General features: G+C 47.2%; 3 protein-coding genes and 1 long non-coding RNA gene across 8 annotated transcripts; 3 read left to right on the forward strand and 1 right to left on the reverse strand.

Moving 5' to 3' along the window:
* The first annotated feature begins 429 nt into the window (after window positions 1-429).
* LOC135456396 (uncharacterized) lies at window positions 430-2560 on the forward strand. Its single transcript, XR_010442526.1, has 3 exons — window positions 430-898; window positions 1380-1438; window positions 1699-2560. It is a non-coding gene; the product is annotated as an uncharacterized LOC135456396 (long non-coding RNA).
* A 25017-nt stretch (window positions 2561-27577) lies between these two features.
* RALY (RALY heterogeneous nuclear ribonucleoprotein) lies at window positions 27578-164913 on the forward strand. 4 transcript variants are annotated; one of them, XM_064729754.1, is made up of 10 exons: window positions 27578-27727; window positions 74341-74424; window positions 141400-141664; window positions 146481-146553; window positions 154699-154746; window positions 155716-155873; window positions 157776-157889; window positions 159365-159510; window positions 163025-163073; window positions 163298-164913. In XM_064729754.1, the coding sequence occupies exons 3-9, from the start codon at window positions 141409-141411 to the stop codon at window positions 163067-163069; spliced, it is 840 nt and encodes a 279-aa protein (XP_064585824.1). In that variant the 5' UTR covers window positions 27578-27727; window positions 74341-74424; window positions 141400-141408; the 3' UTR covers window positions 163070-163073; window positions 163298-164913. The 4 variants fall into 4 exon arrangements, with proteins under 4 accessions (XP_064585824.1, XP_064585822.1, XP_064585825.1 ...); XM_064729752.1 differs by lacking the exon at window positions 27578-27727 and adding an exon at window positions 28299-28447; XM_064729753.1 differs by lacking the exon at window positions 27578-27727 and adding an exon at window positions 73971-74037.
* A 9284-nt stretch (window positions 164914-174197) lies between these two features.
* On the reverse strand, window positions 174198-186838 carry EIF2S2 (eukaryotic translation initiation factor 2 subunit beta). Its single transcript, XM_064730089.1, has 9 exons — window positions 186708-186838; window positions 182193-182376; window positions 181188-181291; window positions 180076-180211; window positions 179698-179798; window positions 178734-178882; window positions 177855-177911; window positions 177360-177445; window positions 174198-174672 (listed from the first exon to the last, which is right to left on the reverse strand). The coding sequence occupies exons 1-9, from the start codon at window positions 186720-186722 to the stop codon at window positions 174497-174499; spliced, it is 1008 nt and encodes a 335-aa protein (XP_064586159.1). The 5' UTR covers window positions 186723-186838; the 3' UTR covers window positions 174198-174496.
* A 70337-nt stretch (window positions 186839-257175) lies between these two features.
* Window positions 257176-279294, forward strand: ASIP (agouti signaling protein). Of its 2 annotated transcripts, none has more exons than XM_064729987.1 (4): window positions 257176-257220; window positions 274290-274492; window positions 276641-276702; window positions 277660-279294. In XM_064729987.1, the coding sequence occupies exons 2-4, from the start codon at window positions 274312-274314 to the stop codon at window positions 277834-277836; spliced, it is 420 nt and encodes a 139-aa protein (XP_064586057.1). In that variant the 5' UTR covers window positions 257176-257220; window positions 274290-274311; the 3' UTR covers window positions 277837-279294. The 2 variants fall into 2 exon arrangements, with proteins under 2 accessions (XP_064586057.1, XP_064586056.1); XM_064729986.1 differs by lacking the exon at window positions 257176-257220 and adding an exon at window positions 257409-257522 and having other exon boundaries at window positions 277660-279259.
* Window positions 279295-286199: the final 6905 nt, after the last annotated feature.

Here is a 286199-nt window from a genome sequence, read left to right on the forward strand (position 1 = left end):
AATTGATTGTTCCATTGCATTCTGCTGGGAGTTGTTTTCACTCTTTGGCCAATCAGGGCCAAGCTGTGTCAGGACTCTGGAGAGAGTCACCAGTTTTCATTATTATCTTTTTAGCATTAAGTATCTTTTCTGTATTCTTTAGTATAGTATTCTTTAGTATGTTATAGTATTGTAAAGTAATAAATGAGCCTTCTGAGAACATGGAGTCAGATGCATCATTCCTGCCTTTGTTGGGGTGTTCCCTGCATATATAAGGGGTGCTTGGTGCCATTTCCAGCCAGGGCTGTCCCAGCTCAGTGGCCCTGAGGCAGCAGGCAGGGCAGCACCCAGCCCCACACAGCCCTGCAAGCACTGACAGGGAGGGCACTGACACCATTCCCTGTGGAATGAGACCTGGAAACCCATGGTTTGCTTTCTCCTCACGGCACAAATGGGAGAGGGCAGGGGAACATCTTTGGTGTGCTGCTCACACAGTGCTGTGTGATCCCATCTGTGGTGGCTCAGGGTGAGGCACCCCGGGGGAAGCTCAGCCTGTGGCTGGGCAGGTTTTGTGTGGGTGTGCACGCAGCGTGTGTGCAAACCCGCCAGCATGTGTGAGAAAGTCAGCACAGCATCGTCAGGAGGGGCCCTGAGACACATCCCCCTCCTCCTGCCAAGGTTCTGTGCCCTACCTTATGGAAAGAAATTCAGCAGAGCTCCAGGAAAAGCAGCGGCTCCGCTGGGAGCAGAGCGCCTGTCAGACTTGGAAATTAAATGGAAGCACGACAAATCTGGATTGTTCCTGCCAAAACCAACTTTCATTACTTTATAATTCAACATGTGTTACCAGCTCCTATTATTAGAAAGGCAAACTTCCTCCACTGTGGGAAGAGGCTGAGATGGAGCTTTCTAGCCCTTTGTAAGTTAATTACAGTACACATGTTAAAAGCAGCATCTGTCTTAGTCAATCTAGTTGATTATTGCAGCGCTTTATTTTTAGTTGTTATCAAGGTGGAAGATGACACTGATATAAGTGGGGAGCTTTGCACAGATCTTGCTCAACCATGTGTTCTCCAAAGCTAGATCTGGTGGCTCTCCTCTCCTGGAGCTGGGCCAGCAAAGCCCTTGATGGGCTTTAGGAAAAGAGTCTGTGCAAAGTGCTTTGACTGTGGGCTTACAGCAAAGATATCAAGGCCTAGCTGTGAAAATCAGCTGTGGAAATACCAGGGTTGGTGGCCCTTTCTGGTATTCCAGTGGCCAAAATCTTTGCTGCCTCACTTCTATTCTGAGCTCCCTCTGATGTAAATGTTTCTGGCCCCATGATTGAATGCTTTGATTTAACACATAACAGCTCCCTGTTCATGCCCTGATGTCTCATTCTGCTGCTTGTGCTATTTCAGCTTCTGGGCAACATGTGAGTGTCAGGGTGATGCTGACAGGACCAACAAAAGCATTCCAGGTGAGTTTTCCTAGGGAGTATGGGAGGCTTCTCCTGGACAAATGAGAGGTCTTGAGGCTGTGGCTGAAAGTTCAAAGTCTGGCAACAACTCCTCTCTCCTGCCTTAGGGCCAGTGAGCTCTTGTGATGTTAGTGCCATGTGGGAGGTGTGGAATTAGCATTTGGGAGTGTATTTGAGTGGTTTTGGCTGGGAGGCTGGCACTGACACCATTCCCTGTGGAATGGAGACCTAGGAAACCTTGGTTTGCTTTCTATTCACAGCACAAATGAGAAGAATCTGCCTCCTTCTCAAGCTGAAATGAACAGGTAAACAAGAAAGGAGAAATCCTGAAGAACTCCCACACCCACACACCCTTCCATGTGGGTTTTGGAGCAGCAGCACTTGGCAAGCCCAGGGAATGAATGAGCAGTGTGGGTCTGAGGGCAAGGACTGTGCCCAGGGAGGCTCCTCTGCCCCTCACCTGTGCTCTTACAGCCAGCAAACCTGTTCAGTGCAATGGAGAGTGGAAAGAGCATGAACAGACCCTCATCAGATTCTTAGCAGATCCAAAGCAGTGCTGCTCCTAGGTTTATTCCCAAAGGAACACTCCCAGAGCTCCCTGAGCTGGTGGCAGGAGGAGCCTGAGGCTGCTCCCATCTCCCTGTGAGGTGCTGCAGGTGCAGCTGAGGATTTGCTGTGACAGACACCTCGAGCAGCAGATCTGGTGCCTTTGCCAGATCAAAGGAAATCTAAATGGGCTGACATCTCTGTGTCCTGTGGCAGCACAGCAGGCTGATGCTGACTGATAAGAGAGAAACTCCCCTGGCTTTTGTGCAAGGGCCATTACCAGTGTGGCTTCCTCACTCTTCTAATATTTTTTTTTTCTCCTTTGCTCCTTATCTTAGAATGACAGAACAAAATGTAGCGGGGAGAGTGCTGCCTGACTTGTTGCTGTAGATGTTAAATGTGCAAGGGTTATCAGAGAGAGGCCATGATTCCTGGTGCTTCCTCAGCAGCAGGAAATCCTCACCATCCCCACTTTTCCAGTGTCCTGGGCAGAGTGGGAGCTTCAGACAGAGTTTTTCAGGGAGACCCCCCCCACCCAGTGAGTCAAGAGGTACAGCAAGGACCCTCCTTGCTTCATAAACTCCCTCTCAGGGGAGTTTAAAGGATTTTACAGGTGTAATTGAACCTTTGTGCTGCAGGAATTAGGATGGCAAACCAGATATGTTTACATTAAAATAAATTATGTATGTTTATATTAAAAAGATATGTTTAAATAAAAATAAATTACTAATGATTATATAATTAGACTGTGACAGTGTTCATAGGGGTCTGAGGATGAGGGAATAGACGAGGATCTGACTCCATGTTTCAGAAGGCTGATTTATTATTTTATGATCTATATTATATTAAAACTATACTAAAAGAATAGAAAAAATGATTTCATCAGAAGGCTGGCAAAGAATAGAAAAAGAAGGAATGATAACAACAAAGGGTTGTATCTTGGACAGAGTCCAAGCCAGCTGGGCTGTGATTGGCCATTAATTAGAAACAACCACATGAGACCAATCACAGATGCACCTGTTACATTCCACAGCAGCAGATAATCAATATTTACATTTTGTTCCTGAGGCCTCTCAGCTTCTCAGGAGGAAAAATCCTAAAGAAAGGATTTTTCAGAAAATATCATGGCTACAATTAGACTAAAAGATCTCCATCAGAATTAATTGCTACACAGGATAGGAGTTCTAGCTGTCAGTATAACATAAATGATAACTATCAGTGTAACAGTGCACTGGTTTTGAAGCAATTATATTAAAGACAGCAGAACCAATTATGAAGTAGATGTATGTCCCTCACCCAGGCCAACACCCACGGGCAAATCTGACTCTGTTCTCCTCTCTCACCTGGGAGCCCAGCAGGGATTTCTGGTCCCTGTGTGATGGAGGGTGTGGGTTGATGTGTTAAGAAGGGACCTTCTGGTGGTGCCACAGCTGAACATCATGCCCAGGTTATTCTGCAGGCATGGGAGGGAAAACAAACAGCTCAGGGGTGAAGAGAGGCTCTTTGGGTACTTTTGACTCAGCTGGAGCTGTGCCTCTTGAAACACTTTGAGGAGTGATCATGAAACACTCTGATGAGCCATGGGCTGGTATCCAGGCAAAATGAAAAGAAATTAAAGCAGTTGGGAGGGGAATTAATGTCCCTTGGGACACCAGCAATGTCAGACCAAGCAGCTCTGTCTCCTTTCTGTATAAATTGGGCCTGGCCTGCACACAAAGGGTATCTGTGGGATCAGGGGCACAGGAACAGCTGGAGCAAAGCTGGAGCCACTGTGTCCAACTCCCACTGACCACTGAGGCAACGAGTTCATTCTGAACCAATAATGGCTGTGTGATTAGAGAGCTCCTCAGTGCAAGATCCCTTCCAAAGGTCACAGTTGCTGTGTGTTTGCTCCCAGGAGGTCTGTGAGGCCACTCTGGCAGGAGGATGGAGAACACCATGTGCTGCTGGCTGGGGGATGCTCCCCAGCCCTGCCCAGGGCTCCCCTCACCCTCACCCTGTGCCCACAGCCCCAAGCTGCTCACCTGAGCCCCTGGGCAAGCTGCTCTGCCCTGGCCCAGGGCTCTGTGCTGGCCAGGGCTGCTGGGGGCTGTGTCTGCAATCTGAGGCTGCTTTAGGGGATCTGTGTCTGTTTGGGGGCTCTGTTTAGGGCATCTGTATTTAGGAGACCTGTGTTTTAGGGGGGCTGTGTTTGGAAAGCTGTGTGTGTTTGGGGGCTCTGTTTAGGAGCTGTGTCTGGAATCTGTGACTGTTTGTGGGCTGCGTCTGCAATCTGTGTTTGTTTAGGGCTCTGTAAAGGGGATCTGTATTTAGGGGACCCATGTTTTGGGGGAGCTGTGTTTGGGAAGCTAGGTTTGTTTGGGGCCTGTGTCTGGAAGCTGTGACTGTTTGGGGCTGTGTTGTTTGGGGACTCTGTTTAGGGGATCTGTATTTAGGGGACCTGTGTTTTAGGGGGGGGCCGTTTTTAGAAAGCTGGGTTTGTTTGGGGGCTGTGTCTGTTTGGGGTCTGTGTCTGCAATCTGTGACTGTTTGGGGGCTCTGTTTAGGGGATCTGTATTTAGGGAATGCATGTTTTAGGAGGGCTGTGTTTGGAAAGCTGTGTGTGTTTGTGGGCTGTGTTTGTTTGGAGGGCTGTGTTTGGGGGAGTTGTGTTTGGGAGCTGTCAGAGGCTGTAATTGGGGAGCTGTGGTTTTTTTTGGGGGGGCTGTGTTTGAGGATTTGTGTTTGTTTAGGGATCTGTCTCTTTGGAGGGCTGTGTCTGTTTGGGGGCTGTGTTTAGGGGATCTGTATTTGCGGGACCCATGTTTTAAGGGAGCTGTGTTTGAGGAGTTGTGTTTGTCTGGGAGGACTGTGTTAGGAGGGCTGTGTTTGGGGGACTTGGGCTGTGTTCAGGAACTGTGTCAGAGGCTGTAATTGGGGGGCTGTATTTGTTTGGGGGGCTGTGTTTGAGGATTTGTGTTCATTTGGGAATCTGGAGGTCTGCATTGTTTGAGGGATCTGTGTTTGGGAAGGATCTGTGTTTGTTTGGGGATCTGTGTCTATTTGGGGATCTATGTTTGGGGGGCTGTGTTTATTTGGGAAACTCTGTCTGTTTGGGGATCTGTGTCTATTTGGGGATCTATGTTTGGAGGGCTGTTTTTGTTTTGGGGATCTGTGTTTATTTGGGGATCTGTGTCTGTTTGGGATCTGTGTTTGCACTGAGCCCAGCCCAGGCATTACCCCAGCTCCCCTGCACTCGTGGGCAGTGAGTGACCCAGTGAAGAGCCCTGTGCTGCAGCTCTGCAAAGGCTCCTGCTGAGCTCAGGGCTGGGGGCTCCAGCAGCCCTGGGGGAGCCTTTCCCCCCGAGCTGGGGCTCTGTGCAGCCTCTCCTGGCTCTGCTGCATCCCTGCCTGCCCTCCCTGTGGGTGCCAGATCAAAGGGGGCTCCTCACTCACCAACAAAGGACTTCCACGCTCATCCCAGAGACTTTCAACCTAACTGCTCCCTTTGCTCCTTTCATGTCTCCTCTTTGTCTGGTGAGTGCACTAATGCAAGCCCCAGATAAGCATCTGCACTCCTAAGACATGAACAAACAGGGAAAGGATAATAATATCCAAAGGTTTTACAGGAGAGGTTAAAAAGGGAGCCAGGCTGCAGAGACTGCTCAATAGTGGTTTGCTTGACTGATGTTACAAAGGCAAAAGACAGAAAAATCCTTGGAAAATACCTCTGAGCAGGTTTGCTCTCTCAGAAAGCCTCACAATTAGGCATGAAAGGAGTCCTTCCAAGCTCCTCAGATGCATTAAAGATGTTATTATGACATAATTAAGCTACATGGAATAATTTGAGAACCACTCTGTCCCTCACCTGCCCATCTGTTGAGGGCTCTGTGCAGAGCTGATGTGAAAGGCCTTGGCAGCCCTCAGGCCTTTCCTGGCTCCTGGCTGAAGTGCACAGGGAAGGTGAAACGAGCCTTGTGTGTCAATGACACCTGGAGAGGTGCAGCCCTGCACAGCCTGGGCCCTGCCAGCCCTGAGTGCTGCCCCAGGATGTGTCTGACACCTCAGCAGGCACCAGGGCTGCCTCCCCTGGCCCAGGGGTGCTGCACAGGCCAGGGGAGTGTGCTGCCACCATCCCTGAGCCTCTGCAGGGCACGGCTGCATGAACTCATCCTGAAACCCACTCAGCAGCTGATCAGTGAAATACAGGCGGGAGACTTTTCTCCTTTTTAATGTCTTTACTAAGAGTGATCAGCTTGGGTGGGGAGAACTGATGGGTGGCATGCACCGCTGCTACCAGCAGTGACATGGAAGAGGAAGAAAAGAGCAGCTTTGTCCTCTGGTCTGCAGGCAGAGCTAGGGCCTCCATCCTCACGAGACCATCAGGAAATCCCTTTGCTTTTTGGTTCAACATTCGAGGTCCTCTGTCTGAGCCAACATCTTTTTAGCTTAGGGTGAGGGGTAAAAAGGCCTTGGTGGATACTGGATTCTGTTCCTCATGTCTAGTCATTGTTGAAGACATCTTTTCATGAAAATCCTTTCCTTAGGATTTTTCCTCCTGAGAAGCTGGGAGGCCTCAGGAACAAAATGTAAACAATGATTATCTGCTGCTGTGGAATGCAACAGGTGCATCTGTGATTGGTCTCATGTGGTTGTTTCTAATTAATGGCCAATCACAGAGAGAGAGTCTGAGACAGCTGCCTTTGTTATCATTCTTTGCTTTCTATTCTTAGCTTAGCTAGCCTTCTGAGATGAAACCTTTTCTTCTATTCTTTTTGTATAGTTTTAATGTAGTATCTATCATAAAATAATAAATAAAGCCTTTTGAAACATGGAGTCAGATCCTTCGTCTCTTCCCTTATCTGAAAACCCCTGTGAACACTGTCACAAGTTATCACTTTGATTCATCAATTCCATGTTGGCTCGTTGTTTTAGGGGTTTTTGGCTAGGTTTGGTGAGGGGTCTCTCCTGTTGCATGCTGGATCCGAGGTCATTTGCATGCCAACTTCATTGTCCCCTCCTCTTCACCTGTCTGGATGCCATCCTCCTGGCAGCAGGCAGGGTGTCACCGACAAAAGGGGAATTCTTAACCATCAAAAACAGGTAGTTAATGAAAACGACAGGTGATTACAACAACAAACAGTTAGAACTACACCCTGGCAGCAACTGGCCCAACCCTGAACTCTGCAACCTTTTAAAAAATGGGCAACTTTTTCTGCTCCTAACAATGAGTATCTGCTGGAAATCATCTTTGCCATATTTACTCTGCTGCTGAGACTGGGAAGTGTTTCCTCAAGCAAATGTTGTATGTGGCTGTGGGTTCCTGGGAAGCTAAAAAAGAAAGATTTGGCTGCTCAAAACCCCACAATGGTGTCAGTGCTGAATTAGAGGAGTTTATTACAGCAAGGCTTTGCTTTTCCTTCCTTACTGGAAGCTCCATGGGGACCTCCTGCCTGTATCTTCATGAGGAGGCACAGTCTGTGTAATCCTTCCCACTGTCCCCAGCTCTGCTCAGCTTTTAAACCCCACACAGTCCAGGGCCTCCTTCATTGCCCAGAGTTGCACTATAAAAATCACTGAACCTACAGAAGCCCCATAAAACCAGGGAAGTAACAATGAATGAGATTTGACTGCCAATTCCCCTGTGGAAAAGATCCAGGTAGGGCAAGTCCTGCTGGGTACAGGGGTGAGGAACAGCTCTGTTGATGCCCTGCAGTCTGAGCTCTGGGATTGCACTGGGGGCTGCTGCTTTTTCCTAAACCACCAGCCTGTTACAGCCTCTCTTTGTTCCTTCTCCTCCAAGCCCAGTGTCAGTTTGCTCCCAGGATGTTTTTATCCTTTTCCATCTGTTGCCATCCCAATATTTAGCCTAAATTTCCCCCCTTTCCATTCAAATCCAGAGATCACCTCCTCCAAGGAACCACTGGAGGGATCTGGCAGATGGAGTTGCTAATCCACTATCCATCATGTTGTAAAAATTGTGGCAGCCAGGTGAAGTTCCTGATGACTGGAAATAAAGTAGTATAATCCTCATTTAAAAAAACAGGAAAGGGAAAGATCTGGAGAGCTGCAAACAAGCCAGGCTCCTGAGGTACCAGTGAGAGATCCAAGCTCAATTTCTGTGTTTGAGGAAGAAGTTCTGTGCTGCTTCCTCTGCTCTCCAATGTTCTGCACCTCCAGCAGCACTGGATGCTCTTTCCCCAGTGCACTCCCATTAAAACCAATGGTGCACAACTCAGGGTCCTTCCATGGAGGTTTCACCCTCATGAGCTCAGTGGGCTGAGATAAAAATAGGGTTTGACACAAAGGATTTGACTTGAGGGGGAAAGCAGAGAGGTTTCTTGCTGGGATTTGCTGCTAAGGAGATCTGTCACGGACCAAAGGAGATGTGCAGGTTCCCTGATCTGATATTTTCTTTCATTCCCTGAACTTGGCTGAATTCTGTGTATTGTCAAGCATTTCTTTTGTAAATGCATGGATTAATTAGCTGCAGGACTTCATAAATGTCCTGAGAAAAAACACTTTCTGCCTTGTGATGCTGTCTTTAATGTAAAGTCTGTTTGACAGGAGGCTTCAGGAACGTTTTCCTGGTGACTCATCTGAAGCACAGGAGGGAGCCTGCATTCCCATTTACCTCACTGGATGATGCTCCCTTCCTGTCAGGGTGTGAGCTGTGTTTGATGGCTCCTTTGAAAGGAAACCTCACCCCTCCAGAAGATCTTTAGGGCAGGACTGAGTGATCTAAACGAGCTCCAGCCTCCTCCAAGGCAGTGCTGCTGCTCCCAAACCTGGGGATGGGAACTCCGTGGAGCTCTCAGAGCTGCAGACTCTGGGAGCTGTTAATCCTCCTCTGGGGCTGTTCTGCACAGCTTCAGGGCCTTCTGCATCATCAAAAGTCTGTCTCCTGTGATGGCATTCACAGGGGTCTTAGGATGAGGGAAGAGACGATGATCTGACTCCATGTTTCAGAAGGTTTGATTTATTATTTTATTATACATATTACATTAAAACTATACTAAAAGAATAGGAGAAAATGTTTCATCAGAAGGCTGGCTAAGAATAGAATAAGAAGGAATGATAACAAAGGTTTGTGGCTCGGCTCTCTGTCTGAGCCAGCTGGGCTCTGATTGGCCATTAATTAGAAACAACCAACATGGGCCAATCACAGATGCACCTGTTGCATTCCACAGCAGCAGATAATCATTGTTTACATTTTGTTCCTGAGGCCTCCCAGCTTCTCAGGAGGAAAAATCCTAAGGAAAGGATTTTCCATAAAAGATGTCTGTGACAATCTCCAGTTGAGGAACCAGGTCCTGGAGGGACACAACCATTTGTCTTCTCCCTAACCCTGCAGAGGGCCAAGCAAAAAGCAGAGAAGCAGCTCAAAGCCCTTCCCAGGTTGGAATGGGATGGAAGTGAGGAGCTGGAACCCTTGGCAGACCCTGCTGGGCCCCTCAGGATGGCTCCCCATCTGTGTCCTGTTCCCTGTGGATCCTACAGAGCTGCAGGACAGCAGCACAGAGCTCCTGTTCTCCTGCTCCATTGGGGATGTCAGGAGGCCTGGGGGCTGGCAGGGGCTGCCAGGCTGTCCCTGGAGCCCCCAGCAGCAGGGACTGGTGTCCAACCTTGGCAACTGGTTATTCCAAGGTCCCAGACCACCAAGGGACCATTTCAGCATGACTCATTCCAGAAAACCTGGGATTAGTTTAGATGAGGAGAATTAGTTTCACCATCAAAAGGACAAGAAACCTTTCTATTTTTCCTCTCTCTGCTACTTTTATTTTTTTTATGAAAGCTGCGAGTCTGAAACAAAGACTAAAACCCCCGGGGGTACCCTAAACCCTCCCAACTTGTGGAGGGAGGATTTTTTTGGTGGGTTTTATCCATGCTTGAATGTTTTGTGTTCCTCTGCCTGTGCAAAACGAGGTAAAGGTTTCACTCCAGCTCCTGGTGGAAGCAGTGCTCCCATCACAACTGGCACTAATTGGCTCCCTCGTTAGCTGCTCGTGGACAGGGTGAGCAGGAGCTCCACACACACTGAACCCCAGCAGCTCCCAGGAAGGTGAGGAAGCAGCTCCTGGTGCTCTACCTCTTCCAGGGAGCATCAGCCTTTCCTGTCCAGGCCTGCCAGCTTGGCATTAAATTCCCTTAAATCTTGTTTGTGGTGGCAGCGTCCCCCTGAGGGATTAATTGAGCTGTGAGAGATCAGAGGAACGTGGAGGAAAGGCTGCAGCTGCATCACCCAGGGTTGTGGTGTTGTGAGGTCCTCAGGATGAGGAGAGATGAGAATTTGATTCCATGTTTTCGGAAGGCTGATTTCTATTCTATTCTATTCTATTCTATTCTATTCTATTCTATTCTATTCTATTCTATTCTATTCTATTCTTTCTAAAACTATACCAAAGAAAGAGAAGGATATATCAGAAGGCTAAACAAGAATGATAATAAAAACCCATGACAGACCAGAGTCCTGACACAGCTGGCTGTGACTGGTCATTAAATTAAAACAATTCACATGCTGGGTAAACAATTGTCCAAATCACATTCCAAAGCAGCAAAGCAGAGAGAAGCTGAAGCTTCCCAGGAGAAGAAATCCTGGTGAAGGGATTTTTCCTAAAATATCACAGTGACACAGGGTAATGCAGCAAAGAGGAACCAAAAGCTGCAGCTCTGGATGTCCAGGATACCAAAGGATCCCAGCCCAGCCTGCAGCAAAGGAAGAATATTCATGGGAGATGGGTTCAGGCTCCCCTGCAGCTGGAGGAAGGGGAATTGCACCTGGGAGGTGGCTCTGTGGTGGCTCCAGTGCTTCATCCATCAATATTAATAATATAATAACACACAAAGCTGGGGCTTGCATATTATCTCCCAACGAGCAGGAGCCAGACACTGGGTTCCATGTAATTTAATTTCAATTAGTGCACTGGAGCTTTTTAAAAAATGGACTATATATTCTTCTGCAGTTACTCGCAGACTATTAAACACAACGCAGAAAAATTTTTATGTAAATGAGAATTATCTTATTGGCTTTAGTATCTTTCTCCCTTTCCCTTCCCCAGGTAATTGGGTAGGAAGGTGCTGGGGGAAAAAAAGCAGGTGATGGGAAATGAGAATAATGAAATCTCTGCAGCATTGCCTCCTGTTAGATGCAGGAGCCCAAAATATATGTGTGTGTCAGTTTAATTTAATTTGCTGTTAATTAGCTTAAATGGCAGTCTTACCTTGGTGTGCTTTCACTGCATTTCTGTCCAGGCTCTCATTAGGCAGAGGGATAAAGCAGGTGCTTGTTAAAAATATCAGGAGTGCTATTTACATTACAAAGCTACTCCCAGCACTTGTGGTGGAGGAGCTGAAGTCTCGTCCCTGGCTACAGCTGGTGGGAGAGGGGAAGCTGCTCCTGTTTGCACAGGTTGCCAACCAGAGCAGGAATTCCTGTGTTAATGAGATGAGAATTGAGAACACAAGGTGCAGCAGCAGCAGAGTCATGGAATGGTTTGGGCTGGAAGGACCCTTAAAGTCCATCTCATCCCACCCCCTGCCATGGCAGGGACACCTTCCACTGTCCCAGGCTGCTCCCAGCCCTGTCCAACCTGGCCTTGGGCACTGCCAGGGATCCAGGGGCAGCCACAGCTGCTCTGGGCACCCTGTGCCAGGGCCTCAGCACCCTCACAGGGAACAATTCCCAATCTCCCATCCATCCCTGCCCTCTGGCAGTGGGAGCCATTCCCTGTGTCCTGTCTCTTCATCCCTTGTCCCAAGTCACTCTCTGGCTCCCCTGGAGCCCCTTCAGGCACCCAGAGGCCACAATCAGATTGACCCAAAGCCTTTTCTCCTCCAGGCCTAACAAATTCAATTCTCTCAGCCTTTCCTGCCAGGATTGGTGTCCCATCCCTATGATTCCAGCACAAAAATAGGTGTGAAGCTCTCTCCAAAGCCAGGTGCACAGCAGGCACTCAGAAGAATGCCTGCACGATTCAGGTGTTCACTTCCCACCTATTTCTAGCTCATGTAGAGGATGACACCTCTGCAGGGATATGGAGATGTCTGTGAATGCAAATCATTCAGAAACAAAGTTCCCAATTATTTAATTCAGGCCACCAAAGGAAATGAAAAACCTAAGTTTGAATTAAAAGAGCCTGGATGAACCTGGGAGAGAAAGCAGAGGTGGGAAAGAGGCAGCAGGGATGGAAAAGGGCACAGGGAAGGAATGCAGTGTAGGGGAGTGTGCTTTCAAATATTGATATGGAAAAGGTATAAATAGAAACAAGCACATGCTTGTGCAGCTCATAAAGGGCTTGTTTACAAGGGAGCAGAGAGGTTCATTAAGAACAGGAGCAAGCACCTGCTCTGAAATAAGGGAAACTCTTAATGAAAGCACAGAGAGGCTGGAGAAAAGGATCTGAGGCCAAAAGTGCTCAACAAAGAGGAAGGTTCAGCACCTCTCATGGTTCACCTTCAGCATTTGAGTGCAGGGTCCCAGTGCATGGCAGGGTTCACAGGAGAGCAGAGACCAGGGCAGAGCAGTGGGGCTGGCACCAGGAGCTCAGAAACAGAGGATCTGCTTCTCACTGCTTCGTTCCAGGGAATATTAAATCCAAGCAAAGAGAACAAATACCTCAGCTCATTTCTTATTTTCAGTTCTGCTGCTTCTCCGGTTTTGTTTGTTTGTTTGGTGGTTTTTATTTTGTTGTTGTTGTTTTGGGGTTTTGTTTTGGTTTTGGGGGTTTTTTTGTTTGTTTTTTGGGAGTTTTGGGGTTTTTGTTGGGATTTTTGGGGTGTTTTGGGGTTTTTTTTGGTTTTTTTTTTTTCACTTTGTCTATCTCCAACTGGAAAAAAAATACAGGCATGGAGCAGAGTCTAAACTCCCTGGCAGGTGTCCTGCTCCCCTGTGTCCAGCTGATGTGCTCAGCTCTGCAGGGGTGGGGGATTAGGTTGTGGTGCCATCAGGTTCAATCCTTCCTTGCACTCACCTTCACAAGGATAATTCCTGACCAATCCTGCAGGAGCAGATGTGATGGGGCTGTGAGACCCCAGCCCTGGCTGAGGCCAAATAACCTCAGAGAATATCACACAACATCCCCAGCTGGAAGGAACCCACAGGGATCATCCAGTCCTGGCCTTGCACACACACCCAGGAATTCCAGGCTGTGCCCTGATGAGTGTGGAGGTGAACACAGAGCGGAGGAAAGGAAAGGAAAGGAAAGGAAAGGAAAGGAAAGGAAAGGAAAGGAAAGGAAAGGAAAGGAAAGGAAAGGAAAGGAAAGGAAAGGAAAGGAAAGGAAAGGAAAGGAAAGGAAAGGAAAGGAAAGGAAAGGAAAGGAAAGGAAAGGAAAGGAAAGGAGGAAATCCATCTCTGTCCTCTCAACTCCCTCTGGAAGAGCTCTCTCTTGCCATAGTGGATGTTTCTCTGACGTGACATGCATTTTTCTCCTTTTTTGCTTTGTAGGAGTTTGAAAAGACAGGTAGGATGTGTCCTGGTATCCCCAGGGCATCCTTGCTGTGGGAATTGTCTGCCCAGGGACTTCCTGCCCCTTCCCAGGCCTGTGGCAGCTCTGCAGCACCATTCCTGCACCCCTGCACCTCTCACCTGGAAATCAGGGACTTCTCTGCAGTTTGGTATCAGTAAAAGACAAGAATGTTTCCCTGTAGCATGGAGAAATCTCCTTTATGCTCTGTGCCAGACAGCTCTGCCTGGGACAGATTAAGACAATAATTTGAGTGTGGCATTCACATTCCCTGAAAAAAAATCCTTCCCCCAGGATTTTTCTCCTGGGAAGCTGAGACGCCTTAGAGAAAAGGAAAACAATTCTTATCTCATTTGCTTCTCCTGTGTTGTGCTCACATGTGCAATGTGTTTGGAGATTGTTTACCCACAGGTGATTGTTCCATTGCATTCTGAAAACAAGAGTTGTTTTCACTCTTTGGCCAATCAGGGCCAAGCTGTGACTTGAAGAGTCACCAGTTTTCATTATTATCTTTTTAGCATTCAGTGAGTATCCTTTAGTATAATATAGTATTCTTTAATATAATATAATAAAGTAATAAATGAGCCTTCTGAGAACATGGAGTCAGATTCATCATTCCTGCCTTTGTTGGGACATTCCCAGCAAATACAATAATTTGGGGATGATGGTGGGAGAGCTGTGGCTGCTCCTGGTTTGAAAGTGCTGCTTGGCACTCCAGGCTCTGCCCCAGCTCACCTGTAACCTGACAAGGGATGGGACTAACAGGGCCCATGGCTGGAAAGCAGCCTGGTGAGTGTGGTGAGTGTGGATTTGCCTGAATGCTCACCCAAGCAGCTTTTCCAGGAGATGCTTATTGGGAAATAGGAGGCAGCAACACCATCTAAACCCCACTCTGCTACAGCAGCCCATGCTGTTCCCCTAAAGCCTCGAGCACCTTCCAGCAGGTGCACCTGGACAGTGAGCTCAGCACAGTTTGCTCCTGGAGCAGAGCATGGAGCCCTGGAGCTCCTGCTCAGCCCTGCCTCAGCTGGAGCTCTGCAGAGGGAGGGGAGCCCAGTCTGACCCTGGGGCTGCACTGGCAGCTTGGCAGGGCTTCAAACACTCCAGCCCAGCTCTCCTGGGCCTGGGCTTCCCCTCCCAGCCATGCCAGCACACAGTGGCTGTGTCCCTGTTAGCATTCAGAAACACATGAGAATGATTCTATGCAGGTGCTTTTATTGAAGAGCTCTGCGTGTCAGGGGTACAGACCCAAATCTGACTCCGACATGGGTTCAGGATGAACGTGTTTTTATATTCTATCGTTATATAACTTTCATGTTAATTATTAAATTTATATTGTTCTATTGTACACATACATTTCAGCCAAGCATGGGCTCCTCGTGGCCCCCCCTCAAACTTCTAACATAGTTTCTCATGATTCCTATGATTAAACAATAATTATATTTAATTACTAAACAATCATCACATCTAACAATTATATCATTTATCATACTGCTTACTCAGGTGCAATTTCACATGATCTGGCAAAACACAAAACCTAACATTTTCAGAGTCTATTTTTAACATTTTTCCAGGGCCCCACTATCATCCCCACTCCTGCTGGCCCTGCTGGGCTCTCTCAGGTGTCTGCCAGCCTGTGCAGGCAGGAGCAGCCCCAGCACCAGGACTGTTCCAGCCAGAGAAAAGGGTCCCTTGCAGTAACTGTGCCCAAGGTTGGCACAAGGTGCTCCTGGTGTCATCACTCACCTGTGTCTGCTCAGCAAAGGGATTCTGCTCAGTTGCTGCCACACTGAGAACTTGGACAGGATTAAACCTGGTTTAACTTCCAGTGGAGGGGAAGGTGCTGATCTCCACTTGCAGGTGATGCCAAGTGAGGAGATGGAATGGGGCTGTGTCAGGGCAGGGTCACAATCTGTCACAAGCTGCCGCAAGCCATGAGGAGGTGAGGGTGGGCTTGGCTCTCCTGCACATTCCCACTGGGATGGATTTGCAGGGCAGATGGAAACGAGCTCCCTAAGAGCCCTGCTGTGAGGATGAGGAGTAAAGAGCCCATTTGTTCAGTCTGCCAGCATGATCTGATTTCATACTCCGTGTTTAGCAGAGAAGCTGTTTCCCCTTGAGCAGAGTTATGCACTTTGCAGTTCCTTCTTTAAAACGACTTAGTTATACATTTGCTCCATGTTATTTTGAATTCTCTTGAAGATCAAGGACACTACAAAGCCAGCAAGATAAAATTAGCATCTGAGCTGTAGCCTTTGCTTGGTATAAGAAATGCAGATCAGCTTCACTTGCAGTGAATGCTGGAAGGTGAATTTCATTTATGCCTTCCTTCAGCAGACCCAGTTCTGCCATCCCTGTTTGTTTTGAGAGCCACCACAGCCCCTAAGCTGTCCTGGTATTCCTGTACAGCTGCTGCCAGAGGAAGTATCAGACCACAAAATCGGACCTCCAGCTGATAAGAAATCAGTTTGTTCAAAATCAGTTCTTATCTCCTCGCAGTGTGATGCTGGGAGTTTCAGCAGGGGAGCATCAGGCTGGGTTTGTTTGTGCACAGCTCTCCAAGCAGCACCAGGCCCAGCTCCAATGCTGGGAGATTAAAAGGCTTTTGGAGGGGAGATTGTGCCTGGAGAAGAGCCCAGGAATGACCTGAAGATGGGAGAAGTACTCTGAAGTGGGGGTTGTAATGGTTTGGGTGATACCCATGCTCATGGGGCATCTACTCATTGGGGAAATGTAAAGCTGGGTGTTGGAGGCCACTTGAGCACAGCAGAGACATGAACAGTGTCTGGAGGAATAAAGGCACGTGTTCAAAAGGGAGATGAACCATCAGGAGGGGTGGCCAAAGGGACCTAAACACCTCTCAATCCCTTCTCCTCAAGGCAGATTTCTTGGGCAGGTCCTTCTCAGGAGTTTCATAGAATCTCACATTGCCTCAAGCTGGAAGGGACTCACAAGGATCAGCAGCTCCCTTCTCCTCACAGGAATATCCAGAACTAAACAGAGAATTAAGAGCATTGTCCAGGTTCTCCTTGAGCTCTGGCAGGCTCTGCCATGATCATTTATTTCCCTGGGGAACCTGCTCCAGGGACCAACAACCCTTTGGGGGAAGAATCTTTCCCCAGTGTCCCACCTGAACCTTCCCTGACACAGCTTCATTGCATCTCCTTGTTTGGCATCAGCTGAAAGAGGAGACCAGCACCTTCCCCTCCACTGCCTGGAGGCTGAACTGTCCTGGGTTGTAGGATATGTGTGTGTTCTGTCCCCACCTGTCAGAGCTGGGGCAGTTCTCTGCTGTTCCTGGGGCAGTTTTCTTTCTCTCTCCCACAGCCAACCCTCCCTCCAGGAGATCTCTGCTGTCCATGGCCACTGAGTGTCCCTGCAGGGCTGATCCAATCCCAGCATCCCATGGGGAGATGCTCCGCCCAGGGGAGGAGCCAAGCATTCCTACCTGGATCCAATCTGAGCCTGGCACAGCACAGCAGCCTTTGCCCCCTGCATTGCCAGAGGAGCAGCTTTCTGCTGCCCTGCATGGCCAGAGGGAGCCCAGGCCCATCTGCAGCAGCCCTGGAGCTGCAGAGGAAAACTCCCCCCTTGTGCAGGATCCCTGCTGCAGCAGAGCCACAGCTGGCACTGCAGGAGGGCTGAGCCCCCATGGGATGGGGCTGGGACACCCCCTGACACACAGGGGACAGGGCCTGTGATCACTCTGTGCTTTTTTTTCTGGGGAGTTTTTTTGTACTATTGCATTTGTTTGGTTTTGGTTTTTTTAAATTTTCCTAGTAAAGAACTGTTATTCCTATTCCCATATCTTTGCCTAAAAGCCCCTTAATTTCAAAATTATAATAATTTGGAGGAAGAGGGCTTACATTTTCCATTTCAAGGGAGGCTCCTGCCTTCCTTAGCAGACATCTATCTTTGCAAACCAAGACATGAACCAAGTTGAAGCCTGTCCAAGTTTTCAATGTGGCAAAAACTGAGCAAAACCCCACTGCAGGTACCAGATCCAAGGAGGGGATCTGCCCAGCATCACTTGGCACAGGGTGATCCTTTCCATGCTTTCAGGTGCAGGGTTGGAGCAGAATGGGCCAGGAGATCCTGAGCAGAAATTCAAAGTTTAGATCCTTTTTTTTTTTCCTTTGGCCATCCTTGGAGCCTTTACCCATCATCTGTAGCCTTCATCCCTCTTCCTGTGGACTTGCTGGTGCCAGGCCCTGTTATCTCTTTGAAAACAGACCCAGAACTGACAGCCTTCACAGCACTGGTCCTGTTAGGTCTCACAGATGAAGCATTATCTTCTCAACCTAGACCAGGAGGTGACTGGAAGGGCATTCACATGATCCAGACCAGTGCTGACCCCTCTGGGCTCCTGCAGCTCAGGAGCTGGAGCACTGACCCCAGAAGCAAAGGTTTCCTTTGAATCTGGCACATCCTAATCTTTTATTCATGGTGGGTCATCCATGGTGATAAGTCAAAGCAGGAGGAGGAGGAGGAGGACAGATTAAAACTACAAAACCACCTGAAGATGCAGATGGAATCTCAGAGGGCACAGTCAGGCTTAAGAGACCTGATTTCAAAACTGGCAAATTGCTTTAAATGCTTTATATTTACAAATTCTGCACCCAGAACCTGAGCAACTCCATATTTCCAGCAAATAAATTCCCCCAAAATAAGGGATGTATTTTCTGTGTCTGTGTTTGCAGGTTTCAGAAGAGCTGAGTTTTTTCACAGTATTTGAGATGATTTACTGAGATCTAAGTAGGGTTGTTAGGGAGCATACTTGGGTGTCAGTCTCTTGATCTTCATTGATTTGTATCCATTTATGCCAGCTCAGGATTATTCTTTCAGGAAGATGCCTCTGAGTACCCAAGCTTTAAAGCCCAAGTTGGTTTAATTGGACTCTTAGGTAAAGTGTTTCATGTTTCCAAAGTAGGATGAACACAAAGACACTTTCACAGGGTTACTGATCCAAGCTTAAAGTAGGTGTTTTTTCTGGGAATTGTGCTGTCATTTATGCTCATGGATTTACAGGGAGCCAGCAGGAAACAAGGAAAACCTGATCCATCTGGAACCACTGGCACCACCATCCCCTCCAGCACAGCAACCAGGCAGATCTGGATTTTAAACAGGATCATGTCATCTGCAACCATGCTCCTTGTTAGGGAAGAGAATGTTGTGCACAGAACTAAAGGTGGATCCATGCCACAAATCCAGGCTTGGGGTCTTTGTATCCAGATCCTTTTGTTTGTCCCATTGGAGGAGTAAGGCTGATGGTGGATTTTAGCTGTGGAGCCAACTTCTGCCAAATCTGAAGGAGGTGGGAGGCTGGATCCAGGCTGATGCCCGTCCAGTTTGCAGCAGAACACCTCATTCTCATTCCCAAATCCAGGTGCTGGCTGAGGGAGGACTCTGTGGAGCAGCCCTGCCCTGCCCTGCCTGGAGGGCTCTGAGCAGAGAGGATCTTGCTCAGCCCTGGGACAGGATGAGTTCTCAGCACCAGGTCACTGTCCCAGCACACAGGGACATGGAGAGCTGATGGTCTGCTGATGTTGTGGGTAATTCTGTGTGTCTGAGGCTGGAAATGGGGCTGTGTGTTCTGTCCCCATCTGTCAGAGCTGGGGCAGTTCTCTGCTGTTCCTGGGGCAGTTTTCTTTCTCTCTCCCACAGCCAACCCTCCCTCCAGGAGATCTCTGCTGTCCATGGCCACTGAGTGTCCCTGCAGGGCTGATCCAATCCCAGCATCCCATGGGGAGATGCTCCGCCCAGGGGAGGAGCCAAGCATTCCTACCTGGATCCAATCTGAGCCTGGCACAGCACAGCAGCCTTTGCCCCCTGCATTGCCAGAGGAGCAGCTTTCTGCTGCCCTGCATGGCCAGAGGGAGCCCAGGCCCATCTGCAGCAGCCCTGGAGCTGCAGAGGAAAACTCCCCCCTTGTGCAGGATCCCTGCTGCAGCAGAGCCACAGCTGGCACTGCAGGAGGGCTGAGCCCCCATGGGATGGGGCTGGGACACCCCCTGACACACAGGGGGCAGGGCCTGTGATCACTCTGGCACGGTTGGTTTGTATCACTACATTTGCATTTTATTTTTATTTTCTTCCCTAATAAAGAACTGTTATTCCTACTCCCCTATCTTTGCCTGAGAGCCCCTTAGTTTCAAAACTATATTAATTCAGAGGGAGGGGGTTTGCATTTTCCATTTCAAGGGAGTCTCCTGCCTTCCTTAGCAGACACCTGTCTGTTCAAACAAAGACAAAATTGCTGGGATTTCTGTTGGTACAATCAAGTCTCTTTTTTCCTAGGGAAAAGGATAAAGTCCTTACAAACCATGGATGTCTGGGATTCCCAGAAAGGTGCAGTAGCACCCAGCACGTTTCCAGCCTTACTGAGGGCAATATTCCCAAATAAAAGACAATTGAAGGAGGAGCAGAACGTGTCACCTTCTACTGTGTGGGACTTTTATTTGTGAAACACACAAAAAATTAAAGATCCTTCAGTTCTCTCGCCAACTCTTCCATGATTAACACAAAGGAGGAGGGATTGTATTTCACCTCTCTAACACCTGTCTAACCCCCCCTGAAAGGTTTTGCTGCATCCCCACGTTACTCTCATTTGAGGCTTCACACTTTTCTGTCTGCTGTTATTTCACATTTCATTATCTCAGTGTTTCCAGACAAAAATAGTCCCACTCTGGCAAATCACTGGATGTTTTTCCTCTGTTGCAAACAGATTGCTTCCCTGCCCCTCCTCAGCATCCAGCCCTGGCTGCAGCAATATCCCTTTCATTAGATGGATCAGCAGCATCCTGCATCCTCCATATCAGTTTCCCTCCCACCTCAGATGCTGGGATTGATTTGGTGGAAATTTCCATGAGTTCTGTTACCTGTCCTAACATAAAATACCAACACCTGTGGGTGCATTCCTAGGTTGTTTGTCACCTCCTGCTTCCAAGCTGATGTGGAAGCTCTAAGGAACAGACAAATGGTATTTGCCAGTTAGGTCTACTAATTACAGGACGTGTTTTTGGGAGGAAAAAAAAATTGTTTTCACTTGCAGTCTTTCCAATCTGTTTTGAATTAGGAGACACTTAGGATTAGAAAGTGTTTTCTCATTAGAACAAATGTCACAGATTTAAAAATCTCTTCATTTAAATTCCTCCTAATGTTCTTTGGCTTGAATGAGTGAGCTCTTAATGTCCATTTTAATTAAAGCATTTCTGTGGGATTTCTGCCTGGGCACCTAATGACAGCAGGTCTCAGGGAAGTGGATGTGCTCTAGCTAAGAATGGGAACTCCTGGATGGCAACTGCAGCAGGAACTCTCCTTTTGGGGCTTTTTAGGGAAAAGTGCTAAAGGACACACAAATTAAGATGTGCCTAAGAGAGGATCCCACGCTTCCAGCAGGCAGAAACACCACATGGTTTGGGAGGCACTGGCTGAGTTTGCAAAGGGATTGATCTGAGCTTCCCAAGCCACTTTTTGAATTTTTCTGGTTTTGCTGCTGTTCTCCTGCCATCAGCACAGGCTCTGGCAGCCAGGCAGGGGCGCTGGGCTCAGCTGTAGCACCCAGCCCCTGCTGCCAGACCCCTCCCCATGTTTCTCCTCCCTGTTCAGGTGAAGGTTGGTCCTTCCCCCTCTCCCCAGCAGCTCCCGTGGTGCTGGATCCATTTGTCAATGCACACCCACGGGAGCTGCCAGTGAGCAGGGCTTTGCCAGCTTTCCCAGGTGAGAAATCCTTTGGCACAGCAGGTTTCAGCAGGCAGGTGTCTGTCTGGAGGCACAGGAAGGCAGGAAGGTGCTGTGAAATAAAAGCAGTGTTGGAGCACATCCACATCTCTCTCCTGGAGCATGGCCAAGGCAGTGGGAAGCATCCTTGTGGGGAATTGGATGATCTGGCTCCTCAGTGTTCTTTTCCAGCTGGGACAGCCCTCACTTCTCCCTTTTCCCTGGAGCAGCCTGGGGTGAGGAGCTGGTCCTGCCTCTGCCTCTCCACAGGACTGCCATCCCAGGGGATCCAAGAGGAGAAGGACCTGAGCAGCATGTGGACAGTTTCTCTACAGTGTAGAGAAACAAAAATCAACCACAGAGCCAGACCTGACTGATGGAAAAAGGCAGGAACCTGCCTGGGCTCACCCCAGTGGTGCCTGGCTCCCTCCCTCCCTCCCTCCCTGCTCCAGTGACACATAAATCTGGAGACAGTTCATAATGAAAGGCTATTAAGATAAGATTTAGTCTTTATCGTTCTTGTGCTTCCTTCATTTGTCAGGCACTTGAACCAAGCAGAGCAAAGTCGATCTGGGAAGTGCTGCTGATGCCCAGGCAGTGGCAGATTTATTGGTGCTTGTGCCTTGGAACAACAACGAAGGGAACAGGAGCTACCTGGGCAGGTGTGGCCCTGTGTGATCGGTGTCCCTGCTCCTCTCCCTGGGGACACTCACTCAAAGCAGTCACCTTCATTGGTAGCTCATAATGTCACTGCTGGAGCTGGGCAGCATTTCTGGGCCAAAAATGCTTGGCAGACAAAGTGTTGTTTTAAGGAAGAAACTAATAAAATTATGCAATGTGTTGTGTTGTAAGAGACCAAAATATCAGCTCATTCCAACCCCACCTTCCACTATCCCAGGTTGCTCCAAGCCCTGCCCAACCAGGCCTTGGAAACTTCCAGAGATCCAGGGGCAGCCACAGCTTCTCTGGACAACCTTTGCCAGTGCTGCTTAACCACCACACTTCAGGCAAATTGGTTTCTTTTTAATGATTTTTGGAAGAAATATTCTTTATTTGATCCCCCTTCCCCAGCATATTAATTGTTTTTCTGTCTTTTCTGAGAGAATCCTCTTTGTGCTGCCTCCCATTGTGCATCCTGTAAGGTGGAGAGAGTCCTTAGCAGCAAATCTTTGATTTCCTCAATGTAACAGTAACAAAAATGTAAGAAAATAAGCATAGGTTTTGTTTTCAGCACGTTTTCAGCTGCATGTAGTGTGCAGATTCTGGAAGAAAAGGATATACACAGGGCAGGGAGTACAGCCCCAAGGCTGCCAGAGCTCCAGGAGCATTTGGACAACACTTTCATGCACAGGGTGGGATTGTTGGGTGTCCTAGATGACCCTGGGGGCTCCTTCCAGCTGAGGATTTTCTGATCCATGACTCTGTAACTCCTTGGCAGGAGTTCCTGTGGGCAGGAGCCTGAGGGGAGACATGCAGCCCTTCCTGAGAGGACAGCAGTATGGATACAGCCACCTGCAAGGCACCTGCTTTTTGAGATCACGTTCACTGAGTTTTCCCTCCTTTAACATCAAGTGGATGAGCTCCAGCTCCCCCCTTCCAACATCCTTTTATTGCTTTTAGACTGACTTTGAGATGGGGTGGAAAAAGAAATCTGCAAGAGGTGAGTTCCAAGGTCAGCGCTGCTCACCCGGCTCTGTCATCCCACTGAGCTCATAAATTGGTGTTAACACCTCCTGGAAAGAACAACAAATATAAAAAGAGAACCTGGCTCAGCCTGGGAAGCAGAGCCATTACTGGGGCGGCCACTGCAGAGCAGAGTCTGGCACGACAGCAAATCCAGCCCAACTCCAGTGCCTGCTCAGCCCAGAGGTGATCCCAGCCCCTGGCTACATCACAAAGCACCTGGGTATTTCTTGCTCCTCTCCTATTAGAAATCTGCTTTGGCAGAGTGCTCTTTTTTTTTTTTTTTTTTTTTGCTTGTTCTTTAAACAGCTCATTGGAATGGGGCTTTGTGGTGTGGAAAGCACAAATTAGTTCAGAGCCTTTAATTTGCACTCCCCACCCCTTCCACTTATGATTCCCTTCAGTGGGATTCACAGAATCTATTATTGCTGCTGCAGATTGGCCATGGTGTGACTTTGGTGCAAATTCTTTCTATGTTGACACTGTTGCTTCATTGTTATTCTTTCTGTATGAGTGAAACAAAATGAAAAATTCATTAAAAACAGAGAAAAAAATGAGGAAAGAAACCCACTGGTATTTCTCTATCTCCCAGCACAAAAAATCAAATGTGGAAGATTGAAAACAGGGTGATGGGAAGGGTGAGAGAGTTAAATGTCTGAAGGATCCAGCCACACACAGTGTCTAGGATAAACATGCCAATAAAAAGAATTAAAAGGACCTGTCATCTCCTCAGGGTCCCACATCCAATTAGGAGCCAGGGAAGGATCCCACAGGTGGACTCATGTTATTATGATATTTTCTGAAAAATCTCTTTCCTAGGATTTTTTTTTTTTGGTGGGGGGGGGGAAGCTGAGAGGCTTCAGAAAAGAATAAAACCAATAATTATTTGATTGCTTGGTAATGTGGTCTGGAGATCATTTACCAACAGGTGCATCTTTGATTGGTTCCATGTGAATTGTTTTGAATTGATGACCAATCACCATCAGCTGTGTTGGACCCTGAGGAGTCAATCAGGAGCTTTCATTATTCATTCTTGTTTAGCCTTCTGATGTCTCCTTTCTCTTTCTTTAGTATACTTTTAGAATATAATATAACATAATATAATATAAATCAGCCTTCTGAGAACATGGAGTCAAATTCTCATCTCTCACCTCGTCCTGGGGACCTCACAGCACCACAGACTGACTTTCTTTGGATGTTCCAGCAGGCAGCACCCCATCACAGGAGCTCTGGGAGCTGCACTATGGCCCCAGGGAGCTCCCCAGGAAGGGGCTCTGCCCTCAGCCCTGCTCCCAGGGAATCACAGGATAGAATGTCCTGAGCTGGGAGGGACCCCCAGGATCAGCCAGGGCAGCCCCAGCCCTGCCCAGACACCCCAACAGCCCCACCCTGGGCACCCCTGGCAGCTCCTGGAGCTCTGGCAGCCTCAGTGCCCATTCCCTGGGGAGCCTGGGCAGTGCCAGCACCCTCTGGGGAAGAGCCTTTCCCTGGTATCCAGCCTGAGCCTCCCTGGCACAGCTCCAGCCATTCCCTGTCCCTGTCCCAGAGCAGAGATCAGAACTGCAGCCCCTGATGAGGTCTGAGCTCAGCCTTCTCTTCCCCAGCTGCACAAACCAAGTGACCTCAGCAATCCCCAGATGGCCCCTCCAGGCTCTCCCAGCCTGGCAGGACCCCACATTCTCCCCTTTCCAGCTGGGCTGGCACCCCCAGGCCCCACATGGCCCCAAGTCCCCCCAGACATCACCTCTAGCGTTGCTCCATTTTTCCAAGCAGGGAGGCAGGGGCAGGAGGTGGCAGGGAGGGGACAAACTGAGGAAGTCTGAGGCACAGCCAGGCTGTGCTGGCAGTGGGACTCTGGGAACAGTCCCCACCACATGGATGCTCTGTGGGCTCCTTGTGCCTCCTCCTCTGGTGATGGCACTCTGCCTGTGCACAGCCCCATGCTGGCTTCTTGCAGGGCCTGTTGTATTTTCAGGGTTCCCAGACAAAGGAAGGAATGATGAATCTGACTCCATGTTCTCAGAAGGCTCATTTATTATTTTATAATACAATATTATATAAAACAATACTATACTAGACTGTACTAAAGAATACCGAAAGGATACAGACAGAAGGCTAAAAGATAATAATGAAAACGCATGACTCCTTCCAGAGCCCTGACACAGCTTGGCCCTGATTGGCCATTAAGTCAAAAAATTCACATGAAACCAATCAAACAATCACCTGTTGGTAAACAATCTCCAAACACATTCCAAAGCAGCAAAACACAGAAGTAAATCAGATAATTATTGTTTGTTTTTTTCTCTGAGGCTTCTCAGCTTCCCAGGAGCAAAATCCAAGGGCAAAGAGGTTTTTCCAGAAAATATGACAGTGACAAGGGCCTTCTGCATTTCCCAGTCTGCAGCCTCAAGGACACCCATTCAGGACTGGAGGGATAGATCCTCAGGGAAGGCACAGCCAGAGGAGCTGGGCCATGCCCTGGAGCTCCTCCTCACTGGTGGAACCTCAGCAAAATTGTGTTTCCTCATCCTCAGAGCAGTGTGTGACTGTTCAGGGCACACCAAGGGACTTGGATCAGCAGATCCTCAGCTCTGCAGGCTGGAGGTCCCCATCCACTTCTCCCTGGGATAAGGCTGCTAAGGAGCATCTTCTGTGGTTCCTCACATGGAAACCCACAGCAGCCCAGTGGCTTGGTGCTGGGAAGGGCTTGGGTGTGGTTTCCTCCTGGCAAACCAAATCAGCACCTCCCAGTGCAGGTGGCTTTGTAAAGGCTGGAGGAGCCCGGGGCTCCAGGGAGATCAGGGATGGGTTGGGCTCTACCTGGCTGCCAGTTACAAGGGGCAAGAGCCCTCAGGAGTCTTTGCTGGACCATGCCAATGACCTGAGAAATGCACCCTCAAAATGAGACCCTCAATGTCCCTTCCAACCCGAGCTCTCCTGGAATCCTGTGGCTCCCCAGTCCTCTTCCCAATCCTGCTGCAGCTTTTTTATTCTCCTGACAGACTCTCACAGAGATCACGTCTTGATCTCCACAATCACCACTACATTATTATCCATCCCAGGAGGGGGACACCCCCCCAAAATAATCACCTAAATATTTTTTTAAAAATAAAAATGACAAAACATTTCTCAGGATCTCTGCTGAGGAATGTCACAGGGGAAGAAAAACTCTTTTTGTGATCAAGAGACTGAACTTCAAAACACCCAAACTGCACATCTCCACGGGGCACCTTTCTGCAGGGTTATTAATAAGAAATAATTGTTTTAAATGCAGAAAAGCCTGTGTACTTTCTATTCCCTTCCAAAAGCCCTGCATCACTTGTCCTTAATGAATAATGAAAGATGCTTTTGTATTGCTTCCCACCCATAGACTTTCAAGTGATTGTTAAGCAATAATAAATAGGGCTCTAAAGAAATCAGGGCTTGATGAAAACTTAATTCCGGACTAATAGAGAAGCACCTGCTGCTGCACAAGTTTATAGACATTCCTGGGGCTTTGGTGGGTGGAGAATTTTGGTGAAAGCTCTGAATGTTCCAGCCCTGGGAAAATATCACTAAATGATTCTGAAATGTTGTTGTGTAGCTCCAAGGGAATTAGAATTTGGAAGGAAAGCAGGAGATGCCATGGCCAGAACAGGCACTTTGATGCCCTGATCACAGCCCTGCTGTGATCTCACTCTGAGGGGGGATTTATAATGGAAAGCCAAACCCAATGAGGACATTGTTCTTTGAGGAGAGAGGGACAGCAACATCCTGTGTCAGACTGGGGAATTTGGATTTCATGGGAAAACAGTGCATTCCACCAGGAAGCTGGTGTGGCTTTCAGCCCTGCCAAGGGAAAGCACATGGTGCAGATGAAAAACGGAAGTTTAGAAGGGATATAATGGAATAATGGAATGGGTTGGGTTGGAAGAGACCTTAAAGGCCATCTTATCCCACCCCCTGCCATGGCAGGGACACATTTCACTGTCCCAGGCTGCTCCAAGCCCTGTCCAACCTGGCCTTGGGCACTGCCAGGGATCCAGGGGCACCCTGTGCCAGGGCCTGCTCACCCTCACAGGGGAGAATTTATTCCTGATATCCAATCTAATCCCTGCCCTCTGTCAGCCACGAGTTGCCCAAAAAAAAAAAAATAGGCTGAAAAAGCCAGTTAATTGCTCTCATTTGGGTTGGTAGGTACCAAGTTCTTGCCTCCAGCTCACACCCAGAGACGTCTTGATGCTGACAGGAGAGTTCACCTTACTGAGGAGTCTTTACCCAACCTTCAGAGGTATCTTCTGAGCCCCTCAACACTCCCACCAGTCCCATCAGCAACCAGCACTGTGTCGGGCAGTTTCGTGTAACTGATTGCTTAAATGCCACTATAATACAGTTGGGATCAGTGGGGAAAACTTGTGGGGGATTTGCCTTGATTGATTTGTGGTGTTGCACTATCCCAGGCATGTAACAGGGATAAATTTCTTCACTGAAAGTGTTGTCCAACCCCAGCACAGCTGCCCGGGGGGGTTTAAAAGGTGTGAGGATGTGGCACTTGGGGACATGGGTTAGTGGTGAGCTTGGCAGCACCGAGATAATGGTTGGACTTGACGGCGATTGTGATTTATGCCTCTCTGATGGCTCGCTCCTCCTGGTGAGTTCCTGCCCTTCCCTAGCACGCTGTTGAGAGCAGCTGCATGAAATTATTTGCATTGATGTCACCCGAACCCCGCTGCCGTGAGCTGTGGAACCCGTGTGCCACCTCCAAGCGATGCTGTCCCTGCACGGCTCCGCGTGTGCCGGTCCCTCTAGCGCCGGGGCTCTCAGCCCGGCCTTCCCTCCCCTTTAAACAGCGGCGAAATGCCGGGCGTTAATTTCGGTCAGGAAACATCATTTTCCCAAGAGAACCGCTTTCTTCCCGGTAAGTGCCAGGAGCAGGCGGATACAGAATGGAGCAGCCGAGCTGAGCATCGCGCTGTTACCGAGAGCCCCTGGGGAAGAGCGGCCGGGCCGGAGCTCCGCGCTGGACCCGCGGCTCCGCTGCGCGCTCGGCGGGTGCGAACTTCGGCTGCGGCTCCGGTGAACCGGGTGCAGGCAAAGAGCGAGCGGTGCCGCTGCGAGCGCTGGGAGATGCTGCTCCGCAGCTCCCGGGCCGTGGTGCGGGGCCGGGACCGCGGACACCGAGAGCCCCGAGCGCAGCCGAGCCCCGCCAGGGCCGCCCCGCCGCTCCCTCACGGGGACCGGCGCCCGGAGCAGCCCCGCGCGCCCGGCCCCGCCCGCGCCCGCCCCGCTCTGGATTCTTCCACCGCGCGGGCAGCGGAGCGGGAGAGAGCGGGCGGTGCGCGGTGAGCGGCGCTGCCCCGGTCCGAACTCCGGCAGAGCGGCCCTGCCCGGTACAACCCCGTGAGGGCGGAACGGTACAGGCCGCGTCGCGGCAGCAGCGAGAGCGGGCGGTGGGCAGTGGGGTGTGCTCTCCGCGACGCGTGGGTCTCCCCCCGGCTCGGAGCCGTGGTACGGTCGGCGGGAAGGAGCCGCGGCGCGGGGCGGTGCGCGGCACTGAGCCGGCGGCTCCCGCGGGCGAGGCGGGACGGGCCCGGCCCTCCGTCCGCACGGCACCGACCTGCCCGGCACCGACTGCCCGGTGAGTGCTGCCGCCCCTTCCCCCGGCTGTTGCGGGGTGCCGCTGCCGCCAGCCGGAGCGTGCGGTTCGTGCTGGTAGCGCAGGCTCCCCTTGCTAGTAGCAGAGTGACTTAGTGCTGCTTTATTATTTTTTTTTTCCTTTTCAGTCTCCACTTTCCCTATCGGTTTTCTTGTGTATGGTTAGGTTTTTCCGCCCCTGATGCACGTTTTCCCCGTTTTACGGGATGAGAAGTGCCGCGCCTGGAAGCGGCTGCCGGGTGGGTCCGACCCCGCCGGGGCGGCGATGGCTCCGGGGCTGAGCCCTGCGCGGGTCCCGGGGCTTGGCAGGGATGTCCGCGGTGTGGCCGCACGGTAGCGGGGTACTTTGTCCCTCCTGCAGACCGGAGATGCTCGGCTGCTCTGCCAGCGGGGCCTCGAGCAGCGGGAGCGGCTTGTAGCGAGAAAACCGGCGGAATACCGAGCCCGAGCGGCGCTGAGCCGCGCCGCTCCCCGCGGGTCCGAGCGGAGCCCTGCGGGCTCCAGCGCGCGGTGCCGGCGCCGCCGGAGCTTCTCTGTCGCGATTATGTCGGGGCTGCTGCTGTCTGTCGGGAGTTGTATGTGGGAACAGGCTCCCCAGGGAAGTGGGGGAAGTGGAACATTTCCACCATCCTTGGAAATGTTAAAAATGAGCGAATGTGACGCTCGGCCGTACGGTTTTAACTGGCACGGGGTGACTCGCTCAGAGGTTGGAACCTGATGATTTTTGAGGTCTTTATCAACCTTAATGATTCTGTTGATTTGATATGATGTATGAAACTCCGGCTCTTGCTCCAGAGCAGCTTTGGTGAGTGTGAAACAGTCAGATCTGGCCGTGCCTTTGGCAGGGTGTCCGGCAGCTGATTTCCTTTGGACAGCAGAGACAGAAACTGCCGGGATGGACAGCGGGCTGGATGTGCACCTTTATTTTCTGACTATTTTCTGACTGCTCTTCTTGTTGCTGAAGAGCAAGAGCCCACCTGCAGGAACAGCCCATCGCAGTTGTACTGCAGTGTTTCAGCACAGAATCCCAGAATTACTTAGGTTGGAAAAGCCCGCTAAGAACGAGTCCAGCACTGCCAAGCCCACCACTAAACCATGTCCCCAAGTGCCACTTCTACACCTCTCTTAAATGCCTCCAGGGATGGTGATTCCACCACTTCAGAGTGTATTTCTCCCGTGGTTTTTTGCATGGGGAAGGGCCGGGAGCCAGCCCGTGCTGTGGGGCTCGGGGGCCTGCCCTCAGCGCATCGGCTGCTCGGGCTCTGAGAAGACTGAACTCAGTGGCATCGCGGCTGGCTTGGGCTGACTTTCAGGGCCAGGAGAAAAGACTCTTTTATTTCCTGTTGAGAAACCTGCTGTCCTTCCCCAGCAGTAAATCCGTGTGGTGGCCGATGGCCGGGCAGGGAGGGAGGGACGGCGGTGGCAGGGCCAGCACCAGCCCTTGGCATTGGCCCTGGAGCTCATTCCCCTGGCTGAACCTGTTTTCCTTGGCTGTCATCAGGCCAGCAGGGCCGGGCTGTGTCCCTGCCCCTCCGGACTGGCCCTGCTGCGGGAGGAGGGCTGAGCTCTCCCGCAGGTGCCTCCGCTCCCGGTCTCCCTTCAACAGAGAATGGGAGATGCCGCTTTCCCTTTGCCCTGTCCTGTATTCTGCTGTTTGTTGGGATTTGGGCTCTTTGCATTGTTCTAAAGGACGGGGAGAGAGCTTGGCTCCTAGGTGAGCTCGGGGGTGGTCATTTTGTTCTGCTGCTCGTTGGGATTTGGGCTCTTTGCATTTTTCTAAAAGACAGGGAGGGAGCCTGGCTTCCAAGTGAGCTCTGGGATGCTCATTTTCCCCTGTATTCTGCTGTTTGTTGGGATTTGGGCTCTTTTAATTGTTTAAAAGGACAGAGAGGGAACCTGGCTTGCAGGTGAGCTCCGAGATGCTCATTTTGCCCTGTCCTTTATCCTGTGTTTGTTGGGATTTGGGCTCTTTGCATTGTTGTAAAGGACAAGGAAGGAGCCTGGCTTCCAGGTGAGCTCTTTTTCCCTGATGTTTGTTGGGATTTGGGCTGTTTGCGCTGTTCTAAAGGACAGGGAAGGTTTCTGGTTTCCAAGTGAGCTCGGGGATGCTCATTTTGCTCTGTATTCTGCTGTTTGTTGGGATTTGGGCTCTATGCGTTGTTCTAAAGGACAGAGAAGGAGCCTGGCTTCCAAGTGAGCTCTGGGATGCTCATTTTTCCCCTGCTGTTTGTTGGGATCTGGGCTCTTTGCATTGTTGTAAAGGACAGGGAAGGAGCCTGGCTCCCAGGTGAGCTCCGGGATGCAGGGATGGGAGCTGAGGAGCAGTTCCACAAGCAGAACCTCAGCTGTGTGACCCTGGAGCATCTTCCTGGGCTGCCGGCTCTGGCTGACAGCTTGTCACAAGGTTTATTGCTGCCGTTCCTGGAAGCCTTTCTGTGGTTTTGGCCGCGTGTGAAAGCTTCCTTGGAGAGGGGAGGGTGTTCAGACACTCCTCCAGCTCTCTGAGCCGGGGAAGATTGCTGCTCTTTCACTTCTGTCAGGCTGATGTTGGAGATGGATTTCAGGAGAACGGCAAAGCAGAAAGAGGTGTGTCTCTTAAGAGCCACTTTCTTTAGAAATGGCTGATAATAGACAGTGAGTTTGGGGAGGATGTTTTATTTAGGGATTGAAAAGAGAGGATTAAAGCTCTTGACAGAGAACAGTTTATGTGGAGTAAGTGATGGGACTTGATCATTCAGAAAAAGACTCTAACGTGTTGCCATCACCAAGACAGCTTACAGCTCTCTGTGTCCCAAATCATTCAGTGAAAGCAACAAAACTCCTTTTGATTTAACTTCTTCACTGGTGGCTGCATAAGGAGTTTTCAAACCTAGCAGTAAATTTGAACCTGCTCAAAGAAAACAGCCTATGGGTTTAAAAATCTGTGATATGCTAAAGGTACTGTGGATTTATCCAAGGTGTTAATTGTAGGCACTGGAAGTAGCTGTGTCTGTCTCAGAAAATTGCAGCTTTTCCTTCCTTGCCCCCTCCCATCAAGTTACTGGCACAGGGCTGTGCTCCTGGATTTGCAGAAGCACAGAGTCACTGCTCGTAAATTACTGAAATAAAAAAGGCTTATGCAGGGGAGAAGAAACAAGAATCAAATTTTAGGCTCAAATTGTGATTCCAAAACAAGTTGCTCATTCTTCTCACAGCTTGAGGTTTGTGATGGAAAGGTTGAAAATACCCAGCAAGAAAAACAGGCTGGGGAAAAAAAAAATCTGGAAGAAACTGAATAGAGTGAAATTCAGAATAAACTGTCATCAGAGTGTGTTTATAAACCTGCTGGAGAAAAGGAAGGGAGCAACCATTCAGATCAATAACAAGTTCTTTTTTCATAACTGTAGAGCTTTAATCATATAGTTTAAAAAAATAATCCTAAATGTGTGCATTTTATACCTGTGCTGGTAGCTGGGGCTAAATCTGCAGAGTTCATGCTGATCTGGGTAATCTGAATCAAGCTGAATAGTAAAGAGGCTCTTAGGAGGATCTGAAACCCAGGAGGCATTTTTCAAACCTGAGTTATGTCACTTTTTTTAGAGGTGCCTCAGGCAATTGCATTTTAAGAAGACAAAGCTTTTGTTTTCAAGCTGGCCTAGAAAAATGCCAAGGATGAATCCAAAGTAAAGGCTTTCAGAAGTTGTCATTTGTGATTAAGTTGATTTTGCTGCTGTGCACAGAAGGCTGCTGCCTTCCCTGGCGTGCCCAGAGCTGGGGCTATTTTTATTTTTACCACCAGTCCTGGTGTACCTGTTTAATTCCAGTGAGTAATAGTGCCTGGGGGGGTCTCACCTGAAAGTGTGTATTTAATGAGAGGGTCTGCCAGCTCCATCTCCAATAGAAAATTAACTGTAGGTGCATTAGAAAAGGCAGAATTGAGGTGATACCGGGCAGCGATTGACTTAGATGGCTATTCTGCAGAATTAACATCTGTCTGTGTCTAGTTTAGTACTTGAGATGCTGGAAATACCAAAGCCAAGGCTGTTTCCTTTTGCAGAGGCCAGTCTGTGTGCACACAGTGAATCCAAAGCTTTTCTTGGGGCTTTTGCAGCCTGAAACAATCAGGAGGAGCATCCTGGTGTTGGCAGGCTGTGGGCAAACACAGGAGCTGCTCCTGCAGAGCCCGAGCTGGGGGAATTTTGTGCAGGATGGAACAGATGATGCTGGAGCATGGATGTGGAAGAGTCTGCTGCCTGCAATCTGGAGTGCTGTGAGCTCCCAGCGAGATGCTCCTTGGTAGGGAAAGGTGAAATCCTGCGAGTGTTGGAATGCTTGTCCCTAAATGAAAGGAGAGTTGGTTTTGTGTGAAAACGTGCTGCAGGAGCAGTGCCAGGGCTGTCTCACCTGGGCAGGAGGTGTCCCTGCAGCCCCCTGGCCCTGGGAGCAGCAGATTCCTCAGCCCTGGCTCTGCATGCCAGGGAAGGGCTATAAGGGCAGCCTGAGTCACCCTTTTGGCTCTTGTGTAACACCCAAACAATGCTGCTTGTCCTGCTGGCCCGGGGCTGCCCAGCACCGAGGGATGTGGCACTGGATGGAGCCTCTGCAGGGGCACCTCTGAGCTGCAGCTCCTGCAGTTCTCACCCTGGCACCTCACAATCCCAATATTTGATTATTTTTTTAAGCAATCCTTGAGTATGTGGTGCAAATGTGTAGAGCAAGTGGTGCTGGTGATCTGAGGCAAGACTTGGCCTTTGCAGGGAAGGTCCCCAGTTGATTTCAGGGCTTCTGGACTTCTCCTTCCCCTCTGGTGTCCAAGCTGCCTGGCAGGATGTGCCCAGCAGGATGCTGAGCTCTGTTCCAGGAGCATCCCTGCACCTGCAGCACAGTATTTCCTTTCCTAAACATCCACAGACTTTGCCAGTGATGTTGCACAACTGTTTTTTTGGGTTGTTTTTTGTTGTTTTTTTTTTAATTTGCTCCTAAAGATCTGGTTTAAAATAGAAAACACAATGCCAGGTTGCTAGGGTTTGTTTCTACCAAGAGTAAGGTAAATAGATGGGCACCTCTGGGCTGTGTGTGTGAATTCAGTGACTCCCTGGTGGTATCTGCAGCATCACCTCTGTGTGGAGATGGTACCAAACAAAAGGAGCTGAGAAGTGCCAGGGCTTTATCTGATGATGCTTTTGCAAGCAGCTTACATTTCAACAAATACAGCCGCGCTGGGAATGAATGTGAACTCATTTTCAGCTTGCTACTGCCGGCAGAATAAGAATGGCCGGGTTAAAAGTGAGAGCAGGAGGAATAACTGAGGCAGTGCAGCTCCATTCCTGCTGTGTCCCACCTCCCACAGATGGACAGCATCCTTCCCCTGCTGGCACTTTAACAGGAGACAATTTCTGCAAGAGAAGGTGTTGAGGAGAAGGTGGCAATGTGGAACTATTGGTGTTCATTTTAATATGTGAATTCCTGAGTTCAGATGGGCTGGCAAAAGGTGGACAGAAGAGGTGGTTGCAGGTCTCCCCACCAAAGCTCTTGATGTCTTTATTAGTCTAAATCTTGTGCTGCTCTTCTGTCTTTAGCAGACTTTCTTTTGGAAAACTGTCTTGGGAGCATTAGTGAGGGAAGTTCCTTTGGAAGGGTGTGGGGAGCCTTCCCCTGGGGCTCTGCCTGCTGGCACCTCACAGGAGACAATTCTGCAAGACAAGGTGTTGAGGAGAAGGTGGCAATGTGGAACTGTTGGTGTTCATTTTAATATGTGAATTCCTGAGTTCAGATGGGCTGGCAAAAGGTGGACAGAGAACGTGGTTGCAGGTCTCTCCACCAAAGCTCTTGATGTCGTTATTAGTCTAAATCTTGTGCTGCTCTTCTGTCTTTAGCAAACTTTCTTTTGGAAAACTGTCTTGGGAGCATTAGTGAGGGAAGTTCCTTTGGAAGGGTGTGGGGGCCTTCCCCTGGTGTTCTGCCTGCTGGCACCTTACAGGAGAATTTCTGCGAGAGAACGTGTTGAGGAGAAGGTGGCAATGGACACTCGTTGTGGAACCATTGGTGTTCATTTTAACGTGTGAATTCCTGATTTCAGTATAGGCTGGCAAAAGGTCACAATGGATAGAGGAGGTGGTTGCAGGTCTCCCCACCAAAGCTCTTGATGTCTTTATTAGTCTAAATCTGCTGCCCTTCTGTCTTTGGCAAACTTTCTTTTGGAAAACTGTCTTGGGAGCATTAGTGAGGGAAGTTCCTTTGCGCCCTGGCTGTGCCAGCTCTGCCCAGGGCAGCTGTGCTGTGTCAGTGCCCTCAGTGCCCACGGCTGCCTTTCACCTGCCCTCCAGTGACACCGTCCCCTTGCCAGGGCTCCAAGGTGACTCATGTGGCCCCTGTGTAGAAAACTGCAGGTGCTCAAACATAATTCTTCCTCAAATCTAGCAAAAATGTCGGTGTTTGCTGCGGGACAGCCCTTGCAGAGCTGGTGGTGCTGCCTGGCCTGAGCTGTGTTCCTGCTGAGGGGCAGCACTGGAGGGGTTTGGTGGCTCAGCAGCTCCTGGTTCCTGTCCCCGGGGCTGTGCCTGCTGGAAAACAGGGATTTTTGTTGGTGCTGCAGCAATCTGCAGTGCTTGGAGCTCTTAGAGCTCCTGAAGCTCCTTCTGGAGTTGGTAAAAGCTGTAAGCAATGCAGAAATCCTCTTGAGCTCTTCTAGTAATTTAAACATATTGTTTTTATTTATAATTTTTTAACTTCTGCTCCAAAGAGTGCAGCTCTTATGTTCACACATTTCAACAGGCCAATAAAACCTCACCTCTGTGGTGACTCTGAGAGAATCCCAGGAATGGTTTGGGTTGGAAGGGACATTAAAGCCCATCCAGGGAGGCAAGGCAGGGATGTGACCGTGTTCACAGGAGCTCTTGGATGAGGGAAGAGATGAGGATCTGACTCCAAGTTTCAGACGGCTGATTTATTATTTTATGATATATATTACATTAGAACTGTACTAAAAGAATAGAGGAAAGGATTTCATCAGGAGGCTGGCTAAGGATAGAATAGAAAGGAATGATCACAAAGGTTTGTGGCTCAGCTCTCTCTCTGAGCCAGCTGACTGTGATTGGCCATTAATTACAAACATCCAACATGGGCCAATCACAGATGCACCTGTTGCATTCCACAGCAGCAGATAACCATTGTTTACATTTTGTTTCTGAGGCCTCTCAGCTTCTCAAGAAGAAAAATCCTAAGGAAAGGATTTTCCATAAAAGATGTCTGTGACACCAGGGACACCTGCCATCATCCCAGGGTGCTCCAAGCTCCATCCAGGGGCAGCCCCAGCTGCTCTGGGCACCTGTGCCAGGGCTTCAGCATCATCACAGGGAACAATTCCTAATTCCCAATATCCCATCCATCCCTGCCCTCTGGCAGTAGGAAGCCATTCCCTGTGTCCTGTCCCTCCATCCCTTGCCCAAAGTCAAGGATCTGGCTCTGAATTTTCAGTTCAAGATGAAAAATCGTTGGTGCAGCTCTCACCCTGCAGCCAGTGTCCATCCTGCCCCTTTGGTGACACCCTCAGGGCCCAGGTGAGGGTGAGGAGAAAAACCCCTTGGGAATTTCACCTGGCAGGAAAGCTGTGCAGGTAATTCTGCACATCCCAGGTGGGGTTTGGGTGTTCTCCTGTTCATGAGATGTTTTCCAGTGCTTCCCTGCAGCTGGGCTCCCCTGCCATTTGACTGCAGCACAAACAGCATTTCCATGGGAATAATGCCGAGCTTGCTGATGCCTCCTGTGAGCACAGCCACACCTCGTGGCAGGAGACAGGCAGGGAGGGCTTAGATGATTTAATTAAACTTGTTGTGAGGGAGAAATTAAATTTGGTCTCTTGCCCTGCTCGTATTACGAGGGGGAGAGCGCAGCCTCTCTGAACTGAGCCATTCCTTGCCTTCTGTTTGCCTTGGAAAAAAAGCAATTTCTCTGTCAGCTTTTAGCCTGGCTCCTGGGCCCCAATTGCTTGTTTATCTTCAGCAGCTCCCCAAATGGCTTTGAAGATGGCCTTAAACATTGATCACCTCTTCCAGTCCTTCATCTTTGTTCTGCCAGCAGACATTAGGAAAGATATTTTAAATTACCTTTCCCCCCCAAATGAACGGGCTGTGTGTATGGGCTGGGAGAATTAAAGCTCTTTCAGCCAAAGTATAAATCAGCTGCTCCCATGTTTTTGCCCAGTTCTCCTGGATTCATCTTCCAGCCCAGCCTGCAGAGCAGCAGGGATTCCAGGGAAGATAAAAGCCAAAGTGCAACCTAATTTCAAGGCAGCGTTCTATGTGGGGAGCAGGATTCTGTTTAAAAATGACTTTTTCTTCCCTTATTGCAGCAGTGGGATCTCCGTGCTGCTCCCTAGGGAAGGGCTGGGGGGCTCCAAGGGGTGATGCTGTGCTGTTCAGACAATGGGGTGCAGAGCTGAGGTGATGCCTGACACTGGCAGCTGCTGGCAGGGAAGTTTGGAAAAGCAACTTTTGGATCTCTTCCTTTGCCATTTGAGCGCTGAGATCTGGGGAAAGAAAAAAAAAAAAAAAGGACTGGCTAACAGCAGAACATTTATTCTGTGTCAAACAGGCAGCAGACAGCAGAGGTGGTTAATTCAGCATGGAAAAGCCCAGAGCTACAGCTGAACAGGCAGGAAGGTTTAATCAATCATTTGGAGCAGGTTTCTGGTGCTCCTCTATGCAGACCCAGTTTTTTGTGGTGTTGTTAACATTTAATTGGTACCAGGTCACACCAGCCTCCCTCCCAGGCAGAGCTGGAAGGGAGCAGGTTGTTTACATGCACAATCCCCCTAATTCCTGGTGAGAGGAGGTCCTGCAGGGCTTGGGCTGAGGAGCTGGGCTCAGTGAAGGGGCTGCAGCAGCCTGAGCTGTGTGTGGGTCTGTGATCATGCTGGTGTCTGCATTCATGGCTTTTATCATCATTAATCACATGACAGAGTCACAGACTGGTTTGGGTTGGAAGGGACCTTAAGGGTCATCATCTCATTCCAGTCTACTCCTGCAGTTCAATTTGCAGATTCCATATCCCCATCCCCTTCTGTGTGCTGATGCTCTCTGCCTTTTCAACCCCTGGTTTGCAAAAGGGGGGAAAAGCAGAGTGACCTCAGAGTTAATAGATTTTAGCCTTCTATGCAGCATCAACATCTACATTTTGTACTTTGTTGTGAGGCATTGGTGCAGGGGGTGCTGGCTCAGTGATTCAGAGGCTTTTACCCACTCAGTGATGTGAGTAATTTATGGCTTGCCCCAAGTCTGCACAGCTGGGCTGCCAAACTGCAGCGTGTTGGGGAGTAAATATTGCATGTTTACACAAAGCCTTTTCTCTCCAAGTCCCCAAAAAGAGGATGAGCCACTCTAACAGGCTGCTCAGGCTGGGTGGGTGCCATATCCTGGGGCAAAATGGAGTTGGGCAAAGCAGCCCAGCAATCTTATAAATACAGTGAATTTTAAATTCTTTCCTGGGTTGTAGCAGGAGGGGAGCATTCCTGAGCATCTCCACAACCTGCAGTAATGTGACAGTGGTGTGAGAGAGAAAGCTTTGTGCAGTGATGGCAAACAGCCTTTAGATCCACTGTGTTTTTGTTAAAATAAAGGGGTTTTGGAAGTAGGTGCCCTCAGCCCATGCTGGAATTGTTTTCCCTGTTAGTACCAGACAGGCTGATGCTGCTGAGGTGCAGGCAGCCAGGACTTGTGCTGCCAGTGACTGCTTTATACATTTCCAGGTTAAATCAGGCAATAAGTTTGGATTTTATTCTTTTTTTTCCTTACCCTGAAGCTTGTCAACTTATTTTACTCTGTGTCACTGTCTTGAGCAAGAGGAATCTCCAGCAAATAGACCAGCTGATAAAATTGATGCAAACCAATTAATTAATTTTATTAGAATTTTGAAATACTCTGAGCTGGAAGGGACCAACAAGGATTGAGTCCAACTCCTGGACACTCCAACTCCCCCACTTGTGCCTGAGAGCATTGTCCAAGTATCCCTTTGGTGCTGTGGTCACTCCTTGAATTCTTGTTCATCCCTCAAATTTTGCTTGCTCAAAGTTACCTAGTGAGAATAAAGACAACCAGGAGGTATTGATGGGATTCCCACCCTCCAGAGTTGCTTTTTGTTCCCACCCCAAAAAAACTTAATCCGATTTGAGACATCTGTGTAGGATTGGTATCCAGTGCTGCCATTTGCCCTTGCAGCAGGGAGGTAAATGAAGCTCTGGCCTGGATGCTCTAAATATAAAGCAGGTAGGAGGGCATGTGACATGGGCTGACCTTGGGCAGCAGAGCAGGGCTGGGAGCTGGGCCAGGCCCAGCTCCCAGCCCCTCTCTGGGATGTTCTGTGCTGCTCTGGCCTCCCCCAGGGCCTGCAGGTCCCTGCCCAGCCCCAGCCTGGGGCAGGTGCTCCATCGCAGGCTGCTGCTCCTGCCCATTGCCACCCCGTGCCCGGGGCTTTGCCCTGGCACAGCTGATGTTCTCTGAGGGACTGCAATGCCTGGCATGTGGGGTTTCACTCATAGCTGTTGTTTTTGCCAGGCTTGGTGTTGGGGTGAGGAGCTGGCCCTGCTCTGAGCAGCCTCCTTGGCCAGTCTGCCCTCAGCACCTGTTTGCTATTGCTGCATCAACTGATTTTCTGACCTTTTTTGTCTCAGGGTTAAACTGTGGGAGGTAACAGACACCTGAAATTAGAGAATCACTGAGGCTGGAAAAGACCTCTAAGACCATGGAATGTTACTGTTAACCCAGCACTGTGTCTGCCTCTAACCCATGTCCCCAGGTGCCACATCCACATGGTTTCTGAACATTTCCAGTGACTGAGCTACTGCCCCAATGTCTGACCACTCTTTAGCAAAGATATTTTCCCTGATATCCAATCTAAACTTCCTCTGGCACAGCTTCAGGCTGTTTCCTCCTCTTGCTTGTTCCCTGAGAGAAGAACCTGACCCCAACCTCTCCTAAGGGACTTGGACTTGGCCAGGTCACCTGGGTGCTGCAGGAGTCTGCAGCTCATCTCGGGTGAGGAGGTTTTGCAGCAGTGCTGTGGCTGTGCCCTGATTCAGCAGCCCAGGGTCTGTCCCTGTGCTGGTGCCATTAATGATCCTGTGAGGATCCCTGGGGGATGGATGGATGGATGGATGGCAATCCTTCACACTCCTGCCCAAGCTTACAGGGCTGCCAGTAAAAGCTGAGTCCTGATCTTGGAAATCACAGAATCCTGCAGTGGTTTGGGTGTGATGGTGCTCACAGGGTTCTTGAATGAGGGAAGAGATGAGGATCTGACTCAGATGTTTCAGAAGGCTGATTTATTATTTTATTATATATATTACATTAAAATGTACTAAAAGAATAGAAGAAAGGATTTCATCAGAAGGCTACCTAAGAATAGAATAGGAAAGAATGATAACAAAGGCTCTGTCTCTTGGACACTCTCTGTCCAAGCCAGCTGACTGTGATTTGCCATTAATTACAAACAACCAACATGGGCCAATCACAGATGCACCTGTTGCATTCCACAGCAGCAGCTAATCAATGTTTACATTTTGTTCCTGAGGCCTCTCAGCTTCTCAGGAGGAAAAATCCTAAGGAAAGGATTTTCCATAAAAGATGTCTGTACAGTTTGGGTTGGAGGGATCTTAATGAGCATCCCTTTCTACCCCCTGCCATGGACAGGAACACCTTCCACCATCCCAGCTTGCTCCAATCCCTGTCCAGCCTGGCCTTGAACACTTTCAGGGATGGGCAATCCTGTCAAATGTATTTAAACAAAAAAAAGATGGACGTGCTGCTCCTGAATTCCCATCAGAATCCTGTACAGCACTCCTGTGCACAGCTGCCTTTTGTTCCTGCACGTTCCCAGGCAAAGCAGGTGGTGTTTAATTTTTTTCTGCATTAAAAAAAAAATAATCTGTGGCGTGCTGTGCGAGGCTACTCACATCTGTGCACTCTATGTAGGTCAGATGTGGAGTTGCTTCTTTACGAAGACTCAACTTGACAGCGTTTCCTCGCTGCAGCCAGCGAGGGAGGATCACCAAATTCACATGCTGCCTCCATGAGAAATGTCCTCAGGGAGGCCCCCCCAGGGGCTGTGTGTGCAGGTGAAGTTTGCTGCCTTCCTGGGGTGCTCCAGCTTGGTGACAATGAGCTTTATTGATGAAAGATTTATCGGGGCTGCGGATCCAGGCTGCGTTCGGTGTCATAGCAGATTAGCCTTGCAGCTGGAAATGCTAAATGCTTCCCTGCCCTGCTTCCAGCAGCTGCCTTGTGCTCTGCTCCCACTGAAAAGCCTGGTCCCTAATCTCTGCAGCCCGTGCTGCTCTTGCTGTATTTCTTCACATGCAGATGCCTCTCCCTCCCCTCTCCTCCCCCCAGCCACTCCTGCTCTGGGATTTCTTGACCTCTTCTGACTCTGGCAGTGGTGGAGGAGAGAATGAGTTGGAAACAGGCAACCTGTCATGCCCAGGAGCGGGTTAGGGACCTGATCTAACAACTTGTAGGGCAGCTGAGAGTCTCCCCTTGCTCATGGGCACAGCCTCAGATCCAGGTGTGTGTGGTTTTGTGGGAGATGCCCCACTGGGGTGAAGCCAGCAGGGATGAGGGACACTGTTCTGCTGGTCTGCCACTCAGCAGGATCCTGATCTCCTCAGGCTGATCCCAGCCCAGGGGACAGGAGAGCTGGGCCAGTCTGGCTGCCTTGGACATGTTGGGAGTTCCTTCTGTCTTCAGTCCTGGGGTTCTGTGAGGGATGTGGGAACTTTCACAGAAGGAGCTCCTTTGGAGGGAGAACTTGAAATTAGCTCCCTGAACATCCATTAAAAACAGATCAACAGAGGACCTGAGGTTCATTTAAATCTGAAGAGGGAAGCATCTCTGCTGCCCACATTACTTTTCCTGAGCTGAGCTGACCTTGGAAGCCACCATGACTGGAGCAGTGGCCAAGGGGGATCAGAGCAGATGGAGATGGATGTGTGGATGTCCTTATGCAACCCAGGGTGGAAGATTCTTCCAGTGTTCAGATTGTTCTGCCTGCTCCACAAGTCTTACCAAGAAACATTTGAACTGAAAGAAGGGCTCTAGCTGCCACCTCCTCCTCTGAAAATGAGCAGCATCTGCAACAAAGGAGGGTCCAGCAAAGGAGAGATTGTCTACAGGTGCTGACAGCTTTCCAGGAGACTCCACATGGGATGGGGAGCTGTGTCCTGAAGCAGCTGGATGGGCCCTCAGGAGCTTGGGACAATGAGCAGCTCCTGGTGGAGCCAAACCTCATTCCTGTTTGTGCTATTCACTGAGTAAAACAGCTTTCAGTAAATTTTTGCTGTCCATATAGAAATCTTCCATTCTTGGTGGGGATTTTGTTACCCTTTTCTGTCCCAAGACAAATCTGGTTGTGGCTGACCCATGGATTTGGGAGCATTGCTCTTGGGTTGGAGCTGGCTTCCGGTGGGAGGAAATGGACTTGGAATTCACAGAGTCACTCAAACCTTCATGGAAATGAGCAGTGTTGGAACACTTGAGGGGAAATTGGACTAATTGAAAATTGCCTGTTCTGCTCTACAAGGATCCCAGCTGCACTCCTGGCTGTGGGTGTGTAAATGCGTGTGAGCCCATCCCAGTGCAGCTCTGCTGCTGAGAGCACCTTGCTAATTGCTGTGTTCAGCCACAGGTGCAGGGATGAGACGTTTCCCAAGGCTGCTCCTTCCCTCCCTCCTTCCCCAAGAAGATGGAGAGAGCCTTGTTAGGGGAGCTCCAGAGTGCAACCAATCTCTTAAACTCCTGCTGATCAACTGCAACTAAGAGGGAGCTAATGAAATCCCTATTGCCACAACACATTTGTTTTGACCTTTAAAAGGGAAATGTGCTGGTGAGTCAGGAGTCCCAGCAGGAGATCTGGGCTGGTTTTGGGCAGGGAATGGAGGGGGGACCCTGGGGGTTTGAAGTGGAGGCAGAGAGCAGAGCAGGGGTGAGTTTGCTGTGCTCTGAGTTCTGGTGAGCTCATGAGTGGAGTCCCTCAGCTTTTGGGGGTCTGTCAGCTGCCCTGGTGGTGAAGCAAACAGAGGTACTCGAGTGTTTTGCAGTTTTCTCCTGAGTTGATTTTAAAACCGGGGTGTAAACTCCTTATTTTTAGAGATGAATAAAGGGAGGGAGGAAGGATCCTCTGCCATTCTTTGTGCTCATGGCAGAAGTGAAATAACTGCCTTGGCCAAAGCAATGAATCTCAAACATTTTCATGGCAGAAAGTCCTGAGAAGGGTTTGGGGGAAGTTTGTGCCTCCAGGGGAGTGAGCCTGGCCGAGCCTCCCAGCAGCTCATCAAGGCCTTTGTTAACTTGGTGTAACCTCAGGTGGGAGAAGATGGGCTAAAGGCTGAGTTCAGTGCTTTGAGGAGGTTTCCCTCCTGAAAGTTCATAGGTACAGAGGATTTTGCATTCTCCTGTACCTCCATCCATGGAAAAGTGGCCTTATGAAGCACTGGTTCTTCAGCTCTTGGGGCTGCCTTTCTCCTGGCAAAGACCTTGGAGGTCTCAGTAGCCAAATGCAGCAAAGCTCAGGTGTTTGGGAGGCACAGACACTTTGGGAACATCTCTCCAGAGGAGCACAAGCAGCCAGTCCCATACAGGTCCCAGTGCTGTGGTGGTGCTGGGGATCCTGCCCTGAGGATGCCAAGAACCAGAGAACCTCTCCCTGTGCAGGGCCTGGGTGCCAGGGGGCACAGCTGCTCCTGTGGTGCCAGGGAAGTGATGTTGGTGTGACAGCTGGAGGCAGCAGCTCTGCATTGTGGAATTTTGGGATGGGTTTGCTTTCAGAAGCAGTCTGCTTGTTCTCTCCCTCCTCACAGCTGGAGTGAAATCAGGCTCTGTGTGAGCTGCTGGAAGGATTTTTGTGACAACCAAGTGTGACAACTCAGGAGGAGCAGCAAGGGCCACAGAGGTCCTGGGATTGTCACAAGTGTGCCGAGCTCTGTCCCTGACCCTGCCACCACCCTGTGTGCCCCCTGTCCTTTTCTAAGAGGAATTTATTAACCTTCTGCAGTAATTTTCTGTCTGGCTGCTCCTTGTGCAAGGCTGGGGGGAACTGAAGTGTTATTGAGCCCCTTTTGGGCTGGGTTCCACACCTGCCTGCCCAGAGAGCTGTTCTGCAGGGAGCCTTTCCACATGGAGCCTTGTCCATCCCTGCTGCTGATTCAGCAGCAAACCACCCTGGTCTGAGCCCAGGAGGAACTTGAGGGTCTCCAGCACCCCACTGAGGCTGTCTCCATTAGCTTGGAGTGTTAAAAAGGAGCTGGAATATCTGTGCTCACCTGGGAAGTGCTGCCTGTCTCTCTGCTGCCACCCCAGGATGCCACCAAGGCTGTGCTTTGATTTGCCTCTGTGGATTATTTTGCTCATAAATCACCTGGGAATGCCACAGGAGCTGGGAATCCTGTGTGCCCTGCTGGTTCCAGTTTATTAAAATCCCCCATCCATAAACAATAACTCTTCAAAGCTGTGTGCTGCAGAAGCTGCAGTGCTGGGTGATGATTTATACATGACCCTGCCAGAACCAGCCTGCTCCTCTGGGGGCAGCTCAGATCTGGCCATCCTTGAAATAATGCTCAAAACAAGGTGTCTCCTGCTTGTTCAGCACAGCCTGAGACTCCTTTAAATAAAAATGTGACACTGGATTTTGTCAATAGGATCTGGTTAGTCCCTTGGAATGGGAATTATTCCTGACTGATGTCAGCAGTGCCTCTGGGATGGTGGGATTTAGCTGCAGATTAGCATGAGTTACTTGGTTTAAAGGAAGGCAGAAAACATGCCAGCCCAAGCAATTTGACCAAACTTTACATTTATCTGGGTTGCAGGGACAGTGGGGAGCTCCTGCAGCCCTGGAGCTGTCAGTCAGTGCTGGTGGCCCTGTGTGACACCCTCCCCCTGGGGAAGGGGCTCAGGAGATGGGAGAAGTCACTTTTTGTGCCCCTTTTGGGGAAGAAATGTGCTGGTTTCATGATGACAGAGTGGTGGGAGCTGGGGAGGGCTCAGGAGTCAGGTGTGAGTCACTGGTTTGAACAGACAGGTGTGTGCTGAGGAAGGCAGGAGCCTCCCTTGAAATAGAAAATGCAAACCCCCTCCCTCTGAATTAATATAATTTTGAAATTAAGGGACTCTCAGACAAAGATATGGGAGTAGGAATTTTATTAGGGAAAAAATAGAAGCAAAATAAAAATGTAGTGATACAAACCAACGCTGCCAGAGTGATCACAGGCCCTGTCCCCTGTGTGTCAGGGGGTGTCCCAGCCCCATCCCATGGGGGCTCAGCCCTCCTGCAGTGCCAGCTGTGGCTCTGCTGCAGCAGGGATCCTGCACAAGGGGGGAGTTTTCCTCTGCAGCTCCAGGGCTGCTGCAGATGGGCCTGGGCTCCCTCTGGCCATGCAGGGCAGCAGAAAGCTGCTCCTCTGGCAATGCAGGGGGCAAAGGCTGCTGTGCTGGGCCAGGCTCAGATTGGATCCAGGTAGGAATGCTTGGCTCCTCCCCTGGGCGGAGCATCTCCCCATGGGATGCTGGGATTGGATCAGCCCTGCAGGGACACTCAGTGGCCATGGACAGCAGAGATCTCCTGGAGGGAGGGTTGGCTGTGGGAGAGAGAAAGGAAACTGCCCCAGGAACAGCAGAGAACTGCCCCAGCTCTGACAGATGGGGACAGAACACACACAGACCTTACAACTCAGGACACGGAAATCCCTGGATGTGTTTAAAAAACTGGATGTGGTACTCAGTGCTATGGTTCACTGGATGAGGAGGCTGACCTTGATGATCTTGAGAGGAATAGCAGATTTATCTTTAAAACAAGCTGTGGGTCTGCTGGTAGATAAAACCAGCACTGAGAGATAAAAGAAACAGTGGGAAGGATTCCACTGATTGATGAATGGAAAAAGATATTTGCTTTTACAAATAAACTTTAGGTTTGCTGATAAATGAAATTAGACATTGAAAAATGAAAGAAACAATGGAGAAGAAAACCCCCTAAATTCCATAAGAATTAAAAGGGAGTGTTATACATTGGAGGGGGATCTTCAGTATCAGATGTTCTGGGAAGTCTGAACCTCCCAAGTACCTCAGCCAATGGGGAAAGAGAGAAGGGAAATGTGGCTGGGAAATTGGGATAAAAAAGAGGCCGAGTCCTCCAAAAACTTAGGGAGAGCCCAGGGGAATGCCCCATGGCCTCTCCCTTTATTGGAATAATGGAAAAGGACTCCTCTGTCTTCTTTTTGGAGATAAACCTCTGGTGTTTGTGGATTCATTTTCCTAACAATCTCAAAGGTCTTTTCCAACCTGGCTCATTTTGTGAGACTCAAGCAGGAGCCCTGCACATCTGGACTGTCCCATGCACATTTCCCTTGGGTGGAATTGCAGCTATTTCCAGGTAATCATCTGGCACAAGCAGCTAAAATGTTGAACCAAACCCCATTCCTATTTGTGGTATTCACTGAGTAAAATATCTTTCAGTAAATTTTTGCTGTCCATATATAGGTTTTCATTCTTGGTGGGTTTTTGTTACCCTTTTCTGTCCCAAGATAAATATCCTGGAGTGAGTGGTTCTCATGATTTCAGATTCTGTATTATTTTTTGAGTGTTGCACTTTTCTTTCCTCTCTACCTTTTGCTGCCTGGCCTCCTCCAGGGATGTTGTTTTCAAGATTTATTCTTGCAGCTATTTCAGCAGGATGGCCAGCACCAGGCACAGGGGGGAAAAAAACCTCAAAAACCTCAAGATTTCCATGTTGCTTGGCTTCAGGAGCCCCAAGTGTCAGGAACCCAATAATAAACACTGCCAAACCTTGGAAGATGGTGGGAGCTGGTGACCTTGTAGTGCATATTTGCAGAGACTTGTGCTGCAATTTCAGGTTCTTGATGGTCTCTTTAAAATCATGTGCTGCACCCTTGCATCTGATGATGGTATGGGAATTTGTTTTTTAAATTATATTCTGATTTAGGCCCCAAAAGCCAATAAAATCCTTGAGGTTCCTTAAGGTTTCCTTGTTCTGAGTGTTTTTAATTCTTGTGTGCTCATCCACCATTGTAGCAATGAGCTTGGAAAGGCAGCACAGGGAAGTAATTAGGGTAGATATTAAAAAAAATTATAATACATAAAAAAATCGCAGAATTTGAGGAGCCTTGGGGTGTTGTGGGGATACATCCTCAGCTGCTCTCTGTGGGAGCAGTGTGTGTCTGTGCTTCCATGTGAGGTCTTTCACACTTTATGGGTATTCTCATATCCCTGCTTCCAGTTTAATTCCACTGTGTGCTGTCTGTGAGGGAATCCCGGGATGATTTGGGCCTTAAAGGCCATCCAGTGCCATGGCAGGGACACCTTCCCCTGTCCCAGGCTGCTCCACCCCTGTCCAGCCTGGCCTTGGGCACTGCCAGGGATCCAGGGGCAGCCACAGCTGCTCTGGGCACCCTGTGCCTGCTTGTCCTCACAGGGAACAATTCCTCATTCCCAATATCCCATCCATCCCTGCCTCTGGCAGTGGGAGCCATTCCCTGGGTCCTGTCCCTCCATCCCTTGTCCCCAGTGCCACCTCACCTCTCCTGGAGCCCCTTTATGCCCTGGAAGGGGCTCTAAGTTACTCAATTTTGAAGATGTCCTGAGTTACCACCTCTGTGTCAGTCCACTTTATCTTCAGCTTCCCAAGTTCTTGATCTTTATGGTGACATCTCTTGGGAGATGCCAGGGGTGTTCCACTGAATGAGGTTTTTTCCTTGTACCAGGAAGATTTTCTTCACTGTTCAGCTTTTCCATGCCAGAACACTTCTGCAGCTGATGAGCTGAGCTTGGCTTGCTGATACTCTGGTCTGAGCTAGAAGTAATTCTGGTTTCACTGCAGCTGTTTTGATACACAATAATAGAGGGAGGGAGCTCTGTGATAAATGGGGCTGTGACAGGGCAGGAGTCCTGGCAGATGGCACAGCTGGGCCACATGGCTGCAAAGAAACCTTGCTGACCTCTTGAAGTAACTGCAGACTTTATTATTCCTTAAAAAAATAAAAAAAAATCCAGTTTCTCCTGTTCTTTGTGTTCTGCAGGCTTGTCCAAAGGTTTCCCTGCAGGGATTTAGGCTGTGTGTGTCAGGGAATGGCACAGAGCACCCTGGGGTGCTCCCTGTGTGTGACAGTGCTCACAAGGGTCTGAGGATGAGGAAGAGACAAGGATCTGACTCCATGTTTCAGAAGGCTGATTTATTATTTTATGATCTATATTAATTTAAAACTATACTGAAAAAATAGAAGAAAGGATTTCATCAGAAGGCTGGCTAAGAATAAGAATAAAAAAGAATGATAAAGGTTTGTGGCTTGGCTCTCTGTCCAAGCCAGCTGACTGTGATTGGCCATTAATTAGAAACAACCACATGGGCCAGTCACAGATGCACCTGTTGCATTCCACAGCAGCAGATAACCATTGTTTACATTTTGTTCCTGAGGCCTCCCAGCTTCTCAGAAGGAAAAAACCTAAGGAAAGGATTTTCCATAAAAGATGTCTGTGACACCTGTGCCCTCAGCCTGGGGGTGTTGTCACCTCAGTGAGCTGTGGGAGGCTGACCCCAGCCCTGTGATGGCACAGGGGGGATGTGCCCAGGGGATGCCCAGGCTGTGGGTCAGCTCCTCCCCAGGGCAGTCCTGCTGCTCCAGGAGCTCTGTCTGTCTGTCTGTCTGTCACTCTGGTGCTCCCTGGTCTCTGCTCTGACAGGCTCATGCCACTGGTGTTGGGGCAGCACAGCCAGAGGCACTTCCTATTTATTTATGATTAACTATTTGTTGTTATTAATAGATTATTATTTATTTCCAGGATTATTTTATTCCTTGTTTTGTGTGCACTGCCAGTGTGTGTGAGTCCCTCTGCTCCAAAGCTGTGGAAGCCTTTGCGGAGTCTCTCCCCAGTTTACAAGTTCTTGGATGGGATTTTAGCTGCTCATGGAAAATCTGAGCATCTTCTGCCAGGCCAGGGCAGGCAGACCCCAGGCACATTCTGCATTCCCTCTGGGAAGGCTCATCCCTAAAATCCCTGGGAAAGGCAGCACAAACTCAAGCTGTACCAAGGGAAATACAGGTTGGATATTAGGAAAAAGTTCATTACAGAAAGAGTGATAAAGTTCTGGAATGGCTGCCCAGGGAGGTGGTGGAGTCCCCATCCCTGGGTGTGTTTAACAAAGCCTGGATGTGGCACTGGGTGCCAGGGTTTGGGTGAGGGGTTGGGGCTGGGTTGGACTTGATGGTCTTGAAGGTCTCTTCCAACCTGGTCATTGTGGGAATTCTGTGAAACCAAACTGGTTGGCTTTGACATAATCTGTGTTTTCCAGGAGCTTCCTCTTCCCCGGGCATCTTTTGGATGTTTTCCATAGTGAACAGAGCCCACCCCCAGAGCCAGCAGCTTTCTGACCCAGCAGTCCCTGCAATGTGAAATCCAAGGATGAAATCCCCCCACACTCAGACACTCGTGCTGCCCATGCAGGGCAGCTTTGCTCGCAGCCCTGTCCCTTCTGCTCCTGCTCTTGTGTAATGCTGAAGATCCAGAGCTATTTTTGCATCTTGTATTAATTAAGGAAGGAGGGTTTGATTATTTTCTAAATGCCATCTTTAGGAAGAAGAGACTTGAGTGAAACTTCATTCCCCTGGCTGCCTTTGTCCTCTGGTTGATAATTATTTTTAAACTGCCCGTCATGTTGTGAGCAGGGTTGTTGTAGAGTTTTTTTTGCAGTTGTCAAAATGTCAATTCTAATGAAAATCTCCACAGACACACCATACCTAAGTGATTTAAGCCTTTAGGCTAAACAGGCTGCTGGTAAAATGCTGCTCATTTCCAGATGAGTCAGAAAGGTTTGTGTGTGTCTTTTTTTTTAATATAATTTGTTTGGTTGGAATGTCTTCATCAAAATTGGTTGTTGAAGGGTTTTCTTTCCCCCCTTTTAATGGCTAAGCAGCTGCCTGTCAGCTCACCCCAGAGCTGCTTGGAATTCAGCATCTTACATAGCAGTCACATTTGGGAAAAGGGAAGTTCCTGTGTAATAACAATAATTGAAAATTAATAGTAGATTAAATTAATACATAATTAGAAAACACTAATGCTCCCTGTGAACAAAGGCTGATTCCTACAGGAGCCTTATGAACTGAAGAGGGAAAGTGGATGATGCTTTCCCTGGGCCCTGTCTATTCCAGCCTGCAGATCATTAAAGCAATTATAATTTCACAGAGGTTTGATCTGGAATTGATTTCTTTGTGATAATTCAATTTGGAGCCTTGCTTCCTCCGGGGGAGCAAACGACAGAAGATGAAGTGTGGAATTCCTGAGCTGTGTCCTGAGGCCTGAAGGACTGGAACCCACCCAGGGAGGGACCTGGCTGGAGCCTGGGACCTCTCAGAGCTTCACTGGGAGCTCACCAATTGTGGGATTTTTAGGGTCCCTCAGACAAAGGAGGGAGGAAGGAATCTAACTACCTGTTCTTAGAAGGCTAATTTATTATTTTATTATCTATATTATATTAAAGAATGCTATACTAAACTATAATAAGGAATACAGAAAGGATACAGGCAGAAGGCTAAAAGATAATAATGAAAACTGGCTCTCCAGAGTCTGACACAGCTGGCTGTGATTGGTCATTAAGTCAAAACAATTCACATGTTGGATGAACAATCTCCAGCCACATTCCAAGGCAGCAAAACACAGGAGAAGCAAATCAGATAATTATTGTTTTCCTTTTTCTCTGAGGCTTCTCAGCTTCCCAGGAGAGAAATCCTGGGCAAGGGGATTTTTCAGAAAATATGACAGTGACACATCAATAGCAGCTTCCTGGGGTGGGAGGTGGGGCTTGGGTCCCTTCATCCTTTAGCTGTGCCAGGGAGGGTCAGGCTGGATACCAGGGAAAGGCTCTTCCCCAGAGGGTGCTGGCACTGCCCAGGCTCCCCAGGGAATGGGCACTGAGGCTGCCAGAGCTGCAGGAGCTGCCAGGGGTGCCCAGGGTGGGGCTGTTGGGGTGTCTGTGCAGGGCTGGGGCTGCCATGGGTGACCCTGGGGGTCCCTCCCAGCTCAGGACATTCCATGGTTCTCTGGTCTTTGCTGAGAGTGTATCCTTAGAATCTTTCCATGAGGTGAAAAATTCTTGAGGCTGTCCCACCACAGGATCCCAACCTGGTGTTCCCAGCCTGTGAGCTGCTTTGGATTAATCATGATCTCCACAGAGCCTCCACAGCCTTGGATGGGGCTGCTAAAGGCAGGGCCTTTGGTGCTGATGATCATGGAATCCTGGAGTGGTTTGGCTTGGAAGGGACCGTAAAGCTCATCCAGTGCTGCCCTCTGCCATGGCAGGGACACTTTCCAATATCCCAGGCTGCTCCCAGCCCCATCCAGCCTGGCCTTGGGCACTGCCAGGGATCCAGGGGCAGCCCCAGCTGCTCTGGGCACCCTGTGCCAGGGCAGAATTCCCTGCTAATATCCCATTTAACCCTGCCCTTGGCCAACCACCTAGTGTTCCAAAAGTCAGATTGGATCCAGGTAGGAATGCTTGGCTCCTCCCCTGGGCGGAGCATCTCCCCATGGGATGCTGGGATTGGATCAGCCCTGCAGGGACACTCAGTGGCCATGGACAGCAGAGATCTCCTGCAGGGAGGGTTGGCTGTGGGAGAGAGAAAGAAAAAACTGCCCCAGGAACAGCAGAGAACTGCCCCAGCTCTGACAGGTGGGGACAGAACACACAGCCCCAAACCACATCCCACAACCCAGGACACAGAAGTCCCTGGGTGTGTTTAAAGAAATTGGATGTGGCACTCAGTTCACTGGATGGGGATGCAGGAATGTGCTGTCCTGCAGGCTCTGAGGGGATTGTGGAGGCTCTTTCTCAGCAGCCAGCCCTGGGGGTTGGGATAAAACAGAGAGAGATGAGGAGGAGGAGAGGAAAGAAAACGAAGCTCAGGACAGCAAAATATGCAGAGGCAAAGCAAATCCAAGGCAGCAGGGAAAATTGGGACCTCATGGAAAATAATGATAAAGTTTGGTAAGCAGCTGCTGAGCTCCATCCCTCCCCTCCCAATTAGGCTGTATTAGTGCCTTGTGGGAAGCACCACAGCCTGCTGAAACTAATAAAGGCAGAAAGAGCTACTCCTTGGCGAATTTGCTTTCTTCTTGGCCCAACACAACATTTAACTTTTATTTTCATTGCTTTGTGCACAAACCCCTCCATTTCCCTAATCTCTGAGGCTGTGTGTTTGGGAATCCTGGAGGAACAGCTACTCAGGCTGGGGTTTTGTTGCTAATTCTGTTTGTGTGAGTTGTGACTTCAGCTGCTCCTCTGTTCCAGGGCTTCAAAAAAAACCCAATAAATGAAACCTGTTCAGAAAGGAAAGAAATTGAGAGACTTTTAGCTTTAATTGCATTCATTAGGTTTGGTTATGATAATAAGGGGATGTTAGGGAAAAATGAATTTTATAAATCCATTATTTCAATCAAAGGTAGGCAGGAAGGGTTCATGGCTGATTCCATAACACTTCTCAGGAGTGAATGCTTATTCAATGAGTGCATTTATTTTGATCTCTCTTATCTCTAAAGCCATTTTAGCCCTGCAGTTGTACCTTGGGCTGGTTTGGGTTGGAGGGCACTTAGAGCTCATCCCATTCCCACTGCCATGGGCAGAGACAGCTCCCAGTGCCCAGGCTGGCCCTGGCACTGCCAGAGCTCTCTCTCACTGCTGTGGGCACACTGAGGAGTGACCCCAGTGGTTTTCATGTGGGGCTGCTGTTGGTCTGGGGAGCTGGGCTGACAGAAACAAGAAGTTTCCTGTCACTGTGATATTTTCTGAAAAATCCCTTTGCCAGGATTTCTTCTCCTGGGAAGATGAGAAGCCTCAGCTTCTCCATGTTTTGCTCCTCTGGAATGTGGTCTGGAGATTGTTTATCCAAACATGTGAATTGTTTTTAATTAATGACCAATCACCGCCAGCTGTGTCAGACTCTGAGGAGTCAGTGACGAGCTTTCATTATCATTCTTGCAAAGCCTTCTGATGTATCCCTTCTCTTTCTTTAGTATAGTTTTATAATATAATATAATATAATATAATATAATATAATATAATATAATATAATATAATATAATATAATATAATATAATATAATATAATATAATATAATGTATAATATAATATAGTATAATTATATTATACTATAATAATATAGTATATAATAAAAATATTATAAGAATTATAAAATGATATTAAAATAAAATATATATATAAAATATAATATAAAAATTATAAAAATAAAAACTAAAAAGTATATAATACTATAATAATAATAAAAATAATAAATCAGCCTTCTGAGAACTTGGAGTCTGATTCTCATCTCTCACCTCGTCCCGGGGACCTCACAACACCACAGTTTCCATGGTGGAACCTTGTGGGAAGTTTCCTAAGAGGGGATGTGGGAAGCCCTAAGAGGGGATCCCCATTTCCAATCCCTGGGGTTTGGGGTTCTCCCTGCTCCCAGGTGCCAGAGGAGGGGATGTGCCACCTCCTGGGGCTCTGCACAGCTCCCTAAGGGTGCAGCCAGGCTGGGGTTGGGCTCTGCTCCCAGGGGATGAGTGACAGGACAGGAGGAGACACCCTCAGGCTGCACCAGGGAAGGTTTAGGTTGGATATGAGGGAAAATGTCTTCCCTGAGAGGATTGTCAAGCATTGGAGCAGCTGCCCAGGCAGTGGTGGGGTCACCATCCTTGGGGGGATTTAAAATCCACTGGATGTGGCACTTGGGGACGTGGGTTAGTGTGGCCTTGGCAGTGCTGGGGAGTGGCTGAACCTGATGATCTTTGAAGGGTTTTCCATCCTGAATCACTCAGTGTTGCTTTGGCTGTGGCAGCTCCTCACTGTGACCCTGCTTGGGGTGTCCCAGCCATGATCAGCCCAAGCTGGCTGGACCTGCAGTGAGGAATTTGGGGCTGAGTGGCCTCGAATGTAAAGGGGTGTTGGGATCTCTCGCTGGTCACAGTGACCCCAAGAAAAGTTCCAAAGTCTCTTTTCCCAGCCTGGCGCTGGAAGGAGTCGTCAGTGCTCTTCAGTTCTTGGTCTCAAGGTTGTTTATTGTTTCTTATCTATAAAATATTTTCTCCTGCTCTGCCGAGGTGCATCCAGCAGGACAGTTCCAGGCACTCTGCCTGCCCCAGGGCAGTGTTATGTCTTTATACTAAAAACTACGTGTGCAGTGTTTACAATTACTTTCCAATACCTATCACCTATGTTAGACAGTGAGCTTCTACTCTAAAGCAATCTAAATGTGCCACCATCACAGCAGAAGATGGAGGCCAAGAAGAAGAAGGAGGAGGAGAAAGGCTGGACATGCCCAGATCTCTCCATCTTGCCCCTTGAACCCCCATTCTAAAAACCCTAAAATCTACTTTTCCACCCTGTGATAACTTCACTAATATTCTGCTTAAACTGTTGTGGGTTGCAGATCTTCATCTAAGGTTGGTAATTTGCTCCATGGGTCATAATCAAACCCACAGGTGTTTTGGGCTCTATGCCAGGGTCTCTGAGCCCCCTGGCAGGGTCCTGGCCATGCTGGACAGCCAGAGGGATGTTCTGGGTCCTGGCAAAGGGGAACCTTTGAATTCTCCTCTCCTGGGTTCCTCTGAAGCCTCTCCCACAGAGCAGAGCCCTGAGCTGCAGCTGCTGTGCCAGGTGTGATGAGCAGCCCCCACTGCTGCCTGTGGGGAGCTGCTGGAGCTGGGGATTTGTCTGTGAGGAATTCTGAATGCTTCAGTGTGTGACATCCTGACAAGAACATCTGACAGACTCAAAGTAGTGCTCACAGAATAAAAACAAATTCGGAGAATTTGGTGGTTTCCACTTCACTGAGGGGGTTTGCAGTGCCATTCACATAGCTGGGGATGTCAATACAGTGACACATAAAATGGGGTTATTGTGCTGCTTATTTTCTTGCTTTGAAATACTGATGCAAAAAAATCAAACTTTTTTTTTTTTTTTGCTTTCAACATTTCTCATTAGAAAAGAGCCCCTCAAACTGTACATTTTCTTTCAGGAAAAGGGAAAGTTTTTTTGAGGATTCTAAGTTTTGTTGAGGATTCTTTCATTTTTGTAAAACCCCAGGTGCTGAGTTTGCTGCTCGTGTGGGTGCTGTGACTTGAGCTTTCTCTGATCTGCATTTTTCATTCTTAAAGTGAAAAGGGACAGAGCAGGATTATTTTTCATAGAATCTCAGATTGAGTTAGAAGGGACTTAAAGCTCATCCAGTGCCATCCCTGCCATGGCAGGGACACCTTCCACTATCCCAGCTTGCTCCAAGCCCCATCCAGCCTGGCCTTTCTGCAGATTAAAATTGTCCAGAACAGGAATTTTGGTGAAGTGCAGCCCCACTGCTGGAGTTCATGTGATCGCTGTGCTGTGTGGCTGCCCCAGCTTGGACACAAAGTTATTAAACATTAATTTTAATAAGTTACTAATAACACAACGTTGCTGAACTTTGTGTCCTGGCCAGGTTCCATGTGGAGCAGGGGGAAAGGGGTGTCTGGACATTTTTTTTTCCCTCAACCAGCACTGGACACACAGAGGCTGTTCCTGGCCAGAGCAGCTCTCAGTGCTGCAGCACCAGGCTGCTCTCTCCTGTTGTCACCCCCAGAAAGGATGAAAATGCATCCCCAAGGGTCACACCTGCGCTGACAGCTCATTTTTCACCTGGCACCAAGATGAATCTGTGTGATAACAAGCTCCAATGCACTAGAAAAATGTTGCTTAAAGCAGCTGGGTCAAACTGAGCTAATTGGCTCTGACCTCACTAATTCAAGACCCCAATTAATTTGGTGTGCTTTGAGGGCTGGGCTTTGCTGCTCTCCAGGGCACAGCCCAGTGCTGGATTGAGTAAAAGCAGCTGGATGCTGGGCAAGGACTTAGGGACCAGAATGAGTGATGGCTTTGTACCTAGAGCTGCCTGTGGCTCCATCAAACCTGCTCTTTCATCAAAGGCAAAGTGTGGGGGAGACCTGAAATGAAAATTTTGGGAGGCTGTTTGGGATCCTGACACTCTCAGCAAACATTTACTGGGACTGGACCCTCCCCAGCTTGGCAGTGGGATGAGCACAAGGTTGCCCCAAACACTGCCTTGGGCTATTCCATGAAAAGAATCCATTGTTGCTTGTGGGTTCTGATCCTGCAGAGGGATTCACATTTTTAACCAGCAATCCTTGTGGGTGGGATCCCCACACTCTCATGGAATTTCATGCTTGGAGGCACCACAGCTGCCACATGCCAGGAGCTGCAGCTGGATCCCACCTGAGCCATGTGCACACAGGTTCCTTCAGTGCTTCCCTCAAGCCCTGTTGGGCACCTGGCTCCAAACCCTTCCCTCCAGTGCTGCTGGGAGCTTGTCCTTCACTGCTGCAGCCACAGGCTTTGTTTCTGTGCAGGGCTGGATTGAAACAAGATACTGTGCTGCTGGAGGCAAGGTTTGAATAGGATTCCTTCACCATGTGGTAAAATGAGAGGTCAGTGTGCTTTGGGAGATATCCCCAGCTGATCCCCGTGCTGTGGAGGGAGGGGTGAAGCTCCTGCCTGTGTGTGCCTGTGTCCCACTCTTGCCTTGCTCTGACCCCCTGATAAGGCATAGTGTGGTTACATTTAGAGGATCTGAAGTGCTGAGCTGCTTTTAAAACTGTTTAAAGCTGTAGGTTTAGGAGCTGGATCCTGGCTGGCTCGGGGGAAGCACCTGAGCTCATGGAATTTGGGGTGGGTAAGGGCAGCAGCTCCAGGATCTCACAGGGATGCTCTGCTGGGCACCAGCACTGAGCTGGGAGAGGAAGAAGGAGTTTGTGATCTCAGCCTGTGCTCTGTTAATCACAGAATTATGGAGCATCCTGAACTGGGAGGGACCCCCAGGATCAGCCAGGGCAGCCCCAGCCCTGCACAGACACCCCAACAGCCCCACCTGGGCACCCCTGGCAACTCCTGGAGCTCTGGCTACTAACTACTGCAGAAATATGAGCAGAAACTCCAGACTGGTTAGTGCAGCTGATCCCTGTGCACCTTGCACTCCAGAGCAGGGACTGAGCTCTGTGTCCTGCTGGAAGGAACCACATCCCTCTGATGGGAATGCTGCTGGAGCTCTGGGATTAGCAGACACTTGATTTTCAAGGCTGATGGCAGAGGTACCTCATGGAGAAGAGCACCCAAGAAGTTTCACCCACCAGCAGAGGCTGTTGGCTCCAGGAGCTGCTGCAGCACTGAGAGTCACAGAACAAAAGATCTCCAGCGTGGGACTGTCACTGTCACATTTCCTGGAAAAATCCCCTTGCCCAGGATTCTTCTCCTGGGAAGCTGAGAAGCCTCAGAGAAAAAGGAAAACAATTTTATCTCATTTGCTTCTCCTGTGTTTGCTGCTTTGGAATGTAGTTGGAGATTGTTTATCCAACATGTGAATTGTTTTGATTTAATGACCAGTCACAGTCAGGCCCTGTCAGGACTCTAGAGAGTCATGAATTTTTCTTTAGTATCTTGTTAAGCCTTCTGTAAGTATCCTTTCTCTATTCTTTAGTTTAGTATAGCATTCTTTAATATAAGATAATATCATAAAATAATAAATTAACCTTCTGAGAACATGGAGTCAGATTCATTTTTCCTCCCCACAACAGGGGACCTCAAAAATAGCACATTTGGGAAGCTGGGGGCTCTCTGTGAGGCTCTCACAGATGTGCTGCAGCAGGCAGAGGAGATGTGAAACCTCTGTCTGCTCTTTCCTCCAGGATCTCTGGCTGCTTTTCCAGGCACAGCAATGCCACCAATTCATTGTCCCTGCTGTCTGAGCTGGTTCATTTATGGAGCAGCCCAGCGTGGGAGAAGGGCTGATGCATTTTGATCTTTGTCCAGTTTTGAACTGGCACCGTAGTTTATAAAAACTAAAAGTTTATTTTGTAGAATGAGAGAGAAAAATCTACTAGGTCCACATGCAAGGGTGGATATCGGTACTAAAGAACATTTGGGATCCTGTGACTTAAATGTGGAACATGGAATCTAAATGAGAAGAGAGGGGAGCAGCTGTGTGGATTTTAGTGTTTTTATTGTCCCAGTGCTTCCTGTTTAAACTCAACTAAATATACCCCCATAAAAGCACTGTGGGGTTTGGATTTCATTTTGTTTGGGGTTTGTAAGAGTAGGGAATAGCTGTATGTCCATGGTTGTTACTCCTCCTTGCCTGTACATCCCAGGAGGGAAGCCAGGCTCGACCTGCAGGGTTGAGTTTCTGTGGAAGGGACCTTGGGCCCCATGGCTGGGCATAAAATATCTCATGGGAACTTGTGCTTGTGGAAAGGTGATGATGGCATTTTTGAGGGGAGAGACAGCAGGACTTAGGTGGGTGAGGGATGCTGTCCTGGTGGCACCTCCTCTGGGATTCTGGCAGGTTGTTGTGTGGGATGTGACGTTCTCAGTGCAGATGTGGCTCTGCAGCTGGAAAAGTGGTTTGGGCTCCCTGGAAGTGAGAGGTGGAATAATGGAGGTAAGACTGTACTTAGTAAACCATGTTTAACATGGTTTCAGTGTTGACATTTAAATGTTGAACAGAGATATTTGGAGTGGAGCCCAAGTCTCTTCCTGACTTGTATCCCATTTGCAATCCTAAGGAATTCCAGGGGTGCTGGATCAGCAACATTATCCAGGTGGCTTTGAAAAGCCAGGCCCAACAGCAGAGGGGGAGCAGAGATCCCAGACTGGTTTGGGTTGGAAGGGATCTCAAAACTCATCCAGATCTGTCACTGTAGGACACAAAATAAAACTACACACATGTTGGAACCTACAAGGTAAAAAGAAGGGAAGTTTATTTTCTGACTCCAGCATTTATTGACTTTCAAAAGTGACAGTGGATTGGAGGATGACAGTGCCACCTCTCCAATGACACTGGACAAAACAACAGTCCATCAAATTTCTCCTCCTCCAGAAAAGAATGTAAAACAATAATTATTTACATAAAAGCGTGTGAGAAACTTCATTACAAGAATGTAAACATCAGAAGGCTTGGAAGAATAGGGGGACACAGGTCCACTCCCTGCCACGGCACGGACACCTTCCACAGTCCCAGGGTGCTCCAGCCCCATCCAGCCAGGCCTTGGGCACTGCCAGGGATCCAGGGGCAGCCACAGCTGCTCTGGGCACCCTGTGCCAGGGCCTGCCCACCCTCACAGGGGACAATTCCTAATTCCCAATATTCCCTGTGGCAGTGGGAGCCATTCCCTGTGTCCTGTCCCTCCATCCCTTGTCCCCAGTCCCTCTCCAGCTCTCCTGGAGCCTCTTTAGCCCTGGGAGGGGCTCTGAATTTTCCCCCAGGGCCTTCTCTCCTCCTGGCTGAACAACCCCAACTCTCTCAGCCTTTCCTCAGAGCAGAGGGACTCCAGCCCCTGCAGCATCTCTGGGGCCTCCTCTGCATCCCTCCAACAGCTGCAGGTGCTTCTCACGACCCAGAGCTGTGACAGCATTGGAGGGGAAAATCTCCTCTCCACACACAGAGCCAGGAGTCCCAAGTTGATATTCCTCCCACAATGAGACCTTTGCATTTTCTAACCAGCACAGATCTGCTCTGCTGCAAGAATCAGTAATACTCTTCCAAGCTGTTTTGCTCTTCCCTTAAGCCAATGGGAATGGGAAATCGATTTAGGACAAATTGGGCTAAATCAACCCAGGGAGGATGCTCTTTGAAACCAGAGAATGTCTTGCTTTGAACGGACAGGTGTCTGCTAGGGAAGGCAGGAGCCTCCCTTGAAATGGAAAATGCAAACCCCCTCCATCCAAATTATTATAATTTTGAAATTAAGGGGCTCTCAGACAAAGATGTGGGAGTAGGAATAACAGTTCATTATTAGGAAAACTAAAAATAAAAACGCAGCATTACAAAACAAACCCCTGACAGAGTCAGACCATGCCGTGCCCCCTGTGTGTCAGGGGGTGTCCCAGCCCCATCCATGGGGGCTCAGCCCTCCTGCAGTGCCAGCTGTGGCTCTGCTGCAGCAGGGATCCTGCACAAGGGGGGAGTTTTCCTCTGCAGCTCCAGGGCTGCTGCAGATGGGCCTGGGCTCCCTCTGGCCATGCAGGGCAGCAGAAAGCTGCTCCTCTGGCAATGCAGGGGGCAAAGGCTGCTGTGCTGGGCCAGGCTCAGATTGGATCCAGGTAGGAATGCTTGGCTCCTCCCCTGGGCGGAGCATCTCCCCATGGGATGCTGGGATTGGATCAGCCCTGCAGGGACACTCAGTGGCCATGGACAGCAGAGATCTCCTGGAGGGAGGGTTGGCTGTGGGAGAGAGAAAGAAAAAACTGCCCCATGGACAGCAGAGAACTGCCCCAGCTCTGACAGATGGGGACAGAACACATATTTTACAACCCAGGGCAGTTCTTGTATCTCCCCTCAGGGTTGGGGGTGGGCTCAGGCCATCCCCCCATGCACCCACCTGCCTCCATCTGTCTGGGCCAGCAGCAGCCACGTGTGCCCAGCAGTAAAGTGAGCCAGGAGGGCTCTGCAGAGCTGCTGAGGCAGCAGGGACAGCTCAGCTGCCTGGTGGCTTTGCTGACCCTGGCTGACCTGGCAGGGCCCCCTGTGCTGGGGACAGTGGGGTGAAAATGGGGGTTCTTGGTAGAGCTGCGCCTTTGTGGAGCTCAGAACTGTGTTGGGATGCAGGTGCAGAGCTGGGTTTGGAGCCGCTGTGTGAGCAAGGGTTCACATCCCATCCCTGAATCCCAACCACCTGTATGATCTGCTGAGGGGCTGGATAGCAGCTCCTGGGAGTTTTGGGCAAGGTTTGAGTTGCAGAAGCCGGTGGGGAGCTGCAGGGATGCCCATAGTAGATGTTGCAGATAGCTGCTGTTCTGGGTTAGTGAGTGGCTTTGGATTAAAAGTGGAGGATTTCTGCTTTTAAGTGAAGCGAGAATGAACTTTAGTGTCACAGACATGTTTTATGAAAAATCCTTACCTTAAGATTTTTTCCTCCTGAGAAGCTGGGAGGCCTCAGGAACAAAATGTAAACAATGATTATCTGCTGCTGTGGAATGCAACAGGTGCATCTGTGATTGGTCTCATGTGGTTGTTTCTAATTAATGGCTTTTTTATCATTCTTCTTCTTGCTTGCAAGCCTTCTGATGAAATCCTTTCTTCTGTTCTTTTAATTTAGTTTTAATATATCATTTACTTTTAATATATTATAGATATCATAGAATAATAAATCAGCCTTCTGAAACATGGAGTCAAATCCTTATCTATTCTCTCGTCCTGGGACCCCTGTGAACACCACCACACTTCTGCCCTAAGTCCATCTACTCAGCCTCTGTTCCTAGAATATTACAGGACCATCATCCTCACAAACTTCCTGTGCATAAAGGGGCTCCAGGAGAGCTGGAGAGGGACTGGGGACAAGGGATGGAGGGACAGGACACAGGGAATGGCTTCTAACTGAGAGAGGAGGTTTAGATTGGGTGTTAGAGAAAAAATCCTCACTATGAGGATGGGCAGGCCCTGGCACAGGTGCCCAGAGCAGCTGTGGCTGCCCCTGGATCCCTGGCAGTGCCCAAGGCCAGGCTGGACAGGGCTGGGAGCAGCCTGGGATGATGGAAGGTGTCCCTGCCATGGCAGGGAGAGAAATGAGATGAATTTTAAGGTCCCTTCCAAGCCAAACCATGCTGGCTCGGAGCAGCTCTGTGGTATCTCAGAGGTTTTTATGGGACACAGGTTCCTCTGCACCAGCCCCTGCTCCAGACAGGAGGTTTCTCCCAAGTTTGTCCATCAAGTGGTTTTGGTGAAGAGCTCTCAGAGCTGTTCAGCTTCAAGCAATGTTTGAAATTCCAGCTTTGCTGTTTGTTTGTGATTGGCCTGAGAAGCTGGAGGGTCCCTGAGAGTCACTCAGGGCTGTGATTGCAGTCACTGGGAGCCTGCAAGGGGAGCAGGAAAAGTGTTATTCCCACAAGCAGGACTGGGAGGAATTTGAGTAGCAGGGACCACAAACCTAAGGGAAAGCTGTGCAAGAGGAAGAAAACCAGATTTTACTGTATAATCTGACTCCTACCTGGTTGTGCAATTAAACAGTTTGTTTAAATTAGCTCCAAACATGACTGCAAACATGTATTAGAGTCCTTCAAATGTTTATAAAGAACCTCCTTTGAAGTGCCCCTTAATCAAATGCTCTTATCCTCACGAGTTATGTGTTTGTCTAACTGCTTCCCCCTTTTCCCACCTGCCAGATTATGGAAAATGCAGTTTCATGGAAAAAAACCACCAGGAGAAGCCAGGATTTTTGGAGCGTTGGTAGCTCCACTTTTAGACCTGCTGTTTTGTCTCTCTCCAGCTTTTTTCAAATCCTGCCATGACTTTTCCCTGCTGGATGTGTGGTGGTGTTCCAGAATGAGGGAAGAGATGAGAATCTTGACTCCATGTTTCAGAAGGCTGATTTATTATTTTATGATATATATTATATTAAAACTATACTAAAAGAATAGAAGAAAGTATTTCATCAGAAGGCTTGAAAGGAATAGAAAAAGCATGGAATGATAATAAAATCCTGTGACTGACCACAGTCTGAGCCAGCTGACTGTGATTGGCCATTAATTAGAAACAATCAACATGGACCAAACAAAGATGCACCTGTTGCATTCCACCGCAGCAGATAATTATTGTTTTTCTTTTCCTCTGAGGCTTCTCAGGAGAAAAATCCTAGCAAAGGGATTTTTCAGAAAATATCATGGCTGCAGATGTGAGCCAGCAGAGGTGTCACAGAGCCAGTGGGGGTGGTACAGGTGTTCCCTTCTCAGAGGCTCTTTGGTGGCCCTTTGGCCATGCCTGTCCCAGCCAGGGGAAGGTGTGAGCATGCCTTTGGTCATCCCTGGGCTGGGAGGAGTTCCTTGGGGTGGAGATGCTGCAGCCCTGTGTACATCTGATAGCAGAGCTGCCTGTTCACTTCCCAGTAAATAACTCTGTGCCTGGGGGCCATTTCTGCCTTCTTGCTTCATTTCCCCATCTGTAAAAACAGTCTAATGGAAAAAAAAATCAGGCTGAGGTCTCTCAGGAGAGCATTTTCCTGCTGCTTCCCTGAATGTTTAGTGCTGTTTGTTCTCCTGTGGGGTGCAGAGAGCTCTCAGCCCATCACAGTGCCTGGGGCAGAGCTGTGCCAACAGCCATGCCAGGAGGAAATGCCCAGGAGCTTTTAAAGGCTGCAGGGCCACAGGGTGAGTCCAGATCAGCTCCTGACCATGCCACAAGATGCTTTTCTGCCCTGGGGTGAATTAAAATGACTTTGGGTTGTGTCCCCCTCAGTTGGAGTGTAAAAGCATCTGGTTGCAACCTGGTCAGGCCAGGTTGGATGGGGCTTAAAGCAGCCTGGGTGCTTTGAGCAGGGGAGCTGGAACACCATGGTCTTTAAATACCTTTTAAATTCCTTCCACCCCAAACCATTCTGATTTCTCTGTGTAGCAGTTTCTCTTTTAGCCCAGGTGATTTTCTGTCTGACCTGACTCTTGCCCTGTGGAAAGCAGCCTGGATCCCCTCTCAGCTGGTGAATTTTCTAGGATAAACAGCCCACAAAGGGCGAACAACTTGCATGATCCTGGAGCTCTCCAGCTGGTGCAGCAGTGGGCTGGATCTGAGTTCCATGGTCAGCTCTCCCATCTGCCTGCCTGGCCTGCTACAAAAGCCTTCTGATCCTTTAGGAGTTCCCCCAGCGACTTCCTCTGTGTTCTGTACATGAATATCTCATTCCTGTGTCCAAGCCAGAGTCATGGCTTGGGGACATCCCATCTCCTGGGTGTCTGGGGCTCCAGAGCAGCACAGGGGCTGCAGCATCAGCCTCCGGATTGTGCTGCCTGAATATCTCTGCAGGAGAAGGAGATACTGGTAGGAGCTGTCATGGTGTTTTCCATGTGGTTTTGCCTGATTCCTGCCTTTCAGCCATGCAGAATCAGCCTGATGTTGAGCATTCTGCACACCTTGTGCAGGTCCCAGCACTGGAGGTGTCATTTGTTCCAGGTTATCAGTCAGCTCTGGAAGCTCCAGGGGAATCTGTGCCATTCTCATGGAACCCCACCCAGGCAGGACTTTATCTATTTGTGTGACATAACTCAGTGAATTTCTAATTAGACAAATCTAATTAAGGGCTGGATGTAAGGACTGTGTCTAATTGTGATGATACCCCCACCCATTCCATTACAGAAAAGAGTTGCTGGTGTCCAACAAACGACCCAGCTGGGTGCAGAATGAACATCCCCCTCTCCAGCTGGGCTGTGTGGATGGTGGGGACATCCCTGGAGGTCCCCTGGCCGTGGGGAGCCTCCTGTGGCTGCCCTGGGATCCCTGGCTCCTTTGGGAGGAGGCTCTCAAGAGATGCCTGTGATGATGAGGGTGAGGAACTGGTCAGAGCTCTGGGGCACCATGGTCTGTGCACCATGACCAAGGGTCCAGGTGGCTGCTGGGCTGGGATTTATTGGCTTTGTGTCAAAGCTCAGCCATGCAGAGCAGCAGCAGCACCTTCCCTTCAGTGTCAGAGCAGCTCTGCCTCATCTGATGTGCTCTCAGAGGCCAAAGGAGCACAAACAATTAATTATCCCATGTGGGATTTGCATTTCCTTCCTCCTGTGGCAGGAAGGAAATGATGAATCTGACTCCATGTTCTTAGAAGGATATTATATTATATTATATTATATTATATTATATTATATTATATTATATTATATTATATTATATTATATTATATTATATTATATTATATTATATTATATTATATTATATTACATTATATTATGCTATACTAAAACTATACTAAAGAATAAAGAAAGGATACTTAGAGAAGGTTTAACAAGATACTAATGAACAACCTGTGACTCTCCAGAGTCCTGACACAGCTGGACTGTGATTGGACATTAAGTAAAAACAATTCACATGAAACCAATCAACCACCCACCTGTTGGATAAACAATCTCCAAACTACATTCCAAAGCAGCAAAACACAGGAGAAGCAAATGAGATAAAATTGTTTTCCTTTTCTCTGAGGCTTCTCAGCTTCCCAGGAGAAGGGAAGGGCAAAGGGATTTTTCCAGAAAATGTGACAGTGACAGTCCCACACTGGAGATCTTTTGTTCTGTGACTCTCAGTGCTGCAGCAGCTCCTGGAGCCAACAGCCTCTGCTGGTGGGTGAAACTTCTTGGGTGCTCTTCTCCATGAGGTACCTCTGCCATCAGCCTTGAAAATCAATGTCTGCTTGTCCAGCAGCATTCCCATCAGAGGGATGTGGTTCCTTCCAGCAGGACACAGAGCTCAGTCCCTGCTCTGGAGTGCAAGGTGCACAGGGATCAGCTGCACTAGCCAGTCTGGAGTTTCTGTTCATATTTCTGCAGTAGTTAGTGCTGAAATCACTCTTGCAGAAGAAACTGGGATGTTTTCCTTTCTTTACCTTGGAAGTTTGTCCTGCAGTGGGAAGAGCGTGCCAAATTTCTGTCAGCCCTGCAAGAATTTGGATATCAGAGGGGAGCCAGACATGGGACAGAGGGAATGAGAAGATGGCACTGAGGTTAAATAGAGAGATAATTGATTGTTTTCAGTTCTGGTTGGGATGTGAATCCATTGTGGTTAATGAAGGAAGGCAAATTGAATTGCAGAGCCCTGTGTGGGAGGCTCAGCCTGGCACACAGCCAGTGCCAGGGGCTCCTTGTGGTGTTCCCTTGGTGTTCCAGGGGCTCCACACTGGTGTCACTGAGGTTTTTAATGCCAGGTGAAGGGAGCTGAGCTCTGACAGCTCCAGTCATGGCACAGGGTGCCCATGGCAGCTCTGACTGCCCCTGGATCCCTGAAGTGCCCAAGGCCAGGCTGGGCAGGGCTTGGAGCACCCTGGGACAGTGGAAGGTGTCCCTGCCATGGCAGGGGATGGACAGAGATTGTCTTAAATGTCCCTCCCAACCCAAAGCACTCTGGGATTCTGTGATGGTTCTGTGTGGAGCAGGCTCAGGACACATCCCTGTCCTTAGGGCTGCCAGTGAAGTTGCATCCCACTAACTGGTGGTGGCAGCTTTCCATGGACCTTTGGGCTGTGGCAGGTGTGTCCAGCTGTGGTGGGGGCACTGCGGGCAGCAGGGCCAGCCCAGCCCTGACCAGGGTGAGGGACATCTCCCACTGCTAAAGCCTGGTACAGAGATTTCCATCTTGGATCCCACTCTGGATGAGTTTATTCACAAACCTTGATGATCCTGGATCCCTATGTCACAGACATATTTTATAAAAAATCCTTTTGCCAGGATCTTTTCTCCTGAGAAGCTTCAGCTTCTCCATGTTTTGCTGCTTTGGAATGTGATCTGGAGAACTGTTTACCCAGCATGGGAAATTGTTTTTACTTGATGACCAATGACAGCCACCTGTGTTGAGGCTGTGAGCAGTCACAAGATTTTATTATCATTCCTTTCCTTTCTATTCCTTTCAAGCCTTCTGATGAAATCCTTTCTTCTATTCTTTTAGTTTAGTTTCAGTATATAATTTAGTATATAATTTTCTTTTAATATAACATAATAAAATAATAAATCAGCCTTCTGAAAGTCAAGATTCTCCTCTCTTCCCTCGTCCTGGGACCCCTGTGAACACCACCACAAGCCTTCCCCAGGGTGGTGTTTCCATGCTTTATCCTGTCCCTCTGCTCCTGCACATCACCCTGCTTTGTGCAGCGGCTAAAAATAATGGCAGGCAAGGTGTGACAGGGGGGACAGGGGGACAGGGACAGTTCCCTGTGTGTGCAGGAAACCTGAGCCCTCCAGCTGCAGCAGCCTGTCCGTCAGGCAGCACCAAGTGCTGGGCTCCCTCTGGGTGCTCCCTGCCCACAGAAATAAACAGCCTCTGCTAATGCCTCTTGCTAGCCTTGACTTTTTGGTTTGTCTCTGTATTTTTAGCCTCAGGACACTGTGTCCCCAGGGCTGGAGAGGACCTGTGTTGCCTCATACCTTTCTCAACCCAGTTCTCCCCTCTCCTGCTCCTGATTTAGCAGAGAGGAGGGGGCAGAGCTGCTGCTTCCCCTGGCTCTGCTGCAGCAGGGGCTGCAAAATCCATCTGCCCAGGGGTTTATTTGTGGTTCTGATCAATGAGATGATTTTGCCTGATTCCTGCCTTTCAGCCATGCAGAATCAGCCTCATGATTGAGCATTCTGCACACCTTGTGCAGGTCCCAGCACTGGAGGTGTCATTTGTTCCAGGTTATCAGTCAGCTCTGGAAGCTCCAGGGGAATCTGTGCCTGTCTCATGGAACCCCACCCAGGCAGGACTTTATCCATTTGTGTGACATAACTGAGTGAATTTCTAATTAGACAAATCTAATTAAGGGCTGGATGTAAGGACTGTGTCTAATTGTGGTGATGCACCCACCCATTCCATTACAGAAAAGGAGGCTCAGGAGGGACCTCGTGGCTCTCTCCAGCTCCCTGACAGGAGGGTGCAGCCAGGCTGGGCTCAAGGGGCAGGGTGAGAGGAAAGGACCTCAGGTTGTGCAAGGAGAGCTTTAGGTTGGAGATCAGGGAAGATTTTTCCCAGAAAGAGTGGTGAAGCCCTGGAATACACTGCCCAGGGCAGTGGTGGAGTCAGCATTCCTGGAAGTGTTCAAAAACCATGTGGGCATGGGGCTTAGGGACATGGGCTTGGCATTGTTGCACTCATTTGTCTTAGAGTTCTTTTTCAGTTTTAATAATTCTGAGATTCCAAGTGAAGGGAAAAAACCCCACAGTTGATTACATTCAGCACTTTGCACCATTTCTTTGTGTTGCACTGAGTGGGACACAAGTTTGGGAGTTCATTCTCTTTTATTTACAAGTACAGAATGATTTAGCACAATGCAAAATTAAATGCCACTTGGAATAAAAGTTCAAATGTTCTTCCATTTGCCAAGTGCTGGGCTGAGCACATGATTCATGATGTGCTACTTCAGTCATGCCAAATCCACCTTTGCAGGCAGCTGAGCTCTTGCAGTGTCCTGTTCTTGGGTTTGGAGCCTCCTGAGCATCTTTACCCTGGCTCTTGTCACTGAATTGAGTGTGACCAGGCTGCCTCTGGGTTATGGCTGTGCCGGAGGTGAAGAAGAAGGAGCAGCCTCTGCCCTTAAACCTCCATCTTGCTTTATTTATATATATATATGTATATATGTTTATGTATATGTATATATATGTATGTGTATATGTGTATATATGTATATGTATATATATGTATATGTGTATGTGTATATGTGTATATATATATATAATGCCACTTGGAATGAAGGTTCAAATGTTCTTCCATTTGCCAAGTGCTGGGCTGAGCACATGACATCTATATTTTATATATTATAATATGTATAATATATACATATATATATAATATATATTTTATTTCTTATATACTATATATCCTATGTATAATATAATAGATATATTATATTTTATAAAATATATATTTTATATGTTATAATATATTATTATAAATATATATATAATATAGAGTATATAATATTTTATAAAATATTTTTTATATATTGTAATAAATATAATATATATATTACTGGGCTTAAAGCTCATCCAGTGCCTTAGAGCCCATCCAGTGCCACCCAGGCCATGGGCAGGGACATCGTGGGCAGACACTGTCCCAGGCTGCTCCAATATATTACTATATTATATATTATAATATATATGATATGATATGATATGATATGATATGATATGATATGATATGATATGATATTATATTGCTGTATTATGATTACCTTAAACTCTTAAGTTTCCACCCTGTGATATCACACACTTCTATTCAAACTCCACACCCACAATCCCAGTTCTGTCATTCCATTTTGGAAGCCTTCTCCAGGGCCTCAGGTCAGTGCAGTGTTCTCTTGGGGGTCAGTGCCTAAAAACACAGAAAATCTGGAATTCTCTGTACTCAGAGCTCCAACAGCTTTGGATGGAGCACAGGAGCCCACGAGGTGCAGCTGGGCAGCAGCACAGGTCTGCTCAGCCCCAGGGCTCCAGCCCTGCTCCTGCAGTGGGAGCTGAGCTGGGCTGTCCCTGCTGCCCTGTGTCCCTGCAGGACGTGTGACCTGCCCCAGGCACAGCCGTCTGAGGGCTGCTGGGAGCTCTCAGCACTCCTGATGGGTGTGGAGACCCAATTTTGGGCTCTTTAAGGGGTCCCAAGGCATGCAGGGACCGGGGGTGCTGGAGTGAGTCCCAGCAGGGCTGTCCCTGCTCTGCAGTCCCACCTTGCAGGGACATGGTGGGGAGTGACACCTCAGGGGGGCAGAGGGGAATTCTTTGGGCAGAGACCAAAAGCAGGACAGAGCAGAGGCTGGTGCAGTGCCCCTGGGCATGGACAGCCCAGCTGCTCCTCAGGTCTCTGAGAGATGGGTCCCTGCTGGAGGAGCTTCTGCTCTGGGACACTGGGACAGCTTGAGCTTGGCTTCTGCCAAGAGAGGGTGGTGTGGGCACAGCAGAGAATCATAAACCCAGCATGGCTTGGGTTGGGAAGGGCCTTAAAGCCCATCCAGTGCCAGCCCTGCCATGGCAGGGACACCTTCCACTATCCCAGGTTGCTCCAAGCCCTCTCTGACAGGACCTTGGGCACTGCCAGGGATCCAGGGGCACCCACAGCCTCTCTGGGCACCTGTGCCAGGGCCTCTGGGTTGTGCTGTTACCCCATCTCACACCAGGCTGTGCTGCACAAGGCTTAGCTGATCTTCATTAAAGTAGAATTATGCACAGATTTTTGGGGGGCAGCCATCCAGTTCCTTAAAAGGCTGCTGCTGGATTTTCCTGAGCATTATTCCCTGCCCTCCCTGTGCAACTGGTGCTCCTCAGCCTCATCATTCCCTGTCCAAGTTCTGAGCTGAACAGCTGAGAGATTTTGCATTTTTTAATGGCTCTCTACTGTGCCTGAATTAATGGAAAAATGAACTGAGACCAAGATGAAGGTATTGAAGGGAGAGGATGACAAATTGGCTTTGGAGCATGGCAGCAACGAGCACTGTCAGGGGTTCACGCACTGACCTTTATCTAAACAGAACTGTGTGTAACAGATAAGAATATTTAACAATAATTAATGTCACATCAGTGCAGAGAACAAAATGACTACATCAAACAGGCAAGAAATCCACTGCAAATTACTCAAAAGAGAAATGTCAGCTCCTCCATATCTGCAACCTGCCTCGTGCTGATGGGGCTGGAAGGAGCTGGGAGGGCACTGAGGAGAGGAGCTATTAGAGATGATTTAGGGACTGGGTGATGTGTGCAGGAATGGAAACAGCAGCAGCTCTGCTGGCCCAGAGTGCTGTGCAATCAACCACCAAACTGAGCTGGTAATTGGGTGGCGGAGGAATGTGTACAAACCAATTATCCCCACTGCTGCTGTTCTGACAGGCTGCTCAGGGCTTCTCTTTCCTCTCTCCTGTCTCTGGGCTGTCCTGGTGTGCTGGGATTCAGCAGACACTGCCCTGCTCACTGAGCCCCTATGGCAATGCTGTGATGGCCCCACCAATGGGAGAGAATGATGCATCTGACTCCATGGATATCAGAAGGCTAATTAATTACTTTATTATACATATATTATATATTATATGTTATATGTTATATATTATATATTATATATTATATATTATATATTATATATTATATATTATATATTATATATTATATATTATATATTATATATGTTATGTTATATGTTATATACTATATATACTATATATACTATATACTATATACTATATTATATATTATATATTATATATTATATATTATATATTATATAATATTATATATATAATATTATATATGTAATATTATATATTATTCTCTACATTTAAAATTGAACCTGCCAAGCACTCAACCCTGCACACACTGCACTGAATCTCATGACTGTCACCCAACAGTCCCCACACACACACACATACCAGGCCCTGACAGGCCAAGGAAACAAAACCCCCTCACTGTGGGTAAACAGTCTCGATGTTGCATTCTACTTTTGCACAAACACAGGCACAGCAAATGATAAGAATTGTGTTTTCTTTCTCTGAGGTTCGGAGAATGTGAATCCCAGAAATATTCTTGGGAAGAATTGTGCCTTGCTTTTCTCTGTGAAGAGAAATGTGGGGCTACAAGCCCTCTTTGTGTTTTATAGGCAGGAAAAAACATCTGCCTGGGGATGGTGGGATGTTTCTCATTCCCTTTCTGAGCTGGGGTGTCTGGAGGCTGGCATGGTGCCCACAGGCAGGGGCAGTGCTGGGGAGGGATGCAGGAAAGCAGCTTGAGAGCATCCAGAGGAGACAACAAGGCTGGGAGCACAAACCCTGTGAGGAAGCCCTGAGGGAGCTGGGGGTGCTCAGCCTGGAGAAAAGGAGACTCAGGGCTGCCCCCATCACTCTCACAGCCCCTGAAAGGTGCCTGTGCTCAGCTGGGGCTGGGCTCTGTCTGCAGCAGCACTGACACAGCCAGAGCACACAGCCTCAGGCTGCACCAAGGGAAATACAGGCTGGAGATGGGGAAAAAGCTTTTACAGAAAGGGTGATAAAGTTCTGGGATGGCTGCCCAGGGAGGTGGTGGAGTCCCCATCCCTGGGTGTGTTTAACAAAGCCTGGATGTGGCACTGGGTGCCAGGGTTTGGGTGAGGGGTTGGGGCTGGGTTGGACTCGATGATCTTGCAGGTCTCTTCCAACCCAGGGATTCTGTGAATTCTGTGACTCAGCTGAGCTCCAGGGGTGCCCGTGCTCTGCCTGGGACAGGGAGGGCACTCTGCCAGCCCTGGTCTGATTGCAGAATGGGTGCTGGTCCATGGACCATTGTCCTGTGGGGTATTTCATCAGTGTCATGACAGCACCAGCTGAGTGAGGGGGAGTTACCCCCTCCTGACCTGTGTCCTGCTGCAGAGCATCCCCTGGCCCTGGACATTTCACAGTCAGTGTGATAAATGAGCAATGAGGTGGTTGACTCTCACAGTTAAAAGGCAAATATCATGTTTATATGTTAGGAGAAGTTTTATAGATTTCTAGTTATGTTTTACCCCCTTGTGTTGTTATCAGGGCTGGCCTGGGTTTGGGACATTTGGGAGGGTCAGTTTGTCACTATGGCAGCACCTGAGCTTCAATCAGGATTTAAGGCAGTGAACTCCACCACTGGACAGTGAAGAGTCAATGGACAGAACTTTGGGAGGAGCTAAAGGGTTAAAAGGTAAAACCTCCATGGTGTGGGTGAGCACATGGTGGGGAAAATCCTCTGTAATATTTTCTCTATTCAGTCTTCTGTTGTATTTTTGATAAGATTTTAATCAACCTTTTAAATTTTGGAAGTGAGCATCATTTCTCACAATCAGGGAGTGGTTTGAGGTGGAAGAGACCTCAGAGCTCTTCCCATCCCACCCCTGCCATGGCAGGGACACCTTCCACTGTCCCAGGTTGCTCCAAGCCCTGTCCAGCCTGGCCTTGGACATTTTGAAGGATTCCACAGCTGCTCTGGGCACCCTGTTCCACTCAATCTGCTCAGGCAGAAATTGTGAGAATATTTGGAATATTCAGTTAATGCACAAATGTGGTGAAAAGCTTAAGCAAATTACTATTTTATTCTAAATAGACCTTTGTGCCCATCCTAATGAATTATTTCCTTACCATAAATTAATTTACCTGCATGGCCACGTTTGGGAAGTGTTACCAACTTCAGAGCACAGAGCTGGAGGCCAGGGTCACAAAAGGAGCCTGGGGAAGAGCCAGGAGCTGCTCCTGAATCCCTTGAATTTTTGGCTGGTGCAGTAAAGGCCAGTGCTGTCACCCAGCCACGGTCCTGCTGCCCACTAATTAGCTCTGTTGTCAGCATTTTGCCATTGGCAGGAGGCAGCCAGGTGCCTCTGGATTAGCCAGGGTGTGAAAAATGCCTTTCCAGCTGGCCTGGTGACCTTGTGACAGCAGGAGAGAATTCACAGGCAGAAGATGGAGATGTCAAGATACAAAATTAGGGACGATGGGGAGCTGGGTCTGCCCCTTGAAGTGAAACAAGAAAACCTATCCTGGCCTTGGCTTAGGGTTTCCTGTCTGTGATCCAGGAGATTCTGCTGTTTGCCTCATGCAAGGCACATCCTGCTCCCAGGAGTGAGGTGGGAGCAGAGGCAGCTCCCAGCACAGCCTGAGCAGCATCCCTGCCCAAAAGCTGGGTCAGGAAAGGTGGCTGATGTGCTCAGTGGCTGAAGAAACCCAGCCCAGCGTGGGATTGAAATAACAGGGCAGGAGACTTTTTCTGCTTTTAATGCCTTTATTAAAAGTGATCAGCTCAAGGTTGGGAGGCTCGACAGGTCCGCGGCTTCTCCGTCGTCGCTTCCAGGGTGACTCGGAGGAGGAGGAAAGCGCAGCTTTGTCCCCTGGGGAGCAGAGCTGGGGGGTCCTGTCCTCACGAGAGCAGTGGGGGTAAACCCCATGTTAGAACTTTCGGGTTTTGCCGTCCTGGGGTCTTGGCTCCAGCTGAGGGGCAACAAAGGGTCTCAGCATCTCTGCAGGCTTGGTACTTTGTTCCTCACGTCCAGACATCATTGTGATCTCTTAATTCTGTGTTGGCTCGTTGTTTTTGGGGATCTTTTGGTAAGTTTGGTTGGGTGGCTTTCCCATGGCGTGCTGGTTCTGAAGTTATTTTGCATGCCCTCTGATGTCCCTTCCTCATGTCCCCTCCTTTCACTGTCCAAGCAGAACGGCTATCAACCTGGATTTTAGGCAGGGCAGTCCTGATACAAAAGGAGCAATTAACAAAAACGACTGGTGATTACAATAACAAACAGGTAGAACTCCACCTTGGCAGCAACTGGTTTAACCTGTTCACTCTGCAACCTTTTTTTTTTTTAAATTGGCAGATTTTTTACTTATAACAGGGATGGACAGAGAAGTGATAATTGAAGGAACTGAGCAGCCTGCCCATGGCAGGGAATTGAAACAAGATGATCTTCAAGGTTCCTTCCAACCCAAACCACACTGGGATTCTGTGGGGATGGATCCAGGAAAATAGGACACTTAAAGATCAGTTAAGACTGAAGCCAAACTGAGCTGTTGTTTACTATGAAAAGCTGGGAATTTGCTTCAGAATGCAGGAGCAGGGCTTTGACAAAGCAAGCAGTTAATTAAAGTGCATCAATTAAAGGGGGTTCCTCCCTATTTTGTCTCCCATGGCCTAACTCAAAGTAAAATTTTCAGTTTCAACACTTAATATTTTCCAAATATTAAATTAATAAATGAACAAAACTTTGAAAAAGTTTTACTGTGGGATATTTCACTGTTGTCTTAATTTTTTAAGTTTTTTCTAAATCTGATGTTTACATTCTTGTAATGAACTTTCTCACACACTTTATGTAAATAACTTACTGTTTTGCATTCTTTTATGGAAGAGGAAAAATTTGATGGACTGTTGGTTTGTCCAGTGTCATTGGAGAGGTGGCACTGTCACCCTCCAATCCACTGTCACTTTTGGAAATCTATAAATGTTGGAGTCAAAAATTAAATAATTCTCTTTCCACCTTGGAAGAGCTGCATGTCCACATTGTGTATTTCACGTCCTATAGAAGAAACTCTGTTTTTTCCCTCAGCTATGGTGACCAAAAATTCCTGCCTGCCTCCATCCCTGTCCTGTGCTAGCATTAACCTGATGGAGCAGTTTTTGTGGGATTTCTGGTGCCTGATCCAGCCTGAAACACCCCCCCAGTGCTCAGCCCTGCGAACACAACCACCCCTGTCTGCTCTGCTTCCAGCTCCCTGCTAAGCAGCTCAGAGTCTTAGCTCAGAAAGTCCCAGCTCTGATCCTTGCAGACAGCAGCAGCTTTGCTCCCAGCCCCGCAGAGCTCCCAGAAAGTCGTGGATTATCTGCTCACCCTCCTGCATGTGCTGCTTCCTGCAGGGTGAAGAGGCACGAGAGGAGCTGCGCCCGCTGCCGCTGCGGGCACGGGGACAGTGACAGAGCCCAGGGGCCCAGCCAGCCCTGGTGAGTGACTCTGGGGGTGCTCCTGGGGGGGCAGAGCCCTGGGAACGGCACAGCGCTGGGATTTGGGGCAGCACCCCCCTGGCAGGAGAGGGGCTGTACAGAACCCTGGGGCACTCTGAGGGTTCCTCCCTTGGAGCCTGCTGGGGGAGGCTGATTTCCCTTCCCCTGGGCTGGTGTGATGTTCAGGGAGTCAGAGGTTGGTGGGTGTGCTGAGAGCCTGTCCCCAGTGCTGCTGGGGCTGGGGTTGGGTCACTTGAAGCCCCGGCAGTGGTGCACTCACCATCCCTGGAGGTGCTCAGGGAAGGTGTGGATGTGGCACTCAGTGCCATGTGTTGGGTCAGAGGTTGGACTCCAGGATCTCAAAGGTCTTTCCCAGCTTAATTCTGTTTTTGAGTCTGTAATTACACTCTGTGGGTTGTTTTGGACATGGGTTTGGGCATGTCTGCGTGTCACATTCATTGCCTGTGTTGCTGCTGGAAGTTCTGTTTGCAGTTTGTCGTGGGGAGGTGAAAATGAGTGTGCTTGGGATAAGCTGGAGGTGAACCCTGCTGGGCTCATCCCAGAGCAAGGGCAGGCAGGGAGAGGCAGGTGGAGATGCCTTGAAAGGAGCAGAGACTAGACTGAGCTAAATGGACAAAATAGGGATTTATTGCAAGGCCTTAAAGGGACAGCACAAGAGCCTGGCCAGGGCTGCCCCCAGACTGAATTTAAGATGGACCCTGGTCAGGAGTTTTTACAATTTATCAGTTTTGGTTCATCTGCATGTTTGGTTCAGCTGTCCAATTGCAGATCCAGATCATGAACTCTCAGCCTCCTGCCTTGCCCCCTTCTCTTTGCATTGTTTGTGCTCCTTGGGTAAAGGTTGTCCTTGATCTGCAGCTGGGGAGGGATTGCGTTGTCAAACTGTGAAGAGAAACTGCTAACAGCTAATAGGAAGTGTCAGAGTTACATACCTGAACAGAGCAGAGAATTTGGAAAATACCAAAGTTAAAACCATCCCTGGAAGCGCTGTGCTTGGGGCAGGCCAGGGGCAGAGCTGCTGCTGCTGTGTGGGGCTGGGGCCAGGGCAGGCTCAGAGCTCTGCTGCTGCCTCTGCCCCTTGGGCTGGGAGGGAACATTCCCCTGGCTTTTCCTTGCTGGGGCTGTGTTTGTCAGTGCTTAGGGCAGGACAGAGGAGTCCCCATCCCCACAATTTAGGAAGTTTAACATCCCCCACGCCTAAGCTTGGCCAGGGTGCTCAGCTGAAATCACCTCTGTGAAGCAGAGGCTTTATGGAGCAATGGGAAGGGATTTAGGGATCAGTGCAGTGGTAGCATGACCTGAGGGTTGGGAAATGCTGCTGGGAATGGCTGTGCCTGTGGGAAACTTGCTGTGCTTACTGAGCCACGAGGTCAGGGAGGGCTCTGCTGCTCTGCTGGGAGTTTGTTTGGACTTCAGGGGAGTGAAAGCTTCAGCAGAGGGTAAAGATTTCAGGGTGTGCTGGTTCTGTGCTCAGCCCATGGCAGGAAGATGCAGCAGTGTGGTTTTAGCAGTGGATTTCTCTTCCAGCTCCTGGGCAGATGGATGAAAGCAGAAATTACAGATGAACAGAATGAGTTGGAAAGGGACCTTAAAACCCATCCAGTTCCCCCCTGCTATGGGCAGGGACACCTTCCACTGTCCCAGGCTGCTCCAGCTTGGCTGTGGGCACTTCCAGGGGTGGGTCCTCAGTTTCCAGTTCAGCAGGGTTTGCAGAACTTGGCTTTTCATTGGTATCACAGCTGGAGTGTGCCTTTGGATATTGCATAGAAGAGAGAAAAAACAAACCTGATCAGATAAAACTTCTTATCACAGAGGCAGGAGCTGTGCTGCTGGTGATGGACCCCTGGAGATACCACCCCAGTAAATAAGAATCTTATTTGGAAATTAATCCAGGGAACTCCAAATAACAGCAGAGAAAAGACTCACCTGAACTTCTTCAAATCAAAATGAAGCAGGTGAGGGAGAAAGGGAACTTGGGTTTGATCAGATTTGTCTATAACTATTTTTTGTTCCCAGGTTAGTGTACCTGACTGTGATGGTAGTGAGGATATTCTGACACAAACTATTCTGGCACACAGATAGGTTGAACAAAGGACCTGACTAAAACCCCTGTTCTGCATGGCAAAGACAGCTACTGAACCCTAATTCCACAGACCAGGATTTAACTCAGCAAATGAAATTGTAGGATTCAGCAGCATTGAAGAAATCCATGGATTTTTACTATTGAAAACATTTTTACAAAGAACAATGCCAGAAATGTTTCCAAATTTTGTTTTGGTTGTTGGCATATTCAGTAGAGTTTTGAACTGTGGACCCTTCTTTTTGTACAAGGTATTTACTGTAAGTGGAGGGAATTGTCTTTTATCCAGCAAGTTCCTCCCTCCCTCAGGACTCCTGACACCTGAACACTTCTGCCTGATGATTTGCTCTTTCATTTTTCACCTCTCCCTGCACTTAACTTTGGCACCCAGAATAAAGGCAGATCCCAGAGCTCCCTGTTCCTTGGGAGATATTTCAGTGGGGAAATATCTGTCATTGAGGCAGTTGGAGAAGCACACAGAGAGTGACTGGAGAACGAGGGAGGCTGATGAAAATGCCCATTATTGCAGGAATAGTGTTGGAAATAGCTGGTACTGAGTCCATCCTGACAGGGCTGGGAGTGCCCTCAGTGAGAGCACACAGAGGAGCATCCTTGGGTGCCTCAGCCGAAAAGGGATGGAATGCTCTGAAATGTTCTGTGTGGGTGGAGGGGCCAGCAGGGCTCTGAGCACAGATATTCCAGGCTCTAATCACCTGCTCAGGTCCTTGTCAGGGCAGTCCTGCCTGGCCAGGATTAGGGGGGCACTGGCAGCCCTTTAAGCTCCCGTCTGTGGTGACCTTCTTAGCGCCCCGTGGGCCAAGGAAGGAAGGGATCTGACAGCTGCTTAATTTAGAGAACACCAGGTCAGGAGGAGGCTGCAGAGCCTGGAAGCTGGCAGGGGCAGGAGCTGGGGAGGGCAGCAGAGCCCAGGGCTGTGGGATGGGACCCTCACAGGGCTGAACCTAAAAAAGCCAAACTGCAGCGCTGAGCTCCCCTCTGTGCCCAAGGTGCCTCTGTCAGGGAATCAGGGTTGGATCTGTGAAAAGCACCAATCACTTGTTTTTTAAATTTTAAAAGTTTAATAGTAATAAAATGGTGATAAAAATAGTAATACAATTAAAGTAATAATAATTTGGACAATTTGAATTAGGACAATATGAGACAATAAAACAAAGAGTTACAAATGTCCAGGTACCTTTTTCTGGGCAGCATAAGCCCGAAAAAGGACCCACGTTAACAGAGGATTAACCCTTAAAAGCAACAGCCTGTTGCATATTCATACACCTCATACATGATGCATAAATTCCATTCAAACACAGGATTCTGTCTGGTCATCATCAACTTCTTCCTCTAAATCCCAACAGCGCCTTCGAGGTGTGAAGAAGTTCGTTTCTTCTGATAATGGAGCAATAAATTCTCTTTCTCTGAAAGATTCAGGTGTCCTGTGGCTGCTGTCTCACTGCGAGTCCTTTATTTAAAAAAAGTATCCTACATAGCATAGTTTCTATTTTAACATTTTTATAACCTAAAACTATATTTAACACAGTACTTAAAAGAATTAAACCAGCATAACTTTCTAACACAACACATATAATATTCATTTTAATATTTGTGAAAAGCCAATCATAAAATACATGCATTTTTCACAGATCACTCAGCTGGGAGCTCACTCCAGAGGCTCCACAGGAGTTGTGAGCCATCAGAAACCAGGCTGAGGAGGGCACCAGCAGAAATTCCCCCCAAAATACACTCTCCCAATCTTTACCTGCTGTAAAAAAAATTTCAAAGACACAAAGAAAATTTTGAAGGTAAAACTCATGTTCTGAGCTGGCTCCTGGGAAGGATTGCCTGTGACAGTTCACAGGGATCTCAGGTTGAGGGAAGAGACGAGGATCTGACTCCATGTTTCAGAAGACTGATGTATTATTTCATGATCTATATATTACATAAAAACTATACTAAAAGAATAGAAGAAAGGATTTCATCAGGAGGCTGGCTAAGGATAGAATAGGAAGGAATGATAACAAAGGTTTGTGGCTTGGACAGAGAGCCTGAGCCAGCTGGGCTGTGATTGGCCATTAATTAGAAACAACCAACATGGGCCAATTACAGATGCACCTGTTGCATTCCACAGCAGCAGATAATCAACGTTTACATTTTGTTCCTGAGGCCTCAGGAGGAAAAAACCTAAGGAAAGGATTTTCCATAAAAGATGTCTGCGACACCAGGGCATTGCACCACTCCTGCTTTGGGGACATAAAACCTGGAGCAGGCACAGAAACTGGAGCACATGTGGAATTGTTAACCTGTACATTCAGGCAAAACTCCCATGCCCCAAGAAAGCCATGGGTTAAAAAGCACCTTCTTAAGCCAGTGATTCATCTCTAGAGTTGAGCTGTTTTCTGTGATCAACCCAAATGTTTGATTCTTTCAAGAGCTGAGCAAGTGATTGTTAGTGAACACTCAGTTTTCTGCAAATCTTGATCTTACTGAAATACAATGTCAGTTTAAATTACCTGACTGGGGGATTTTTGTTTTTCCTTTTTCATTCCTGGGTTTTCTTTTGGAAATCATCTGTTTCTCAGAACCTCTCAAACCTTGAAGGTTAAATCAGATTAAGGTAATGTGTGAATGGAAAATGTAAAATCTTTTCCTAAGTAAAAAAGCTTTTGCTTATGCAAACACCAGACAGATGATGGCACAAATCCCTCCTCCTGCTGTGGCTGTGCTCAAACTTCGGGTGAAAATATTGGCAGAACATCCTCTCCTGCCTGGTGCAGCTTTGTGGCTGCATTCCTCAGTTCCGGAGCTGGAATGTGAGTCAGAAAGGAGGGAGTCAAGGGGTGCCTTAAAATGAAGGTACAAAAATAGCTCTCCCTGCACATCTTTTCTCAGCTTCCCCTTACAAGGCTGCATTGACATGTGCTGGATGGGATGTGATGGCTCTGGCCTTGGCAGATGCATCAAATGTGACATGTGAGCATGGGTGTTAGGGTATTTTTAAGGAGACAAATAAGGGTTAGCAAGAAATGCAGAAAAGAGATGCAGTGAGGTGGCCACAGTCCCTCATCTACAGGAATCCAGGCCTGAGATTTGCTTCCAGCTCGGCCTGAACTGGAGATTTTAGGAAACAAGCCAAAAAGTTGCTTATTTTGCCATTTCATCATCAGATGTGCTGCTTCCCTGAGGCACTGACCTTTCCCAGGCAGTGCTGTGACAAAAGCTGTGGTGGAACATGAGAGAGGCTGGGCTGTGCCACCCAGAGCAGGGGAGATGCTGCCACAGCCTCTGTGTTTGGATGAGCTCTCTGATATAGGGTGTTGGGAGTTTTTTTTTCTGCTAAAATCCTTAATTTTGGTTTCTTCCTGAGGGTGGAAATCACTGCAGTAGTATCAGGGACAGCCAAAGGTGATACAGAGACTCCATCATCAGAAGGCATGAAAAGGCATTTATTATTAGAAATTTACAGTTCTTATAGAAACAATGGTGGACCTAAAACCTGATTGACCTTTAGGAATCTTCTCTTACCTATTGGTGGACTGTCACAGACATATTTTATGAAAAAACCTTTTTGCTAGGATTTTTTCTCCTGAGAAGCTGAGAAGCCTCAGGAACAAAATGTAAACGTTGATTATCTGCTGCTGTTGAATGCAACAGGGGCATCTGTGATTGGTCTCATGTGGTAGTTTTTAATTAATGGCCAATCACAGTCCAGCTGGCTCAGACTCTATGGGCAGTCACAAGATTTTATTATCATTCCATTTCTTTTCTATTCCTTGCTGGCCTTCTGATGAAATCCTTTCTTCTCTTCTTTTGGTAGAGTTTTAATATAATATATATCATAAAATAATAAATCAGCCTTCTGAGACATGGAGTCAACATTCTTGTCTCTTCCCTCATCCTGGGACCCCTGTGAACACCCCACCACAGTTGGTGACCTGAGTGAAGAGAAATTCCACATTGAACTGTGAATAGCACACTCTGGAGAACCATAGCTATAAACAATGGTTACAGAAAGAGAGAGAATAATTCTGTGAATCCTTTCCTCTAAGTTTCCCACAGCTTCCCAGGATTTTCCTGGGAGAACCATGTCTCTGTGTTCAGAGGATATGTAATTACTACAGGTGAAGGTTCCACTGGAAACATGGTCAGTGAGGCTGACCTTGGGATGTGCTGGGAGAGCTTGGAGGGCTGATGTGGGTCCCCAGCTTTCCTCTGTAGGGATTCCCCAGGGAATGGGCACTGAGGCTGCCAGAGCTCCAGGAGCTGCCAGGGGTGCCCAGGGTGGGGCTGTTGGGGTGTCTGGGCAGGGCTGGGGCTGCCCTGGCTGATCCTGGGGGTCCCTCCCAGCCCAGGACATTCTGTGATTGTTTGGGACAAACACTTGATCATGGGCTGTTCCTACCCGCTTTCCAAGAGAACAGACACAAAGGGACCATGGCAGCCTTGGTCTCCTGCCTGTTTTTGCTGTGGTACTGGGGAAATCCTTGTAATCAAACCTTGTTTCATCCCCATCTTTCCCTGGGTTTGCTGTGCTGTGGGAAACCAGGACATCTGCACCCTGTTCACTTCCCATGGGGCATCTCCTCAGAGAGTCCTGGAGCCATTGCAGCTGGAAAGGACCTCCAGGATCATCAAATCCAACCCTTAACCCACTATTGTATTTGGGTTCCCCCCAGACAAAGGCAGGAATGATGCATCTGACTCCATGTTCTCAGAAAGCCAATTTATTACTTTATAATACTATATTATATTAAAGAATACAGAAAGTATACTTACAGAATGCTAAAAAGATAATAATGAAAACTGGTGACTCTCTCCAGAGTCCTGACACAGCTTGGCCCTGATTGGCCAAAGAGTGAAAACAACTCCCAGCAGAATGCAATGGAACAATCACCTGTGGGTAAACAATCTCCAAACACATTGCACATGTGAGCACAACACAGGAGAAGCAAATGAGATAAGAATTGTTTTCCTTTTCTCTGAGGCTTCTCAGCTTCCCAGGAGAAAAACCCTGGGTGAAGGGATTTTTCCAGAAAATGTGAATGCCACAAGCCAGCACTGCCAAGATCATCACTAACCATGTCCCAAGTGCCACATCTGAATGGTTTTTGGATACTTCCATGGATGGTGACTCCACCACTGCCCTGAGCAGCTTTTTCCAATGCCTGACTATTGAACCAGGACGACCCCAACGTAGGGAATAATGTGCTCTGGTTCCATGATTCAGAAGGCTGAACAAATACTTTTTTAAGCTGTGTTATATTACATTAATACTATATTAAAGCTATACTAAAAAGGTGCTACAGAAAAACCTGTGACTGTCTGATGACAGCCAGGACACAACTTTGACCCAGTTGGCCAAGGAACCCAAACAACCTTCACTGGTGTCCAGTTAACAAATCATTCTGGGTAAACAATCTCCATAACACATTCCACATGTGCCAAACAACAGGAGCAAGTAGAGACAATGGTTTTCTCATCTTGTCTGAGCTTCTCACTGCCTTCCCCAGGAAGAATCCTGGGAGACAGAATTACATCTTTCTCTGTTCAGAGAACGTGAATGTCACACCCGAGCACTCTTTTAATGAAGACATTTTCCCAGTATCCAGTCTGAATTCCCCCTGGCAGAACTTGAGGCCATTTCCTCTTGTCCTGTCCCTTATTCCCTGGGAGCAGAACCCAGAGCTGTGGAGATCCAGAAGAAATCCCCCTTTTCCCCTCTCTTCAAATCCCAGTTTCCCTGAGCCTGCAGGGCTGGGGTGCACTGAACCATCCCTTGGCTTCCCTCAGCTCTGCTCCCAAGCCAAGGAGAACTTTGGCAGGGCAGGGAGAGGTTTGTGGGCCACTGAGCTTTCCTGGTGTTGTTAATTATCCATCATTTCTTGCCCTACTTTCCCTGCCTGCTCAGTGTCTGCTGGGACTCAGGAGAGTCCTTGTGCTTCTCCTGGGCTGGGGGGCTCAGCCCCACAGAGATGTTCTGAATCTGTTCTTGTCCAGCTTTGCCTGTCACTGTTTGTGCCTTTATCTTCTATTGGAATAATTATCCCAATATAACCAGTTAGATGGTGCCTAGGCCAGTTCTGACCTTCGCTGCTTGGCCAGAGGCAGCACTGTGGTGTTTAACCGCAGAGATACCTTGGCTGGCGGCAGAGTGCAGCGGGGCACAAGACAGGACTCCGTTCTCCTCAGGAGAGAGCTTCTGGCGATGGTGGAGAGAAAGGGAATGGATTCTGCTAGAAGGTAGCCAGATGTTTATTCCATGAGTACAGATACGTCTGCACTGGGCCACTGCTGGTAACAGAATAAAGCCGCATGGTCTCATTCACATTTTAAGCTCAGGACAGGGGAAGGGGAGGGGACAGGTGAGTCACCAACCAGGTGAAGGGGCAGGGTCTCAAGGTACTAGGGACACCTATCACACGACGCCTTGCGGGTATGTTAGCCTGATTGACAGGGCACACTCAGCGAGGGGCGAGGGGGAAGGGAGGAGGTAAAACAGGATATTGCAACACACCACAACAATCTTCCTTGTACCCCTCCTGCTAGATCCAAAAAGTCTGCTGCATTATTTTTCTCTTTTTTTCCCCCATTTTCTTGTCATGGCTTTGAATGCCTTTATTATTCCTTCTTCCCTCCTCTGGCAGAGGTGTCTGTGCTTATAATCTCCTTAGCACTGAGGCAGCCTGTTCATTTCAAAGAAAGCTGCTTTAAAGGCAGGTGTGAGCCAGACTTGGCCAATTCTCTCTTTTCCCCCGTGGCTTGAAGGGCCTGAAAATACTCCTGTGATCATGTCACAGAATCCCAGAATGGTTTAGGTTGGAAGGGAGCTTAAAGCTCCTCTCGTGGGCAGGGACACCTTCCAGCGTGCCAGGTGATGCAGGGAGTGGCTGCAGCCCTTGGGTGATGGGCAGGGGACACAAATGGGACTTGAGGCAAGTTCTGCTCCCCCCATCTCCAGTGGGGTGCCTGAGCTGTTTTCTCCCCACCAGCCCTTCTGCAGCTCATGGCACTGCTGTGTTCAGAGTGGAGCAGCTGCAGTGTCCAGGCCTGGGGGGAAGCAGGGTGTCCCCCTGTGCCCCAGCCCTGCTGGGGATGTGCCTGTGAGTCTGTGCCTGTCCTGCAGCCTCACCCACACCCAGCCTGCAGCAGGCACTGGAGTGAATCCACCCCAGCATGGGCTGAGCTGGGCTGCAGCAGCCTGGGCTGCTCAGGAGCTGGGGGATGCCCCAGGGAAGGCAGGAATGATGATTCTGACTCTGTGTTCTAAGAAAGCTCATTTATTACTTTATAATACTATATTATATTAAAGAATACTATGTTGCCTTATACATCAAGAGTTCTATATCACCAGAATTTCATACCTCCTCAATATTTCTCATAGGCATCTCCTCTAAGCACTGACTCTTCCTGGTCCTTGTAGTAGTCATCTAACTCCAGTTCCCACCAATCCACTATTTTATAACACTGTTCTTATTTGCTATAGGTGTGGCCTGTGAACATCAGGCCTGCTCCTAATCTTTAGTCATTGGTCCAGCTGCAACTCGTTGGGGAAAAGATTACATTCTACACAACCTTCATTTACCCATACCGTATCCCCCTACAATACTGTACTATGCTAAAGAAGACAGAAAGGATACTTACAGAATGCTAAAAAGATAATAAGGAAAACTGGTGACTCTCTCCAGAGTCCTGACACAGCTTGGCCCTGATTGGCCAAAGAGTGAAAACAACTCCCAGCAGAATGCAATGGAACAATCACCTGTGGGTAAACAATCTCCAAACACATTGCACATGTGAGCACAACACAGGAGAAGCAAATGAGATAAGAATTGTTTTCCTTTTCTCTGAGGCTTCCCAGGAGAAAATCCTGGGTGAAGGGATTTTTCAGAGAATGTGAATGCCACAGATGCCTGCAGGGATGGCTGCAGGGAGCATTTGGGGGAGCCCTGGGGGCAGCCAGCTCCAGCCTGGCCCTCTCACCCCTTCCCTGTGTGCAGACACCCCCAGGGCAGTGTCCCCTGCCAGTGCCCACACTGTCCCTCCATTGGGCAGGGACAGGGGACAGCAGCAGGCAGCTGAGGGGACTCAACATTTGCTGCATTTTGGCTGCAAAAGCCAAGCAGTGAAGTTTGCTGTGCCAGCATCTCCTTCTGCAACAGACTTTTTTTTTTTTTTTCCTGATGCTTTCCTGCTTCTCAGAGTCTGGAATTGTGTTTGTGCTGTTTGCCTGAGTCTCCCATGTGGTCACAGCCTCTGCCTTGGCTCCTATTACACTTCCCAAAGCCTCTTCATTGCCTGGCTCCTCTAATCCTTCCAGGAGCACCCATGTTTTATGCCTTGGTTATGCCTCCCTTCCTTTTAATTAATTTTTCACAGTGCCTTGCTTGTCCCTGTTGCCCTTTTTAATTTAATTTATTGCTCACTAGCCATCACAACACCTGGGCAAGCCTTTAATTTATCTTTTCCTGTGTCCCTTGCACCCCCTCTGCCCTCTCCCATTATTGATTTCTCCAGTTTGATTTCACCAGCATCATCTCCCACCCTTCCCTCCCACTCAGAATTGCTTGGATGAGTTTTCCCCCCATTCTTGACCTTGCTGCTTTGTAATTCCTGGCCCAGTAAGGCTGGGATTGCTGCTTGCTGGATCCTCTCCCTTGCTTGAGCTTGGCTTCCACCCCAAATGTCTCAAAATTCCCTCTGGGCAATTCCCATCCCCTTAAAGCTGTGATAAGAAATGTGAAAAACACCAATCGCTTGTTTTTAAAATTTTAGAAGTTTAATAGTAATAAAATGGTTGTAAAAATAGTAATACAATTAGAGTAATAATAATTTGGATAATTTGAATTAGGACAATATGAGACAATAGAAACAAAGAGTTAGAGACAGTCTGGGTACCTCTTTCTGGGCAAAATAAGCCCCAAAAAAGGACTCACGTTAACAGAGGATTAACCCTTAAAAGCAACAGCCTGTTGCATATTCATACACCTCATACATGATGCATAAATTCCATTCAAACACAGGATTCTGTCTGGGCAGTGTCAGCTTCTTCCTCTGCATCCTGACAGTGCCTTCGAGGTGGGAAGAAGTTCATTTCTTCTGATAATGGGGCAATAAATTCATTTTCTCTGAAAGATTTAGGTGTCCTGTGGCTGCTATATCACTGCGAGTCCTTTCTTTAAAAAAATATCCTACATAGCATCGTTTCTATTTTAACAATTCCTATAACCTAAAACTATATTTCACACACTACTTAAGAGAATTAATACAGCATAACTTTCTAACACAACACATATATTCATTTTAATATTTGCAAAAAGCCAATCGTAAAATACATGCATTTTTCACAAGGAAAAATCTCCTTTCCCAGGGAGCTTCATCCAGGTGGGAGGGGTTGGTGGCCATCCCCTGGTGCAGATTCTGTGCTGAGCTTCCTGCAGGCAGGGAGGAGTTCAGGGCTGGGCTGTGCTTGGTTCCAGCCCTGAGCAGGAGGGAGGCGTGTGCCCAGCTCTCTGCATTCCTGCTCTTACCCTGGGGCTGAGGATGTGCAGCTGAGGCTGAGCCCTGGCTGCTCCCAGCCCAGCTCTCCTGCTGCTCTCAAGCTTTTTCCTGCTCTGCATTTAAACACTGGGCAAATTGTGGAAGGAAAGAGGGAATAAATGACTTTTCCTCTGTCTTTCAGCTGCCCTGTGGCTGCCACAGCCCAGCTCCCAGAGCTCAGACAAAGAGGGAACCCCTGCTTTGCTCCATGGCTGTGAGGGATTGAGGGCTTTTATTTGCCACCATAAATGGTCCATTTACTTCCAGAGCAGTCCCTGCCATTACCACAATGGCTTTGGAAAGCACATTACTGCAGATATTCAGGTTATTTTGTCATCTGTGCCCATGTGATTTGCAAGCTGAGCCCAAAAGTGGGAAAGGGGTCAGAGGGATGGGAACCATGTGTTTGTTAAAAACACACAGCAAGGCAAGATCATGAGCTATTACCTGCTCCCCTGCAGAACAGGCACAAAGCACAGCAGGCTGAGGCTCAGCAGAGTGGGTATCTACAGAGTTCCCTGTTCCTGCTAAAAAATACTTGAGTTAGAGCTGTGCTCCTGTATGGATTTCCATTTCCATGGGATCTCTGCAGCTGAGCTGGTTCTGTCTGATGGAGGAGCAGGGTGTCTGAAAGGTGGGGCTGAAAGTGGCTCTGGCAATGGATGTGGTTGGATATATCCTGTCCTTTGGATACCAGGGAAAGGCTCTTCCCCAGAGGGTGCTGGCACTGCCCAGGCTCCCCAGGGAATGGGCACTGAGGCTGCCAGAGCTGCAGGAGCTGCCAGGGGTGCCCAGGGTGGGGCTGTTGGGGTGTCTGTGCAGGGCTGGGGCTGCCCTGGCTGATCCTGGGGGTCCCTCCCAGTTCAGGACATTCCATGGTTCTGTCATTCATTCATTCCACTTGCTGACTCCCAGGACATCAAACTGGAAATCCCTGAGTGTAACAGCCCTGGGATGTTGTCACCATATGCAAAATGAGTAAATACAACATGCATGGGTCATGTGGAGCTTAGAAGATCTCAGAGGAACCAAGGCAGCATCACTGGTTTAATTGGTTGTTGGTTATAAATACCTGTAGTTCCACAGTGAGGTGTTGGCATGGTTAGATTTGGTTAGGGAGTAAAATGTGGGAACTGGAGGATTGTAATGCCCATGGCCTGGCTGCTGCACTCAGCAGAGCTGGGTGGGGAACAAGGCAACTCGTTCATTCCGTTGGTTTTATTCTGTTCTCTCGCTCTTACTCTTTTCCTCATTCTCCCCATTTCCCATTCTTCCCTCTTCAGCTGAGTTAGGCCCTGCAGGTAGGATCACCCTGTAACTCCTGAAGGTAGGTCAGTTCCCTGATGCTGACAGGGAAATCTGTGGGTGTCTGTGAGCTGCTGACCCTTTTTCCAAATTAAGAAGTTCTCCCTTTCCATCTTTGATGATTTTTATCAATGCATGAGCAAAGGAGACTGGCTCTCTTCTCCCTCTGTCTCCAGGTACAGAAATATCCTTTTTTATCTAGGAACAGCCCCCATTGTACCCATCCTTACCTTACCTTGCTTTTTACCAGGGTGTGGGGTGATAGGAGAGGAGGGAAAGGCTTTAAGCTTAAGGAGGGCAGGGTTAGATGGAATATTGGGAAGGAATTGTTCCCTGTGAGGGTGGGCAGGCCCTGGCACAGGGTGCCCAGAGCAGCTGGGGCTGCCCCTGGATCCCTGGCAGTGCCCAAGGCCAGGCTGGACAGGGCTGGGAGCAGCCTGGGACAGTGGAAGGTGTCCCTGCCATGGCAGGGGTGGACAGGATGGGCTTTAAGGTCCCTTCCAACCCAAACCCTTCAAGCAGTCCGTGTCAGAGCAGTGTGCAGCACTTTGGGAGGATTTGTTTCCCAGCTGCCAAAGGAAACCTTTAAAGAAGCTTGAGACCATTTGGGGGTCAGTCAGCTGTGGCCACATTTCTCTTCACAGAGAAAAGCAAGGCACAATTCTTCCCAAGAATATTTCTGGGATTCACATTCTCTGAACCTCAGAGAAAGAAAACACAATTCTTATCATTTGCTGTGCCTGTGTTTGTGCCAAAGTAGAATGCAACATGGAGATTATTTACCCACAGTGATGGGGTTTTGTTTCCTTGGCCTGTCAGGGCCAGGTGTGTGTGGGGACTGTTGGGGGACAGTCATGAGATTCAGTGCAGTGTGAGCAGGGTTGAGTGCTTGGCATGTTCAGTTTTAGATGCATAGAATAATATAGAGTATAATAAAGTAATTAATTAACCTTCTGATATCCATGGAGTCCTCCTCATCATCATTCCTCCTCCATCAGGGCTCACAGAGCAGCCACAGTCAGTGACTCAGTTTGAGATTCAGAGTGAGACTTGAGCAAACTCAAACTGTGGAGAGGAAAGCTGCACTTCACTGATGGACTGCAGAGAGGGGATCCTGCTCTATGTGAAGATTGCATGGAGACAGGAACTGACAGAGCAGGATGTGTTTGGATCTGTTTGGATAATTTCTCCTCTGCTGTGAGTTGTGGTTCTTTTGTGAAACACCCCAGGCCTCTGTGTGTGCTGCTGGATTCAATCCATCTGCCTTCCCCTGGGAATGTCACCTCTTCCCTGCTCCATGGGCTCTCTGCAAACAAGGAGCTAGAAATAAACACCAATATCTCTCTTTGCAGGGGGTTAAAGCTGCACTGGAGCTTTGCCTTTGTGCTTGTAAATAAAAACAGGCAGGTAAGGGGGGTGCTCCAAGCTAAGGCCAGGCAGAAATTGGGAGCACACAGAGATGCTGCTTTGTGGCACATGAAATCTGCAGAACTGTGCAATGAGGTGATATTCTTTTGTAATTTGAGGAAAAAGTATGAAATGGATGGAAAGTTTTTGATCTGGACCCAGCCAAGTCTTCCAGTGAACTTTATTTTCTTTCTCATGCTCACAAGCAGAGGATAAATGCTGGAGTTGATAGTGCTGGAGGGTTTGATGCCCTGGGAGGGGTGGAGGAGGCTGCACTTGCCTTTCCTGGCTCTGCAAACCTTCCGAGACCCATCTGCAAGGAGATTTGGGGAAAACCCTTCCTCTTGTAGGGCCCTGGTGCCTGGGTGGTGCCTCCTGTGTGATGCAGGGCAGGACATGGTGTAGCAGGGTTAATGAGCTGCTGGAACGTTGATGAGCAAAGTGAAACCTGGCTGAATTTTGGCTCCAGGACCCTGTGGTGAAGGAACCCCATAGGTACCAGGTACAGGACCTGGGACTTGCCCTTGCTGAACTTCATGAAATTTTCAGAAACCCACTCCTGGAGCCTGCCAACTTCATACCATTGATTTAAGCTCTGATTTGGGGAGTTTAATGTATTCTCTGAATGACTTTTGTGGAGGTAAGGCATTGATCATTGGTTATGGTCCTGAGCTATTCTGGAAATAGTTCATCTGTTTATACTATAGCTACTTAACTGCCTGACTCATAAATGTAGAGTAGCTAATCCTGCAGTGCCTCTCTGTGAGGAATACTGGTGCAGGTTGAACAAAACTGACCTTAGTCTCATGAATGGGATCAATTTTGGCCTTGAAATTATGGCCAAATATTCTGCTCCAACCCAAAGCTTAAGCAGAAAACATGCAGAGATAAAAGTGCAGTCAGAAGAGCAGAAATAACTTCTTTGACCAACTTTTCTAGCCTCTCAGAACTGTGCAAGCCATGAGGGAAAAACTGGAAACTCCCTAAGGAGAGCTTAGGAAGCTGGAGCATGAGGTACAGCTCATGGGCACACTCAGCCTGGGAAGTGTGTCCCTCCATCCCTTGTCTCCAGTCTCTCTCCAGCTCTCCTGGAGCCTCTTTGAGCCCTGCGAGGGGCTCTGAGCTCTCCCTGGATCCTTCTCCTCTCCAGGTGAGCACCCCCAGCATTCCCAGCCTGTCCCAGAGCAGAGGGGCTCCAGCTCTTGGAGCATCTCCATGGCTCCCTTGCCACTTGTTCTGTCAAGTCTCCATAATTTTTGTTCAATCAAAATCAATTTTTTCATTGGATCATTGTTTCAATCATTTCTTTCTTGCCCTGGGGCAGCTCTGCAGGTGGGGGTCTCACCTGAGCAGAGCAGAGGATCATCCCCTCCCTTGAGGTGCAGATGAGCTGCCATTGCCTGATGCTGCAGGAGCAGCACTGCTGCACCTCAGACCACTTCTGAGACCTCCTCACATTGAGCTTCCACTACCCCTCTCTCTGCCTCACCTCACTTCCAGCACTATTCCCAGTGCCTGCCATAGTCCTGCAGTCCCTTGGGATGTTTGTCCTTCTGTGCCTTCATCCCCTGCATGCTCTCAGTGCCAGGGCTCTGTGCTGGTGCAGGGAGCTGTTCCCAAACTGGGATAACATCCCCCTGCATTCAGCTGACTTGCATTTCCTCCTTATCCTTGCTATTAATCCCAAACTTGCAGAATCACCAGGTATTAGGATTTGATAGAGACTCTGCTCTTTGTGTGCCGAGCCAGCTGATGGAAGTCTTAATCCTGCAGGTGGTGAGCTGCCAATCCATCCAAAGCCAGGCTGCATTAGCACTCTGATACCAGAAATATCCTCCTGATAGGGGAAGATCCCTGCCAGGGGGAGCTGGGGAAGGCAGAGTGCATCTCTGAGTGCCTGGGCTGCCCAGTCTGGCACATCCTGAGTGCCTCCTGTGGCTCTGAAATTGCTGTGAAAGGGGAAGAGAGAACAGCAGCCTGCTTCCAGAAATGTCAGCCTGCAAGGGAGGGGGGACAGGGCTGGGGGGGATGTGGCTGCAGGATTGGGGACACTCAGGGGGTGCTCACCTGGAGGAGGCTCCAGAGAGACTCTACAGCCCTTTGCAGTGCCTGAAGGGGCTGGGGACAAGGCATGGAGGGACAGGACGCAGGGAATGGCTCTACTGACCCCCAGCCAGCAGAGGTGCTCCCTCCCTGCTCCTCCATCCTCTCCCACAGCCATCCTCTCCCTGCCCTGGTGGGAGACAAGGCCACAGCCCCGAGGTCACTGTGGGGTCCTGAGCCTGCCCTGAGTGTGGGGACCCTGCCTGCCTCAGGGACCCCATCTCCAGACACCTCCCAGGGCAGGGAAAGGGATCCCTGGGTGTCTGAAATGTGATCTGGGCTGGTAACCACATCACTGGTGTTTTAGTACCAAAACCCAGTATTTTAATATTATTATATAGTGTAATATAATACTGCTATACTAATTGTACAATATACAATATAATATATCATGTAACTACTATATCTATTAAATATCTTAATTATATACTATATCTTAATTATATATTATATATAGACATTGTATCTTAATATATAAGATATACTACTTAGTATATAAGATATAGTACTATATCAATATATATACTATATAGTATATAGATATCTTAGTATCTTAGATATTATAGTATCTTAATATATCTATGGTATAGTACATATAATATAATATAATATAATATAATATAATATAATATAATATAATATAATATAATATAATATAATATAATATAATATAATATAATATAATATAATATAATATAATATAATATAATATATATAACATAACATCTATTAATATATCTTAATTACATACTATAATATCTTAATTATATACTATATCTTAATATATAATATATACTAAATATATAAGATATAGTACTATATCTTAATATATACTATATTATATTATATAGTATATAGATATCTTACTATCTTAGCTATTATAGTATCTTAATATATCTATAGTATAGTACATATAATATAATCACAATATTTATTAATATTGACACATTAATTCATATTAATTGATTATTCATTTATATTCTACTCTATTCTATTCTATTACCAATATAATATTATAATATTGATCTAATACCAATAATATAATATATAATACTATTATACTAGTATTACAGTATTCTAGTGTACTGTTTTAGTACACTAGTATACTAGATGTGTACTGGTATTTTAGTACCAAACCCCTGCTTTCTGTTGGGCCACTTCTATTTTCCAGTTCTAGGAATAACCTAGAACAGTCAGCAGGAAACAAAAATATCATTTATGAAATGAAACTGTCGTGGTCATGGTGGACAAGAACATTTTCAGAAAATCCTTTTCCCCTTTCCTCACCGTAATTCTCCACAGTGACCAGGCTGGTTTCCCCACCTGGTCCCAAGAAGCAAACAGAGCTCAGTTCAAGGTAAATCCTGCTCATCCCTCCAGGATTCAGCATTCCCTTGCCCTGTAGCAGATCCAGCACTTGCCTGCTGTTTCCAGCCAGGAGCCCAGCTGGGAGGGATGGGCTGTGGGGATGGAGCAGCATCTGTGTGGTGGGAGCAGTCTGGGCAGAGCAGGCAGCTCTGGAGTAAATAAATAAATATGGAATATGTTCTATGAAGTAACATGGTGATTCCCAATTAATACCCTAATTGCCCCCTTTTTCTAATTATTGATTCCAAAATTACCGAGCTGAGTTGCAAATGCTGTGGAGTATAAAAAGGAAGGAAGGGCTTTTTAGGGACATTTTGGAATTACAAATTACATTTGTTGTGAAAAAATAAGAGGCAGTCTGTTTAATTGCTGGTAGGATGCAATTTGTGAGCACTTAGGTAAGAAAAATACAGCTATCTAGGGGATCATTACAGATTCCTTTCCTCTGAGTCAGCAAAGCTCAGAGCTGGGCAGAAAGCAGATCTATATTCCATAAAATTCAGAGTAGCAGGGAGCTCTGTCCCAGGGATTGCTCTTGGCAGGGAGAGAGGGATGGACAGAGAGGAGCACAAGGTTTGGGGGCTCACAGAGAAAAAGCAGAGGGGTCAAAGGGGCTGGATCCTATTGCCAATTCCCTTCTGGAAGGTGGGGTGAGCCCCCTGGGTCACAGGAAGTTTCTGGCTGCAGAAAATAAAATTTGGGATTCTTCTGATGGTTTTTGGCTTACTGAGGGTAGATTCAGATGGGATATTGGGAGAGAATTGTTCCCTGGGAGGGTGGGCAGGCCCTGGCACAGGGTGCCCAGAGCAGCTGTGGCTGCCCCTGGATCCCTGGCAGTGCCCAAGGCCTGGCTGGATGGGGCTGGGAGGGAATGGGATGCCAGTGTCATTCCCACAAAGCCCTTGGAGAAACACCCCTGGAGCTTGCTGCTGCAGGCAGGTTTGTTAGCACCAGGAGTTAATTAGAAGTGAAGCCTCTTCTCCTGGTGGCAGAAGCCTCTGGAGATCCAAGATCACCTTTTTGGACTAAGGGCTCTGCTCTTACTCACTGCATGAATCAGGATTTGGCACAGGATCTTCTGTGGAGAAGGAAATTGGGGCTGTCTGGTGCCATCATTTCCCATCAGAGAGAGCGAGAAGTGTGTGGTGTTTGATGTCCCCAGGACGAGGTGAGAGATGAGACTTTGACTCCAAGTTCTCAGAAGGCTGTTATGTTATGTCATATTATCATAATTATGCTATACTAAACTATAGAGAAAGGATACATCAGAAGGCTAAACAGGAATGATAATGAAAGCTCCTGACTGACTCCTCAGAGTCCAACACAGCTGATGGTGATTGGTCATTAATTAAAAACAATTCACATGGAACCAATCAAAGATGCACCTGTTGGTAAATGATCTCCAGACCACATTCCCAAACAATCAGATAATTATTGTTTTCATTCTTTTCTGAGGCCTCTCAGCTTTTCCCTGGGCAAAGAGGATTTTTCAGAAGATGTCATGGTGACAGAACGGGGGTGCTGAAGGGAGGGATGGCACTGAGCTGAGGGCATGTGTGGAAGCAGGCAGGGAAAGCCAAGGTGTGCATGAACAGACACCTGGATCTCGTGGCTGCTGTCCCCTCTGCAGGCTGTCCCCTCCTGCTGTCCCCCCACAAGAGCCTCCTGTGGCCCTGGGGGTCTGGCACCTCCTCCCTGCAGTGCTTCCCACCCTAAATCATCGCTGTGGCTGGGAAATGTGGTGGGAGATCAGGTGTGTGCCCCCCCTGTCCCCGGCCTGTCACCATCTGCTGTGCTGGTGGCCCTGAGCTGATGCTGCCTTGGACACCCTCGTGGTCTCCTGGTGTAGGTCTTGCAGCACCAGCAGGACAGACCCACACCACCCCACCCCAAGCTCTGCAGCCCCCTGGGCCCTGTGGTGGCTCCTGAGCCTGCTGTGCTTTAAGGGCTTGGAGCTGCAGAAGGATCTGTAAGTGTTGGAGAAACCACCTGCAAAATGATAGAATCTGGAATGGTTTGGGTTGGAAGGGACCTTGAATCCCACCCAGTGCCATCCCTGCCATGGCAGGGACACCTTCCACTGTCCCAGGCTGCTCCCAGCCCTGTCCAGCCTGGCCTGGGACACTGCCAGGGATCCAGGGGCAGCCACAGCTGCTCTGGGCACCCTATAGGTTGTTGCAAGGTCCAAGTTCCAGCCCTCCCTGTGTTCCTGCACCGTGGCCAGCGTGGGAGAGGCCACCAGGGACTCTGCAAAGTGTGATGAAAGGAGAGGTTGCTCCTGGTCTGCACCAGGATGCTGGTCTCTCAGTGCCTTTCCTCTCTGGAAAAGCTTTTGCAGCTTGTGGGCCCATTTCCCTCTGTGCACTCCCAATTGTCCTGCTCCTTCAGGCTGTTCCTGCCCCTGGCTGGGCCTGGGCGAGCTCTGCCCCTGACCCTGCAGCCAGGGCTGTGCCATCCCCTCCAGTTTGGGTTGGACCCACAGCTGGGTTCAGTCTTCACCTCTCGGGTTTTGTGTTGCTGAAATGGCTCCCAAGGTTTTAGAAAGTCTTTTTTTCCCAGCCCCACAACCGAAGAAGTCAGGATTCCTTGGCTCTCGTTCTCAAAGTTGTTTATTTTCTCTTATCTATTCCATTCTTTCTCTGACCTGCTGAGCTCTGTCCAGCAGGTTGGGTTGTGGCAGTCTTTTTATTGGGGTGGTGTTGGCTTTTTATACTAAGAACTGGGTGTACTTTGTTTACAATCATTTTCCAATCCCTATCTCCTATGTTAGACAGTTTGTCTCTACTCTAAACCAATCCAGAAGTGCCACCATCACAGCAGAAGATGGAGGACAAGAAGAAGAAGAAGGAGAAAGACAAGGCACACTCAGATTCCTCCATCTTGCCTCTTCAACCCCCATTCTAAAAACCCCAATGTGGTGGTGTTCACAGGGGTTCTTGGGATGAGGGAAGAGACGAGGATCTGACTCCATGTTTAAGAAGGCTGATTTATTATTTTATGATATATATTACATTAAAACTATACTAAAAGAATAGAAGAAAGGATTTCATCAGAAGGCTAGCTAAGAATAGAAAGAATGATAACAAAGGTTTATGTCTGGGACAGTGTCTGAGCCAGCTGGGCTGTGATTGGCCATTAATTAGAAACATCCAACATGGGCCAGTCACAGATGCACCTGTTGCATTCCACAGCCACAGATAATCATTGTTTACATTTTGTTCCTGAGTCCTCTAAGCTTCTCAGGAGGAAAAACAAAGGATTTTTCAGAAAATATCATGGCTACACCCCATAATTCTACTTTTTCACCCCATGATAAATTCACTATCATTCTGTTCAAACTATTGTGGCTTGTACATCCTCACACAAAGTTGGTAATTGTTTCCATGGGTTAAAATCAAAGGCACGGGTGTCTTTTACTCCGTGCCAAGGTCTCTGAGCCCCCTGCCAGGGTCTTGAGTCACCCAGGGCAGTCAGAGGAATGTTCTGGGTTCAATCCTCACCCTCTGCAGCGCCTTGGGAACAGCACAATTTACAGCAGCTCCTCCTCCAGGCTGAGTGGAGTTGAGGAGCAACTGTAAATCCTCCTGTTATTATTTTTTTTCCTTTCCTGTTTGTTTTACCCAGATGTAATCAATGCTCTAAAGGGCAAAGCAGCAGTTATATTTATTTATCACAGCAAATAGTCCGGCACTTGGCAGTTTGCTGACCAATGCTCTCAATAATCAGAATTTTTCAGGCTCTTTGCAGGGAAGCCCTGTGGAGTGGGGATACATCAATAATGCCATGATCACAGAATTTGATGGGAAGGCCACATTTTATAGATTTCATAGCTCTCCATAGCAATAACATTGGTGATTTCGTTCTACAGAAGAAAAATTAAAAGGATGAGCTTTAATTCAAGTTTTTTAGTTTAAAAATTACTTTTTCAGTGCAAATTGATGTAGAATCATAGAGTCACAGAGTGGTTTGGGTTGAAAGAGACCTCAAAGATCATGGAACCATGGAATATTTGGGTTGGAAGGGACCTTAAATCCCATCCAGTGCCACCCCCTGCCATGGCAGGGACACCTTCCACGGTCCCAGGGTGCTCCAAGCCCTGTCCAGGCTGGTCTGGGACACTTCCAGGGATGGGGCAATGGTCAGAGAAAGTTTTTCATTTTGCAGTTGTCTTGCTTCTTATACAAAGAATGAAAGCTGTAAGCTTCACTGAGAAATAATAAACTGTAAATTTGAGTTTTAATCTAAGAAAAGAGGGTCACGGTTGATACATTTTCCTTTAAACTTTGTGATTTCATTTGAAACCCCTTTCCTTCCCTTTCCAGCTGCCAGGTGGGGTATTTTCTGATAGGAGAGAGAGGATTCCTCAGCAGAGCCCCACTCCCTGGTGCAGGTACTCTGTCTCTCTCTAAGAAACTTGGGAATTCCATTCCTGGGAATTCCATTCCAGGGAAGCCTCATGAATCTCATTTGGGGTCTCTTTTTCCAGCATTTCCTCAAGGGCAGCATTTGCTTCCAAGCCCTGCCAGACAGGTGTGGGCTGCTGAAGATCTGGGTGACAAATTGGCACAGAAGGAGTAAAATAAACTTGGATCCCTGAATACATCTGGGTCCTTGAATGCCACATCCAGGGGTGAAACACAGCCAGGGCTCAGCACCTGGGCAGGTCACAGCTGGCCAAATGTCCTCCTGGAGATGCTGAAAACGTTTGCCTTGGTTCCCTCACAGGGATGGTTCACCCTGTCCCCTCCATCCCCAGTGCCAGTCCCTGTCCCTAAAGCCTTTCTGCTCAATTTTCTCCCAATTTTCACCTCCTAATTAGCAGTAATTGCTTGATCTCTGGGGTGGCTGAGCTGCAGTTTTCCCTGAACCCCAAATTTAGGTTTTCATGCCTCTGTGACAGGGCAGGAGCCTGATGTGGGGCAGCCTGTGATGCCCAAATCCAGCAGCTCTGGCAGCTCCAGCCCCAGGCAGGGATCAGCAGGAGTGGGCAGGAGCATTCCCAGACACAGGAAAAAGTGTGAACCCATTTCCCTCTTAGGACTCCCCATTTTCCTGCTCCTTCAGGCTGCTCCTGCCTCTGGCTGGGTGCTGGGGGCAGAGCAGCTCAGGAGCTCTGCCCTGACCCTGCAGCCCATTGCTGCCCTCTGGAAAGGCTGGATCTCCCCAAAACCTCCTGTCTCCTGGTTCAGGGAGCCAAATGAAGCCTTGCCCAGGAGGTTTCATGGGTCACATCCATAGAAAGACTTCTTAAACCTCTCACTGTGAGCTGGGCTTTTCCAGCAGGGTGTTATGAATGTTAGCTGCATCCTCTCTGCTCAGGGCTGGATTTGGAGTTATCCCAATTCAGGACCAGCCCTGTGGCAGAAGGGAGCAGGGAAAATGATGCCTCAGGTTTAGCTTTTATATTTTTCAGATTCAGTGCTGCTTTAGTGTGTGGGTCTGGGCTTCATATGAGGGCATGGTGAGCTCTGTGCACAGAGCAGGGAGACAAAACAATTCCTGCTCCAGCTGGGCACCAAGGACAAATGATCCAAATCTCAGCCCAGAGCACAAACACCGTGGGCTGGAGAGAGAAAAACAAGCAGGGTGGGACTGCCTGGGCTAAAGCTGGAATGGGACAATGAACTGCAAGGTGCAAATGGAGCAGAACTGATCAAAGGGAGAGACCCCGTGTGTGACCGTGTTCACAGAGGTTCTTGGATGAGGGAAGAGACGAGGATCTGACTCCATGCTTCAGAAGGCTGATTTATTATTTTATGATATATATTACATTAAAACTATACTAAAAGAATAGAAGAAAAGGTTCTCATCAGAAGGCTAGCTAAGCTAAGAATAGAAAGGAAAAGAATGATAACAAAGGTTTGTGGCTCAGGCTCTGTGTCCAAGCCAGCTGACTGTGATTGGCCATTAATTACAAACATCCAACATGAGACCAATCACAGATGCACCTGTTGCATTCCACAGCAGCAAATAATCCTTGTTTACATTTTGTTCCTGAGGCCTCCCAGCTTCTCAGGAGGAAAAATCCTAAGGAAAGGATTTTTCATGAAAAGATGCGACACCCGTGCCCGCTCGTGCATTTTGGGACCATTTTGGTTCATCTTGGGTGCAGCCCTGGCTGGGCTTTTGTGCTGCCCAAGGTGGATCCATGGAGGAGATCCTTTGAATAAATGACTGCTTTATTCTTTAGCTCTGTCCAGCCTCTGTTCTGGCATCACCTCAGTGTCCCCAGGCACTCTGGTGTGTCCCTGGGCACGTCCCCTTGTCACACCTGTGGCACAGGGGCTGCTGGCCTTTGCTGGGGCTGGGGCTGTGGAGGAGCAGCCTCAGCCACGCAGATCCCATTGATCCATGGCCCAGGGATGCTGTTCCCAGCCAGGGGGGCTGTCAGGGTGCAGCACACAAATATTTGCTCAGTTGAGAAGCACTTGGCAGCCTGCATGTAAATATTGTCAGAGCAGTGGCTCTGTTCAGGCATTCCCAGGGATGGGGACACAAGTGCCACCAGCATGGAGGAGTGCTGGGCTGGGAGAGCAGCCTGTGCCCCCGCAGCTCAGGGCTGGGCTCCCAGTTCCACCCAGAGCATGAGCAGTCCCTCAGGGGGTGCTGGGTGTCCTTGGGGATCAGGGAAAATACGTCCTGGGAAATTATATCCTGGGAAAAAACATCCTGCTGCTCCTTCAGCTTCTGAGAAATGACCTGGATGTCACCCCTGGAATGCTCTGCAGAGGAGAGAACCCCAAAATACCAAATTATTTCAGCTGGGGCTCCCTGGGAGTGCAGAGCCACTCTGTGTGCCAGTCCCTGGTGCTGCCAGGACATCACTGTGTGCAGGGTGGCACCCATGTGCCAGGGCTGCTGCTTGGACTGGATAGCAAGGAAAATTCCTTCTTGGAAAGGCTTGCCAAGCACTGGGAGGCTGCCCAGAGCAGTGATGGACTCTGCACCAAGGGAAATATATTTCCCTTGGAAATAGGGAACCTATAGGTTGGAGATTAGGAAAAAGTTTTTTACAGAAAGAGTGATAAAGTTCTGGAATGTTCTGCCCAGGGAGGTGGTGGAGTCTCCATCCCTGGGTGTGTTTAACAAAGCCTGGATGTGGCACTGGGTGCCAGGGTTTGGGTGAGGGGTTGGGGCTGGGTTAGTGTCTCCCCGATTGCCAAGCAAATTGTGTTCTCTTTGCCATCTGTATGGCAGTTGTCTCCTGGTCAGTGGGCAGTTTTCCTCATCTCTTCCACAGCCACTCCTCCCTCAGGGGAGACACCTGCTGATAACAGCTATTGAATGTCCCTGCATGGCTGATAAGAACTACAGCATCCCATTGGGAGATGTCAGCCCAGAGGGAGGAGCCAAGCATTCCTACCTGGATATAATCTGGAGGTTCTGGAACACCAGCACAGCTTCTCCACTGGATTCCCCAGAGGAACAGCAGCTGCCTCTCCCACTGCATCTTCAGAGGAAGAGACTGCACCTTTCTCCAGGATCCCTGCTCCAGCAGAACCAGCCCTGACACTGCAGGAGGGCTGAGCCACAATTCCAATGGGACTGCTGCCAACAGCCTGACCCACAGGGTGTCAGTGGGGTTCTGACTCTGGCATGTTTTATTTACTGCATTGTTTATTTTATCCTTTTATTTTCTTCCCTATAAAGAACTGTTATTCCTGCTCCCATATATTTGCCTGAGAGCCCCTTAATTTAAAATTTATAGCAATTCAGAGGGAGGGGGTTTTCATTTTCCATTTCAGGGGAGGCTCCTGCCTTCCTTAGCAGACACCTGGCTTTCCAAACCGAGACCGTTGGACTCAGTGGTCTTTAAGGTCTCTCCCAACCTGGTCATTCTGTGAATTCCTGGAGGGATTGAAGAGGGATTGAGTGGCTGTGGCACTTGGGGACATGAATTAGGACATGGTGGTGGTGCTGGGTGGTGGTCAGAGCTGATGGTCTCAGGTTCCTTTTCCACACTGATCCATGGTTCTGTGCTGCACAGGGAGTGCCCAGAGCCGCTGGTGTCCATGCCCTGACCTCAGTGGGAAGGTGGTGCCAGCCCAGAGCTGCAGCTGGGCACCCCAGGAGCTGCTGGTGAGAGGAGCAGCCCCGGGGCAGGGCTCCCACCCAGGGAGGACCCAGATTGCAGGGCAGGGCTGCAGCCTGCAGCTCCTGGCTCCGTGCAGGGCTCCGTGCAGCAGCTGCTGGCAGTGAAGTGTGTGTGGATGAGCCTCATTAACGCTGCCTCACCAGTGCAGTTGAGTGTAATTGTTCACTGTGCTTAAAGCCAGAGCCAGGGGGAATTGCCAGGATATATTCTCCGGGTGTGAAAGGCAGGAAGTAATGGAGCTGGGGGCTGGAGCTGGTGTTTAGAGCAGTGTAGAAAAAGCAGAGCTGTGATTTAAGGGAGCAAATAAAACATTTCACCTGGTGCTGCTGTTTTACACAGACAGGCAGAGTCTGAGCAGCTGCTTCTGCAAAATGTGAGGCAGAGCCCTGAGAGGGGGTGGGCTGTGCATGGATTCCCAAATCTGTGCTCCCCAGGAGCACCCACAGCAGGCTGGCATCTCCCACAAAGGGCACTGTTACCCTGCTCTGACCAGGGGGAGGGATCCCTGGGGATGCATTTCCATAAGGAGAAGGCTGGAGGCTCTGGGAGGTGCTGGGATCAGCCCATCACTGTCATTCCACCATTGTTTGTGCTCACTCCCAGTCCAGCCCAGCACTGAGCCTGGAACCTGGGTGTGATTAAAGTGTCTCTCTCAGACAGAAATGCAGTTAAGATGTCAACAGTCAGACTCCCCTGCCCCCCTTGTCACTCGTACCAGTGGTTAATCATTTCCCTGCTATAATTTGTGCCCTTTATCTCATTTGAATTGGTTGGGCTTGAGCTTGTAGCCATTTATTCCTGTTCTGTCCTTACCCTTTTGATTAAGGAGCCCTTTGGTATCTGGTATTGTCTGCAGATGAAGGTTCTTACACACAGTAATCACATCACCTTCCCACATCCCTTTTGATAAGCTAAACAGAACAAAGCCTTTAATTTTCCTTTTGTCAAGCATTTTCTCCAGCCCTGAATCACCTTTGGGGGCCACTTGCTGTACTTTATAATTATTTTTTTTTTAATCTGTAGAATTTTGATCTTGAATTCAGCATCTCAGGTTTCAAACTGGAAGTGCCCAAGTCCTGCCAAGCCCCAAGCCCTGAGTTTAGAGTCTGACCCATGTCACAGACGTCTTTTATGAATAATCCTTTCCTTAGGATTTTTCCTCCTGAGAAGCTGGGAGGCCTAAGGAACAAAATGTAAACAATGGTTATCTGCTGCTGTGGAATGCAACAGGTGCATCTGTGATTGGTCACATGTGGTTGTTTCTAATTAATGGCCAATCACAGTCAGCTGGCTTGGGCTCTCTGTCCAAACCACAAACCTTTGTTATCATTCTTTCCTATTCTATTCTTAGCTAGCCTTCTGAGGAAATCCTTTCTTCTTTCCTTTTAGTACAGTTTTAATGTAATATATATAATAAAATAATAATACAGACTTCTGAAACACGGAGTCAGATCCTCATCTCTTCCCTCATCCTCAGACCCCTGTGAACACCCTCACAGACCCCTGCCCTGGACCTCACCCTGCACAGAGCCCCCGTGGTGCTTGTCAAGCAGGGAGCCCCAGAGCCTGGATTGAGGATCTGTGCTCTGAGCCAGGCTGGGAGGGCTGGGGGTGCTCAGCTGGAGAGGAGAAGGCTCCAGGGAGAGCTCAGAGCCCTGCCAGGGCCTAAAGGGGCTCCAGGGGAGCCAGAGAGTGACTTGGGACAAGGGATGGAGGGACAGGACACAGGGAATGGCTCCCTCTGCCAGAGGGCAGGGATGGATGGGATATTTGGAAGGAATTGTTCCCTGTGAGGGTGGGCAGGCCCTGGCACAGGGTGCCCAGAGCAGCTGTGGCTGCCCCTGGATCCCTGGCAGTGCCCAAGGCCAGGCTGGACAGGGCTGGGAGCAGCCTGGGACAGTGGAATTGTCCCTGCCCATGGTAGGGCTGGCACTGGGTGAACTTTAAGGTTCCTCCAAGCCAAACCACTCTGGGATTCCTTCTGTGGTTCAGCACAACCTTCAGCCTTCAGAGCAGGACTGTGGCACTGGTGCCTCCCCAGACTGTCCAGATGTGCCCGGCCAGCTCAGGGTTAGGACAAAGGCAAGGGCACACAGGATCCTCATGGATCTGGAGTTAATTTCTCCAAGCCTTGTCCTGGTGCTTTCCTGACATGACTCCCTTCACTGAGGGCACCTCCAGCTCTGCTTGGGCATTTTGCTTTCTGATCCTCCTGTCAGGACATGCAGCAGAAAAAAAGAGACACTTAAAGAGGCTCAGTTGTGTGAAACTTTGCTGGAATTCCCACCACAGCTGTTGGCAACTTCCAGGCTTTTCCAGGTTGGTCCATACAGGTGAATAACCCAGGGGAGGGAACTGCAGGAGTGTCTTGGTTTGAAGGACAGGTGTCTGCTAAGGAGCCTCTCTTGAAATGGAAAATGCAAACCCCCTCCCTCTGAATTGTTATAATTTTGAAATTAAGGGGCTCTCAGGCAGAGATATGGGAGTAGGAATAACAGTACTGTATTAGGGAAGAAAATAAAAATAAAATAAACAATGCAGCAATACAAACCAACGCTGCCAGAGTGATCACAGGCCCTGGCCCCTGTGTGTCAGGGGATGTCCCAGCCCCATCCCATGGGGGCTCAGCCCTCCTGCAGTGCCAGCTGTGGCTCTGCTGCAGCAGGGATCCTGCACAAGGGGGGAGTTTTCCTCTGCAGCTCCAGGGCTGCTGCAGATGGGCCTGGGCTCCCTCTGGCCATGCAGGGCAGCAGAAAGCTGCTCCTCTGGCAATGCAGGGGGCAAAGGCTGCTGTGCTGGGCCAGGCTCAGATTGGATCCAGGGAGGAATGCTTGGCTCCTCCCCTGGGCGGAGCATCTCCCCATGGGATGCTGGGATTGGATCAGCCCTGCAGGGACACTCAGTGGCCATGGACAGCAGAGATCTCCTGGAGGGAGGGTTGGCTGTGGGAGAGATAGAGGAAACTGCCCCAGGAACAGCAGAAAACTGCCCCAGCTCTGACACATGGGGACAGAGCACACAGCCACAGCCACATCTTGCATTTCCAGCCCAAGACAAAGAGGCCGTTCTCCCTGTAGCAGATGAAAATCTGGGATACTCTTCTGAACTCTGAGGAGCTGAAGCCATTGAGGATCAAGCCCCTTAATCAAGATTCTGTCACAGTCTCAAAGCCATTCCAGCAATGGTGCATCCTCATTTCTTTGCAGTAACCCTTGCAGTCGACCCAAGGAGGGTTGTATTTGCATAGTCTTCACTTTCTTTTATCTCTCTCTCATGTTTTTTGAAAGCTTGGATATCTGAAGCACTTAGCTCTGCGTTGAGTGTCTCATTAAATTGCAGAACCCTGCTTTTCTGGGCTCTGTTAATTAAGCACTTGATTGAAAGTCTAAATCTGAAGGCTTGGGTATTGACTCCAGCTTTGCTAACCTGAGGTGATCTGCTCAGTGTAGTTACAGCTTGCCCAGCCAATTTCTGCATGTCCTTCCCCTGCTCTCCCCAGGCATCCCAGATTGCTGCAAACCCTGGTGTTTCCACTGCCTGGGCTGGCAACTCTCAGATTTATTTTAGCTCCTGAGCTCTGCTGTCACTGGAGTTTGCTGCTGCAGTTGTTGGTTAATAAAGACTGCCTGGCCATTTAGCAGGCAGCACTTAATGAGCAGCACAGATTTTCTCTTAGATGCTCGAGTAGCCTGTTGGTTTTGTTCTTTTATTTTTTAATTCTATAGATATTTCATGTGTTTGTGTCACAGGGAGCCTCCCTCCAGATGCCAGTGTGTTTTTCATGCCAGCAATTTAAACTTCAGTATTTTCATCTGTCTGTCATGTTCAGCGCCAGTCCCCCAGGGACACCCAGGTTTGCAGGTGGGAATTTCCTGGTGAACCTGAACCTATGGATACTACATGGGCAGTTCTCACATCCAGGGGCATTTGTAGCTCACCCTGCTGGGCACCACTTGCTGTTGGACTCTGTCTCCCCCTCTCTTGGAAAGGAATCCATTTAGCAGGCATCATTTAATGAGCAGCACAGATTTTCTCTTGGATGCTCGAGTAGCCTGTTGGTTTTGTTATTTCTTAATTTTATAGATATTTCATGCATTTGTGTAACAGGGAGCCTCCCTCCAGATGCCAGCGTGTTTTTCATGCCAGCAATTTAAACTTCGGTATTTTCATCTGTCTGGGAGGGAGATGTTCAGCACCAGTCCCCCAGGGACACCCAGGTTTGCAGGTGGGAGTTTCCTGGTGAACCTGAACCTGTGGGTCCCACATGGGCAGTTCTGGGCTCTGGAGAAGGACACTGCAGCCAAAGTGCAGCAGCCTGGCTGCTCCCCCACCCCATGCTGCTTTGCCATCACCTCCTGAGGTCTCAGGGTTTTCTGTGGTTGAAATGGCTCCAGAGGTATTAAAGAATAATTTTTCCCGGCCCTGTGACAGAAGAAAAAGTCAGGATTCTTCGGTTCTGGTTTTCAAGGTTGTTTATTTTCTGTTACCTATTCCATTCTTTCTCTGACCTGCTGAGATCTGTCCAGCAGGTTGGGTTGTGGCACAGTCCCTGCCCTTGGGGTGCTGTTAACTTCTTATACTAAGAGCTACACGTACTTTATTTACAATAATTTTCCAATACCTATCACCTATGTTAGACAGTTTGTCTCTAAACCAATCCAAAAGTGTCACCATCACAGCAGAAGATGGAGGACAAGAAGAAGAAGGACAGGACATGGCCAGATCCCTCCATCTTGCCTCTTCAACTCCCATTCTAAAAGCCCCAAAATTCTACTTTTTCACCCTGTAGTAAATTCACTATCATTCTACTCAAACTCTTGTGGCTTGTAACTCTTCACACAAAGTTGGTAATTGTTTCCATGGGTTAAAATCAAAGGCACGGGTGTTTTTGACTCCGTGCCAAGGTCTCTGAGCCCCCTGCCAGGGTCTCGAGTCCTCCAGGGCAGCCAGAGGAATGTCCTGGGTACCGACACTGAGGGAAACCAGCAAGGCAGGAGAGCAGATGGAGCGGAGAGCCAAGGACAGGAGGTATGAGAGATCCCTGAGCCTGCCCTGTGGGATGGAGGCAAAGGAATGTTCCCAAAATCAGCTGTCCCAGGAGCTGGATTGGCAGAGGATGGCACAGAGCTCCCAGTCTGGGCAGTGGGAGCTTCCAAGGCAAGGAGTCAGGGAGGTCTTTGCAGCTGGGTCACTGTGAAAAATACATATGTTACGACTGGCTTTTTACAAATACTAAAATGAATATTATATGTGTTATGTTAGAAAGTTATGCTGTGTTAATTTCCTTAAGTAGTGTGTTAAATATAGTTTTAGGTTATAACATGTTAAAATAGAAACTGTGTATGTGGGATTTTTTAAAATAAAGGAATGAGGCACTCACACCAGACAGCAGCCACAGGACACCTCAATCCTTCAGAGAAAGAGAATTTATTGCCCCATTATCGAGTTCTTCCCACCTTGCTCAGCCATGACAACACCTGACAACATGAATCCTCAGGATTCAGAGGAAGAAGCTGACACTGACCAGACAGAATCCTGTGTTTGAATGGAATTTATGCATCATGTATGAGGTGTATGAATATACAACAGGCTGTTGCTTTTAAGGGTTAATCCTCTGTTAATGTGTCCTTTTTTGGGCTTATTCTGCCCAGAAAGAGGTACCTGGACTGTCCATAACTCTTTGTTTCTATTGTCTCATATTGCCCTAATCCAAATTGTCCCAATTATTATTACTCTAATTATATTGCTATTTCTATAACCATTTTATTACTATAAAACTTTTAAAATTTTAAAAACTAGTGATTGGTGTTTTTCACAGTCACTCCCTTGGGTTTGTGGCCCATTCCTTTCCTGCCAGGCCAGCAGCACATGAGGTGGCCCCAGTGTCACTGCAGCCTCTGCTCCCCAGTGCTGTCACATCCAGGGACATCTGTAGCTCACCCTAATGGGCACCCCTTGCTGCTGACTCTGTCTCCCCCTCTCTTTGGAAAGGAATCCATTTCTGGGGTTTGTTTTTCTTCTTGCCTACCTCATCATTCCTTACTTTAAATTGCCTCCCACACTGGTTTGTTCAATATCTGCTCTGGGTCCTGCATCTCCTGTCTCCCATCCCTGGGCACTTTTCCTTGCTGCCCTTCCTCCCTCCCCAGGTCACAGCAGAGGGGCCCTCCTTGCTGTGCCCACTGCACCCTGCAAAGGGGGCACTCAGGGTAGGCTGTCATTTAATTGAATTTTCTTCTGAAGCTGTAAATGGAATAATCCTAAAGCTCAGCTTTGCCTTGGAGTCACAGCCTCTGTGATCTGGGAAAGGTTTTCTTTATTAGTTTCTTCATCTAATCAGTGGCTCTGGTTGCTGTCTTTGCTCCTGAGGAATATTTCTGACTTGTTTGGAGGTGGAGGATTGCTGAGACCACACAGCTGCTCTCAGAGCTCTCTGTCCGTGGGTGTGCATAGGCAGGGAGGCTCAGGAGTGGATCTGGGGGGGAACAAAGTTCCTGCTCTGCACAAAAGCAGCCTTTTTATTTTGTGAAGGAAACACAAAATAAATAGGGCTGCTGTCCTTCTCCATCCATCCAATCCCAGAATTTAGAACTCATTTAAAGGCCAAGTGTGTTACAAATCTGCGCATGAGTGTGGCCAGAATAAAACAGGAAGCCCTGAGCAGCCTCTGCTGTGGGTTTGCTGTTCACCTGCTGAGCTCTGCACAAACCTTTCCTGCCCAGGCTGTGCCCTCCCTGCTCAGGGGGCAGTGCCCTGCAGGCACAGGCGGTTCATGGACTGGTGTCTTGGTTTGGAAAGACAGGAGTCTACTAAGGAAGGCAGGAGCCTCCCCTGAAATGGAAAATGTAAACCCTCCCCACCCCTCTGAATTGCTATAAATTTTAAATTAAGGGGCTCTCAGGCAAAAATATGGGAGCAGGAATAACAGTCCTTTAATAGGGAAAAAGAAAAAAAATGCAGGATAAAATAAGCAATGCAGTACACTAGAACAACACTGCCAGAGTCAGAACCCAGCCTGACACCCTGTGGGTCAGGCTGTTGGCAGCAGTCCCATTGGAATTGTGGCTCAGCCCTCCTGCAGTGTCAGGGCTGGTTCTGCTGGAGCAGGGATCCTGGAGAAAGGTGCAGTCTCTTCCTCTGAAGATGCAGTGGCAGAGGCAGCTGCTGTTCCTCTGGGGAATCCAGTGGAGAAGCTGTGCTGGTGTTCCAGAACCTCCAGATTATATCCAGGTAGGAATGCTTGGCTCCTCCCTCTGGGCTGACATCTCCCAATGGGATGCTGTAGTTCTTATCAGCCATGCAGGGACATTCAATAGCTGTTATCAGCAGGTGTCCCCCCTGAGGGAGGATTGGGTGTGGTCACTCAGAGAGAGAGATAAGGCAAACTGCCCACTTGGCAAAGGTAATCTACCTTACAGATGGTAATGGAAAACATCTTGCATTGCAATCTTCAACACCTGGCAGGGGTTAAATACCTGCCTGGCCACCTGGAGCCGGTGCAGATCCCACTGGGGCTGCTTTGGGACCGCACTGGGCTGATTTTCCTGCCAGGAGCTGGTTTGGGTTTGTGCTGGGAGCAGAGCAGGTGTGCTTTCCTCATTTTTGCCCTTCCAGCTCCAACATCCCCCCCAGGGGAAGCAAGGGGGGCAGCTCTGTGGGGCTGAGCTGTCAGCTGGGGTTTGTCACAGACATCTTTTATGGAAAATCCTTTCCTTAGGTTTTTTCCTCCTGAGAAGCTGGGAGGCCTCAGGAGCAAAATGTAAACATTGATTATCTGCTGCTATGGAATGCAACAGGTGCATCTGTGATTGGTCTCATGTGGTTGTTTCTAATTAATAGCCAGTCACAGTGAGCTGGCTTGGACAGAGAGCCAAGCCACAAACCTTTGTTATCATTCTTTTTTATTCTTATTCTTAGCCAGCCTTCTGATGAAATCCTTTCTTCTATTCTTTTAGTATAGAAGTTTTAATGTAATATATATCATAAAATAATAAATCAAGCCTTTGAAACATGGAGTCAGATCCTCATCTCTTCCTTCAACATGAGACCCCTGCAAACACGGTCACAGGGGTTAAACCACAACAAGGTGAAATTCTGAAGAAGTGGCTTGGGATGAGCAGAGAGGTGGGACAGAGGTGAATTCACAGCAGCCAGCTCTGGGGAACCATGCTGTTATTTATTGATGTGATTGATTATATAATTGATGTGCAGAGCTTGGGCAGTGTTGACCACCCCCAGCCACAGTTTGTGTTCAGACTGGCAGCAGCCAAACCCCCTCCAAACCAGCTGCTGGTAAAAACCCTCAGGAAATCCTGCTGGAAACATGCAGGAGGAAGTTGCCATCTTGTGGAAGCTGGGAGTTTCCAGTGCTGCTGCTTTGGGATGCTTTTGATCTTCCATGGTTTCATTTTCAAGACTGTGTTGGACAAAGCTTGGAGCTACCTGGTATGGTGGAAGCTGGCTCTGCCCATGACAGCAAGGTTCAAACAAAATGGTCCTCAAGGTCCCTCCCAAGCCAAGCCATTTGATGATTTTTGGGGAAATACTGGGATTTTTTTGGCACAGGTTAGTGGAAGCTCTCAGCAAATCTTGTGGTTTTGGGGCAGGGCTGGCAGGGCTGGCAGCAGTGCCAGGGGTCAGTGTGTGCAGGGCAATACTGAATATATCAAATAATTTCATAGAGAAAGTGAAGAAACACAGTGGAGAAACATTCCCATCCCTGGAAGTGCTTAAGGACAGGCTTGATAAGACTTGGAGCAACCTGGAGGAGTACAAGGTGTCCCTGTCCATGGCAGGGGGATGGAATGAGATGAGCTTTAGCAGGTCACCACCACAGCTGGAGTCTCTGAAGCTCTGCAGGCTCATGAGGGAGACGTGAATTGTCATTGTGGTCATTACAGGCACGTAGCAGTGCAGGCAGGCCTGGCTGAGGAGGATTTCAGGGCCTTGATCCAGGGAGGGAGAGAGCTGGGGGTTGTTGCTGGATTGGGATAATCCCCCTTTGCCACCCTGACTGCTGGGCAAGCGCAGCACCTCCAAACTGGGGGGAACCCCTTTGTTCCACTTCCCTTTGTCCTTTGCATGGCTTTGCTTGGATCTGGGGTGGTTCTGCCCAGCTGGACCTGCTCCTGGCAGGCAGCAGCTCAGCTCTGTCTGCAGGTGTGTGCTGGTCCTTTGGGGGCGTCCAAAATCAGTGGGGAAGCCCCACACAGCCCTGTCCCTCCTTTGAGGAAGCGCTATCATTCCATTTTTCTCTTTTTGACTGAAGAGATAAGATAAGGTTTGTTCCTCTTTAGGTTCCGTGTCAGCACAGCCTGGTGGGCAGCGGAGGATGCTCCCTGCAGGCCATGCTGAGCTCCTCCTCCCTGCCTTAAGACCACTCAGCTTTTCAGAATATAAATTGTAAACTGAGGAGGGCATTCAGTAAAGGCTACATTTCTCCCTCCTGCCTTCCCCATCAGAAGAATTTAATCAAAATCCCTCTTAATTCTGCACAGAGCCCCTGGCTTTATATTTTATACCAGGGAGCAGCTCCAGCAAAACGCTTAAGCTGGAGGGGTGTCCTGTTGCATCTAATTAGGCTGCTCTTGGGCTCAGGTTTAAACAAATAATTAATTGTGTGCCCGGACCAGCACCAGGGTACTGAGCACTTCCACAAGTGCCCCTTCTTGTTGTGGAGCAGAGGATTTCACATAGATGGACCCTGGTGGCCAGGCACTGTAGCCATGATATTTTATGAAAAATCCTTTCCTTAGGATTTTTTCTCCTGAGAAGCTGAGAGGCCTCAGGAACAAGATGTAAACAATGATTATCTGCTGCTGTGGAATGCAACAGGTGCATCTGTGATTGGTGTCATGTGGTTGTTTCTAATTAATGGCCAATCACAGCCCAGCTGTCTCAGACTGTCTCACTCAATCTCAAACCTTTGTTATCATTCCTTTTCTATTCCTTGCTAGCCCTCTGATGAAATCCTTTCTTCTATTCTTTTAGTATAGTTTTAATATAATATAGATCATAAAATAATAAATGAAGCCTTCTGAAACATGGAGTCAAGATTCTCATCTCTTCCCTTGTCCTGGGACCCCTGTGAACAGCACCACAAGGGACAGGAGCCAGGGCATGGCTGGAGCTGTGCCAGGGAGGCTCAGGCTGGATACCAGGGAAAGGCTCTTCCCCAGAGGGTGCTGGCACTGCCCAGGCTCCCCAGGGAATGGGCACTGAGGCTGCCAGAGCTGCAGGAGCTGCCAGGGATGCTCAGGGTGGGGCTGTTGGGGTGTCTGTGCAGGGCTGGGGCTGCCCTGGCTGATCCTGGGGGTCCCTCCCAGCCCAGGGCATTCTAGGATTCTGTAATTCCCTGTGTTTGCTTTGCCCATCTGTTGGATTCCCCCATGTGCCAGCTCTGGCTCTCCACTGGCACTGCCCTGGTGTGGAAGAGCTCTCAGGTGATCGGCCTGTCCCTGATGGACAGATTCCACTGGCACAGCCCCATCCCATGGGGGCTCAGCCCTCCTGCAGTGCCAGCTGTGGCTCTGCTGCAGCAGGGATCCTGCACAAGGGGGGAGTTTTCCTCTGCAGCTCCAGGGCTGCTGCAGATGGGCCTGGGCTCCCTCTGGCCATGCAGGGCAGCAGAAAGCTGCTCCTCTGGCAATGCAGGGGGCAAAGGCTGCTGTGCTGGGCCAGGCTCAGATTGGATCCAGGGAGGAATGCTTGGCTCCTCCCCTGGGCGGAGCATCTCCCCATGGGATGCTGGGATTGGATCAGCCCTGCAGGGACACTCAGTGGCCATGGACAGCAGAGATCTCCTGCAGGGAGGGTTGGCTGTGGGAGAGATAAAGAAAACTGCCCCAGGAACAGCAGAGAACTGCCCCACCTCTGACAGATACAGAAATGGAACACACAGCCCCATTTCCAACCTAAAACAGTGTTCACTGTGCAGGATATTTCTTTTTTAACAGCACCAAAATCTGTGTTATCAGGCAGAAAGGGAAAGCTGCTCCCCAGAGCTCTCAGCTGGGACATTCAGCCCCTTATCTGAGTAAGCAAAATCCCAGATATCCAAACACAGGCAGCCTATGGAGTGTCTGGAAATGCAGAACAAAAGCCTCTTTGCACTCCCAATAAATTGGTCCCGTAGGAATTTTGCTTTGAAATTCTAATTGACCCAGGCAAGAAAATTATTTCATGGACTTTGAACTCATTAAAAAACTCCATCATTCATCCACAGTTTATTCCTGACACTAAATCAAAAGCAATGTAATGATCTTTCTAACGAACATAATGTGGTGTTGTTGGGAATGTGTCTGCTCCCCAGTACACAGCACATTGTAGGAGTACAAGGTGTTTATTAGCTTTTAATTTCAGTTACCAAGTCCCTCTCAGGAGTTTCAGAAGTTTCCAGAATTAGGGGCAATTGTTTTGGCATCTTTGAATCACAAATTTTTGTGGATTTGGGGAATTCCATCTCTTGTGGAATTTCATATCTTTAAAACCTTCTTTTATACAAATGAAAGATAACATAAAGCATCAAACCCCTGATTAAGAAAATCTACTTTTAAAACTCAAACTTGTGAGTGACCATTTTAAATCAAATTTGAGTGCAGAGATGCCCATCTGTTGGATTCTCCCCATGTGCCAGCTCTGGATTTCCACTGGCACTGCTCTGGTGTGGAGCAGCTCTCAGGTGATGTGCCTGTCCCTGATGGACATAATCCACTGGGGAGCTCAGGAGACACATCTGGCTTTATTCCTGACACCTTTAAAATCAAATAAAGGCACTAAAGGCACTGCTTGCCTCTAATCCTCAAGCCTGGTTCCTGTGAGCTCATGTGCAGATGTGAGCCTGGAAACCAGGTCAGGAAATAGAAAATGACACTTTTGAAAGAAAAGAAAGTGTGTGAATCTCCTAAAGTTTCCTTCCCCTAGCCCTGCCTGTAAATCAGGCCAGTGCTGGGAAGCAGCAGGGCTCCCTTCTGGTGCCTGAGCTTCTCAAAATGATGAAAATCCCTCAGTGGCAAATCCTGAAATGACTGGGGCAGGGGGAGTGCAGATCCCCACTGTCGTGTGGGGTCAGGAGGCACCAGGGGTTCATCCTGCCTGGCAAGGGGGTGTTGGATAGATGGATGTGTATTGCTGGCAGGGGGCTATTTACAGACTGCAAACAGGACAGGACTGCTGGAATGTGCCTTGAGCTGTTTGATTTTCCAGCATCAGTCCCATTACATGGTTATGGCAATGGGAGAAGTTGGTGACCCTGATGTGGTCCCATGGTGATTTGGGTAGAGACCTGTAGAGAGAGCAGTAAGATGATCCTGTGGTGGTTTGGGAAAAAGGACTTAAATATTAAGTGACGTGATTCAGGAAGATGACTGCAGACCTAAGAGAAATAAGATGGTAGAGCCAGGCAGACCAAGAGCCTGAGAGCCTGAAAATCCAGATGAGCTATAGCCATGCAGACCTGGGAGCCGAGAAGTTGGGACAATGTATGAGATACCACCCCCAAGAAGAAGGAGTCAGTGCTGTGAGGAGCTGCACACGTGAAATCACTGAGGAGGTGTGGGGCCTTTTGAAATAAGATGGCAACATTTCTTGCCTGGATGTCTTTACCCAGACAAATGAATTCATTTTGGGTTTTTGTGAGAGTGTGTCTGGCTGAGCAGTGGAGCTGGGGAGGGTAACAGGGCACAGATGAGCCCTGGATCAGACTCAGGCTGGTGCTGGCTGTTCCCAGCAGCACATCCCCATCTCAGCCCTGCCAGCTTTCACCCAGAGGAAGATTGTCCCCACCAAACCAGCTGGGTCCCTTTCAAAACTCCCTTTTGTCTGATCCCATTCATCCTGGATAAAACCCCATCCCAGTTATATTTCCTCTGAATGGAGGCATTTCTCATACACACTCATCCCACTGCAAAGCAGCATCAATATCCATGTGTGCCTGGGCACAAAACCCTCAGATATATTTTGAACATCTGACATTTTTCCAAGAATAAACAGTAGGAGAGTTGGAAAATGTTTGCAAACTTTTCCTTCCCACTTCCTAACCTCCAGGGAGCAAGCAGAAATATTCAGTCCTTTCAGATGTTAATGAAATTTTGTATTTTGAATGAAAAAAACTAACAAACAGAAACATTTCTCTCCCCAACTGATGCTGTGACTTTGTCCCTTCATTCTGCCATCACAGCCACTTTGTTCCTTTCATCTTGTTGAGGAGTCTGTCCTTTTGTCACACTGGCTGGGTGGAGTGGCTGAACTGCTTTCAGCAGAAGGTGATGGAGTTTATTCTGATCTTTCCAGGGACCAAGTGAGTCCATAGTGGAGGTGCCCAGGAGAGGAGTGGAGTGAGAAGCACAGCTCTGGGCTGGGGACACTGACACAGGACCTGTCCTCTCTTTATTCCTCATTTGCATCTTGGCCTCACACCCTTATTCTGGCTCCCAAAATCTGCATAATCAATGACCAATTAACTGAAGTGTGAAAACTTTTAATTCAAACTGCAAAGAGGAAGCATTGCTGGACATGTTCATTTGCCTCCTCAGTGGTGAGCAGAAAGGAAATTGGATTTATCATCATTTAATCATCATTTCCATGTGGCTGTGGCTCTGGGGGACACAGTGGGCTGGGGAAGCATTTGGACTCCATGATCTTGATGCCTTGAGCTGGAACAGAGGCTGGACAGAGTTAAGGGGAATAAAAAGGACATTTATTGAAAGGTCTTCACGGGCCACACCCTGGCAGTACCAGGGCCACAGCTTTGGCTCCAAGATGGGAGCAAAGAGGGCTTGGCCACGAGATCTCACATTTTTATAAGCTTTGCTCCATTTGCATCTTGCAGTTCATTGTCCCATTCCAGCTTTAGCCCATGCAGTCCCATCCTGCTTGTTTGTGCTCTTGGGCTGAGATTTGGATCATTTGTCCTTGGTGCCCAGCTGGAGCAGGAATTGTTTTGTCTCCCTGCTCTGTGCACAGAGCTCACCATGCCCTCATATGAAACTCAGACCTGCACACTAAAGCAGCACAAAAAAAAAAAAAAACAAAAAAAAACCCAAAAAAACCCTAAAACCAGAGGTATCAATCTTAGAGGGTTTTCCAAACCAAATGATTCCAGAGTGAGGTTGGATCCAGGCAGGTGCAGGTGGCTGTGCATTCCCAAGTGGAGCAGCTGGGCTGCCCCATGGTGTCACCACTTTGGGATCAGGTTGCAGGAGTCAAAGCAAGCCCTTGGAGAAATAAATCAGGGCTGCTATGGGAAGGGATTATTAAGCATTATTTTGTTATTATTGCTGCTGCTTGTCTGGTTCCTGTAGCAGCAGCCTGGGGCAGGTTGGGTGTGCTCCCCCTGGAACCACCCATGGGAAGAGCTACAGGCTCTGTGCCAAAATCCCAGCCATGATATTCCAGCCATGATCCTGCTCCTTTTCCAGCCCCTGAGGGATGTCTGTGTGCAGGTGTCACCTCACTGTGACAGTGGCCTCAGCCTGGGGTACTGGAGGGAAAAGCAGAGCACAGAGCTCCTGAGGGGGACAGAGGCAGAACCTGAGTGAAGTTTGTGTCTCATGGATCCCAAGCCAGTCCTTGATTCATTCATGGTATGGAATCATACCATGGAATCCCAGAGTGGGTTGGGTTGGAAGAGACCTTAAAGCCCATCCCAATCCCCCCCTGCCATGGCAGGGACACCTCCCACTGTCCCAGGGTGCTCCCAGCCCTGTCCAGCCTGGCCTTGGGCACTGCCAGGGATCCAGGGGCAGCCACAGCTGCTCTGGGCACCCTGTGCCAGGGCCTGCCCACCCTCACAGGGACATCAAACACTTCTCCTAGATCTGTTCCTTCAGTTCAGAGCTGCTCCCCTCTGCCTGGGTAGAATGTTGCTGCTCACCTCCAGGGCTGTGAGCTGTCCCTGGATCCTTCTCCTCTCCAGTGAGCACCCCCAGCTCTCCCAGCCTGGCTCCAGCCCTTGGAGCATCTCTTGGCTTCCTCTGGATAGTGGGACCTCACAAGGACAGAGGAGGCTCAGCCACAGCCCTTGGGTGGAACTCAAGCCTTTAGGTTGTTTTGGCCTTGGAAGAGTTTTATCCAAGTTTCTGGCTTGGATCTTGGGGAGATCTGAGCCAGTTTTTGGGAGCAGGATCCTTTAATCCAGCACTAAGCAGTGCATGCCTGCTGCAGGTGGTGTCTGACCCATCACAGAGAGATCCCCTCACTGCTTATTTACCTCTGTGAGAGCTTATGAAAGAAAAATAAATGCTGTGGGATTAGTCCCCTAATGAATAGAGCCGTGTGTGCATGCATGTAGTGCAGCATCTTACAAGTCCATCTCAGTAGTTTTTAGGCCTGAGAATGAAAGTTATAATGAGGAAAATATTGATTTCCCATAAAAGGGCTTTAATCAAACGCCCTGACACCCCAAGGGGGACAGAGCTCTGCTGCAACACCAAATTGCACTTCATACACCATCTATTTCTCAAGCCCTGTATAAATGAGCCTGCCCAGTGGATGTATGAGAGTTCCCAGGTGTCATAGATCACAGAGCTGTGAGAGAGCCAGTGCTGCCTGCCTGGGGAAGGCAATGCCTGCCAAACCTGCTGGGCACAGCAGGGCCTTCCTCCTCCTCTGGGCAGCACCTGCAGCCACATGAGGGCTAATGGAGGGGTGTGAGGGTGTTCACAGGGGTCCCAGGATGAGGGAAGAGATGAGGACCTGACTCAGAAGGCTTGATTTATTATTTTATGATGTATATTACATTAAAACTATACTAAAAGAATAGAAGAAGGGATTTCATCAGAAGGCTGGCTAAGAATAGACTAGACTAGACTAGACTAGACTAGACTAGACTAGAATAGAATAGAATAGAATAGAATAGAATAGAATAGAATAGAATAGAATAGAATAGACTAGAATAGAATAGAATAGAATAGAATAATAACAAAGGTTTGTGGCTCAGCTCTCTGTGCAAGCCAGCTGGGCTGTGATTGGCCATTAATTACAAACAACTCTGTGAGACCAATCACAGATGCACCTGTTGCATTCCACAGCAGCAGATAATCATTGTTTGCATTTTGTTCCTGAGGCCTCCCAGCTTCTCAGGAGTAAAAGTCCTAAGGAAAGGATTTTCCATAAAAGATGTCTGCGACAGAGGGGTGCTTGCTCAGGGCTTTAGGGTGGCCCTGTTTGGCCCTAAGTGAGAGAATTTGTTTGTTCCTTGGGGCTCTGAGGTCTCTCTGGAGCCTTCTCCCCTCCAGCTCTTCCAGCAGAGGGGCTCCAGCCTCAGACCATGTCTGTGAGCTCCTCTGGACTCCCTCTGATGGTGAGGACCCCAGAACCTGGAATTAAAAACCCTCTCAGGGCCTGGGCTTTGCTCTGTGAAGGAAGTTCATTGCTGCTCAGATCAGCAGACTTGAAAGGAGCTTCAGGGTGTTGACCCCGAGGTTCACACTTCTCTTGAGGAAAATAACAGAGCAGTGGAGACCCAGATGAAAGCTTTGCCTTCAGGAGCCAGTTCAGACATTTCTGGGAGCCAGTCAGTCTCATGATTAGCTTTAGCTTTCACTGCTTCCATATTTCCTCCCCACCATCCTCCTCTGCCTCACCTCACCCTGCAGTCGGGAAGTTCTTTATTTATGTTTTGGCTTAAATCAAATCACCTTGGCTGTGTAGCAGGGGGCCAGGAAATATTAGCACCAGGGATCTGTATTCTGGAGGAGCTTTGCATTGCTTCCTGAGTGTTTATTTATCCATCCTGGAGGGGGGAGGCTGTGCAGTGCCTGTGCCTCCGTGTCCTGCCAGGAGCATCCTCCCAGCCCAATATCTCCCTCCAAATGGAGCTGGGTTGCCAGGGTTCTTCCAGGAGTTATCTGAAGCACTGGTGATTTGATTAGAGCAGTTTGTCCTTCCCTGCCACACATAATTCCTGTGCTGATGGCTCATTTTTCTAGGCTGGAAGTGGAATTGCAGCACACAGATCAGTTGTCTGGCTCTGCCCCGCTGATGGATCGTGGTGCCTGCACTCGCTGCCTTCCCTGCTCTGCTCCACAAGAAGCACCCCTGTGATGGTGTTCAGGGGTTCTTGGATGAGGGGAGAGATGAGGATCTGACTCCATGTTTCAGAAGGCTGATTTATTATTTTATGATATATATTACATTAAAACTCTACTAAAAGAATAGAAGAAAGGATTTCATCAGAACATTAGCTAAGCTAAGAATAGAAAGGAATGATAACAAAGGTTTGTGACTCAGACAGAGAGTCCAAGCCAGCTGGGAAGTGATTGGCCATTAATTACAAACAACTCTATGAGACCAATCACAGATGCACCTGTTGCATTCCACAGCAGCAGATAACCATTGTTTACATTTTGTTCTGAGGCCTCTTAGCTTCTCAGGAGGAAAAATCCTAAGGAAAGGATTTTTCATAAAAAGATGTCAGCGACACCCCCTGCACCCTGCTCTGCAATCCCCCAGAGCCTTGGGAAGAGCTCTGTCAAATCCTGGTTACTGGAGCCTCCTCTCTGAATCACCCGATTTTCTGTGCTCAGGCTGGGGGAGGCTGAGCCCTGCTGGCTCCAGGTGGGATCCGTGGGCACACAGAGGGCAGAGAGGCGCCAAAGCCACCCCCATGGGCCCCAGGGCCACCAGCAGCTCCTGTGAGGCAGCCAGAGAATCACAGAACTGTTTAGTTTGGAAAAGCCCTCTGAGAGCAGGGAGTCCAGCCATGCCCTCCAGTCCTGCCAAGGCCTGCACGGACCCACGTCCCCAAGTGCCACATCTACATGGCCATTGAGCACCTCCAGGGATGGGGACACCACCACAGCCCTGGGCAGCCTCTCCAGTGCTTGGCCACCCTTTCAGTGATGAAATCTTCCCTAATCTCACACTGAAATTTTCGCTGGTCCAACCTGAGGCCCTTCCGTCTCCTCAGTCCCTGGAGTCCCCCTGGCTGTCCCCTCCTGTCAGGAGCTGTGCAGAGCCACAAGGCCCCCCTGAGCCTCCTTTGCTCCAGGCTGAGCCCCTTCCCAGCTCCCTCCACCCTTCCTGGGGCTCCAGACCCTTCCCCAGCTCCCTTCCCCTGGACACTCCAGCCCCTCCATGTCTTTGTCATGAGGGGCCCAAAACTGACCCCAGGATTTGAGCAAAGAGAGGTGACCATTGCCCTGGTCCTGCTGGCCACACTGAGGCTGATGAATCGGTGACAGCCCCAAAAATAAATCAGGAGCAAATTATAGAAAGCAGAAAGGTGCACCTCCAAAATGAGGGAATGAAGGAGAAGCATATCAGGAGCACTCTGGGCTGTGATTACAGTGATCATTGATTTTTCTGCAGGAGTGAACCATAGAGCTGATCAGGAAATACAGCCCCTGTCTGCAAGGCACAGCAAGGAATCTGAGGGACAAACTGGCTCCACAGACCTTGGGATCATTGTCAGACTGTTGGGACATGGAAACCCCAGTGGGGCATCTTTGCTTCCCCCCTTCTCACCTTTATGGGTGGAATTTGGGGATTTAATTGAGGCACCACTGGAAATTACTGAATTCCATTGAGAGTCCTGATCTGCCTTAATTTAACTTTGCACAGGGGTTTTGAAGTATAAGTAGGTTAAGAGGTTTAATCCTCCAGTTCATAGCCTCTGGCATGGCCCTGCTTTTGTTATGGTTTATGCATTGCAGGGGAGGCTGAACTACATCAAAATGTGTGTCAGAATTTACACTCCCAGACTGTCAGCCATGCTCAAGTGTCACAAGGTTAATTATAGAGACCCAAAAAACCCTTCTCACTTTCTCCTTCCCTTCAGATGCCATGTTTACTCCCTGCTCTGCACTGAGGTGGCTGGACTTGGGCTGGATTTTATGAGCAGAAATAATGTGTGACTCCAGAATAATGTGTGACTATAGAATAATGTGTGACTCCAGCTCTGCTCTATGAGAGATAAGATACATCAAAAATCATCCCAAATGGCTTTTTGTGTGGCCATTACTCCTCCTGGGACCCTTGGGACCCTGGGCAGAGGAGGCCCTGGCATAAGTGACCCTGTGAGGGTGGGCAGGCCCTGGCACAGGGTGCCCAGAGCAGCTGGGGCTGCCCCTGGATCCCTGGCAGTGCCCAAGGCCAGGCTGGACACTGGGGCTGGAGCAGCCTGGGACAGTGGAAAGTGTCCCTGCCATGGCAGGGGGTGGGATGGGATGGGATGAGTTTTAGGGTCCCTTTCAATCCAACCCACTGAGGAATTCTGTGATAAGGAAAGTGCAAGCAGAGCAGATGCCCCCAGAGGCAGGGGCCTCTCCAGACTGTCCCAGCAGAGCTGCACACAGGGGTGGCTCCCACTGTGAGTCCTTCCCATGCTGGGCTCTCAGAGGTTTCTGGATGTGGTGCAGCTGTGCACAGTCATGGGGGGCATCTGGAGATGGTCTCTAAAGGCCACAAAGATTGTTAAAGGCCTGGAAGGGCATAGGAGGATAAGGGCACTCACTTTGTGCAGCCTGGAGCCGCAGAGTCTGAGGGGCAGCTCCAATCTCTGGGACAGGGACAGGGCATGGCTGGAGCTGTGCCAGGGAGGCTCAGGCTGGATACCAGGGAAAGGCTCTTCCCCAGAGGGTGCTGGCACTGCCCAGGCTCCCCAGGGAATGGGCACTGAGGCTGCCAGAGCTCCAGGAGCTGCCAGGGGTGCCCAGGGTGGGGCTGTTGGGGTGTCTGTGCAGGGCTGGGGCTGCCATGGGTGACCCTGGGGGTCCCTCCCAGCCCAGGACATTCTGTATTCTGTGAGAGTGAAGCTTTCACTGCAGGCACACACCGCCTGGGTTCCTGGTGTTACAGAATTACCTGGATACACACATCAGCAGCGACTGAGGATGGAGAAAAAAACTCTTGAAAGGGCCAGCACAGAAAGGAACCTACCGTGGGAATTACTTCTGCAGAAATTGCATTCATGGCCAAGGAAATACCTGCAGAAACAGGCCTGGGGAGTGTGGAGCAGCCCTTTTTATCCAGGTGTCTGGGAGCTGTTGGCCAAAGCCAGGACCCTGCAGCTTCTGCAGCACACCCACCCTGCCCTGCCCTTGTCTCTGCCTGGGGAGAATGGAGAGGGAAGATCATATTCTGTGAACCCTCTTTGGAAAGCCTCCAAAAGCTCTTTCCAAACCTTCCTTCTTACAGGCTCAGTCAAGTTTTGGTTTAAGCAGGGCTGGATGCTGAACTGGCCCAAGCTGTGGGAACAGCAGAGCCCTCCCAGGGCAGGGCTGGAGGTGAAAACAAGGAGAGAGCCCAGCAGGTGCTGCTGAACTAAAACACTGCCCACGTGTCTGTGAAAACAAAATATCTGCACTTTACTGCTCCTGCAAGTGCTCTGCCAGCATGTTTTGGGAGTGGTGCTCAGCTCCCCCCAAAATACAGTTTTTAGTCGATGAATACTCAAGTGGAAATGTGCTCCCAGCTCTGCTCCAGCAGTGCTTTATTCATGGTGGTCATGAGCCCATGTCCTCTGCCCTCCTGCCCTTCTCTCTGCTCACCTCTCTTGTAAAGAAGAGATGATTTTTGTCTGTGCTGTATAAAATATACATTGGGACTCCCACGTGGGATGGGCCAACCATTTTACTGGTCAAATAACCTTCCCTCACAATGAAACCTTCCTGTGGGAGAAAATCCTCACTCCATTCATTTTTAAACATTCCTTGTAAATTAAGACCTCGGTATTTCCTAAAGCCCCTCACTTCCCTGCCTCATCATTGATAAGCTTCTAATCCCCTTAATCTCCCTAGTCAGGAGGCTGCAGGCAGCAGGGAGCTTTGTAAAGGTGTGGAAATCTCCCCAAATTCCAGTGTAATGCCCTCCTGCTCTGCCTGGCACCTCCCTGACTGCGGGAGGGTGCACTGCCCAAAGGGTGGGGTGATGATTGCATATGCTAAAAGCTGATTAAGAAGACAGGGATCTCTTTCTAAACCCTTTTCCTGTCCCACCTTTGGGAGTTTTACCCCTCTCCACCAGGTTCTGCCCCTCTCTGGCTGTGTGGCACAGCCCAGGACAGGACTCTGCTGCTGAGCTGCCCTTGGCACTGCACAAACTCCTCATGGGGAGCTCAGGGCACAACCTGTGCAGAGCTTCCAGGTGGCCACATTTGACCTTGGCTGAGGGTTTTCCACCTGTACCTGTTTATTTGCCCACCTCCTCCTCTCTGAGCTCCACTGCATTTCCCAGAGGCTGGAGCTGATGATTTAAATAGAGTGAATGGTGCAATTTCCACAGAAATGAAGTTTCTGAAGGGTAGAAATGAAATGTGATGGTGGCATGAATTGTGTCATCCATGGAGCTTCTGCAGAATGCCACTCAGGCCTTTGGTTTCACAGCATTAGATTCATAAAATCATGGAATGGGTTGGGTTGGAAGGGACATTAAAGATCATCTCATCATGGTAGGGACACCTTCCACTGTCCCAGGGTGCTCCCAGCCCTGTCCAGCCTGGCCTTGGGCACTGCCAGGGATCCAGGGGCAGCCACAGCTGCTCTGGGCACCTTTCCAAAGAGAATTGAAGTAGGTCCTGAGCATCCTTTAAAGGGAGAACCTGTAGTTTAACAGCCAAAGGCTCATTCTTACATATTTTAGATGAAGAGTTAGAGCTACCTCAAGCTTTAGCAAGGCAACTGGAGTCCCTGCTTCTGCCAGGATATCCTGGTGCTCACAAAGGGAGAACTCTGGATGGGAAACTGGAGAGAGACAGCAGCATGGGCATGAGCTGGCATGTGTATGATAAATTGCTGAATAAATTTATTAAGTCAAATTATCCCTTAATCTGACCACCTGTATAAATCAGGCCCCAGGACTGCCCTGAATTCCATATTAAAGGAGCAACTGAGAGATAGCAGGTTTTTTAGGAGGATTTTCTGCCTTGCTTTAAAAGCAGCAGAGAATCTGTCAGAGCAAGGAGCCTCTCAGGCTGATTTCCCCCAGCGTTTGGTGTTTGTTCCTTGTTTATAATCTGAATTTGGGCTCATCCTCAGCTGCTGGGTGTTGTCATGGCCCCCTTACAGCACCTGCAGCCTCAGCCAGCTCTCAGAGTAAACGTTCAGATCTCAGAGTGAAAACATGTCCCAGGTCAAACATCTTTAAGGAGTCTCAGTTTATCAATACCTCTTTATCTCTATAAACCCAGCTTGGGATCTGGCTGTAAAACAAGATGTGTATTGGGGGGTGATTGGCACTAATGACCCTACAGACCTTATCTGCAGCAGATATCATTGCCAGCATTGGCATTTCCAGGCTGCTTTTCAGATTCACAGCTCTGAACAAACCCTCATGGCTTCATCTTGAACCCAGAAAGCAGCTCAGGGGACTGTGGCCCTGTGGGGAGGTTAAAGACCAGAATGAAAGGAAGAGAATTGTTCCCATGTAAGGTGTTTGTTCCCATGGGTGCTCCAGAGGGGGAGGTTTTCATCTCCTTGTATGAATGTTCTTCATGCAGAGCCTTCCCAGTCTGAAATGTGCTCCTGGACTGGCAGCCAGGCTCTGTGGGAGCCACAGAGAAAGGAACTGAATCCCTCTGGAGGAGGCGACTGCAGGGATCTGTCCTCCTCTCTGCTCAGGAGTGAGGGGTCCTCTGGGCAGGGACACAAACACAGCTTTAGGAGCTCTTATCTCACCCTCTTAAGTTTGGTTTTTTAACAAAAACAACAAAAAGAGAGCATTTTTAAAATAAACACTCTTTTCTCTTTATTCCTGCCATGTCTGAGGGACATGGGGCAGGGGTGAGTTTGGCAGTGCTGGGGTAACAGCTGGACTCCATGATCTTAGAGGATATTCCAACCCAAATAATCCTGAGATTCTGCAGTGTTTGGGGTCCATTTGCTGTTCTCCACTGCAGAGGCGTGGTGGGAGTTGTGTTTGACAGAATCAAAGTGAGTTTCACAAAATCCCCTGGAGCCAGCAGAAAGTGCTGCTCACCAGTGGGCTCCCAGTGCAGCCTGACATGGGTGCCAGGAGCTGCCATTGCAGACCCCACCTGCCAAGAACCCAGCAGCTGTCACTGGTTAAACAAAACAAAAGTCCTGTGGATGGAGGGGGGCGAGGAAAACCCTTCAAAATGGAATTTTCTTCATTTTTCTGTTTTTGGTGCTGGGAATGTGCAGTAATGGGGTCCTAAACACGTGTGGAACAGCACCATCGGCAGAGTCCCAGAGGTGCTGGCATGGCTCAGACTCTTGTATAAAATAGAAATGCATAAATTACGAATTATAAAACCTGTGGGTGGAGGGGGGTGAGGAAAACCCTTCAAAATGGAATTTTCTTCATTTTTCTGTTTTTAGTGTTGGCAGTGTGCAGTAATGGGGTCCTAAACACGTGTGTGCAGAGGTGTTGGCATGGTTCAGACTGTTGTATAAAACAGAAATTCATAAATTATAAATTATAAAACCCGTGGATGGAGGAGGATTAGGAAAACCCTTCAAAATGGAATTTTCTTCATTTTTCTGTTTCTAGTGCTGGGAGTGTGCAGTAATGGGCTCCTAAGCATGTGTGGCACAGAGATGTTGGCATGGCTCAGACTCTTGTATAAAATAGATAAGAAATATAAAATAGATACGAAATATAAAATAGATAAAATTAATAAATTATAAATCCTCCTGCTTTTCCCATGACCAGAAGTGTCCCAGGATTCGTGGCTGTGGTGCACAGGGGGTGACTCCGTGCACAGCAGCACCCTGGCTAAGTGGGGCATGAGGGAAAGGCTGAAATCCCACTGCAGTGACCCACAAAGTTCCATAAACCAGTTTGAATTCCCCATTCAGCTTCATCAGCTGCAGCTCATCAGGGCTGGGCTGTGTTGGTGTGCAGGGGCTCAGCACACAGAGCTCACTGAGCACTCAGCAGAGGAGATGAGCTTGGCTTGGCTGCTCAGGGTTCATCCAGGAGGGTCGATCACAGATTCCCTGGGGTTCATCATCCATCTCACAGGAACAAGCCCTGACTATGTGAGAGCTGAGGCTGAGCCTTCAGCATGGAGGGAAAGGCTCTGGAGCAGGAGCAGCGTGGGGTCTGCATCCCTGGGGGATGGAAATAACACAGGAAACTCATCCAAGCAGGGCAGGGGGCACTCAAGGTTATGAAAATGAAATCATTCTGCTGCTGCCGCTGCTTTCCCAGCCACTGCTACTGTTAAAATGAATAATTGTGAGCAGCCGTGTGCAGACAGATCTGTTTGTGCTCACAGCTCCTGGTGACACCAGAGATCCCTGCACAGCCAGGAGAGCAAACAGAGCTGGGGTCAGGCTGGGCTCTGGCATCAGGGGCCGAAGGCACAGCCCCAGGCAGCCTGGTTTCTGGTAAATGTCAGTTTTGCCTGGATTAAATAAGAGAAAACAGGGTAACAGGATTGTGGAAAACGCCAGTCACTTGTTTTTTAATTTTTTTTTAAGTTTAATGATAATAAAATGATTGTAAAAATAGCAATATCATTAGAGTTATAGTAATTTGGACCATTTGGATTAGGACAATATGAGACAATAGAAACAAAGAGTTATGGACAGTCCAGGTATCTCTTTCTGGGCAAAATAAGCCTGAAAAAGGCCCCACGTTAAGAGAGGATTAACCCTTAAAAGCAACAGCCTGTTGTATATTCATACACCTCACACATGATGCATAAATTCCATTCAAACACAGGATTCTGTCTGGGCAGTGTCAGCTTCTTCCTCTGAATCCTAACAGTGTCTTCTGGCAGAGCAAGGCAGGAAGAAGTTCGTTTCTTCTGATAATGGAGCAATAAATTCTCTTTCTCTGAAAGATTCAGGTGTCCTGTGGCTCCTACCTTGCTGTGAGTCCCTTCTTTTAAAAAAAGTACCCTACATAGCATAGTTTCTATTTTAACCTTATGTTATAATGCAAAAGTATATTTAACACACTACTTAAGAAAATTAAAACGTTAAAAAATTATAACTTTCTAACACAACACATATAATATTCATTTTAGTATTTGCAAAAAGCCAATGATAAAATACACATTTTTCACATGAATTCCTGCCTGCTTGCCTGTGAGGGTGAAGGAAGGGTGATGAGTTTTTGGGCAGGAGGATGTCAGGCACACACACGGGGCAGCCCAGGGCTGTTCTTTGCCATCTCTGCTGCTGGCACAGCCAGGGCTGGGTTTGGCCACTGGCAGTGCAGGGCAGAGCTGCTGGCACTGCTGTGCTGCAGGGCCACATCCCTGCTCCCCGTGCCTCCCCCAGGACACTCATGGGCCCTGGCAGAGCAGATTCTGGAGGGAGGATTGTCTCAGAGGTTTTAGGACAGGTTTTTGTGCCTGGAACAGCAAGGTTTGCCATTGTGAGTGCTCCCTCCTCCAGGCCAAACACGGGAGATGTCCAGGGGCCTCTCCCTGAGGGAGCTGAGTGTGATGAGCACCAAATTGCCATTTAATGTGATCTAATTGATTTGATAAGCTGCTGTGTTAACAGGAAGCTCTCCAGTGTCCCAGGCAGTTGGAGATGTGATGTGTGCCTGCCCCAGAGGCACTGGGAGGGACTGGGAGGCTCCAGCTCCGTGTGGAACCCCCACACTGGGCTGGGTTAGAGAAGGGACCCGCAGAGACCTGGAGAGCTTCCAGCTCCCTGCCAGGACTCAGGGGCACAGCCCCTCTGTGTGGGCCTGATGCGAGTGGGAGCAGGAGGAGAGGCTGCCTGATGTGGGGAAGATTTGAGCATCTGTCACTGTAGGACATGAAATAACACAACATAAATGTCCCTGTTTGTTTCAGTTTATTTTCTGACTCCAACATTTACAGATTTCCAGAAGTGACAGTGGATTGGAGGGTGAAAGTGCTCATCACACTCTCCAATGACACTGGGCAAACCAACAGTCCATCAAATTTCTCCTCCTTCATAAAAGAATGCAAAACAATAACTTATTTACATAAAGTGTGTGAGAAAGTTCATTAGGAGAATGTAAACATCAGAAGGCTTAGAAAATATTAAAAAATCAGGGTGGCAGGCATCCTGTGTGGGTGAGGAGTGTCAGGCTCCCCATGGAGCCTGCCATGGAATTTTGGGTTTACCAGGATGATCTGTGAGGAGCCACCTCCATCCCAGGGTCCTGCAGCCCCAGCACTGGGTGCAGCACCAGCTGCTCCCCCAGCCAGCTCTCCACACTCCTCCTCATCATCATCAGGGTGGGAATCCATAAAATCAGAGGGTTTTGAGGAAAGCTGCAAAAGGCAGGCCTCAGAGACAGTAGAACTGTGAGTAGAGCTAAGCAGTAGCCATGAGATTGGTCAGCAGAAAAATTATTTAAAAAGTAGAAAAAGCAAGGACAAATAGAACAATGATCTGTGTATTAACATTTGTCCGAATAGCTCTAAGCTACAGAAAAGTTTATCTAGCAAGATATTAGGAAGTTTGAAGCTTAATAATGGAGCTCTGTGCATTGTGCTTTAAGGCTTACAAGCAGGCATTGTATTTGAAATAAGCAAGCATTGTTTCAACTAAAGGTATTTGTGCTTGTAGTGGTTGGATAGAACTACTGTCAATGTGCTTTTGCTTTGTGTGATTGGTTAAGAAGCTTATAAAGTGAGTTGTAACATTAAGTTCTTTGTCTGCTGCCTGGGATTTGAGCTGGTGGCATCTTCCCATTGTCATAACCATGGAATGAGACTGATGGTGGAAAATCAAACAGCTCAAGGCACGTTCCACAGCAGCCCTGTCCCATTCATGGTCTGTAAATCACCCCCAGCCGGTGTCAGTCACCATCAGGAGCAGTTCCCTGCGTGGGGATGTCCCAGTGCCCCAGCCCTCAGCTCCTGCCTGGGACAAGCTCCATCCCCTCCAGAGCTGGGCCCAGGGCTTGGCTAGCAGTGATAAAGCCCCATGGGCCTGGTCCCTGAGCCTGGCAGGGCCCTGCCAGCTCTGAGGAATGGTCCAGCAGCTGTGAGGACATTTCTGTAGCTCTTTGTTTATGGATTCCAGGGGTCCCTGGTAATTGGAACTCCTCACACATAACAGATGAGGTGCTGGTGGAAGGGATTTGTCACTGCTCACTCCCCTGCACCAGGGAGGGCTCATAAGTCACAGCTGACAAATCTGTTGATGACTTTTAAACTTCATTTACAGAAAAGAATGACCATAATCAACAAACAGTGATGGGCTACTAATCTTGCTGTTTTATTAAAAGGGGGTCTGTGTGTTCACCCCTTCTGTGGGAGTTGAATGCTGTCCCCAGGAAGGGCTGAAAGCAGCATCAGCAGAGAGTCCAGGAGCCCTCCCAGCCTGACCCATCACCCTGGCACTGGTGGAGCAGGAGAGCAGCAGATGATGGGCTCTGATCTCAGCTTTGGCCATCAGTGCCACAGCTCCCTCTGCACAGGCAGGCCTGGCTTTAGTCCTGGCATCCATGGACAGCTGGAGAGGCCAAGGGCAGTGGAGGGGAGCAGGATTTGTTATTTTTCATGAGGAGGAGGAGGAATGGCTTTTATCACCAGCCAGGGGCTGTGTACAAATCACAAACAGGACGGGGCTGCTAGAACGTGCCTTGAGCTGTTTTATTTTCCAGCATCAGTCTCATTACATGGTTATGACAATGGGAAGATGCCATCAGCTCACATCCCAGGCAGCAGACAAAGAACTTGATGTTACAACTTGCTGTTTTATATATCAAGAGTTCTATTATCATTATGGTGCAAGGATTTCATATCACCAGAGTTTCGTACCTCCTCGATGTTTCTCGCAGGCAGCTCTAAGCACTGACTGTTCCTGATCCTTGCAGTAACCATCTAACTCCAGAGCTCACCACATTCTATACCACCTTCGTACTGTATCCCCCTACAACAACTCATTTTATAAGTTTTTTGACCAATCACACAAAGCAAAAGCACATTGACAGTAGTTCTATCCAACCACTATAAGCACAGGTACCTTTGGTTAAACAATGCTTGCTTATTTTTAATACAATATCTACTTGTAAGCCTTAAAACACAATGCACAGAGCTCCATTATTAAGCTTCAAACTTCCTAATATCTTGCCAGATAAACTTTTCTGTATCTTAGGGATTTGTTCTAGACAAGTGTTAATACACAAACCATTGTTCTGTTTGTCCTTTTCTACTTCCTACATCATTTTTCTGCTGACCTATCTCATGGCTGCTGCTTAGCTCTAATCACAGTTCTGCTGTCTCTGAGTCCTGCCTTTTGCAGCTTTCCCAAACCCCTCTGATTCCCACAGCTCCCACCACAGACCTGGCTGTAGTTGGCCCCTGGAGCAGCTCAGGTCTCCCTGTCCCACCTGAGATGCTCTCCCTGGAGAGAAGGAGCCTCCCAATCTCTGTGGAGCCTCAGAGGTGGCATTTAGACAACCAATCCTCAGCAAATCCAACCAGAAATGAAGTGGGAGCCACATCGCAGCCACTCCACAGAGATTTGTGTCTTAATTGTTCATGTCATTCTGCATATTGGAAGTGTCTGACATAATTGTGAAAGGCAATCAGCTGGTAATTAACTCAGAGAGGAGAAAGGAGCGTGGCAAAACCCTCAGCTGGTGAAGGTTCTCAGTGAGGCTCCTGAGGCTCCTCACCCCTGTCCTGTGTGCAGGGACAGGGGCACAGCTCACAGAGCTCATTGAGCACCTGCAGATGAGCACTCAGCAGAGGAGATGAGCTTGGGTTGGCTGCTCAGGGTTCATCCAGTGTCGGAACTCAGCACATCCCTCCAGGTGCCCAGAGTTGCTGAGGACCCCATCAGAGGGCTCAGAGACCCTTACACGCAGCCCAGAACACCTGGGGATTTGATTGTGACCCTTGGAGCAAGTTACCAACTTTGTATGAGGACGTGAAAGTCACACAGGTGTGAATGGTGTAATAATAAAATTATCACAGGGTGAAAATGTAGATTTTAGGATTTTTGGTGTGGGGGTTTTGGGGACAAGATGGAGGAACTTGTCCAACCTTTCTTCTTTCTTCTTCTTGGTCTCCGTTTTCTGCAGTGATGTTGGCACTTTGGGATTGGTTTAGAGTAGAAGTGCACTGTCTAATATAGGTGATAGGTATTGGGAATTAAGTGTAAATATGTTATACATAGTTTGTAGTATAAAAGGACAACACAGAGTGCCTGTGGCTGCCCTGCTGAGCAGATCTCTGCTGGGCAGAAAGAAAATTTTATAGATCAGAATTAATAAACAACCTCAAGACCAAAAGGTGAAGAGCTCTGACTCTTTCTTTGGATGCGTGGGCCAAAACAGAGACATCCTGCACATCTCAGGGCAGCAATTAACAACCAAAAACCCGACAATCCAGGAGGGTCAGTCACAGATTCCCTGGGGTTCATCATCCACCACACAGGAACAAGCCCTGGGCACTTTGGCTTTACCAGGGGTGTCTGTGAGGAGCCACCTCCATCCCAGAGCAGAGCCAGCAGGGTCCTGCAGCCCCAGCACTGCTCCCCCAGCCAGCTCTCCACACTCATCATCATCATCATCATCATCATCATCATCATCATCAGGAGCATTCCCTGCATGGGGGACACAACAAACCCAATCTCTGGGAGCAGCTGTGTGACTTTGGGGGTGCCATGACAGGAGGACCTTCAGCAGGTGGGAGGCGTGAAAAACGCCAATCACTTGTTTTTAAAATTTTAAAAGTTTAATAGTAATGAAATGGTTATAAAAAATAGTGATAGAATTAGAGTAATAATAATTTGGACAATTTGGATTAGGACAATATGAGACAATAAAAACAAAGAGTTATGGACAGTCCAGGTACCTCTTTCTGGGCAGCACAAGCCCAAAGACCCACATTAACATAAAAGCAACAGCCTGTTGCATATTCATACACCTCATCCATGATGCATAAATTCCATTCAAACACAGGATTCTGTCTGGTCAGTGTCAGCTTCTTCCTCTCAATCCTGACAGCACCTTCGAGGTGGGAAGAAGTTAATTTCTTCTGATAATGGGGCAATAAATTCTCTTTCTCTGAAAGGTTCAGGTGTCCTGTGGCTGCTGTCTGGTGTGAGCACCTCATTCCTTTCTTTAAAAAAAGTATCCTACACAGCGTAGTTTCTATTTTAACATTTTTTATAACCTAAAACTATATTTCACACACTACTTAAGAGAATTTACACAGCATAACTTTCTAACACAACACATATAACATTCATTTCAATATTTGTGAAAAGCCAGTCATAAAATACATGCATTTTTCACAAGAGGAAAACCTTTTTTTAATGATTTTCTCTGCAGCAGAGCATGGGCAGGAATTTTGAAGGCTCAGTGTGCTCTGGGTCTCTGGGACCCCTTTGATCTGGCTGGGGACTGTCCTGCAGTGCTCAGCTCAGGATTTTGGGACAGGAAATCCCTGATTGTGCTCAGTCACTGAGAAGGAGCAGCCATCACCTCCTGGCTTGGCAGAGGTGACCTGGGGGGTGAGCAGGGCCAGTTTGGCTGGGAAGGGCAGCTCTGGGGTGCTGCAGCAGCTCTGGCAGCACAGTGCAGCACCTCTGCTTAGGACATGAGGGTAATGGTTGGGCTTGGATCATCCTAGAGGTCTTTTTCAACCATAATGATTTAAGGCACCGGTGGAGCTCAAAAAGGGGATTCCATCAGTGAAGCTCCACCTCCAGCAGCTCCTCTTTGGCAGCTGGGTGACCCTGGAGGGGTAAAATTAAATTAATTGGCAGTACGAAAATGAGATTTTCCTTCTAGTTCAGCATTTCCCTGTGGTGAGAGATCCACAGGAACCTGGCCTGGGAAGGGGAGATGTGGCCCAGCCCTGGAGCCTGGCAGAGCTCCTGGCCATGTTCACAGGGGTTTGTGTGAGTGTGAGGAGGATGGGGGCTCATGGATGGGGCAGGGGATGCTGAAAGCAGCAGCAACAATGCCAGTTCATTACCAGCTGAGAAACTTCCCAAAAACTTGGTTTTCCCCATAAATAAATCAATCATTTGCTGTTAAAACAACAATTGGGCTGGTGGGGGGTGTTCATTAAGGAACATTATCAGAACCTGCGTGAGTGGGAGGGGGAATGGAAACATTCTGTTTTTCTGTTAGGCTGGGAATGATAAAGAATTAAGGAATAATTCTCAAGAAATTAGTCATGGCCAGCCATTAATGAGCATCTCAGTAACACACTAATGAGCTGGCTTCAGCTGCCTGTAAAAAAGGCCTTTAATTAGATTAGTGCGTGTAGCATTGTCCAGTGCCTGGTAGGTAATCATCAGGTTTTGCACTGGTGGGATTATGGATGACATTCTATTTAATTGCTGTTTCCTTTTCATTTCCTTCCTCTTTCTGTGTTTTTTTTTTTCTTTTGAAGAGTTTTTCCTCCGAAGAATTCTGTTTCTGTTCTTGAACAGAACCTAAATGTTGTCCATGGAATTCTGCATCTGAAAGGGCTGCCAGACTGGGCTTATCTGATTCAATTGACCTTTAAAATTTATTTTGCTGCTGTCAAAAAGAATGTTGGTCTGTTCACAAGAGATTTCTGAGATGATTGGAAGCAGAGACTCCTGGAAACTCCACTTGTTGCATATTCTGCAATCAAAGGAGGGAGGGCTTCTAGGAGAAAAGTGCCCTAATTTAAAATATATTTTCATGGAGAAAATGCTTTCACAGACAAAATTTCAGCCTTGTCAAGCAGATGGAGGTGGTGGCTGCCCCATCCCTGGGAGTATTCAAGGCTGGGTTGGACAGGGCTTGGAGCAGCCTGGGACAGTGGAAGGTGTGGAAGAGGGTGGAACAATTCTTGAAGGTCCCCTCCAACCCAAACTATTCCATTATTTTTTTGGGGTAAAACTGTCTCCAAAGGGGTGCAGAGGAGCAGCTCAAGGGTGACCCCAGCCCTGGGAGGTGAGGGCACACCTGGAGTGCTGTGTGCAGCTCTGGCCCCTCAGCTTGGGAAGGACCTTGGGACACTGAGCACATCCAGAGGGGACAGCGAGGCTGGAGAGGGGCTGGGAGCACAAACCCTGAGAGGAAGCCCTGAGGGAGCTGGGGGTGCTCAGCCTGGAGAAAAGGAGACTCAGGGCTGCCCCCATCACTCTCTGCAGCCCCTGAAAGGTGCCTGTGCTCAGCTGGGGCTGGGCTCTGTCTGCAGCAGCACTGACACAGCCAGAGCACACAGCCTCAGGCTGCACCAAGGGAAATACAGGCTGGAGATCGGGAAAAAGCTTTTACAGAAAGGGTGATAAAGTTCTGGCATGGCTGCCCAGGGAGGTGGTGGAGTCCCCATCCCTGGGTGTGTTTAACAAAGCCTGGATGTGGCACTGGGTGCCAGGGTTTGGGTGAGGGGTTGGGGCTGGGTTGGACTTGATGATCTTGAAGGTCTCTCCCAACCTGGTCATTCTGGGAATTCTGTGAGTTCTCCAGCTGTGCCAAGGGAAATACAGGAAATACAAAGGAAATCACTCTGAAAAAAATGGTTGATTTCAGATGAGTAAATAATGACTGATCATGCATATTGATTACTGTTTACATTTGTGTGACTGAGCTTCATGGCCCACAGTTTTCCATCAATTAGCGCCCACTTTTATTAAAAATATTAACTAGAATTATTAAAATTATTTATTTATTTTCTGTCTGGGAACATCTAGAGTCTTGGCTAAGCAAGCATAAGTGAACAAGAACTTAGAGTCTTGAATAACTTTCTAGTGCTGAGCAGTTGTAAACGTTGGAGGGAACAGTCAAAGTTCACCCTTGGATAGGGTTGGAGATTAGGAAAAAGTTTTTCATGGAAAGAATGATAAAGTTCTGGGATGGCTGCCCAGGGAGGTGGTGGAGTCCCCATCCCTGGGTGTGTTTAACAAAGCCTGGATGTGGCACTGGGTGCCAGGGTTTGGGTGAGGGGTTGGGGCTGGGTTGGACTCGATGATCTTGGAGGTCTCTTCCAACCTGGTCATTCTTTAATTCTGTGCATGAGTTCTGTGAGTTCTGTGAATTCTGTGCATGAGTTCTGTGAATTCTATGAGTTCTGTGAGTTCTGTGCAGCATTTGGGGGAGCATTTGAGTGTGGACTCAAGGCAGGGTGAGGAGCAGGAGCTTGGACAGCTCCCACAGTCCAGCTCTAGGTCATCCTTTATCACCCTTATTAGGAAGGATTTAATGCTCTAATGAATAGATTTTTAAGCTTCTACAGGCATAAATAATACATAGGGCAGATGGTAACGAGCCATAGCCATAAACTGAGTGCTGACCTGACAGACTTTGTGACTGTTGTACCTTTAACAGCTGATTAAATACTTATTTAAACAGCTATTGATTATTTATGGCTCTGTTAGGGAGGATTTCAGAAATTTAAACCAGAGCCAGCTTTTCAAAGGATTGGCAGGATTTCTGCAGTTTGAAATTACTTGTTTTAATTAAAAATTCAAAAAGAAGGCTCTTTGCAGCTGAAGGAGAACTGGGGGGAGCCACTTGTGTCCCCAGTGTTTGGGCACAGCCCTGCTTCAGCCAGGGCTGACCAGCTTTTATTTTTTAATTTTTATTTTTTTTAATGAGATTATAGTTATTTATTTATTTTAGTATAGAAGATTTTTGTTTAATATTAATTTGAATTTTTAATTTTTTCATAGTTTTATGTGTTATTGGGAAAAAGAGGGTTTTTTATAGTTTATAAGAGGATTTTAGTTTTAAAATTAAGGTGGTTTTTTTGGGGAGGATTTAATTTTTTAATGTGTGCTTTATATAGAGGTGTGTTTTGGTTTTTAGTGGTTTTATAGCTTGCTAGTTATATTAAAAAGTTTTTATAATTTTTTAAAATTTTTAATGTTAAATTATGCTATTTTATTTTTTGGTTTTGTGAAATATATTATTTTTGGTTTTGTGATTTTTTTTATTTTATATATTTTGGTTTTGTGAAATATATTTATTTTTTTGTTTTGTGGAATACATCTATTTTTTCATTTTGTGGATTTTTTTGTTTTGTGAAATAAATTTTTATTGGTTTTGTGAAATAAATTTTTGTTATATTACGGTTTTGTGGAATACATATTTTTTTGGTTTTGTGAAATACATTTTTTTTTTTGTTTTGTGGAATATATGTATTTTGTATGTATTTTTTGGTTTTATGGAATATATATATATTGGTTTTGTGAGATGTATTTGATTTTGGTTTTGTGAAATACATATTTTTTTATTTTAAATATTTTGGTTTTGTGGAAGATATATATATATATATATAGGTTTTGTGGAAGGTATATTTGTATCCCCAGATTTACAGCGCCATCACTGCAGAGCAGAGGGGTTCAAGGAGCTGCCCCTGCCCTTGGCACAGAGGCAGCAGCGCAGGTGGCACCAGCCCAGTGCCAGCCCCGGCTGCTCCCCGTGCGTCAGCGTGGGCAGGGCTGCAGCCACCCCCCTGCAGAGCCACATCTGCCAGGGCAGGCTGGATTAGTGCTGGCACCCTGCAGGACACGTGCCCTTCCCTTCCCTTCCCTTCCCTTCCCTTCCCTTCCCTTCCCTTCCCTTCCCTTCCCTTCCCTTCCCTTCCCTTCCCTTCCCTTCCCTTCCCTTCCCTTCCCTTCCCTTCCCTTGCAGCACGGACAGACAGAACCCAGGACATCCCTCTGGTGCCCTGGAGGGCTCCAGCCCCTGCCAGGGGGCTCGGATACTTTGGCACAGAGTCAACAACACCTGTGGCTTCAATTTTAACCCATGGAAACAATCACCAACTTTACACAAACCACAAGACTTTAAATAGAATAATAGTTATTTTGTGACAAGGTAGAAAAATAGAATTGAGGGTTTTTAGAATGGGGGATTTAGAAGCCAAGGTGGAGGGATTTGGGCGTGCCCTGTCCTCCTTTCTTCTTCTTGTCCTCCGTCTTCTGGGTGATGGTGGCACTTTTGGATTGGTTTACAGTAGAGACAAACTGTCTAACATAGGGGATAGGTATTGGAAAATTATTGTAAATAAAATACACCGAGTTTTTAGTATAAAAAGATAACACAGCCCTGAGGGGGTCCCCAGCAGGGGCTTGGTGCCACCTCCAGAGGACCAGGAGCTCAGGGGCTCCCTCTGGATGGGTGGGATGCTGATGGCCTCAAGCAGTGCCACAGGAGGTTTAGATTGGATGTTGGGAACAATTTCCTCATGGAAAGGGTTGTGGAGCATTGGCACGGGCTGCCCAGGGCAGGAAGGGATCAAGAAACCTTGAGATGTGGCACTTGGGGCTGGGGTTTAGGTGCTGCTGGGTGGATGCCTGCACCTGATGATCTCAGACGTCTTTTCCAACCTTACTGATTCCATGATGGATCCCTGGGAAGTGCTGGGAGAAATTCACAGGCCCTGTGGAAGCAGCCCCTTGTCAGACAGGAGGGGACAGCCCAGAGTGGCACTGGAGGGACCCCAGGACCTGCTCTGCCTGCAGGAAAAGGATCCTCCCTTTCAGGGATGTGCCTGGTTGCGCTCACAGGGGAGCAGGGTTTGCAGAGGGACCCCACAGCTTCAGTCTGGCTCCTGCTGAGCTCATCTCCCCCTTTCCAGCCTTCCCAGCTCTCAGCACAGCAAATATCCCCTAAAATACAGCCCTGGACCTGCAGAACCAGTCTAATAATTGTGCCATCTTTGTCTGCCCTCTTTTTTAATAACTTCCCAGCCCTTTAACACTCATGTTTGGGAGGATTGAAGGTGTTTTCCCCAGAAAACCCAAGCACTGTTTTTTTACCTCCCAGCTGATTGTGTTTATTGAAGCCCAGAGCAGTGAGCAGGATCTTCCTGAGCCTCCAGCTCTGTGTGCAGAACTTGCTGGGGACTCAGGAGTTATTGAAAAGAGTGCAGGGTTTGTGTTGGTTATTAAACCAAACTTCTGAGCTGGGCTCTCATGACTGGGGACTGGCTAGGAAATGGCTCAGGGCTCTCAGGGAGGGCTGGCTGGAACTGGGGGTGGCCTATGGAGCTGGGCAGGGCAATCCCCGGTCTCAAAACTGCCTTTTTTCAGCTTAAAGGAAAAATTAAAAACAACCAAACAGGAGCAGGGTGCCCAGAGCAGCTGTGGCTGCCCCTGGATCCCTGGCAGTGCTCAAGGCCAGGCTGGATGGGGCTGGGAGCAATCTGGGACAGTGGAAGGTGTCCCTGCCATGGCAGGGGTGGCACTGGATGATTTTTCAGGTCTCTTCCAACCCAAGCATTCGGTGATCCTGTGATTCTCCTAAATCCCGGCTCAGAGCCAAGGGGAAGCCTGATGGCTGCCCAAAGTGAGATCCCCTCCCTGTGGGACAGCCAGGACAATCTGGGGCAATGTTCCCTGCCCAGACCTTCCCTAAAACTTTCTGGCTGCTTGCAGGAAAGTGAAAATCACTCCTATGGTGCTGTGGTGGATTTTTGCTTTCCCATGTAATGCTGCTGATTCAGCCTTCAAGTTCTTAGAAACAGAATGGTTTGGGTTGGAAGAGACCTGAAAAATCATCTTATGGGCAGGGACACCTTCCCCTGTCCCAGGCAGTTCCCAGCCCTGTCCAGCCTGGCCTTGGGCACTGCCAGGGATCCAGGGGCAGCCACAGCTGCTCTGGGCACCCTGTGCCAGGGCCTGCCCACCTTCACAGGGAAAAATTTCCTCCCAATCCCTTTTTCAGTTCAAACCCATTCCCCTGTGTGCTGTCACAACAGACCCTACTCAGAGTTTTGCTTCCATTAAGTTCCAAAAATTTTCTGTGCTGCTCCCTTGCAAGTGGCAAGAAAGATGTTTGGGCATGAAAAGTTTGGGAAGAAAGCAGCAAGGGCAACCTCCATGAAGCAGTGGGGTCAGGGCTGGGCTTTGAGATTGTTAAAAACACCTGGACAAGGTGCACCTCACTCACATTGAAGCTCCACAAACTGGACCATCCATCCAGGTTGCTGGTGCTTTTTCCAATACCCCAAATTTGCCAAATTTGCCTCAAACCTGGCAGGGACCAGCTTTGTCCCTGTGCCCTGTGCTGGAGGTCCCTGCAGGATGTTTGCATTTGTCAAACCTCCAAGCTGGAAAAACCTGTGATGTTGTTCTGGGTGAAGATGTGGGCAGGGTAGAAGAACTCAGGGCAGAAATCCCAGTTTAGAAATCCTCATCTCCCCTCCTGTGAGCAAACATGATGAGGGGGACAGAAGAGTGTGACGGTGTTCACAGGGGTCCCAGGATGAGGGAAGAGACAAGGATCTGACTCCATGTTTCAGAAGGCTGATTTATTATTTTATCACATATATTATATTAAAGCTATACTAAAAGAATAGAAGAAAGGATTTCATCAGAAGGCTGGCTAAGAATAGAATAACAAATCATGATAACAAAGGCTTGTGGCTCAGCTCTCTGTCTGAGCCAGCTGACTGTGATTGGCCATTAATTACAAACATCCAAAATGAGCCAATCACAGATGCACCTGTTGCATTCCACAGCAGCAGATAACCATTGTTTACATTTTGTTCCTGAGGCCTCCCAGCTTCTCAGGAGGAAAAATCCTAAGGAAAGGATTTTCCATAAAAGATGTCTGTGACAGGAGAGCCAGGCTGCTGCTGTCACAGTGACACAAAGAGCTCCTGCAGGACACGGGGGCTGGGTTTGCTTTCTGCTCTTCCTTCTCCTGCTGTGACAGTTCCTCACTCCCCTGGGGTTTGCACCACCTGGCTCTCAATTACCCTCTAATCTGGGAAACGAGGCACTGAGAGCAGGGAGGGGACAGCTATCAGCACTCCAGTGCCAGCCTCGGGCTGTTCCTGGGTGTATTGCAGGATTTTTAAGGGATTCCTGCACGTTGGCAGCAGAGGGACAGTGTGTGACATTGCTGTCACAGGAAGAGAGGAGAAGCAGGGGCTGGGAGAGGAGTTTGCTGGCATCCATCCCCCTCCCTGCATGGAACAGGGGCATGTGCAGGTGGGCATGGCCTCTCCTGGGGTGTGGGAGCTCACTGGGACCCTGGAGTGATCCTCACCACCCCTAAAAATGGCCCAGGGGATCCCTGAATGTCTGGGGTGCAAAGCTCAGTTAATCCTGCTGCGTTTTCTTGTCACCTGGCGGTGGCACACAGGGTTCACAGGGATGAACCCCTGGGGAACCCTGGGCAGATGCCAGGCTCCAGGGCTGTGTGGAGGCTCAGGTGGCAGGGCTGGTGTCACAGGGTGCTGGAGAGCCCAGCCTGGGTGCAGGTGATGTCCCCAGCTGCTCCTGGGGTCACCGTGGTGGGGCCTCAGTGCTGCCCAAGGGGATGGTACAGGCAGGAGGGAGGGAGGGCAGCAAGCAAGGAGAGGGAATGGAGTAGGTTTAGATTGGATATTTGGAATAAATTGTCCCCTGTGAGGGTGCCCAAAGCAGCTGTGGCTGCCCCTGGATCCCTGGAAGTGCCCAAGGCCAGGCTGGACAGGGCTTGGATCACCCTGGGACAGTGGAAGGTGTCCCTGACATGGCAGGGGTGGCACTGGGTGGGCTTTATGGTCCCTTCCACCTCAAGTGATTCTGTGATTTGAGGGAAGGGAAGGGAAGGGAAGGGAAGGGAAGGGAAGGAAAGGAAGGAAAGGAAGGAAGGAAGGAAGGAAGGAAGGAAGGAAGGAAGGAAGGAAGGCTATCTTACTCCTGGCAATCTCATCCTTAAGTCTCTTTGGGGCATTTGGGACTGGGAGTGCCACTGCAGCATCTCTGGTGGTTTTGGTGAGGCTGGGGGCACAGCCCCTTCCACCTCAGACCTCTCCTGTCTGGAGCTCAGTTTCCCTTGCAGAAAACTGGGATAATCCTGATACTCTGTCCTGGATGTTCTCTGGGGTGCTGGAGGTGAAGAACCCCTTTACACCTTTGTTTATTCATGTCCAAGTGTTATTCCTTGTTGCCTTTTGTCTTTTTTCCATTTCTAGCTCATCTTGTGACATTTGTGGGATGGGGGATGAAGGGTGAACTCAGAACTGTGGAAATGCCCCTGCTGATGGCAGCAGTGGTTACTGGGATGTCCTGGAATTCCCAGGAATATGTGTGTGTGCTGTGTGGGTGTTTCTGACCCACAGAAACAAACACATCTGCTCTGACCCAGCCCTGCTGGGTGTTCCAGGCTGGCTGGAGAGGTCACTGCCCCCCAGCTGATGGCTCTGCTGGATCCCACCGGGACACACATTCCCTGCTGGAATGCAGGGACAGAGTATGAAATATTAACAGCCATGGTTCAAATGCCCTTTTGCAGTTGTTAGAGGAAGGAGGCCAGTAAGTGGTGCCAAGTGGGCGCTGTGTTAAAGAAGAAATCCACAGAGGAGAAAGGGAGGCTGATTTCTGCAGGGGCTGCCTGGCTCGTGTGTGGCAGCAGCAGAGCACCATGCACAGGCTGCAGGGCCCAGGGGGTTGTGAGACACCAGTGATGGGGCCCAAACCCTCTGAGCATTCTCCAGCCTTGGCCTTGCCTTGTCCCTGCTGCCTGCGTGGGCAGTGGCCCTGGAGAGCTCCATCTGCAGAGCCACCAGGTCCCCCTGCCCAGCCCTGCCAGCAGCGTGGCCATCACCCTGCCTGACCCTGCCCTGGCCATCTGGTGGCCCTGTCCCACCTCCCATCAGCCCAGGCACATCCCTGCACAGACCTGTGATTGTTAAATAACCCCACAATCTGGGATGTTCTGATTTATTGTACCGCTTCCCTGTCACACTCTGAAGTTTCTTTCCTGTTCCATAACACAAAATGCACTGCAGCAGTGAAGAGAGGAGCTGCTGTTTTTTGGCTCACAAATCACTGTGGCTCTGGCTCCCAGCTGAGCCTTTATTTCATTTTTAATTCTCTCAGTGGACACAGCAGAGCAAGAAGTTGGTGGGCTCTGCCCACACTGTGTCCCAAGGTGGCCCCAGGGCCACTGGAATTCAAGGGTGACAAGGTCTCTGAGATGACCCCAAGGTGTTAGAAAGTCTCTTTTTCCCAGCCAAAGAAGAAGATGGGATTCCTTGGCTCTGTTCTCAAGGTTGTTTATTTGCTCTTATCTAATACATTGTCTGTCTGTCCTGCTGAGATCTGTCTAGCAGGTTGGGTTAAGGCACACTGACCACCCTCAGGGCGGTGTTATCTTTTTATACTAAAAACTGGCTGTACTTTATTTACAATAATTTTCCAGTTCCTATCACCTATGTTAGACAGTCTGTCTCTCCTCTGAACCAATCCAAAAGTGCCACCATCACAGCAGAAGATGGAGGCTAAGAAGAAGGAGAAGAAGAACAGAACATGTCCAAGGATCCCAAGGAGGATCCTGTCCTGCCTGGCAGCCACGGGAAGGGGTTGGAGAGGCTCCCAGCTGCTGTGATGGTGATTTCCAGGCTAACAGTGACACCTCCTGTTTGCACAAAGTCCAGCCCAAAGCCTGGCGTGCAGGAATGCAGTGCAGGTGCCAGCAGGAGCACGTGGGCTGATCACTGCTTACTTACATCACTAATATCCAGGAATCCCAAGTCCCCTTCCAGGTGTGAGTGTGGCCTCACAGGGACAAACCCATCCCTGTGCATGGTGAGGGGTGGGCAGTGTTGGCAGAGGAAAGCCTGGAAAAGTGGGCATGAACTAAGGTGCTGGATGCAAACTGCTTCACAAAGAGTTCTTTGAATTGTGGTTTAGCATAGACAGGTAAAAACTTTGGTATGACAGCATTAAAGCTTTCACTTAGATGTGAAATGGATTTAAATCTTGGTTTCTCCCCTAAAAGCAACTTTAGAATCACAGAACACCCTGAGTTGGAAGGGACCCACAAGCATCATTGAAGTTCAGCTCCTTGCTTGTTATAATTTATGTCTTTATAATAAATTTCTTAATTACAATACACTATAAGCATTTCTTGGCCTATCAGCTTTAGCTTCTTCTGTCAAGTTTGAAGAATTTTCTACAAATCCATTTCCCACAAACATCCATCCCCTGAGGAGCCAAAATGGCTCCTGGCCCTGCATAGAACCAGCCAGGGGCCAGCCTGATCAATTGATTTCCAGAATCAAGAATTTAGATTGAACTGAAAATAGATTGAATTGAAAATAGATTGAATTTAGGATTGACTGTGCCAGTGGTCTCCCAACACCCAGGGGCTCCTAGAGATGGGATCTGACCAGCTGAAATTGAGGAGCTGCTTTCTCCACTGAGAGCTTTTCTCCCCACCCTTTTCTTTGTGAATTCCTCCTCACACCCTTCTTCCTCCCCACCTCTCCTTGCAGGCATCCAAGATGTCCTTGAAGGTGCAGACCAGCAACATCACCAACAAGAATGACCCCAAGTCCATCAACTCGCGGGTGTTCATCGGCAACCTGAACACGGCGGTGGTGAAGAAGTCGGATGTGGAGACCATCTTCTCCAAGTACGGCCGCGTGGTCGGCTGCTCCGTGCACAAGGGCTACGCCTTCGTGCAGTACTCCAACGAGCGGCACGCGCGCGCCGCCGTGCTGGGCGAGAACGGCCGCGTGCTGGCCGGCCAGAGCCTGGGTGAGTCACGGATGGAGCGAGGGAGGGATGGAGGGAGTGAAGGAGGGCCCTGGCCTGCTGCGGCCTGCAGCTCCAGGCTGGGCTGGGCTGGGCTTGGCCTTTATCTCCAGCAGCCCCTGGCAGGGCTGTGCTGGGCTGTCCTGTGGCCTTTTCCCTGTGGCCTGCTGGGAGGGCTGTGCTGGGCTGGGGCTGTGCTTGGCCTTTATCTCCAGCAGCCCCTGTGAGGGCTGGGCTGGGCTGTCCTGTGGCCTTTTCCCTGTGGCCTGCTGGGAGGGCTGTGCTGGGCTGGGGCTGTGCTTGGCCTTTATCTCCAGCAGCCCCTGTGAGGGCTGGGCTGGGGGCTGGGCTATGCTGTGGCCTTTTTCCCCAGTAGCCTGCTGGGTGGGCTCTGCTGTGTTTGTCCTGTGGCCATTTTCCCCAGTAGCCCCCTAGGCTGGCTGTCCTGTGGCCTTGTCCCCCGGTAGCCTGCTGGGTGAGGTGTCCTGTGGCCTTTCCCCCTAGCAGCCCCCTGGGTGGGCTGGTCAGTGGCCTTTATCTCCAGCAGCCCTCTGGGAGGGCTGTGCTTTGGCTGTGCTGTGGCACTTCCCCCTAGCAGCCCCTTGGAGGGCAGTCCTGTGGCCTTTTTCCCTGTAGCCCACTGTGTGGGCTGTGCTGCAGCCTTTTCCCCCAGTAACTGGTTGGGAGGCCTGTGCTGTGGCTGTGATGTTGCCTTTATCTCCATCAGCCCTAGGGAGGGCTGGGCTGTGCTGTGGTCTTCCCCCCTACCAGGCCATTGGGAGGGCTGATCTGTGGCCTTTGTCCCCAGTACCCACTGGGTAAGCTGTCCTGTAGCCTTTTCTGCCAGTAGCCCCATGGGTGAGATGCACTGTGGCCTTTCCCCCCCCTATAGCCCACTGTGAGGGCTGTGCTGTGGCCTTTGTCCCCACTAACCTGCTGGGAGGGCTGTGCTGTGGCCATTTTCCCTAACAGCCCGCTAGGTGGGCTGTGCTGTGTCTGTCCTGTAGCCTTTCCCCCCAGCAGCCCCTGGATGGGCTATCCTGTGGCTTTTTTCCCTAGCAGCCCTCTGGGTGGGCTGTGCTGTGGCTGTGGCCCTTTGTCCCCAGTAGCCTGCTGAGAGGGCTGTCCTATGGCCTTTGTCTACACCAGCTCACTGGGTAGGCCATGCTGTGGCTGTCCTATGGCCTTTTCCCCCAATAACCTACTGGGAGAGTTGTCCTCTGGCTACTTTTTCCCCAGTAGCCCATCAGGAGGGCTGTGCTGTGGCCATGTTCCCCATAGCCCCCTGGGCTGGCTGTCCTGTGGCCATTTTCCCCATAGCCCACTGGTGGGCTGTGCTGTGGCCTTTTTCCTCAGTAGCCTGTTGGATGGGCTGTGCTGTGGCTGTCCTATGGCCTTTGTCTCCAGTAGCCCCCTGGATGGGCTGTGCTGTGGCCTTTTCCCCCATTTTTGGAAATGAAACTCAGGATAATTCCAATAAGGAGATAGTATTTTGGTGGTTGGGCTCTTTCTCCAAGCAGCTGACACAATGAGAGGATTGAATTCTGCTGGAATGCTGTTCTCCAGCCTGGTCAGACTGGGATGGTGGGCCTGCAGAGAGGGTCAGGGCTGACCCAGTGATGACCCAGCAGGACCAGAGTGGCAAGGCAGGGTCAGCAGGATCCATGGCCAGGTACAGAGCTGGAGAACAGCATTGCAACAGCATCCCCAGGCTGCCAGCTTCCCTGTGGGATGGGATCAAAGGCATGTGTGACATTGTGGCCCAAAACCTCAGCTCTGGGCTGTGATTGGAGGAGCCAAACAGCAAAAGCAGAGTTCTGGATCATCCCATGGCCTTGTCCTGGAACTGCTGGGGAAGAACAAGGGAGGGAAAGATTGCCTGGTATCAAAGTCACGGATAGGACAAAGGGAATGGCTCCCACTGCCAGAGGACAGGGTTAGATGGGATATTGGGAAGGAATTGTTCCCTGTGAGGGTGGGCAGGCCCTGGCACAGGGTGCCCAGAGCAGCTGTGGCTGCCCCTGGATCCCTGGCAGTGCCCAAGGCCAGGCTGGACAGGGCTGGGAGCAGCCTGGGACAGTGGAAGGTGTCCCTGCCATGGCAAGGGATGGACTGAGATGGGCTTTAAGGACCCTTCCAACCCAACCCAGCTCATTCTGTGATTCAGTGGTTCCCTTCAGGAGCAGCCTCACCCTCAGCCTGTCAGGAGAGCAGATCTCCAGACCAGTAGATGTTAAATGAGAGAACTTCCCCCTTGTCTGCACTGCTGTGGCATGAGAACCAACAAGCAAATCCCCCCAGCTGCAGCTTTGCTTTTTCAGATTGTTCTGAGGTGTCACCAGCTCCAAGCTGAGAACTGGAACTGGAGAGAGGATTTTTAATGAAAAATGGTGATTTTTAATGAAAAATGGTGATTTCCAAGCCTGCTGCAGCAATGGGCACCCAGGAAAGCAATTTCCAGCCCATTCCCACTGTGCTGCTGGCACAGCCTGATGTGGGAAGTTGTGCTGAGGCCATGCTGCTTCCTCTGAGGTTTATCCAGATACCAGAAACTTCTGCTCACTTCTCTCGGGCTCCAGAGAGTGGAGCTGCAGACCTGGCAGAGCTCAGCCTGCCAGGAACGCTTCCAGCCCAGATGTTGCCCACATGTGCAGCCTGAGATGGGATGGAGAGGGCCTGGGGGAGCCCAGGAGCTTCTTGTGGTGCTCCAGACAGAGGAGATGTGGCCAAGAGACAGGGAGTACCTGTTCACTTAGCTGAAGAGAGAGATGAAAGGTTTGCTGTGGAGAAAACCTCCTCTCAGAAAACCTCTGATCTCTGCTGGTCCCAAAGGCCTGGAATTCCAGAAGGAGGCAGAAGGAGTGTGTGATAGCTGGGTGTCCTGTTCATGTCCTGGACAAGATGCCAACTCAGCTGCCTTTGATCTGCCTGCCCCTCTTGACAGAGCCTGAAAGGCACCAAGGAGTTGCACAGCAAGGCCTGGGCAGTGGGAGTGTGTCCATGCCCTCCAGAGCTGTGTCCTGTGTGTGCAGCCTGTGCTCCTCCTGCTCAGCTCATGCAGCACTGCTGCAGCCTCCCTGTGCTCCTGCAGAGGATTTTCCAGGTTATACCCAAGTCAGCAAGATGTTCCTTTGGATCACTTTGTAGGCTCTGGATTTTGAGGGGGTGTGGACCCAGCTGTCCACATTTCCTCATAAAATCCCTTCATAAAACATGAAAAACCAAAAGTTTTGAATGGCCTGATGTGCTCAAAATTGGTTGGATGCCCCTTGAGGTGGAGGTAGCAGAAAGGAAAGCATCATTGAAGGAATTCCTCCCTGTGAGGGTGCTGAGGCCCTGGCACAGGGTGCCCAGAGCAGCTGTGGCTGCCCCTGGATCCCTGGCAGTGCCCAAGGCCAGGCTGGACAGGGCTGGGAGCACCCTGGGATGGTGGAAGGTGTCCCTGCCATGGCAGGGGTGGGATGGGATGGGATGGGATGGACTTTCAGGGAAGATTTCTTCCAACCCAAACCATGCTGGGGCCTTTTTCTCCCACCACCTCTGGTCCATCCCAAAGCTCCCGTGGGGCACTGGTCTCATGGAGCTGCAGGATGTGCCCATGGGTGGGACACTCTCAGCCTCTTGTTCTCTGGGAGGGATCAGGACCCTCAGGGCAGGTCAGGGCTCACCCCTGAGGACCAACACCTTCAGTGGGTGACCCAGCTGTGATGAATCTCCTGAACCCAGGCAGCCTTTTCCAGAAACACAGGGGTGGCTCCTCCCCTGTGAGATCAGTGGCCTCACACCAGCTGATGAAGAGGCTTCTTACCAACCCCATGGACTCAGCAGCTGCTCTTTTACTCCCTCACCTTCCACTACTTGGATTTTTGAAATATGAGAGGTTTTTACATAAATTCTCCTTTTTCTTTATTCCTGCCGTGTCTCACCTTCCACCACTTGGATTTTTAAAATATGAGGGGTTTTAATATAAATTCTCCTTTCTCTTTATCCCTGCCATATCTGAGGGCCATGGTTTCATAGTGGACTTGCCAGTGCTGGTCCACATGAGGAAATCCTGTCTTGCTCAGCTCAGATCTGACCTGCCCAGAGGTCTGGCACCTCTTCATGCACACAGGACCTGAAGAACCAGCAGGCTTTAGGGCTGATTGGGAAGGCAGTTGGGGCATTTGCCATCACTCGCCTCTCTGAGTTCTGGCTCCACACCCAGTGTTGGATTGCCAGGCTCTCAGCAGCTCCATGGAATTGGCTGTGTCACTTTATTCTCACATCAGAAGCACGTTTGGCACTAAGGCCAAGGAGTGACAATCCCTCAGGGGATCAGAGGAGCTCATTATCCCCTCCCCTGGCAGAGGATGCTGCCCCAAGATCAGCTCAGGCAGGGGCACCATGCAGAGTTTAACAGAGCCAGACCCACAGCAGTGCCCAGCTGGCAGTGCCCAGCATTCCTGGTTATTCCCAGAGGATCCAGGGGTGCATGCTCAGCAGTCAGCACCCTGCAGCAGGTCTGGATTTTGCCTTATCACCCAGAATTCTCCCAGGAAAGCTGTCCTGGGTCTGTGTGTGTGGACAGGACCATGTGCAGGGTGCTGACTGCTCAGGGAATGGTGAGTGGCTCTGGGAAGGAAAAGGAGGAGGTTTGCCAAGTGCAGGGTTTGTTCACCTTCCTGTGGAACCCCAGCTGTGCCAGAGGCAGGTGGCAGTGGGTGGGGAAGCTCATTTCTCTGTGACAGGGCTGTGTGCATCACCCCAGCTCCCTGGGGGTGCAGATGGAGATGGGCAGGGACGTGCCATGTCACAGCTGTGTGTCCCTTCCTTGCAGACATCAACATGGCCGGGGAGCCCAAACCCAACAGACCCAAAGGGCTGAAGAGAGCAGCCTCTGCCTTGTACAGGTAGGTGTTCACCACAGTGTTGAGTCTGGGCTGGGGTTTGCCCTCCAGCACCCCCAACCCCTGCCCTGAGCTCCCTGCTGCCTGCCCCCAGCAGCCTGGGCATTGCTGCACATGCAGAGCTGCTCACAGGGCTCCTTTCCCTGTCAGTGCCCCTGGGGCTGGACAGTGCCTCTGGTGGTGTGGGAGATCTGCTGGGCATGGCCCCACCTGTGCAGGGGTTGGAGAAGGGTGGGCAGAGGAGGGGGAGCAAGAGGAGCAACCTCTGCAGCCAGGGAGCAGGAGTGGGCACAGAGGTGCTGGGTGGGGGGGAAAGAGGAGAAGGGAAGAAAGTGGGAAGCCCTTGAGGTGCCAAATGGAGGTGAACCAAGGAGGAAGTCCCAAGGGAGCCTGTTCTGAGGAGCACAGCCCAGGGATCAAGGGAACAGGAGGGGCAGGTGGGACATGGAGAGGTCTGTGGCACATGGGGTGTGTTACAGATGCCAGTGAGCCCTCAGCTCGAGAGAATTTATCATCATTTCCACAAGAGGTGAAGATTTTTATTTAAGCTTCAGACTCTGGAGTCAGGGGAATGCAGGAGAAGTTCTTGCTTCTGGTTGCAGAAGGGGAAACTTGAAAAGGTCTATCAGGAGTGCCCAAAACCAAATAACAAGGTCCTCAAATGTCTTTTATGTATGAATTGTCATGATTTTGATGCCAGTCTCATGATGAGGAGACCAAGGGGCTGAGTAAGGAGTTGGAAGGTGTGAGGTTGGGAGGAAAAGACTAAAATCAGTATTGGGGCTATAGGTGGATGTAGCAAAAGGGGAAATCATGAGAGAACTGGAGATTTTTCCAGAAAAAGAAGAAAAAGGTGTGAGGGGCAAAGAGGACCTTGTGATTCAGACTCAGCCACGTGGTCCTGCACTGGTGTGGTGTGGAATGGTAAATCCTGGTTGGAAAATGCAGCTCTGGCACAGCCAGACCCCCAGAGCCCCAGCAGCCTCCCACCACCCACAGGGCATCCCCAGATTCCTTCCAGGAGCCTCTCAGCCAAGCTCCCCCTGGGCAGCTTTCAGGCACATTTCTCTCCCCATCCTTTGGGCCCTCCTAAGATGTTGTCTTGGTTTGGAAAGCCAGGTGCCTGCTAAGGAAGGCAGGACCCTCCCCTGAAATGGAGAATGTAAACCCTCCCCACCCCTCCGAATTACTATAAATTTTAAATTAAGGGGCTTTCAGGCAAAAAATATGAGAGCAGGAAATTACAATTCCTTAATAGGGAAGAAAAAAATAAAATTATTAAATAAACAATGCAGTACACTAGAACAACACTGACAGAGTCAGAACCCAACCTGACACCCTGTGGGTCAGGCTGTTGGCAGCAGTCCCATTGGAATTGTGGCTCAGCCCTCCTGCAGTGTCAGGGCTGGTTCTGCTGGAGCAGGGATCCTGTAGAGAAGGATGTATTCTTCTTCTAAAGATCCAATGGAAGGAGAGGCAGCTGCTGTTCCTCTGGGGAATCCAGTGGAGAAGCTGTGCTGGTGTCTCAAAAACCTCTGGATTATATCTGGGTAGCAATGCTTGGCTCCTCCCTCTGGGCTCACATCTCCCAATGGGATGCTGTAGTTCTTATCAGCCATGCAGGGACATTCAATAGCTGTTATCAGCAATGTCCCCTCCCAAGGGAGGTGTGAATGTGGTCACTCAGAGAGAGAGATAAGGCAAACTGCCCACTTGGCAAAGATAATCTGCCATACAGATGGGAATGGAATACATCTTGCATTGCAATCTTCAACAACGTGGCTCTCTGGGCTCCCAGGGGATTCCAGCTGAGGGGAGGGAGGTGGGAGCAGAGCTGACACCAATCCTGCAGTTCAGCTCCACTGTGGGCTGCTCACGTGGGGCTGGGGCCATCACACACATCAGCTCCTTCCATACATCTTGCACTAACGAGCTTTTCATTTACTGCTCAGCCCTGCCTGCAGCACTAATCCCTTCCTCTGCAATGACCAATATTTCAGACTTCAGACTGCTGAGAGAGATGTTTGCTCCCTCCCACAAATATGGAAATGCTAAAATATGGGCCAGAGAACTGCACTGCTCCTGTTCCCAGCAATATTTCATCCCAAACTGGCTGTCAGATTAAAACTTTGCCATCTGGACTGGCAGAACTTAGGATATCTCCTGGAAAACAGGGATCCCAGGTTTGCAGCGAGCTGTGCTTACAGCTTCCCAAACCACCATCAATTTTGCTAAATGTTAGACTTCAAAAAATCACAGCACAGTAATTTATAGAAGTGCTGTGTTAAACAGAGCAGAGGATTTTTCCAAAGGCTGGCTTTTGCTTTGCCTCATTCCAAGTCTGCATGGGAGGGTTGAGGGGAAGGCAAGGCAAGGAAAATTCCATTTTGAACATACAAGAAGCAGCATTTGTGACATTTTTACCTATCCACCAGCCTAGGTGGGTGTCCAGGTGTTAAACAGAAATCCTTGGGGGTTGTAGGCTCCCATCCACCTCCACCCAGGCTCGTGCCACCATCAGTTTTCTCAGGTGTCTCCACACGAGGCACCTTCACTTCCTACAGAGCCTTGCTGCCATCACTGCTCTCCCCCATCTCTGGGGGTCCCTCCCTCTGTCACTCCCAGAGCATCCCTTTGCACAGGGCAGGTCCCTGGATGCTCCTGCCTGGCACCCTGGCCATCCCCACAGACCCTGCTGTCACTGTGTCCCCAGGGAGTCACTCACTGCCTCTCAAAATCTCCAAATCTCCCTTCTGACATTTTTTTTTTGCCTGCACGGCAAATGTCTGGACAGGATTTCCTGGGGCATTTGGGGCCATGTTCAGGTCAGTGCCAGAGATGCCACCCAGGGGCTGTCAGCTGGCTGGGAAGGGAATTTGGCTCTGCCAGTGCCACTCTGGGCTTTTGGAGGCACAAATCCCTGCCCTGCCCTGCAGAGCTGGGGCTGAAGCCGCTCCATGGCCACAAGGACAGAGAGGACAGCCCAAGCAAGAGCTGCTGGGTGTCTGTCTGCAGCTCAGTGGCCCCAGGAGGGTGTCTGAAGTGGTGGCAGGGACAAAGCACTGCTGACTGATGTCACAGCCCATGAGCCCTGGCATCCATCCCCTGCTACACCCAGAGCTGGTGTCAGCCCCTCCCCAAACGCCCCTCCCAGGCCCTGCTGCTGGGGCAGTGACATCCCAGTGCCAAATGCACTTGGACAGGGCTGAGAGCAGCCCCGGGGCAGAGGGGGAGGTGAGCACTGATGTCCCAGCCTAGAGCAGCCCCAGCACTTTGGGAATGCCAGGCTTCATCCCACATTCCTTTATTTCCCCCTGCCCTGGCTGTGTGCAGGAGGAAGGGGTCTCACACAGCTCCACAAGATGTGTTTGATCAGTGCCACATTTTCCAAGCAGCTTTCCACTGCAGTAATGCCATGACAGAAGGGTGGGAGCTGAGCTGAGCTCACCATGGCACTCATGATCAGCAATACCAGGCAGGAATTAAAGCACAGATGCTCAAATGCACATTTGCTGTTCAGGTCCAGGCTCAGAAGTGGCCCCACAAATGTGGTGGAAAAGCAGCACATGCAAACAATCACCCCTCAGTTATCAACAGCTGCATTTTGAACCTGAGGCAGTGGAATGTTGGATTGCTAAAGGCCAGCAAAGCAGAGGCAATGCCTCTCAATCAGGAGGTGGAAGCAGGGTGTTCTTGAAGCCTTCCTGCTCTCCTGCCTTTCACTCTGGTTGTCCCTGCTTTATTCTGAAAGGGTGCAGTGTCACCAGCTGATTGAAAAACAGCAAAAACTATTCCTGTACACAGACAGAGCTGCCAGGTCACTGAGGAATGATCCCTCGGCCTCAGGATGGTTTATCCTACATGCAGTGGAATTTTCAGGATCAATCACCCCTAAAAGCTCTCCCTTTCACCAGCTTTTGTCCTGGATTCATCCTGGCAGACCTGCCTTGTGCTCAAAGCCTGAGTGATGCTGCTAGGGGATTCCAGGGGTGCTGCTAAAACCATCCAGCCCTGCCTCCCTGCATCATCTGTTAAGCTGTGAGTGACTGCTGTGTTAGAGCAGGGTCACACAGCCACAGGCTGCCCAAATCCCTCATTCCAGCCCCTGCCTTCCTTGAGGGCTGCCCCACGGTCAGCAGGGATCCAAGCAGCCCTGCAGAGGCTGGGTTCGTGTTTTGGGAGGTCAGGACCAGCTCTCTGGGATAATTGTGCCCCCAATTCCTTTTGAAAGAGTGGAAATGTCTCCAGTCCCCTAAAGATCCAGGGCCAGGGCAGGAGAAGCCCTCACCCTTGGGGTGGTTTTGCACCCAGAGATGCTCTGGGGCCCCTGCCCTGCAGTGCAGGCATGGTGTGCCCCCCTCAGTCCCTCTGGGATGCCCTGCAGATGTGCCAGGGGTGATTCCTACCAGGAGAACACAGGCATGGCCAGCTCTGCTCCACATCCCATGGAAATGGGCAATAACACAGAGCAGTAACATCAACGGGGCTCATTGGCATTTCACCCAGCAGATTGACTGCTCTGGGAAGAGGCTTCACCTGGGCTCTTGGGCATCTCTGTCCTTCTCCAGCTTTCTCCAGCCTTCTCCAGGTGGGATCTACAGATATCTGAGGCTGAGCTTCATCCCATTGGTGCTGGAGCCAAGCCCAGGAGCAGGGCAGAGGTGCCCAAACGCCTCAGGGCAGGGTCAGTGCTGGTGATGGAGGTGCCCACCCCACTCAGGGCTGGTCCCTTGTTCCCAGGTGCCAGGTTGTGCCCAGGGCAGTGCTGGCAGCAGCAGGGCACTGCTGTGTGCTGGGGCTGCAGCTCCTCTCCATCCCCACAGCACCATGGAGCTGCCCCTGTGCTGATCCCACAGCTCTGCCAGGGAGCAAAGGCTTGGAGGAGAAGCTGGCTCTGACCAGGAGTGTAAATTGGGGTCAGGAAAAAGGAATTTGGGTGTCTCAGAATTTTGCCCAACACCTCCAAGCTTTGTATTCTTTATGAACAAATGCTCCAAAGCTGCCTCATGGTCTCCAAGCCACAGAGAGCTGCCCAGCAGGAGCAGCTCCTCATGGAGGTGATGCCTCAGGGAGATGGAACAGGAGCTGGATGGAGTTCAGAGCAATAAAGTGGAGATTTATTGAGGTGCCTTCAAAGGCCACACCCTGGCAGTACCTGGATGGCTCCAAGATGGGAACAAAAGAGAGCTTGGCCATGAGATCTCACATTTTTATAATTTTTAGTCCATTTGCATACAGGAGTTCACTGCCCAATTAATAGCTTCAAATGATGAAGTTTCATCCTCCTTGCTTGCTTGCCCACCCTCCTCTTCTCACATTGTTGATGCTTTGGGCCTGAAGTTTGAAGGGATTGTCCTTGAGTCTCCAGCTAGAATAGGATTGTTTGTGAAACGATCCCAGTAACATTAATATAAAGCTAAAAGCTGCACACCAAAACAGAACAGAAAAACTTAAACCAAAGGTATCAGTTTATCCCCATTCCTACAGGATTGTTTTGTCTCCACCACCCCATGAAAAGATCCCAGTAACGTTAATATAAAGCTAAAAGCTGCACACCAAAACAGAACAGAAAAAATTAAAACCCAAGGTATCAGAGAGAGTTTGTGCTGTGGATGAAGGCTCTGCTTCATCCCACTGGGAGCCCTGGAGCCACAGGCAAATCCCACTGGCTCTTGCCTGGGACTGGGGATAACACTGGCTGTGCTGGAGAGAGCCAGAAGCACTTCACCAGAGCCTGTCAGGATTGAAAATATTACAAAATTGCAGCAATTTCATTTGAGTTGCATCTAAGGAGGGGGAAAAATTGAAGAGGGAGAGTGTAACAGCGTAGAAGCATCCTACTTCAATTTTCCTTTCAAATGGCTTCCTATTTTTGATGGTATTTTGTATTTATTGGATTCAAACAGACCTGGAGTCAAACATCCTCAGTGATCAAAGTGAATTGGCAGGCTGAGGGGAGCTATTTTCTTGGAGGGTTTTTGTATCTCCAGGTTTCACCTTGGGTTAGAACAAAAATCCAGTTACCCATCATGAAAAGCTCCATGGCAGTGCCTCATTCTGTGATCTCCATCCCCTCAGCCCCACAAACAGCTGGGTTCATTCCAGCAACAGCTGCCCTGGGAGGAATTGCCTTTCCCTTTCAATCCGGAGAGGGAATAAACAAACACAGATGAGGCAGAGGTTGGGACAGAGGCTGTGGGATGTTCCTGTCTCCTCTGAGCCCAGCAGGAATGTTGGCTACAACTCGGCTCAGAAGGGGAGGGCCTGAAAAGAATCTGGAATTCATCTGTCAAAAAAGGTTCTTTTGCACCATGCAGTGGCATCTGGGAGGGCTGTGGTGATCACACCTCCGCAGTCACATCTCCCCAGCAGTCTCCTTGCTCAGCAGTGAGGCCCTGCAGTGCCCATCCCATGGAATGGCACAGGCAGCAGCTGCTCAGGGATAAGGCATTATGGAATATCTCCTCACTGAAGTCCCCAGAGCAGGAGGTGCATGAGCCACCTCCTTGTCCTTAATTCTGGCACCAACTCTGGCCCCAAAGCAGCTCTGGTGTCTCCAGCCATGCTCAGGTCCCCTCTATGCACAGGCTGGGTCTCCAGATGTTGCCACAGGGATCTGGGGAACCCAAGGAGGGTGGAAAAATCATCTTTCAGAAACCAGCCTGTGAAAAACACCAATCACTTGTTAAAATTTTTAAAGTTTAATAGTAGTAAAATAGTTATAAAAATAGCAATGTAATTAGAGTAATAAAAATTTTGGACAATTAGAATTTAAGACAGTATGAAACAATAGAAACAAAGAGTTATGGACAGTCTGGGTACCTTTTTCTGGACAGCATAAGCCCAAAAAAGGACCCACGTTAACAGAGGATTAACCCTTAAAAGCAACAGCCTGTTGCATATTCATACACCTCATACATGATGCATAAATTCCATTCAAACACAGGATTCTGTCTGGGCAGCGTCAGCCTTTTCCTCTGAATCCTGACGGCATCTTCAGGGCTGAGCAAGGTGGGAAGAAGTTCGGTTCTTCTCATAATGGAGCAATAAATTCTTTTTCTCTGAAACATTTAGGTGTTCTGTGGCTGCCATCTGGTGCAAGTACCTCATTTCTTTCTTAAAAAAAAATCCCACATACATAGTTCCTATTTTAACTACAAAAGTTATCTTTTAAGTACAAAACTACATTTACCATACTATTAAAATGTTAATACAGCACTACTAACCAATACAACACAATACGTACAGTAAATATCTGTGTAGAACCATAAGCTCAGTGCCACAAGAGGCAGGACAGAGCTCCTGGAATTCCTGGTCCAAGCCACACTTCCCACCAGCCAGCCCAGTCAGCCACATTGTTGTTGCCATTGTCAGAGATGCAGGAGCCCAGATGAATTCTCACTGCACTCCTGGGGGTTATCCTGCCCTGTCCCCTGGCCCTCTGCTCAGCCCTTCCCTCTCCCCATCCATCTCCCATTCTTTTCAGCCACTTCCAAGAGGCAGGACAGGCTTTGGTTTTTAGGGCTGCATTCTGTTTGTGCAGAGCAGAGAGGAGACCACCAGCACCGCGTCTGAATTAGCCATTAATTGAGCGTTAATTGAGTGTTAATGAGCTTAGCACACCAGAGAAGGGTGCTGAGGCAGCTGCTCTCAGTGTGTTGGGTGAAACCTCCTGATTTGTGATGCCTTGTGAAACACCAGCTGCAGCAAGGGGGAAAGTGTTGGTGTCCAGGGAGTGGGGAATGCTCCTACTTTGGGTTAAAATGCAGCTGCAGCAAGGGGGAAAGTGTTACTGGGTGTCCAGGAGTGGACAGTGCTCCTGCATTGGGTTAAAATGCATCTCAAGCTTAAGAAAACAGGACCGTGGGCATTGTCTGCCTGGGGGGAGAGAGGTTAAATCAATAAATATCCCCATAAATATCCAATTTGTCCCGACTTTTCTCCACACACATCTTCTTGCTCCTCCTTGAGATAAGCAGGTTAACACCCTCTGGCAACACCACCCTCCTCTGCCTTCAGCCCCCCAGTCTTCCTCCCTGCAGCCAGGAGGGTCCCTCATGCATTTATTTATCCTCGATGGCCCAGCAGGCAGTGAGGGAGCAGCAATAATGAGTTCCCAGCACTAATTAACCCTGACTGTCTCTGCAGTGGCTACGACTTCGACTATGACTATTACAGAGACGACTTCTACGACAGGTGAGACCCAGCCCGAGGGGCTCTGTTGGGTGGGGGCAGGAGGGATTTGGGGTGTCAGGAAAATTAATCCACAAACACCAGAGGTTTATGTCCAAAAAGGAGACAGAGGAATCCTTTTATTTTATTCCAATAAAGGGAGAGGCCATAGGGCATTCCCCTGGGGTCTCTCTAGTTTTTGGAGGACTCAGCCTCCTTTTTATCCCAATTTCCCAGCCACATTTCCCTTCTCTCTTTCCCCATTGGCTGAGGTACTTGGGAGTTTCAGACTGAAACACCTCATACCAAAGATTTCCCTCTCATATATCACCCTCCCTTTTGATCTTCAATTCTTATGGAATTTAGGGGTTTTCCTTCCCCATTGTTTCTTTCATCTTTCAATATCCAATTTCATTTGTCAGCAAACCTGCAGTTTATTTGTAAAAGCAAATATCTTTTTCCATTCATCAATCAGTGGAATCCTTCCCACTGTTTCTTTTATCTCCCAGTGCTGGTTTTATCTACCAGCAAACCCACAGCTTGTTTGGAAAGACAAATTTGCTATTCCTCTCAGGGGGCTGGAGGGATTTGGGTGCAGGGGAGATTTGGGGGCAGGGGGGATTTGGATGCAGGAAGGGTTTGGGGGCAGGGGGGGTTTGGGTGAAATGAGGGATTTAGGGACAGGAGAGGTTTTGGGTGTAAGGAGGGGTTTGGGAGCTGAAGGGATTTGGGGGCGGGGGGGGTTGGGGGGAGAGAGGATTTGGGTGCAAGGAGGGATTTAGGGGCAGGAGGAATTTGGAGGGCATGAGGAATTTGGGGGCAGGAGGGATTTGGAGTCAGGGTGTCCAGCCCAGCCTGTGGGGTGCCATCCCATGGCCCCAATCCCCAGGATGGCCGCTTGGCAGGGCCGGGGCACCGCTCGGCAGGGCTGGGACACCGCTCGGCAGGGCTGCCCCGGCGCCAGCCGCCTCCCCTCCCCTGGTTTCCCCTCAGGATTTTCGAGTACCGGGGCCGGGTGTCGCCGGTGCCGCGGGTGGTGCCCGTGAAGCGGCCGCGCGTCTCCATCCCGCTGGTGCGGCGCGTCAAGGCCTCGCTGCCCGTCAAGCTGTTCGCCAGGTCGGCCATCGCCAACAGCTCGGCCAAGATCAAGTGTGAGTGTGGGCCAGGGCAGGGGACAGCGCGGGGAGCTCCAAAAACACCTCAGAACGGCTGAGAACAGCGGACCTGCTGTGGGGGTGCACATGGGGAAGGCGATGAGACGGGGATTCAGTGTGCTGGTCAAAGAATCCGAATTTATTGTGGGGTATAACTGCTTAAATACTTAATCTACTCCAGCCACTAAAGGGCTCAGGCTTCACGAGGAACAAAAACACCTCAGAACGGCTGAGAACAGCAGCACCGATGTGGGGCTGCACCTGGGGAAGGCACGGTGCCAGAGATGGACAGAGAGAGAGGGGATTCAGGCTGGTCAAAGAATCCGAATTTATTGTGGGGTAAAGCTGCTTGCATATTCTATTCCGGCCACTAAAAGGCTCAGGCTTCATGGGAAGATCCCAAAATCACCTCAGAATGGCTGGGAACAGCAGCCCTGCTGTGGAGGTGCTCCTGGGGAAGGTGCAGTGTCGGCAGTGAGATGGGGATTCAGCGTGCTGGTCAAAGAATCCGAATTTATTATGGGGTAAAGCTGCTTGTATATTCTATTCCAGCCACTAAAAGGTTCAGGTTTCATGGGAAGCTCCCAAAAACACCTTAGAGTGACTGGGAACAGCAGCCCCGCTGCAAGGTGCACCTGGGGAAGGCGATGAGACAGGGATTCAGTGTTCTGGTTGTGAAAAACGCCAGTCACCTGTTTTTGTAATTTTAAAAGTTTAATAGTAGTAAAATGATTATAAAAATAGCAATGTAATTAGAGTTATAAAAACTTTGGACAATTAGGATTAGGACAGTATGAGACAATAGAAACAAAGAGTTACAGACAGTCCGGGTACCTTTTTCTGGGCAAAATAAGCCTGAAAAAGGACCCACGTTAACAGAGGATTAACCCTTAAAAGTAATAACCTGTTGCATATTCATACACCTCATACATGATGCATAAATTCCATTCAAACACAGGATTCTGTCTGGTCAGTGTCAACTTCTTCCTCTTAATCCTGATGGTGTCTTCAGGGCTGAGCAAGGCAGGAAGAAGTTCATTTCTTCTGATAAGAGAGCAATAAATTCTTTTTCTCTGAAAGATTTAGGTGTCCTGTGGCTGCTATCTCAGTGAGAGTCCTTTCTTTAGGGAAAAAAGTATCCTACATAGCATAGTTTCTATTTTAACCTTATGTTATAACTTATAACGTAAAATTATATTTAACACATGACTTAAGAAAATTATTACAGCATTACTTTCTAACATAACACATATAATATTAATTTTAGTATTTGCAAAAAGCCAGTCATAAAATATGCATTTTTCACACTGGTCAAAGAATCCGAATTTATTGTGGGGTACAAGTGCTTATATATTCGACTCCAGCCATTAGAAAGCTCAGGCTTTATAAACTAAAAACATCCCTGATGGCAGCTGTGTTACTGGATTTAGAAAGGCTGCTAGAAGTGTAATTGTACTGAAAGGTTTGATTCTTATTCACAGGGTGATAGAGAGAAATGTTTTTTAAAGTTTTAGACTGATTTCTTCCCATGTATTTAAAATTGACGTAAAAATCCAATTTCTCAGAACGCAGGAGCTCTTCTCCTTGGGGTTCCAGGGGTGTTTCGGGAAGGTAAAGGATCCAATTTGATATGATTTGATTTGCTTTCAAAAATTTTAGTGTAAACATTAGTGTAAAGTTCTGGAGGAGCTATGGTGCAGGTACAGCTTGGGGTCAGGCTCTGCAGCCTGCTTGGACACAGCACCCCAGGCTCTTTTGGGAGCAGCTTCCCTGCCAGTTCCCAGCGTGGGCTTTTCCCTGTTTGTCCTGCCTGCTGAGGGAGCTGCCCTGGGCAGGGTGTGGGGTGGGCTTGCTCTGCAGGGTGCTGAGTGCCTTCCTGTCCTTCCTTCCTCCCCCCAGTGAAGAGCAGCGAGCTGCAGACAATCAAAACGGAGCTGACACAGATCAAATCCAACATCGACGCTCTCCTGGGCCGGCTGGAGCAGATTGCTGAGGAGCAGAAGCTCTCTGCAGGTCAGTGGGGGCGGGGATGCCTCGGGGCTGGCCTTGGGCATCACGCATTCCTCCAGGCTCTGACAGGGAAGTGTCAACCCCCAGGTTCCAGGGTAGAATCACAGGCCAAAATTACACACCAAAATTCCTGAAATTGCAGAGTTGGGGTTTAAAATGATGAGATTTTTTTTTCTTGTGTCCTTTTTTTTTTAGCTTGTATTTTTTTAGTTTGCTTTTTTGTTCTACTATTCTGTTTTACTCTTCATATGCTATAATTTTCCTTTCCTTTCCTTTCCTTTCCTTTCCTTTCCTTTCCTTTCCTTTCCTTTCCTTTCCTTTCCTTTCCTTTCCTTTCCTTTCCTTTCCTTTCCTTTCCTTTCCTTTCCTTTCCTTTCCTTTCCTTTCCTTTCCTTTCCTTTCCTTTCCTTTCCTTTCCTTCCTTTCTTCCTTTCCTTTCCTCTTTCCTTTCATTTCCTTTCTTTCCTTTCCTATTCTTTCCTATCCTTTTCTATTTATCCTTGCCTTTCCATTCTATCTTCCTACCATATCCTATCTTACCCTTTCCTATCCCTTTTCCTATCACTGTCCCATCCATATTTCTACCCCTATCCCAATCCCTATCGTATTCTTATCCCCATCCCTATCCCTATTCCTATCTCCCCTATCCTATCCTTGTCTCTATCCCTATCCCTATTCCTGGCTCCCACCATCCTGCTGGGGGATCTAGAACCTTCTCTGCCCTCTCCATGGTGTCCCAGGCTTTCTCCTCAAAATCAGCAGAACTCCCCATGGCAGGAAGCATTCCCACCATTATTATTTCCCCCCATCCCAATGGATGTGGGGTTCTCTGCCCTGAGGTCAGCCTGTGTCCCTGTTCCACTCCCTATCGTGTCAGTCTGTCGCTCCATCCAGCCTGATTTTGGGGTTCAGGCTGTGCCCTTGTGCCATCCTGGCCCGTCGCTTCCCATTCCCATCAAGCCGGGTCAGTCTGTGCCCATTCCCATCCTGGCCTGTCCCATTCCTCTGGCCAGGTCAGTCTGTCCCATTTCCCATTCCCTGGCCCAGGGTCAGTCTGTGTCCCTGTCCCCATCCCTGGCCCAGGGTCAGGCTGTCCCCATTCTCCATCCCTGGCCCAGGGTCAGTCTGTTTCCCCATTCCCCATCCCTGGCCCAGGGTCAGTCTGTTTCCCCATTCCCCATCCTGCAGGGTCATTGTTCCCATTCCCATCCCTGGCCCAAGGGTCAGTCTGTCCCCATTCCCCATCCCTGGCCCAAAGGTCAGTCTGTCCCCATTCCCCATCCCTGGCCAGGTCATTGTCCCCATTCCCCATCCCTGGCCCAGGGTCAGTCTGTCCCCATTCCCCATCCCTGGCCCAAGGTCAGTCTGTCCCCATTCCCCATCCCTGGCCCAGGGTCAGGCTGTCCCCATTCCCCATCCCTGGCCCAGGGTCAGGCTGTCCCCATTCCCCATCCCTGACGGGGCCATTGTCCCCACAGAGGCCCGCAAGAAGGTGGAGAGCAGCAAGAGCGAGGTGTCCCAGGAGGACACGGCCTCCGAGGCCGAGGCCACCGCGGAGGAGCCGCTCAACGGGGACGAGGGCGAGGAGGAAGGGCTGGCACGGGAGGAGTGTGAAGATGAACTGGTAAGGGAGCTTGGGCATTGCATCCCTGCAGCAAAGGAGGGGGACACAGCTTTATTGGAACTTGCCACATCCACAGGAAAAGTGGTTTTTCCATCCTCCAAAGAAATTGCAGTATTTAAATCTGATTGTTGTCCCAGGTTGTTCTTCCAAGCCTGCAGAAGCACTGCCCTTGCAAACACATGTGGAGGTGCTGAAGAAACATGGTTGGCTCTTGAAATTCAGACATTTATCCTTGATTTCACAGCTAGGAGTGGTTTAAACCAATCCACTCTGCTCCCAAGTGATTCTTAGCTGGATTTAAACACACCACAAGGACAGGCTGGGTTAGATGAGCTGCATTTGCAGTGCCCTTGCAGCTGACCAGACATTCACGGAGTAACAGGAGGGTTTGGCTTGGAAGCAATCTTGGAGAACTTCTTATTCCACCCCTGCTATGGCAGGGACACCTTCCTCTGTCCCACACTGCTCCAAGCCCTGTCCAGCCTGGCCTTGGGCACTGCCAGGGATCCAGGGGCAGCCACAGCTGCTTTGGGCACCCTGTGCCAGGGCCTGCCCACCCTCACAGGGAGGAATTCCTTCCCAATATCCCATCCATCCCTGCCCTGGCAATATGAAGCCATTCCCCTTGTCCTGTCTCTCCAGGCCCTTGTCCAAAGTCCCTCTCAGAGGCACTTGTCCCATGGCACAAGCCAAGGTCTGACCTCAGCCCCCTGCTCCTAGTCCTTCCCTAAACAGGGATGTTCCTGGTGAGCCCAGTGACAAACTGTGCATCTGGATGGGAGCCCAGTGTTTGGGTACAGAACAGGCACTGTGGTAACACTGGCAGCACTGTCATTTATCCCAAACCAAACCCTGCTGAGAACAGGATCAGCTCCAGATCCAGGCTGAGGGCAGCAGGGTAGAAGGACATGACCTGCCCTGAGTGGCCCCAGGAACAGCTCCAGTCCCTCCCCAGCCCAGCACTGGTGGCAGCAGAAGTGAGGATGAAGCTGAACATGCCTTCCTCTTCCTCACCCCCCATCCCTGGGTGCTCACACTGCACAGCCTTAAACTGCTCCAGCTCCAAACACTCCCAGCTGGGTTGGGCTCTCCTGCCCAACTGGGTGAGGGCTCTGAACAGGGTCCTTGAGCTGTTCCAGGGCTGGAGGGGAGAGGTCACTCCAGGCACTGGGAAGAAGAAAGGCACAAGCTGTGTCAGGAAAAGGAAGGCCAGGCTTGAATTACATCAGGGCAAACAGATGGTAGGCATTAGAGGGAAACTTGCTGATGTTAATGATGATAAAGAATCACACAGCCTGTCAACAAAAAATGTGCACTCCTCTGCCTTTGCAGGGGTAAGAAAACACTGGAGGGACATCTGCTGGCAGTGGTTTGGGAAGAGCTGGTCCTCATTAAGAGGAGAAGAAAAAGATGAATGTTTCAGCTCACATCTCTGTTTTCTGGAACTCCCTGGTCCTGATGTGGCATCAACACCAGAAATGTTCCACTGCCAGCCTCAGACAGGCTCCTGAGTGCTGTGGATGGTCAGGGCAGTGTGTGCAGGGAGCTCAGCACAGCTCACAGCACTGAGCAGTTCCTGGAGTTACTCCTTTAACCCACACCCCAGTGTGGCTGTCACCATGGACATGGCACCCACATGGGGTCCCTAAAATCCCTTTGGCTCTGAGGGGCAGGGGGGTGGCAGGAGAAGAGCCAGAGGTCACTCAGAGCTGAGGGAGTTTATTGGGTTCTGAGCCATAAATTTGGGTATGGAAAATTCAGAGTAAGTGCAGCTGGATTGGTGGTCAGTACTATTTACTACACTTAGTAGGGGATACAAAGATTATTGTGTATTAAATGTATTACATGTGCAAAAAATGTCACCTGCCAGCCCATCAATGCCTGGTGTCAGCTGAGGGGTGTCTTGGGGGATGGCCCTGCTCAAGGGGAGATCCCTGCTCATAGATAGCTGCTCTGGAGGGAAAGCTGAAGGACTCCTGATGTGTTCAGGTATTTACAACACACTGTGATTGATTTGCAGTCAGATTTTCTTCTGATTTCCTGCAGTTTTGGTCACTTATCTGCCCAGTCTGCATCTAAACATTTTTTGGGGTTGGTGCTGGGTGCCCCCTGAAAGTCTCACACCAGAGGGATCTGGATGTCCTGGCCTCCTTGGCCTCCAGAGACATCTCACATGGGATTTTACCAAGCAGATCCCTGAACAGCCCCAAATCTGCTCTCTCAGGTTCAGGGGTCTGATCCTGCTGTTGGTGTTGGTCACTTCTCTGGGGTACTCAGGTTCACAGTCCCATGGCTCTGCAGCCAAGGCTTCTCTCCACCTTCACATCCCTGACCAGGTGTTCTTGGCCATCAGGAACCAGAACAAAGCCTCCCCTGCTCAGCTGGGGCAGAGCTTACTCTGGATGCTGTCCCAAAGCCTTTGTTTCTTGCTCCAGCCCTGCCCCTTCCCCAGTGCCAGGGGTGCAGGTTCCCCAGGGGTCTGTGCCCCAGTGGTGTGCAGGGGGTGCCTGCCACGGTGTCACAGCTGGGTGTCACCCTGGTCCTCCCCCACAGGAGGAGGATCCCAGCCCATTCATCCCAAGGCACCCTGAGCAAGGCCACCTCCCCTGGCTCTCAGGGAGAGCCTGTTCCCTTTCCTTCCCCTCTAGCCCCTTGTGTCCCTGCAGAGAGCTCCTGCATCCATTTCCATCCCTGAAATGCCCACCCTGTGCAGGAGGTTAAACACCACTGTGAGCACCCATTCACTCCCCAGTGCTGCTGCTCTGCTCAGCAGCTCCAGGAGCAAATTCCACTGAGAACCATAAAGGCTGGAAAACACTTCCAAGACCATCAGGGCAGTCCAAACACATGCTGTGCTTTCCAAAGCCCTGCTTGGGGAGCAGTTCAGCCCCATTATTATTGTAAAGGTCATTATTGTTGCCTTTGGAGTGCTGGATGAGTGTTACCATTCTGGATGATGAGTTCTGCTGCAAACTGGGACCAGTTCCTGTGCTCAGCAGCAGAATCAGGACACAGATTTGCCTTCATGGACTGAGGCACCTTGGCAGCACTGGGCAGTTCCAGGGAACAGAAACACGGTGAGAGGAAATGGCCTCAAACTGTGCCGGGGGAGGTTTAGATTGGAGATCAGGGAAATTTCTTCACTGAAAGGGTGGTCAGGCATTGGAACAGCTGGGAAGTGAACATGGATGTGCTGGGTTAATGTTGGACTTGATGATCCTGGAAGTCTTTTCCAATCTGAATGATTCTGTGATTCTGTTACTTCCAAGCCCTGGAGGGGATTGCACACCCCAGGGCTGTTTGGCAGAGCCATTTCAGCATCAGGAGCCAGGGGAAGTTGGTGTTTTTGCCAGATGTCCATACCAGGTGTGTTCTGTAGCTCGTCCATCACACTGAGCACACTGGCACTGCTGTCCCACAGCAGGGACCAGCTGGTGCCCACATGGGAGGTGTCCCAGGCAGGGCAGGAGGGACCCAGGGTGATTCACTGTTTGTGGTTCCCTTTTCCCTGCAGGAGAACAGCCATTACACAGACGTGGAGGATGCCAGGCTACAGTAACCAGGTACAGCCCCGTGCTGCTGATGGAGCCAGAGCTCTCCCTCTGTGCCCCTTGGGCCTGGGGGTTGCTGCTTCAGGAGAGGCTCTTTCCCACTGATCCTCTGTGTTTTCCTAGCATGGAGCTTGGCTGCTCAGCTGGGCCACTGGCCAGCCCTTCACCCCCTTTCCTGAGTGACAAATCTCTGGGGTTCAAGGACAGTGCTGTAGCTCCCCCTTCTCTCCTTGCAGCTGTGAGCAACAGAGTGAGGAAAGCACGAGGCTGAACCCTGTCCTGGCACGTTGAGCAAGGCAAGCTGAATGGAAGTGCTGCTGTCATCTCTACCTGGCATTCAAAGGAGAAACATGGCCCGACATCTTCCATCCATCTGTAAAGCAAAGGCAAAGAAAACTCATCCTCCCAGCAGATCCCCACCACCCCTGCCATGGATTTGGAGCTCTGCAGGCAGCAGAGGAGCTCTGCACAGCCCAGAGCCACCACAGAGAGCAGGAGTGTCCCCAGGCAGTGTTGTAGAGCTGCTTGCAGGAGGGCAGAGACAGCTCAGCCCAGCCCAATAAAGACATTTTCCTGTGTGAGGTGAGAGCCAGAGCATTTCCTAACTGAGGGAAGAGCAGTGTCTCAGTCTGGACAGTTTGTGTTCTTGTGCTGAAGGTGCTGTTGATCAGAGGCTGTGGTGAGAGCTGTCCTCCAGCTCAGCCACCTCCTGCCACTCTCTGTGCCCCATGAGCTGCTGTGTGTCCACAGTCACCTCCCGGTGCAAAGGAGTCGCTGCTGGGGCAGCTGCTGTGCTCTGGGAAGCTGCTTGAGGAGGGAAGGGGAGAGGAAGCTGCAGGAAATCAAGTGATCCCAAGCAGGAGAGAGCAAGCAAACACCACCCTGAGTGCTTTGGTGTCCTCATTCTCCACCGTGTCAGGGCTGAGCAACCCTCTGCAGAGTGAGGGGCGGGGATGAGACCCTTTCCTTGGACCAGCTGCTCCTGGAAGGGATGTGGAGCACCCAACTCCTACAGCCTGGAGCCAGTGACCCTCCCTGGCTGCCCACACCTCCTCCTGCTGCAGTCAGGGCACATCAGGAGCGTGCTGTGACCCCTCTGCTCCTGCCTGAGCTCCATAGTGACAGCGTGCCCGAGGCTGGGTCAGGGAATGAATGCCCTGGGCACTGTGGCTGTGCCTGTGCAGCACCTCCCCTGCTCCCAGCTCCCAGCTGCTGCTGTGCCCTGCCCCGTGCTGGGAGCAGAGGGCTCCTCCTGGGACCCCAGAGGCCTCAGCCATTCTCTCCTCCTTTGTCCTTCCTGAGCTCCCGTTTTTCTTTCCTCTTTGTCCTTCCTGGGCTCCTCCCGTTTTCCCGGGGGCTGAACCTCACACAGCACTTTACCCCTCACACCTGGTGTGTCCTGCCTGCCCCTTCCCCTCCAGATCCCCCACACACAGCAGTGCTTGGAACCCAGAGCAGAGTCCACACCTTCCCCCTGGCCAGTCACAACACCTGGGGGGTCCTGAGTGCTCCGACCTCATCCACAGCATCTCTTGGAAGGGTGAAGGGGAAGCAGCTCCAGGAGTGACACTGCCCTGCCCCTGGGGCCATCCTGGAGCACGCATGGCTCTTGAAGCACAAAGTTTTCTTTGCATTTCTTCGTTTGGGCTGCTTGAGGAGGGGTTGGAGGGAGCCCCGTGCTTGCCCTGCCCTGGCCCAGTTCCTGTGCAAGGTCTGCACTGAGTTGTCCTGAGCTGTTCTCCAGGCCTGGAGAGATGAGCTGCAGGTTTGGCTGTGAACTGACTGTGCTGCTGCTGTTTGGGAGAGGTGACCTTGTACATACAATCCTGTATAATAAAAAAAAGAAATCTAATTTGCTTCTCCTGTCTTCTCTCTGCCATACACACACACTTGTTCTGTCTTTTTTCCCTTTCCAAGCCTCAGCTCTGCCTGCAGGATTTACTTTCCCTTGCCCAAGGTATATCCCACTAGGCTGAGCAAAACATCTGTGTTCACAGGAGTTCTGGGATTTTCCCTGGAGACTTGGGAACTTCTTTGATGCAGGAGAGCAGGGGCCAAGTCCAAGCCTTTAATCTCTGGATTTTTCACTGGTCCAGCTCATAACAGCCTGGGAAAGTCTGGCTGCTGTGCCAGGCTGCACAAGCCAGCAATGCTAAAAACTGCTCCTTAAGCAGGTGTTGCTCTGGGTGACACCAGAGCGTGTCAGGAGGGACCAGTGACCCCGAATGGTTGGGTTGGAAAGGACCTTAGAGATGATCTCCTGGGGACCTTCCACTGGACCAGGTTTCTCCAAAGTCCATCCAACCTGGATGGGTTCCTTGTGGCTGAGCCACCATCCAGCCCTGGAGAGCAAAACTGGTGAGTTTCTGGTGAAATGTTTGAACACCCACCTGTCCGTCTGTCCTGCCAGCAGTTCCCTCCAAGGGGACACAGCAGTGAAATAAACACGGGCAGGAGATGTTTCTCCTTTTTAATGCCTTTATTGAAAATCAGCTCGCGTGGAAAGAATCAACAGGTCGTGCTCACAGCGCTGCTGCCGCTGCTCCCAGGAGTGGGATGGAGGAGAAGAAAAAGTGCAGCTTTGTGTACTGGTCTGCAGGCAGAGCTGGGACTTCCATCCTCACGAGAGCACCAGGAGATTTCCTGCTTTCTGGTTTGACATTTGAGGTCCTCTTTCCAGCCGACATCTTTTAGGTTAGAGTGAGGGGTAAAAAGGCCTTGGCGAACTCTGGATTCTGTTCCTCACGTCTAGACATCAATTTGATTTATCAATTTTGTGTTGGCTCGTTGTTTTAGGGGTTTTTGCTAGGTTTGGTGAGGGGCTTCCTCGTTTGCATGCTGGCTCTGAGGTCATTTGCATGCCAACTTCACTGTCCCCTCCTCTCCACTGGGTGCCATCCTCTGGGAAGCAGCAGAGTGTCACTCAACTAAGGGAGAATTCCTAACCATCAATGACAGGTAGGTAACGAAAACAACAGGTGGTTACAACAACAAACAGCAAACAGAACTCCACCCTGGCAGCAACTGGCCCAACCTGTGAACTCTTCAACCTTTTGAAAAAATGGGCAGCTGTTCTACTCATAACAGCAGCAGCGTCAGGCTGATGGCTGGGTGTCTTTGTGGCTGGAAGGAGGAACAGCACCAGGGGGAAAAAAGCCCCAAAACCAAGCCAAACTGGCTGTCAGAAGGTGGGAATCAGCCCAACCTTCAGTCTGCTGAGCCATGTGCCCACCTGTGAGGGCTGCAGGGCCTCAGGGCTCACTGCAGCTCAGCCTTGGAGCACAGACAGCAAAGAGCTGCTCGGATTGTGTTCATTACTTTGGGACTTGGGGAGCTCTGAGCAGGCCCTGCAGGGTTGTTCACTCTCCCTTGGCTGTAGGTGGGGCACCAAGGAAAGGAGTTCTGGGTTTGGTGTTCAGTGATGTCTGAGAGAGCCCAGCTGAGGGGGCAATGGGGGAAAAAGGGACACCCCCGCCCCTCCATCACCCTGTGGCCATGAAGGCCCTGCAGAGCTCCCTGCTGGCTCCCCTGCTCTGTCAGGAGAGCAATGGGCGCCCCGAGGGGTCACCCCTGCTCTGAGCAGGTTTTCCTCAGACCCATTTAGGCTGGAAAAGCTCTCCAAGGCCACCCAGCCCAGCTTCCCCAGCTCTGCCAAGGCCATCCCAATGTCCCCAGGTGCCACATCACCTCTTTTAAACCCCTTCAGGGATGGGGACTCCACCACTGCCCTGGGCAGCTGTTCCAATGCCTGAGCACCACAAAATGACATTTTCCATAATACCCAGCCTAAACCTCCCCTGGCACAACCTGAGGCCATTTCCACTTGTGCTATCCCTTGACAGCTGGGAAAAGAAACCAGCCCCCAGCCACATCCCATACAGGAGGGAGAGTCTCTTGTTGCTGATGTATTTACAACCACATTTTTTATTGTCTTCTATGGCAGTACCCAAATAAGTTCAAGTTGAGCTTTTCCCCTTGTGATTTTCTCCCTGCATTACCCCACAACACCCTTGTAGTTGCTCTAAATTGCCTCCCTGTTCTTCCAAAAGTCAAAAATTCTTCTTTTCTCCTTAGTTCCAAGCAGAAGTTCAGCCAAGCCATTTTTCTTCCCCATCTCATCTCTGGCTCAGAGGCACAGCCTGCTCCTGGCCCTTTAGGGCTGTCCTGCCTGACAGAGGTGTGGTCCTCCCCAGGGCCCTCTAAACATCCATGACATAAAAAGATGTGTCAGACCCCATTAGCTCTTGAAGGAATGTAAAGGCTCCCACCCTTTTTGCACTCAACCTCCTTTTCCATGGTCCAGTGTCCCCCCCTGGAAATTGTCCCTGCCCTGCTGGGATGTGGGAGAACAAGGGCTGGGCCACTCCATTCTCTCCAGAACAACCCCACAGGCAACAATTAATTCAACATCTGCATATTCTGAAGAAATTAACCAACATAAACTGAGCAGCTCGACTGAACATACACAGCTGCCATGGTTGGAGCTTGAAAAAAAAATAAATAAAACTTTTGTGAAAGATTTTCCCCACCACCCACAGAGGGAAGGTCCCATTCCCAAATGTCCTGGACCTCACCTGGCTTCTCACTTGTGCTGCTGTTTGCTCCCATCCCATCAGTGGCAAGGTCTTGCTTAGAAACACCCTCAGAGTCTGTCCCTGCTGCCTTGCCTGCACCTCTGCAGGAATGGGAGTGTCTGAGGCTGCTGACACTGTGGGTTAAATGGCATGGCATGGCATGGCATGGCATGGCATGGCACCAGCAGGTGTGCAGGAAGCTTTGGTGCTCTGGTTTCCCCTTGCTGGCCTGCACAGGATTAGAGCAGCAGAGCAGGGTTCCTCCAGTCCCAAATGCTCCTTCCATTGCTTCTGGACATGGACAAACAACCACTGGGGCCAAAATGCCTGCAATCGTTCATTCTGTCTGGGTTAGGAGATGCAACAAAACCCCCACTGACTTTATTAACTGCCATTGACTTTGATGAACATCACAGTTCCAGGCTGTGCAGCACCTGGGGAACATTTCAGTTGTAACAGGATTGTCCTTTGGGGGATTTGTGAGAGCCACTTGCTGTGTCTTGTATCCCTCCCGTATTGTCTTCTTGTTAACTGCAGGAGCTTCAATTCCCTCTTCTTGATGCCTCAGGTTTTAGCTTTTATATTTTTCACATTCTGAGCTGCTTTGGTGTGTAGGTCTGGGCTTCATATGAGGGGATGGTGAGCTCTGTGCACAGAGCAGGGAGACAAAACGATTCCTGCTCCAGCTGGGCACCAAGGACAAATGATCCAAATCTCAGCCCAAGAGCACAAACACCGTGGGCTGGAGAGAGAAAAACAAGCAGGGTGGGACTGCCTGGGCTAAAGCTGGAATGGGACAATGAACTGCAAGGTGCAAATGGAGCAGAACTGATCACAGTGAGAGACGCCGTGAGCGGTTGTGCATATGGTGCCCATTTTGTGTTGTGCTGCCCAAGGTGGATCCATTGAGGCCTTTTAATAAATCCCTGCTTTATTCTTTAACTCTGTCCAGCCTCTGCTCTAGGGCAGCCTTCACAAGGCATCATTGTCAATAAAGTTTTGCATGTGGAGATGTGGCCAAGAGCCCCAGAGGCTCCTGGTGGAGCTTCTCCATCCTCTGGCCGGAAAACCCGCCCAGGCCTGGGATGGCGACAGTGGTGCCAAAGGACTCGGCCACACTGGGAATGTCCTGCACAGGGGGATGTGGCAGGATGGACACCCTGCACTGGTCCAGCAAGAGAGCCCCGAGCTCTGCACCTTTCCTTGCCCAGATTCCCTCCCTGGCAGGGAATTGTTGCCTCTGCCAGGCTGGCCCGGGCACAGGGTGCAGAGCCCAGCACTCGTGGGTCTGCTCAGAGCTGGGTGAGCAGAGCAGGTCTGGGACAGCCCCAGCCTGTGCCCAGCTTGGCCTCCCTGCTGTCCCCACAGGCCAGAGCAGCCCCTGAGGGGCTTTGGGGCAGCTCAGGAGGGGCCTCGGTGCCCACAGCACCTCCAGAGAGGCTCCAGCCCCAGCACATCCCACCTTCCTCAAATCCAGGGATGGTCTTGGCCAGGGGCAGGATTTAAATAAAGGCCACTTCCCTCATCCAGAACAAAGAGTAGAGGGAAACAATGTGCTTCAGCACATTGTTTAATTGAATTTTGGGCAAGTGGAGAAGGTCTGGGATTAAAACCAAACTGCCATGCGTGCAGTATTCGAGACTCCACAGGCAGCCCCAAGCTTTCCCACCACCAGGGAGCCTCAACACCCACACCTCGAGCCCAAATCACCACATCAGGAGAACCCCAGACAGCTCCTTCAGAAGAATAAAGCAAGCAACCACTCCTCCCTCTCGTCTGAGGGTGTCAGGGAGGGTGGGGACAAGGCAGCAAAGAAAAATGTTTTAAGCTTCATTTCAGATGAGCTCACATCTCTCAGAACTTATTTTTCCACAGCCTTGGTGGAAAAGAGGCAATTTTGGTGCTGAACAAAAACACAGCACAGGGCCTGCAGCAGGTTCTGAGGGCCATGACCAGCATAGAGACATTTCAGTCCACAAAACGAAAAATGTAACTGAACATTTATTTTTTATTGGCCTTCTGTGCCTTATTTTCACAATGAATCCCATCTAGAGTTCCTCCCTGTAATAAAGCACGTGCCACTGGTGACAACCAGGGCACAAACTGCTCCCACAGCCCTGCTCCCCCCAGTGCAGGGCTCCACACTGGAGAAAGAAATACACCAAATTATGGGATAATTACCCAAAGCAGGCCTGGGGGAAGAAACAATGGATTTAAAAAGTGATTTGCTTTACTATGGAATGGAAAATTATGGATGCTGCTTGTGTTAGAAGAAGCAGAATTTCTGTGAGCCCAGAGACCCCTGTGGGGGATGCAGTGGGCTGGAGAGGGAGGGACAGAGGTACCACAAATTTCTGGTGGGTTCTGAGCAGAAAAATGCTTCCCAACACAGAGGTAAAGCGGTGACTGCTTTATTCCAGAATTTTGCAATATGCCAAAAGGAAAAAAGGATGAACAGCAAGGACTGAGCCTGTGCATACAGACAAGAGCAGGGGAAGTGAGGAAGTATTTTTCTTCTGGTGAGGAAAATCCTTGAGTTCCTTAGGTTTGCTGGGCAGCAACTCATTTCCAGGGCCAGCTGGAATTTCTCCTTCTGTATAAAGAACTGCTGCCTTGGGCTGGGGACAGACTGACAGCCATTCTGTATCAAGGATATGTAACAGTGTAAGGGTTATGCTGTGATGCCTCTGAATGTTTATGCAGAGCTTATCTATATTCACATATGGTGAAATACCTACAGGAAAAGCACTTCAGGCTTTTCCTAGAAACTAAAGACTGGCTGAATGATGGCACTGCCCTGTCTTTATCACTGAAATAGATAAAATAATGCAAGAGCTAAAATAATGACTAAAAAAGCTAAGAAAATGAAAGAGCTGCAAACACCAAAGTTGTTAGCCCAGGGTCTGAAGCCAGGTGAGGTCCCCTCAAAGCAGAGGCTTGTCCAGGTGAGATACTGTGTGTTAATAATCTGTGTTAAGGATCAGCACCAGCCGCTGAACTCGCTTCTCTTTAGGAGAAAAAGCTGTTTCACTTTAGAAGGAAGATATTGCCAGGTAACATCTTCCCAAAAGCCTTTTCCCTCCTCCAGTCACAGGATCATTTAAACAACTGATCAGAGCAAACTTTCTCCCCTTCAGCTCCTGCATTTGAGGGAAAGGACACATGGAACTGTGCTCCCTTCTCTGCCATAGGATTTGACTGTTCACCCACAATAACCCAAACTGGAGCCATTGGAGTTGTCCAAAGTGGACAAAGCCCTGGCAGCAGAGCAAGCTGTGCACTGCCAGCTGTGCTGCAAATGCAGGGAGCAGAGCAAGGGCAGGGCCAGGCAGGTGCAGCCCAGCCCTGGCGGCTCCCATGGACACTGAGGGGATGCAGCCCCTGCAGACTCCAGCGTGGGGCTGCTGGCACTGCTGCCAAATCCAGGAAAGGTTTTCACCTTTCACCTTTTCCACAGGCTTGTCCTGATCCCCCTGTGACCTGGCTCCTCAACAAGGCACTGAGCTTCAGCACAGCAGCAACAACTCAGAGAAAATCCAGCAATTCTTTTAGGAGCTGGAGAGGCTTTGCAGTTTGCTCTCCATCCAGACTGAATCTGAACTGCTGCATTCTTGTGCAGCCACTGATTCCTGCTCAACATCTGTGCTCAAATTCTTCTCCCAGCCTGGCCTCTCACCTTCTTGGATACTATTCCAGTAATCTGGAATAATTCTCTAGGGGAAAACTGAGCACAGGAGCAAAACAGAGAGCTGGGGAAATGTTATTTAGAAGATGAACAGATAAATTCTAATGATTCTCAGCTGTCAGCATCACACTCAACTTCTCATTTTCTTGATTTTCAGCAACTTCTTGTTTCTATTCCTGTGCCTCCCCCCCAGCCACCACCACAGGTCCTTTCCCCTGATCAAAGCTCAACACCCCTGCACTTTGTGACAAACCCTGTCCTGGTAGCAGCAGCTTTGAAAATCTGCTTTTTCCTCCCCTTGCTGACAACGCCAGGTGCCCCAGTCTCCCTGAAAGCTGCCCCAGATCTCGGGGTGTGGTGGCCATACCTGGAGGACACACTGCACAATGTCACACTGTCACCAGCCAGGACCTCCCAGCTCTCCGTGGAGCCATCTCATAAATGCTGCTCCTTTACACCAGCTGTGGTTACAAAAATGGTGAAATTCTTGCTCAGCAATGGAGTTTATTGTCACATGATTTTCATAGCAGCCACCAGTGATTCCAGCAGAACAGAAGCACAGAGCCCCAGGGCAGCTGATCCCCCTGGATTTGTGCTCCATTAGGGGATGAGATGTTCCCATTTCCCTGCTCACTTCAGGGACATGAGCAAGGTCCCCAACCCCTTGAGCTGCCACCACGTGACAGAGGAGATAAAAGCACATCCTGGCAGAAGTAAAGGGGATAAAGAGATTTGTTCTTCCAAGGCATCAGGGAAGCTCAGGCTGATGACCACAACAGCAATTCTGTTCTCCCAGCCCCTCCAGGGACAAATCTCAGATGAGTTTCTCTTGGATGGGCTGGGCTGAAAGTTTCATCTTCACTGCTGGGATGGAACAGCCCTGCATGCTCAGGTTACTTGGATCAGGTGGAGAACTGGGTATGGCAAGACCGTGGAGAGGAGCAGCCCAGCTGTTGTTCAGTACCTAAAATCTGGCTCCCACACCTCCACACAGCCAATTTTCAGCTCAGAGAGAAAAAACCATGGACAAAACCAGCCCTGTCACCAAAAATGTATCTGCACACAGACACAGGGAACCCCAGCTGCTCTGTGAAGAACTCCATCTCTAAGCTGCTTTCTCACAGCCAGCTCAAGTAAAAACTTTTTTTCCTCTGACCACAACTGCACTTCAAGCTCTCATCAGCCTCACAAGCAGCATGAGGCATTTGTGTTCATACAACATTATTTGAATGTACTGTGAAGTTTTTCCTTAAACAAAAATAAGCCCCAACTGATATCTGCTCCTAGACAGGCATTTCCTGCATTAGTGAGGTTATTGTTATCCCACAGCAGGATCTGAGCCTACAGCTCAAGATGCTGCACTCAAATATCAGTCATTAAAAGCCCTCAGGGTTTCATGCACAGACTCAAAGCACATCTACAAAACACACCTCTGAAACTCTCCTGCAAGCCAGAGCTCACAGCTGAGAGGTTGGAACAATGATTTAGTCTTTTATTAACTTGGATCTTTTTGATCCTAATTCACTAAATCAAACTTTTCATTTAAAGCACTGAAATACAGCAGCAGCTCAAGGCCACACTGTATTTTTTTAAAGTATGTTAAAGGTATTTGACCCAGGGAAAAACAAACATTTAAAAACAAAGTATCATTGCTCTTCAGCTATTTCAGGGTGCCCCACCAGCAAGTCACCAAAACAAAAAGGCAACTCTCACTTCTGCAAGGTTTAACTCCCAACAGGAGACTCTTTGCTAGAGGAAGAAACAAGAATACAACAATCATGTTACAAGAGGCACTGATCCTGGCTTTATTCACTTTAAGATACATCCAACATTGTTATAGCTCACTTGAAATTCAAAATGCTTTTAAAGAAACCAACCATAAAACCTTGATTTTTTTTCACCTTACAGCGCTGTCAAAGTTTTCAAATAGCAAGTGAGTGACTCCCCAGCAATACTGTGCTCTGTGTTAACATACAAAGGTTAAAACTTAGTAGAAACCCTTCAAGTAGTGGTGTTTGCTGTATTGCCTTCAGAAGGACCAGCTGCCCTGGGCAGGAGGCTGCTCCCGTCCCGCAGGGCTGTGCTGGGGCCCTGAGCTGCTGCACCTTTCCCTCCCCTGGCACATTTTGGCAACCAGGTGACAACTGTCCCCCCTGCTGCACCCAGGGGGATCCTTCACTCCCACTGCATCCCCAGCTGGAAGAACTCCTGCACAAATCCCAGCGAGGACAGCACCAGGTGTCCCCTCAGGTCACTGGCACTGCCAGCACAGGAAGGGCATGGGAAGATCCTGAAGCAAAAAGTGTTAATTTGGAACCCAAATTACTTGGCAGTGGCTCCTGCAAATTCAGGATTTATAGAAGACCGTGTTGCAGCCACAATACAATGACATTTAGACCTATTACTTTTTTTTTGTTTTTTTGCTGCATTTAGATTCTTTTAAAGTGATGAAGAGTGCAGGACTTCAGAAATATAAACGTTTCTCTATTAGAAATTGCAAAATTTAGTACTATGACACTATGAAAACTTACAGTACAGTTTACTGATTCTGTGTTAAGATTCAGCACCAACCTGGTGCCTGAACTGTCTCAGAGCTATTTTTGCCTAAGTAAGCCTGTGCACAAGGCACCCATGGCTGTACAAGCAGGAGCAGGGCTCATGTTGGCCTGTCAGCCCTGGCACTCTGTGCCTGGTTTCTCTGTTTCACGACAGCATAACTAAAACAAGCCTGTTATGTAAAAGCAAAATAACCTTTATCTTAAAACTTCATTCTGGGTCTTGGACATAGCTCAGTGACATGATCTGCAGAACAACACACCAACCATTCCCAGCAGTGTTTGAAGAGGAAACTGAAGGAAAAATCCAAATCCAAGACACTCACTGTTATAGTATCTTTAATTCATCTCATCTTTTACAGAAGTCTGAACGGATTAAAAAGCACCTCCTTTCCCACCACGCTCCTTACAGTTGGTAAAATATATTCAATGAGCAAATGTATGTGAACAGCTTGAGGATCTGCATCTTGCAAGGATTTCACAGACCAATCAATCAAAAGCCAAAATTTCTTGTGGTTTTTACAACCTCGCTTTAATACAACGGTAAATCCACTCGGATGGCAAACCTGTCCAGTCCCATTCCCCAGAACACTTTGCCAACTGCAGCGCTGGTTAGCAAAGCTAGTTAGCCTTGGCACGGAGCTGTGCCCTCTTGCCTGTGACAGCCTGGAAGCCGGTTTTGATGCTGGCCACGGAGCAGCGCGAGTGGCAGGTCTCGCACTGCAGGAAGTACAACCGCGTGTCCTTCTGCAGGATGGTGTCCGGCGAGCGGCACGTGTGGCAGGTGACGTACTCCTCTGCAGGGACAAAGGGACAGCTGCTCACCACAATGCTTTAGCTACTAACCACAACTGGCACAGGTGTGTTTTAGGAAAAGTACTTTCGCTAGGATTTTTTCTCCTGAGAAGCTGAGATGTAGTGGGATACAGTATGGGTACATGAAGGTAATCTTATCCCCCAAAGAGTTGCAGCTGAACCAATGACTAAACATCAGGCCTGCTCCTAATCTTAACAGGCCACACCTGTAGCCAGTAAGAACAGTGGATTGCTGGAATCTGCAGTCAGATGGTTACTGCAAGAACCAGAACAGTCAGTGCTTAGAGGAGCTGCCTACCAGAAACATCGAGAAGGTACAAAGCTCTGGTGATATGGAATCCTTGCACTATGATGATAGTGGAACTCTTGATATATAACACAACACCAAGAGGCCTCAGAAATGAAATGTAGACAATGATTATCTGCTGCTGTGGAATGCAACAGGTACATTGTTGATTGGTCTCATGGGGTTGGCAGTGTGATGTCATGGTTTGCCTCAGATACCTCAGGTTTCTCCCTGTAGATTTCTTCCCCAGGTGTGTCAGTCCCCTCTCCTTTCCCCTCCCAGCACTGTCTGTCAGTCCTGGCATTCAGAAGGGCATCGAGTGATTGGCAGATTCACAGGATGCCCTCTACCCCTGGGGGGCTTTGGGCCATCCAGGTGTCCTTTGTCCCTTTGTCCCTCCCCTCCTGTCCCTGCTTGGTGGCTCCCTGCCCCTTCCCTGCCCCTCTCCCCGGGGTTAAAGGAGCAGCAACCACGGGCTCAGGGAGTTCTGCTGGAGCTGGTGCTGCATTCAGAGGCCTGTGGGCCAGAATAAAGCTCTGGATCCAAACCCTCCATCAGAACCGACTCCTTTCCTTCACCATCGCCTTAAAGCTTCTCTGGCAGAGGGGAACCTGAGGAGCAGCCCCTGTTATGGGGGGAAGCTCCATCCCAGCACCACCAGAGCTCCTGCAGGCCTGGACCTGTCCCCACGGGCCCAGTGCAGCACCCAGCCAGCCAAAAGTGTCTGTGGGGTGAAACATCACACACCCAAGCAGCCAAAAGTGTCTCAGGTGAAAACACCACAATTGCCACCTTTTGGTCAAGCAGCAAGGGCCAGATAAGCCCAGGCACGTCCCATCCGGTTATATTGGTATTTAATTCGAATATCATGTGGTTGTTTTTAATGAATGGCCAATCACAGTCTGGCTGTCTTGGACTCTCTGGTCAGTCACAAGATTTTATCATCATTCCATCCCTTTCTGTTCCTTGCTAGCCTTCTGAGGAAATCCTTTCTTCTATTCTTTTAGTATAGTTTTAATATAACATATATAATAAAATAATAAATCAGCCTTCTGAAACATGGAGTCAAATCCTCGTCACTTCCCTCGTCCTGGGACCGTTGTGAACACCACCACACCCAAACTGGAGCCATTGGAGTTGTCCAAAGTGGACAAAGCCCTGTCAGCAGAGCAAGCTGTGCACTGCCAGCTGTGCTGCAAATGCAGGGAGCAGAGCAAGGGCAGGGCCAGGCAGGTGCAGCCCAGCCCTGGCGGCTCCCATGGACACTGAGGGGATGCAGCCCCTGCAGACTCCAGCGTGGGGCTGCTGGCACTGCTGCAAAATCCAGGAAAGGTTTTCACCTTTCACCTTTTCCACAGGCTTGTCCTGATCCCCCTGTGACCTGGCTCCTCAACAAGGCACTGAGCTTCAGCACAGCAGCAACAGCTCAGAGAGAAAATCCAGCAATTCTTTTAGGAGCTGGAGAGGCTTTGCAGTTTGCTCTCCATCCAGACTGAATCTGAACTGCTGCATTCTTGTGCAGCCACTGATTTCTGCTCAACATCTCTGCTCAAATCCTTCTCCCAGCCTGGCCTCTCACCTTCTTGGATACTATTCCAGTAATCTGGGTCCCTGCTGCTGCACAGCTGCCTGCAAACACTGCTCAAACACACCCACCAGCTCAGAGGGGCTGGTTGGGAGCAGTAAAATCACCCTGGTTAACCAAGAGGAGGTTTGTGGTACATTAAGCACTGACACTGTTTTAGTGTTAATAACCTGTACAGATTTGCCACTGGGTTCCCTGAGCTCCTCTGCTGAGGTGTCAGCAGCTCTGGTACTGACACAGCACTAAAGCAGGAGCTTTGTGACACAATCTGAGTCCTCTGACCAGCTGGGGCACAAAAAGTTTTTGGGATTCATTAAGAAACATTCTTTAACCTCATGCTTATGTGATTTCTAAAAGGTACACAGGAGAAAATTCCACTCAGATGTGGACTCAAATCTTCTCTGTTTGTCAGCAAGGGGCACCAGCACTCATTGGAAATTTATACAGTGCTTTTATAGAATATTTTTCTCATAAATTTTGGAACAAAAAAGGCATTTAAACAGAACTTATCTTAACACTGCATCTGTCAATTCACGAGTACAACAGACTGCAAAATCAACAATTACTGTTGTTTTCCACAGTCCTCAGCAAAGCCAAGATATGAGGCTCAGATGAAAACAAGCAGTTCTCAAATGCTGCTTTCCCTGGCCTGCTTTAGTGCACCTGTATTTGCATTATTCCATGATAAAGGAAAGTTGTGGCTCCTGAGCCTCCTCCATGGTGGGCACACAGCTGGGGCCCATGGGCATCACAAGGGGCTGAGAGAAATCTGCAGGGGGAAAGGGAGTTCTACTTACTGATATATCTTCTCAAGACATTTTCTATCTGTTTTTGCTGGAATCTTCCTTTGATTACCAGTTGGTTGTTACCATCTATTGAACCACTAATAGAAAAGAGAAAATTAATTATTTGATTTGCAGTGTGAAGCAGTAAAACAAATCAAGAACATGAAGCAAGACAAGGATATATTCTTCAAGAAGAGCACAGACAGAATTGTGTTGTAGGAACAAAAAATGCAAAATCCTGAGGTACTTCAGAGCTACTTCCTAAAGGAAGTTTTGCCCAGGCACAGCCCTCACCTGTCTGTCTCAGGGGAGTGAACAAGACTTGGACTTGGAGTTTCCCTCTGTGCCTCCTCACTAAAATGTTCTCTCCTCAACCACCCAGCACAGCACTGAAGTGCAGGGAGCAAACCCCTCATGTTCCAGCCCATCTATACAGATCTAACCCCAAAAATGTTATATTTGACAAATATCAATCCTGAGCACACACACACAGCCCAGCAGCCTTACCTTGTACCCAATTCTGCCAACAAAAATGCCAGGAGATGTTTTGGCTGACGATGTAATCTGAAAATAAAGTAAGGAAATGTTTAACCTTCTCCCCTCAGAGAAATTTGGTATTCATACAGGACTGGCAGGGTAAATCCAATTTAAGGGAGAAAGTTTCAAAGGGAGCAGTGCCAGGGGTCTGCACCAAGAGCACACACACAATTATTGAGGACACAAGAAACCTGAACAGTTCACACAAAAAAACTCCCACTGTCCCCAACTCAAAATTACAGCAACTAGTGAAAAGTTTTCCATTAAAGATTTTTCATTCTTACTGTCCCAACCCCTGAGAAAACATTAGTAGCTACCATTAACAACTCCCCTTAGTGTTCCAGGTCCTCAGCAGGATTTCACCAGGCTTGTTTTCTGGCACACTTTTGATACCCATCAGATCTGCATTCCCAAAAGTGCTCACAAAGAACAGAGCTGCCTTCACATGGCATAATTAAGACAGATATCACTGCAGAAAACAGTGGGAAAACCCTACTGGAGTCCACATCATTTACCAAGAGAACAGTATTTGTAGTCAGCTCAAATTAGAAAGAACTTTTCCCACCCTTCTCCTCGAGGCTTGCACATAAATGTCACTGGTGACCCAACTTGCTTGAACCCAATGAACTCACCAAGTTTCAGCCCATGTACCATTTTTGTAATTTAAATACAAAATTAGAAATTATCTCAAGAAATCATGTTCAGAAATATCTTCTCACAGAGAAATGTAATGAGCTCCCTGACTGAAATAGCTTCCACTCCTGGTTTGCCACTTGCCAGAAAACTCTACAGGAGCACAGAGCAGTGCATCCATCTGCTCTTCCTGGGAAACCCAAAGGGGAAACTTACAATTTGCAGATATCTGTGAAGTTGACAAAAGACGTTTTCTTGGTCCCTACTCTCACAACCTGCGGGGGCTTCATGACAAATTTCCTCTTCTCTCCAGCCACCATGTCCGGGTTCTTCTCCCGCATGATGTTAAAAACTCTGTTGAGCAACTGCAAAAGAAAGAATTCACAGCCATGTGAGAGCTGGCCATTCCTCACAGCACCTCACCTCTAACAGCACTCACAGTGAGTATCAGACCACCTTTGCCCAAGAGCATTTCCCCAGCTGTTCAGAACACATTTAAAGTGTTCTGATCAATGCAAAATCCCAACACTGCTTCCCCCAGGGTTTGTTCTGCCCATGGCAGAGGTTTGAACCAATATTGTCCCCTGTGAAAGTTACTGTGATAAAAAAGATGCCTTTTTATATTATATTATATTTTTATTTTATATTTATATTATATTTTATTATTTATTTTTATATGATTATATTTTATTTATTGTTTACATCGATATTATTTTATATTATATTTATTATATTACATTATTAATTTTATATTATTATATTTGTTATATTTCATTTATTATTTATATTATATTATATTTATATTATATTTATATTATATTTATATTATATTTATATTATATTTATATTATATTATATTATATTATATTATATTATTATAGTATATTATAGTATATATATTATAGTATAGTATATTATAGTGTATTTAGTATATATTATAGTGTAGTATATTATAGTTAGTATATTATATTATATTATATTATATTATATTATATTATATTATATTATATTATATTATATTATATTATATTATATTATATTATATGCCTTTAATATTCTGCTCATGAGCTTCTCACTACAAGTCCTTCACTCTGAAGTCAGAAATAGGAAATAGGAGCATAAGGCTCTACTGATGCAGATGAACATGGAAAATATGTTTTAAAAGTCTCTGGAACATTACCTCATCATATGTGTAGTCCCTTTCTGAGCCTGCCCACGCAGGTCCTGACTGAAGGCTAAAAGAAATTCCATCATCTTTTTTGCTATCTTCATCCTCAAATGCTGTAAAGAAAGTTTTTAGGGATTAATTAAGAAACATTATTTAACTTCATGCTTTCTAAAAGGTACACAGGAGAAAATTTCACTCAGATGTGGACTCAAGTGTTCTCTCTTTGTCAAAAAGGGCTACCAGCACTCATGGGAAATTTATACAGTGCTTTTAGAGAACATTTTTCTGATAAATTTTGGAACAAAAAAGGCATTTGGACAGAACTTATTCACATACAAGGTGGACTACATTTCACTTGCACCATCTCACTGAGCTAGGTTATACTTGTACCTTCATCCTTCTCCATTATCTCATCTTCATCTGGAAACTTCACATTCTTCTTTTTCTTCTTTTTATTGCCCAGCATGATATCAAGGTCATCTTCAGGTTCTACTGTCTCTGGCACATCTCCTTCAATTTTCAATTCCTGCAAAGAAGCAAGACTGTAGTTTATCCATGTAAACCACAGCCCTAACAGCACCAGCAATAACCCCACTGTAGGGGTGAATGCTGCTGACACCCACCACAGCCCTGAAAGCCAACAGGTAGGACTGGAATTCCAGCATGTTGAAGAGAGCTCTATGCCCTGCACTACTGCCATAACAGGGCCAGATCTGCACCTTCTGGCTGAACTTCTAGCCAGGAACAAGGTCAGACTGCACTTAAAGGCAGCAGCCATCTGAGGACAGCAGGGAACAGAACACCCCTCATGGCAGCAGTAAGGGAAAGCAAAGCTGTGCTACTCTAATTTGTTATCACAATTCTGCACACTGAAAGAACACAGAGCAAGTATTTTGTCCTCTGAGGCAGATCAGAGGAACATTTTCTTCCCCCAAAAGGCAGAATCTGAAAAGGAGGTTTATGCATAACATAACATTTCTCTGTCCTCTTGCTCTCTGGGCTTGCCAGTTACACTGACATGTGATACAAAAACACTACTTGGAATAAAACTTGAGAAGAGTAAAAATATCTTGTACACCTTCTGGAACACAGCACAGTAGCCAATCCTTTCTAAAGAAAACACCAGAGTGAAAACAGGTTTCTTGGCAGATATGTGCACTTCATTTCAAGTGCTGGCCTTCAGAGGACTGCTCTGTGTGTGGCTTCTGACATCCAGTTATCTCTCTAACCCCAAAAGACAATTAACCTTGAGGTTAAGCAGCTCTTCCTGCAGACTGGTGAATCACTTGCTCTTTGTGCAGAGCAGGCAGGGTTTTCCCACTTCTGGACAAACAGCCCAGGCAGGAACAACATGTTCATCAGAAAAAAATGAAAGACATGTAAAGTTCAGTTATGAACTGCACCAAGACACAATGACAGACTTGAGACAACTCCTGCACTGCCAATCTCAAGAAAATGGAAGCAAGAGAATTTTCAGCCATAGTCAAGTTATGTAAACAAACCTTTACACCTTCTTCTGCTTCATCTATATCAAATATCTTTTTTGTTTTTTTCTTCTTTTTCTTCTGATTGAAGAAATTTAAATCATCCAAGTCATCTGTTGTATCTAAAAAACAAAACCAAAGGATTGCCTAAAGAAGGGTAACTGTAGAAACAGTTCAGACATTAAGGCCTCTAATTGACATCCAAATCTTTAAAACTTCAAAAAATAACATATGAGCAATGATGTGTAACCCCTGTGGATATCCTTCAGGTTTGAAGAGATCATTCCCCTCTGCCCCCAAATACTGCTTTAGTTTCTGCACCTTCTCACTGTGTCTTTTGATTCTTTAAATGTTCAATCTTTCTTTCTGCTGCACAAGATAAATTAGTCACTTTTGTCATTAGAGATGCTTGGACAAAAAAAAGAGAAGTGCAGGAGGAAGATACAGTTTCTTTGGTCTGCAGCAGGAGCCAATTTAGCAACAAACTGGATTTAAGTTAATGGCACTCTGAATTAGGTAATCCTGAAATTACATTGGGCTCAATTTAAGAAGCAAGGTTTTATACACAATCATACACTTACTGAAAGATTCCAAAAAACACTGTGGTTATCACATTCAGAATGGTCCAAACACTAGGAACTCCTTTAATGATGTTTCTTTTATTCACACCATTGCTTAGTTGTTCAAATGAAAAAGAGCCATAATTGTGGAATTACTGCAACAATTACACGTGGAAGATTTAAAACTTCACACTGCTTTAGAGAGTCTCTTTTCAGTGCTTTACACAAAGGACTGAGTTGGAAAATTGCAAATTCCATAAGCCCCTGGGAGCTTGGTGGTGTCTGTGAACGTGATTCCAAGCAAGAGGCCAAGCTGCCCTCCAGACAGGCAGCAGAGACAACTCACACATCTCTGAACACACCAAGGCTCTGGTGTTCTACTCTGGGATGCCAAATTCTTGAAACTGGGCTTGCAGCCTCCAAACAGCACCTCTGAGAGTTTATCTACATGGATTCACTTTACCTTTCTTCCTGCTATCTTCTTCATCTGCTTCAACATCTTTGTCTTCTGTTGGCTCTGGTTCAACTTCCTTTGTTTCTGATTGCTGAGTCTCTTCTGCTTGTAGGTCTCCTCCTCCTTCCTCATCCAGCATGAAGGGCTTCTTCTTTTTCTTCTTCTTCTTGCTCATAGTAGGATCGAAAATCATCTGTAAAAGTCAAGAGCTCCTTAGCAGCTCAATAATCATCCCCTATTTATTATTTATAACTTTTCCCAAACTGCTCTTCAGCTTCAACCTCAACTGTGTCAATTACAAGGGAAAACTCACAGAGTTCACAGCATCTGCTGCTTTTCCTGCAGTCCAAGTTTCCTGCCACCTATTTATTAGTGCAGCTGAAAACATGTTAAAGCTGTGGCTGTCTGACAGACTGGCTACCATCTCTCTTTTCTGACCATTATGGACTCCAGTTTTGCAGTAATACAGCACCACTCCACACAGAGGACAATTTAACCCCACCAAAGCGCATGGTGTGATCACATATCACTTCCACTTGTGAGACACATTGATTCCCAGATTTATTCAAGGCAAGATTTGCCATGAATAAGAACACTCTGGATGAGGAGGAAACCTAGAAGGGCCTGGTGATAGAGCAAGACCTGCACCAGCTCTGAACACTGAAATGGCAATGGTCTCATCCTTCTCCCTCCCCAGACTGGGAAACTGAACCTCAGACACCAAGTGATTAAAAGCTGTTAATGAGCTCTTTAGCCAGCAAAGCAGCTTAACTCACCTTGTCTGGCTGTGAAGGCACTAACCCCAGACTCACTTTTAACCTATTCATCATCTGCAGACCTGAGGGATTGATTCCAACACATGAAAGCTTTTTGTTTCACTTCAGACACAAGCTGCCATCCCAGCTGGTCACTTTGTTACACACATCTGCCTGGACTGCCACACCACAGTGTATATGAAATACAATCATTTTAGACACTTTCTCTGATGTTCCTTGTCCACTAATGGAAGAATGCTCTCACAGAGCTGTACTTCACCATCATGAACACCCTCACTCAGGAAAGAACCAGCACTACACCACGGAGCAGTTCTACACCTTGTTGCCCAGCTACCCCCTGAAGTCTGGTGGTTTTCCTCTCCCCACAACACAACCTTTCCTTGCACTTCTCATTCTCCTACACCTGCTGTTCTTGTGATATTCTTGCCATTTTCTGAAACATCCATGTTCCACACAGGCATTACCAAAGGCATCAAACTGCTCTGGGTGTCTGAAGCACAACATCCCCAAAGCCTGCACATACACCAGGGCCTCTGAGGCTTTCAAGCTGCTGAGGTGGGCCTTTAGTTGCACACACTGTGCTGGAATGATCCTCAAAAGAAAGCCAGAGGGCTTTTCTCTGCTGCTTCCATAGATAGTGGTGTGAATCATGCTGCTGCAATGCACAGAAATCACAGCACGTCCAACTGGTTCCATGTCTGCTTCCTCCTGGACTCCCCAGGCTGCTGGGACAGCAGGAGAGCTGCCTGCATGGCAGTGCACAGCCTGGGATCCAGCACAAGGGGCTGACTCACTTCCAGCAAGATGCTCTCCAAGACTCTGAAGAGGTTTTGATTGTCTCATGTGAGACAAACCTAAGATCATGCCTCAATCAGATGTAACAGCTTCTAAGAAGGAACCAGCCCACCCACCCCAAATAACTCTTTTTGTGAGGGAAAAGACATCTGAAGCACCATAAAGCATCTCCTGTGAGGGAAAAGACACTGGAACCACCATAGAGCATCTCCTGTGAGGAAAAAGACATCTGAACCACCACAAAGCATCTCCCATGAGGGAAAAGACACTGGAACCACCATAGAGCATCTCCTGTGAGGGAAAAGACACTGGAACCACCATAGAGCATTCTGGAGAAAGACATCTGAAGCACCATAAGCACTCATGTGAGGGAAAGACACTGGACACCATGAGCATCTCTGGAGGAAAGACACTGGAACCCCCACAAGCATCTCTTGTGTCTACAGAGACAGAGTGTCTGCAGCCTGGCCACACTGAGCTGGACACACCACGACATCTCCTGGATGCAGGAGATTGGTTATCAGCATCAAACCCCCGTGGCCTTGAGCAGGGCCACCCCAGCCAGGCTTCTGCACACCCAGCACCTACTCAGAACTTGCACACTCCACATCCTGAGGAGGAGGAGGCCTAAGCCTGAAATGTTTTGTTCACCAAGGGCTTCAACAAGGCCTCAGCAGGAGCCTCAGGTCACATTTGCTTTAACAAGTCACGACATAGATGAACCAGCCTGATAACCCAGCTGCTCATGCTCTGGCTCTCTGAGGCAGGTGTTTCCAAACTTTCTTTATTCCTTTTCCCTGCTCAGCACATTGGCTCAGTCTGAACTTTATGACACCATTTAGTGCTGACAAACTACAAAGTTGCAGGTTTTTTACTGAAGGAACCTCAGCCCCCAGCACAAACACAACAAACCTGGATGCTTTTCCTGTGTGAAAAAAATTATAAATTCCCATTCTGTTCCTGCTCTCAGAGCCAAATTCCCATATGGGGTGTTCTCCTCTGTAGACCAATGGTTCCTTCTCACATCCATCTCCATATACCTGCTCCTTACTGCAAGTGCCTACACAGTCCAAATCCCAATTTACAGAAAATTAGCAAGTGAACAGAGAGGGGAACAAAATCAAAGTTTCACAGACCAAATGCAACTCAAGACTGAAGGCAATGAAGCTCTGAACTGCTGTGACAGTGGGAAATGGCAGGGATTCCAACAGAAGTCACAAATAAACCTGATTTCCCTAGTCTAAATAAACACAGGCATGTGTAAGAGGCAGACACCACCCCTGCCCTGATCAAGCCAGTTCAGGTGTCCTTACACTGCCTTATGTCCAGGGTGAGGAGCAAAATCCTTAAGACCAAGCAGCACTTCAATGTGTCAAAGCACAGCACTCTCTACTGTTACTGCCTGAAGCTTCACAAAACAGCAGGGTTTAAAGAACTTCTAGATCTTCAGCAGGATTATGTAGTTTGTAGGATTTTGAACAAACTGAACAGATGTTAACAGACCACTGCTCCCCACAATTGGGCCTGTGCTGCTCCTGCTGTGCCCCAGCTCTGGGCAGCACTCAGGGATGCTCCCAGCAATGAGTTTCATTCATACACAACTCTGAAAACCTTAAGCTACAGCTCAACACAACGAACTTCTTACCATCTATCCCAGTTTCCAGTGTTAATTTGTCTTCGTATGGCTTCACCCTCCTTGACTTCACAGGCTTTAAAAAGTTTCACCAACTTAACACCAATATCAAAGTATTTGGCTCCCAGCACCAGAGACCCAGCAGCTCTGGAAGGCACCTGCACTCAGTGCACACCAGCCTGAGGAACAGTGCCAGCTCCACTGGGTTATCTGCCATCAGCTTTATTCTCTGTCACATAAAGCAGCCCAGGGGTGCAGCTTCACTGTGGATCCCAGCAATCACCTCAATGTGAAATTAATCCACTATGCAAGAAAAGCAGTTTTACTGATACAAACTAAATTCAAAGCATGACACTCCATGAACTGTTCCGTGGCCCTGTGATCACCTGAGTACGACAGCACCTGATGCAAGCATTCCTGAGTGCAGAGAACAGCCCAGGCACGAGAACTGCAGCTCCCATGACACATCTAGGCACAAAAATGCAACGTACTGATTCTAGATGTTAAAGCAGCTGAGTAAGTCAGTGACAGCTAGCCCTAAAATAAGTCCTAATTACAGCAGTTCTCCTTTATGACGCAGGACAAGTCTCTCTGCAAGGCCTGAGTGTTCACTTTGCTCTGAAGGAAACAAGCCACACAGGTATTTCAAACAACACCAGAGAGAAGATACACAGCTTCCCAAGGGCTACACCAGCCTGATGAGCGCCTCACACACGGAAAACTTTCCTTTTCCCCATGAGAGCAATGGAAATGAGGCCAGCAAAGCTGCCAACACAGGGCATTTACAACTGAAAAATTTCTCAGACACGAATGTATAAACTTCCCCGGTACTGTGCCTAGATAAACACCGCCGGACCCGGAAAACGTTTTGTTATTATTTGCCCAGATGTTGCTATTCGGCTTCAAGGTTAAAACCCGAGATATTAAAGCTCCTAAAGGCTGCGTTTCGCTAAAGAGCGCAGAACACGATGGAGAAGCGGTGGCGGTGCCATCTGCCTCCCTCCCCGGCTGCTCCGCACCAGGGCGGCCGCCGGCAGCACACCGGCAGCTCCGGGCCTTGCCGGGACCGGCGGCCGCACACACACCCGCGGGGGCTCCGGGCAAGGAGGGCCCCGCTCCGGCCCGGCCTGCGCCTCCCGCGCTGCCTCAGCCCCGGCCCGGCGGGACCCCCGCCCGCCCCGGCCCCACGCAGGGCGGAGGCCGCGCTCGCCGCAGGCCTCAGGCCCGGCGCCCACATGGCGGCGGCCCCGGCGCGGCGCAGCGCAGCCCCCGGGCGAGGCCCTCCCGCGGGCGGCAGCGGCGGTGGCCGGCGGGTCTCACCTCGTCGCCGGACATGTTTGCGGCGGGGCCGCGGGCCGGAGGAGCCGGGGTCGCTCGGTGCCGCGGGGTCAGTCCGTGCTCGGCTCTTGCATCAGCGCCGCGCGCCCGCCCCGCCCCGCGCCTGCGCGCGCCCGCCGCGCCGCCTCGCGCGACTTGCGGCGTTCCCGCGCTGCGCACGCGCCGGGCGGCGGCGGGAGCGCTGAGGGCGGCGCTGAGGGGCGGGGAACGGAATAGGAGCGGAACGGAACGGAACGAAATTAATCCCAGATCCTGCTGTGCTCGCACAGCTCCGTGTCCCAGCACGGAGCGGGCTGGAGGGGACCACCGGGCAGCAGCTGGTCTAAAATCCCAGCTCCGCCAGGGCCATCTCAGAGCACATCGTTCGGGATTGCGTCCAGACGGTTCTGGAATGTCTCCAGTGAGGGACACTCCACGCCCTCCCTGGGCAGTCTGTTCACGGTCACTGCACAGGGAAGAATTTCTTCCTCCTGTCCAGGTGGAACTTCCTGGGCATCGGTCCCTGCCCGTGGCTCTGGTGCCGTCGCTGGGCCCCAGGGAGCAGAGCCTGGGCCCTGCTCTGCCCCTCCTGCACACGGGGACAGCCAGGCCTGAGGCCCCTCTCAGCTGGGGCTCCTCTCCAGGCTGAGCAGCCCCAGCTCCCTCAGCCTTTCCTGGGCACCCAGATGCTCCAGGCCCTTGCTCAGCTCCAGGAGCTCCTGCCCCTGCAGTGCTGAGGAGCCAGAGCTGGACCCAGCACTGCAGATGTGCCTCTCAGGGCTGAGCAGAGGGGCTGGATCCCCTCCCTGACCTGCTGCCAATGCTGTTCCCGGTGCTTTCCAGGATCCCAGTGGCCCCCTTGGCCACAAGGACCCACTGCTGGCTTGTGGAGAGTTCCTTGTCCACCAGGAACCCCCAGGTCCTTCTCCACAAAGCTGCTTCCCAGCAGGTTGGCCCCAGCCTGTGCAGGTACCTGGGACTGTTCCTTGCTGGATTTCAGAAGGTTCCTCTCTGCCTGCTGAGATCCCTCTGAGGGGATGCACAGTGACCCTCATGGGAAGGCATCACTGCCTCATCCAAGCCATTGATGGGCAAGTTCTACAATAGTGGGCACAGGAGTGAATCCTGGGGGCCACCACTAATGACAGGCCTCCAGCTGTGCCACTGTTCTCTCTTGGTGTTGGCATTCCCTTCAGCAAGTCTCCTTTGTTTGCTGAGCTTTTCCTGACCTGCTCTGAACAGAGATCTCCACCATATCCTAAAAGTGAGCCCTTGATGTCTCTAATGGGACATACTGTTGTAAATACCCCATTGTCAGAACATTGAAGGCTTTTTTGTATTTAAGAATGTACATTCTTCTGCTTTTTAATAAGGTGAAATACCTTTGGAGATCAAGGCTCCTGGGACACAATCAGCTCCTATGGCAGGGAGCCTCTCCTCACTCTTAAATACAGAATCACAGGATCAATTAGGCTGGAAAAGATCTCTGAGATCATCAAGCCCAAGCTATGAGCCATCACCACAGTATTAACTAGGTCATGGTGCTGAGTGCCACATCCAGTCTTTGCTTATGCACTTCCAGGGACAGTGACTGCACTACCTCCCTGGGCAGCCCATTCCTATACCTAATCACCCCTTTTGTGAAGAAATTACTCCTAAATAATTAAAAATAGTTTAAACTATTTAAATAAATAAGTGGCTTAAAGCCCCCAGGCAGGTGTCATGTACCAGCTGGAAGAGAGAGCTGACCTTGGTGAGCTTGTGTGGGTACAGGTTGGTTGGCCAGCCTGTGTGATCCCTGAAATTGGAGACCTGTGGGTGTAGGAAGGGACTCTCAGAGTATCTGGTCCAAGCTCCTTGCTCATCCAGGGGCAGTGGGAACAGGTTCCTCAAGCTCTTCTGCTGGGTTTTGATTATCTCTAAGGATCTGGCCACCACAACTTCTTTGAGCAGCCTGTTCCATCTTCACAATAAAATGTCATTTTTCTAGGTTTAAGCAGAATTTCCTGTATTTCAGCCTCTGTCTTCTGCCCCTTTTGTCACCCAGAAGAGTCTGGCTCTGTCTTGTATCACACTGATTTGACCCCCCTGAGCCTTGTCTTTATAGGTTGAATAACCAGGCTCTCTCAGCTTCTCCTCATATCTCAGATCCTCCAATCCCATTGTCATAAAATCACACATAGTTTTGGGTAGGCAGGGACCTTAGAAATCATCTGTTTGATCCCCCTGCCATGGGCAGGAACGCCTTCCTCATTCCATTTCCCTAACACTGCCTAAGAAAAGAGCGTGGCACCAATGAAAACAGCTATTTACCACGAGGTGTTAAAAGTCTGCCTCCCAACCAACTCTGACATTTAAAGGTCATCTGTTTCATGCAAGGTATAGTGTCAGAGCAGGCACAGCATCAACCCAAACATTGTTACAGGGTTTGTTTTACATTTTAATATTTCCAGGCCATTTGGATTCTTGGAGGTCCATAACTTTCCATTAAACTTATGCACACTCTATCATTTAACTTTGTTATCACCTAAAAAAAACCATTTTGTCTATCCTTGGTCTTCCTTTTCTCTGTCTTTCCCCCTTGCCTCAGTGGGCAGTGAGGGCCCCCAGCACGCTCTGTTAGCAAAGCCATCACTGTGGAGACAAAGCAGGCACCAGGACAGGAGCAGTTTTACCTTCTCCCAAGGTGACTACAGGAATTTTCTGTTAAACCCCGAAACCCAGCTTCAGAGGATTACTTTTCTTTCTTGGTTCTGCACCACCCCATTTCCCTGGGTATTGGCCCCACATTTGTGTCTTTGTCACTTGCTCTTGTGTCACAGGGATGCTGCAGATTTTCAGGTACTGCAGGCAGCTCTTCTTTAATCAGAGAGTCACAGAATGTCCTGAGCTGGGAGGGACCCCCAGGATCAGCCAGGGCAGCCCCAGCCCTGCACAGACACCCCAACAGCCCCACCCTGGGCACCCCTGGCAGCTCCTGGAGCTCTGGCAGCCTCAGTGCCCATTCCCTGGGGAGCCTGGGCAGTGCCAGCACCCTCTGGGGAAGAGCCTTTCCCTGGTATCCAGCCTGACCCTCCCTGGCACAGCTCCAGCCATTCCCTGGGTTCTGTCCCTGGTCACTGGAGAAAATACATTGATCAGGAATATCTGGTGTTGCTGTAACACTGAACATGGTCTCCCACCAAATTCTTCTTCCTTCTCTTGCTGCAGACTTTTGCTTTGATATTCCTGTCATGAGCCTGTCTGCTCTGGAATGCTTTTCCTTGGCATGAAGCTGGAGCACATGGAGTGCTGCTGGCTGTGCCTGCACTGCCCCAACACCTTCCTCACTGCCCAGGGCTTGCCTAGACCAGCCTCCTGTCCTGAGACAGGATAATGATATTTTTGTATCTTCCCCACTTATGTGTGTCTATGCTGTTCTTAAAAACCACCATGGACAAAAGAGATCCCCTCCACAGCCTCCTCAAGTGCCTGACAACAAAATTTCTTCACCCTTCTTGCTGTGAGTTAACCCAGTGGCTATTGCGGTGTCCCTGAGGACACACCAGCTCAGTGTTCCCTGTGTGATAACCCACGGGCCTTTGGAATATCACTCTGCCCTTTCTTGTCTTGCCCCCACAGCCTTCATTTTCAAAACATGCAAATCCAGCCCCTCCAACCCTTTTGTTCTTGATTCCATTGCTGTCTCCTGCACCTCACTTAAGGTCCATATTCCTACAGCTCAGTGCCCAGTTCTGAGCATCACATTCCTGGGCAGTACCAGAGCAAGTCAGATAATTCCCTAATGCCTCATCCATAACATACCTATTAACACATTGTAGAATAAGATCCTCTGTTTTCTTTATCAGTAATACTTGGGCAATGTGTTTTATTGATGACAAATACCATGAGATACTCAATGATTGAACATCCTGAGATTCCCTTCAGCTGGGCTGCCCAGTGAATAACACACAACATAATGTTGGGCATGATACCTGGACAACCTCAGGAGTGCTGGGCTGGGGTTCCTCCACACAGACAACAAAACACTGCGTCTGAAGCTCCTGCTTGTAGCCCCACAACATCAAATCACACCTCGAAGATCACCTTATATTTATTTTTCCTCTTCCCATGCTGACAGACTGTTCAGGATGCAGGAATGCCCTATTCTTTATTTTTTCCTTATTAATTAATTAGGCTCCAGAAATGGAAGAGCGCTCTGGTGCATTAGTTGCTAATTAGTTGTTACCAATTACATTTTGCCAAGACCTGGTGGAACTTGTCTTTGATCTGATATTTTGGGAAAAAACTATCGCATAAATTTTGGTAAGAAAAGCACAGTCTGGGTTAAGGAGCTTATAGAAACACACAGAATGACAGATTTACTCTACATTTTTTCTTATTTTATTGAAGAGCAACAGTTGTGACAATAAGGAAGAGGCCTATGAGCCAGCAGATCAAATAGAATTTTAACTTCAGTAACAAAGGCTCAGATCCCTACAGCTCAGAATCTGAGTGCAATACAAGTACTGTGCAGTTACCCAAGTTACAGGGATGAGCAGTCACAGTCTGGGAGGAATAAACTTCAAATGCAACCTTGAATTTGGGGCAATGGCACAGTGGAAATCCCAGTCATAGGAAACACCTTGATGGAGGTTGTGAGTTTGTTTTTGAGTATTATCCAGCCCTCCAAACAAATTTCTCATGGGTTTGCCTGGCTGAATTCTGAGCCCTGCTCTTGAGCTCACTGTGATGCTGAAGCCAGACTGTGCCACGGTGCTAAAACCTGAAGACATCACATCTGTTTGAAGCAGCCTAAACTTCAAACTACACACCTCCTGAACTGAGGTTGTGGAATCATGTTCAGCCTGAGAAAGGGAAGAGTCCAGGGAGACCTTAGAGCCCCTTCCAGTACCTCAAGGGGCTCCAGGAGAGCTGAAGAGGGATTTGGGACCAGGACCTGGAGTGAGAGGACAAGGAGCAATGGTTTCACACTGCCAGAGGGCAGGGTTAGACGGGATATTGGGAAGGAACAAATGGTGAGGCCCTGGCACGGACTGCCCACAGAAGCTGTGGGTGCTGTGTCCGTGGAAGTGTGCCAAGGCCAGATTGGATGAGCTTGGAGCAGCCTGGGATAGTGGAAGGTGTCCCTGGCAGGGAATGGAACGAGATGGGCTTTAAGGTTCCTTCCCACTGGAACCGTTCTGTAATGCTGCGATCCCTGTGGGTTGTGAGTGTGAAGAGCCATGGGCACAGCAGTGATCGCAGAGGGCCGGGCTCGGAGCGCTCCCGACCCCAGGGCTCCGCGTGGGCCGCGATCCGTGAGGGGATCGCGAGGGAAGGCCGCGCCCGCCGCCGCCGCCAGAGGGCGCCCGTGCTCAGCAGCTCGGGCCGATGGTGCCGGGAGCGGGGCCGGCCCTGCCCGGGCGGGACACTGGGACACCGGGATTCGGGATTCCCTACGCCAGTCCCGGGGAATGCCCACGGCAGTGCCCTGCCCTGCCCGAGCACGGACACCGACACCGGGATTCGGGATTCCCTACGCCAGTCCCGGGGAATGCCCGCGGCAGCACCCCTCCCTGCCCTGCCCAAGCACCAACACCGGCATGTGGGATTCCCTGCGCCATTCTTGGGGAATGCCCACGGCAGTGCCCTGCCCTGCCCGAGCACGGACACTGAAAACGGGATTCGGGATTCCCTGCGCCATTCCCGGGCACTGCCCGGGGTAGCGCCCCGCCTTGCCCTGCCCGAGCACGGACACCGGCATTCGGGATTCCCTTTGCCATTCCCGGGAAATGCCCGCGGCAGCGCCCTGCTCTGCCCGAGCACCGACAACAGGATTCGGGATTCCCTGCGCCATTCCCCGCACTGCCCACAGTAGTGCTCTGCCCTGCCCTGCCCGAGCACGGACACCGGGATTCCCTCGGCCATTCCTGAGGAATACCCGGGCAGTTCCGCGGAGCCCCGCAGAGCCCGAACGCGGCAGCCTGGCCCCAGCAACCCAGGGGTTTCCCCTTTGTCCTGCACCTCGTTTGGAAAGGGTATAAGTGAAGGCACGATGACTCGTGGTACAACTCAGAGCGCTATATTTTCCAGAATATTGGAAGATCAGTCAGCTCTCAGTTCAAATTGGCCAGAAACAGTGAATCCAGAAGTTTATGGTTGACACCGCTTGTGTGTTCCCTGCAAAGGGAAATTTAAAAACACCACCCGCTATTCAGGAGAGGAGGGGAAGGCAGGACTTTGTTCTTCTCCTGACTGTCTCCAGCTCTTTGCTATAATTTGAACATGGTGTTTGCAGACATTTTCAACAGTTACTGAAAAACCAGGTACTCAAAATCCACTGAAAACTGTAGGTGTAGAGATCCCAACTTCCCCTCTGCCACAGCTCAGTTTGCTAAACTTCTGCCAGGACAGCCATAGAGAGTGTCTTTTGAAGCGAATGCTTTGTCCAGTGTGTGAGAAATGCTCATGTTGGGAACTGCAGCTTTTAACATGTAACTTTTATAGTCGGATTTCTGCCAGCCTGCCTTGGTAGCCAAGGTGCAGAGTCTGTCCAGGAGCTCCCTGGAGCCCTAATGCACAGATTGTTACTGTTTACTGCTCTGCTTGATAAAAATCACAGAAAAATCCATTTGGGAATAAAATAATATGCAGACAGAGCTTTTGATAGGTACCCTTTCCAGTACAGATTGAAAAAAAGAAAGAGAAAGAGAAAGAGAAAGAGAAAGAGAGAAAAAAACATCTTTGGGTATTAAAACAGCCAGGAAAATGAACACAGAGCTTGGACAAGCTCTACATGTGGTTAAGCAAGAACAGGTGAGACTGGGTTGGTCCTAGAGCCAGGAAAAAGGTTGGTGTTTAGTCCCTCCTGCACATGAGGAACATGTAGATGTTTTGTACATAACCAAAACTGCACCATTATTCCCTGTCTCCATCAGCCTTTTCTCCTCTCACAGAAAACAGGTGCAAGACTCACATTTGTAGAGGCATCACTTTTTTCACTGGAGACTTTCCTTCCCTTAAAGGCTAATTGAGATCGAAAGTGCTCAAAGCACTGCTGCACTTCTTGACTCACACCTCACTCAGGAAAAATTGTCACTAGCTTTGGTCCAGGCCCACCCTGTGTACACAACATTTTAATTGCATCCATTTAAGCAGGGAGTATATCCTGACTGAATGGCCAGGAAGCACTCTGTTCCTAGTCTATATGACAGAAAGCTGCATGTGGATAAAAATATCAAAGATGTGCCTAGGAATGAGGTGCAAGAGCATAAAAAACATTTTCCCAATCTGATGGAAATACCACCTTGTCTTGGTTTGGAAAGCCAGGTATCTGCTAAGGAAGGCAGGAGCCTCCCCTGAAATGGAAAATGAAAACCCCCTCCCTCCAAATTGCTATAAATTTTGAATTAAGGTGCCCTCAGGCAAAAATATGGGAGCAGGAAATAACAGTTCTTTAATAGGGAAGAAAATAAAAGCATAAAATAAACAATGCAGTAAACGAAACCAACACTGCCAGAGTCAGAACCCAACCTGACACCCTGTGGGTCAGGCTGTTGGCAGCAGTCCCATTGGAATTGTGGCTCAGCCCTCCTGCAGTGTCAGGGCTGGTTCTGCTGGAGCAGGGATCCTGGAGAAAGGTGCAGTCTCTGCCTCTGAAGATGCAGTGGGAGAGGCAGCTGCTGTTCCTCTGGGGAATCCAGTGGAGAAGCTGTGCTGGTGTTCAAGAATCTCCAGATTATATCTGGGTAGCAATGCTTGGCTCCTCCCTCTGGGCTCACATCTCCCAGTGGGATGCTGTAGTTCTTATCAGCCATGCAGGGACATTCGATAGCTGTTATCAGCAGGTGTCCCCCCTGAGAGAGGAGTGGGTGTGGAAGAGATAAGGAAAACTGCCCACTGAACAGAAGACAACTGCCACAGAGATGGCAAAGAGAATACAACTTGCTTGGCAATTCAGGGCACAGCTTCTGTCACAAGTTGTGAGTAGGAGGAAAATGGATACACATGGACATATGATTTAGGTTATTTTCTCATAGAAGCCCCTTAACTGGAAGTTGACACATATCTACTGGTGATAATTGGCAGCATCAATCAACAGCAGGGTTTAAGTGTTAACAGACCCAAATAACATCTTGGTTCTGGAATTCCAACAAAGTCTTTGGTGAAAAGAAAAACACTTAGATCCATTTCTAAACTGTCACAGATCTGTGAATGCAGATATTTCACTGAAGCAGCTCCGTGTCTTCCTATTACCTAAATTTATGAGTGATTGACTTAAGCCCAGTCAAAATAAATCTGCAATAAAGGAAAAAACAAATGTTGAGTGGGCTTTAAACCCCCATTTTAAGCCATTCTTCATCTCCACAGATCATGGATACTTTGTTCAGTGTGCAAGTCTTGCCACTCTGGCAGCACCCACACTTTTGCAGGGACAGATGCACTGGTCAGACCAGGTGACTGCATCAGCAGAAGCTGCACACACAGGAGGAGGCTTGTCTTGGTTTGAACACACAGGTGTCTGCTAGGGAAGGCAGGAGCCTCCCTTGAAATAGAAAATGTAAACCCCTCCCTCCAAATTATTATCATTTTGAAATTAAGGGGCTCTCAGGCAAAGACATGGGTGTGGGAATAACAGTTCTTTATTAGGGAAGAAAAAAAAATTAGAAATGCAGTGATACAAACCAACCCTGCCAGAGTGATCGCAGGCCCTGGCCCCTGTGTGTCAGGGGGTGTCCCAGCCCCATCCCATGGGGGCTCAGCCCTCCTGCAGTGCCAGCTGTGGCTCTGCTGCAGCAGGGATCCTGCACAAGGGGGGAGTTTTCCTCTGCAGCTCCAGGGCTGCTGCAGATGGGCCTGGGCTCCCTCTGGCCATGCAGGGCAGCAGAAAGCTGCTCCTCTGGCAATGCAGGGAGCAAAGGCTGCTGTGCTGGGCCAGGCTCAGATTGGATCCAGGGAGGAATGCTTGGCTCCTCCCCTGGGCGGAGCATCTCCCCATGGGATGCTGGGATTGGATCAGCCCTGCAGGGACACTCAGTGGCCATGGACAGCAGAGATCTGCTGGAGGGAGGGTTGGCTGTGGGAGAGATAAAGAAAACTGCCCCAGGAACAGCAGACAACTGCCCCAGCTCTGACAGGTGGCAAATAGAACACACAGCCTTAAATCATATCTTGCAACCCAGGACAGGGCTGTCAGCTCCAGGAGAAAAATCAGGGGGATTGGTACGAGTTCTGTTCAGTCTTTTTCTAATCAGCACCTTATTGTGCAAGGTAGGAAAGTATTGCAAGCACTGGAGCAGTCAGCTGGGTTAAGGGACACTGTGCAACTCACCCACGTTTGTAAATGGGATTTCTGTGCAGTAAGGGTTGGAAAATGGAGGCTCAGTGGATTTGGTACACAGTGAAAAGAAAAATGAAAAGTGTTATTCTGGGCCTATCATGGCCTTGCTCACAGGGATGCTAAAGTTGGTTTAATATCTTTAAATTGCTGGCCTGAAAATTAACTTTTTTGTTCATAATTCTGATGGTAAGGATCTTCTTTGATTCTGTGAATTATTTTGAAAGCAAAAAGAAATAATATTTGGTTCTTTGATCTTATTTTCAAGTGGTAATGTCATGGAAGCAAGCTGGAAAAACCTTTCCTTGACAGGGAGAGGAAACTGTTCAGTCCAGAAAGTTGGTGTATTTGGCAAATTTGAAAACCTTTGCCTTGCCTCAGTGGTGACAGCAGAGCCACAGAGAGCATTCATTAAATTACAAAGGAGCTGATTTGGTTAATGACAGGGGATGGTTTAATCACGTTTTGATAGATTCCAGAGCCATGGACGAGCAAAAAACCCTTTTAAGACTCCCAGCATCACAGCATCTCACGCCGACCTCTGGCTCCACACACACCTCAGCTGGCCTGGGAGCACGGAATGCTGTCCCTCTGAGGCTGCTGGTGCCCCTGGAAGGCCAGGACAGCATCTGCCAGAGATGTTTTGTGGGGCTGTCCAGGTGTTGTGACAGTTCCTGGGCTGGAATCCTCACCCACAATGCACTTTACAGCACTGGCCTTTTGGAATGTGGAGCCAGAAGGAAACACTTGGAAACACTTGCTGACTCTTTGCCTCAGGCTCTGAGAGGATATCAAGTGCCCAATTGCCATTAATTTCTCACTTGAATATCACTGGAGCACATGTGGGAGCTGTGCAGCCCCTGCACAGGGTACACCAGTGCTCAGCCTTCCTTAGGAACAAACTCTGAAAAAGGGCAATTTTAAAACAAGATGTAAGAATTTTTTCCATTATGCACAATTCAGATGGATCTGAGCGGCAGGTGTAGATGCTAAAAATAAGAAAAATAGCTTTGTAAAACAGGCAGAAGATTCAGTTATGCAGTGAAACAGGATAAATGTGTCTTAGATGAATATGAGACAGGGCTTTCTCTACAAACAATAATATTTTTGGCCTGTTAGCTTCATGGAATTGCCTTTCAAATCCTAACTTCAGGCCAACCTGTATTCAAGGCACTAAAAATTTTTGCAAGCTCTGTTGGGCCAAGAATGCTGCTTCTGTATCTTAGGAGCAGTTTGAAAAGAAATGCACAAAGATTGTTTATAGTGTGAGCATGCAGGCACCACTATCATTAAATCCATACTCAGAAAAATAACACTTAATTTGCTCCAGATGCACGTGGGTTGCTGGACCTGCTGCTTTACAAGATGCTGATCCTGGGAGCTGAGGGTGATTTCAGTGGCTGTCGTCACCAGAGAGACAGAAGTCTGCAGGATACAAATGTCTGGGAGTTTAAACTGCACTTGTGCACAAAAGCAAAGGAAGATCATAGAATGCTTTGGGGAAGAAGGGACCTTAAATCTCATTTTGCTCCAGTGCCCAAGATTTCCCATAGGAAATCTTTTCCATAAGGATAACCATGGCTGTGTTTGCTGTGCTAAGAGCACCTTTGGCAGAACCAAACAGCACCAAATACACCAGGGAAGCCTCATGGAGTGTTCAGGGCACATGAGCACATCTGGATCTGCTGGACCTCCACTGGTGGGCAGCTCCTACACCTGGGACCTGTAGGTACAACCCAGCTGCAGCTGGGAGAGGGAATTCCAAAGGCAGCCTCGAGTGTCCCTCCCTCCTCTTCACAGGTTCTTACAGCAGCAGGTTCTGGGCATTCATCTCCGTGACTGGAGCTTTTACAGAATGGAAAAACAAAACTGTCTCCCAGCTCCATGTTTGAAGGAAATCTGAATCCCTACAGAGCAAGAATGTGTGCTCCCTTTTCCTCCTCTGTGCTGTCCAGTGTGTGTGCAATCCTGAATCTGCCCTGCTTGTCTGCAGGAGCTGATGTTCTGCTCCAGCAAGGGACATGGCAAAGGAGTCATGCTCTGGCTGCTGCTGTCTCTTCAGTCTCTGCAGGTGGTGGACAGCTGCAGAGAAAATATTCTGTGTTACAGCAATAAGCCAAACAGAAATGGATTAGTGGTCACAAACCAACAGATTGCTCACAAACAACAAAAAAACTCCAAACAAACAACAACAAAACCCCACAAAACACCAATGAAACAAACAAACAAACAAACAAAAAGAGAGAAAAAGAAAAAGAGAAAAAAGGTAGCAATTAGCCTTATCCCGGTGGCCACTGGAGCAGGGGAGGAGCCCCTTCTTGGGGTCTGTGGGACACAGTAAAAGGAAGAGCAAAGGCTGCAAATAGCCCAGGGTTTCTGCCCACCCATCTAATGGGGCTTGTCTTTAACTGCAATACCAATCTAAATACAAATTGGTTCCCATCTCTGTGTTTGAACATAAAGGTCCAGAAAAGAAAGGCATTAAGTGGAAAAGGGAAGCAGGCACCCCTTCTGATCTAACAGTAGCACCATCATCTTCCCAGTGAGCTGTCTGGAAAACTCTGGCCTCCCAAAGAGTAATTTCAGTAGAAGTATTTCCCATAATATTATGCTTTCCTGTAAGTATTTCTTTCATGGTAAGAGAGGCATGACATTCCTAACAAGTAAACATCTGCCTTGGTATTGAATAATTTTGTTTATATTTAGACAAGTGAGAAAGAAAACAAAAGGAGCCCAAGTTGCAGAAGTGAAAACCATATTTCTTCTCCTGACACCTTGATCTGTAAATCATCTGAAGGCATGGACAAAGCAGCTAAAATATGCCTGGAGATTTATGAAGCATTGCCTCATACCCAGCTGCTTTGTTGCCCTCACGCACTACACTCTCATTTGGCTGCATTTTCCACCCCACACAATATATTTTAATTTTCAGTCGGGTGTTAGTGTCAGAATATGAGTGCCACAAAGATTTATCCATCCCCATGTACATCTTGAAAAGGTTCAAGCTATTCAGTTACTAAAATATTCTCTAAGAGCATATTTTAAGAGCTGGGAGGTTTGCACAGTTTGGAGGCCTCTAGCAGCACCCTTGAGAGCACCCTTCATTTTTGCTGACTTCCTAAATGAGGATGCAACAGTCAAGGCCAAGGCTGGACCCAAGTCCTGCAGGAAGATGATGTTTGCTTGAAACACTCAAGTGATTTAGCCCAGGAGGCTGGTTTTAGTCATGCCCTGGTGAAGAGGCAGATTTTGGCTCAGTGGAGGGAGATTGTTCATTCTGTAATGAAACCCTTTCTGCAGAGAAGCCCCTTTGGAGACAGCCTGACTTTCAGGAGTTCCAGCATGACTGTTTTAGCATTTCCTCCCTGGTCTGTGAGCACCACATCTTTATAGCAGCACTGGGGAGGGAGTAAAATCCCTTTCTGTGACAGTGGTCACAGGGGTTTTCAGGATGAGGGGAGAGACGTAGATCTGACTCCATATTTTAGAAGGCTTGATTTATTATTTTATTATATATATGATTATATATGATATATATATATTACATTGAAACTATACTAAAAAGAACAGAAGGAAAGGTTTCCTCTCAGGATGCTAGCAAAGAGTAGAATGGAATGAATAACAAAGATCTGTGATTCAGACAGAGAGCGAGAGCCAGCTCTGCCGTGAGTGGTCACTAAATCCAAACATCCACACGAGACCAATCACGGATCCACCTGTTGCATTCCACAGCAGCAGATAACCATTGTTTACATTTTGTTTCTGAGGCCTCAGCTTCTCAGAAGGGAAAAAAATCCTAAGAAAGGATTTTCACAAAAAGATGTCTACGACACCTTTCTACATGGCTCTTTCCCCTGAAAAATTTACCCAGAGTTGGGAACCCCTTGCACTAAAGCATCTTGGACCATCTCACATCAATTCCATTGCCTGTCAGAACAAACCCCAGCTTTGCCATGGCTGACATTGGATCTGTGCCCATTGTTCTGCTCTGGATTACACACTGCTCCCAAACCACAGGCTGCAGAGCCCAGGGATCCTGATGTTCAGCACTTCCCTGCCATTTGCATCTCCTTCTCTTTGGCACCCCCTGAGTCCACAACTCAAGTGATTTTCTGAGCTTGGTGCCACAGTTCACACAGACAGACAGGGCACGCACAGATTTGTGCTGTAAATCAAGGCACTGGGTGGAAGGTGAGGGACAGCCCAGCCAGGGAGCCATTGGGAAAGAGTTGTCTGAGGGGGACAGCTCCTGCTGTCCTTTCTGCACAGGAGGGGCTGGGAATCCTTCATTTGTTGAAAGACTTCTCCAATAAGTGACTCAAGTCCCTTGCAGTAAGCAGTCTGCCATCCCAAAGTTACTTCACTTTGTTGCCAGGAGGGAAGAAAATCCAATTCACTGCCTATTGTTATCCCTGCCTTTTTCTAGGAGAAACAGACTGTCCTGTGTCTAGACCAAATTTATGACTTTGTTATTGCTGCAGCAGTGGCAGAGCCAAGCCATGGTAAACAGCAAGGAACAGAAACCCAGGACAGAGATAAATCCAGCCCATAAAGTCATGTTTAGCTCATCCGCTCACTGGTGACTTGGAGATTTCTTCTGTGCCTGACTCTTGCCTTTCCTTTCTGTTTTAAGCACAATCTGGAGCTCTCCCCACCTGTTGGGACTCAGAACATTCCTCTGGCTGCCCTGGAGGACTCGAGACCCTGGCAGGGAGCTCAGAGACCTTGGCACGGAGTCAAAAACACCCGTGCCTTTGATTTTAACCCATGGAAACAATTACCAACTTTGTGAAGAGTTACAAGCCACAAGAGTTTGAGTAGAATGATAGTGAATTTATCACAGGGTGAAAATGTAGAATTTTGGGGTTTTTAGAATGGGGGTTGAAGAGGCAAGATGGAGGGATCTGGGCGTGTCCTGTCCTCCTCCTTCTTCGTCTTCTTCTTCTTCTTCTCCTTCTTCTTCTTCTTCTCCTTCTTCTTCTTCTTCTTCGTCTCCATCCTCTGCTGTGATGGTGACACTTTTGGGTTGGTTTACAGTAGAGACAGACTGTCTAACATGGGTGATAGGTATTGGAAAATTATTGTAAATAAAGTACATGTAGTTTTTAGTATAAAAAGCCAACACCATCCCAAGGGCAGGGACTGTGCCACAACCTGACCTGCTGGACAGTACTCAGCAGGTCAGAGAAAGAATGGAATAGATAAGAGAAAATAAACAACCTTGAAAAGCAGAGCTGAGGAATCTCAGCTTTATCTTTGGTCATGGGGCTGGGACAAAAGAGACTTTCTGACACCTCAGGGGTCATCTCCACCACAGAAACCTGAGATCCACCCCCAGAGATGAACAAGCACGTGGTGGGCTGGCCCTGGCTGGACACCAGATGCCACCAAACCTCTGGGAAAGGCCTGAGCCAGCATGCACATGGAGAATCCATGAGGTCATTCCTTAGCCTCATTCCCTCATGTCCATGGCTCTTTCACAGCATGGGCTCTGGAAGTATATAGGAAGACAATTCCTGCCCTGAGAGATGTAGGAACAAATCTGTGGAGTCACCCCAACCATTTTCTCTTTGGGGATGCATCCTGTGCTTGCAGCTATGTGTTTTATCCAGGCCTGCTCCACAGGGCATAAATCCTCGAATGGAGCAGTTTACCTGCCTGCTCTACCTGAAGTGGCATTTAAAAAGTTCTGACAATTGCTGTAATTTTTAATACCAGTGAAATTTAGAAAACCCAGATCAAGACTTATATTCTTTCTGAGCAAGTAAGAGCAGAAAGACTCTCCCTGGAGAATCTAGAACAAAGTCTCTTAATATCAGAAAATAAAAATCCTCTCTTACGGTGATAATTGAAGCCATTTGTTGCAAGAAACTTGAAGCTGAAATGAAAGTAGAGATAACATCCAGGTCATATACTTCATTGGAGACTTTCAGCTTGCAGACAGGAAGCAAATACTTTCTTCAACTCAAACCAATAGCAGCTTTCCTGAAAAATATAGCTGCTTTCCACACAGTTGCCATCAAGAACTATTTTTAAACTTCACTATGAAAAATTGCAGCTCAGTGTTGTTTTACAGGAGAACTGAGAATTCCCAGTGAGTGGTATTCATCATCGGGTAATTAAATAAATTTTTTTTACCAAGGAACATTTTTCACTCTTTTTGTTGTCATCTTTGGCCTCACCAGACAACTTTTTGCTATAGCTTTAACACATCTAGTATGTGGTTTTAATGAGATTTATATGCAACTTGGAGTCCTTAGGAAAAAAAAAATATGATGTAGTGATGTCCCAGGTTTTAACTTTAATATTTTTCAGATTCGGTGCTGCTTTAGTGTGTGGGTCTGGGATTCATATGAGGGGATGGTGAGCTCTGTGCACAGGGCAGGGAGACAAAATTCCTGCTCCAGCTGGGTGCCAAGGACAAATGATCCAAATCTCAGCCTCAGGAGCACAAACACCGTGGGCTGGAGAGAGAAAAACAAGCAGGATGGGACTGTATGGGCTAAAGCTGGAATGGGACAATGAACTGCAAGATGCAAATGGAGCAGAACTGATCAAAGGGAGAGACCCCGTGAGCAGTTGTCCATTTTTGTGGCAATTTTGGGTTCTGCTGCCCAAGGTGGATCCATTGAGGCCTCTTAATAAATCCCTACTTCATTCTTTAGCTCTGTCTAGTCTCTGTTCTATGTCAGCCTTCACAGAGCATAGTAGCTGTTCAAGGAAAACTGGAGGTACTTTACTCTCAGCCAGTTCCCTTCCTGTGTTTTGAGCCCACTGGTGCTGTTTGGAAGGCAGGCACTTGGCCCATCTCCAGAATCACAGAATCACAGAATTTCTAGGTTGGAAGAGACCTTTAAGGTCATCAAGTCCAGCCCATGTTCTAACACCTCAACTAGATCATGGCACCAAGTGCTTCATCCGGTCTTTTTTTAAACACATCGAGGGATGGTGACTCCACTACCTCCCTGGGCAGATGATTCCAGTATTTGACCACTCTTTTTGTGAAAAACTTCCTCCTTAATTCTAGCCTGTATCTCCCTTGGTGCAGCTTGAGACTGTGTCCTCTTGTTTTGTCTGTTGTTGCCTGGAGAAGGAGACCGATCCCCAGTCCACCACAGCCACCCTTCAGGAAGCTGAAGAGAGTGATAAGGTCTGTGAATGGGTCAGCTCAAACAGGGTACCTGGAATAACAGCTTCTGTTGGTGTGTAACAGGGATCACACCAGCAAATAACTTTCCCCCTGCTTCTTCACCACTAACCATGAGCCAGCAGTGCTCAGAATTATCCCCTGAGGCCTGAGAAGGCCACTGGGATCCTGGAAAGCACCGGGAACAGCATTGGCAGCAGGTCAGGGAGGGGATCCAGCTCCTCTTCTCAGCCCTGGGAGGCACATCTGCAGTGCTGGGTCCAGCTCTGGCTCCCCAGCACAGCAGGGATAGGAGCTCCTGGAGCTGAGCAAGGGCCTGGAGCATCTGGGTGCCCAGGAAAGGCTGAGGGAGCTGGGGCTGCTCAGGCTGGAGAGGAGCCCCAGCTGAGAGGGGCCTCAGGCCTGGCTGTCCCCGTGTGCAGGAGGGGCAGAGCAGGGCCCAGGCTCTGCTCCCTGGGGCCCAGCGACGGCACCAGAGCCACGGGCAGGGACCGATGCCCAGGAAGTTCCACCTGGACAGGAGGAAGAAATTCTTCCCTGTGCAGTGACCGTGAACAGGCTGCCCAGGGAGGGCATGGAGTGTCCCTCACTGGAGACATTCCAGAACCATCTGGATGCAACCCTGTTCCATGTGCTCTGGGATGGCCCTGTGTGAGCAGGGAGGTGGGACCAGATGCCTCACCATGATCCCTTTCAGCCTGACCCATTCTGAGATTCTGTAACACATCATTCTCTATTTCTGCCTCAATATTTTCTCTTTCTGTCTGCTTCATCACTTATACATTGCAATATATAAAAGATGCTTTCATGCACAATTTAAACCAGGAAACAACACATGAGGAATTTAGGGTATGTGTGGCAAGTTGCCACATTTGCTGAGCTACTGCTCACTAGATCACACTCACTAAAATCCATAAATTGTGTGTTTAAACTTTAGGCAATGCTAAGTGCAGAGTGATGCAGTTTAGCTGAAGACTCTTCAATGAGGGATGAAGAAAGGCAGCACCATCATGGTAGAGAACGTGAACATGATAGTCCCCATGACTGTGGTGCATGCTCTGGGATATCCTGGACATCCTGCTGGCCACAGTTGGATGCCTAAATCAGTGCCTAAATCAGGGAGAGCCAGTCCTGAGAGGGAGGTGACAAGATCGCACTGAAAGCAGTACGACAAATGCCAGCAGCAGCCATGTGGCTCCTGCCCTGGGAGGCTGGCACAGCCTCCTGTCTGCCACCTTGCCAAAATGATTGATCCATTAAAGAACAGCTGAGTTTTGCAAAGGTCACTGATCAGGTGTTGGGTTGGGATTCCTGAAGTACACTTTGCTCTTGACTCTATTTGGGAGGCTGTCCAAGTTGGTGAGGGTTGGATTCACAGCAGCCTTGAGGAAAAGCCTGGCTGGAATCAAACTCCTGAGTCGTGTGCCTGAGGTGTCCAGAGCAATGGATCATCAGTGGAGCCAGATGGGCCAGAGCTTCAGGGCCTGGACAAGGATTTTGGGAACAACATGTTTTGAGGGAGCAATAGAATGATTGGGGAAACAGAAATGTACATTTCCAATCTCTCCTGCCATCTGATGCTTGGTTGAGTCATAAATATGTTTTAATACAAGGCTGCTGCATTTCAAATACTTTGCTTGATTAGGAGGAAAGCCCAAATGTCTTAACAATTAAGAACCATTCTGCTCAAATATTCCAGAGCCCCCCCCTGCACTTCCAGGGAAATTTGAGGTGCTTATCTTCAAGATCAGCAGGCAAAACATGCATAAAACAGACAGGGGGTGGTGGGGCACCCAAAGGCACCTTTCCAATTCGGGCCAGTGGTGGGGATCTCTTGGGAATGCTGGGAGAAGACTGCCTGTGCAGACCCAGCAGTCCCAAAAGGTGACACAATTTAGGAGAAATATCCCTTCCCCAACAAGCAGCTAGGTGCCATCTTCCTCAGCCATTTCCCACATTCCTGATTATTTTTGACTTCTGTTTGTTCATTTCTATCTTTTTGTTTCACAGTTTTTCCTTTGAATGTTGCTGCTCCTCCTTTAGCTTTCTCATAACTTAAAATGATATAAATGGTGTTGAGGATAATCTGCAACACTGAAGAGGATCCCAGGTTACAGTAATATCCCTGGAATTGTTTTAAAGGACAGGAAGGAGGGCAGAAGATGAAACAAGAAGACACATTTATCCTGGACAAACAGCACTGGTTTTCTTTGCCAAAAATGCAGCCTTCAAAAGAAGGCTTCAGGAGAGTGATCTTGGATATGGAAAAATAATACTCTTATGGAAACTCTAAATATAGTGACAGGAAACCAGGAACAGGGGTGGCCTGTCTGGGGAGCAGGAGGAGCTGGTAAGGCAGATTTTCCTTCTACCTGAAGATATTTGATGTAATTTATCCCATCTGCAAGGACTTTGTGCACTCATGCTGTGGGGGTACCAGGTATCCATTTCTCTGGGTCTGGACTGAAGCCACTTGAGGCAGTAATTCATGTTGGGACTCAGGTGTTTATTATTCCTTATCAGCAAAACAGTCTCACCACTGTGCGTTCTGCAGCTTTTCATTAGAAGGCACAAAATGGCCAACAATCTCTTGGTACAAGGTCTTTTAAGACTATTCAAATAAGGACTGACACTTGGATTATCTCCCCTTTTAACAAATCACTGATCCCAAAGAGCTGCAATGGGGACTTTTCTGCCCAATTACAAAATGCCACCAAACCCATGAAGAAAGAGGAAGAAGCAGCATGAAGAAGAAGCCCAGGATGACACCCTGTGCCCTCCCTCTTGCTTCCATCCACAACACACTAAAAATCCCAAACCCTCAATTTCTCACCAAGCTGCACACCTACACTACTCTCTATAATCTATTTCACACTTTTGTGGATTCTAGTCTGTTTTGAAGTCTAGGAAACTTTCTCCATGAATGAGGGTCAAAGTCAGTGCTCCCCTGGGAGTCAGGGCTCCCCAGAGCAGACAGAGAAATATTCCCAGTGCCCTGGGTTTCCACATCATGCAAAACTCCATTCTGGGGATTATCACATTATTCCTCACAAAGTTCTGTCTCGCTGATGACTTGGTGCTGTTGCTCAAATCCTTGCCAATGGCTTGGAGAAGCAAAGGACTAAGAAACCACTTACACTCCAGGCTGAAGACAAGCTCATAATCACACTTTGAGATGGTTGCACCCAGGAAACTCAAGATGTTTCCAATTTTCTGTCAAGAAAGAGAGAAAGAAAGAAATGTGAAGCAACATATCCCCCCCAATATTTAGGCCTGCAAATAGAATGGATAATTGATTATAGATAATCCAACAAAAAGCATCCACCCATCCCTCGGTCTCATATGCCATTAGGATCTATAAAGTTTGGGTGTCTTCTCTGTAAAAAACACAAAAAATTATTGAGTTTCTGGAAATTATTGCATTATGATCAAAAGTAGGCTCAAATAATTCTTTTGTGTTTGAGAAAAGATTTAATATCTTTGTAATTGAAAGATTGCAAAATTAAATGGTTCTCCAGGCAGTGACATCTCTTCTTCTACCAGAAAGACTTTAAGGGAATGAAATAGTCTCTGTAAGGTTTTTAGAACAGTTGCAAAATTCTGATTTGATGGAAAGGTCCCAAACATGAAACTTGATTTTCAAGTTGAGACAAAGCTAAATAGCTTCAATTTTCATTCTTCCTTTCTTTGCATTCTCTTCTCTGAAATTCCAACCACATTGTTTACTTCAGTGCAATCCCAAACAAAGCCTTATTTACTGAGATGAAACAGAACCATCTGCAAAAACAGTATTTCTGACTATAAAATATGTTCCTTGTGTTCAAAGAAATGTTAATGTTTAGACCAACCAATTATGAAAAAGAGGAAAATAGCCAAGTTTCCAGTTCTTTGCACTGAAATATCTTCCACATGTTTGTAACATAAATTGCAAAGGTACAGCTATGCTAATTCATTTCTTCATTCAAGTAAGAAATTAAAGAAAAGAACAGGTGGAAATAGACAGACTTGCACAAGATTGTGCTTATTATAGAGAAAATCAAATTTTCTGGATCATGTCTGAAGGGAACAGAGCTGGGGAAGGGTCTGGAGCCCCAGGAGAGGCTGAGGGAGCTGGGAAGGGTCTCAGCCTGGAGAAAACAAGGCTCAGGGGGGACCTTGTGGCTCTGCACAGCTCCTGAGAGGAGGGGACAGCCGGGGTGGGGGGTGGCTCTGCTCCCAGGGAACAGGGACAGCGTCAAGTTGTGCCGGGGAAGGTTTGAGTTGGATATTGGGGGAAGATTCGTCATGGGTATACTAGTTTGAAAACAAACCAGCAGGAAATTCCAAGTCAGAACAATTTCATAGGAAAATCAGAATAAAGGCTGAAAAGGCTGCTTTAAACTGCCAGAGTGATCACAGGCCCTGGCCCCTGTGTCTCAGGGGGTGTCCCAGCCCCATCCCATGGGGGCTCAGCCCTCCTGCAGTGCCAGCTGTGGCTCTGCTGCAGCAGGGATCCTGCACAAGGGGGGAGTTTTCCTCTGCAGCTCCAGGGCTGCTGCAGATGGGCCTGGGCTCCCTCTGGCCATGCAGGGCAGCAGAAAGCTGCTCCTCTGGCAATGCAGGGGGCAAAGGCTGCTGTGCTGGGCCAGGCTCAGATTGGATCCAGGTAGGAATGCTTGGCTCCTCCCCTGGGCGGAGCATCTCCCCATGGGATGCTGGGATTGGATCAGCCCTGCAGGGACACTCAGTGGCCATGGACAGCAGAGATCTCTTAGAGGGAGTTATCAGGGATGAGTCATGGAGGAGATAAAGAACACTGCCCCAGCTGTTTTTAACAGCTTGTTACGATGATGGTAGATTACATAATTTTGGTTACATCTTCCATTGTAACCTAAGACAATACAAAGGGTGGTAAGGCATTGGAACAACTGCCCAGGGAAACAGTGCAGGCTTTAAAAAACATGGATGTGGCACTGGGTGAACAGTGGTGCTGGGTTAACAGTGGATTGATGATCTTGGATGTCTTCTTCAGCCCCCATGGTTCAGGTTCTGTTCTACTCAATGGAAGAGCAAGGGAAGACAGAACAAAGTGAAAGGCAGCAGGTCACAAACATGTTTTCTTACCTCTGTGATATAGATTGAAAGTCATAGACATGAGATAAAAATAGTTTACTGAAGAGCATCCAAAAAAGGGCTAGAGAGTTATAAGACTAACAGGAATATTTGTATTTACCAAGAAGAGGACAGACATTGAGAAGCTGACTGAGAAATTCTGGTCCCTGAGCTGAGCCCTCTCCAGGTGTCAGCATGATGCTCCTCAAACCTGGTGACAACACCTGGGCTGGCTCAGTCCCTGGCCTAGGACACAGCAGCCCATTTCATGGGTTTACAAGTTATGTGCCAGCTGACCCTTATGCACTAATGCATTTCTTCAGATAAGGAAAAAGCATCCCCTCTCTATCTGTATCATCTCCTGGGGCACTGGTTTTGCAGTAGCTGTAGTAATAAGGCATAGTCTGGATTTCTTTTTTAGAAGAAATCCTATAAATTAGGTGGGTTTTCAGTGCTCCATTGGATGCACTCAGGTTTGGTCAGATTATTCAGAGCAAAATGGGGGCGTAAAAGAAACTCCTGTAAATTTGCTCCATGTAATTCAGATAAAAGAATTAATTTTCTGTTCCCGATGCGGAAGTCAGAGAATTGAGAAGTATGTAATAAAAATGGCATGCACTGGAATAAAAGAAGTTAAGACCTGTGCACCACCTGAGGCTACCCCAAACATAACATGGAAATGGTTTTCTCTTCATTGCCCAATCATTCTTAAAAGTACATGGTTGCCCACACCACGACCTTTAAATCTTATATTTAAAAAGAATAAAAAAAGTGCTATTTATAGCTTAGCAAAGAACAAAATCAACATATTATATACATTAGACACTATCTACAAAGGATGTATCAGCTTTACCTCTGTGTTTATTAGATATTTTATGATGTAATATCCCTCTGAGTTGACTTTTTGGTTTTAATGCAATTGGCATGGCTTGAGTATGGCTGCAGCAAAACACATTTTGATTCTTGCAATGTGTGAAGAAAAAACGCAAGAGGGGATCAAAACATCAATGTTAACTGAATAAATCTGCAGTAGAGTTCATCCTTATTTACTGGGATTTAGCACCTGGGAGCATATGGAATGGTTTGGGTTGGAAGAGAGATTAAACATCATCCTGTTCCACCCCCTACCATGGCAGGGACACCTTCCATCATCCCAGACTGCCCCCAGCCCTGTCCAGCCTGGCCTTGGGCACTGCCAGGGATCCAGGGGCAGCCACAGCTGCTCTGGGCACCCTGTGCCAAGGCTGCCCACCCTCACAGGGAAGGATTTCTTACACCTTTATAAGTAGGACAGATTTGTCAACAGCAAAACCTTATGGAATCAGAAAAATTGCAGATGAAAACTAATGAACCCCGGTTAATCACCCAGTGGAAATGCCCCCAGACATCAGGACCACTGTCTCCCTCTTGAGAAAGCAAAGAGCCTAGAACTGGATGTAATGATATATTATCTCTGCACAGCTGTACTGCCACAGGTAAGTGCAGATTTTTGAAATCCAAGTCTCTACAGGAACTAAAATTTTAAAAAAGAAAGCAAAAAATGGATGGTTTGTAAGGGAAAGAAAGGAATAAACAGAAAGAAGGAAAGACCAGACACATTTTTTTTTTTGTAATTAATGTAAATCTCAGCAGATTAGAGAATCTATTGAATTCCTAGAAAGGAAAAGAAAGAAAATTTCTGAGTCCTTAAAAACAAAGATGGGAGAAAGAAACCCAGCTGCAAAGGTTTATCTTTCTCCCCTTTCAGAAACTATTGGAATAAGAATCCCAATATTACCAGTTAGATTGTGCCTGGGTCAGTGTGACCCTCGCTGCTGAGCCAAAGGCAGCACTGTGGTGCTTTACCCCAGAGATACCTTGGCTGCTGGAGAGTGCAGCAGGGCACTGGTGCAAGTCCAGGCTTGTCAGGAACTCCGTTTACCTCAGGACAGAGAGCTTCTGGCGATGGTGAAGAGAAGAAGGAGAGGATTCTGCTGGAGGGTTATATCCAGATGTTTATTCCATGGTTACAGAGGTCTGAACCGGGGCAACTCCTCCAACAGAATAGAGGCCGCATGGTCTCATTAACCTTTTAAGCTCCGGGACAGGGGAAGGGGAGGGGACAGGTGAGCTACCAACCAGGTGAAAGGGGCAGGGTCTCAAGGGACTAGGGACACCTATCCAATGTCCCCCAGGCCTGAGGGACCAACCACACGACGCCTTGCTGGTATGTTAGCCTGATTGACAGGGCACACTCAGCAAGGGGCGAGGGGGAAGGGAGAAGGTATAGGCACACCTGGGAAGGGACCCGGAAGTTTAAAACAGGACATTGCAACACACCGCAACAAGAAACCCTGTTGCTCTCCACATCTCCACTCCTCATTTCCAAACCTGGTACCTCCAGTGGCTCAGCCCCTTGCCAAGCAAGGGATATGAATGGAGGTGACATTTCTCTTCCTAATTTCTAGTGTTAGCAACCTGTGAAGGAGTTCAGGCTGCCTCAGAGGTGACTGGCATAGAGGTACAACTTCTCCTGGCACCCCGACTGCCAGTGCTGGGGTGAATGTTTAAAGGAAAGATTCCCTCTAGCCACCCTGCCACTGATGCCACATGGAGCAAACGGATTGCCCTCATCACATTTCAGGGTGTTCTGCAGGATATCCCAAAAAGCTTCCACCCAGGGAGCTTTTCTCCTTCCTCCCTTCACCTGTGAACACCAAGTACCAACCAACAGGTAAGAGAGGCATTTTGGCTTTTCCTGATTGGTGGCTCAGCACTGGATGGTTGTCCTGGTTTAGGGCAAATTTGGTAGAGAATCTCCAAAGGAGGGCCCCTCCAGAAAGCAAACCCACATGGCCCCTCCCCACAACCAGTTCGGGAAGAATTCCTCAGAGAGAAGTGGAAAGAACCTGTTTATTTAACAGGCACAGCACTCCCCAGCACACAAAATGAACAATACCAGATGACACCACTCTGAGAAAGATGACAAAATCAGAAAGTCTCTTTCGGGGGTGGTTGCTCTGTTCTCAGTCCCTCCGGCGCTGGGGCAGCTGCTGCAGCCAAACGGTTCAAACCCTTGGTGTTCCCAGGTTCCAGTCCGGAGCAGGTTCGAGATGGTCCCAGAAACAGGAGAGGAGAAACAGTCCAGGAAGGGATGTGGACTGTTTAGCTAGAACGTGCTAATAAGCAGAAGCAAAAGCGAGAGCAGAGAGAGAGCGAGCAAATCAGAAAGCCAAAAGCAAGAAGCGAAAACAGCCCTATGTACTGCCCGTCTCTGTGTTCCTGATAAGAGAAACCCAAACAAAACTTCCACTCTTCAGAGCCGGTCTTAAAGGCACAGAACAGATGAATGGGGATACAAGCATCATAACGTCACCCCAGGACAATGGTAGAGGGTGAATGGCAGGATGGGGAACAGGTAACAAGTGATTTAGAGTGGCTTAAGGAAGGTGATGAGAATGATCCAGGCAGATCATGTTTTGAAGGTGCTCCTGAAAGAGACAGCTAACACCAGAGGTGTCTTTGGAAGAAGCCACTCCTTGCTCAAGCACAGCAATGGGACCTTCCCACAAAACAGTCCAGAAGCAGGAATGGGGAGGAGTGAGTGCATGTCATGGACATATTTGATGAAAAATCATTTTGCTAGGATTTTTTTCTCCTGACAAGCTGAGAAGCCTCCGGAGCGAAATGTAAATAATGGTTATCTTCTGCTATGGAATGCAAGAAGTGCATCTTTGATTAATCTCATGTAGTTATTTTTAATTAATAGCCAATCACAGTCCAGCTATCTCAAACTCTCTTGTCAGTCACAAGATTTTATTATCATTCCCTTCCTTTTCTTTGCTAGCTTTCTGATTAAATCCTTTCTTCTATTCTTTTAGTATAGTTTAAATATATAATTTTATTTTAATATAATATATGTCATAAAATAGTAAATCAACCTTCTAAAACATGGAGTCAAGATTCTCATCTCTTCCCTCATCCTAAGGCCCCTGCAAACACCACCACACAAGTGAATCTTCTGAAAACAAACCCTGTGCTGCTTCTTCCCCCACTTGGCTTAAAGGTGCAAAAGTCATTTCTGGGCTAAACAGATGAGTGGAGATATGAGCATCACAAAGTCACCCCAGGACATGCTCCCTGATTGATTTGTGGCCCTATCACAAGTCTGAAAAATCAACATCCAGAAGTGGACTAGTGAGCTCTTTGCTCCTCCACATTCCTTCTCCTGAACTATGTGTTGTCTGCAGACAGACAGACAGCGGGACAGAGCTCTCCTTTGTTTTAGTTAGTTTTATAGCTGAGGCAAAGAAGTTCCCTGCACTGTGGGGCTTTTTCCCTTTTCTTTGGCCCTGTTTAACCTGCTCTGGGCTGAACACCCAGGGGAGCAGCAGCAGCTCCACTTGTGGCCGGGCCTGGCCCACGGCATTTCCAGCACCGAGGGACTGATCAGAGACTGAGTGAGCTGAGCTGCAGCCTGGGGAGGGACTTTCTGAGTTTGCCATCTCTTTGGAGCAGCAAGGGGTTTTATTGTTTAATATTGCTTAGATTTTATTGTTTAATAAACAAGTTTTTTCCACTTTTCTCCAAAGAAGTATTTTTCTCCCAGACCAGTTAGAAAGAGGAGCCAATTAAATCTGCTTTCCTAGAGGAGCTGCTTTAGAAGTTATCTCCAAAATTTGCCCCTGAACAAAGAAAAATAGTTGGGTTCAGTGGTTGAAGTTAAGGTTCAGTGGTTAAGGTTCAGCCAGTGTCCTGGCACTGTAGCTCTGCAGTTCTGATCCTGCTCTCCACAGGCTCATCCAGGATGGAGCCAGGGCAGACTCCAATGCCTGTGGCAGAAATAATTCTGTTAGCGTTCAGAAACACATAATCACGAAAATTATTATGTCGGTGCTTTTTATTAAGAGCTCTGGGAATCAGGAGTATTCAACTCAAATCTGACTCCAACCATACATTTGAGATGATCATGTTTTTATATTCTATCGTTACATAACTTCCAAGTTAATTATTAAACTTATATTGTTCTATTGTATGCATAGATTTCAGCCAAGCATAGCCCCCCTTAAATTTCCAACATAGTTTCTCATGATTCTTCTTATGATCATATAATACTTATATTTAATTACTAAACAATCATCACATCTAACAATTATATCATTTATCATACTGCTTACGCAGGTGCAGTTGATCTGGGAAAACACAAAGCCTAATATTTTCAGATTCTATCTTTAACATTTTCCAGGGCTCCACTATCAATTCTCTTCCTCAGGCCACTTGAGCATGGAGCCAGGCTGTCCTACGCAGTGTCAGGTTGCCACTGGGGCACCACGGGCAGGACAGGAGCCATCCATGGGCTCAGGGCTCAGCAGGGCTGGGGCTGTTTGTGCATTGAGGCTCTGCCCCATCTGGGGCCTATCTTTAACAGTTCCATTTAGCTAAGAAACAAGATATGAGCTGGGTATATTTTTGCCAGCTTTTGTTGAGATTTTAGCTGAGAATTTCTTGCCTGAAGTGCAGGACAGAAACAACAACAAAAAATTATTTCAGATCTAGCAAACTGAACAAATGTGCCTTGAATTAGACATATTTGAAATTGAGAAAAAGGAGGAAACAAGAAAATTATGTACACAGCTTTCTAGTTCATACTGTGAGAATTCATCAAGGAAAACTGAATTTAAGCCATTGAAGTTAAGACCTATACAGGCTCTAATAATTTAGCCACACTCTTTCAAACGATGACCTTTGTTTTTACTCTGGTGACTCCTGAGACTGACAGGATTATTTGCTCTTTTGGGGAATTTATTGTGCAGTTTGAAATGCAAATTCTTCCATTTCATATTTCCAATTCCTAATTTTGTAGCCAGCTGAAAAAACCCCAAGGATCAGTTACCCAAGGGGGAATTCTGAAACAGGGACAAATGACAATGATTGGACTTTCTGTGCCCAGAAACAGGTAGGACTTCACTATTTGTCAGCATTCACTTCTGCTCTGTTTGTGCTTGAAGTTTTTTTTCTTTTTTTGGGGAAAAAAAAAAAGGAGAAACTGAGAACCAAGGGAAGGAGAAATAAATATCATAACCCTAAGGTATGGCACAACCTACAAGTAGATACTCCCCCATTATTTTTATTTGGGCTGCATGGGTCAGGGCAATAGTCCTGAATTTCGTTCTTCTCTGAGGGCATTGAGTTATCTGAGAATGCAAAGCACATCCAAATGAATTTCTCTCTCTTGCAGCTCTTGCCCATGGCTGTGGCTGGAGAGCTGCTGACAGCCCCCCAAACCCTGCCCTCCCTCACAGCCTCCTTGCCGGCACAAGCCCCTTACAGCCACACGTGCCAGGCTGCACAGTTCTCTGCAGACACTTCCACTCGGGGGGTTCAGAGCTTTGTTCAGCTCTCACCAACCTGGCTCACACACCCTGGCTGCTCTGAAATGAGTGTGTTTCCAGAAGAGCTCCTGCAAAGTCAGCCTTTTCACCCAAATCTACTTCCAGGCATTTCAGTTTGTTCTGTACCAGGCAGGTCTCTTCCCAATTTATTTTGAATCTTGTTTCCAAAACCCTAACTAATGCTTGGGTAATTAATTTTTGATCTTGTATTTGAGTGACCATGGAACACCACAGCCACATACACAGCACAGACTTTCCAGGTAAACTCTGGATAACTTTTCCTGCTTCCAGATGATGCAAGGATGATTTCACAGCTGGGCACTGTGAAACCCTTGCTGAACCCAAGCCCTGCTGCTGTCTTTTGCCAAGACAAGCTTGTAGCAACACCCCTTAGTAGCAGGGTGAGTAAAGCACTTGCTAATTTGGCTACACTTTGTCCCAGCCCCTCACATCAGGGCTCCCAGCACAGGCGTGAGCTGCAAAGGTGTTTGGTACATAACAGTGTCAAACCCTAAAAATCAGTAATAAAAACCTTCTTGACACAAATTCCCACATGAAAAACTAAACTGGAATTGTTAATAAACAGAAAGGGGTTTGCTGAGGAGCCCTGGCAGCTGCTTTCAGGCTCTGCTAAACACGATCCCTGTAGGGATGTGGCACTGTAGCACCAGTCCTTGCTCTACCAAGCCTCTCTGGGTTGGCTCCCTGCTTTCCACTGTGGCCAAGGGTATTTCAGCTTTCTCTGTGACAGAAGATGAGGATGGTGCTTTGCTAAATCCAGTATTAATTCAGTTTACCACAAAAAGGCTGGAGGCAGAAGGTTCTTGCTCCTACTCTCCTGGCAGTAGCATTAGGCTGTGCACAAGATTATTTAACTCCTCTTCTGAAGGCAGTGTGTAGTTCAGTAGGTCAAATTCCTTTGGATTTTGCTGTGCACCCCATAGCAGATTCATGGCTGTTGTGGTGGCCCCCGTGCTGGAGGTGTGGACACCCCAGATCACAGCAGCATCCCCTTATTGCCCTGGCACCTTGGGCAGCCCCTGCACCTGCAGGGTCCCGTCCCTCTCCTGCTTTTCCTGTGTCATCCACACCTGATGAGATGAAGGCCCTGGGCTCACCTTCCCTTCTTCCATCCTGGTTTCTGCCTGGGGATCTGTCAGGGCACATCCTGAAGCTTTGTCTTACATCCTCCCCCGTCCCTCAAGGCCATTTCCATACTGAGCTGGTGTTCCTCCTGTTGCTGATCCATTCCTACTTTATTTATCTAAAGCTCCACAAAGTCTTCCATTTTTCTTTTTGCCCAGTCACCCTCCTTTTGTGTCCTTCCCCAAGGGAACATGCCAGGGAGTTACAGCTGCAAAGGCTATTCCTTTGCCTTACTGTTTGTTTATTTTTAAACTATATTCATTATTTCAATCTATTCCTGCCTGCCCCAGACTTTCTAATACATCCCATGCTGTTCCCACATCTACATACCCTAAGGGTAGACACATGGACACATTTCTGGGGTCAGGCCATCTACTAAAATTATTTTAGATGCCACCTGGTTATAATTTGGAGCCTTGTCCAGCTCTTATTTAAAAGACCACAAACAGCAGCCTTCATCCACAAATATATTTCTCTGCTTTCATTGGAATTGTGTTCCTTTAGATAATTTTTTTCCTCTTTCTTTTCTACTTCTGCTCTTGCTTTTGAAGCTCACATGGCACTGTGATCATTTGCTACCACAAGAGCTGCATTTAACTGAGTTTTTACAACTGCTGGGTCAGAAGCAGTAGCACTTCCTTGGCAGGGCTGGCTGGGTCACGCCTCAAGCTCCCTCCTCACCCAGGAGCACACAACACATCTGGTTCTGCCTCAAGGGCTTAACTGCTGGGCTGAAGCTTTTAATTGTTTTGAGATCAGATCAGCAGGAAATTGTGTCTTCCCTGAAAGTCTGAAGAATTGACATTTTTATAGATTCAGAGATACCTTGAAGTTGTTGAAAATAATGTGGCAGTTTCACATTTTTGCCTGTTGCTCAACCCTTTCTACTCTTACAGCAGCCAAATAGAAACCAGGACTCCAGGGTTCATTCACTGGAATACTTCCAGCTTCCCTAAACCAGGAGTGCAGTTCTTTAGGTCCCAGTCTCCTTATGGAAAGATCCCTTACTAATCTCTACTGCACCCTTTCACAGACCCCATTTTTCTTCTTCCAGTGTCCAGCACTGGCTCTCTCCATGCACCAAGGCCGGAGCACTGTGTGGAGGGCCAGGTCTATTCCATATTTGTTTTACACCTTCCAGCTGCTCCCTCTTCCCAGTGCAATTCCTGCCTTTCCATTGTGCTGATGCTGAGGGCACAGGGGCTGGGATGGCTCACGAGCCATTGGTCCCCTTGATGTCTTTTCCTGGTCTTAAATTTGCTGAATGCTCTCTGTGGCTCTGCTGTCACCACTGAGGCAAGGCAAAGGCTTTCAAATTTGCCAAATACACCAACTTTCTGGACTGAACAGTTTCCTCTCCCTGTCAAAGAAAGGCATTTCCAGCTTGCTTCTATGACATTACCACTTGAAAATAAGATCAAAGAACCAAATATTATTTCTTTTTGCTTTCAAAATAATTCACAGAATCAAAGAAGATCCTTACCATCAGAATTATGAACAAAAATGTTAATTTTCAGGCCAGCAACTCAAAGATATTGAACCAACTTTAGCATCCCTGTGAGCAAGGCCATGATAGGCCCAGAATAACACTTTTCATTTTTCTTTTCACTGTGTACCAAATCCACTGAGCCTCCATTTTCCAACCCTTACTGCACAGAAATCCCATTTACAAACGTGGGTGAGTTGCACAGTGTCCCTTAACCCAGCTGACTGCTCCAGTGCTTGCAATACTTTCCTACCTTGCACAATAAGGTGCTGATTAGAAAAAGACTGAACAGAACTCGTACCAATCCCCCTGATTTTTCTCCTGGAGCTGACAGCCCTGTCCTGGGTTGCAAGGTATGATTTAAGGCTGTGTGTTCTATTTGCCACCTGTCAGAGCTGGGGCAGTTCTCTGCTGTTCCTGGGGCAGTTTCCTTTCTCTCTCCCACAGCCAACCCTCCCTCCAGGAGATCTCTGCTGTCCATGGCCACTGAGTGTCCCTGCAGGGCTGATCCAATCCCAGCATCCCATGGGGAGATGCTCCGCCCAGGGGAGGAGCCAAGCATTCCTCCCTGGATCCAATCTGAGCCTGGCCCAGCACAGCAGCCTTTGCCCCCTGCATTGCCAGAGGAGCAGCTTTCTGCTGCCCTGCATGGCCAGAGGGAGCCCAGGCCCATCTGCAGCAGCCCTGGAGCTGCAGAGGAAAACTCCCCCCTTGTGCAGGATCCCTGCTGCAGCAGAGCCACAGCTGGCACTGCAGGAGGGCTGAGCCCCCCTGGGATGGGGCTGGGACACCCCCTGACACACAGGGGACAGGGCCTGTGATCACCCTGACAGTGCTGCTTTTTGTATTATTGCATTTGTATTTTTAATTTTCCTAATAAAGAACTGTTATTCCTGCTCCCATGTCTTTGCCTGAGAGCCCCTAATTTCAAAATTACAATAATTCAGAGGGAGGAGTTTTACATTTTCCATTTCAAGGGAAGCTCCTGCCTTCCGTAGCGGACACCTGTCTGTTCAAACCAAGACAGTGCAGACACACAATAGATGGTGTGTATAATTTATAGACCTTACAAATTAGCATATCTAACAAGGATTCCCAATGGGAGGCCTGGATGGATGGCATGATGTTGCCCCATCTGTGGAATTCCCCCTGGATGGGAAGGTCTCCACTTCACAGGATATATTCTAGAGGGGATCTTGGTTTCCCAAGACTGTGTAGGGTTTTATGGTGTCCCACCACGAGGCCTTTAGGATTTTGGTCTCCTGGCCTAACAGGATACCAGGACTCTGCTAAGTTATCAGACTTAAGGAATTACAAGAATGCATGCTAAGAATACTGAGGATACATAAAAGGTATAGAAAAGGCATCTAAAAAAAAGGCAAACAACTAATCTTGGCATCACCCTGGTCCATGTGTAAGGAACTGATTATCCCTGCTGCACATCAAACACCCTCCATGCCTCCTTCCTTTTGACATGGAGCCCTTGCCAGAAGTTGCACACAATTAGGAGCTTCTTGAGTTAAAATCTGGGTGCTGCACAGAGGCCTGGTTTGAACACAACTGCTCTTATATGCTATTTCTCTGGTTCTCTGTCATATAAAACAATATCATCAGTCTTGTTTATGCAGGAATATTTCCCCAGGCAGTACACCCTGCATCCCAGAAATAATATGGACACAAAAACCTGAAAATTCTCCTAAACAGGAGGAAACCCCTGGGCTAAAACCCAAGGATTTGGTGTTTTCCTCTGTCAGGAGTGCAGTCAGTCCACTTGGAGGCAGGAGATGGGAATACAACAGCACTTTGGGGACCAGGAGTGAAGCTGTGGGAGGTTACACCCCCTGAGGCCCCCAGGCTCCAGGTGTCTCTGTAGGAGTGATCAGCAGCTACGATAACATATTGCAAACCTTCACTGCTGGACTGGGGTTCATCATTGCCTCATCTGAAAGGGTCAAACCTGATTCCCATCAGGTCCATAGACTGCTCTTACAATTGTTGCTATTAGCAATTTCTATTAATTGTTAGTGCTGTTAACAAGTCAATAAAATCCCTTAGGAGTGCTTTTCCCTCCATCAATACTCTGATTTACAAAAACAAATCAGCAGGAACAGACACTAAATAGGAACCAAAAGAAAAGTTTCTTTTATTAAATGCTTTTATACTTTTTGCACTATTCTTCCTCAGTGCTAAGATGTTTAGCTCATCCTACAAAGTATCTCTTTTTCAGTACTCATGATCTCTTTTTTGATTAATAACTTTAGGTTGGGATTTGGTCACGTAACCTTGAAAAATCTGGATTTTCTTAAAGTTACCTTAACCCTTGTATTGTGGACAGAGTTACATTTCTGTGTTAACAGATTCATCTGCTGCAGCTTGCCCAGGTGTCTCTCAAGTCGTCACTCCTGCATCAGGTACAAGCGTCCAAAGGCAACTGCAGGTCCTGCAAGTCTTTTGCTTAACTGAATTTCTAAATTCTTCTCATGCACCCCATGATAGAAGCAAAATAAAATAGCCCCAGATGGCCAAAGCAGCCTTAAAAATTAGTTCTGACATGTTTACAATCTCCAAAATGCAAAAAAAAAAAAAAAATTAAAATAACATACTGGAGGAGTCTCTTGCTTTCACAGGACTTGTTATAAAGGAGACTTAGAGTCTTTCATTGCTCTAAAGTTGCTGCTTCTTTTTGACTGCATCAATGAGAGGCCAAAGTTGAGAACCCACAATTCTGGGGTTTGCATTGCACAAAAGGGAATTGTTTGTGTTCAGTGAAGCCATTTAAAATAACATTGGTATTAAGTGGAGACAGGTTCTCATTGGCTTTCTCACAGAAAACCTCTATGGCCTTTAAAATTTGCCCAAAATGGTGGAAATAAGAAGCCTACCAAAGAGATTTGCTATTTTCCTCCCTTGAACTGCTGTAGAAGCCCAAGATTTCATGGGGACAGCAGTCCTGGGCTGGTTTTGAGCTCCTGGCATATAGGGCAGAGGAGCTCAGTGCTTTCCAAGGCTGTGTGAGGGGCACAGCAGCAGGACTGAGCTCCAGGGAGCTCAGAGAAATGCTCAGAGCATCAGGATCAATGACTGCTGAAAGTAGAGACATTAGGCTAGAACATGCCCACTTTTAAAAGCTGAGCAGAAAAATGTGTATGTTCCTAATTACATGGCAAACAAATCCAAAATTCCACAGTAAAAAATCACCTTGGAACTATAAATGTCACTGGGCAGAGCTGAGCCTAATCAATCATTGTACTGTTATGAGCCACTTTATGAAAAGACATTATTTTTTTAAGATTTAGACTGTTCTTCATCCTACTGAACTTTATTTTGACAGTTGTTTTCATTTATGATTTCTAAGTCAGACTGTGTTCTTTATGGTCTAGGGCTGAGTATTCTTCTCTTGGCAGTCAGCTTTGTTTTCATCTTGTTTGGTTTTTTTGGGGGGTTGGATTTTTTTTTCTCTTGTGGCTTTTTAAAGCCTTTTCCATACTTTACGCCCTCTATCATAAATGTCTTTAATAACACTGAAAATTCAATGCACCCATTCAGTTCTTGTTAGCGTTCAAAAACACATAATCACGGGGGATTATATGCAGTGCTTTTTATTAAGAGCTCAGGGTGTCAGGGGTATATCCAACCCAAATCTGACTCCGACGATACATCCGAAATGATCATGTTTTTATACTCTATCATTATACAACTTTCATGTTAATTGTTTAACTTATATTGTTCTATTGTATACATAAATTTAGCCCCTCTCTGAATTTCCAACATAGTTTCTCATTATTCTTCTTATGGTTACATAGTAATTATATGTAATTACTAAACAATCATCAGATGTAACTATTCTATAATTTATCATACTGCTTACGCAGGTGCAGTTGATCTGGGAAAGTTGATCTGGGAAAGCACAAAGCCTAACATTTTAGATTCTATCTTTAACTTTTTCCAGGGCTCCACTATCATTCTCAGATAAGTTTCTTTTCTTTTTCTCTTTTCTTTTCTTTTCTTTTCTTTTCTTTTCTTTTCTTTTCTTTTCTTTTCTTTTCTTTTCTTTTCTTTTCTTTTCTTTTCTTTTCTTTTCTTTTCTTTTCTTTTCTTTTCTTTTCTTTTCCCCTTCCCCTTCCCCTTCCCCTTCCCCTTCCCCTTCCCCTTCCCCTTCCCCTTCCCCTTCCCCTTCCCCTCCCTTCTCCCTTTTCTCCCTCTTTTCCCTTTTATTTTCAACACACGATCAAGTAATCTTTACCCCCTTTGGATCCCTGCTCCCTCTGAATCCCTGCTCTCTTTGGATCCCTGCTCCCTTTGGATCCTTGCCTCCCTTGCAGCAGCATCATGGCCTGAAGGTGACCCAAGCAGGCTTGAGAGAAAATGAGCTCAGAGCAGCTGAGCCATGGAACAGCTGCCACCAAGGCCAGAGGGAGGGGCTGCTCACAAAACACCTGCTTTGTCCTTGCCCTTCTGGTTGCCCTCCCAAAGCAGCTGCTGTGGGCTCTTGCTCTAAGCAAGCACAAGCCAGAAGGCAGCTTGTGCCACCACAGGAAGGCAGCAATAATTGACTGGAGCTCCAAGATGAGGATTTGGCAACAAGATGCATCAGAAAGCAGCAAGAATGGGCCCCCCCAGGAGGGGGACAAACCAGAAGCCGGGGGGGGCCCTGTGCAAGCCATGCCCTCACTAGCAAGCTACAGTCCCTCAGGGTGCAGAGAGGAGCCATCAGCAGTCCTGGACAAGGAACCAGCTCCAGGATCCATCCAGGGTGCCCCAGAGCTGGTAAAATAGTGGCGAGACATCATGGTCAAATTTCCATCATTGGGGATCTGCAGATGCCCTGTGTTCATTTGTCCATCCCAGGGCAGCTGCTGGGACAGCACAGCCCAGGGTTCCCCATCTCGAGCTGGGGGACCAGGGATGAGCCTGGCTGCATCCCAGAGCCCAGGCAGACTCTGCAAGTTTAACCAGGACTGGAGTTTGGGGAGGGTTGATAATGCCTTGGGGAGGCAAGGAAGAAGAGAGCATGGGTTTGTCCACAGAAAAATTTACTTTAAAATAAAATGAGCAGAGAGGGAAAGAAGTGCAAGAAAAAGTCCTGACAATGGCACTGCAGGAGGAAATGATGAAACCCCGTGACACACAGTGAGGGAAGAATGGAGGCACAGTATCAAGGATTTAAATGCTGTTCAGGGTGAAAATCAAAGCTTGGGCAGAACCTTGAGGAGCACAATCCTTGCTTTGGTTCTGAGTGTCCCGGGGTGCATCAGGCTGGCTGGGGGAGGTGACAGTCCCACTCTGCTCTGCACTGGGGTGGCCCCACCTCGAGTCTTGGGGGCAGGTTTGGGCACCACAACATAAACAAGATCTAAAGGTGTTGGAGAGTCCAAAGGAGGGACAGGAGGAGGATGAAGAGCCTTGAGGTGAAGCCCATGAGGAGCAGCTGAGGGCACTTGGTCTGTTCAGCTGGAGGAGCCTGAGGTCAGATCCCACCAGGGCTGCAGCTCCTCCCGAGGGCAGCTCTGATCTCTGCTCTGGGACAGGGACAGGGCATGGCTGGAGCTGTGCCAGGGAGGGTCAGGCTGGATACCAGGGAAAGGCTCTTCCCCAGAGGTGCTGGCACTGCCCAGGCTCCCCAGGGAATGGGCACTGAGGCTGCCAGAGCTGCAGGAGCTGCCAGGGGTGCCCAGGGTGGGGCTGTTGGGGTGTCTGGGCAGGGCTGGGGCTGATCCTGGGGTCCCTCGCAGCCCAGGGCATTCTGTCCATTCCATGCTTTTAAGTGCTCTGCTTAACTCATGCTCAGCACTGTTTAACGTTCAAAGCTAACATTTATGTTCTTTCCCAGCACAGCTCTTAATCCTGAGCTCCCCATCATTCACAGCAAGGACTGGAACAACTCCACTTCTTGCTGTTGACATCCATGGAAGAAATTATTTGTTTTGAGACAAAATTAGTTCCTTGCAAATGGGCAAATTATCTGGGAACATACATTGCATTAACTGTCATTGTGCATCACCATAGCAAATGAGTTCCGTGGATAAAAGGAAATCCACAGTGTCCTTTACAGACCTGGAGGAAGCAGTGATGAAGGAAGAGGAAAAAGGTTGATAACTGCATCCTTATAGGTTTAAGCAAGCTAATTCTTCTTTTTCTGCATGCCAGTTAATAAAGCAGCTATTTCTACTGATCCTAGAAAACCTCCCAAGATGACATTTAACAATTCCATTTCCACAGGCCTTGTCCATGGTGTGCTTCCCCCATTATTGTTGTGTTTAAGCTGAATTGTGTTTCCCAGCACTGCTGGAATCATAAAAAATAGAGAAAATAGAGATTCCTTTGTAAAATAGTCTGAATTAGCAGATTGAGTGAGCTGGTTAATGAAAAAACTTGTAGATAACATTTCTACGTGGCCTTGGCTCAAAAGGTGAATTTTCTTTTAAAGTAGAATTAGCCTATAGTTGCTCTGACATTATTTACCTGTATCCCTCCCCTTAGATTATACCTGTCCAGTATCAGGTAAATTAGAATTTGCAGAGTGTTCCCTAAGATAAGGTGGGGCAGAAGGCACTAGAAATTTCCAGGGTGCCTGAAATCACACAACCTCAGCCATGAAAAAAAATCCTGATAAATCAAAGAAATCAAGTTAATATTTAACATTTCAGTCAAGAGCTGTGTGATCCAAGCCAAGGAGGAGAAAACTGAGCAGATCCAGTTGCGGGGAGATTTTTCATCCATCAATGAGAAATATTTGCTGAAGGGTTGGTTTTCTTCTTGCTTGAAGTTGAGATAGTACTTTGTAAATGGACAGAAAGAGCCTGAAACCATAACATTTCACTTTGTTCAAGCATTAGGGCCAGCTTTAATTTAGGCCAAGCTCTAAGTGGCACCAGCTGGGCACAGGCTGGGTGTGCAGGGTTGACAAATGGCTGGGAAATGGCAAAGCCACCCTGGCCATGAGCTGGGGGGAAGAGCTGCAGGGACTGGTGAGCCCCTGTGGCACCAGCTCCAGGCTCCCCTTGGCAATTTGGCAAAATCAACATAAACCGTTATACTTAAAGTGGAGTGTTTCCAATATTGCAACACCTGTGGATCACCCATTCCATTCATTTCATGTTGATGCCTTAGGATTTTATCTTGTTTATTTTTCATATATTTGTAACCCTGCAGTTCTTTAATGTATAACTCTGAATTCCACACTCAGTGTGAGCTGCTGCTTTCCCAGTTTGGGCAGACACAACAATTCCTCTCCAGGCCTGGCAATCAAGGACACCTCACTGCCTCAGGGCCCAGAGATGGGAACAAAAGGGAGTTGGGGGCAGCAAACTTGGGGTCAATGACTTCATTACCTGGTGCTGTAATTGCAAGGTTAACCCCCAATATGCAAATGGACCAAACCTATTTTTCATAAAGTCAAACTCTAATGCAAACCAACAATCCATACTCAATGTGTCAAAGCAAACATGAAACACAAAAAGCACCTTTCTAAAGCTCTAAAAATATGTGTTTCCAGGTTTTGTTTCAGATTTCTTTTTTCCCTTAGTTTTCTCACTTAGAATTAATTTAGAATGTGACAAAATATGAGATAATACAGCTCAGTTTTAGAAGTGACCATGTTTTACCTGCTGAACTTCCTTCGAATTCCCTGATAATAAAAGCTGTGCTTTTCCTGAGAATTTCAGGAATGGTGTTCTGTGCACTTGTGAAGCTCTTCAGAAATTTCTCTTAGGTATGGCTTGGTGACTTTGCTTACTTGGAGCATTGTAGGTGTCTCTAGGAAGATGAAATCATCCCCACAATCACAGCTGACTTTAAGACTTGAGGAAAAATCCACTGAATGAATTTTAGGGGTGTTTCCCTGTAACTGCCAAAACTATCTGCTGCCTCATCTGACAATGCAAATGGAATAAAATCTTTATTTTTTTATTTTAATAGAAGCTGGGCCTCCACTGGTGGTTGAAAGGAACTGTTCTGTGAGTTACATGTGGAGTTTCAGTCAGTGACTGCTACTAAATACACCTCTGTGATGCTGCTTGGGGTTTGCATTTCGTTCTTTGATACGTTCTGTGTATTCTTCACACATGTATTTGTAACTCTGTCACCTATTGTATTAGTGACTGTTTTTTCCCAGTAATTTTCCAGGGCCTTTCCCCAGGCAGAAATACAAAACAAATTCCAGAGCTCCAAGCCCCAAGGGGTTCAGGATCCCAGAGCTGTCTTGGTTCTTCCTGGGAAGAGAACAAGGCTGAGAACAACTCTTGGAGATCCATTCCATGGACAGAGCACAGCCAGTGCCAAGGGGGGCTCCAGAGAAGGGGCTGGACCTGGGGGGAATTGCCTCATCACTTGTGCTGCTAATTGGTGCTTTTTATCAATTATGCTAATTTCCTAAAACCTATAAAAATGTACTCACCCCTGTGGGCGTGGGCTTTTGTGGACATCCTTCTATAACTGCCCTGAAACCTTCAAATAAAGATCTACTTTTATATTACTAAAATGATCTCGAGTTTCATTTCCAGGTTGGGCAAAAGGCAATACTAAGTTAATTAATTATGTTTTTCTCGTGGTATTTCTGACTGCTGGCCCTGGAGGCACTGGAGAGATCAGAAGGAGGCATTGACATTCACTGCATTTCTCTGTATTTGTTCTTGCCCGAGGGAAAGAGATAAAAAAATGAGACAATTTTTCCCAATTAAAAAAAATCCCACAAACCAAACCAAAGCAAAGAGGGGAAAAATTTTAAGTGGTTAAAATAAGAACAAATATCTAAAATTATAGCAATGTTTCACATTTCCATCCATATTTCAGATGATTTCTTTGATCCTGCTTGCTCTCAGTCAAACCCCAGCAATTGGTGCATCCCCTGCACTCTCTGGATTCTGAGTGTTGGAGCTGAAAATCTCCCAGGAGCAGAAGAATTCACTCAGTTGTGTACCTGCATGGAGGGGACTGTGCCATACAGAGATTTCATTTCTTTGAATTCTAAACTGGCCAGCAGAAGGGGCTGCACAGCAGCACATTGCAGCCCCTCTGCAGATCCATTAATGGATTTTTATTCCTGTGTTCAGACTGTGGCATGGTTACTCTGTCATCCTGCACAGCAACCAGGCCACTTGAAAACAAAAACTCCTAATCCTACTGGATCCCAAGATTAAATGAGTAAGAATTAATTGTTTTCTATCATTGTCCTCAGCCCCTCCTATCAGATGTAACCAGATTGAAGCCAGCCTTTGCATCAAAGAGCTCAAGAGGGGACTGAATTAACCAGCTTTAAACATTCAAACTGCTTCGTTTTCTAGAGGAAAACCAGAACATACAGGCAACTCTTGAGTTTCATAATAATCAGTTACACTTGTTTTCACTCAGTTCCTGTTGATGGGACTCAGAGTTCCCACCTGTAACTGGGAATCAGCAGATCCTGCCTGCTGCCACCTCTGCATTTCCACAGAGAGGCCACACAAACACTCCCTGTTTGTGCTGAAGCTGATTCCTCCTCTGTGCAAGGCCTTTGGCAGTCTGAGGGCAGATGAAAAGTGTACAGAGTATTCTTAGAGCATTAGTGCCAAGTGTCACACGTTCAGAGAGGGATGCAGCGCGGTGCAAAACAGGGATTGAGAAACTGCAACCATACAAACCAACAGTGGCACATTAAATAGCTTTAAAATGAGCAATTATGAAATTAGAATCAAGCACAGCTGGAAATGGAGAGTTGTAAGTCTGGCCATATGTTTATTTTCTTTTAAGTATGTAAACTGGGAAAGTATAAATGGGGATGGAGGGAGAGGGACAGAGGAGAAATAATTGGTGCAAGACAAGATGGAGCTGAGAAAGATCCACGCAAGGGGGTTTTAGAGAGCTGAGCACAAATCACCAGCGTGATCAGCAGGTCCTGTCTGTGCAGGACACAGAAAAGCCTCTCAGAAAACCTCAGCACTTGCCAGACGTGAAGATGGCACTGAGGGACGTGGTTCAGGGGTGGCCTTGGCAGTGTCAGGTTTATGTTTGGACACCATCTTAAAGGTCTTTTCCAACCTCAGTGGTTCCATGATTCTAAACCAAATAAAAAGAACATGGGAAAATCACATAAATTAAAAACAACATAGAAATAGGCAGAAGAACACACAGGTCCCTTCTGAGAACTTGGGGACAGATTGAAGCGGTTAGCAGAGCTTGTAAAAAAAGTTTTAACAGAAATAAGGGCAATTTTTATAAGGGACTTTCAGATTTAATTACAATTGTTTCCAGGAAGCAAGCAACAGCAAAACTGCCTTGGACCTAAGAAATGAAACATTCAGATGCTCAACAGTCAGAGATGGGGCACTGCCAGAAGCCCAGGCTCCCAGGGATGATCATTTATCACCCTGGGCGCTGCTGGAACAGGGAAAGAGCAGCTGATAAAGCACTGACAGGAGCTGCAGCAGCTGTGGATTGGATTGCTTCTGCACAGAGGTAAGGATGGATCCTAGAAAAAAAGATATTGTCCCTAAAAACTTCTTTATGAAAAGGGAAGGGAAAAAAAAAACCAACCCAAAAGCAGAACCACCAAACAAGAGTCAGGCATTTCAGATCACTATTCTAAAGAAAACACAAAGCCAAGGGAAATAGGCATCAGAAAAACCAGGAAAGAATTCATCAAAACCTGGAAGGGCTTTGGAGAGAGTTCATTGAAATTCATTTATTTCTGTAAAACTTTTTGATTTTATGAAGATGCATTTTCTGATTTGTGTTTAACTGACACAAAATTTCCTTGCCCTTGTGTTCAGTGCATCCAAAAAGTCAAGTTCTTGAAACCTCTCTGCTTCAAAGTTCTTCATTGCAAAAAGCATAAAATAAATCTCTTTAAGTGATTACTGCTTGATTCAATAATTCCACCCATGCTGATTTTAAAACAGAACTTAGAAAAGAATAGCAGAGCATAAAATTACATCAGAAGACAAAGAGATGGGATGGAAAACATGCAAAGGAAAAGTGTCTTAAGATGAGGAGTGGAAAGTAATAACAATTCCAGATTATTTTTGCAAGTCCAGAGTCATAAACACCAGAACTGATGGCAGAAGAAGTAGCAGAAGATTTAAAAAAAAACAAAGACATTTTAATTTGGGGGACTTAGAAATAATGGTCCTCTAGCAGTATTGGTAAGGGAGTAGCAAAAAAGTGCTTTTGAAGTGCCTGCAATAATGTGTAAAAGGGATTTTTTTGGCAAGGTAACAACAAGCACAGGAACAGCCTCAGTGTTGGCTTTATTACAGATTCTCTTTTCAGAAGAGATTCCAAATCCTTGTATGAAATGTGCATTAAACAGAAAACCTATTTCTCTTCAAATCTGGCTAACAAGTACTTCTGAGGTGACCTCACCTGGACAGCACTTTTTAAAAAATTTGCCTTGCAGTGACAAAATTCCATGCAGGCTGCCTGTTTGGATGAGGGTGGGTACAATCACCATCCCTCCCTTCTTCTATTCCTGCCTCAGGAAGCCAAAGAAAAAGTTTTATTTTCCTTCCATTGCTTTTCCCACAGTACTTGAAATAAAACATCATTAACATGAATTCAATGATACCTATTCCACATTTTCTATATTCACAAGGAAGAGCTAAACTTAGTGTATTTCTTCTCCCAAGACCCATTTTTCAGTAAATAAATAAAAATAATATAAACTATTGAAAAATAGTTTAAACTTAAAATCATCTACCTTCCTAGCCAGGAGGGAAGTAGAAGAAAAATAAGAGCTGTGTCATAGTCACAGACTTTAATTTCCCTAATCAAATTAATATCACCATATGAACTAATTTACATCAATGCAGATCTACTGGAGAAAATCTGACACATGTCTCCAAACAGAATATTTCACTCAGAGACTTGACATCCCCAAATCTGCTTGCTGTGAGCATCACAAGCTTGGGGATGAGGGGTGGGATCTGGGATTTGCGCAGCAGTGTCACTCTGCCTCTGGGGCATTTTAAACAGTCATTAACCTCATTAAAGGGCACCACTGTAAAAGCCAACGTCTTCCAGCATCACATCCCATAATTACATCCCACAGGGCACCAGATCCTGTCTGTCCCTGTCACAAAATCCTCTGCAGAGCCCAAAGCCCCACCCCTGCGCTGCTCTGTCTGCCCTTACACTCCTGGCAATCAGGACAGAGGTTTTACATCAATGACAAGAGGTTTTACATCAATGACAAGAGGTTTTACCTCCATTATTGATTGTTGTTAAGCTCCTCCTTTGCTTTCCCATTGCTGCAACAATGGCAGAGCCTTCAGGAGGCTGTTTCAAAGATATCTCCTTGCTGCTGAAATGCTGTTCAAACAGCCCATGGTTTCACTGTGAATTTTGAGCTGCTTTTCCCTTGAAGCAACAGCCATTGCAGATGGATAATTGCAGTAAGACCAGCACTGCAGATGTCTGGTTTTATTCCCATTACCCTGTCTCTCCATAGCAGTAACTGCAGCTTTTACCTCTCCTTAACCCCGAGTTGTCTGACTTTGATCTTGAAACTGGAGTTGTTTCAATGCCCGCAGTCAGGTATGTGGAAAGATTTTTCTTGTCTCTTTGTATTAGCCCAGCTAAGGCAGAGAGGAGACAGAAGGGAAATGATCAGGTCAGAAATACAGCTGAACCACAGCAGTCAGGGCCCGATTTCTGTACAGCTGGATGCCAGCTTTGCTCCTGCCAGAACCCCTCCTGAATGATGAGGGCAATATCCAGCTTCCTCCTCCCTGCACCCATGAGACTGGTGTTTTTGGAAAAGGGTTCACTGGCAGGTAAATAAACCACATCCACAGCTCCCATCTCACTTTACAGTGAGAGGCACACAAGATAATTCCAACCCGTTCTGTTTTCAGACATGAAGTTTTCTCTGTAATTTTTAACTGGATGATTTGATTCTTACCACAGATTTCCTTTTTCCCTAATTATGTGTTCAAACAATGTAAAAAGATGTTTCTGTGAGGTTATTTAAGATAAATGACCACGGACCCAGCATTCCTAACTCCATCCCCCACAGATGCAGAGGAGCCTCACCCTGCTCACCAACATGTGCAGTTATGAGCCAGCCCTCAGTGACATCCCTCCAGTCATAAACTGGGCTGCAAAAACCAAGACACAACTTTCCCAGTATCAACAGGAACAATTTAAGGAACGCATCTTTACAGTAAACAGCAGCTTTAGTTTCACAGGAGGATGGTATTTGATTACAAGCTGAAGCTGGGCTACCAAGAGGAAAAAGAAAATTAAAAAAAAAAAAACCACACCAAAAAGCATCTGTCTTTAGAAAGGAGCCACCAGAGCCACTTTTAGACATGCAACAGACTCTTCATCACCTTTTAACATATCTAGGCACTCAAATAATTGACAGACATACTGTTGTTTTTTTTTTCTTGACAATACAATGACAACCAACAGAAAGACCTGTGGATGGCAATGAACTCATTTTGTATCCAGGTCTGCAAGAGCAAGGTGTATTCTTTCAATTGTTTGATTTACATGAAGAAGTGGGGTTCAGGTAATGCAGACACTCTGTTTTATTCTCTTAAAAAACCCTAACAAGTCAACAAAACCCAAAACCAACAAATCACCCAAAACTTCTCCACCAGCAGTGGGTCAGAAAAACCTGAAACCAAAATATAAGTTACAGATAAGTAACTTAAGACTTCAAGTTGTTAGTTATTAAGTTAAAAATAAAAATAATTTAAGCATTTTTTAATTAGATAGTTTAACTTTTAAAAACTTTATAATAAAAATAGTTAACTATTTTATGCTTTATTAATAAAATACTACAAAACTCGCTACTTATAAAACTAGAACATAAATTTAAAAACATAAACATTTAAATCTAAACACAAACTGTTATCTCAAATACTTTCAATCTTAACTTCAACAAAAAACCCCCAGCATTTAATAATACACTAATAGTACACTAAAACCTCAAAATATAGAAGAGAAGAATCCAGTATTTTTCAAGTTCCTGAATTTCTGCACAAAGCCACCACTTCAGAGTCAACTTGTATTGTTTCCTCTGGGTTTTTTGTCAAATATTCCCTTAGGCAGGAGCTCTGTAGTTGTAAGCCTCAAATGCTGTTGGGAGCAGCTGATTCACTCAGAGTGTCTTGGATTGCCAAACAAATTGTATTCTATTGCCATCTGTACGGCAGTTGTCTTCTGTTCAGTGGGCAGTTTTCCTTATCTCTTCCACACCCACTCCTCCCTCCAGGGGGACACCTGCTGATAACAGCTATTGAATGTCCCTGCATGGCTGATAAGAACTACAGCATCCCACTGGGAGATGTCAGCCCAGAGGGAGGAGCCAAGCATTCCTACCTGGATATAATCTGGAGGTTCTGGAACACCAGCACAGCTTCTGCACTGGATTCCCCAGAGGAACAGCAGCTGCCTCTCCCACTGCATCTTCAGAGGAAGAGACTGCACCTTTCTCCAGGATCCCTGCTCCAGCAGAACCAGCCCTGACACTGCAGGAGGGCTGAGCCCCAATTCCAATGGGACTGCTGCCAACACCCTGACCCACAGGATGTCAGGTTGGGTTCTGACTCTGGCAGTGTTGTTCTGGTTTACTGCATTGTTTATTTTATCTTTTTTTTCTTCTCTAGTAAGGAACTGTTATTCCTGCTCCCACTTTTTTTTTTTGCCTGAGAGCCCCTTAATTTAAAATTTATAGCAACTTGGAGGGAGAGGGTTTACATTTTCCATTTCAGTGAGGCTGCAGCCTTCCTTAGCAGACTCCTGTCTTTACAAACCAAGACAGAGAGTTATAAGAAAACACAGAGAGTTGATCAAGCTCCAAATTCTCTCCATGGAAAATAAGTGGAATTTGTGATAAAGCTTCACTCCAGAGCTGGATCCCTGTGAGTCAGTGAGAGAAGCAAGGGCAAGGCATTAAACTGCTGGAATTGCTGTGATAGGAATATAGAAATTAAATACACATCACATTTGTGGTAATAGGTGATACATTAATGCAGGTGAGAGAGGCACCCAGGCTCTGCAGGGGTTTGAGGGACGCCTGGGGGCACAGCTGGCTTTGGCTTGTGCCCAGCAGTCCTGAACAGAAGTTACCTGGATGTTAGTAAGGGGAGAAATACAATAAGGTGGAATGTCAAGTCTTAATTTCTTTTTGCCAAGGTTGGGATTAAATTGTGAGATGGTTTTTCTTGTTGGAAATCAGATGTTTATTACTTCTTATGTCACAGTCTCACAAACCCTGAGCTCTACAGCACTTCACTCAAACTAAAAATGGATCCCCATCTCTCTCTCTACAAGGTCTTTTAATGATAAACTGTCCAATTAAGAAATGATACCTAAATTATTTTTACTTTTAACCCAATAACGAACCACCTGCAATGTGGACATTTTTATCCAATTACACAAAACCACACAAACCCATGGAGAAGAAGGTGAAGAAGAAGGACCAGCCCTCACTTTAAAACCTCCATCTTGCTTTATATCTATTACTGTACTCTAAACCCTTAAACTCTGAGTTTCCACCCTGTGATATTTCACACTTCTATTCAAACTCCACACCCACAATCTCAGTTCTGTCATTCCATTTTGGAAGCTTCTCCACAGCCTCAGGTCAATGCCGTGTTCTCCTGGGGGTCAGTGCCTGGCAGCATAGAAAGTCTGAAATTCTCTATATCCAGGGTTCCAGCTGTGGAACAAAGCAGTGTTATTACAATCTCCTGATGAGGCCAAGAATTAGCATCACACACATGGAGCCAGTGATCACCCTGTTCTGCTCCTGCCAGGTTCGCCCCTGCTGCCAGCTCCAAATGCCAAATTTCCTGTCCCCACACGGTGCTGTGGCCCTTGCAGAAGGCACAAAAGCCATGGTGATCCCAGATACCTTTTCTTTTCCTGCAAGGATGCCTCAAAATTAGTCCAGCTTTCTTCACTGGCCATACCCAGTAACTTCTCTCAGCACCAATTAACTTTGTCTGTAGCACTTTGTGATAAGGACACTCCCCCCTGCCTCAAAGCTCTTTTCCTTTATCATCAGAGCTCTGCCTACTTGCCACCAAGACCCATTTTTCTCTATGGAGATCAGACTGTTTCTGAAGGAATAGGGTGCCAGAAATGCCAGTCCCAGCTCATGAAAAGCATTTCTGCCAAGCAGCCATTCCTTGGAAAGGAAGTTTTCTTCATGGAAAGGAAGTTTTCTTTCTTTTCTTTCATTTTTTCTTCTCTTGCTCTCTTTGTACTGAAGGAGGTACCATCAGTTTGGCTACCTGGAATCACAGTCTGCAGGCTGTGTTATAACCTTCATTCTGAATTCCACTTTCTGAACAGCTACTGCCACAAAAACCTCCAGGTCACACGAAACCCATTCAGGGCTCTGAAGTTCCAGGAAATCAGATAAAGTTCAGATCAGGCAGCTGGAATAGAATCCCTGTTTTGTGTCTAATTCAGGATATTGAAAACTGTGGGGTTTGTATGGATGAGAGGGAGATGAACTGGCTATATCAGTCAGTTGGGGTTTCTGAGATGTCCTGTGTTATTACCTGAAAATCAGCCAAATTGGTGAAAGGGCTCCCTTGGGACACTCATGACTTAATTCCCACTTCTCCTGACTGTGACCATTTCAGCATGTGCTGGTCAGCACCAGAGGGGTGTCTCTGTGGAGCAGAGAGCTATTTCCTCCTGACAGGCATATGTTTGTAAATGACTACTCTTAATTCTAGCAAAATGTACACCACAGTTCAATTTAAGATGGAGGGGGGAACCAAAAAATCAAGCAAACCAAAAATTCCCATCACACTGTAGTTTCAGAAGATGACCACAAGATTTCCTGGCATTTTCAGGGCCGTGCCCATTCCTTGGTGAGCCTGGGCAGTGCCAGCACCCTCTGGGGAAGGGCCTTTCCCTGATCTCCAGCCTGAACCTCCCTGGCACAGCTCCACGTGTTCCTTTGGTAGATTAAAGCACTTTGGCCTGGCAAACAGAAAAATTTTGTGATACTGCACAAATATCTGGATTGAAAACTGAGCTGGTGGCAGCAGGGCGACTGTGAGGCTGGGATTGAGGAACAATCAGCAAAGGCTGGTGGCTAAATGCTATTTTTGAGTCAAAGTTTGAATTCTGTGAGAGTTTTGATCATAGGCTGGGGTGAGAAGGCCAGGAAGGGCATCTCTGCTCCCATACCTCTCCTTGGACTAGGGAATGAAATATCCATATATTTATAATGTATATTTATAATTGTATAGATATTTGGTCAACACACTTTCCTTCTGCACTGTTGGAGTCATAGGAAAATTAAATTCAGACTAAGAACTTGTCCCATGGGTGATGCTGAGAGGCCCTAAGCTTGCCAGAGGATGGAAACACCAAGTAAAGTTAGGCAGAAATAAAGGAGGCACTTTGTGCCTGCACCACCTGATTTTGGGAAGGGGAACATGCCCCCAGCAGCAGGTTTGCAGCAGTTATTTGTTGAGCTTGGGCAGAGTGCTCCTTTGCTGCAGCACAGCTCTGGTTGCTGGACAAATCCCACACATTTCAGCTCCCACTATTTCATTTCAACCCCTCTGCCCAGCCTCACTCAAGGGCAGCTTCTCAAACACACCAGAAAGCATTTCAGTTGTGTTTTGAAGACAGAAGGCTGAATAAATTGTATGAACTTCACTCATCCTCAGCAGTTGAAAAGCTGCTGGAAAACACCAAAAGGTTTTGGGGTTTGCTTATTCGCACACAAATGGGCCAATGGAAAAAGGGCAACAAAACCAGGCACAGTTCTGAGCAGTTTCCCAATGATACATTCCTTGCACAGATACCAAAAAATCTCATTTTTCACAGGGAGACTCAGCACTGTGTCACTTCCAGATGTTGTCCTACTGTGGTCCATGTTCAGTTCTCAGCTGCCATCCACCAGCAGATGTTTCTCTTCATGCTACAGTCTGTAAATACTTTGCCTTCAGCAGAATCTATTTAAGCAGTATTTTTGAAGTTCAAAGAACTGCTTGATTTCTTGATTGCTTCTCCTTGATTGCAAGGAGAAGCAAATAACTTTAATTTCTTTCTCTTTTAGTTCACGGATCACCATCAAGCCTCCTTTTATCTCTCGGCTCAGCCTGGGGTTTGCTACAAAACTGACTCTTGAGAGGTTACATTTTCTGAAATTGCAATCAATGATCAGTTTTCAAAATGCATATTTAAAAACCCTTGAACTTCTCTCTCACTAAGGGAGCACACAAAACAGCAGAAAGCTCTTACTTCAGCACAAGCTCAGAGAAATAATACAGGAGTATTCTTAGATGCTACTATCTGCATTTCACAACTCCTTTAGGAGGTTTTCCCATCTCCATGACAAAGAATTTCTTTCACAATTTGATTAAAACCAGGTCTTTAATAAAGATATTAATAGACCGATGTTATTAAACTAATTAGAATTTTATTTACCTTGCTATTGTTTTTTTCCTGAAGTTCATTAAACTTGCTTCAGAAGTTTTTTTATTTCTTTTTTATTTAAAAACCCTTCTAATAAATTAATAGAAGCTTGATAGCCTATTAAATTTCCAATAAGTTATTAAACTTCTCATAAGTTATTAGTATTATAAGCTCTTGTTAAAAAGAATAGGAATAGCAGGGGGTAAATAAATAAACCAAATAAAAATTTACTAAATATACTTCCAGTGAGTTTTACTTTTTAGAATTTTATTTATTTCCCCCCTGCCATTCTTATTATTTCTGGAGTTCAATTTCTTGAATTCAGCCAGAATTTTCTACAGAAATAATAAATTTTGTTTCGACAGAAATATAAATGCATTACACATTTCTGTTATTTTTTCTTTTTTGTGTATTATTTTACCATTTCTTCACAGACAAATCTGCATAATAAATACTTAAAGAACAGATGTAATAAATGAATTTATTGTCATTTCTAAATGGCAGTAACAGTTAAAGTAAATAAATACAGCCAGTTGTTCTATATTCAGGGAAACACTGCAGCCTCTCAAACTGTCATTTTGAAAAGTTATAATTCTGAATATTTAGGCTTAAACTCATTATTCCATATAATCAAAGTTGTATTTATGCAAATAAGGAGAAGAAAATTCTAGAGGCTGCTGAGTCCCAGCAGCAATGTAGAAATGCACAGCCACAGTCCCATGGGCAGCCTCTTTGAATCAATCCAACATGGGCAAACATCTCCAGATATTCTCAGAGTTTTGCTGTCTCTGCCCTTGCTTTGGGAGCTGAAAAGAGTTGATTTAATGCAGGCTGAGAGAAGGCAAAAACAACTTCCCTTTAAAAATAGTTAATATTTGAAATATTTACCAGATAAAAGGTGTTGCACTAAACATGCCCAGAGCAAATTGAGAAGTGACTGCCTGGGGAAATCATTACTGGTCTGGGGACTCCTTAGGAAAGGAAATGTTACTGACTGCACCAGGTCATAAAAACAAATGTTATCTTCTGTGTAGAGGATCCCAAAATCCCATTTCTGGGATCTCTTAAAGATTCCAGAGCCCAGCTTTTAGCTTTCTCTTCCCACCCTCAAGCCCACACAAAGACACACAAGCTTGAATCCCGTGCCAGAGCTCAAGCGTTCCCTGGTGCCTGTTTTGCTGGGGACACTTTCACCTCTTTCCAAGCATCATTGTGGGATTTCCCTCCTGTGAGCACTGCAACACTTCCCCTTGCACTGCTCATTGCCTGGAGCTCTGAGCAAAGCTGTTTCAGGAGATCAGTTTTCCTCCCTGACATCCATCATGACAACTTGAACTTCCTGATTCCCAATTTCTTTATTATGCTTGCCTTGAAGCAGAGGACACAGAGAGCAAGCAGGGACACAGCCAGGGCAGCCCCTGGAGAAGTTGTCCTGCTTGGATGTGTCCCAGGGGCATGATTTTAGCACAAAGCAGCTGTCAGAGGACACCCAAGGCTCAGGAAGAGGTGTCAGGTCCCTGTGGGCTTCACCCTGAGCAGGGTTGAGCAAGGGAGGATTTATTCCTCTTGTTTCCTCTGAGAGTCTTTGGCACAGGTTGATCTCCTCGGTACCAAAGTTATGAACCACAGCAACTTCAAAGGCACGGAGGCTGGGAAAATATGAATGTAAATTTAATTCCATAATCATAATAACAGTGACCAGAACAAACTGAAAACATATTTGAATCAGTTTTCTGGACTATTTTACAAGCAGCTCCATCTAGAGAAAGGAGTAAAAGAGAGAAATGCAAAACAAACCCACTGATTTAGAAACACACGCTTAGTTCAGCTGCTACTCTAATTTTGTTGATAATTTTTTAAGCTCTTTGAAGCATTTTTCAGCCTGCACTGCATAGGGATTTTCCTTAGGTCTGTGCTGACAGCCTCACTGGATGGCATTTCTGGACATGTTTCTTGTTTTTCTTTTCCATTTCAAGTAAGGTTTTTGTGGCTGAAGAATATCTGTTCTTGCCAGGTGAATACACTTAAGCTGGAACAGGAATTTGCAACCCTCTTTCTCTCCCTGCCTGAAGGCCACCCTGGCAAATCCTACCAAGGCCTGTGTGTCAGTGATGCTCCTTCATCTAGCTGAACACTGAAAACAAATTTGGGTATTGGTCTTTAGTCTTTAAATGCAATTTTTACAGAAGATAGAAGGAAAAGACACAAACCTCAATATTTCTAGGAAAAGCAGAATCACAAAATCATGGAATCATGGTAAGGTTTGGGTTGAAATGACCTTAAAGCCAATCCAGTGCCACCCCCTGCCATGGCAGGGACACCTTCCACTGTCCCAGGCTGCTCCCAGCCCTGCCCAGCCTGGCCTTGGGCACTGCCAGGGATCCAGGGGCAGCCACAGCTGCTCTGGGCACCTGTGCCAGAGCCTGCCTACCCTCACAGGTTCATATTTCACCTTCAGTATTCTCCACTGAGGATGCTTTTGAACAGCCAAAGCTGGCAGGAGCAGAAGGGACCTTACCTGGCCACTCATCTCGTTTTGATCTGATGGTCACCAGATCAGGGTAATATTATTATGTACTATTAATTTGGTTGGATTAACTTCAGGTAGACATGCTCAGATAATTAACAGAGACTCAGGTTTGGGAAATAGGAATCAGGAAGTTGATGTATGTGGGTAAGGGAAGAGCAGAGAACACTGAGTGCCACCATATCCTGGAGTCCAGGTGAGGACTTGAGAGCACACAGGTGGTGCTGGGCCCCATGTGCCCTTTATGGTGAGCCAGGATTTCCCTCAGTTCATTGCCCATCCTTGGGAAAACCTACACAATTTACACAAAGCACTGCAGCATTGCACAAAACTGAGCCTTTAAGGGAGAAACAAGAAAAAAAATGTGTGATTTATTAAGAGAATGACAATAGAGCATTGACCTCTGCAAAAAACCGAACAAAGAACAAAGAACATTTTTGACGTGGGAATTATTTCTCAAGGACTCATCAGATTTTTGCCTGAAAACTTCCTTCAGCCCCCAAGACTTTATTATTTTAAACTGACCCTTTCAAGGAGATGCAGCCAACTGAAAGAAAAACCTTATGGAACATCTGGAGGGGAATGTGACCCACCCTGTGCAGGATTTCAAACACCAGAATTGATCTATCATAGATCTAAGAGGATATCAAGGCCAGATGCTGCTATGGATAGTCAGCCTTAAGTGGTGATAGTGTTTTCCTTCCATTGCCCTTTTCAAGCATTCAGATCTTGAACCAGCCTTGATATATCAAGCCTTTCAAAACCTGATCCAAACAGATGAATATGGTTTTCATTTTAAGGATTAAAAAAAAATTGGTCAAGTCATATTCTGAATTCTGGAAAACCTGCAGAATCAAGAAATGGGATGGTAATTTACAAACTTGCTGAATGTGTTCCAACAAACCCACTATTCTGTGCCTGGAGACTCAGCCTTTGAAGTTTTTCTTCAATTTACTCACTATCTACATTGTCAGGCATTCAAAGTTTGAGTTATTATAAGTTTCATACTTTTCACAGAAAGCCCATAAGCAACAAAGGATCTTTTGTTGTCCTAGAGAACCAGATTAAATAGCCCAACTGCTTATTGCTCAATGTCTGCCTAACAGAAAATTCCTCCTAGTCTTGTTCATTGCTGCTTCATTAGTGAACATGCATTCACTTAGGCTTCCCAAAACATTTGCTGACAAAACTAAATTTCATGCCTTTGTTTAATTGCTTCATCACTCACTGCAAGTAGTCTTGGAAGTTCCCAAGTTTCTTTGAGGGAAAGGTACTTTAAATGAGCCATTTTCTGTCTTTGGACAGTAAAAGTGGGATCCTTCCATTAGACCAAGTTGGGCCAATCCCCATCCCTTGAACACTTCCAAGGATGGAGCAGCCACAGCTTCTCTGGGCACCAGAAAAATAATTCCATGATACATTATATTCCTAAATCATACATTTTTTATCATTTTTTCACCTTTTTTTTGGTGTTTAGCAGACACTTTGAATACAATATAATGCGAAACATGATTGCTGCAACTGAAAGCATAGCAAAATATGTGTATTCTCTGAGTAGGATGAGACAACTAAAATTACCTGAGTCTCTGGCACAGGTATGTCCCAGTGCAGTATGAAAATGCCACAGCATCCTCTAGGCATGTGACAGATGGAGCATTGCAGCTGAGAACACCAAGTTTGTGCCCTAAAACTGCACTTGGGGCAAAACAAAACTTGTGGTGAAAATACCAGGTCCAGTGGAATATCTGCTAGGTAATGTATTTTTTCCAGGTGTGTGGGGCTGCACACAACCCATTCTTCCACTACAAGTTGAGTTCAGGTGGAAGATAAGTAAGAGATGTTGAAGAAATTGGGTGGTTTCCATGGATTTCCCAGAGCTTGCAATCCCCTCAGCACTCCCATCTGCCCCCAGAGAGATGCTGAGCCTGTGCCACCCATGGACAACAAAATGAAGATGTTGTGTGCTGCTCAGGAATGTCTGTGGTGGAGCACTGGCAGAACAGAATGTCCCAGGCCCCAGCAGATCAGCTGGAGCTGGAGCAGTGTCGTGGCTCAGAAGCCCAAAACCAGGCAGAGCCCTGCCCACGCCAACTCTGCTCAGACCTCCTGCTCCCTCTGTGTTGCTCCTGGATTTCTGTTTTCTGTCCAGGATTTCTGGACAGGAATACAGACACCCTGTCCTAAACAAAAAGAGAGGAGTAGCTTTAGTCCATCCACTAAGCAAAACTGAGAAAGCTCCCTTCAGTGAAAACTATAATATTATTGTAGCATTTCTGTCCATTCGCAGAAAGGAAAACCACGTGCTCCACAGCTGAGTGATGTGTGCCAGCCTCAGGTGAGGCTTTTCTTCTTCCCAGTTCCCAAAAAAGCACCAAGAGGGGACCTGCCACCAGCCATATAAGCATCATCTTGGCAATGATTAACATTTTTTCCGTAGGCACAAAAGAAACTGAGCATCCATTTCTCTTATGTAAAACCTTTCATTAAATTCCATTTGACTTTATAGATGACACTGGTTGTAAATAAGACTGACAACCCCAGCAGCCGTATGGATGTTTGGAGTAGCACATCCCACTCACAGAGCATTTCTGGGAACACATCTTTGGCTCAGGAGTGGAAGAGATAACAGACTTCCTCGAGCTCCTCTTAGAAGAGTTGGATGGGAAATAGAGAAGTGTGGAAACACTTCAGAGAGGTGCTTTGTGCCTGCTCTTTCTGGGACACACATCTGGGTGGTTCCTGCAGAGGTGAAGGGTGATCCCTTCTGCATGTCAGCACCATCAGGTGATGCAGGATCAGCCAAGTTTCTCGTGCTCTGCAAGCACCACCATGGTCATTTCTGGACCCCTCCCAGCCCCACAGCCTCATTGGAGTGAGGCTTCCCCAAAATGTGGCTCTTCTGCTTCTGTCTTCACTGTCCCACCAGTTCCAGCCCTACACAGGACAGAGCTGTCACAGGAACCCCCAGTCCAGCCCCATTTCCAGGCAGCCTGGAGCAGACGAGGAATCCCACTGGGAGGGTGGGGACCCCTCACACCCTGACACCACAGGGGTTTAAAAATGATGTGACAGGAGGTTTGTGCAAAAAAAAAAAAAAAAAAGAAAAAAAAAGAAAAAAAGAGAAAGATTTCTTGGCCACTTTTGCTGTAATACCAGAAGGGCATGTCATGGATCAGAGGAATGGGATATTTTAATATTGAGATAAAATTAATGCAAGCAGGAGTGGAAAGTTAAAAAGAAAGCTCCTAACTCCCTGAATAGAGCAAAGGAGAAGATGCTAAGTAAAGAGAGGGGAGCTGTGAGCAGCAAGTCTTTGCTGCACTGGGAGCAGAGTGCTGCAAGGTGCAGATCAGTGCTGGCAGCCTGCCCTGCCTGTAGCACTTACACCATTACTCAACCCTTTTGCAAAGCTTCATACATTGTCTCTGTCCAAGATGCAGCTACTTGGGCTGGCAGTGTTGTGGGCCCATTCTGTTGTAAGGTAGAAAAATTATAAAAGCAAGGCTTCATAAAATCTGTTAAATGGATGGTTGGCTTTGTCAAGTTAGTTTTTTGCAAGTTGTCACGTGAAAATAGTTTTGTTGTGAGTAGTTTGTTAACATAACAATCTATTCCTGGGTGAAAAACAACTAGCACTTGTATAAACATTAAAATTGTGAAAACTAGTGAAGAAAATATGTAAACAATTGAAGAGTAGAGAGATTTGATGGATAAGTAAAATAGTTTTTACTACTAAAGTAGTTGGTAAGAAAGCTATTGACTAATTGGAGTCACACACAAGGTCTGTAAAACTGTATAAAAACTAGTTATGTGAATAAAGAATGGGCTTTTTCCACTATGAAGAAAATAAAGTCTCCTGTGAAATATTCCAATACCACTCAACTGCAGCCAGCTCTGATGGACAAATTGCAGTAGTGTCTGCCAGTTGCTTGACATCATCCATTTAGGGAAAAGATCAAAACTGTGGGTCCCTCATTTATCCTCTAACTTTCCACATATTCATCTAAAATCTGTGCCTTCTTTAAGCTGATGAAAACAATCCATGTTCATTTGTCTTACAACAGATTATAGAGTAAAGCAGTTTTTAACCTGCCCTCTGTTCTGATGCTGCTGCAAGCATTTTCCAGATTTTTCCAAAAATGCAGTGGCTTGGAGAGCCACATGTCTGCAGGGCAGGTCTGTGCCTTACACACACATTAACTCCTGGGCTGCCAGGACTCTGTGACAGGGGCTCCTGGAGCTGTGCTGGGCCCCAAAACAAACCACTGAGCATGTTTGGTGGCAGGACACCAAAGTTTTCTCTGCAATATGCTGCCTTCACTGTGTGCACAATTGTTCTGACAGATGTTATGTTTTATGTTAATGAAATCACTCTAATTAGAAAGGAAATCAGATAAATTGGGAAATTAGATAAATACTACAATGAGAACTGATCAAAAAAGAAGGGCTTTATATATTGGCTATTGCCAATTCCAGATTCCTGTCCAATATTGCCAACATTGGCTATTGCCATAATTACTGCCATAATTATTACCAGATCCCTGTCCATTAATATTTGGCCATTTAATTTTGAGGTAAGTGCAAAGGTAAGAGCCTTCTTGCACATCTTGATGGGACTGTGGAGTTAACTAGGCCACCCTGAGAAAAGACATGTTTCTCTTTGAGTCAAAGTTAGTTTTTTGTTGCAAAGTTGGTGCTTTGTGCTCACTTGCACAGGCTTCTCAAGCTGTATCACTGGGAGTTTCTGCACCAGGTACACTGTAGTGGTGTTTGCAGGGGTCCAGGACAAGGGAAGAGATGAGGATCTGACTCCATGTTTCAGAAGGCTGATTTATTATTTTATGATATATATTATATTAAAACTATACTAAAATAATAGAAGAAAGGATTTCATCAGAAGGCTGGCAAGGAATAGAAAGGAAGGAATGATAATAAAATCTTGTGACTGACCAGAGAGTCTGAGCCAGCTGGGCTGTGATTAGCCATTAATTACAAACATCCAACATGAGCCAATCACAGATGCACCTGTTGCATTCCACAGCAGCAGATAATCATTGTTTACATCTTGTTCCTGAGGCCTCTCAGCTTCTCAGGAGAAAAATCCTAGCAAAAGGATTTTCCATAAAATATGTCCATGACAGTACACAGAACCATGAGTCAAGATTTACAGATTGTTTCAAATGACCAACCAAACTCCATTTGGACCTGTTGACTTCAATTACTTGAAGATTTGGTTCTCATTATGAAATATATTTTCCCAGTGCTGAATTTTATTACTTCTTGGCTGACAGAAAAATTGCATAATAAAATTGTGTTGCTTGAAAGGGGATGGTAGAAAAATTTATAGATTGAGACAGAAGAGACTGCATCCTATATAATATTGTATTATATTATATTGCATCTTCAGTCAGAATTATAACACTTTCAGGAAAAAGCAAAAGATGTTTTTCTTAAAACAGCTTCACTGCCAAAAATATGTAATTACCTTTCTCAGCTAAATTTTCAACTACTATGCACCGGAAGAGGAATGCTTGGTGAATATACAACCAAACTCCCTGAGGGAAATTCCCTGTGTAATCACTGTCACAGAAAGCTGAAAGAATCAGAAGTTTTGAGAGGAAGTCTCCACCTTGTTCTAGCAAGGTTATTTGCTAATCATATATTAGGCCAGGCTCAGCCTGATGCAAATTAAAGTAATTTAAACAACAGAAAAATCAACTGAAAAGGAAATAAAATTATATTATTTCCCCTTAAAAATGAAATGCAGATTTTCTGTGGTTACATCTTGAAATGAAGTACTCTTTAGATTATGAAGGATTAACTGTTCTTGGTTTTCTATCTTGACTGCATACAACAAAAGTCACTACAAAACAATTTCATAACCAGTTAATAAACAATATTTTAATCAACTGAAAGCCTCACTTGCAGCTATGGACCATCATTTATGCAATGGCCTGCAATGCCCCAAAACTTGTGAAAAAGACTCTTGAGATTTCTTCTCACTGAAATAATGCCTGACATGTTATTTAACCATCTTTTCTATGGCTCCAATCTTTATGCTATTATCTGCTTCAAGGGGTTCTGTGTCCTTGTTGCCTTCTTGAGAAAACTGGAGGCAGTAGATTGCTTACATGTGTAGCTGCAGTGCCCATCTTCAGCACTGACCAACATGCTCTCCCAGCCTGTGTGTGGTACAGCTGAGGCTGTGGAAAAGCACAGCTCTCCTTGTGCAATGCTGTCATGCCGCTAGCAAAAATAAAAATCCACAAGTGTTGCATGCAGTAAAAAGAAGGAGAAGGTTTTTAGGGCTGCACAATGCTTATTCATGCTTAGTTATTGCTTAATAAAAATTTCCATTCCAGTAAATGCCTTTAGACTTGAGAAAGGCAGGGCTGAGAAAAGGCCCTGGTGGCAGAGGTGATGGTCAAGCAGGTCTTGAAGGACTCACTTCAGCAAAGTGCCCTGCCCAGGCATCAGGGAAGCAGGAACTGGTTTGGATGCTGGAGCTCCAGACTTCTTCCTCTCCCCTTGTCCTGGTGCCATCCCCTTAATTGTCATCAATACAAGGGGCATTTGGTGGCTGGAACAGCCTCTCCTCCCAGTCCTTGAAACACACAGTGGAGGGTGATGACCAAGGGCAAGACAGAGGTAGAGAAGAGTTCTTTCTTCTGGTGTTATCTGAACCTTTCTTTTCTGTGAGTGTGGTTCAGACAAGCGGAATATTTAATCATTAGAGCACATCTCCTATAAGGAAACTGAGAGAATTGGGATTGTTCAACCTGGAGAAGGCTCTGAGGAGATTTTATTGCAGGCTTCCAGTGCCTGAAGTTGCTCTGAGAGAGCTGGAGAGGGATTTTGGGCCTAAAGTGCCAGGACAAGGGGCAATGGCTTCTCACTGCCAGAGGGCAGGGTTAGATGGGATATTGGGAATAAATTCTTCCCTCTGAGGGTGGGGAGGACCTGGCACAGGGTGCCCAGAGCAGCTGTGGCTGCCCCTGGATCCCTGGAAGTGTCCAGGCCAGGCTGGACAGGGCTGGGAGCAGCCTGGGACAGTGGAAGGTGTCCCTGCCATGGCAGGGGTAGCACTGGGTGGGCTTTAAGGTCCCTTTGAACACAAAGAATTCCAGGAGTACATGAGTCAGGTTGTACAAAACACTGTGGATTCTTCCAACATCAGAGGCTTTTGACCACCTCCCTGGCGTCAGCAGTGCCCTGGCAGAGTCTTGACTCAAGTCACTGCTGCTGGACAGCATCTGACTCACACTGTCCCAGTGTCAGGATGGATGACACCAGCACCATGGCAGCAGCAATGCTGGCCATACACTCCAACCAGGCCCCAAACACCCACAGTGTTCATTGTGGCAGCTCTGTGCCTCACCTTCCTTCCCTGTGTGGCCAAGTCAGACTCTGTTCTGCAATACTTGACCCCCAGCTTGCTGTGTCCTCGCCCCATCTTGTGTCTCCAGACCATGACAGTCCTACAGTGTGTCCCTTCTCTCCTTCAGGAGTGGGAAATGAGGAGCCAGTGCCAGCTTTCATTCCTCTTCCCCCTCCCCTTGGGGGCCATTAGTTCTTCTCCATGTCCTGAACAAGCTGCTGGAGCAGTGCCATGGCATCCTGGGATCAGTGAGTGTCCTGAGGGTGGGAAGGAAGGAAATGCTCTTCTGCTGGGGAAGGAAGAGGTTTCCCACTGGAGAAGGGGACAAAAGAGCAGCAGCCCCAAGTCCTAATCTGCACACTGTTCCACAAACCATCTTCCTTGGCAGAGGAGGCCAGGGTCTAATCAGAACTTCCTGACAAAGGATGAACAAAATACCAAGACAAAGAAGCCAAGAAGAGCCATTTGCCTTCTCTACAGATCACAAAGCTCAGTGGCCTTTTTTAATTTCTCATAAATTAGGCAGAAACCCAGCACTCAGTGGCTTGATTTTAGCATTGGATGCTCAAAGGTTGCTGTTGCCCACCATGAGTGAGGTGGAGAGGTGACTGGAGGCCTCAGGACCACAGAGCGGGTGAAGTGCCTGGTTAGCAAAGTCTAATTTATTTTTTGGGGGTGCAAGTGGGTGTTTTTCTTAAAATCCCATCAGACTATTCTGAAGAAGGCATCTTCTTTGAGAAGGTACTTCAGGATAACCTGATTGTGGCCTTCCAGTACCTGAAGGAGCGGACAAGTAAGATTTAGAGAGAGTCACTATTTACACAAGCCTAGAATGATGGGACAAAGGGAAGGGCTTCCCACTGATGGGTGCAGGGTGAATGTTAGGATATTGGGAAGGAATTGTTCCCTGTGAGGGTGGGCAGGCCCTGGCACAGGGTGCCCAGAGCAGCTGTGGCTGCCCCTGGATCCCTGGCAGTGCCCAAGGCCAGGCTGGATGGGGCTGGGAGCAGCCTGGGACAGTGGAAGATGTCCTTGTCCATGGCTGGGGATGGAACTGTAAACGTCCCTTTCAACCCAGGCCACCTGATCACTTTGTAATTCATGGAAGGAATTTGCCAAAGCTATAGATTTCCTTTTATGATGGGGCTTTGCCTTCAACATGTGATAGCTGCCAACACCAAAGGCACCAAACAAGCAATACTGTCACAGACACATTTTATGAAAAATCCTTTCCTTAAGATTTTTTCTCCTGAGAAGCTGAGAGGCCTCAGGAACAAAATGTAAACAATGGTTATCTGCTGCTATGGAATGCAACAGGTGCATCTGTAATTGGTCTCATGTAGTTGCTTCTAATTAATGCCCAATCACAGTCAGCTGGCTCAGACTCTCTGTCTGATACACAAACCTTTGTTATCATTCTTTCTTTTTCTATTCTTAGCTAGCCTTCTGAAGAAATTATTTCTCCTATTCTTTTAGTATAGTTTTAATATAATATATATCATAAAATAATAAATCAGCCTTCTGAAACACGGAGTCAGATCCTCCTTTCTTCCCTCATCCTAAGACCCCTGCGAACACAGTCACACAACACAACCCACAAAGTAGAACTAAGTCAGAAGTTTCTTGCTTCTCCAGAAATGCCCTTGGGTGGGTCTCCTGCACCCTACATCCCTGATTACAAACCTCTGTTGTTTAACTAAAGGATGGGGTGAACTGACAGCAGAATTCCCAGTTGATATCGGATTGGAGAGGGAGGGAAGAAATGATAACGCTTCCAAAGCACAGCCTCTACCAACGTGCTTTGGATATTTGGTATAAGCAAGACTGCTCACATCCCTCCTTCACTTCATGTCTGATTTATAAAACCAGGAAAGCAGAGTGGAGGTTCATCTCTGATGCAGCCAAAGAAGATGTACTGAGCACACCCTGCTGCGCCTCTCTCCCCTGGGCTGACACTGCAGTGCCAGAAGCCCTCGCGCTCCCAGAGCTCTTCCCTTTCCTCCTCTGCTCTGGTGGCTCCCTTTCAGGGAAAATAAATCTAGATAGAGGCCTTAAAAGCTGAGTTCCCAAAGAAGCTCTAGATAAATCAAAGGATTTAGTAGGATTAGTTTCATCTGAGTCGCTGTGGACTTTCTTGCCATGAGAAAAGCCAGACTTACCAGTCAATGTACAGCATTTTATGACATTCCACCCTGGCTGGAAGTAGAGTTGCCTCAGCTACATTTCTGGGGTGAGTATATTCTTTGTGGTGTAAGTGGATGCTTTGCTTTTATTTATAAGTTATTAATGATTTTATATTTTTCATTATTTTTTTAAATTACAACACAATATTTTCAGAAGATACAGCTCCCGCAAGAACTCTAAATGTGATACAGATATTTTAGCAAGCCAAAACAAAAATACGGGGGCCAGAAAAATCTATATTTTAAATATTCTGCTTATATGTAGGCATAAATTGATGTATATTTTTTACTTTTAAAATAGCAGCACAGGTTGGTTGAAACTTGAAGATTGTAACTACTCACCATTTTTTGTGAAATATAAACTGAATATATTTAAAAAGGAGACAAGTTTTCATTAAATTAACATATTAATTTCTGCAAATCTCCATTATGGGCAAGACAGTATTTTCTTTCTGCTTTTTAAATTACAAGCTTGCCTTTAGAAATTGGACAGCTAAGGTTTATAAACATCTTTTCATATGAAACATACTTTTACTTCTTCCAGAGTTTTGTCACACACCAGCCTCAAATTCCTTATATTATGGGGATAGAATAAGTAGCTTCTTCACTGTGGAGAGTTTAGCTTTTTAAGGAGAGATTTCCTTCAATGTTGAGTTGGGTTGTTTTAAACCACTTCCAAAACGTTCTTGTTATTGTACCAGCAACTCTTAATAAATTTATGAACATGCTACATCATCATGCATGTTCAGATTTATACAAGATGTTTTTATGACCTGTGCAGAACTCCAAAACCTGTAAACACACTGATAGCATTAACAAGGATCAGATGCCTGCTGCTTTTCTGGTATAGAAAATAAGAAGGCAGAAGTTCTGAATGTTTGATGAATTTGGTGCCTCGGTCTCTGAATCCCCCACTGGGTTTCACGTCCTTGGTTTGCGGCTCCCACACAAGAGCTGAACACGTTCTGCACTTTCAGATTAAGTCTAGCAAATTTCTGAGACCTTTTTCTCCATTTGGTGAGGGAGGATGGCAAGCCCAGATAATTTTTTTTTGTAGGGTAATTAGACCACTGATCTTTGTTTCCTGTATCTTAAATTTTAAGTGGCAGGAAAGTATAAACCAAAATAATTTTTAAAATTAGAAATGTATTGTGATACTGGTTTTGTGGATTTTCGCCCCTCCATTTCAAATTCCATTGCAATGGAAAAATTTAGTGCTTTATCTCGAAACATACAGCAGTACTACTGAGAAATGTCTGATGCTGGAAAAATGGCAATTGTTACAGAATATTATGGGGTCCTTAAAATCCTTTTCTGTGATTAGCTAGAATATGGCTGTAGCAGAACAATTAAATTTGATTTAGGACATTTCAAGATCCCAACAGTACAGCCTGTTTTATTGTTCAGATATATCCCTCACAGCACAGTAACTCACTAAGATAGGAAAAATGTTATGAACGTAACATGAATTACCGAAGTTAGGAATGCTGGATGTAAATTAGCTGTTTAATTAAAATGATGGGGGTTTTTTTTATTGAGTTTGTCATGACAATCGTTAGAGCCTGTAACTTAAAATGCAAAGAATGCAAAAATTTCATGTAAAATACTGAAGCACTTAGGAAACCTAATTTTCTATCTGTAAAATATACATATATAGTGAACATATTTGACATTTTGAGCCATCGTGAGGCACTGGGTTTTGCAGTGATCAGAAATACAGAAGGTACTTCACAGAGTAATGGAAATTTCTTCCATAAAAACATTATCAGTTTAAAGTCCTGAAAATGTTACTGACAATAAAAAGTACATCTGCCACCTTTCAGTTCATGTTGCTATTGCCCCTCTCTTCCCTTCATTGTTCCTAATGCTTTGCTTTTGCTGTCTTCATTCTTCAGGCAAGTGAAGAAACTTTTAACAAAGAACGCATCCTCTAAAGATTTTATTTTTCTTTTCTTTCTTTCTTTTATTTTTTAATTTTTTTAAATATGAAAGCAGGATCAATTCAGACAAGTTTATCACACAAATTTGAAACATTTAGTCTTCGGCTAAAACTCTTCCTGATTAAATATGAAAGTGAAAGAGATGGTTAGGATTAACTGTTCAGGGGCAGTTGCCATTATTAAATTACATAATGAAAAGTATGATGGATAAAGCTTTCCAATAAATACTTTATCTATAATTGTTCCAATCCATTTTCAATATTTCCATCATCAATACACTCTATTTCTCTTCACAGGGATTTAAAGTATTTAAATTGCAAAACAAAATCTTATATTGACCACAAGATTCTAAAAATGAGGGTGACAAGTAAAGAAATTAAGTAAAATCTGACTGAAATATTTTAGATAATCCTAAGAGTGAAAGACAACTCACAATATGAATTTCCAAGCAATGAAAAGGGATGAGAGACGATGGGAAAAGAGTAACTAGAGAATATCAATAGGGAGTTGTCACCGTTGAGATGGACAGACAACACACACACAAACTTGTGCAGAGGCAACAATGCCTCAATGCCTTCTCTTCATTACAAGTTGTTCTTAAGTTTTATACCCTTAACAAAGCATGATCTTCAGTCATTAGTTACATCAAAACAGCTCATTATATTCATCAGGCAAAGCAATAGCACATTGTACTTTATTGGTACAAAGCAATTAACATCAATAATTAATTGGCAAGAGTTTACAACAAATTATTTAGGCACGTAGGCTGCTCAGTAAGGCATGTATCCTCTAATTGCAAACATCCCTTATGTGTCTATTTTATTGGTTTCCGTGCTAACGGCCTTGCTTTCTGCTTTGCTATGGATAAACTCAATTTTATCAATTTCTTATTCTGCTAACTCAGTTGTTTAGCCTGCAGACCAGCTGCTAAAACTATCCACAGGGAGTGGGAGGTTGAGGGTTTTTATGTTACATAAACCCGGCAGTAAATCCAGTACCAACCTGTAGCCGTGTGGTTTCAGTCCTTTTGACTGCTTCTAGTAAAACAGCATCCTTTCATTTCAGACTTTCAGAGCAACCATTGGACACCAGACCTCTTGAGTCTAAGGTAAAACATAATAATGTAATATTAAAGACATAATAATGTAGCTCTCCTGAGCTGTAGCAGTATTACACCAAAATGCAATGCTTCAATTCACAGTATTTTACTCAAAAGCAGAAACCGGATTGGTTTCATTTTCACTTCATTTGTCACTTCTCCCACTGCCAACGCAGAGCTTTCTCTGAATGGTTTTCAAACATGCCTGTCTTCTCCATTACTTATCACAAAAAAAAAAATTATAGCAGTGCAACACTGCAGAACCAGCAGCAAGGGATGTGCCACATAAAAAAAAACAAAGGTCTTAAACTGCTTTCCACTGAACTTTGCAAAGACAAATGTGCATAACCAGATGTTTCTGGGATATTTGTTATATTTACTCCCGGGCATAAGCAAGAATTTATCAGGTATAACCTGTTTAACCCAGTTGGCTGCTTTCAGGAGGGATCAGGAGCTCAGATGTAAGAGAAGGGGAGACCTCACTGAGTGCTGGCAGCCCTTCTGCAAAGGAACTCTCATGACTCATTGTATTGTTCAAACCTCATCCTGTCATGATGCTTCAGACACTTCATTCCTCTAGTTTTGATTGCTGTTATCCATTTTCACACATATGGATAAGGATTTGCTTGACAGTGATAATTTGCTCTCTTTTTAAAATATTAGCTGCAAAATCTGCAAATTTCTATTCTGATGTTCCTTCTACAGAAATGCTTTTGCTGTTTGGCAGCTTTTTCACATTTGCCTTCCCAAGTCTGTCATGAATGTCTGATTTGACATGGCAGTGACTTCAATTGATTCTCAGGGCACTGGGACCCCCCCCAGTCATTCTTGTTGAGGATGGAGGCAAAGAATGGATGATGGACCAAGGGGGACTCAGGGTCTTCTGCTGGAGGACCATGATTGTGAAATTGATCAAATCCCGGTTGAAATGGTGTGGGATTTGATGCCCCAGCTCAATCCCTAAAAATCAATGGGGGATTTGTCCAAAAATCTTCAAAGAGCTGTTAATGTCATCATAAAGCCTCTCTTGATGATTTTTGAGTGATTTTGGGAATTCTGAGAGGTCCCAGCCGAGTGGAAGTAGGCAGATGTTGTCCTGATTTTCAAGAAGGGCAAGAAGGTGGACCCTGGAAACTACAGGCCTGTCAGTGTCCCTTCAAACCCAGTAAAATCATGGAAAAAGGTTATTCTGGGAAATATTGAAAAAGAGCTGGAGGACAATGCAGCCACTGGTCACAGCCAGCATGGCTTCATGAGGGGACAGTCCTGCTTGTCCAACCTGATTTACTTCTATGGAAGTGTGGAACAACACCTGGTCGATCTAGGAAAGCCAGCAGATGTAATTCTTTTGGACTTCAGCAAAGCTTTCTATACTGTCTCTCACAGGATTCTTCTGGGCAAAACATCCATCCCAGCACTGGACAAACACATTATGGGGTGGATGGGGTGGCTCATGGGATGGGCACAAATGTGACAGTAACTGGGGTGACATCAGACTGGCACAGGTCACTGTTGAGGTTCCAGAGGGCTCAATCCTCATCCCTGTGCCCTTCAACACCTTCATAAATGACCTGGCTTCAGGACTGGAAGGGAAACTGAGCAAGTTCACAGATGATGCAAAACTGGAATGAGCTGTTGACTCCCTTAAAGAAAAGGAAGGTCCTGCAGGGAGAGCTCAACACGGAGAGAACTGGGCCATCAGTGACTGCATGGAGCTCAACAAGGGGAGGTGCCGGGCTCTGCACCTGGCACGGGGTCACCCTGGGTGTGTGCACAGACTGGGAAAGGGATACTGGAAAGCAGCTGCAGGAAGAGCGCCTGGTTGATGGCAAGTTGGATGTGAGTCAGCAGTGCCCTGACAGCCAGGAGAGATGTTCCTGTCCTGGAGGGCATCAGGCCCAGCATCTCCCCAGGGAAAGGACAGGATTGTCCTGCTCTGCTCTGCAGAGGCCTCGCCTCCAGTCCTGGGGCAGTTTGTGCACCTCAATATAAAAAAAGGCATTAAGCCCTTAGAGAGCATCCAAAGGAGGCCACAAGGATGGGGAAGGATCGGCAGGAGCCATATGACAAGAGGCTGAGGGGACCTGGTCTGTTCAGCTGGAGAAGAAGAGCCTGGAGGGGAGAACTCATTGGGGTTTTCAATGTCCTCATGAGGGGCAGCAGAGGAGCAGCTCTGACCTGTGCTCTCTGTGACCAGGGACAAAACCCAGGGAACAGCTGGAGCTGTGCCAGGGAGGCTCAGGCTGGATACCAGGGAAAGGCTCTTCCCCAGAGGGTGCTGGCACTGCCCAGGCTCCCCAGGGAATGGGCACTGAGGCTGCCAGAGCTGCAGGAGCTGCCAGGGGTGCCCAGGGTGGGGCTGTTGGGGTGCCTGGGCAGGGCTGGGGCTGCCCTGGCTGATCCTGGGGGTCCCTCCCAGCTCAGGATATTCTGTGATTCTGTTCTATGGCTCTGTACACAAGTATTTTAAGTAGAGGACTTGCATCACCCGGGGTTTGGAGCACTATGTGCTCTATGTGTGCATATATAGGTTTTATTTTTCTCTAGAAACCTTACATAAAATGAGATAATAATTCCTGGCCTGCTTATTTTCTTCTACCATGTGATCCCTGGCTTAGATTGAACTGTTTCAGAGATGTGTTTGATCTCCATTACAGTGGTTGGGATTCTTGAAAGCCAACCGCACAAATTCATCTCTTAAATTACCCACAGCTCTCGTTGCTTCTGTCCTGCTTTGCCTAGCAAGTTTTGACAAGTAAGTTATCAGATTAATAGCTCTTCTCAAATGGGGCTGATTGAGAAAATGGGAAGCAGCTTCAAAGTACAAACAATCAATTGTCTCAAGAAATACAGACCTCTGGGGGTGCTGAACCCAATTATCCATCCCTTCTTTGGATAATATTTCAAGCCAATTATGCAAATTTTACACCAATGTGGATATGAATTTCATCTAGTTCTAGCTTTTGTTCTTTGTCTTTGCTAATCTCAACTGCAGTGACTTTCACATCTGAGTTAATGCTGGTTTTATTTACATCCCAGCCCAGCAGACTCATTGGATGACCAGGGCAAGATGCTTCGTAACCTGATATTGCACATCATTACTGCTGTCATTTAATATTAGAGGATGAAAGAAAGTTATTACAAAGTACAGGGGTTTGAGAGCTTGTTCTTCCAGGAGAAGATTTCAGCCAGGATTTAAAAAACCAAACCAAAACAAATCTCAAAGCATGAAAATGCTGAAATTTTACTTTGCTCTGCCAGGGTTTTCCATCCTTGTACTGTTCTGCTGCCCAAAAACTTCCTTTATTTTTCCTCTTAGGAGTGAGCAGCACAATCATGTGAAATCTATAACTGTCCCTTCAGATGGTCCTTCCAGTAAATACTTTTAGATTACCTGCACATATTGCCATGTCACAGAAGCAGAGAACCTTCTGCCTACTGAAACTTGAGGCAGACTTGTAAACAACAGCATTTTCACTTAACTATCTTATTTATATATTAGAAAAAATGTACTCTTTAAGCTAAGAGAGGAAAGTTTTCAGAATAGCAATGTTTTTCCAATAAAAACATTTGCAACCGAGATTAAAGCTTAAAATGTATTAATAAATTAGATTCTTGCACTATACAAATGCAGCAAACCAAGGACGGCTCAGCTGCTTTCTGTTACAGGAACATGACTCCAAAAATCAGAGATGCTGCTGATAGAAGTCAGATCTCATATTCCCATGAAACACATCAAATCCTTTTCTGAGATGGTACAAGGCCATTAAAATATATGATCTATAACAATCCACAGACTATTCAAAGGGCTTTGTAGATGATGGGTGCACGCTCACCCTGGTGTGAATCAAACAGAGCCCATATGTACCCAGATCCTTGTGAGGACTTTTTTGTCTCAACCCATTCCCAGTGCCACCAATTGCATCTTCAGGGAGATGCTCAGGGGAAGGGGCAGGGAGGAGGTGGCACAAAGGAGTCACAGAACAAAGAGTGATGGAGGGCATGGAGAGAGAGCCACAAGAAATTATGAGGAGATGGAGAGGTTGACAAAATGGGAGGAGTTGAGAGAGATCAAAAAGCATGGATATTGAGAAAAATGAGGGCGATTAAGGAAAGACAGATAAAGACAGGTGGATAAAGGAGAGTGTAAAACACATCAGAGAGGAAGGGAAACTTGGCTGGAAAATGGGGGAAAACAAACATCATAGAGGAAAACATTCATGTACAGCAGAGGAGAAAGAAAAGCCAAGATGTGCTAACTATGGAACAAGGGGAATGAATAAGAAAAGGCAAAATACATTGATTTTGTTGTAATGCAAAAGAATGGAAAACAAAAACAGCGAAACAGGGAGAAAATGAAGCACTGAGATAAAGCCAAGAAAAGAAGCCCAAACGTGCTCACACACCAAATCTTTACAAGACTGGTACAGTGTATGCAAACCAGGTGTTCTGCATCACATCTGACAACCCAAACCACAGTCCAGCATGACAGTGGAGCTTCTTTACAAAGCAGCACAGAAAAAATTCCTCGGATTTCTTTCTCTTTTAAAGGCATAAATGTCTGCAATATATCGAGATTTAAATTCAGGGTCTCAAGGCTGGGAGGCAAGCTAAAACCAGAATTTGTCCCTAATTGAGGTAACAGCAATGTCTGAAAAGTAGGGGGATTGTGATGGGAAATTTAGACTAATCTTTTATTTCAAGAGGGATAAAAAAATTAAATTTCAACATGAACTTTGAAATTGCACTTTCAAAAGGAAGGCTGCTAATACTGTCAATTCCCCTGCAGACATTAGCACATAATTCTGTAATTGAAATGCTTTCAGATGAAGCATTTGGTTGCTGTTAAAGATTTTCATGTGGTAAATGCCAGTTTCAGAAGCTAACATCCCAACCCTCTGAAATTCACCCAGTTCTACCATTGTGCCCCATTTCAAACCCATCACCCAACAAAAGTGAAGCAGGAATGAGGGGAAAACATCTCTCAAGAACCTCAGAAATTCCATATGTTCGTGCAGGTCTGTGTCCCCCCCTGCTGCTCTAGGTGTCTTCACACAGCTCCTCTGAGAAGCTGCTCTGAGCACCACTCAGGTGTTTTTCCTCATCATCTTCCTCTCCATCTGGTCCCTCAAATTATGCTCCTCAAGTACTCACAGAAGTCCTATTTTGTCCCCAATATTTCTGGTGGCTGGACATGTCTTTCCGTCATGTAGGAACTCTGTTGGTGGGTAACCCCTAAATGTCCCAGGATCCAAGCTAACATTCTGGATGCTTTTTGGAAAAAACACAGGCTAAGTACTGTATATCTCCTTTTGCAGATGTTCTGCACTCTAAAACACTGCAACATCATAAACTGCTGGTACCTTCAATCAGAAGTAGTAAAAATCAAAATGAACAGCTTTAGATATTTCCAGAATTTTCCAGTTTGGGGGTTGTAAGGAGTGGTTCCTACTCCAAGGCAGCATTTCCCACGGCCCTGTGTTTCCTTGCAAATTTTCCAAGTTTTGTAAAGTCAGCTTGTGTTACCTTTCTATCACCTTTCTCACCTAAACTGTCACAGTTTGGCAGGCTGACTGAGAGAAACAAAAAAAGTAATAAAAAGACCTCCTAAGAGGCATTTTTCCTACCCCAGAATAGTCCTGATGAGATCCTCAGCACTAAAAAATATAGACTTGCTCATAAGACAGAGAATGCAAGGGGGCTGCAGTTTTATTTCATATCACAGCTTCTACCCCTCAATCAACTTTTATTATACAACCACTCTTGAGGCTGTTAAATAAAATTTGAACCTTCAGCTTCCTAAAAACCCATTGCTGCTATGAAAGTCCTTCCAGTCAGAGGGTTTTGGTGCCCCAGGTTGCAAACGCGAGCAGCGTTGTCAGCAGCTAAAGAGTTCAACCATTCCTTGTTTCTATCTCTCCCCTCCTACAAAACTCACCCAAGTAGTCATAAAAAGCCCAAAAATCAATCCTCGTGGCACACATGACATGCACATGGCTGCAAAATGGCCAACAAAAAGAACTAATATACTTTGGAAGTGTATAATGTAACCCTTGAAATGATAAAGGGACATTTGATACGTCTTGAATAATCACACCCACATTCAGGTAAACTCATCTGTACATGCCTTTACCAAGCTTAAGGAGAAAAGCTTTTCCTCCGTGGCATTTTGACTTTGAGTGACTCCACAGAACTGTCTCATTGGAGTGGAGCTGATGGAAAACCTCCCAGTGAGGGAGACAGCAATGGCTGAGGCGCTGATCGTGCGGATGCCCAGGGATCGTCAGGGGGCCAGGCAGGGAACCCTGCAGCAAGGAGCCCGAAACAAGCGGGGCAGAGCACAACCGATGCGGTTTTATCAGCAGGCCTTTTCCTCCCCCTACTCCCCATCCTTTTCTACCTCAGTGACAGCAAAATCCCAGCTGCAATCGCCGCTGCCTGAAGACGGCCGGACCTGGTGGGTTTCAAACGGGAGGAAAAAGGAGGGGCTGAGGGTCAACTTTCCACTGGATTTTTTTTTACTATGAGACGGCAAAGAGAGAAGGAGGGGGGAAAAAAAGAAAAGGGGGTGGGGGTCGAGGGGAGGACTGATAAAAAGCAGGAGCTGGAGCAGGACAGACAGGCTGACCATCGGTGCGGGGAGTGCCGCGGGCCGGCGGCCGCGCTGAGCTGCCAGGGCCCGCCCTGCCCGCCGAGCCGCGCGACGAGGCAGCGGCTGCCCGGGCCTGGGCCTGGCGACCGGGACACGCTTCAGCTTCGGTAGGACCAGAGCCCCGAACCTTCCCGGGCACTTTCCCTGTGCTCCGCTGCCCGGACCGAGGCGATCCCCTCTGCCCGCCGCGCAGCGCCGCAGAGATTTGCCCGCCTTTACTCAGAGCGGTGCCGCAGATCTCCCTCACGGCTCTGGCAAGCAGCAACGCTTTCAGACTCTCTTAACTTTGTTATTTTACTATTTTGTTCTTCTGCATTTATTTGCTCCACTTTCCTGTTCTGCTCCAAAATCTTCTTTTCCAGGTACTGCCTGAGATTTAGGTTGTTTCGATTCTGTCGTTTCGGTTCCGTTTGGTGTTTCTGTCTCTTCAATTTATTTTTTTTTTGTTGCAAATTTTGCTTTTTCGTTTAGTCTACTTCTAAGTTTTTCCCCCCTGAAATTATTTTAGATGTTACGTTATCTCTCTTCACTCTTTTATTACATGATTTTAAAATTAACGACGTACATTTCCTAAGCTGTATTTTTACACTGTTCCAATCGATTAGCCTTGTTATTTTATTCCCCTGTCTACGTGCAGTAACTAAAATTATGATATAATGTTAAAATAAATCTCTATTTTCTCAATACTTTCATAACTCTAGAAAGATAAGGGATTGGATTTTATCTGTTTTAGGACTGATAATATTTGTCTTTGACTAATTATTTTCTGTCAGCTTTAGCTGTAGCACCTCACAAAACAAATCCTACACTTCACATATCCCAATGTGCAGTATTCCATTAATATTCTTAATATTCTTTAATTTTGTGCGAGTTCAGCAAGCAACGGTTTCTTTACACAGTTAACAAGAAAGAAAATTCAGAGATAATTTCTGACTGCTGTTTGCAGCACCAGAATTTTTCTTTTCAACATCCATTTCTACTCAATTCTATCAAATTTGTAGACCCTGCAGTCACTGGAGAATGAACAATTTTATTGGTAATTTCATTGCAGTTGTTATTTTCCAAAAAGGACTCATTTCTTTCTGTTGTCCAGATTTTCGTCTGCTTTTCCCTGCTTTATTTCTCCATCTCTACTTTACAGCTCTCTCTTTCTGCTGCCTGTCAGCCACACCACGGAGGCAGAGGAGAGCTCACTGCGTTCCAAAGTGCCTTTGGTGCTGTGCCTGCAGATTTTGGGATTTCTGGGCATCTTCTTAATGTGAGAAAGGCTCCGAGCAAGGCAGGAAAGTCCTGCGGAGACGTCACTGGACTGTCCCCCTGCCTGCCCCTTTAAAATTCCAGGCAATTTATTGGGATAGGCTGAAGTCTCTCATTTTATACACTGTAATCAATCTCTTTCACAAAGGTCTTTTGCAGCTCATTAGGGCTGGAGGGGGATTTTTTGTCGTTTGGTTTTCATGGTGGTTTGGAGCCTTTTTTGTTGTTGTTTTCAGTTGGGTTTGTTTTTTCTTTGGTTATTTGTTCTGGTTTGGGTTTTTTTTCCCCGAGAGCATCCGTGTTTGCTTTACAAATATCAGAGTTTCACTTTCCGATGTATTTCCCACTTCACAGAATAATTTCCCCCCCCCCGCTGAACAGGCTCAGAAAGCTTTCACAGCATTCTAGTCCAAATGCAAAAAATACACAAAAACCAGAGTGTTTTCCCTAATTATTTCCTTTTTCTGGTACATAAAAAACCCCGATTCATGAAAACTGAAGGAATTTGTTGGAGATTTCTTTTTCTTTAGCAATACAGATTTCTTTTCCTTTAGCAATCCCTTCAATATGTTACACACAGACACAGAGGCAAAGATACACATTAATCAGTCCCCAGTATTTTGCAGACTGAACACCTACTAAAACCCTTGAATAAATCATTAACACCTTGTTAATTAAGTGTGCATGCTCATGGAGGATATTTGGATAGATGTACTAATAACTTATTTTAAAAATATTAATAACACTCCTTAAAAAAAGCAAATTTAATGGCAAAACACAATGTAAGTGGAATAGTCATATTTTTTTCTTTTAATCAAATCAGACAATTTCTCTTCACATTTCTTTACTCGGGCAGTTAAACTTTTATTTAATTTGCAGTAAGTATATTGAATTTAGAGTGATTAGGAAACAAAAGGAAGCACTCCCTGCAGGGAACGCTCACTACACCTTTTCCATTTGCTTCTCTCTGCATTTTGAAATGCTCATGCCATTAAGAAAACAACCTGGGATAATAAGAAGGACAATACATTCCAAATAGTATTGAATTAAGCATTTTGAATCCTTTCAACATGATAACTGTATAGCAAAATATGAAGTATGTGTTTTATCCTTATAGATATATAAGAATAGAAAAAGAAAACAATAGAAATATCCCGGTTAGAAATGTCTGGGTGTCCACATCAGCCTCCTCTTGCAGAGCAACATTTTAAATTAATTTTGCCGTGAACTTTTGTAAAGTTCCCATAAGGGAGGCGTTTCCTGCGCCGGTGGAAAGCAGCCCTGGCAGGGGGAGCTGCGCTCGGAGCCGCTGCAGGTCCCAGAGGCAGCTGCTGGTGGCAGCAGGGACGTTCTGCTGGGGAACACTCGGGGAAGGCTCAGCTGGCAGAGACATCCATCTTTTTTGTGGGTGGAAATGTATTTGCTTAAAAGGAAAATTTAGAAAGTGGCCAGTTCCCAGTGGGGAACCATCCAGTGGCCCATAGTGAATCATCAGATGTAACACATGTTAACACATAATGTAAATAAGTAATAATAATATCATTATTTATCTATAATAATAACAATAGATATTATTTTTATATATATTTATATATTATATTTATATAGATAAATAATAAATAATATCTATGTATCTAAGGTTCACGCTGAGCTTTTAAACATTTATATGTTGAATTTCAAGGCTTGTTCTTTCAGTATATTCTTAAGATTTTGAAATGGACTGCTTCAATAGGTCTGATTCAATACCTGATACTCTGGAGGTAACTTTTATTTTCCATGACCTAAAGTGGTTTTAGAGATATCAAAATGCAAGATATTTAAAAAACCAAAACCAAACCAAGCAAAAAAAAAAAAACCCAAACCCAAAACCAACAACAAAAACCAAGCCCAGAAAAAAACCACAAACCAAACAAAAAAAGCAAACAAAAACAAACCGAAAAAGAAAATGAAAATTAAAAAAATCCAATAAGTAAATAGCGAGGTAGGTCAAGTTGGTAGGAAAACTGGAATGCCATAAGTGTAAAAGCAGCATCTTTCTTTTCATGGTTTTATGAGTCCCCAAAATTCCAGAGTTGAAGCGAACATCCACACTTGGGGACAGCTTCAGACTGCTAAGATGATAAATAAAACTGAAGTTCTAGTCATTAGTTAGCCCATAACACAAAGAGTGATCTAATATCCAGCAATTTTGCTTAGAAGCTGTATTTCTTAGGAAGAAAAAAAAATCTTAAAAATCAATTTTCTGTAGTAGAAAAGCCAAAGGCAGTAGTTCTAAAGTATAGTTGTTACTGAACCAGAATGGTCAAAATCCTGGAAATGTTTTGGACCTGGCTTCTACTTCTGGCAGCTTCATCCCATTAGATCTCTGTCATCTTGCTTGAAAACTCATTTTTCACCCCATTTTCATTCCAATCCTGCCAAGCACATTCAGGAACTGAGACACTCTCCACTTTCCCTTTGGAATTCCAGGAGTTGAGCTTTGAGTCTCTTTTTAGACATACTTTTCAATTTCTTTGGTTTATCCAGACCTTTCCCAATAAATGAGTGGTGTTCTTGGAGTGCCTTCCAGGCACAGCCACACCAATCTCAAACAAAAATCCCCCCTCCCACTGAAGCTGCTCCCATTTTCCCATTTGAGAGCTCCATTTGCACTTTTGACAGCAATGCTACACTGCATTACTTCCACATCAATCTCAAATCCTTTTGCATTCCTGCTTCCAAGAACAGCATTTCTCAAATGCACCACACATATTTTTCCTTGGATGTTTGTCCGTCGTTTCTTTGTTCTTAGAATGTTTGTTATTTTCCTGTGGGCAGTTCATCCATTAATATGCCCCTTGCAGAAATTTGTCTTCATCTTTACTTCCTACTTATGGGCTACACATGGATTTCCCTCCTTCAGTGGAAAAGCTGTGCCTCACAGAGCTTTGTAGAGACAGTCCGGATCTCTCACTGATCTTGCACAGATACCCAGGATTGCTCCAATGTCTTCCTTCCATATGGGACACAACATCTGACTCCCTGATCCCAGGATTTCCCACACACACAGACAAGAGCAATGCAAATTACCTTATTCTTGTTTTCTTTTCCCTCATTTCTAGTGGAGGCACATAAGTACAGCAGATAAAGTTTGCAGCTACTCCGTGTGAATCCAATGGCTCTGAGTGTTCTTACATGTCTGTGCCAGGGTCAGGACAACACAGCCTTGCCAGGGTGTGGAAGGAGTGTCCAGAATCCTTCTTTTTCTCCCCCATCAGCAGCCAGGAAGGTCTCCCCTCTCCCTGTCACTCAGCACTCTCAGCTGGGACAGGCCAACATGTGTCACCAATGTGCAAGTGGTGCCCTCAAGAAGAAATTGTGTTTACAAACTAAGATTAATTTGAGTCAGACTCTCTCATCAAGGACAGAGGCAGGGATTAAAATAGGATATTTAGAAACCCCATTACACATGAAACACAAAGACTTTTAGCATTCTCTTTTAAATTTAATCCCTTAGTCATAGCCCCTTCAAGTTTCCCTTCAGCAGCTGTGTCTGCCATGAGCTAAGCAGGAATTCCTCCCTTCTCCGTGGATCCAAGGGAAGCAGGGAGCCCTTGGGGGGCTCTGCCCCAGCATCCTGATCCCAGGGTACAGCTGTGCTGTATCAGAGCCAGCCCCATCACCTGCAGCAGGAAAGAAACACCTGGGTCCCCAACAAGTCCAGGATGCAACATTCTGGGGTGATCACCCCGAGCAGCACAGCTGCACCCCATCTCCTGGGCAGACAGCGGGAGCCTCTGCCAGCAGCACAGCTCCTCTTCCTCACTCTGTTCCCCACCCTCAGCAAACAGGGATCACAGGGACCTCAGCACCTCTCCTGGCTCTGTCCTCTGACTGTCAAGCAAGATGCTTAAAACTGATCAGGAACAGCCAGACAGCAAATTCATTTTGTTTTTACTACCAGATATAAGCTGACCATTGTTCTTAGTTATTACGTTAAAGCATAGCCAGGAGGATTGTTGCTGCCCAAAGGATTTCAGAGGCGAATCCCATCAGCCTCCACCAGTCACAAATCAAATATTCTATTTTAAAAAAACAACTTCACATTTTAGATGTCTGGATTGTAACATAAAAGCCGATTTGTTTCTGAATGTAAAAATAGAACAAACCCCAAAACAACAGAGGCTTCAGAGGGAATACCAACAGGAAATCTCACATATTCATGTCAGTAAAGCCTGTATCTAGTCATGAACTGGAAGAGAGGAGAAGGACTTGACAAAAAAGTAATGTCTTACAAGACAAGGCAAGCTCTTACAAGACAGCAAAGGGATAAGTATTTAAAATAAGGATTTCTCTGGAAAGTGAACATGAAGCAGCAACATCTTGACAGCTTCCTCTTTCATATAATATCCCAAGGCACTTCCCTGATTTCCCTTCTTATACGTTCACCCTTCTAGAGAGAGTTCCACAGAGCTGGAAATCATAATATTTTAGATTTTCCCCAAATGAGCTAAAAAGACTTAAAAGTACAGAAAATGAGGAACAGGAGAGAACACTTAAAGAATGTTTTTTAAAAATCCCCTAAATCTCATTATGAAGGCATGAGTACATTTTCAAACAATCCAAGAGTCCTGTCCCTCAGCTCCAAACAACCCTGGCACGAGGAACACATGTCATTTAAAACAGACAAAGTATTATAAGAGGTTGATGGTATTAAAACAGAATGTTAGAATTATTTCAAAACAGGAAATAAAATTATACTCTTCAGAGACAATTTAAATTCCAGGCTGCATGTTGAAGGAAAGCTAAATAGACAGCCGAGATTAGGTGCTAATTGTTAAACTGGTGAAGCTGGGTGAGAAGCTGTCAGTAAGGCAGGGAATAGCCAGGTAATTACCAGTGACAGAATAGCCCTGTGGATAATTGAGCATTGCTTGGACATTGCCTTGACTCAAATCCTAGCGAAATTTTGGCGTAGAAGGTCAAGAACTTGGTTAAAGATGACTTGAATGGAGTAAGGAGATTATTTGGCAATGTCAATGTCACTACCTCTGCTATAATGAAAAATGAGCAAACTGCACACTAGAGCACACTAACCAAAGAACTGGAAGAGAAGTCATTTCTATTTAGCAATTCTACTCAACCTGTTCATCTGAGCTGGGAGATTATTAGGAAGTTACCTGCTCATCCAAGCACCTCTCAGGAGGGGAAAAAGAAAGTACATGCATTTTTCACAATGAAGACGGTTTAGAAGGATTCAGTTCCTAGAAATTGAAATAAGACAAATTTAGAGCAATAAATTACCAGAGGTGTTATCACTTGGTTCAGTTAAGCCTGAAATACTGAAATCTCGGCAGGGTTTCCAGCCTGTCCTGGAAGAAATCAGACCATGTGATCCCAATGGTTTTGTTTGCTTTTGCAAGCTGCAGCTTTCCTTACAGCTTTTCCCCCTTCTAGGTACTTAGCAGCACTTTGTTTATCCAGTCCTGTTCTGGAGATTTCAGGCTACTTTCTCAAGGTTCATCTAAATTATGGCTTCAGTAGTCACTTCCAAATCCATTGCAAACAGTAATGAGCCCAACAGCTCTGGTTCAGGCCACATCCCTGAAACCATTCACAGCCACATCTTTCATCCCCATCCCTGCAAACAGGCTGTAGAATTCTTGATTCCCTGGCCCTTTGCCACCTGGGTAGAACCCAGCTCACATCAGAGTTATTTCTTTAGATGTTCGTTCTGTCTAAGTATTTCTGTTATTAATCTATTTCTGCTTTTAAGATTCATTCTATCTTCAGTTGTGGCATCTGACATCTGTATGGAAGGTGAGATAGGGATCCAGCCCTTGATGGGGCTTTTCATGCACCATCACACTGGATAGTTCCTGGGAGGGTGCAGATTTGTCTGGTTTGGGGGCTCTTTTTCAATCTGTGTAAGTTTTGAATATGAGAAGTGTCAGAGCAGACTGACAGACAGACTTCTAATTCATGCCTAAATCTGCCTGACTTTGGAGACTGAATGACAGGCAAGGATTGCAGTGCTGCCCTACCCTGCACATGGCAAAGGTTTCCCTTTCATCTCCTCTGAATCTTTTCTCAAGTAATTCAAACCTTGGCTTGTTGTTCTGTCCATCCTGAACAAAAAACAGAGCGTCTGAGCAGGGATGGCTCCAAACAGGCAGCAGGAAAGAGGAGAACAAGCAGAGTCATTTATCCTGAGTTCTGGAGGCTGTGATGGACAAGTTTTTCTTCTAAGAGGACTCTTCTTTTTCAGTCTTACCACAGCTGTCTCTGAAATTGTGATTCCCACCTTTTTCACCTGAAATTTGAGCTATGATGGCACAGAGAACTCAGCTGAAGATCCTCCAGAGAGAAATTTGATTCTTTCATTTCCAGCCTATCCAAGCTCAAGTGGCTTTGGTCTAAACAGTCTGGCACATACCTAATTAGAGGGGGCTTGATAAACCAGCATAATTGTCAGAGAAAATGACACACAGGATGGTTTGAAAGAGTCTGTGCTGAGCTGTCCCCTCCCTCACATACATACACAGAGTTAAAAAAGGTTGCATTTATATTTGTGTACACAATAATATATAGAGCATCTGTAAATCAGGGGTTTTAAATATATACAAGCCAAATTATGCCTGTGATTGCATATTCCTGCACTTGGCAAATCTTTTTATATTGTCTGACCTTCCTAATTGCTCTGTAGACATCAAGGAGCCCCAAAGATTTGGAGATCATAGGAAGGATCGATGCAAAAAAAGGAACTTTTGCCAGTGGAATGTAAGGAAATTTGGTATAAGGCACAGGACCACTGGAGGTGTTGCTGGATGGCCTTTTATCTCAAACAATTAATATTATTTTCTGGCATTCATTCTGACTTGTGCACATTTTTGCTCCACATGGGTGACCAAAACTGGACATGATTCTCTAAATGAAGACCAGTACGTGCATAAAATTTTGAACACTTTCATATTTCAGTTAAAAAATACCTCTCTAGACACACCCTAGAATTCAATTGCCTTTTTATACACAGCTGCATGGTATTCTCACTTTTGGTCATGCTGTGAAAAATACAGCCAGTTCTGCTTCTCTAATTTGAAATCCAGAAATGGGTGGTTTTTTGCTCTCAAGTTAAAGTGTTTCAATGTGACCTCTGCACTGTTGCATCTCATTCAGTTTCACTGCTTCATTCCTCATGATTATCCAGCTGGAGATGCTGAGGACAAAGGTAGGGAAGCAATAAAATTGTGCAAAGGAAAAAGAACTAAATACATGCCAGGCAAGAGAAAACTGCTAAAAGGGAATTCTGTCAAAAGTAACAGGGCACAGTGGATGGCTGAAAATGAAAGAAAACAGAAAATAGCACTAAAAAAATTGAAATAAAAGGAGCAAGAAGGGTAGATTGAGTTCAGTAAGTTAAAAAAAAAAGTTAAAATTGCACAGAAACAGCATATTGCATCAAACACTACAGAATTCTCTCTGGTGCACTTCTGTCTGCACAACAAACACAATTCATTTTAGTGAACTGATTGTGGGGTCAGTATAGGGGAACTAGAGAAGACACAGTGCCTCTTGGGCCAGGCCTCTTTTCTTGGCAATGACCAAGTACACATGCAAAAAAAATACACAAAAAATAACAAAGTACATAAGCAAAAAATACACAAAAAACCCCCAAGTACATACACAAAAGAATACACCAAAGACCAGACAGAGTCTGGAAGAAAGAACCAAAGGAATGAGAATGAGCTGAGAGAAGGCCTCCAATGTCACTTGTCAGTTTGACTTTGGTTAATAGTATGCTAAAGGCTATTTTTTTTCAATTTAAGGGTGAAAAGGAGCAGAAATCTGGAGGTAACACATGGGCATCCCACAGAAATCCCAATCCTAGAAATTCATGTCCTTCTTTTTTTCTGTTTAAAAACAAGTGAGGATGACACCATTTTATGCAGAAGAATAAGGATTTGTACCCATTTTATTAGAAGAGAAACTGAGTTCTTTCAGCCACCTGGCCACTGCAGGGAGGAGTTTGGTGTCCTGCCATCCCACCATGCTCCGAGTGAGGGTCCTGCACAGGCAGGAATGTCTCTGTCTGGCAGCATCTGAGCCCATGGATGAAATCCCTGACTGCAAGGGGGTGTAAAAACCAAGCTTCACTTGCAGCTCTGCCTCCAGGGTCATTCCTGGGAAGCCTAAAGGAAATTATGTGGGCTGGAGGAGAATATTAGCTGGTAGTTTTAAGTAGAGGTATTAGAGGAAAACTAAAATAAGCCTCAACTGTCACCCTTAAAAGAAAACAGGTTTGGACCTAATTTTGTTTGAAAGTTTGAAAAACAATTCAGCTACAGAAATGGCTGTCTCCATAGACAACACATGAATCAGTTTTAACCACACTGAGTTTATATTTAGACCCAAGTACCACAACTGAGTGCTTTGCATTTTTTAAAAATGAGGCAAAATGCAAAGGAAGGACATGAAATAATGAATGAAGTGTGAGACTGGAACACTCTTGGAACCTGCTTTCCACAACCACAGGCAATCTTTTATGAGCAAATCAGAAAAGAGAAGTTAGAAAGAAAGATGCCTAGAAATAAGTACACAAACAGGACAATCCAATAATGACATTTATCCTGGCTCTTGAATGAGAAAACACAGATATTGGTGGGTGGAATCAATAATCATTGACAGAAAAATAAGGAATCATGTTCAGAAGAAACACAACCTCTCTTGCAGTTTGTGTAAATGCCTTTGTGCAGTGATTACTGCAGTTATGTGTACAAATTAACCTGAATTGCTGATTCAATGTCAAAACCCAGTGGGATTAGCACTGAACTGCTCATGGCTTCCAGAACCGCTGAGTTTGGCAGAACTGGGGTAATTATAACCCCAGTGATCTGAGCTAATGAAACACAAACCCTGCAGAGAGATGTCCATGCAAGCACTGGGGCGGGCAGGGGCCATGACATTCCTCTCCGCGCAATGTAGTGGTATTTATTATCCTGCATCTCTCTGTGCTGCAGAAAAAAGGCAAACTGGGTGTATATTGAGGGTCTGTGTAATGATCAGTAGCAGATGGGGATACATGGGGTATCTCCCATAAGGAAATGCCAAGTGTACTGAACCGGCACTGAAGGTCAGGTGGGAGGGATGGATGGATGTGCACTCAGAGACCTCTCTTGCTGGGAAATAGCCTTCCCCTCTCCTAGCAAAGTCACTGAAGGTGAAAAGATTAGAAAACATTTGGAAACGGGACTTCCTGAGCAATGCCAGAGCAAGCCTTCATCTCAGTCTGTGGGCAGGATGTATAAAACAACCTCCTTGGGTCCTCCTCCAACAACATGAACAGTGGCACAACTGCCAGGTGGAACTTGAGTAAAACATGAATAGATCCAAATGCTGTGGAAAGCATATTCCGTGGTGTAGATTCATAAAATCATGGAATCCCAGAATGATTTGGGTTGTAAGGGACCATAGTGATGACCCAGTGCCACCCCCTGCCATGGGCAGGGACAGCTGCCACTAGACCAGGTTGCTCCAAGCCCCAGTGTCCAACCTGGCCTTGGACAATTCCAGGGATGGGGCATCCATGTACCTGCAAAATTAGAAATTCATTTTTCCATTCCTTTCATTTTCATTTTCATTCCATCCACTTTTGGATGTGATCAAGGATTCGCCTTTTGCAATTGGATTTGAAGAGCATGAAAATGGTCTAAGAACTAAGGTCAGAACACGACAGGGGAACAGGAGCATGCTGGTTTTTCCCTTTTCATGCTTCCTAGGATCCATTTCAACACATAAAGAGCAGACCCTCCTCCAACCCAGCTGGAATCAAGCACATGTTGAGTGTATTTCCAATCTGCAGAGTCACATTTCCACATTAAGGTGCCACTCAACTTTCCCCTCATTTTAACAGTGTGGGGAAAAGAGGCAGATGTGCCAGGTGAGGATGGCAAAGAGCTGTCCAGGGGGGCACGGGAGAACATGGGGAGGGGATTGAGGAGTTTGGGTGTCCACCCAAACACCAAAACCTCTCTGCAAGGTTTGGCCCTGTCACTATTCTCTCAGAGGTGTACAGCAGGCCCATGCCTAAAAGGGGCACTGAGATTATCAGCCCAGTCCCCCAGCACTGAGTGAAACACCTGAAATTCAGTGAGATTCAGGTCAGAATCCAAACAGAGCCACAAACAGAGTTCTGTGGTGACAGAATTTCAATTGCACAATTTGCATAAATTTGAGTTTAAAGGATTTGCTAGTTTAAGGAGTTTTATTTCTTTTATTTATGCTAGTTTTATTTCTTTGGGTTTCCTCATGTGTTTTCACATATTTTCAGCCCTGGAAAAGCACCTATCTTTTCTGTGTGTATTCTGTGCAGTCAATCCTAAGCTGTGAGGAAACTTCCAAGGCAGAGGAAGCCCTGTGGCTGGGTCAGCAGAGCTCTGCCTGGGGCACTGGTGATTCCCGTTTGTCTCAGGGAGATCCATTCCTTTCCCTCCAAGTGCTCCTTAATACATCATTTCCCTTTTTACTGCTATTCCTTTGCTGAAACCTGATGGCTGAGGTGGGATTGCTCTGCACACTGGATAGGATGGTTCTAGGTGACCATGGAATTCCCTCAGGATGTCCTGAGCCATCATTAACCCTCCATGTTTCATTTCCCCAATTTTTCAGTCTCTCACCCTCTAAAAATCTCAGCACTTTTCAAGGCAGCCATTAATTCCTTGGGTTTTTTCTTGCATTCCTTTTTTTCCCTGTCCTCTCCTACGGTTTAGTGGGCACGGTGGTGTTTGTTCAAAGGTTGGACTTGGTGACCTTGGAGTTCTTTCCCAGCCTTGATGATTCCAGGATCCTTTTCAAAGCAGAAGCTCAGCAGCCCAGTGTAGGTGAAGATTTACTGAGTGCTGTAAAATGGTTTTCTGTATTTTACAGGTCTTTGTTCACCTACTTTACCATCTCATTTTCCCAAGCAGCTGTTTTCAGCTCTATATAAAGATGCTGATTAATTTGTGAGTCAACATAAAATTGTCAGAAAATCTATCTAAGAAAATTTCAACTTGTCCCTTCCAGCATTCATGGCAGACTTTTTGCTTTAATGTCTCACTTTTCAGTCTGTTGTGGATGAAGATAAATCTCTGAACAGAGTGAAATCAGATGTGACAAGAAATGAGTTCTCCTCAAAAGTGTTGAATATACCAAGATGTTTCCAAGCAAACCAAATTTCCATGAAGACTTTAAATATGAACACCACAAAAAAATTTACTAAAAAGAGAAAAATGTTGTTTCCCATTATCTGTCATTTTCCAAATTTACATTCAGGGAAAATGTTTGTGAAAGACAACAATTGGGGTAAAGATTAAAATGCTTTATTTATGTTGAATATAATAATCCAAAGCAGAGAGGCAACGGCACAGAAAAGGGCGCTGTGATCTCTGATGACAGTCAACAAACTTTCAAAGTCTGCCTTTGTTTTGGTTTTAAATAAAATTATGTCATTCCCTTGCCAATCAAGGCCACTGCAACATGTTAACTATTTCCTTACACAATTTGATAAACTGCAGCTAAAGTTCACTGCTTAAATTTCATTGCTGGGCAAGACTGTCTCCAGACCAAAAATTAAAATATCATATGTTAAAATTAAAAATCACGGTTGCTCATTTTAGTAACATTAGGGAAATTGGAACCCTACTCTCAAGATTCCACTATTAAAGCCATTTATTCTAAGTTGTTAGGGGCTCAAAAGGAAAATAAACTTTTAATTGTAAGTTCTCAGAGAGAAACAGATGTGAAGACAGCTAGAGGTAAGGAAAATAGTTTGATTGCTTTAATCAGCCTTTGATGAATCCCAGAAGGAAAATAATGGGCAAAGTGGAAAAGTAAACCTCTCTTTAATGCCAGAAAAAGAAAACAAACTTAGGGAAGGGTTTTGCAATATGATGCAAAAGAGGAAACCCAAGATTAGTCATAGAATCATGGAATATCCTGAGGTTGGAAGGACTCACAAGGAGCATGGAGTCCAACTTCTGGCCCTGCACAGACACCCCAACAGTCCCACCCTGTGCCTGAGAGCGTTGTCCAAACACTGCTGGAGCTCTGGCAGGTTTGGGGCCATGAACACCTTTTTACTCCATTTCTGATTCCACTTTTCTCCTCCTTCATCCCTCCATGAGCTCAGCCCTCACGGACTCCTCTGCTCCAGGGAACGTTGCCTTTCCAGCCAGTGGATAGAATTTTGCAGAACAAATGCACATATTCCCCAAATATGTGCAGTTTCGAGGTTCAAACACTCACCCCAGGGCTGTACAATCCCTGCCACCCAAGTGCCTGTGATTGAAATCCCCCATGTGCACCAGAGCTCAAACCAAGCCAGGTTTGCATTTCCACCCCTGCCAAGGTTCAGGTGTTGCTGTTTGAAGTAAACAGATGTCAGCTGTAAAATTTTACTGTTTGCTCAGACAAAATCACATCCGTTGGCAATTTTGCTGTGATAAAGACAAGGAAATACAACAGAAACAACACTTTGGGGTGGAAGCTTGTTTAAATGGTACATTGGGGGCAGGCCAATGTGATGTCCATCAGGCAGCTTTGTGCCAGACAAAATTCCAGGTGGGCAGCACACAGTGACCTGAACACCACAGGTACTTTACAGAGCATTTCCTGCAACAAGGCTAAAAAGTTGCTTAAAAAACTAAAATCTGCTGCATGAACACCACTGTGTGCAAAGCAAACCAGCTTCCAGCTCACAGCTTGCTCTTGTCATTCCAGCTCAGAGCAGGGAAAGAATTAGAGCCCAAATGTCTCCATCCACCTGCCACAGACAAGCCCTCTGTCGTGGAATTGTTGAATAGATTGGGTTGGACCTTTAAAAGCAACTTAGTCCAACTCCCCTGCCATGAGCAGGGACATCTTCATCTAAATCAGGTTGCTCAAAGACCCGCCAACTTGACCTTAAATGTTTTCTGGGATGGGGCGTGACCACCTTCCTGGAAAACCTACGCCAGTGTTTTATCACCCTCACCATAAAAAATTTCTTTCTTTCCTTTAAGCCTAGATCTGAAAAATCACGAAACTTAAATGTGTAGCAGACAATGATTTTTAGGCAATATATTATATTTGACCAACTGTGTATTTGGAAAACATAGACAAGCTTTTGGGCATACAAGTCAGTATTTAGTTCTTGCATGAATTGCAAACATCTGCCTCAAACATGAACATCGCTGGGGATACTCAGGCTGATAAAATCTGTCAGATGAAAAGAAATTCCAGTTGTGAGCTGAATGGTTATGACCTAATGGTTATTTACACACATAGGTATGTCTTAGAGCAGTTTTTAGGAAGCATCAAGAAATCTCAGTGAGGTTTGGACATCTTTTGTGAAAGGAGATGGAGAAGAGCAAATAAAAGGGCAACTCTTCTGAAGATAAGAAAAAGTAGGATCCTGACCTAACAAATATTTGTCGTATTAAAATTCTTCATGGAAAATTGGTTTGTTTGGAAACACCCTGGTATATTCAGCACTTTTGAGGAGAACTCATTTCTTGTCACAGCTTGTCACATTTATAATTTGCCCATTATAAATGGGCAACTGCCACAGGTGAGCGTTGAGCTTCTGTACCAGAGTTTGCAAGATTAAAGTAGGTAAAGAATTAACCCAGAAGTGTCACCTTTACCAAATTGCAGTAACTGAAAATTCAATTTTACCATGACAACAAAAAATTCTCATGACAAGATTTGTTCCTTTTTGTTACTGGAATTTTTAGAGTCTTCTAAACAAGACACACTTTCTCCTCTCAGATTCAGAATTAAATGAAAATCAAATCAAAGGCTCTTCACATCTGATATGATACAATTTGAATCAACTCAATCAAAGGAGACTCACCCACAGCCACGACTCTGATCCAGGCAGAGTCTGAACTTTCACATCTGCTTTGAATGACTCCAGCTGTGCAGCATTTCAGACACAGCAGCATTGCCTCCCCAGAGGTTAATCCTCCCCTGTAAAACTCCAGGCTCAGATACATCCCTTTAAGCTGCAGCTCATGCATATGTATAAACCACAAAGGATCCAGCACGTGCATCCCTGCAAATCTAGTGGAGCCCAGACAGAGTCCAGGAGTGAATTACGGACTGCCAGAATGATTTGGGTTGGGAGAGACCTTAAAGCCCATCCAGTTCCAACATGGACAGGGACACCCTCCACTATCCCAGGCTGCTCCAAGCCCCATCCAAGCTGGCCTTGGACGCTTCAGGGGCAGCCACAGCCTCTCTGGGCACCCTGAGCCAGAGCCTCAGCACCCTCTGAGTAAAGAGCTTCTGTCTCCAATCTAAACCTCTCTCTCTTAGTTTAAAACCATTCAGCCTTGTCCTATCACTCTCTGTCTGGATAAGAAGTTGTTCTCCCTCTTTTTAATAAGGGCTGAAGGGGATTCTCATGGCTCCCTGCCTTGTCTTCTCCCCAGAGCAGAGGTGAGTGCCCTCATGCACAGCCACAGCCACCAGTGGAAGCAGCCTCGATGTCCCCAGCACTGCTGTGCCACAGGAACATGGTGTGCAGAGGAACGTGGTGTGCAGAACAGACAGTTCCAAGACTGATCCCAAGCATTGGAGTTAGAAGCATGACAGTGACCACCTCCCAGGGAGGAGTGGGTTGATGGGGCTACAAAAGCAGGTGTAGAACATACTTGGTGCAGCAGCAGTGACCAGATTGAAGCCCTCCCAAGGCAGAAATTCTTCATTTTTTAACTCCCCAGTAGTGAAGTCATTACAACCAGATGAATGGTCCAAAACACTTGGTTTTACTGGCTCTTTTTAACTGCATCCAGCAGCATTTCACTGACACAAAGCCATACATAAATCTGGAGACTTGCTGTGCCTCTGGGGGAACAGGGCTCCCAGAACCCTGACACTGCAGAAAACTGATGCATTTGGAAATAAAAATCAGCTTTGAAATACAAGAAAGTACAAGAAAGGGAGTGCAGGTTGGTGACACACTCTGTGTACCCTGCAGGGACTGTCACCTCAGGTGAATGGCCACGCTCCACAGCTCAGGTGCCTCTAGGAGTATCCCCAAACCCCAGACTTTGCACATCTTGGAAGTTATTCAGTGTATAACCCCAAGGCACATAAACACTTTACAGCACTGGCCTTTTATAACTCACATGAGTTATGGCTGTGATTTATATGGGATTAGAGCAGCCAGTTGGAGGTGAAATAAGATATTACTTCATGATTTATTTTTAAGACCAGAAAATTTACAGGAAATACAATTTGTGGGGGGGAGGGTTTAAATCGTCCTTATTCTTTTATGCTTTCTAGCACATTTTTGTAGACAAGATTTCCTGGAAAAAATTGATGATGTGGTTGAGTTTCTGCCCTTGGCCATATAATAACCATTATAAAGCTCAGTTGGGAGGACCTTCACATCTTATGGGAAATAAACCTTTTGAGAAAAGAATAAGGAAAAAAATAATATCTCAGGGAGTTGTATTTGAGACAGCATTTTCCACTCTTGCAACTACAATTTTAGATATTCCAGGACCAGAGGCAAAGTTCTGGAAATAAAATAATTGTCAGAGATTTGTTGCCAAAGCTGCACAAAGTGACAGAAAACCATTGCAGAGATTCATATCCCTGCATCACTTCTACAGGTTTTGACCAGCTTTGGTTTTCATGACAATGGAATTTTTCCTCTCCACGATGGCGAGAAAGAACCTCTTCCTCAGCCTCCTGCTCTGCTACAGCCTGTTCAGGGCTGCTCATTCCCACTTGGTCATTGAGGAGAAGACAGAGTGCAACGTGTCCAGGAGGAGCAAAATGGACCTCTCAGATCTTCCACCCATCTCCATAGTAGGTGAGTAAAACCTGCCCTTCAGGGCTAAATTAACAAGATTTGCAGGAAACACTGCTTTTGATTGTTCTGAATTATTTGGATAACTTTGCTTGAATCATTGATTATTCTGAATTATTTGCCCCAGCTTTCAAAGGGCACAGAACTGTGGTGGCTGCAGCACCCAAGAATGACAATGTGGTAAACCTCAGTTCAGAGGAATAAAAATACAATTTATTTCAGTTTTACAGTTTCACTTCAGCTCCCATCACACTGTAAGCCTTTTTATACTGAAGAGAATGGTCTTGTGCTAATATGGGAAATAACCTTGCTTAGAAAACCTTGTGCATGTGAGAAAATAAAATAGCATAATGTGAGGGTTTTAGGGGTCTGCTCTTGTGGTAGAAAAATCATCAGTATTAACAGGTATTAATATGACCTCAGTTTACCTGGCCTTTAAACAGGGGAAGGAAAGAGCACTGTAGGGGAGAGCCAGGGGTCAGTAATTTATCTGTCCAAGACAGGACCAAATCTGTCTGTACAGTTTCTGGCAAGTGACCACCTGTCCTGTTTGGGAAGAGCGTCTTTAGGGTGATGCTTCACTCTTCACAAAATTCTTTCCTCATGTCTGCCTTAACTCTTTTCATGTTATTTACACCAACTTCTTCTCTCAAGAAACTCACAGGTGTTTGGAGATAGTCAGCTACAGAACATTCATAACTGTGTCAAAATGCTAACAATTAAAAAAATAAACCTCTTGTTTAGCTCCTTTCTGCACCTTTTTAGGGCTTTAGTTTAAAGCACTCTGGTTCTTACCTTGTTTCCTGTGTTTTCTCAATGCTCTTGCTCAGGACAATATATCTTTAAGGAGAAACAGTTGTCCCACACATGCATTTCCAAAGAAATCTGAACCTCTGAATCCTGAGTTAACTCAGTGTTGTTTAACTGAGAGTTCAGCAGAGCTTGTGCTGTTCTGCAACCTCCCAGGCTGCACCATTTCGGGGTCCTTGTGATCCTTGATGCCTCCACTCTCACAATTCCCATAACTTTTTAATGTCCCAATTGAAATCAGGGCTATAAAATACAATCCCTTCAGCTAATATTCCATCTTCTCACAGAACTGAGCCCATACTTTTGGCATGGCAGATTTGCTGAGCTGTAACACATTTCTCCCCACTGCTTCCTAGAAATGCATAACCCTGACTTTTAATAATACAAGAAAATAAATTAAACCCCCCCAAACCAGCTCAAAATATTTGGTCTTCATTTTGCAACTCAGTAAATCCTAGCCATTAGAAAATATTCAAAAACATATTGATAGAGGATCCTGGAATAGATAAGGAGCTACCATTCTCCAGTGTGGATATGGATGTTTTTTAGCTCAGTCACCTATTGCATACAGGTAGTTTCTTTACAAAACACACACACCCAGAATAAAGGTATCAAAAATACCACAAGAGCTCGGTGAGCTGGGATGTGTCTCACACTTGAACACTCTTGCTGTGTTAGAGCCCAAAACAAACTCCAAAACAAGTAATGGGATTTACACAGTTATAAATACATAAAATTACATATGGTGACAAATACAGAGGGGGCAAAGTTACAGGCACGTGAATGAAACACCTCTGCAAGTAACATCATGTAAAATGAGGTTGTGGGGGGAGAAGGGACATAGAGCTGCAGAATGGAAGGTGGCATCACAGATGCAGAGTATATGCCAAATCAGAGTTTTTGCTTGTGGAAAGCAGCTAATTGTACACTTGTTAATTCCTCCCAAAATTATGCATGTAGCACAACATTCTAACAGAAGAAATGATGGCATTCTAAAGATTTTTTCCTATTTTTGTTTATGTGACTACTGTGCATGAACACTCCAATATTTTTTACAGAGACCTTTAATTTTATTTCTCTGAAGTAATTCATTGCTTTCATCTACCAAACAATGTGTAAAAAATCTCTTCTAAAATACAAACATCAGTTGCTCTTCTGCTTTGCACAAGCAGCAGTGACAGAGTTTGGATGCTGAATTGAGATGAACATCACTGCAAAACATGCAGCAGTGAGGAGGCAATGCAGGCTATCCGCCTCCTCTCACACAAATATAGGATTATCTCATCCAAATAACATTCTGTAAAACTGATTCCACATTTTCCTCTGCTATTCTCATTGAAGATTTAACTAGAAAATCCCAGAAAGTCAGCAGGAAAGAGGCAGAGATCAAGAAATCTTCCAAGGTAGGTGGTTGTTCAAAAAACTTTGTTGGGTATTTAGAACAGTTTGTCACTTCTGGAGTTTCCCTTGGTGCATTCATTTGAAAAGCTTTTACTGTCATTCCCTGATTTAAATAATTTACATATTAATTACAATTAAAAGCTCTAAATGTTGTAAAAATAGATGTGAAACAATAACAGCGGAAAGAAAATTAGGAGCTGTGGCTGCCCCATCCTTGTCAGCATCCAAGGCCAGGTTGGATGGGGCTTGCAGTCACCTGGGATAGCAGAAGGTATCCCTGTGGCAAGGGGTGGGATGAGATGGGCTTTCAAATCCCTTCCTACCTAAAGAATTCCATAACTGTGAGTTTCAGAAGTGCACAGGGTGCCTGCAGCCACTGGGCTCCAAAGGTCCCTCCCAGGACCCAGGCATGTGCTGAGCAACCCAAAATTTTCCACTTTTCCACATCCCCAGCAGAGAAGCTGCACCCCTGGGGGATGAGAGGGCTTTTCGCCCTCCCTGAACTGTGTGTGCAGGGGGGATTCCCATGGATGGAGGATTGCTGGGCTCAGGAGGGGGAGCATTGCCAAGTCACCGCTCTGCTCTCAGCTCAGCAAATGAGACTGACAGGGAGTTTTCACTCATCTGATAACCTGGGAGATCTAAACATGACATCTTAATTGGTTTTAGTGATAACTTCACCATCTGAGTACACATTGGCACCCCTTTCTTCACTGCTGCCACTCTCCTTCCTAGAGACCCTTTCCAAAGCTCCACCCAGTCATGGCCAAAATGAGGTTTGTCCTTTTGCTCAGAAGGTTGGTGCTCTCAACCACCCTTCCCCATTCCCCAGCCCCACCACACGTCTGCATTGCTAGCACAGCTCCCACTGCCACAGTTTTGCTCATTCCCCCAGAACCTCCTGCTGTTCACCACCCTCATTTCACCTGCCCATGAATTCTCGTGTTTTTGTCTTCCAGAAAACCGCTAAACGCAAGATATCTCCAAAGCCAAGGCCCCCACCTGCTGCTAACTGTGTGCCAACCTTCAAAACCTGCAAGCCACACTTGAATTCCTGCTGTCACTACTGTGCTTTTTGCAAATGCAGAATCTTCCAGACCATCTGCCAGTGCCTGATGTTAAACCCCAAGTGTTAAGCCAAGTCAGAAACACAGCAAGCCTTCTGTCTTTCATTAGCTTCTCAAGTGCATATTTCAAATTGCCCCATGTCTCTAGTAATGAAAATAGAGAGTTCTGAAGGTTGAATTTACCCCTCTTAAAATTTAATGGGCAGTCGTTATAATGGGGCTAATGTTACCACAAGCTGCATGTCATTTCAGGGAGCAGGCAGCCAGGGAGATTGGTACTGATTAGGCATTTTTAGCAAAAGAGCTGTGTTTTATGATGAATTCTGGATTCCTGTGGGTTTGAGCTTTAATTTGAAGGATCATATTAATGCCAGTCTGCAGAAGTGTCTAACCAGCACCATAAAACCTGCCCCCATGGCACCCAAATGGCCACTAAAACAGGACTGGTTAGGCCAGTGAGGGACTAGAGCTTGGCTTTGCCCACAGGGACAGCACCAGCATTCAGCACAGCCACAGGCTGAAAATGCAGGGTTTGAGTTTAACTCCATTTCCACATATTCAACAAAAACCAGGACAAGAATTTATGTAGATTATTCCACCTGCAAAGATGGACCCAAGGTTAAAAGGACAATTTAATCATTCTGAGCTAAGCATTCACCTTCAGGGGTTTCGGTCATTCTGCCACCAGGCAGTACCTCCCAGGGGTATGACATACATATATCCTTAAAACCTAAATGTATCTGTGTCTAGGAATATAAAAATCAGATTGTTTTTTCTGCAGACATATCTGTAGGAATCAACTCTTCCGCCTTCCTTCTCCTGCTGCCAAGGACACTGCATGTACAGAGCCCAAATGCAGGAAGACATATCTGGGACTTTGAGGAAGAAAGGAAAGATCAGCAAAAGATGAATGTATGTCCCACATGTACATCTTGAAGCAAACCATCCCAAACAATCCATTCTTTGCCCTTTCTTGCTGCAGGAGCTCCCAGAACCATCTCCAAGGCTGAATTCAGGCAGGAACATTCAAGTGCTGCAGCAACCAGGGGAAAAAAATACATCACATGCTGTATCAAGAGTTAAAGGCTCAGAAAGAGATGGCTGAAGCTCAAGGCAACAGAAAATTTATTTCTCTTGTTCTTGAAGCTCTTTGTCTTAAATTTGAGGTATCCAAGAGGGCACAGAAGGAAAACCCTTCTTGGTTCAACTCCCAGGACAGCAAGGAGGGAGCAGACTCAGAAAATGTCCCTGACACTGAAGACTTTTTATTTGCCAGACTCCAGCTCTTGTTTTTACCTCCTCTGTAATTACAGTGTCTCTCCCCTGCTCCCTTACTGATTTTTCTTCTGTGCTACTTCCTTGTTTTTAGTGTTTTAGTTTTCCCTTTATCCAACTGCTATTGTTCGTTACCCCAGGAGCACTCCAGGGCTAACCCACATCTCCCATGTTCTCTCCACCTGCCTGCACCAGGGTCCCTTCAGTGCTCTTTAGCTTTCACAATTAAATTTTTCTAGCCATTAATTTCTAATCAGGAATTCAGGAATTTTCTTATCCCCTGTGTGGGTCTAATCGAGATGACAGTTGTTTACTGTTTTATTTCTAAACACAGCTGAGGGCTACAAAAATCTTCTAGGCAGGAAAAGATGATACAGATGACACTGCAAAGCAGCTCAAGCCATGTAAAAGTTTGTGTTTTTTTAAATTCTAATAATCAGTCTAAAGTCCAGAACTCAAAACTAAGGTCAGATATTGACAGAATTTTTTGTTCATATTAGATATATATATATAGTTGTTGGATTAATCTAAGAAAGAGTCCTAATGACGACAGAATGTCATTGTGTTCCTTAGCTTTTATAAGGAATATAAGCTTTTTTAAGGAATATAAGGAATAAGCTCGAATTCTTGTAAATACATGTGTCTTTTAGCCAGATTTCTTGGCTCAGGAATGTGTAGCCACTCAGTTATTATGAAAAAGGAGAATGAGAAGGAAGAACAATACATTATAATGGATTTCAGAATGTGGCTCCTTCTTTTACTAGCTAGAGATTTATGTTCCATCAATTGTTTTCAAAATTCTCATAACTATAGCAAACTGTTGTTGATTTGATGCCTTAAGTTTTAGCTTTCATATTTTCCATATTCTGTACTGCATTAGTATATAACTCTGAACTTCATATAAAGTGTTAGCAAGCACTCCTCACAGCTCAGTCACACAAAACAATCCTTTTCCAGCCCCAGAACCAAGGAAACTGTTGCATCTTCAGGTCCAAAAAGTGCAAACAACAAAAAGGCCCAAAAGGCCCCAAAAGTGCAAACAAGAGCAAATTGAGGAGAGCAATCTGGGAGGATGGGACTGCAGAACCTGGAGCTGTAATTGGACAATTAACCCCAACATGGAAATGGACCAAAACTTATGAAAGTGTGAAAATTTGTGACCAGTGTCCATCTTGGGTGGAGCCACAGCCAGGCTCTTGTACTGCCCAAGGTGCATCCTTTGAAGGCCTTTTAATAAATCCCAACTGATAAAGTAACACTGTCTAGCCTCTGCTCCAGGCAGCCTCTCAAGGCATCAGATTGCTCCTAAAAACACCAATAATCACACTACTTCTTATGTGGAAACAAGATCATTTTCATACCAGGAAGTCCAGCTGGTCAGAAAAATATAATTTTACCATGGAAAAGGGAAGGGAAGGGAAGGGAAGGGAAGGGAAGGGAAGGGAAGGGAAGGGAAGGGAAGGGAAGGGAAGGGAAGGGAAGGGAAGGGAAGGGAAGGGAAGGGAAGGGAAGGGAAGGGAAGGGAAGGGAAGGGAAGGGAAGGGAAGGGAAGGGAAGGGAAGGGAAGGGAAGGGAAGGGAAGGGAAGGGAAGGGAAGGGAAGGGAAGGGAAGGGAAGGGAAGGGAAGGGAAGGGAAGGGAAGGAGAGCCAGAAATCCAACAAACAGCTGCTCTGGACTGCAGCTCTGCAGAACCTCAGAATGGTTGAGGTCAGCAGAGACCTCTGGCAGCCATCCAGCTGGACCTGCTTGCCCAGGACCACATCCAGGCAGCTTTTGAACTACTCCAAGGAGGGAAACTTACTGAAGTGAAGGGAGACAATCCATCCTAATTGATCGGCATCGAACTCCGATTTATTGATTCAATCAGTCACTTTTTATAACAGTGTTAATTAAGCTCATACATATTGCAAAATCCGAGCTCATCATAGGTCACAGATTAAACATTAATCCCTCCTTTGGTTTTCAGTACCTGTGGTTTGTTATTGAAACCAAGATTTGTGTTCTCACCCTGATATGAAAGGTTCTCAAAACCTCCATGTCTTTTACTTTTACATTCCCAAAATAGCCAAAGATAGAATGTTTACCTGTTATGAGAAAACTGCCTGAGAACTCTGCTGTTTATAGAAACATGCCTGGGAAACAGGCTTGGGAACTGCTGCTTACAGCTGCCTTTTACTTTTCCATCAGCTGTATATTTTCATGGCCTTTCTTCCTTCAAGCCATGTCTGAGCAAAATTCTCCAACAGAAACTCCATCCATTCCTGGGCAACCTGTCCTGGTGCTCGGTCACCCTCACTCACCATTACAACCAGGAAAAGAAATGTTTCCTAGTGTTTGACTCTCTGCAGTGTGTCCCTGTCTCCCTCACCCTCAGGAGCCCAAAGGGGACACAGCATTCCAGGGGTGAGCTCCAAAGTGAGGAGCAGGGAGGGATCCCCTCCTTGGCTGTGCTGACAATGCTCCCAGCACAGCCCAGGGCACAGTTCACCCTCTGGTGGCTCTTGGTCACCTTGGTGCTCCCCAGGGTGTGGGAATGTTCCTCACCTGGGGCTCACCAAGTGTGGTGGGTGTTCACAGGGGTCCCAGGATGAGGGAAGAGATGAGAATCTTGACTCCATGTTTCAGAAGGCTCATTAATTATTTTATGATATATGTATTATATTAAAAGAAAATTATATATTAAAACTATTCCAAAAAAATAGAAGAAAGGATTTCATCAGAAGGCTTGAAAGGAATAGAAAGGAATGATAATGAAATCTTGTGGCTGTCCACAGCCTCGACACAGGTGGCTGTCATTGGTCATCAAGTAAAAACAATTTCACATCCTGGGTAAACAATTCTCCAAATCACATTCCAAAGCAGCAAAACGTGGAGAAGCTGAAGCTTCTCAGCTTCTCAGGAGAAAAGATCCTAATGAAAGGATTTTTCAAAAATCTGTCTGTGACACCAGGGCCTTTCCTGGCTCCCTGCTGGGTGTCCCCCTGCGTGTCCTGGGCTTGTTCCTCCCCAGGGACAGGATTTGTGCTCCTCTTGCTGAGCTGTCCAGCCTGGCTCGGTCCCTCTGCACAGCAGCACATCCCTCTGGCACATCAGGGCTGTGTGCCCCCTCTGAGGGCTCCCTCTGCCCCACCATCCACATGAGGGAGATGTGGCACAACCTGGGGCTCTCAGACAGGGAAATCAAAGTGCCAAGATCTGTTGCGGTGTGTTGCAATGTCCTGTTTTAAACTTCCGGGTCCCTTCCCAGCTGTGCCTATGCCTCTCTCCCTGCCCCCTCGCCCCTTGCTGAGTGTGCCCTGTCAATCAGGCTAACATACCAGCAAGGCGTCGTGTGGTTGGTCCCTCAGGCCTGGGGGACATTGGATAGGTGTCCCTAGTCCCTTGAGACCCTGCCCCTTCCACCTGGTTGGTAGCTCACCTCTCCCCTCCCCCTCCCCTGTCCCGGAGCTTAAAAGGTTAATCAGACCATGCGGCCTCCTCTCTGTTAGCAGCAGTTGCCCCGGTTCAGACCTCTGTAACCATGGAATAAACATCTGGATATAACCCTCCAGCAGAATCCTCTCCTTTTTTCTCTTCACCATCGCCAGAAGCTCTCTCTCCTGAGGGTAACGGAGCTCCTGACAAGCCTGGGCACCAGTGCCCTGCTGCAATCTCCAGCAGCCAAGGTATCTCTGGGGTAAAGCACCACAGAAGCCGCCTTTGGCTCAGCAGCAAGCCCCACACTGACCCAGGCACCATCTAACTGGTAATATTGGGATTCCTGTTCCAATAAAGATCCACCCCAGGGCCTCCAGAGACAGCAGCTGACCCAAACAAGGACAGGATAGCGTGTGTAGGCAGTGAAGGAAAAGGAAAAAAAGCCATCAATGACAGTAAGGAGATTTGTTTTCAACATATGTGGACATAGCTTTTAATATAGCATCTATCTGTAATGTATTTTTAAATTTGATTTATTAATAAGCATTCTTTGTAACTAGAATTGATGAGAAAGAGGCTTTGCTTTCTTTGCTGTTCATCTGTCACACCAAAGAATACATATAATCAAATACTCTGAAATTGTTATTAGCCTTAGTGACTTGACTTTTCTGGGTAAAGATCACATTGCATGAGGTATTGACACAGGATGCAGAAATCAGCAAAATGCGTACACCAAAAATTTGCTTCCATGTATTTAGTTTGAGCAGTTATTTATACTGAGGGGATGTTTGTCAGTGCAGGAATCCCCCCAGGGTCCCATCTGAAATGTCATCAGCACACAGATGATAGAACAGATGATAAAACATGCACATGGCAAAGATGGAGTGTGTAACTTTTACCTGTCACACACCAAAATGCCTCCACTGAAAATTAACTGGAATTCAAGTGTAGAGACAGTCTCAGGAATGCTCTGTGACAGAATCACTGTCCTCCTAGAGACTAATGGAAATTTTACCCCAATTAGAGGTTAGCAGGATGAAACACAAATAAATCACTCTTAGCTTTTCCACATATCTCCTGCCTTGTGTAAATTTAAAACATATACTGTATTTTCCTGACTTGATTGCTTAATGTCACACCCAAGCCCATAAAATCCAAGTTTATCCTGATGGATAAGAGAAACCTGCAACTGCCTGTTCCAATGAGCACTTTGTTTGACTTTCCTGACCAATAAGTCAAGTGTAAACTTATTAATTTTGTAAGAACGTATAAAAAGCACACATGCTAAAATAAAACCAGGTTTGAAGCCTGCTGAAAATGGAGTGTTGCTTTGGATTGTGACCATCTCGACAGTGACACTGTGGCACAGCAGGAGCACCCATGGCAGGCTGGCAGGGGTGACCTGGGGACACCATTCCCACCTGGAGGAGCAGCAGCAGGCCAGGGACACCAGGGCTGCTTGAGAGCACAACCACCATCCACTCTCCCCGTGCCCCCCGAAACCTCTGGGGCCTGCAGATTACTTTCTGAGCTAATACAGAGATTTTATTGGCAAGCTTCCCAGATGATATGCAGATGGCCAACATATGGTCAAGTCACTCTCCCAGAAGAAAAATGAGGCTTCAGTAATTTCTGCAAGGTTTTTTTTTTTTCCAGTGAAATGAGAAACTATTTCAATTGCTGCATGGCATATGCACATATCTTTCCGTCCAGGAAATCCTTAAAGATGAAACCCTGCCTGAAATATGGGAGCCCTAAAATGGCTATATTAATGTCATAACACAATTCATGTGGTTTCATTTAATACAGATAAAGGCAGGAAAATACTAAAATACATCATTTCCTAGTGATCCACTGCAGACCCCTCTGAATCAGTGGAAATCATCTGCTGACTTTATTATACTCTAATATACTTTTATAACCCTTTCATCACTCACTCTCTACATTTTAGCTAATCTAGTAGATTTACCTAGCAGTGTTCATGTGGCACCATTGCCATTTTGGGCAGTTTCCTCAGCTGAAATGTCATTTAGGATCCCATATGGGCTCCCCTTCACTGTGCACAGCTGTCTCAAATTGATCAACAACAGTATTATGCGACTTACAACAGTAATAGCCAGAAATTTACCACAAGAATATACAGCTTCACTCTTCCTTGTGTTCCATAACAAATAAGTGGCATTTAAAAGATACATATGTTATAAATATGTACACAAATTCATTCAAAGAATGCTCATTCACTTTCTGGTGAAAGACATCAAAATTTAGAGTCTTTTAAAGTGGAAATAGGAGCATTCAAAGTAATTCTACACCCAGGGATCCCTCCTCCTCTGAAAAAACCTCAAAATATCTGACAGAGCCAGACCACTTTAAACATGAAGGTTTTAGTATTTCAAAGATTTCCTTGCTATAAAGCTGTGATTCAATACATGTTAATTTCTCAGTTTGGGAAGCAAATATTTGGAGCACTAAATGAGCAGAGCAGATGGTTTGCTTCCCTGTATTCCCCCTTCAACGTTCTCCATCGCTGCTCCTTTCCTCTAAGTCTGGAGTGTGGTCAGAGATGTTGGCATTTATCTCCAAAAAATATCATCTCAGGGCCAGGACAGGCACCAAAAAGGGAGAAATGAGTCTGCAGCCAGTTGTTAATAAAATACACATAGGACATAAGTTTTGGAGAGGCGGAAGAGCAGGACCAGCAAATGTCAGCACCAGGCAGGTGCTGACAGTAATCCCTGGCTCTACCCAAAACCTCATGCCCAATTACTGAGCGTTTAAGGTGCCTGAACCTCTGCAGTCTGTTCAGTTTACTTCCAAAATGCTGCTGCTTCATCAGGGAAAAGGGGCACATACCTATGACTGTGGCCCATTAAATATTCCCTTACAGAAATGATTTTCCAGCTAACGAAACCAAAACCAGGGTGTTACAGAAAAGTACCAGGTTTACTGAAAAGTGTCTCTGGACTCTGCAGATGGAACAAGAAGTAAAAACCTTACTACAAACTTTCTAAACATCCTCAATAATTTAATCTTTCTGCTGTTCAGTTTCAGGGAATTAGACAAGAAGTTGGGTGTCCCCATTCCATAAAAAAGATGCTGCAGAACCTTAAACCCAATTTTTTTTTATCCCACTCACTTCTGGAAGTATTCTTTCACAGGGTTGGGGTTTTTTATTATTGTTCTGTCAGCCTATTGTTTGTTTTTGCTTTCCCTAAGCTGGCGTGCAAACCACAGGCATGAAGGGGATTTTAAAAGAGAAGAAAAATAATTGTAATTGTTACAATGGTGCAAAGCTGTCCAGTGGCAAACAATGCTACTGCAAACCCTGCTGAGGCTTCCCAGACTACATTTACTACATTTGATTTGTCTTAGCAAAAAGCCCCACGGGCTAAAAAAACCCACAATTAGCTTCCAAGAAGCTTCATATCATCTGCAGGAAGAACCACTGCTATGAAAACAAGCTCAGTCATGAAACTCAGAGTCACCAGTGCAGCATCCCTTCAGCCTTGTTCCCCTCTGCTCTGATCTGAATTTCCCAAGACAACCTGTGCACCTCCATCAAGCTCCATTTCATACAGCTCCAGCCTCACAGAAAAATAAAGAGCAGGACCTAGGAAGATGATATTGCAAATTTAAAAATCACAGAGTCTGGCATTTCTGTTGAGATAAATGGAGGAAAATGTACAGCCTGTGCTCTCTTATCACTTCTGGCTCAGCCATGGAGGGAAAACAGGCAGGA

Source organism: Zonotrichia leucophrys, chromosome 20 (genome assembly GCF_028769735.1).
Source record: "Zonotrichia leucophrys gambelii isolate GWCS_2022_RI chromosome 20, RI_Zleu_2.0, whole genome shotgun sequence".
Lineage (NCBI taxonomy): Eukaryota > Metazoa > Chordata > Aves > Passeriformes > Passerellidae > Zonotrichia > Zonotrichia leucophrys.

What these genes read in the sequence shown, in the direction of transcription:
- RALY (XM_064729754.1), top strand. Translation starts at nt 141,409, where the DNA reads ATGTCCTTGAAGGTGCAGACCAGCAACATCACCAACAAGAATGACCCC. An exon ending in GCAGCCTCTGCCTTGTACAG is followed by an intron (nt 146,554 to 154,698) that starts GTAGGTGTTCAC and finishes CTGTCTCTGCAG; the next exon opens with TGGCTACGACTTCGACTATG. An exon ending in GGAGCAGAAGCTCTCTGCAG is followed by an intron (nt 157,890 to 159,364) that starts GTCAGTGGGGGC and finishes TTGTCCCCACAG; the next exon opens with AGGCCCGCAAGAAGGTGGAG.
- EIF2S2 (XM_064730089.1), bottom strand. An exon ending in AAGCAGAAGAAGGTGTAAAG is followed by an intron (nt 180,212 to 181,187) that starts GTTTGTTTACAT and finishes GCTTCTTTGCAG; the next exon opens with GAATTGAAAATTGAAGGAGA. An exon ending in TTGGCAGAATTGGGTACAAG is followed by an intron (nt 177,446 to 177,854) that starts GTAAGGCTGCTG and finishes CTTTTCTATTAG; the next exon opens with TGGTTCAATAGATGGTAACA.
- ASIP (XM_064729987.1), top strand. Translation starts at nt 274,312, where the DNA reads ATGACAATGGAATTTTTCCTCTCCACGATGGCGAGAAAGAACCTCTTC. An exon ending in TCCACCCATCTCCATAGTAG is followed by an intron (nt 274,493 to 276,640) that starts GTGAGTAAAACC and finishes TTCTCATTGAAG; the next exon opens with ATTTAACTAGAAAATCCCAG. An exon ending in AGATCAAGAAATCTTCCAAG is followed by an intron (nt 276,703 to 277,659) that starts GTAGGTGGTTGT and finishes TTTGTCTTCCAG; the next exon opens with AAAACCGCTAAACGCAAGAT.